At 37.2% G+C, this 288,358-nt stretch overlaps 1 long non-coding RNA gene and 1 pseudogene across 2 annotated transcripts, besides 1 other annotated feature; one reads left to right on the plus strand and one right to left on the minus strand.

Moving 5' to 3' along the window:
* Nucleotides 1–34,147: 34,147 nt before the first annotated feature.
* On the plus strand, nt 34,148–222,281 carry LOC124906267 (uncharacterized). 2 transcript variants are annotated; one of them, XR_007096002.1, is made up of 3 exons: nt 34,148–34,259; nt 66,278–66,319; nt 222,217–222,281. It is a non-coding gene; the product is annotated as an uncharacterized LOC124906267 (long non-coding RNA). The 2 variants fall into 2 exon arrangements; XR_007096001.1 differs by lacking the exon at nt 222,217–222,281 and adding an exon at nt 68,783–69,974.
* Nucleotides 87,614–88,419, minus strand: DIMT1P1 (DIM1 dimethyladenosine transferase 1 homolog pseudogene 1; annotated as a pseudogene).
* Nucleotides 192,925–194,124: an enhancer, noted in NCBI's record as "P300/CBP strongly-dependent group 1 enhancer chr3:109525648-109526847 (GRCh37/hg19 assembly coordinates)". NCBI's record gives its function as "activates an origin of replication core promoter dependent on BRD2, BRD4, P300/CBP, MED14 and CDK7 cofactors, with strong dependence on P300/CBP, by STARR-seq in HCT116 cells {active_cell/tissue: HCT116}" and the evidence as "EXISTENCE:reporter gene assay evidence [ECO:0000049][PMID:35650434]".
* Nucleotides 222,282–288,358: the final 66,077 nt, after the last annotated feature.

The raw sequence follows: 288,358 nt of genomic DNA on the forward strand, positions 1-288,358 counted from the left end.
TCAGTGTGTCAAAGAGATATCTGCACTCACATGTTTTTTGCAGCACTGTTTCTAATAGCCAAGATATGGAATCAACCTAAATGTCCATCAGTGGATGAATGGATAATGAAAATGTGGTACATATACACAGTGGGCTACTATTCAACCATAACGAAGAATGAAATCCTGATGTTTTAGCAACATAGAAGGAACTGGGGGACATTGTGTTAAGTGAAATAAGCCAAGCACAGAAAGACAAATATCATGTGTTCTCACTCATACGTGGGAACCTAAAAAAGTAAATCTCATGGAGGTAGAGTAGAATGGTGATTACCAGAGGCTGGGAAAAGGAGGATGAGGAGGATGAAGAGAAATTGGTTAAGAGGTACAAAATACAGTTAGATAAAAGGGATATGTTGTAGTATTCGATGGTAGAGTAGAAAAATTATAGTTAACAATAATATATTGTATGTTTCAAAATAGCCAGAAGAGAAAAATTGTCCTAACACATAGAAAACTGTTTGAGGTGATGGATATCCTCATCAACCTGACTTGATCATTGCGCATTGTATATAGTCATAAACATATCACATGTACCCTCCAAATATGTACCACTATTATATGTCAGTAAAAAAATATTAGAAAACAGGGAAAAAAGATACACCAAAAAGGTGTTTGCATGTGAAGAGGCAGCAAGAGGGAAGCCATCTGCAAGCCCAGTGGAGAGAGGCCTCAGAGAAAGCCAACTCTGACAACACCTTGATCTTGGACTCTTAGCCTCTAGAGCTGTGAAAAAAAATAAATTTCTGTTGTTTGTTTAAGCCACCAAGTATGTATTATTTTGTTATGAAGTCCCTAGCAAACGAATATACAAATGCTCCTTGACTTATAATGGAGTTATGTCTCAATAGGCACTTAATACATCTAACCTACTGAATATCATAGCTTGGTCTAGCCTACCCCAAACATGCTTAGAACACTTATATTAGCCTACAGTTGAATAAAATCATCTTACACAAAGCCTACTTTATAATAATAATGTGCTAAATATCTCATATAATTTATTGAATATTATACTGCAAGTGAAAAACAGAATGTTTATATGGGTACTAGAAGTATGGTTTCTACTGAATGTGTATCGCTTTTGCACCATTGCAGAGCTTGTTGTGCTGAGTTGTGTCAGTGTCGGTCAAGTGTTATGAAATTTCTTAGAGATGTTCTGTATTCAAAGGAAAAGAATATTTCTAAGGACTTAATCCTAAACCATGTCTGATCCTCTGGTGCTTTGGTTTGTTTTGATCTGAGATAATGTATTAACAAAGTCATTTTTAAGCAGAAAGCGTAGTGAAATTCTTATTATTTTCTTCTATTATTTTTTAGGCTGAACTTTGAAACCTATTCTCTTTTAATCACATCATTTTAAAAAGCTAAATTTGACAAAGGGGATGGAAAAAGTATTTTATTTAGGGTTAGAGTTCAATGAATTTTCTTAAAGTCCATTTTGAAGATACTGTGGTGGTCCAGGCTTCTGTTTTATAGTTTTAGATTTTATATTTAGATCATGGTCTATTTTACAATTAGTTTTTGTATGTGAGTGTGGGTTAAAGGCTGTGCTTGTCACATATGTATGCACACATATATGAGTATATATATGTGTGTGTATATATGCATATATATATACATAACTAACAGTTGATGCTTAAACAACATGGGTTTGAATTGTGTGGGTCCACTTATACATGAATTTTATTCAACCAAACATTAATAAAAAATATAGCCTTTTCAGGATGCAAAACCCCATATGGAGGGCCATCTTTCCATATATACCTATACTTGAGTCCCAGTAGAGCTGACAGTGAGACTTGAGTATACCTGGATTTTGATACATATGAGCAGTCCTGGAACGAATCCAACACATATACTGAAGGACAACTGTATTTGGTATATGAATATCCCAATTCAGTGGGAAAAAGATACTTTGTAAAATGAATGAAATAGTTCACAGGTGTTTGGGAGGACCAGGATGATAAGTTCTAGTTACAAGGCAAACAAAAGAGCAAACAATGTAGTATAAAGCATATGTCAGAGCACTGCACCAGAATTATACTCCTGGATAGAAGTCTAGAGGTATATCTCTCAGATGATAGAGATTGTATTTGTTTTCTTTAATGTGTCTATCTGTTTGCTGTTTGATTCAAATATGGCTTAATTATATGATGTTAAGGATAAACTTAACCCCTCTGTACCTTAGTTTCCCCATCAATAAAGTGGGGATCAAAATAGCATCTGCCTCAAAGAGTTTTTAAAGGGATTAAAAAGAATGTACATAAAATATTGAAATATTAGCCATTTATTATGAACACCTGTTTCTTCCAGGTGCTATCTTCTAAGCAGCTAGCTCACTTAAATGGGGAAAGAGTCTTCATAGGACCATTATTATGGTCTGCTTACCTCATATGTTCCCTGTGAGCAATTAGAATTTAAGCACAAATATCCAGTTACTTTCCTTTGATTAACAATTCTGGAGGGGTTCCTCTAACTCAATAGTTTACAAAGACATCAAAATGATTAATCGAAAATGACTGAACTCACATCATGAAATTAATTATATAGAGATTACCAAGCAGTTCACTTATGCATAAACATCATCACAAATGATATCCACATAAATTTATGTCCCCCTGATATTTATTACCAATTCATTTTTCTAGAGAGTTTTGGGAAAAAAACACTCTGCCAATACTGCTAAGGGTATTTTCCTTCTAATTTTCATCCATGTCTCTTTTCTTACTGTCCTTGTTCACTGTTGTCCATTGATTCAGTTTTGTCTTCCATGCTGGGCCAATACCTGCTGATCTAATCTGCTTCATGTCAGCCTTGTCACTCCCTTGATTTAAGACTGATATGCTGATTGCAAGGACTTCTAAGTCTCTGTCTACATTTCTGTAAGTCTAAAAATTCTCTTTTTATTTATGATTGCAGATATTCAAGCAACTTGCTCCATTTTTGCAAATATGGTGACTGTATTGTGTATATAATAGGCAAATATAGTAGTTGCCTATTATAAAATATCTCCTTTATATATTGCTGTGCGATGAGAGGTTTTGCAGAATCTCCTGATCATGACCAAGCTACATGATTTAAGGGACTAAGTGTAAAATGAAGATGTGGTGTTTTTTTGTTCAAAAATTATTATTATTATTATTACTATTATTATTATTATTATTATTATGAGATGGAGTCTCACTCTGTCGCCCAGGCTGGAGTGCAGTGGCACCAGCTCGGCTCACTGCAAGCTCCACCTCCCGGAGTCACTCATTCTCCTGCCTCAGCTGCCCGAGTAGCTGGGACTACAGGCACCCGCCACCACACCTGGCTAATTTTTTGTATTTTTAGTAGAGACAGGGTTTCACCGTGTTAGCCAGGGTGGTCTCGATCTCCTGACCTTGTGATCTGCCCGCCTTGGCCTCCCAAAGTGGTGGGATTACAGGGATAAGCCACAGCGTCCAGCCTGTTCAAAAATTATTAAAACTTTCAGGACATTGAGAGCAGGGCATTAAACCAAGAACAGGGCCCTTCTATACATGGGCCCTGTGTGTCTGCACAAGTTGTACATCATGAAGCTGACCCTGATGCTGGATTCTGGTGGAAAGGAAAGAATGCTTAGAGTGAATGCACCATGAAAATGTGTCACCTATTGCTCAGAATACATTTTATACAGCTTGATCATTACTTTCTCTGCTGTATTATTTTATATCCCATTGTCTGCCACCTTCCTAACTTCCATGGCAGGACTATAGTTGAATATCCACTTCTCACCTTAGTGGTTTTTGTGGTTTAATCTTATTATGCTCACTTGTATGTTTTCTCATTACAGATAGAGACGAGGTAAGCCATATGCTGCTTCTGATAAATATTTATTGAGCACAAAATAATCTGTACATAGTCTTGTGCTTAGCACTATACAAAGAAAGCTGAAGGGGCACAGTCTCAATATTGCTGTGGTTACTTTTGAGGGCCAGGCTCTATCTGCTGCATGACCTGAATTACTTATTTTCTCTATACCATTCCTCAATTTCTTTATCAGTAGAAATGAACATACTAAGGTAAGGGTGTTGTTACAGTGAAAATAAAATATATTTAGCACATCTGGAACAGTGCTTGATGCTGAGTAAGTACTCAGAAATATTAGCTATTTTCCTTGGTTTTCATATCTGGACCAGGAGAAACATACAATGTTCCCACCCTTGCATTTTCATGCCCAACATTTGGATCAATATAGAATTTTTGTCCTAGTATAAGCTAACTTTTTGCTGCTGTATTAGTCCATTTTCATGCTGCTGATAAAGACATAGCTGAGACTGGGTAATTAAAAAAAAAAGCGGTTTAATGAACTCACAGTTTCACATGGCTGGGGAGGCCTCACCATCATGGTGGAAGGCAAAAGGCACATCTTACATGGCAGCGTGCAAGAGAGAATGAGAGGCAAGTGAAAGGGGAAATCCCTTGCAAAACCATCAGATCTCGTGAGACTTATTTACTATGATGAGAACACTATGGGGGAACCATCCCATGATTCAATTATCTCCCACTGGGTTCCTCCCACAACATGTGAGAATTATGGGAGCTACAATTCAAGATGAGATTTGGGTGGAGACACAGCCAAACCATATCACTTGCCAAAGGTAATACAGTAAACATCAGCCCTTGCTATTCTTCACAATTAGAATCTATAAAAATATATACCTACTGATGCCAGGCGTGGTGGCTCACGCCTGTAATCCTAGCACTTTGGGAGGCCAAGATGGGCAGAACACGAGGTCAGGAGTTTGAGACCAGCCTGGCTAATATGGTGAAACCCCATCTCTATTAAAAATACAAAAATTAGCCGGGCATGGTGGTGCATGCCTGTAGTCCCAGTTACTCGGGAGACTGAGGCAGAAGAATCACTTGAACCTGGGAGGCAGAGGTTGCAGTGAGCCAAGACTGTGCCACTGCACTTCAGCCTGGGCAACAGAGCAAGACTCTGTCTCAAAAATAAAAATATATATATATATCTACTGATTTAGAATCTCTTGGTGGGGTGCCAGTTGTAAATGTGTGTGCATGTGTGTGTTGGAGATGATCAAAAGATAGTGAACCTATGAATTATTTTTCCCTTCCCTTGCCTTCCCCTCCCTTCCCCTCCCTTCCCCTCCCTTCCCCTCCCTTCCCCTCCCTTCCCCTCCCTTCCCCTCCCTTCCCCTGCCTTCCCCTCCCCTCCCCTTACCCTCCCCTTACCCTCTCCTTACCCTTCCCTTCCCCTTCCCTTCCCTCCTTTTGTGTGTCTGTTTACCTTTGTGGTGGCACTGTGGGGATTCATTAGCTTCCAAGGAGTTTACAGTATATTGAGGAAGAGAAACAAGAAAATTGAACACATTTGAAACGGGGTAATTTATGAGAACACAAAAGAGGGATACAAAAATCTAGCCTGGGCTGTGGGGATTTCCAGGAAGCCTTCTTGTAGAAGATGACTTCTGAACTGAGACTTAAAGGATGAATTGAAATTTATCAAGAGTAAAATGTGTTACAGATAGGAGGAATAGGATGCACAAGATGAACTTATGCCTTTTGAAGTTCCACAGGTAGTTTTAGTATAGAACTAGGGTTGAAAAATTATAATTTAAAATTGTTTTTTAATTCAGAAAATTTGTATAAGAAAACAGGCCTAGAAGAACTGTGCTATTCTCTTTGCCTTTGCCTGTTTTCTGCATCCCAGTTCCTCACTCCATCCTGGTGACATTTGTCTTTAGCCTTGCTTGGCAATATAGCTTATATGTTTTGTTGTTATGCCAACTATTAGAGAAGCCTGATAGTATACTGGGACAATATTGAGAAACTGCATTTGTTTTTTTAAGTCTGATAAATGTTTTTTTTTTCTTAGAAAGTTGCATGTTGACTATATCAGTTATTTTACTTACCTTCACAAAGTGGGTCTTTGCCTATTTTTATCAGACTGATCTTGTTAGAGAATAATCTTTGATATTCACTTTAGGTTAGTTGTTCTGGGTTACATTAGCTTATAAATCATAGAGCCTGATTGAGAACTCCAGTGTTCTGATTCCAAGATCATATTTCTTTTTACTGTGTTTCAACAACATTTAAAGACACTAATCATAATCTGTTCTGTCTTTTTATTTTTACTTTTTATTTTTTTATTTTTTGAGACAGAGTCTCACTCCATCACCCAGGCTGGAGTGCAGTAGTGTGTCCTTGGCTCACTGCAACCTCTGCCTCCTGGGTTCAAGTGATTCTCGTGCCTCAGCCTTCCAAGTAGCTGGGATTACAGGCACGTGCCACCACACAGAGCTAATTTTTTTATTTTTAGTAGAGCCAGGGTTTCACCATGTTGGCCAGGCTGCTCTCGAACTCCTGACCTCAAGTCATCGGCCTGCCTCAGCCTCCCAAAGTGCTGGGATTACAGGCATGAGCTCGGCCTGTTCTGTCTTTTGAATGAGTCCTTTAATCCATTTGTTGTCCATCAGCGGACAGAAGAAATCTGTAAAAAAGAGGAAGTATTTGGTTACGGTGGTAGCCAGTCTCCAAAGGTAGCTCCTACAGTTCTTCTCCTCCCTGTACTGTAGTCCCATCCTCACAGGAAGAGATGGAGTTACACCCCTTCCCTTTGAATTTGGGCTACTCCTGTGACTGCTTTGACTAATAGAATATTCTGAGACTTCTGAGTTTAGGCCTCAGAAGAACTAACAGCTTCCACTTTTTTCCTGTTGGAGCACTCGCTTTTGTGATACTCCTTCTCAAAAACCAGCTGCCATGCTGTAAGCACCATGAGCCCTGAGATGCTTTGTTCTGCAGCCCCAGAGATGCTCCCAGTGGAAAGCCAGTACCAACTGCCAGCCTGAGAGGGAACCATCTTGGATGTTCCAGTGCAGTTAAAGCCCTATATAACTTGGCTGGAGACTCAGCCGATATCCTGTGAAGCAGAAGAACCACCCAACTGATCCCAGTAAATCCTACAGAAACATGAAAGATACTTACATGGCTGTTGGTACAAGTCACTAAATTTTGAGGTGGTTTATTACACAGTAATGGATAACTGAAAATGTCACCTCTGTAACAAGACTTATGTCTTTTTCCCTCAATATCTTGACTAATGAAAACAACATGTGAAAAGTAGTGAGTTGCATGTGCTTACTAGGTAGACTGACTTATTACACTAATATAGCAATGATCTCTACTACAGAAGTTTTTCTGGAAATTATTTTAAATGACCAAAACTCTAATTATCCTGAGCAGAGCCAAAATGAAAGTTACACTAGTGTTTAAAAAGCCTCATTAATTTGAGAAGAATATATGATCTAGATGGCAAGAACCTTGAATTAGCATGCAAATATCCTTTTGTGATTAAAAAAGGAAAACACATTTGCTGTTTGACATTTGAGACTTGATTTTGAGCTAAATAATCTAAAGAAATTAGCCCTTTATGGACCAAGAGTGCAAGGGACTAGAAGACATCAGGAGGTGTTTCCTGCTAGGGCACTCTACAGCTGGCATTTAAGTTTAGGAAAATTGAACAGCAGCATTGTTTTAAAAATATATTTTCTTTATTTATGATGAACATATTTTCCAAACCAGAAATTGGGACATGTGTTTGACAAATATATATGAAATTATGGGATCAGTGAGCAGAATTATCAGAAAAAAATTAATAAATACACAGTCATGGTGATGATAATGTAGGTGAGAGTAAAAATAATAGCTAAATAAAATTTATATAGTGCTAATAATATGCCAGGTACTATTCTAAGTGTCTAGCATTAACTCATTTAATAGTTTCAAAGATGTATGAAATAAGTTCTATGTTAATTTCTATTTTTACAAGTGAGGAAATTGAGGCATGAGCCTGCTAGGTAGCAGAGCAAGCTGTGAAGTCAATCTTGCTCTAGAGCCCATACTTTTTATTACTCTACCACATTGCCTCTTTGTATAGTGTACAGGGTAAGCATGAAAGAAGGAAAGCTATATATAGTTCTTAGGTAATGGGAAGTGGTGACCACTACTGGTCCAAACAGATCATATGTAAAAGATTATTGGAGCTTCATTAAACAGCAACTGAGAAACCACATGCCTATTTGTTTGACTCTTATTGCCTCTGGAGTCATGGATGGGAAACCTGGAGCTACTGTCCAGCAAGTGGCCTTCATGGCAAGCTCCCTGGTAACCTAGGTGGGATGCTAAGCAAGAAGAATATTGAGATAGCATTGCCACCACCCCCACAAAACTGGCTAAAAGCAGTGCCACAAACATGGCCCCATCAACTCAAGATCCCATGGGGAACATGATTGGTTATTTGTGAAAATCCAATGCTTTGTTCCCTCTGTCGTATGCACTGTTTGTTTGTGAAGGATGAGGAAGCAGTGGGGCAGTAATTAGAGTGCCTGATATCTGGTTGTAGTGTACCCTGATTGCTAAGAACAATACAAATTGTAGATGACTGCCGGAGAGGTGGGGATGTTTAATGGGTACAAAACATAGAAAGAATGAGTAAGACCTACTGTTTGATAGCACAACAGGGTGACTATAGTCCATAATAACTGTGTATCTTAAAATAACTTAGAAAGTGTAACTGGATTGTTTGTAACTCAAAGGAAAAATGCTTGAGGGGATGGAAACCCCATTCCCCATGATGTGCTTATTTCTCCTTGCATGCCTGTATCCAAATATCCCATGCACCCCATAAATATATGTAACTATTATGTACCACAGTTTTTTTTTCTTTTTTTTTTTTTTTTTAAAACAATACAAGGATCTTCTCAACTCCTTCTGGGCAAATGGCAGGTTGCTGGCACTCATTAAGACCCAGAACAGGCCGGGCGCAGTGGCTCACGCCTGTAATCCCAGCACTTTGGGAGTCTGAGGCGGGCGGATCACGAGGTCTGGAGATCGAGACCATCTTGGCTAACATGGTGAAACCCCGTCTCTACTAAAAATACAAAAAAATTAGCCGGGCGTGGTGGCGGGTGCCTGTAGTCCCAGCTACTCAGGAGGCTGAGGCAGGAGAATGGTGTGAACCCAGGAGGCGGAGCTTTCAGTGAGCCGAGATGGCGCCACTGCACTCCAGCCTGGGCAACAGAGAGAGACTCTGTCTCAAAAAAAAAAAAAAAAAAAAAACCCAGAACAGACAACACATGATATTATAAATGTCACCTAGTTCAGCAACTGGTTTGATATTTTAGACGAAGACTAACCTTTAACCTATTTATGTATGTGTTTATTGCATCTGGAAATATATGCCACTCCATGACCTTGAAGACTCTGTGCCATGAGCTAGTCTTAATATAGGTCAGAATTAGAGGCCACATTGATGTAAACCCCCCAAGAACTTGGACATGAAGAAGATAAGATTCCACACTCAAAAGTTAAATATAAGATCACCACAGGAAGGATCTGAGCAGGCAAATCCAAATTCACTTGGAGGAGACAGGACTGTTCCCAGGCCAACCAATATCTCATTAACAAAAAAGAATGTATGAACATATCTATAAAAGATGTTTTTAAAAAATCAGAATGGGCTTGGTCATTCTCGAGGCATAGAAAGAATGGAGAGTTGTTGAGAAAATTTTGGACATAGTTATATATACAATACTGGAGAAATGGAATCTCAACTGTTGGATCACAAGTATCTCTCAGCCAATGGCAAGGCCATGCTTAGTTTGGAAATAGATGCAGGGAATAGATTAAGTGAACTTATGGTATTTCTGATCCTCATTGGCAACACTATCTCTAGTGGAAATGCTACTTGGGACTTTATTAGACTAGTGACATTGGACAATCATTACTCCTCTTATTCTGATTCTGTCACAGGTAAGCAAACATCTGGTTATGATCTGACTTTCTGTGTAACTCTGAATAGAAAATGCTGTAAACTGAGGACTCAGAGTCCAAATTCAGACCAGAAGATTTTTCTTACATAATTAAATGTTTTTCAATAGTTGCAACTATGTACAAATTGAGAAAGTAATTTGTAATTGATCTTGCTTCCTGTCCAAAAATAGAAAGTTTTGTAAGATTACATTCAAATTTCTAGATAGTAGCAACTGGCTAGAGATAAATAGCAGCTGCTCCTTTTATATGTTTATTTATTTTCCAGCCGTATTGAGGTATACTTAAGGAATAAAAATTATATATATTTTAAGTGTACAATGTGATGTTTTTATAGATGCATACATTGTAAAATGATAACCACAATAAAGATAATTAACATACTAATCACATCACATAGTATGATTTTTTTTTTTTGTGGTAAGAACACTTAAGATCAGATCTTAGCAGATTTCGAGAATATAGTTAGCCTTCCATATCCATGGGTTCTGCATCTGTGGGGTCAACAAACCATGGGTAAAAAATACTCAGAAAAAAACCTGCATCTGTAGTGAACATGTACAGACTTTTTTTCTTGTTATTCCCTAAAATATAGCATATGAAAACTTTTTACATTGTGATATGGTTTGGCTGTGCCCCCACCCAAATCTCACCTTGAATTGTAATAATCCCCACATGTCAAGTCAGACCAGGTGGAGTTAATTGAACCATACTGTTCTTGTGGTAGTGAATAAGTCTCATGAGGTATGATGGTTTTATAAACGGGGGAGTTCCCCTGAACAAGCTCTCTTGCCTGCCACCATGTAAGATGTAACTTTGCTCCTCATTCACCTTCTGCCATGATTGTGAGGCCTCCCCAGCCATCTGGAACTGTGAGTCCATTAAACTACTTTCCTGGCCGGCCCGGTGGCTCACGCCTGTAATCCCAGCACTATGGGAGGCGGAGACGGGCGGATCACGAAGTCAGGAGATCGAGACCATCCTGGCTAACACGGTGAAACCCCCTCTCTACTAAAAAAACACAAAAAAATTAGCCGGGCGTAGTGGCGGGTGCCTGTAGTCCCAGCTACTCGGGAGGCTGAGGCAGGAGAATGGTGTGAACCCGGGAGGCAGAGCTTGCAGTGAGCCGCGATCGCGCCACTGCACTCCAGCCTGGGCGACAGAGCGAGACTCCGTCTCAAAAAAAAAAAAAAAAAAAAGAATTTTAAGGAATCTAGAGATTATTTAAGTATATGTGAGGATGTGCATAAGTTATATGCAAGTATTATGCCATTCTATATCAGGGACATGAACATTCTTGATCTTGGTATGCACAGGAGGTCCTGGAGTCAATTTCCCATGGATATGGAGGGACAACTGTACAATGCAGTATTATTACCTATAGTTTAGTGCCATACATTAGATTTCCAGAACTTATTCATTGTATATAACTGAATCTTTGTACCCTTTGAGCAACATCTCTCTATTTTCCCCATTCCCCGTCCCTGGCAGCCACCATTCTACTCTGTTTTTATGAGTCCAACTGGTTTATATTCTCACAATATAAGTGAGATCATGCAGTATTTGCTTTTCTGTGTCTTGCTTATTTCACTTAGTATGATGTCCTCCAGGTTCATCCATGTTGTCACAAATGACAGAATCGACTTCTTTTTAAGGCTGAATGAAAAAGCAGCTGTTCCTTTTAAACAGGACATTTATTTTCCGTTTACCAGAATATTTGCTATTCCCTATGGTATTTCACCCCGCTGTTTCACCAACCTAACTGCTAGCCCCTTTGGTTTTTTGAGTTTTTATCCTGTGGGCTTAGGAGGGAAATTCTCTGATTACATAAGAGTACATTCTTGATATCTGTGATAATTTCTCATGATGAATGAATAGGGATGTATATCTAGCTTTCTATGTAGCTTGACTGTAATATTAATGCTGACTGAATCTTATGTTTTCAAGAATTTTCTACTTCTTATTGTTAAATTAGAAATTGTCATTCTCATGACTACCTCAGTGTTAGATACCTTTGATTTAGTGAGATTCTGCCTCTAATAAATTATTTATTCCTGGACATAAAAAGAGAAAGGCTGAACTATCTAGGCAAAGCGTCAGATCCTGGAACATGGAGAATAAGGCACTCCTGGATAAGGCATTCTGTCTTCTCCTATATGACAAAGTACTACTTCTGATTTTATTTTATAGGAAAGAAACACTGAAACAAGAGTCACCAGAAATTTAGTTCTGTGTTTGTCTGTCATTAAATTGCCTGTGTGATCATGAAAAAAAATACCTTAACATACCTTGGCTTTGCCCCATAAATCAAATGAAAGAGTTGAACTAAAATCTCTCTGAATTTCTACTTTGCTCTGGTTTTATGTAACTCAACTGTACGTACTTTAACCTTCTGGAGTTCATATGCAGATTTTATGTATGATTTATGCATAATTAAGCCCTGTATGTGAAGGATTTAATAAAACACAAATTTCTGTGTTACTGCCATATTAGCATCTATATTTATATTCAAACACAGAAGGTTAGATTTTGGATGTATTTCAGCAACATTTGGATATCCGATGATTTTTTAAGCTGCTTTTAATCATTAATATAACAGAATTCAAACAAAAACAACAAAATAGGCACATCAAAACATGTTTGACTTGAACAAAAATAGCAAGCAGCTGGGAACACAGGTACACTATGCAAAATAGCCTTGTGCATATCACATTTTACATATTTATAACTGTGTAGCTCCACTGTATTGACAGTTAATGGAGTGTCAATGGGAGAGAAGCTGTCTCAAAGGCTTATTTTTATTGGACAAAGGAAAAAAGGGCCTGGAAGCCTGGTTTTCTTTTTGTCAAATCAAGTTATCTAGGAGAATAAATCATCCATTTACTTTGGACATGCTACTTATGTTCCTATTTTTCCAAGAGCTAACTCAGTAATACCAGGATAGAGTCATCTTCATTTATGTCCAAGTTGAGTCTAGAAAACAGAAACAATGTTTTCTATATAATTACTTTAGCGATTATGGAGGAAGGTGATGCATTTGACTAGCAAATTGATATAAACAAAAAACTCCAAAACCAAAAAACTAAAGGTTTACCATCAATACAGAATATGTAGTAATTTCACTAGGTATTTTCTACTAGATATCCAACGGAACAGAAGGGAGTAGAATGAAGAATATAGAAAATGAGGTTATAATTCCTTCCTTTGCAATATAGTTAAGAAAGACAAGGCATATACTACTGCTTTAAGTCTTATTGTATAATTTAAATATAATAGGAAAATGAAGAGAAAAATGTGAAAGTGTTATCTTTGCGTGACATAATATTGGTAATAAAAACCTTATTGTCAGGACTGGAGAAGTAGTGAGTAGGGCTTAGGTTTAGTTTGTGGTCCATGAAGCAAAACTGTGGGGCACTGCTGATTTCATAGGCAGGAAATTCACTAAGATACACCAAAAGCAAAGTTATAGATAAATTTGGAGGCATGATTATTGAGAGTATCCAAAGATCAGTCATTAGGGAAAAAAGTGAGATAATTAAAGACAAAGAGTTCTAGGGTGATCCAGTTTGGAATCTGCATTGCACCATTGTGGCCCAAATCTCTATATAGGATATGTGTCTAGCTATGTGTGTCTTGTTATATTAGTTCTCTGTTAGTATTAGCTATCTGTTGCTGCATAATAAATTACTCTCCAAAACTTAGCAGCTTAAAATAACAAGTTCACAGCTTTTGTAGATCAGAAATTTGGGAGCAGCTTAGCTGGGTGTTTCTGGCCCAGGATCTCTCATGAGGTTGAGTCAAGATGTCAACCAGGTCTGCAGTCATCTGAAGGCTTGATTAGGGATAGAGGCTCTGCTCCATTTGTTCACATGGCTATTGGCAAGGGGTCCCAAGTTCTTGCTATGTGAGCCTCTACCTAGGGCTGCTTGAGTGTCAGCTAGCAACTGGCTTTCCTAGAGTGAGTGGTCCAAGAGACAGAGCAAGGAGAAAGTCACTATGCCTTTTGTGTTTTAATAGATAAGTCACATACCAAGATTTCTGCCACTTACTAAAGCACACAGCAAAGGAGAGGGGAATTAGGTTCCTTACGCTTTGAAGAGAGAAGTATCAAATAATTTGTGGACATACTTTAAAGCCACTGCAGTGTGATAAATGTGTACTATATCACCTGAAAGTGAATTGGAGTTATTGGGTAAGGCTTCTTGGAAGAGATGTGCATTAATCAGGATCCTAACAGGAAACAGATAATTTTCATAAGATTTAGTAAAGAAACTATTTACAAAAATGCATTCAGGGTATATGGAAACCACAAGGGATGCTGCATTACCATGAGGCTAATAGCAACCAGGCCATTGCCATCTGAAGGGATTAAGAAATGGAGTAATTCTTAGGACCTGGAAGAAAGGAGTCTTGTGGAGAGACCTGCCTATTATTGAGGAATAAAATCTAGGTCCAGATCCCTTATAAGAATAGATTAGAGGAGGCCAGGTATGGTGGCTCACGCGTGTAATCACAGCACTTTGGGAGGCCGAGGTGGGCGGATCACCTGAGGTCGAGAGTTCGAGACCAGCCTGACCAACATGAAGAAACCTTGTCTCTACTAAAAATACAAAAATCATCCGGGTGTGGTGGCACGTGCCTGTAATCCCAGCTACTTGGGAGGCTGAGGCAGGAGAATTGCTTGAACCCGGGAGGCGGAGGTTGGAGTGAGCTGAGATTGCACCATTGCACTCCAGACTGGGCAACAAGCAGCAAAACTCCATCTCAAAAAAAAAAAAAAAGAAAAAATAGATTAGAGGAATAAATACCACAACCTCACCCTCTTCTCTCTTCCTTTCCCATCTTCTGCCTGGGCTTCCTTTTCGTCAAACATAATTGACAGCTAGCGGTCACGGGGATCTATCAATGTAGTCCATCAGCCATCTGCATAGAGGTCAAGGTCAAAGGATGGAGAGCAGACCTGGAGGGGTAAATAAAGGATCTCTTTCATAAGAAGAGAAATGAACTTGGTCTTGAAGATGAGGAAGGAGGGCCATTGAGAGCTGTATGCATAGTAAGTGCAAAAGATAAGAATAAACAAATCTAAGTCTACCAAAACTGAAGTTATGCGGTCCAGAGAGGTCAAAACAGGTTGGATATGGCTAGAGCCATGTTATGGGGGCTCCTGAAAAAGGCAGGAGTTCGGACTTCATATTAGAGGCAGCACTTGACAGTTTTTACACCGAGGTGTGCCAAGATAATAGGAAGAGGGAGCGGAAAACGTAAGAGACTTATGTTTGGTTAGATATAAGGAATAAATGAAGCAATGTCCACAAAAATTCAGTTTTGAATAACCTTTTTTTATTTTTTTGAGACGGAGGCTCACTCTGTCACCCAGGCTGGAGTGCAGTGGTACCAACTCGGCTCACTGAAACCTCCGCCTCCCAGGTTCAAGTGATTCTCCTGCCTCAGCTTCCCTAGTAGCTGGGATTACAGGTGCCTGCCACCACGCCCAGCTAATTTGTGTATTTTTAGTAGAGACGGGGTTTCACTATGTTGGCCAGGCTGGTCTCGAACTCCTGACCTCAGGTGATCCACCCGCCTCAGCCTCCCAAAGTGCTGGGATTATGGCGTGAGCCACTGCGCCCAGCCAAATAACCTTTCAAGTAAAAGAAATACTAAGTACTATTAATAAATGGTCAAATGAATAAAAATGTGAATTTGTTTGAATGAGGTATCCTCATTTATAGACTCATAGTTTCTACAATTTGCCAGAACTGCAAGAAAGCCTACAATTATAGACATTCTAACCTAAAAAATTATACTGAAGTATGAGTATAGGAATGAAAAAAATGTTATAAAAGAAACAATCATAACAAATTAGTCATTAACCTTCATAAGGAGATCTGTTCTTTGAATAGCACTGGTAGGCATGAGCTTAAGATTTAGCTTGGACACAACTGTTTACTCAAATATCCATCTATGGTTTGGATAATCAGTAGGGAAGTCCTGTGAGATGCAAGTAGTCCTTCCTCCTGATTTGACTTGAAGCACACAGAAAGGATTATCTTTTATATCTACATGAGTGATTTTAATGGTGATAAACCTAAGAAGAAACATTGATGTGTATGCCATAGTTTAGAAAAGAATAAAAGTATGATAGAGCTTAAAGTGAATCCTGCTTGAATCATATCTGTTCCTTCATTACATCCAACCTGCTATCAATAGCAAATCAGAGGGAAAAAGCAGCAGTGAATATTTGGAAATTGCTAATACAGAGTAGAACATGTGAGAGGTACGTGAGTGATTATGCTCAGTGACACTAACATAACATTTTATGGCAAACCCTGGTTTACATGGCACGATGTTAAGCATAAATTCCCTAGCTGCACTTCCACGCATTTAGAATGTAGAGATAATTCCTGTTAACAGTGATGGTCCTTGAATGCCTGCTGAGTTTAATTTAACAGAGAAAAAGGAAATTACATTCTGAATGTGTGTACTTTGTGTTGTACGTTCTTTCCTGATACTTCGAAAATTACCAGTGCAGTTAAGGGCATTGTAATAATTAATCAGGATAAGGAATCAAATGTAATTCTTGTTCAGACCTTACCTAGCAAACACCACAGGGCAATTTCAGGCCTCAATACGTCTGCAGGACCTTTTAGAAACTATATGCCTCAGGGGCGTGAACACTTGAAAAAATTCTGCAAAATATTACTCAGTGTAATGTTACTTACATTAATTCTCTCAATTTTATTTTATTTTTATTTTAAAAAATTATTTTATTTATAATTTCAACTTTTATTTTAGATTCAGGGGGTACATATGCAGGTTTGTTACCTGGGTGTATTGTATGTTGCTGAGGTTTGGGGTACAATTGATCCTGTCACCCAGTGCTGAGCATAGTACCCGATAGTTTTTCAACCCTTACCCACCTGCCCTTGCCTCCAAGTGGTCCTCAGTGTCTATTATTACCAGTTTTATGTCCATGAGTACTCATTGTTTAGCTCCCACTTATAAGTGAGAACATGTGGTATTTGGTTTTCTGTTCCTGTGTTAATTTGATTAGGATAATGGCCTCCAGCTGCATCCATATTGCTGTAAAAGACAATTTCATACTTTTTTATGGCTTTGTAGTATTTTGTGGTGTATATGTACCTCATTTTCTTTACCCAATTTACCACTGATGGGCACCTAGGTTGATTCTCTGTCTTTGCTACTGAAATTCACTGATTTTTTTAAGTGCCTAGAAATTGCAAGTCACAGTACAGTGGTGAAAAATACAAATACATTCCTAGCGCTGATGGAGATTGCAAACTAGCAGGTATCACTGAATAAAAAACACAAATGATTAATTTACTATCATACTAAGTGTTACAAGGATCTATATGGATGCTAAGAGATCCTGGCCCAGTCTGGTGGGCTGGAGAATGTTAAGTTCTGTTAGCATTAGCTTCCCAACTAACATCTCAAAAATTGCCACTCAAAACAAGGAGTATAGCAGTAACTAAAGAACAAATAAGGAACCACCAACCAACATCTCTTCCCCAGTTAACCTTTTTTCCCCCAAATTAAACGGTTAGAGTTTATTTCACAGAACATCGTCTGACCATGGAAATCCATGAAGAACTGGGAAGCTGTTGGTGTAAGGGAACCCTAACTTTTATGTTTTCACCATGGCCCATAAGAAATAGTGATCCCACATAGTCTCTTTATTAAGAATCAGTGTTGGAAAATAAAATGGATATGAATTGGTCATATTCCATGATTATTAGTGACAAATTTAATCTAATAGACTCTACGTCTTTACCTTAGTGACTGAGTTCAACTCTGTCCTGCTCTGTTGTTTGTCTTGTTGGCAAAGGAAAGAAAACACACAGGTGGTAGAGTGGGTGTGGGGGAAAGCCCTATACTCAAGTTAGCTTGGTCAAGCCCAAGATGGGAAGTCTAAGAGATTCATGGTTAAAAAGATGCAAGATATCATTGCCAAAGGTAAAAGAGGCCAAAATAAAAGGCTCGGGACTCATTAGCACCGTCAGAACATTATCTTGTTCATAACACTCATTTTTAAAACTTGTGGTTGGTTTATTTGAAAGCTTGGAAAGTTAATACTGTTATGTTGTATGTACGTGGGTATGTATTTATGTGTAATGCACACACATATGACTTGAAATAATATATTCCAAAAAAAAATTATTGAAATCCCAAGAGAAAAATAAGTCAAAGAAGAAACATCCAAATAAGTGAAGGAAAGGGAAATGCTATTATGTAAGCTATTATATTATCCACCAGCAGCTGGATAATAAAACAGCTCAGGTCAGAAAGAGGTCACCCAAGATACTCTATCAAACTGGCCCAAGACTGCCTCCTCCCTTAGGCCTCATCTCATTCTGGGCTTAGATTTTTCTGCAAATCATGGTAATTGGGAATCAATTCACACAGCTGTGAACCACTGCTCACAGATACAGAGGGAACAGATTTGAAGTTGAGCATCTCTGCTGGAAGGAGAAGGGAAGTGACTTGTTTATGTACCATTTCATCACTCCTCCCAAGAGGCACTACCCCTGGGTTTATGTTCTGTGAAAGGTGCAGTGACATTGCGGTTTTAAAGCAAGTGGAAGATTGGCCTGCTATTAGAATTAGGGGACTTGGATTCAATTCTAAGTTAAAATCATGAAATGTTAGTGTTGCCAGGAGACTATGTATGATCTAATCCAATTTTCTCCTTTTACAGGTGAGGGGCCTTTGAACCACAGATGTTAAACGATTTGCCATGTTAGTTAATGATAGCATCTGAACTAGAATCACCAGTAGCCGTACTACTGCTTCTATAACATTGTTCTTCTTCTGGGACCTTGAGGCTCATGTCAATCAATTGTAGCAATTTCCTTTCTTCCGTGTCCTTATCATTTATTATGTTTAAAGTTTTCCATCATCATTGAGAACTCCGTCATATGGTTTATCATTTTTGTTTTGTCATTCTTATTCTTGTTCTCATCCAGGTGATCTTAATATTGATATAGCTCATTAATTAGATTTGCTAAATTCAGATATTGTTTTCATCTTTTACTCTGTTTACCTTCATTTTCTTTCAACAGCAAACTCCCATGATGCCATCCTGAACCATATGTACTCCAGAACTACATCACATCTGAAGTCACAAAATCTAATATTCTACAATCATTACAACTTCTTTTCTTCCGGTCACACATTACTTCACCTACATTGGTTACAGGGTACCCTGTTGAAACAAACGGACTCCAAATCCAAGGGCTCTTCCTCATGTTATAGTGTAGAAGTGAGTGGTGCAGGGTGGCAGATAGCTCTGTTTTATAAGGTCATCGAGGAACACGAGTGTTTTCTATCTCATAGTTTTGTCACCCTCTAGGGGACCGTCTTTGTTCACATATTTAAAGCTAGTTATTACTACCACTTACACTTTCTAGCCCTTAGGAAGAAGAGAGAGAATGAAGGACTAGGAGTTTTCTTATTAAAGGATGTAGTCCAAAAGTTGCACATATTTCTTACGCCCATACGCTGTTGGCTAAAGCTTGGTCCCATGGTCTTAACTACCTAAAAGAGACATTGGGAAACATAGTCCCTAGCTGAGCAATCTTGTGTGCAGCCAAAAATTGGGATGTTCTGTTGCTGAAACGAAGAAAGAGGGAGTTGTTTTGGGGACACAATTCGCTGTTTCTGCCACTACTCTTACTGCACTTCCATTATTGACTTCATTGGAATCCCTAGTTCTTTGTTCCAACATTTATAGCCAATTTCATCAGGGCTTTTCTGGTCTTACTTTTTGCTCTCCACAGTAAAAATCCAATGGTACACTGCTTTTCAAAAAACTATGCTTTTCGAGATAGTATTTTAGTTTGTATAGTTTTCAGAAACTAGGTCTCACCAATTCTTTTTTATTTTAGATTTAGGGGGTACATATGCAGTTTTTTTAAACCTGGGAATATTGTGTGATGCTGGGGTTTGGGGTACAAATGATCCCATTACTCAGATACTGAGCATAATACCCAACAGTTATTTTTCAACACTTGCCCCACTTCCATCCTCCACACTTTAGTAGCCCCAAGTGTCTACTATTGCCATCTTTATGTCCGTGAGTACCCAATGTTTCAGCTCCTACTAGCAAGTGAGAACATGTGTTAATTGGTTTTCTGCTCCTGTGTTAATTTGCTTATCATGATGGTCTCCATTTGCATCCATGTTGCTGCACAGGACATGATTTCACTATTTTTTATGGCTGCATAGTATTTCACTCACCAATTATTTCAAAAACTTATCCCAGTTACCCTCCTGCAACATCGATCTTAATTTATCATTATGTGTTCCTATTTGACAGTAGATGAGTGACTCTGGAGAAACTCACACAACTGTTCTTATTAGTATTGATGTACTTTGGCATTTCTAATTCACTAGGGGCCATCCTACTTAAATTCCAACAGAATCTGCTAAACTATAAGCCCCTCTAGGACGACAGTAATTCATCTTTTTTTATGTCCAATGTCTAGCACATTGTCTGGTTCTGGATGAATTTTAAAGAGTTTTGCTGGATGAAAATATGAATACTAATGTCTTTCCAATTTGGAATATTTATTAACATTTAAAAATCAGCCTTTCATCTTTTCTGTTTAAAGGTAACATCGTCCTTCTTATTTAAGGCTAATATCATCATTATAGTATTACTTTTTTCTCATATATCACATTTTCTCAGTAACAAATGTCTGTGGATTCCACTTATAATAAATCTCTTTCAACTTGTTCTCTTTATTCACAATCATACATTATAGGCATATATTATAGCTCCACACCCTACTTCCAGGTGATTGCAATAACTTAATTTTTATGTCTTCTACTAGTCTTATTACCCACAAATTTATCCTTCATGTTACAGTAAATAAATGACCTACATGTTTATCTTCTCTTATTACCAAGTACTCATTTCGTGGTAATGAGAACACCAATTGATGAAAGAGTTCAACAAAACATTGGAAAGTGGGAAACAGGTGGATTATTGTTAAAATTATTTAACAGTGTGCAGAGGGCCATAATTTAATCTGCGGGCAGTAGAAGAGACTAACAAAAAGAAATCTGTTCATCCTTCAAAGCCGTAGGTTTAAAAGCATGAGTTCCCATGGATGGTGAGGAAGAAGAGTGGGGTAAGAAATCAGGGATGTATGTATGTAAGAAATACATACACAAATCACTGACATTTAGGAAATTCCTCCTAGACTAGAGTTTAGAGATTTATGATACTGAAAAGTCAGTCTGAGTGGACTGAGATTTAGGGTCTTATCAGAATTAATTTTGAGTCTCTAATCTAAAAAATGAGATGATCATTTCCCTTTTCTCCCACCACATTCACAGAACAGCAGCAGCTTGGCATCTACATCACAAACAGAAGCCTGAAATTTTTCTCAGAAAGACCTGAAAACGCCCTGAGAAAAGGCTTCCAAAATTTGAAGAACTCCATAAGGAGGCTAACTCCATGACTAACCACTCAGAAATAAAGCCTTCTAGTAAAAATTCCTGGCCTGCAGTCAGAACTAATAAGCTTCTCTTTAAGTATCTCTTTGATGTATCAACAAAAATTACTGAATAATTGTGAAAATGCTATCACCTAAAAAAGAGAAAAGAGTAAAATTAAATAAATAAGTCAGATGTTGATAAGGCAGGGAACAAAAAAATTTTAAAAATCAATTACCAATTACTGTAGCTAGATTACTAGGATTGACTTTGGGCTGCAATTCACCTTAAGCAAGCTACTTAGTTTCTCTGTGACTCAGTTTCCTTGTTTAAAAAAGAATGCGTCTCCAAGAACCATATGAGAATAAAATATTTTAAAACATAAAAAGCACATGGAAGCATACCTGACAGATAGTAATCATTCAGGAAGTGTTTGATATTATAATAATTTAAACTTAAAGCAGTGATATAATTATGTTGGGATGGGAAACAGAGAGAGATAAGGTGGTGGGTAAGAGATTTAAAAGTAGGGTGACTGTGTAGTATGTAGTTTAACTTCCAAAGTGGGACACTTTGAGAGTAAAAAGAAATGCTATTGATATGATGCTAGAAAGTAATTAACTGCGATTATTCCAGGCAAAATAGGAAACAAAGGTCTTATAGAGACTTATCTATACAATTAGAAAGGATACGATGTTTAAAATTTATAAATCAAGAAAATGCCCATGTATTTGAGAATTCTCTCTCCCTGGCATGAAGCCTGTCCGTGGTTTCCCCTCAGTTAGATGTTCACGTTAAAGCTATTTAATGTCCTATCTGATGGCCTGTGTAGCTTCCTTTCTTGCCATTTCCCTTCTTGGTCAACAGTAACATGACCCTGTGTTCCTTAAACATGCCAGAGTTTGCCATTCTTTTACCATCATCTAGAATGCTATTTCCTACCTGCTTCACAAACTGTGTGGCTTAAACAGCATAAATTTAATGTCTCGCAGTTTTAGAGCCTAGAAGTCCAAAATCAAGGAGTCATCTGGGTTGGTTCTGCAGGCTTTGAGGAAGGATCTTTTCCAGGCTCCTCTCCTTGGCTTTTCGATGGCCATTATCTTCCTGAGTCTTCACCATTGTCTTCTCTTTATGCATCTCTCTGTATCTATATTTATTTTCATTTTCTTTTTTTTTTTTAATAGACAGGGTCTCACTCTGTCACCCAGGATGAAGTGCAGGTGTGATCATGGTTCACTGTAGCCTCACACTCATAGGCTCAGGTGATCCTCTGATCTCAGCCTCCCAGGTTGCTGGCACTACAGGCGAGGCACGATGTCTGGCTAATTTTTTGAAAAGTTTTTGTAGAGATGGGGTCTCACCGTGTTGCTCAGGCTGCTCTTAAACACCTGGCCTCAAGTGATCATCCCACCTCAGCCTTCCAAAGTGCTAGGATTATAGGCATGAGCTGTTACACAGCACCCACAGTTTCTCTTTTTATAAGGACACCAGTTATGTTGGATTAGGGCCCACCCTAATGACCTCATTTTAACTTGATTGCCTCTGTAAAACCTATATCTCCAAATAAGGTCATGTCCTGAGGTACTGAGTGTTAAGACTTCAACATGTTATTGAACCAACAATTCAATGCGTAATATTTAAGTGAAATTCAATTTATTTTATAAAACCCAACTAAAATACAACCTGTTTTAAGGCTCTATTTTGCTCCCCCCATCCTGCTTCAGAGTTATCCCTAAAAACTGTATGAATCACTGCAACTTGCATAATTCTATAGTTGCTTTTAGCTTAGACTGTAATTGATTTATTTGCAAACTAATATTTGCCTCTCTATTAGACCATGCACAATTTGAGACTAGAAAGTATTATATTTATCTCAGTATCCTCAGAACTTAGCATAAAATAAGATTGCGATTATATAATCATTACCATGAACACCAAAAAGCTTTATGAAAATTTATATTATTTTACTTATTAAATATGTAAGATAGTATAAGTTTTCCACCTCTCTCTTTTTTAACTTTTATTTTAGGTTTGGGGTACATGTGTACATGTGCAGGTTTGTTATACAGGTAAACTGCATGTCACGGGGGGTCTGGTGTATAGATTATTTTGTTACCCTGGTATTTAATAATGAGCATAGTACTTGATAAGTAGTTTTCTGATCCTCCCCCTCCTCCCACTCTTCAGCCTCAAGTAGGTCCTAGTGTCTGTTGTTCCCTTTTTTGTGTCCATGCAGTCTTTGTTTTTCTGTTTGTGTGTTAATTTCCTAAGAACGATGGCCTCCAGTTCCATCCATGTTGTTGCAAAGGACATGATCTTTTTCTTTTTTATGGCTGCTTAGTATTCCATGATGTATATGTACCACATATTCTTTATCCAGTTTACTGTTATTGGGCATCTAGGTTGATTCCATGTCTTTGTTATTGTAAACAGTGTTGCAATGAACATACATATGCATGTGTCTTTATGATAGAATGATTTATATTCCTTTGGGTTTATACCCAATAATGGGATTGCCAGATTCGGTAATCTGAATGGTAATTCTGTTTTAAGTTCTTTGAGGAATTGCCACCCTGTTTTCCACAAGGGCTGATCTAATTTATGCTCCACCAGCAGTATATAAGTGTTCCCTTTTCTCCATAACATCTGTAATTTCCTGACTTCTTAATAATGGTCATTCTGACTGGTGTCAGATGGCATCTCATTGTGGTTTTGATTTGTATTTCTCTAATGATCAATGATATTGTGCTTTTATTCATATACTTGTTGGCTGCGTGTATGTCTTCCTTTGAAAAGTGTCCATTCATGTCCTTTGCCCACTTTTTAATAGGGTTATTTGTTTTTCTCTTGTAAATTTAAGTTTCTTATAGATGCTGAATACTAGACCTTTGTCAGATGCATAGTTTACAAATATTTTCTCTCATTCTGTAGGTTGTCTGCTTATTCTGTTGATGGTTTCTTTTGATCTTTAGTTTTGATTAGATCTTTAGTTTTAATTAGACTCCATTTGTCAATTTTTGTTTTTTTGTTGCCATTGCTTTTTGTGTCTTCATCATGAATTTTTTTGCCAGGTCCTATGCCTAGAATGATATTTCCTTGGTTATCTTCCAGGGTTTTTATAGTTTTGAGTTTTACATTTAACTCTTTAATCTGTTTTCAGTTGATTTTTATAGATAGTGTAAGGAAGGGACTGTTTCAATTTTCTGCATATGGCTAGCCAGTTACCCTAGCACCATTTATTGAATAGGGAGTCCTTTCCTCATTGCTTGTTTTTGTCAGCTTTGTCAAAGATCAGATGGTAATAGGTGTGTGGCCTTATTTCTGGGCTCTCTATTCTGATCTATTGATCTCTGTCTGGTTTTGTACCAGTACCGTTCTGTTTTGGTTACTATAGCCTTGTAGTATACTTTGAAGTTGGGTAATGTGATGCCCCCAGCTTTGTCTTTTTGCTTAAGATTGCCTTGGCTATTTGGGCTCTCTTTTGGTTCCATATGAATTTTAAAATAGTTTTTTTCTAATTCTATAAAGAATATCATTGACGGTTTGATAGGAATATCATTGAATCTATAAATATCTTTGGGCAGTATGGCCATTTAAATGATATTGATTCTTCCTATCCATGGGCATGAAATATTTTTCCACTTGTTTGTGTAATTTCTGATTTCTTTGAGCAGTGTTTTGTAATTGTTGTAGAGATCTTTCACCTCCCTGGTTAGCTGTATTTCTAGGTTGTTTTATTCTTTTTGTGAATGGGGTTGCATTCCTGATTTGACTGTCAGCTTGGATGTCATTGGTACATAGGGATGCTACTGATTTTTGTACATTGATTTTGCTGAAGTTATTTATCAGATCAAGGAGCTTTTGGGCAGAGAATATAGGCTTTTCTTTTTTTTTTTTTTGAGACGGAGTCTCGCTCTGTCACCCAGGCTGGAGTACAGTGGCTCAGCCTCGGCTCACTGCAAGCTCCGCCTCCCGGGTTCACGCCATTCTCCTGCCTCAGCCTCTCCGAGTAGCTGGGACTACAGGCGCCCGCCACCACGCCCGGCTAATTTTTTTTTTTATTTTTAGTAGAGACGGGGTTTCACCGTGGTCTCGATCTCCTGACCTCGTGATCCACCCGCCTCGGCCTCCCAAAGTGCTGGGATTACAAGCGTGAGCCACCGCGCCCGGCCAGGCTTTTCTAGATATAGAACCATGTCATCCGCAAACAGGAATAGTTTGAATTTTTCTCTTCCTATTTGGGTGCTTTTTATTTTTCCCTCAACTTCTCTTAAAATAACTTGTTTCACAAGATTAGTGCAAGAAGACATTTTTAACACTTTTCTTTTTGTAACTGTATTTTCTCAATTTCCTTAGAAATCAACAGAAACTTCAGTTAGTTGTTGATGACTTACCAAATTGAAGGCCTTTTTAAATTTGAGTCAAATATACCAAAGGATTTAGAAATATCTATATCTGTATGTAGATATAAATATATACACATATCTGTATATATCACCTGGTTAAAATGTGGACAGTCTCTGGGGTAAAAGTGTGAATACACAATTCTTTTCCAATTTAAGGATGAGTTTTGGTATTGTGTGTATTTAGTACAAACAATACGGTTGACAGCAAAGGAGACTTAAAACATGGAAAAAGCTGAATTATGTAGAATTCTTCTATTTTTTGACATTCCATTTCATTTTTGTTCACATATCTATAAAATTTGCACACCAGTAACCATAGTATAGATGTGATTTTTGTCATTTCCTAAAACTTAAGATTTTATCCAGAGCACTTTTCTTTTGTTGTAAGAAGGAAGAGGGCTAAAAAGCATAGCCTTTAGCCTTTTATTAAAACCAGAAATATTTCTAGTTCTCTGTTACATTTCCCCAATCCCAGAATAATGGTGTCTGTTGCCTGTGGCCATGTAGGCCAATTGGTTACAGCATTGTGTCTCTGGGTGCAGGCTGACTGGAAGAAGTTCTAGCTCTGTCAGGACATATTAGCCTCACACAGTTCTGAGGTCACCTCCCTCTCTGTGACCATTCATAAAGTTCCCAAGAGGATCGATTTAGAGAGGGTAAGTGGGTGTTTCCAATGTGGTAGTAAGCACTATGAATACCCTCTTTGGGAAAATAATATGAAACCACAACTCTGAATCAACCTGTAAGAAGAGATTCAGCATTAATCATGGGAAAATTATAATCCAGCTGATTGTTTATCCAGAGCAGTGCAGGGACTTGCCTCTCAATGTTTACAATACCTGAAATAGGATTAACTGGGTTGACGGAAAGGTCCTGTCAAAGTACAGATTACTACCCTGTCTTTCTCCTGAAGCTTTGTACAATGCTGTCTTGTTTGTTCATACCAAAATTCCGAGGAGAGCGGAGCTTTCTCAGATATGTTCAGAATCTTTTTCTTTTTACAAAAAAATATAAATTCCAACCCCTGTGTTCCTATGTATTTCACATTTATAAAACAGTTTAAAAAATTACATAAAGTCACAAGACAGAAAACATTTAGAAGATAGCTATTATCTCATAAGTTTTATGTGTTGTGAATCAGTTTTGTTGTAAATGTTCAATAAACTCAGTGATCCTTTCTTTTTTTCTTTTGTCTCTCTTCCACTTTATCTGGCAGGTGTTTTGTATCAAATTCTATAAAAAATCAGCATAAATTCTGATATTTGGAAAAGCACCTTGCTCTGTCTCTCCTATGCAGTTTTAAAAGTGCTTGTGATGGTTTCTAAACCTAAACATAAATTGGAGCTTTGTTTACTTTTGCACTGTCTATACGAAAAATAACACAACCTGCCCTTCAAAAGACAGATAATATAATTAAATAGAGTGTCGAAGGAGAGGACCATCATCAGTCCCAAGGTGCTGGGTAATATGGCTTCAAAAAATATGGTGTTATTCCAACCTCCCCAACAGCACTTGGGATTTCCTGTTGAAAGGGGAACTGAGCGACAGGACTAGCTGGATTTCCTAGGCTGACTAAGAATCCCTAAGCCTAGCTGGGAAGGTGACTACATCCATCTTTAATCATGGGGCTTGCAACTTAGCTCACACCCGACCAATCAGGTAGTAAAGACAGCTCACTAAAATGCTAATTAAGTAAAAACCAGGAGGTAAAGAAAGAGCCAATCATCTATCGCCTGAGAGCACAGGGGGAGGGACAGAGGGACAATGATTGGGATATAAACCCAGGCATTCGAGCCAGCAATGGCTACCCTCTTTGGGTGCCCTCCCTTTGTATGGGAGCTCTGTTTTCAGTCTATTAAGTCATGCAACTGAAAAAAAATGGCATTATTGATGGCTGAGTTAACATGATATTATTGTCTTGTTTTATTATAAATAATCCGGGTTAGAGTCTCTTTTTTTAAAATTCTGAACTTATTTATTTCAGGTCTTGTCCCTGGGAACCTATTCTACTTTGTGTAATTGCTTTAAAATTAAACAAAAAAACAAACATAACCACTGTATTCTGCATATATAAACATACAAATAATAATATATGATTTAAATAAGCCTTTATAGGGAAAATGTTATTTTATTAGAAGTGAAAATAGCTCTGTTATTTAGATTTAGAGCTTTATTTTTTCAAATGTCTCCTGTGGCTAGGAATGAGATAACCAAATGTCCGTATTTCCAAAGAGTTTCAAAAGATGAGGCCCCAAGACATTCAAACTGAAATTCAATAGTACACAGTATAAAACTACCATAGAAAAATAATGCAAAAAATAAGAAATATCTTCAAATTGTCCTTGGTCTTTCAGGGAAATGTGATAAGATTCCTTTGACTGACAAAATGAGAGAAAACATTTGATATAGTTTCTCGCAACACTGTAAATGTGAGTCAAATTGATGTGGAAAATAACAGAACTTCACGAACTAAAAACTAGCTCAAAATGCCAGTAAAAATAGAGACATAATATACATGGACCTAGAGAGTTTCCCAATCAGGAAAGATGAGAGTGCAGAGAAAAAGCACCTAGGATGATTAAGAGAAGGAAGGCAGAGATTGATAACATGATAAGGGTGTCAGTATGAATAATGTCACTAAGAAACTCTGGAACAAGTTAGGATACAAATAAATTAAATCTAAGCAAGGCAGTCTCAAAAAGGCCTCTGAGTAATGCTAACAAACAATGATTTAGCACACCCAGTAAAAAGTAGAATTACCAGCCTGGGCAACATGGTGAAACCCCATCTCTAGTAAAAATACAAAAACTAGCCAGGTTTGGTGGCCCACACCTGTAGTCCCAGCTACTTGGGGGGCTGAGGTGAGAGAATGATTTGAGTCTGAGAGGTTAAGGCTGCAGTGAGCTGAGATTGTGCCACTGCACTCCAGCCTGGGTGACAAAGTGAGACCCTGTCTCAAAAAAAAAAAAAAAGTAGAGTTCGGAAAGGGAAAATAAAGGAATGGAATAAAAAAGTAAGAAAAAGCAGCTTCTTATTTGTAGACACAGCTTAAAAATGATCCAAATAGTGCAATGTTTGTTGCCATTCTCTTCCACCATTCTCTTCTTTACCTCCTCACCACACACAAATACTCTCCTCATTCCTTTCATTGTCACTTGAAGAAACCCCAATGCCATTGCTTTCAAAGATTTATCATATGTTAGGGGAGAGATGGAGGAGAAGTGAAGTGAATATAGATGATAATAGGTCCCAGCGAGAAAGATTGCTTTCTGCTTCCTGGCCAAACCCTCAGGAACTGGAGAGAGGAGACTGCATGGTGTTTTCAATAGCCATAGAGAAATTTCTAAGCCCCAACATAGCATGAAAGGAGCAAAGAAATGCAAAGGAGGCATGGAAGTAGCAGAGTCTCCTGCCATAAGGAAGCCAGTTGACATGGATAAGGAAATGTTCATGGACAATCTCTGTGAGTGATGACTGAGGACCCGATGAGATGTCTCAGCAGGCAGGCACCTGTGTGAACAGATGGCATCAAGTACTAGATGCCTTAGCCCTACAACTTAGGACTGTTCAAAGTCTCTATAAATTGAACACTATTCCTAGGAAAGCTCACACTACAGAGATCAAATTTCTGTCATCTTGGCTGAAAGGGGACTATATAAAAAACTAAATTGTTATAGAAAACTAAATGCAATTATAATTTTCACACCTGATTTGTGAATTGATTTATCCTTTTACACTGATTTATCATTGTGCACTAAGAATGCATGAAACCTCAAATCCTAAATTTAGAAGTATGGGAGCATCCTTAAAAAATTTTTAAAAATTAAATTAACTTGCAATATTTTCCCAACTGAATTTAGCAGTATATACATGCTTTCTTTTTTATTTAAATTTTTAGTTAAAAAGCATTAAAACTATAATTAATAAGCTTAAGTTATAGAAAAATATTACCAGAAAGACACTCTAATAAGCATTTTTCATGAATTGTTTCATTTAGTCTTTAAGAAAACTCTTAGGTGACAGGTTCTATTATTATCTCCACTTTACAGATGAGAAAATGGAGGAACAAAGAGGTTAAATATATGGTTGCAGTTTGCATATCTGGTAAGTGGTAGATCTAGGATTTTGAACTTGATCTCTGACTGCAGAGCCTGTGGTATTAGTCATTGATGAGTATGGATGGCCACTGTGATATGAGTCATCGCCACCAAAGGTCATGGCAGGAGCTTTGCGGCTCTGTTCTCCTGCTTCTCCAGAGTTGAAGCTATATTCATGTTTCAGGTGATGCTTGGGGCTATGATTAAAATTAGGCAAGCCCATTTTTATAGCTTAATTAATACTATAATTGTGCTATAGAGCAAACACCAAAAAAACTTCTCTAGTTTGAAAATACTAGGTAAGGCAGCAAAACCTAGGATAAATAGGAGGCTAGTGGGGTTGACAGGAAGGAAGAAATGACCACTTACATTATCTCAGATAATTCTTGAGACACCTTTGGGAAATAAATGCTATGATTTCTATTTTTCACTGGAGGAAACTGAAGATCACTGACTTTAAATGATTTGCTTAACTGGGAAGTGGCAGAGCCAGGATTCCAATCTGGTTCTGACTCTAAAGAATTCACTTTGTTATGTTCCGTTACCCCTCAAAAATACTCTGATGTAGGCACACTATTAATTGAACAAGTTATTTGTGGTTTAGGTTGAGAACACATGCAGTATTTTTAATACTCTTTCTGTGGGAAAGAGAAGTATAAAGCCAATTTAAAAATTAAATTCTGGAACACAGCTCATTTGAAATGAGAACTACCTACTTTGACACCAGAAAGAAAGAGAAAAAAACCACACTTCATTTGGGATGATAACTTTACATCTAGATTTTTAAGGTTGTGAAATATATTCTATACAACATGCAAAATGTTTATTGAGTCAGCAATATTAGCATCAGCAGGTTGGAGAAAGCTGTAATATGAAGTGAATATGCATTCTTGTGATTTGCTTTTTTTGGATTATTTTATGCCGATGAATTCTTTTTTTTAAAAAAAATGAGTTGTGTTTCAAAGAGCGAGAAATGAGAAAAGATATTTGAAATGGGAAAATGATAAGAGCATTTATTGAAAGAACTTGAGATTTAAAGAAATTGAAAATCTTTATATCTGCCATTGAAGCAAAAGAAAAACGTTATTTACTATTAAGTGGGAATTGAGGGCTGCTGTCTTGAGAAGTCTGCTTTTCATATTATTGCTACAATATCTAAGGCCGGGCTACACTATTCAGGAGTTGACATTTCACTAGAGAACACAGGATACTGACATATTTAGAATGTATCTTCAGTACAGCTTCTTTAGCCTTTGCCCTGGGTTTTGATCTTTCTAGCTACTCTGGCTTATGATTTATAGAGTAAAAAACTGCAAGGGATCTTAGTCACCCTCTAGCCCAGTTCCCCATATTTTACCAATGAGGACAATTAATTGAAAGAAAGCAATTTGCTCAACGTAGAGCTGCAAAAAAAAGTATGCCAAGAGCTGCACCTAAATGTACCTTTTTTAAAATTCAATACTATTCAGTTATAATCTTATTTACTGAGATCTAGTTCAAAGATGGAAGCTCTTTTACATCTAGCCCAAAATATTTATTCTCAATTGTAAAATCAATTTTTAAGTGATAAAATTACCACATTCTAATTGTAGGTAATTCAAATTCTTTAGAAGAATGTAAAATAAAAGGTCTCTCCTGTAGTTATCGGTATACTCTCCATATTTTCTATGCATATACAAATATATAAGGATAAATATAGATATGTGCATATACACACTTTTATATTTTTTTTTTCACTAAAGGGATCTCATTATAACAATTCTTAACAATTTTCTTTAAAACTTTTAAAACTCAGACATCATTTCTTATCAGTACATAAAGATTGACTTCATTGCTTTATTCACACAATGGTTGCATCACATCCTTTTGGGTGGTTTTAAACATATCCACAAATTCTTGTACATTACTCCCATGAAAAGGTATAATCTTATTCCCCTCATCTTGAATATGAGTGTAACTTGGTGAATTGTTTCTAGGGTATAGAATGTGAGACAAATTGAAGTTGTCTTCTTTTATTTTCTTTTCACAAACATCCTTGGATATACAACTTTCCATATTTGTGCATATATTATTTTTGAGAAGTAGGGTGCTGGTCAAAGAGCATCCACATTTAAAATTTTGAAAAATGTCATTTCTAGTGAATGAAGAGTAACATAGTTTTATACATTATTTTTCTGTTTTCTGTTCATGTCTATTGACCATTTCTCTAATGGACTGTTGGTCTTTTTGCTTTTGGTGTAATTAAATGTAAGTACTCTACAGACTGCCTGAATTTGAATTCTGGTCCTGGCACTTTCTAACTGTGCGACCACAAACAAATTATATTTAGGTTATTTATGCCTCAGTTTCTTTACTCATTAAATGGGGATAGTAGTGGTACTTATAGGATTATATTGAGGATTAAGTGAGTTTATGTATATAAAGCACTAGAGTAGTACTGGAGACAGAGAGAGTGCTGTTATGATTTTATGTATTCAAAATTAGCTCCTTATAATATGTATTTAATTTTGTTTATGATATTTTCAGCTACATAGATTTCTTTTTAAAGTTGAGGTTAAGACATATCCAGTAAAGGGGACACATCGTAAGTGTACAAACGTTTAAATCAATATATAAAACATTCCTAGTATCTGAGAGGGTTCTCACATTCTCCTCCCAAGCACTATTCTTCCCAAAATAACCACTATATCAAACCCTATCACCATAAATTAGTTTTAACTGATCTTGGACTCCATATAAGCGGAATTATACAGCATGCTCCTTCTTTCAGTATATGTTTTTCAGATTTATTCAACTTTTAATTTCTTTATCTTTCTTGTATTTATTTCTGCCTTTTATTATTTTCTGCTTCTTAATTTGCTGGGTTTTTTTTCTATTAAGATAATGGCTTTCCATTATATTCATTTAGCTTTTAGATTTCATTCTAAGTATTGTTTTAGTTCCATCTCACAAGTTTTAAAATGTTGAATTTTTGGCCAGGTATGGTCGCTCACACCTGTAATCCCAGCACTTTGGGAGGCCAAGGTGGGTGGATCACCTGAGGTCAGGAGTTCTAGATCAGCCTGGCCAACATGGTGAAACCCTGTCTCTACTAAAAATACAAAAGTTAGCTGGGCGTGGTGGTGAGCACCTGTAATCCCAGCTCCTCAGGTGGCTGAGGCAGGAGAATCACTTGAATCCAGGAGGCAGAGGTTGCAGTGAACCAAGATTATGCTACTGCACTCCAGCCTGGGTGACACAGCGAGACTCTGTCTCAAAAAAAAAAAAAAAAGCACTTTGGGAGGCCGAGGCCGGTAGATCACGAGGTCAGGAGATCGAGACCATCCTGGCTAACACGGTAAAACCCTGCCTCTACTAAAAATACAAAAAATTAGCCAGGCGTGATGGCAGGCGCCTGTAGTCCCAGCTACTCAGGAGGCTGAGGCAGGAGAGTGGCGTGAACCCGGGAGGTGGAGCTTGCAGTGAGCCGAGATGGTGCCACTGCACTCCAGCCTGGGTGACAGAGTGAGACTGCATCTCAAAAAAAAAAAAAAAAAAAAAATTGAATTTCCATGACCAATCAGTTTGAAATACTTTCTAAATTTCATTGTCATTTCTTGTTTGACCACAAGGGATTTATGTTTGTTGTTAAGTTTCTAAACATTTGGTGGTTTTTCGCTACATTCAACCATTCTGTGACCTTGTGTTTAAAATGCACCTTTTAAAATATTGCTTTTTAAAATCCAGTTTGTCATTGCCTTTACATTGGATTATTTTCTACATATTTAATGCAATTTCAATGCATAGTTGGTTTTATCCATCATCTTATTTATTTCTTACATGTCCCATGTGCTTTTCTTTTTCTGTTCTTTCTTTAGGTTTTGATGACAAGCTTAAAAAATTTTTTGCTGAGTGGCTGGCAAGATGGCCCAATAGGAACAGCTCCAGCCTGCAGCTCCCAGTGAGATCAACGCAGAAGGTGGGTGATTTCTGCATTTCCAACTGAGGTACCCGGCTCATCTCACTGGGACTAGTTAGACAGTGGGTGCAGCCCATGGAGAGCAAGCTGAAGCAGGGTGGGGCATCACCTCACCAAGGAAGTACAAGGGGTCGGGGAACTCCCTGCCCTAGCCAAGGGAAGCCGGGAGGGACTGTGCCATGAGGAACGTGTATTCTGGCCCAGATGCTATGCTTTTCATGGTCTTCACAACCTGCAGACCAGGAGAGTCCCTCGGGTGACTACACCACCAGGTCCCTGGGTTTCAAGCACAAAACTGCACGGCTGTTTGGGCAGACACCTAGCTAGCTGCAGAGTTTTTTTTTTTTTTTTTTTTTTTCATACCCTAGTGGTGCCTGGAATGCCAGAGAGACAGAACCATTCACTCCCTGGAAAGGGGGCTGAAACCAGGGAGCCAAGTGGTCTAGCTCAGTTGATCCCACCCCCATGGCGCCCAGCAAGGTAAGATCCACTGGCTTGAAATTCTCGCTGCCAGCACAGTAGTCTGAAGTTGACCTGGGACACTTGAACTTGGTAGGGGGAGGGACATCCATCATTACTGAGGCTTGAGTAGGCGGTTTTCCCATCACAGTGTAAACAAAGCTGCCTGGAATTTCAAACTGGACGGAGCGCACTGCAGCTTGAGAAAGCCGCTGTAGCCAGATTGCCTCTCTAGATTCCTTCTCTCTCTAGGGCATCTCTGAAAGAAAGGCAGAAGCCCCAGTCAGGGGCTTATATATAAAACTCTCATCACCCTGGGACAGAGCACCTGGGGGAAGGGGCAGATGTGGGCACAGCTTCAGCAGACTTGAACGTTCCTTCCCGCCAGCTATAAAGAGAGCAGTGGATCTCCCACCACAGAGCTCTGCTAAGGGACAGACTGCCCCCTCACGTGGGCCTCTGGCCCCCGTGCCTCCTGACTGGGAGATACCTCCTAGCAGGGGTCAACAGACATCTCATACAGGAGAGCTCTGGCTGGCATCTTGGGGGTGCCCCTTTGGGACGAAGCTTCCAGAGGTAGGAACAGGGAGCAATCTTTGCTGTTCTGCAGTCTCTGCTGGTGATACCAGAACAGGGCCTGGAATGGACCTCCAGCAAACTCCAGCAGACCTGCAGCAGAGAGGCCTGACTGTTAGAAGGAAAACTAACAAACAGAAAGGAATAGCATCAACATCAACAAAAAGGACATCCACACAAAAACCCCATCTGAAGATCACCAACATCAAAGACCTAACGAAGATGAATCCACAAAAATGAGGAAAAACCAGTGCAAAAAGGCTGAAAATTCCAAAAACTAGAATGCCTCTTCTCCTCCAAAAGATCACCACTCCTCGCAGGAAGGGAACAAAACTGGATGGAGAAGGAGTTTGATGAATTTTGATATTACCTACCTTCAGAAGGTAGGTAATAACAAACTCTTCTGAGCTAAAGGAGCATGTTCTAACCCAATGTAAGGAAGCTAAGAACCTTGAAAAAAGGTTAGATGAATTGCTAACTAGAATAACCAGTTTAGAGAAGAACATAAATGACCTGATGGAGCTGAAAAACATAGCATGAGAACTTCGTGAAGCATATACAAGTATCAACAGCTGAATCGATCAAGCAGAAGAAAGGCTATCAGAGATTGAAGATCAACTCAATGAAATAAAGTGTGAAGACAAGATTAGAGAAAAAATAAATGAAAAGGAATGAACAAAGCCTCCAAGACATATGGGACTATGTGAAAAGACCAAACCTACATTTGATTGGTGTACCTGAAAGTGATGGGGAGAATGGAACCAAGTTGGAAAACACTCTGCAGGATATTACCCAGGAGAACTTCGTCAACCTAGCAAGGCAGGCCAACACTCAAATTCAGGAAATACAGAGAACACATCAAAACTACTCCTTGAGAAGAGCAACCCCAAGACACGTAATTGTCAGATTCACCAAGGTTGAAATGAAGGAAAAAGTGTTCAGGGCAGCCAGAGAGAAAGGTCAGGTTACCCACAAAGGGAAGCCCATCAGACTAACAGCGGATCTCTCGGCAGAAACTCTACAAGCCAGAAGAGAGTGGGGGCCAATATTCAACATTCTTAAAGAAAAGTATTTTCAACCCAGAATTTCATATCCAGCCAAACGAAGCTTCATAAGTGAAGGAGAAATAAAATCCTCTACAGACAAGCAAATGCTGAGAGATTTTGTCACCACCAGGCCTGCCTGACAAGAGCTCCTGAAGGAAGGACTAATTATGGAAAGGAAAAACTGCTACCAGCCAGTGCAAAAACAAACCAAATTGTAAAGACCATAGACACTATGAAGAAACTGCATCAACTAACGGGCAAAATAACCAGCTAACATCATAATGAAAGGATCAGATTCACACAAAACAGTATTAACCTTAAATGTAAATGAGCTAAATGCCCCAGTTAAAAGACACAGACTGGCAAATTGGATAAAGAGTCAAGACCCATCAGTGTGCCGTATTCAGGAGACCCATCTCACATACAAAGACACACATAGGCTGAAAATAAAGGGATGGAGGAAAATTTATGAAGCAAATGGAAAGAAAAAAAAAAAGCAGGGATTGCAATCCTAGTCTCTGATAAAGCAGACTTGAAACCAACAAAGATCAAAAGAGACAAAGAAGGGCATTACACAATGTAAAGGGATCAATTCAACAAGAAGAGCTAACAGTCCTAAATATATATGCACCCAATACAGGAGCACCCAGATTCATAAAGCAAGTCCTGAAATACCTACAAAGAGACTTAGACTCCCACACAATAACAGTGGGAGACTTTTACACCCCACTGTCAATATTAGACAGATCAACAAGACAGAAAATTAACAAGGATATTCAGGACTTGAACTCAGCTCCAGACCAAGCGGACCTAAGAGACATCTACAGAACTCTTCACCCCAAATCAACAGAATATACATTCTTCTCAGCACCACATTGCACTTATTCTAAAATTGACCACATAATTGGAAGTAAAACACTCCTCACCAAATGCAAAAGAATAAGAATCATAACAAACAGTCTCTCAGACTGTGGGGCAATCAAATTAGATTTCAGGATTAAGAAACTCACTGAGAACCACAAAAGTACTTGGAAACTGAACAACCTGCTCCTGAATGATTACTGGGTAAATAACAAAATTAAGGCAGAAATAAATAAGTTTTTTTGAAACTGATGAGAACAAAGAAACAAAGTACCTGAATCTCAGGGACACAGCTAAAACAGTATTTAGAGAGAAATTTAGAGCACTAAGTGCCCACAGGAGAATGCAGAAATGATCTAAAATTGACACCGTAACATCACAATTAAAAGAACTAGAGAAGCAGGAGCAAAGAAATTCAAAAGCTAGCAGAAGGCAAGAAGTAGCTAAGATCAGAGCAGAACTGAAGGAGATAGAGACATGAAAAACCCTTCAAAAAAATCAGTGAATCCGGAAGCTGTTTTTTTTGAAAAGATTAACAAAGTAGATAGACTGCTAGCCAGACTAATAAAGAAGAAAAGAGAGAAGAATCAAATAGACACACACAAAAAAATGATAAAGGGCAGATCGCCACTGATCCCACAGAAATACAGACTACCTTCAGAGAATACTATAAACACCTCTACGCAAATAAACTAGAAAATCTAGAAGAAATGGCTAAATTCCTGGACACATACACCCTCCCAAGACTAAACCAGGAAGAAGTCAAACCCCTGAATAGACCAATAACAAGTTCTGAAATTGAGGCAGTATTTAACAGCCCAACAACCAAAAAACGCCCAGGACCAGACAGATTCACAGCCGAATTCTACCAGATGTACAAAGAGGAGCTGGTACTATTCCTTCTGAAACTATTCCAAACAATAGAAAAAGGACTCCTCTCTAACTCATTTTATGAGGCCAGCATCATCCTGATAGCAAAACCTGGCAGAGACACAACAAAAAAAGAAAATTTCAGGCTAATATCCCTGATGAACATCGATGCAAAAATCTTCAATAAAATACAGGCAAACCGAATCCAGCAGCACATCAAAAAGCTTATCCATCACGATCAAGTTGGCTTCATTTCTGGGATACAAGGCTGGTTCTACATGCGCAAATCAATAAATGTAATCCATCACATAAACAGAACCAATGATAAAAACCACATGATTATCTCAGTAGATGCAGAAAAGGCCTTCAATCAAATTCAACACCCCTTCATGCTAAAAACTCTCAATAAACTAGGTATTGATGGAACGTATCTCAAAATAATAAGAGCTATTTATGACAAACCCACAGCCAATGTCATACTGAATGGGCAAAAGCTGGAAGCATTCCCTTTGAAAACTGGCACAAGACAAGGATGCCATTTCTCACCACTCCTATTCAACATAGTATTGGAAGTTCTGGCCAGGGCAATCAGGCAAGAGAAAGCAACAAAGTGTACTCGGATAGGAAGAGAGGAAGTCAAATTGTCTCTGTTTGCAAATGGCATGGTTATATATTTGGAAAACCCCATTGTCTCATCCCAAAATCTCCTTAAGCTGATAAGCAACTTCAGCAAAGTCTTGGGATACAAAATTAATGTGCAAAAATCACAAGCATTCCTATACACCAATAACAGACAAACGGAGAGCCAAATCATGAGTGAACTCCCATTTATAATGGCTACAAAGAGAATAAAATACCTAGTAATACAACTTACAAGGGATGTGAAGGACCTCTTCAAGAAGAACTACAAACCACTGCTCAAGGAAATATGAGAGGACACAAATAAATGGAAAATGGAAAAAACATTCTACGCTCATGGATAGGAAGAATCAATATCATGAAAATGGCCATACTTCCCAAAGTAATTTATAGATTTATTGCTATCCCCATCAAGCTACCACTGACTTTCTTCACAGAATTAGAAGAAACTACTTTAAAGTTCATGTGGAACCAAAAAAGATCTCGTATAGCCAAGACAGTCCTAAGCAAAAAGAACAAAGCTGGAGGCATCACAATACCTGACTTTAAACTATACTACAAGGCTACAGTAACCAAAACAGCATGGTACTGGTCCCAAAACAGGTATATAGACTAATGGAACAGAACAGAGGCCTCAGAAAAATACCACCACACATCTACAATTACCTGATCTTTGACAAACCTTACAAAAACAAGAAATGGGGAAAATATTCCCTATTTAATAGATGGTGTTGGGAAAACTGGCTAGCCATATGCAGAAAACTAAAACTGGACCCCTTCCTTACACCTTATACAAAAATTAACTCAAGATGGATTAAAGACTTAAAGCCTAAAACCATAAAAACCCTGGAAGAAAACCTAGGCAATACCATTCAGGACACAGGCATGGGCAAAGACTTTATGACTAAACACCAGAAGCAATGGCAACAAAAGCCAAAATTGACAAATGGGATCTAATTAAACTAAAGAGCTTCTGCACAGCAAAAGAAACTATCATCAGAGTGAACAGGCAACCTACAGAATGGGAGAAAATTTTTGCAATCTATCCATCTGACAAATGGCTAATATCCAGAATCTACAAGGAACTTAAAGAAATTTACAAGAAAGCAACAAACGACCCCATCAAAAACTGGGCAAAGGATATAAACAGGCACTTCTCAAAAGAAGACGTTTATGCAGCCAACAAACATGAAAAAAAGTTCATCATCACTGGTCATTAGAGAAATGCAAATCAAAACCACAATGAGATGCCATCTCAAGCCAGTTAGAATGGCGATCATTAAAAAGTCAGGAAACAGGCCAGGCGCGGTGGCTCACGCCTGTAATCCCAGCACTTTGGGAGGCCGAGGCAGGCAGATCACGAGGTCAGGAGATCGAGACTATCCTGGCTAACACAGTGAAACCTTGTCTCTACTAAAAATTCAAAAAATTAGCCAGGTGTGGTGGTAGGTGCCTATAGTCCCAGCTACTCAGGAGGGAGGTTGAGGCAGGAGAATGGTGTGAACCTGGGAGGTGGAGCTTGCAGTGAGCTGAGATCATGCCACTGCCCTCCAGCCTGGGCGACAGAACAAGACACCGTCTCAAAAAAAAAAAAAAAAAAAGAAGTCAGGAAACAACAGATGCTAGCGAGGAAGTGGAGAAATAGCTTTTACACTGTTGGCGGGAATGTAAATTAGTTCAGCCACTCTGGAAAACAGTTTGGAGATTTCTCAAAGAACTTAAAACAGAGCTAGCATTTGACCCAGCAATCCCATTACTGGGTATATACCCAAAGGATTATTAATCATTCTACTTTAAAGACACATGCACATATATGTTTATTGCAGCACTGTTTTCAATAGCAAAGACTTGGAACCAACCCAAATGCCCATCAATGATAGACTAGATAAAGAAAATGTGACACATATACACCATGGAATACTATGCAGCCATAAAAAAGAATGAGTTCATGTCCTTTGCAGGGACATGGATGAAGCTGGAAACCATCATTCTCAGCAAACTAACACAGGAAAAGAAAAACCAAACACCATGTTTTCTCACTCATAAGTGGGAGTTGAACAATGAGAGAACACATAGACACAGGGAGGGGAACATCACACACCGGGGCCTGTTGGGGGCTGGAGGTCTGGGCGACAGATAGCATTAGGAGAAATACCTAATGTAGATGATGGGTTGATGGGTGCAGCAAACCACGATGGCATGGGTATACCTATGTAAGAAACCTGCACATTCTGCAAATGTATCCCAGAACTTGAAGTATAATAAATTTTTTCTTTGCCATTTGTCTTTTATAGTCATCATTTAATTATGCACTGTTATTATTCATTTAGTTTTTACCCTATAAATTACAGTATACATCTTTCACTTATTACAGTCTACCTTAGGTAAATGTTTTAAATATTTGCTGAAGAAGAAAAGAACCTTAGAACAGTTTAAATGGTTTTTTTTAACCTTCCTTGCCTTTTGTGCTAAGATTGCCATATAATTTGTTCTACTTGATTTTTAACTATGCAAGATGTAGTGATTATTGCCATTTTAAAGCATTAATATCTTTCACATTAATTCACATATTTATAATTTCTGGTGTTTTTCATTCTTCCCATTTTGTGCTTCCATCTGGGATCATTTTCCTTCTGCCTGAAGAACTTCTTTTAGTATTTTTTTTAACTGCAAGTCTGCTTCTGATGAATTTTCTCATATTTTATTTGAAAACATCTTTATCTTAATTTTTGAAGCATATGTAGTTGGGCACAGAATTCCAAGTTGGTGAGCACTTTAAAGATATCACTTAGTTTTAATTGAAAATTCCTCAGTCAACTTATTTTTCCCCTCCTTTGCACATAGTGATACAGACAGAAGGCAGGGAAATACTGGGCAGAGGAGGGTGGTCCCTGGGAGGGCTCCACCCTGAAGCCTGGAACCGTGGCCCAAAGTGAGGACTTTATATCCCAATTTTCCTGCTCAAATGTTGCCTTTTCCAAAACCACCCTGGCCTGCCCTGACCCCCATTCTGTACCCATAAAAACCTCAGGCTCCACTGGCAGAAGAGTGGCAGAGAAGGAGAGAAGAGAAGCAGCAGCCAGATATTGGAGAGAAGCAGCTTAAGAGGGAGGGCTTGGCGGCGGGGACTTCAGAGAAGAGCCCCACGGGGATGGTCACATCCCAGGGGAAGATCACATTCCCACTCCATACCCTTTCCAGCTCCCTTTCCCTCTGAAAGCCAGTTCCATCAGCAATAAACTTCTCTGTATTCATCACCTTCCAATTCGTTTGTGCGACCTGAATCTTCATGGATGCTGAACAATAGCTCCAGAGTCATGAGTGCAGATGCCTGAGCTGTTCAACACTTAAGCCATCCGTGGACAGCAAAGCTAAAAGAGCACTGTATAACACACGCCCTCTGGGGCCCCAGGGGTCATAGGTATCCTCCTAGATGCTGCCTTGGGGCCGCACGGAATTCTGCTCCTGCTGGTGCCCAGAAGCACTCATCACGGCTCCTGCACCCACTCACCTGTGTGCTCCTCCTCCCTCAGGGGGTTAAGAGCTGCAGGCTGAGTAAGCGAGGCATCTCTGTCACGAGGCCCATGAAGGGGTCAGGGAAAATTTCTTGTTTCAATAGTGTGTTTTCTTTCTCTGAAGTTGTTCTCTTTCCATTTGATTTTCAGCAGGCCGGCCATAATGCACGTGGCGTTGTAGAGATTCTTGAAAAATGCACTTATATGTAGTTTGTCAGTGTTGAAGAACTCTAATATCTCTTCTGTGTTATTATTTCTCTCCTCTACTTCTGGGACTCCAAATTATATATAATTAGAAGTTTTCACCGTGCCTGTTTTGCTCTTTTTTCTGTTTTCAGCTTTCCTCGTCTTTCTGCATTTGTATCACTAATTCTGTTTTCTAATTACTACTCCTCTGTTCTTCTCTGTGCACTCTGCTACTAAACCTGTATTTTCAATTCTTAATTTTAGTTGTAGTATTTTTGGATTATAGATTATTCATTTGAATTTTAAAAAATCCAGATCTATGTTAAAATTATTTATATTTTCCTCTATTTTGTTGGATATATTAATCACAGATTTTTTTAAAAGTTCTTATCTCATAACTTCAATATCTAAATCGCCTAGATGCCTCTGTTATTCTTTTTATTATTTTTCTTGGCATTTGGCCATTTCATTCTTTTTTGTTTTAATAGACCTTTGAAATTTATATTGGATTCTGGACATTGTCTGTGAAAAATTATAGAGGTTCTGGATAATGTTACATCCCTCAGATGAGGGTTAAATTTTATTCTGGCAGATCACATTGAACCTGTCAAAGGTCAATTTTAAGCTTGGTAGGGCTGATCTACTGCAGTTTTGCTGTTACTTCTAGGACAGAGGTCAACAAACCTTTCCTGTAAAGGGCCAGATAATAAATACTTCAGAGTTTGTAGGCCATATGTTCTGTGCCATAACTATTAAACTTTGCTGTTATAGCAGAAGAGCAGTGATAGACAATATGTAATTAAATGAGCTTGGCTACATTCCAATAAAACTTTATCGACACTAACATTTAAATTTCATATAAATTTCAAATGTCATGTAATAGTACTTTTACTTTAAAGATTTTAAACCATGTAAAAATATGAAAACTATTCTTAGCTCTAGGGACCTGCAAAAACAAGTGACAAGCCAGATTTGGCCTGCAAGTTGTAGTTGGCTGACAAATGCACTCACATATGTCCCTTACTCCTAAGTTTGGCCCTTTTTGGTTCTTACCTGGAAGAACAGGCTTTGAACAATCCAGTCTCTGTCTCCATGGCTGCCGACTTCTCTGCTCAGCTTTTAGTTTTCTGCATACTGTTTTTCAGTGGGTTTTGAGGGTCTTATCCCGTGCATATGCTACTTAAGAATCAGCCAATGTTTGAAAGGAAATTTGTAGTGGGAATTTGGGCTGATTTCCTGAGGTGCTTTCTTAGGGCTTCACTCCTCAGGTCCCATCGGTTTGGGCAGCTTCATTCTCCAGCATATACCTCCTCAGCCAAGATTGACTGCTGCTTTCTGATTAGGCTCTCTTTCCCACTCTTTCACAGACAGCAAATCAGATACTGTCCTAAAGAGAAGAAGTTGGAATATGAATATTATTTTGTGTGTTCCCCTTCTTTCAAAGACTGTAATTCCTCAAATATTGACTGAAATTTAAAAAATTCCCATTGTCTTCAGATAATTGCTTTATATATTGTGTCAAGCTTTTATTTTTATTTTCAACAAGAGACTTAATCTGCTTGCTGAGAGCAGAAGTCTGTATAGCCATTTTAAATTGATATGTAGTCAAAATTGTCAATATAGATTTATTGATAGCTTCTAGGTTTTATAAGCTTAGGAAGACTGTTTCCTTATTATATTATAAAGATATCCTTCCATGTTTTTCTTCTGTAATTTTTTTCATTTTAAGCTTTGAATTTAAATTAATTTTTACATTTTAATCATTGATCAATCTGAAATTTATTTTGATAAAAGATGTGAAATGGATTTCAGCTTTTTCTTAAATAACTGGCACAATTTTTTGATTTTGATTATTGATTTGAAATGCTATACTTGAAATATATTAAATTCCCAACTGTAAAGGAAAATATTTTAGAACTTTCTACTATGATTCACTGATGTGCGTGCCTGTCAATTTCTGAGCCAAGATTATACTATTTTAGAATATAATTTTTAGATTTACAAAGGCAGGTTAGTAAAAAAAAATAGAATACATTTTATTATCAGGGAAGACTATTCCATTACTCTTCATTTTCAGAAATGTGCTAGTTATTCTTTCATGTGCATTTTTCCAGGTAAACTTTAGACTTAGTTGGTCAATTAAAAAAATGTGGGACAGGCAATGAAAGAAAAAAAATAGTTACGTTGGATTCATAAAAATTAAAAGCTTGTTTGCATCAAAGGACACGATTAACAAAGTTAAAAGGCAAACTTTTAGAGTGGGAGAAAATATTTGCAAATAATGTATTTGTTAACAATTGATATCCAGAATACATATAAACTCCTATAACTCAACATTAAAGAAATTCAAATAAAAAATGAGCAAAGGACTTGAATAGATATTTATCCAAAGGATAATGAACACAAGAAAAGATACTCAGCATTACTATCATTAGAGAAATACAAACGGAAACCACAATGAGATGCTACTTCGTAGTCATCTGGGTAGGTAGCATGAAAAAGCAGAAAATGAGAAGTGTTAGCATGGATGTGGAGTAATTGGAATGCTTTTGCATTGCAGTTGGGAATGTAAAATGATGAAGCCACTGTGGAAAACAATATGGTGATTTCTCAAAAAATTAAACATAGAGTTACCATATGATTCAGCAACTCCACTTCTGGGTGTATACACAAAGGAATTTAAAACATATTTGTAAACCCATATGAATAGTAGCATTATTCACTATAACCAAAAGGCAGAAGTAACACAAGTGTTCATTGATTAATAAATATATAAGCAGTGGTATATATGTATATACATACATATATATAAAATGGAATAGTATTCAGCCTTAAAAAGTAAGGAAATTCTGACATGCAACAACATGAATGAAAGTTGAAGACATTTATGCTAAGTAAAATAAGCCAGTCACAAAGGACAAATATTGCATAACCTTCCTTATGTGAGATATTTATGGTAGTCAAATTTGTAGACAGAAAGTAGAATCTTAATTCCCAGGGTCTGGGGGTTGGGGGGAAGAGAGAATTATGTTTAATGGATATAGAATTTTAGTTTGGCAAGATGAAAATATTCTGGAGATGGATAGTGGTGATGGTTGTACAGCAATGTGAATGTACTTAATGCCTCTGAATTGCATACTTAAAAATGGTTAAAATGGTAAGTTCATATTGCATATATTTTGCCATAATAATAAATGTTTCTTAGATAAAAAAAGAAATGGGAACCTATTTGTAGTTTTTGTTGTGATTGATGACATTGACAACTTTGTAATACTCTGTCTTACCAATAATAAGATGTATCCTTCTATTATTCATTTTTATGTTTCTCAGTAGAGACTTGAGTATTTCTTCACAAAGGTTCTGATTATATCTTGTTTCTCCTAGATTTTCATTTGTCGTTCCTGTTATACATTTAAGTGACTTTTTTCTTTCATTTTCTTGTTTGATTCTTGTTTGAATAGAAAATAGTGTTTGATTATTTCATATGATTTTTTAACCACGCATTTTTTTCTACCATATTTTCTTAAGTACTCTGCTAATTCTCTCAAACAAGCATTTATTGAGAACAATTTGAGTATAGAGAAACATTAGAATATTCTTGCCCTCAAGAATCTAGTCTAGCTGGGAATTAAGGTCTACCTGGGAAAGAAAAAAAAGTAACATAAAATGAAATAAGGCTCTTTAAAAAAAAACAAAAAAACCTAGAGGACAGCCTATCTTCCAGACATTTGTTTTTTGAGGAAAATAAACCTTATGAAAACCAAGTCATGTCACCCCACTAAATTAATACAAGCTCTAAAATGGCATGCTAACCTTTATGAGATACTTTCTATTTCACATTATATTTTATTGTAATTGTAGCAGAAAAATTAATGTAGGAAGTCATTTATGTCAGGTATGGTCATATGAGGCTCCTGGGGATGACCTTGGTGTTAACTGCCTACGATGTGGGCAATACTGCATAGGCCGAGGCTGCAGATTCCTGTCCATCACTGTTCTTGAGTAGTTCCAGTGTTGGTCTGTGAATGCTGATCAGGGTGTGGCCTTCATATTAGGTGCAGTGCATCTCATTCTTGAGTGTGCATTTCAATTGCACTGAAAACTTATAAAAAAGCTGTTCCCTGTGCCTGGCAAGGAGTTCCTGACTCAGACCTGTTGTGCGGCTGAGATATCTGTGCTTTAACCGTGCACCCAGGTAATTCTGATGTAGGTGGGCCAGAGAGCGCGCTTTGGGAAATATTGCTCTTGTATAGTAACATCTTCTACTATCGATGCCAAACTGCCTAGTAGGCACTGTAAGATTTTTCTTTTCACATAAAATCTTTTCAATGTCTAATGTCATGTTCCATCCCCTGCTATGTGACTCCTCGCCACATTGGACCCTTTCTGATGGTCGTGCACGTGCTGATTCCTGCCATCTTTCTCAGTCTGGCTCCATTTTTCTGCCTCTACTATTATCCTTAGAAATTCCTTCGCCCCTTACTGTTCTGCCCAGCACAACTTATTTTCCCTGGTTGCAATGGCCTGGCTCTCCAGCAGTCTCCAGTGCCCCTGCCATGCGACATTACCACCTCTGCTGTTTCAGCTGAGTTCAAGCTATGGAAACCCTTTCAACATTTTGAGTTCGGTCCTCTCCAACTGCCACCACATTCAATTGCTCTTTACTCCAAAACCTCCATATTCCACATGCCAAGAAACCCACAGTAGCAATATTTCTCTCCATACACAACTGTGTTAATTTTTATAGGCACATTGTAGCACATTTTCAATCTGGTCATTTATCTCCATGTCCAGCTGTTCTTCACTTCCAAATTCACATTAGTGTATTAGTAAATCTTTCATATGTTAGTCTACACATCAAAGAACCCAGTATTACCCCTCTTTTCCCAATTCAATTTATGTAAATTTTATAAACACATTGATAGGTTAAAATTTTAAATATAAATTTCCCAATAAACATACCTCCTCTGGTCACTCTAGTGAGTTTATATGTTTATAAAATTGAATTATAACACAGTAATTTTGGTTGTCCAGTATATTTATAAAAATGGATCCAGACTGGGAAACATAGCAAGACTCCATCTTGCCTTCTAAAAAAAAAAAAAAAAAGGCAAGACGTCTGTTCATCCCCTATAAGTGTATATCCTGCCCAACTCTTAATTTCTGGGCTCCTCATAATGAAAAGTTTATATAGAGTTGCCTGGACCTATGTAACATTTCGTATGGCCATTGACTCCATTTATGGTGAAATCTGAATCAGCAATTCTCGTGGATGTCCACTCTTGTTTCCCTGGGCTTTGGGTAGGGATTCACAATCTATGCCAGCCAAGAATTTTTTCTGACCACTTCCCTCTTTCCACATATTCCTGATACCTCCAGCTCAATTCCTATTCCCACTTTTTTCTTATATTTCGTGAATATCTGACATTCTTAAAGCAGTCTTAATGTTGGGGCTGGAGGATGTGAAAATGGTCTGCATGTGAATGTTAAATAACAAGAGCATTTGGGCAGAAAGCAATTCGTTACCATCATTGTGCATTCTGTAACTCAGCTCTATATGAACAAGGGGGTTAAGCATATCGCCCCCTGTCCCACAGCTTCCACATGTGAAGACTGTCTGCCGCTTTTCACAACTCTTCAGGCACCCTATTGGAAACTATGCTTTTCTAAAGGACCCCCGGGCAAGCTTAGCCTTTTACTGTTTTAGAGAAATCTAAAGTGGATACATGAAAAGTGGCACAGTTGCCAACTATAATGAGATAAGGGCCCATTATTACTCCACCTCCCTCCCTAGGACAGTGACGAGGGCCATTGGACTTTTCCATATTCTGCATAAATGCCTTTTTCTTCTTAGGAAAGTCAGCAATCCGTAGTTTCTCTCTTCCCTTTCATTTACAAATCAGCATTCAATGTACCCCAGGGTACAAGGATCTAGGGCTTGGGATGCTCTTTTTAAAAGTTTTCCAATCCATGTCCTGCATTTGTCAAGGGCAGTCCTAAGAAATAGCACGAGTACTTGGCTTTGGAGCAAGGTTTCTCAAACTCGGCAATACTGACATTTTGAACCAGATGATTCTTTGTTGTGGAAGACTGTTGTGTGTATTGTAGAATGTTCAGCAGCATCTCTGACCTCTACCCACTAGATTTCAGAAATACTCCCAACCCTGTCCTCCCACGTGAAAACCAAAGATGTGACCAGACATTGTTAAACGTCCCTGAGACTTAAAATTGTCCTGGTTGAGACCACTACCTTAGAGTTACATTAAGCAATGTAATTCCCATGATTATTTCTTTTTAAAAAAGATACACATATCTTTTAAAATACGTACTTTAATACACATTTTAAATATACATATATGTTTAAAATCTTTGATATGTTTTTAAGACAATTTATGAGACTTTAGAGTTTACTCTTGGTCTAACTAGAGTTTACTCTTGGTCTAACAGTTAATATAAAAAGACATTCATGAACTTCCCAAAAGCTAAACAAAGTGCTCCATGCAAATAAGCTGTCATCTGAGTTTATTAGAACCGAGGGCCTAGCCTGCACCACAGATACTTAATGTTAAGTACCTTTCAGCAATATTTTTATTAAACCAGGAAGTTCAGACTATGAATTAATCTTTGTGGGAAAATAAAATAAGCCATTTCTCTAAGCAAAAACTGTTTTTAAAAAATATATCTAATTTTTAAAGCTTTCATTTGGTATTTGTCTGATGCCATGCCCACACAGTATCTGTATGTTCAATAAATATCTGATGAATGATAAACTAGTGTGTGGGGGGACTTTTGTTTGGTTCCTAAAGTATGTTCTCTCTAGCACTGAAACTCAAAATGTGATCAGCAGACCTGCAATACTGTCTTCACTGTGCAGATTGTTAGAAATGCAGACTCTTAGCTCTCATCCTTGACCTACTGGGTCAGATTATGATTGCAGTAATATACCCAGGTAATTTTTTTTGCAGATTAAACTTGTTAAGCACTGTCTCAGAACACTATTTCCAGAGATTATTAAAAGATAAATTCTAAGAAAGGATTCTGTAAAAAATAAATTCAGCAAACAGTGGGTTAAGTATAGTTATTTATGTTCTTAATACAGCAGGACCACTCAAATCACATCCATATATAAATTCTGACTCTCCAAGTTGGGATGTGGTAGATGTTAAGCAGTGTTTTCCAAACTTATTAATGACGATACTTTTTTTTTTTTTTGAGACAGAGTCTCACTTTGTTGCCCAGGCTGGAGTGCAGTGGTGGGATACAGCTCACTGCAGCCTCAACCTCCCACGCTCAAGTGATCCTCCCAGGCTCAAGCAATCTTCCCACCTCAGTCCCCCAAGTATATGGGCACAGGTGTGCTCCACCACACCCGGCTGATTTTTGTATTTTTGTAGGGATGGGGTTTTGCCATGTTGCTTAGGCTAGTCTTGAACTCCTGAGCCTCAAGCGATTGGCTTGTCTCAGCCTCTCAAAGTGCTGGGATTACAGCATGAGCCACCATGCCCAGCCTGAGACCTTTTTTTCATAGGTGTCACTTGGAAAATGTCGCTGTTATGTGATACGGGCATTCATCTCATAAATGGCAACTGGATCTTAAATAAATAAATTAATCAGGTAGCTAATTTTGGTTAATGATTACTAATAATATGCTGAGTGGAAGAACAAAACACAGTTTCCAGAGAAGAAAAAAACTAATAATGATAATAACCCAAAAGAAAAAACAAAACAAAAAAACATAATCCCTTGGAGTACTAACTACTTGAATTAAAAACTATTAACAAAATAAAATAAAGCAACAAATGTAAAAAGTAGTAGTTGGTTCATTGCAGTTGACACACAAGCAACATTTTGGAATGAAATTTTCTGAATTCAGTTTCAACATATTTTTGTATAAAAGTAGTTCTTACTGTTGTTGATATTTTGAGTATTAGAAAGTTCAGACAAAATTAATAATTAAAAAATAAGCGTCTGTATGCTGAATTAAAATATTACATTTGTTATTAGAAATATGTGTAATACATAATAGTATGAAAAAGCAATTATATATTCTTACTATTCAGAGAGAAGCACAGTTGCCATTTTATTTCCTATTAGCCCTTTTTTTGTACATTATACATACAAAATGTTAGAAAAGCATATTCTATTTTGCATCTTACTTTTTTCATTTAGCATTATATCATGAACATTTTCTAAGGTATTAAAAATTGTTTGAAAACATAATTTTTAAAGAATAAATACATTTCATTATATGGATTTGCCATTATTTAAAATTCTTCTTTTAGTGGCAGGCATGTAGGCTGTTTATGTAATTTTATTCTTATAAATAATGCTGTGATAAAAACTCTTGCTTGGGTAAAATTCTAATTATTTTCTTAGAATAGATTTCTAAAAATTGAATTGTTGCTTCAAAGAGAACAAACACTTTAAAGGACAAAGTAAAAAATAAGACATTTTAAAGATCATGTTCTTCGTTTGTATTTGCACTTCAAAAATACATCTTCAATTTTATTATTTAAAGTGAAAATATAATTTGACCTATAAGCATTGCCTTTATGCTTACTGGAAGAGCACTTTTATAATGGAATTATTTTGTGTGTTACATTCATATTCTTTACTGTTCTTAGAGAAACCTGACTATTCATTTCATAGCAGGAGTACCTGGACTTGGGGTTGACTTCATCATGTTAACCAGCTGATCAAATGACATTTTATAATTCACTTTCAGTTGATAGATATATAATTATTCAAAAAGAAGGGGAAAAGAGTGGTTTAGAATCCATCAAAACCTATACCTCTTCAGTGAAATCTTCAAAAATTTCCCAGGAGTCTCTTAATTTCATATTACATCTCTGGATTATCTCTAGTGTAAATGATGTGAGTTTTCTTACCATTCTTCAGTCACACCATTTTTGTATAAAAAGAGATTTAGATGGGAGTCAGTTCCAAGATGGCCAGATAGGAACAGCTCCAGTCTGCAGTTCGCAGCATGATCAAAGCAAAAGACAGGTGATTTCTGCATTTCCAACTGAGGTACCTGGTTCATCTCACTGGGACTGGTTGGAAAGTGGGTGCAGCCCACAGAGGGTGTGCTGAAGCAGGGCGGGGCATTGCCTCACCCGGGAGGTGCAAGGGGTTGGGGGATTTCCCTTTCCTAGCCAAGGGAAGCAGTGACAGACTGTACTGGGAAAATCAGGACGCTGCCACGTAAACACTGCATTTTTCCAATGGTCTGAGCAAACCACACGCCAGGAGATTATATCCCACGCCTGGCTCAGTGGGTCCCACGCCCACGGAGCCTTGCTCACTGCTAGTCCGAGATCGAACAGCAAGGTGTCAAGCCTGGCTGCAGAAGGGGCGTCCACCATTGCGGAGGCTTGAGTAGGTAAACAAAGCAGCCAGGAAGCTCAAACTGGGTGGAGCACACTGCAGCTCAATGAGGCCCGCCTGCCTCTGTAGACTGCAACTCAAGGGGCAGGGCATAGCTGAACAAAGATAGCAGAAACTTCTGCAGACTTAAACGTCCCTGTCTGACAGCTCTGAAGGGAGCAGTGGTTCTCCAGCATGGTGTTTGAGCTCTGAGAATGGACAGACTGCCTCCTCAAGTGGGTCCCTGCCCCTATGTAGTCTAACTTGGAGACATCTCTCAGTAGGGTACGCCTGACACCTCATACAGCTGGGTGCCCCTCTGAGACGAAGCTTCCAGAAGAAGGATCAGACAGCAATATTTGCTGTTCTGCAATATTTGCTGTTCTGCAGCCTCTGCTGGTGATACCCAGGCAAACAGGGTCTGGAGTGGACCTCCAGCAAACTCCAACAGACCTGCAGCTGAGGGACCTGACTGTTAGAAGGAAAACTAACAAACAGAAAGGAATAGCATCAACATCAGTAAAAAGGACATCCACACCAAAACCCCATCTGTAGGTCACCATCATCAAAGACCAAAGGTAGATAAAACCACAAAGGTGGGGAGAAACCAGAGCAGAAAAGCTGAAAATTCTAATAACCAGAGCTCTCCTTCTCCTTCAAAGGATCACAGCTCCTTGCCAGAAACGGAGCAAAGCAGGACGGAGAATGACTTTGATGAGTTGACAGAAGTAGGCTTCAGAAAATCGGTAATAACAAATTTCTCCGAGCTAAAGGAGGATGTTCGAACCCATTGCAAGGAAACTAAAAACCTTGAAGAAAGATTAGATGAATGGCTAACTAGAATAAACAGTGTAGAGAAGACCATAAATGACCTAACAGAGATGAAAACCATGGCACAAGAACTACGCGACACATGCACAAGCTTCAGTAGCCGATTTGATCAAGTGGAAGAAAGAGTATCAGTGATTGAAGATCAAATTAATGAAAAGAAGTGAGAAGAGAAGTTTGGAGAAAAAAGAGTAAAAAGAAATGAACAAAGCCTCCAAGAAATATGGGACTATGTGAAAAGACCAAATCTACATTTGACTGGTGTACCTGAAAGTGACAGGGAGAATGGAACCAAGCTGGAAAACACTCTTCAGGATATTATCCAGGAGAACTTCCCCAACCTAGCAAGGCAGGCCAACATTCAGATGCAGGAAATTCAGAGAACATGACAAAGATAATCTTTGAGAAGAGCAACTCCAAGACATATAATTGTCAGATTCACCAAGGTTGAAATGAAGGAAAAAATGCTAAAGGCAGCCAGAGAGAAAGGTCAGGTTACCCACAAAGGGAAGCCCATCAAACTAACAGTGGATCCCTTGGCAGAAACCCTACAAGCCAGAAGAGAGTGGGGGCCAATATTAAACATTCTTAAAGAAAAGTATTTTCAACCCAGAATTTCATATCCAGCCAAACTAAGCTTCATAAGTGAAGGAGAAATAAAATCCTCTACAGACAAGCAAATGCTGAGAGATTTTGTCACCACCAGGCCTGCCTTACAAGAGCTCCTGAAGGAAGCACTAAACATGGAAAGGAAAAACCGGTACCAGCCACTGCAAAAACATGCCAAATTGTAAAGACCATTGATGCTAGGAAGGAACTGCATCAACTAATGGACAAAATAACCAGCTAACATCATAACGACAGGATCAAATTCACACATAACAGTATTAACCTTAAATGTAAATGGGCTAAATGCCCCAGTTAAAAGACACAGACTGGCAAATTGGATAACGAGTTAAGACCCATCAGTGTGCTGTATTCAGGAGTCCCATCTCACGTGCAGAGACACACTTAGGCTCAAAATAAAGGGATGGAGGAAGATCGACGAAGCAAACGGAAAGCAAAAAAAAAGGAGGGGTTGCAATCTTAGTCTCTGATAAAACAGACTTTTAACCAACAAAGATCAAAAGAGAGAAAGAAGGCCATTACATAATGGTAAAGGGATCAAATCAACAGGAAGAGCTAACTATCCTAAATCTATATGCACCCAATATAGGAGCACCCAGATTCATAAAACAAGTCCTTAGAGACCTACAAAGAGACTTAGACTCCCACAGAAATATCATGGGAGACTTTAACACCCCACTGTCAATATTAGATATATCAATGAGACAGAAGGTTAACAAGGATATCCAGGACTTGAACACAGCTCTGCACCAAGAAGACCTAATAGACATCTACAGACCTCTCCACCCCAAATCAACAGAATATACATTCTTCTCAGCACCACATCACACTTACTCCAAAACTGACCACATAGTTGGAATTAAAGCACTCCTCAGCAAATGTAAAAGAAGAGAAATCACAACAAAGTGTCTCTCAGACCACAGTGCAATCAAACTATAACTCAGGATTAAGAAACTCACTCAAAACTGCACAACTACATGAAAACTAAACAACCTGCTCCTGAATGACTACTGGGTACATAACAAAATGAAGGCAGAAATAAAGATGTTCTTTGAAACCAGTGAGAACAAAGACACAATGTACCAGAATCTCTTGGACACATTTAAAGCAGTGTGTAGAGGGAAATTTATAGCACTAAATGCCCACAAGAGAAAGCAAGAAAGATCTAATTTCGACATTTTGACACCCTAACATCACAATTAAAAGAACTAGAGAAACAAGAGCAAACAAATTCAAAAGCTAGAAGAAGGCAAGAAATAACTAAGACCAGAGCAGAACTGAAGGAGATAGAGATGCAAAAAACCCTTCAAAAAATCAATGAATCCAGGAGCTGGTTTTTTGAAAAGATCAACAAAATTGATAGACTGCTAGCTAGACTAATAAAGAGGAAAAGAGAGAAGAATCAAATAGATGCAATAAAAAATGATAAAGGGGATGTCACCACTGATCCCACAGAAATACAAACTACCATCAGAGAACAGTATAAACACCTCTATGCAAATAAACTAGAAAATCTAGAAGAAATGGATAAATTCCTGGACACATACACCCTCCCAAGACTAAACCAGGAAGAAGTTGAATTGATGAGTAGACCAATAACAGGCTCTGAAATTGAGGCAATAATTAATAGCCTACCAACCAAAAAAAGTCCAGGACCAGATGGATTCACAGCTGAATTCTACCAGAGGTACAAAGAGCAGTAGATGGATTCACAGCTGAATTCTACCAGAGGTACAAATAGCAGCTGGTACCATTCCTTCTGAAACTATCCCAAGCAATAGAAAAAGAGGGTATTCTTCCTAACTCATTTTATGAGGCCAGCAACATCCTAATACCAAAGCCGGGCAGAGACACAACAAAAAAAGATAATTTTAGACCAATATCCCTGATGAACATCAATGTGAAAATCTTCAGTAAAATACTGGCAAATTGAATCCAGCAGCACATCAAAAAGCTTATCCACCAAGATCCAGTTGGCTTCATCCCTGGGATGCAAGGCTGGTTCAACATACGCAAATCAATAAACGTAATCCATCCCATAAACAGAACCAAAGACAAAAACCACATGATTCTCTCAATAGATGCAGAAAAGGCCTTTGACGAAATTCAACAGCGCTTCATGCTAAAAACTCTCAATAAACTAGGTATTGATGGAATGTATCTCAAAATAATAAGACCTATTTATGACAAAGCCACAGCCAGTATCATACTGAATGGGCAAAAACTGGAAGCATTCTCTTTGAAAACTGGCACAAGACCGGGATGCCCACTCTCACCACTCCTATTCCACATAGTGTTGGAAGTTCTGGCCAGGGCAATTAGGCAAGAGAAAGAATAAAGGTATATTCAGTTAGGAAAAGAGGAAGTCGAATTGTCCCTGTTTACAGATGACATGATTGTATGTTTAGAAAACCCCATCATCTTAGCCCAAAATCTCCTTAAGCTGATCAGCAACTTCTCAGCAAAGTCTCAGGATACAAATCAATGTGCAAAAATCACAAGCAGTCTTATACACCAATAATAGAAAAACAGAGAGCCAAATCATGAGTGAACTCACATTCACAATTGCTACAAAGAGAATAAAATACCTAGGTATCCAACTTACAAGGGATGTGAAGGACCTCTTTAAGGAGAACTACAAACCACTGCTCAACGAAATAAAAGAGGACACAAACAAATGGAAGAATAGTCCATGCTCATGGATAGGAAGAATCAATATCGTGAAAATGGCCATACTGCCCAAAGTAATTTATAGATTCAATGCCATCCCCATCAAGCTACCAATGACTTTCTTCACAGAATTGGAAAAAACTACTTTAAAGTTCATATGCAACCAAAAAAGAGCCCACATTGCCAAGACAGTCCTAAGCCAAAAGAGCAAAGCTGGTGGCATCACACTACCTGACTTCAAACTATACTACAAGGGTACAGTAACCAAAACAGCATGGTACTGGTACCAAAACAGAGATATAGACCAATGGAACAGAACAGTTGTGAAATAACACCACACATCTACAACCATTTGATTTTTGACAAACTTGACAAAAACAAGAAACGGGGAAAAGATTCCCTCTTTAATAAATGGTGCTGGGAAAATTGGCTAGCCATATGTAGAAAGCTGAAACTGGATCCCTTCCTTACACCTTATACAAAAATTAATTCAAGATGGATTAAAGACTTACGTGTTAGACCTAAAACCATAAAAACCCTAGAAGAAAACCTAGGCAATACCATTCAGGACATAGGCATGGGCAAGGACTTCATGACTAAAACACCAAAAGTAATGGCAACAAAAGCCAAAATTGACAAATGGGATCTAATTAAACTAAAGAGCTTCTGCGCAGCAAAAGAAACTACCATCAGAGTGAACAGGCAACCTACAGAATGGGAGACAATTTTTGCAGTCTACTCATCTGACAAAGGGCTAATATCCAGAATCTACAATGAACTCCAACAAATTTACAAGAAAAAAACAACCCCTTCAAAAAGTGGGCAAAGGATATGAACAGACACTTTTCAAAAGAAGACATTTATGCAGCCAACAGACACATGAAAAAATGCTCATTATCACTGGTCCTCAGAGAAATGCAAATCAAAACCACAATGAGATACCATCTCCCACCAGTTAGAATGGCGATCATTAAAAAGTCAGGAAACAACAGGTGCTGGAGAGGATGTGGAGAAATAGGAATGCTTTTACACTGTTGGTGGGAGTGTAACCTAGTTCAACCATTGTGGAAGACAGTGTGGCGATTCCTCAGGGATCTAGAACTAGAAATACCATTTGACCCAGCGATCCCATTACTTGGTATATACCCAAAGGATTATAAATCATGCTACTATAAAGACACAGGCACATGTATATTTATTGAGGCACTGTTAACAATAGCAAAGACTTGGAACCAACCCAAATGTCCATCAATGATAGACTGGATGAAGAAAATGTGGCACATATACACCATGGAATACTATGCAGCCATTAAAAAGGATGAGTTCATGTCCTTTGTAGCAACATGGATGCAGCTGGAAAGTGTCATTCTGAGTAAATTATTGCAAGGACAGAAAACCAAACACCGCATATTCTCACTCATAGGTGGGAATTGAACAATGAGAACACTTGGACACAGGGCCGGGGACCTCACACACCAGGGTCTGTCGTGGGGTGAGGGGATGCGGGAGGGATAGCATTAGGAGAAATACCTAATGCAAATGAGAAGTTAATGTTTGCAGCAAACCAACACGGCACATGTACACATATGTAACAAACCTGCACATTGTGCACATGTAGCCTAGAACTTGAAGTATAATAATAATAAAAGGGATTTAGATGGAGAACAATTCTATGATTTAATATTCTGAATGAATAAAGTTAAAGGTATGAGTCTACCTGTATACATGAGAATTGCTTATATACATTCATAAACAAAAATGCCAGATATAAATAGTGGATTCTGTCATAATCGTTTATATTTTTTTAACTTGATTATATAAATGTGTCTAAGAAAGTTACATATTTAGGTGTAGGGTTCTTGTCTGCACAGAAGAAATTTCATTTGCCCCTAACAGGCTATTTGCTTTCAGTTGCAAGGTATAAGAGTAGATGATTAGGATCATGATGTTTCAGGTTTACTCTCTCTTTTGGGGTATTATTTCTGATAGCTTAAGTTAGAACAGCAGGTGAAGAACAAATGTGTCAAAAATCATTTTTGGAAGCTGTTTTGTTATACATCTTTAAGAGGCAAAGAACCCATAGAACACCTTACAGAGAAGTTAGCATATAGTAGGTACTTAACATTTGATTTTGATTTTTCTTCCTATGGCTACGTACTGGATATAAAGACAGACATAGGCAGTTGATGGATTTCTTATGCATTGGATAATGTGCCAATGTTAATTTAAAAGGCTAGATTGGTGTAAATCTGTAAAGTTCAGAAAGTATGAATTTGCGATTCTTGCCCTTGGCTTTGTTGCAGTTTAATTAAATTCCTAACCTACGTAGTGGGTTTCTGTAGCTACAGTTCTGTGTCGACTGTTTGTTAGAAATGGCTGTTTCAGAATATACTAACTTTTAATTCTAAGAAATCCCAGATGCATTGAAATTTAATTTGCCCTAACTAATAAAGAAAAACATCTAAGGCTATTATAAATTATCTACAGTTTAATTTTTAAAACTGATGTAATAATGTTAACAGAAAATTTATTCAAATTTGTATCCACTCTCCTCGGTTCTATTGCCTTTGCACAAAATCTTGCCCTAGTAATTTCAGGTATCCTAGAAATAAAAGGGATGAATAACCTCAGCATCGTCATTCCCTTTATATCACAACTTTTTAACATATTCTGTTGTATTTTTGTACATGGATATGGCAAAGGTATATGTACCCGTTGATCAAGGAATCGATTATTTATGACAATCTTCAAAAACCTTCAATTTTCTTGGAAGGTGATAGATTACTTGGCTAGCTCGAATGTAGAATAATTTCTTTTATTATTTCCTTTTTGAAACAGGATCTCACAGATTTTAGACATGGTCTCACTCTGGTGCCCAGGCTGGAGTGCAGTGGCACAATCCTGGCTCACTGCAGACTCCACCTCCTAGGCTCAAGCAATCCTCCCATCTCAGCCTCCTGAGTTGCTAGGACTACAGGTGTTCATCGCCATGCCCAGCTAACTTTTTTGATTTTATTATTATTTTTTTTGGAGAGATGAGGTCTCACTATGTTGTTCAAGCTAGTCTCAAATTCCTGGCTTCAAGCTACCCCCTCCTGTCTAGGCCTACCAAAGCCCTGGGACTACAGACATGAGCTACTGCATCTGGCCAAAAGTAGAATAATTTCTAATAAAATTATCTAAAATACCTAAAGCTGGTATATTTCAACATAAAACTGTATGTTTTAGGTTGCTAATAACAGAAATCTTGGGAATTTTTAAAAACATTTTTGTCTTAATAGTCCCATTAACTGACACCAGTCATTGACAATGAAGTTACCTGTATAAACATTTGGGTGTGATATTTAGGTAATGAAGCACTAGTGTTTACATGACACCATTTTAACTGACTTTGCTGCTGTTTATTTACTTCCTAGTGGAGGTGGTAGTGCCATTTTATTCATCATATATTTTCTATAAGTGCATATGTTCTCCCCCCTCCTTTCCATGCCCCTCTACATTTCTCCTGCTGATGACATTCATATCTAGAACACTTCTGCCTACAATGGTCATGGCTTTCCTTTAGAACTGGCTCAGTTCTTCAGATTTTGATTTCTTATACAATATTCGTTCAACATGTTAACTTTATCAGAGACTTTCTGAGAAAATGTTTCCAACTATCCAGAGATGGCTGGGTGGGGGAAATTTGTATCTGTTTCTGTTGTAATCCTTGAAGAATATACACCTTGATGGCTAGGACTTGCTTTCACTCGTGTGGATCTTTGATCCCTGGCACATAGAGCTCAGTATATAGTGTGCTCAATAAATTTGGCATTCCTGCTATTGCTTAAACATGCAAGCACATTTCCAGCTCAGGGCCTGTGCTCTTGAAATTCTCTCTTCTTAAAATGTTTTATTCTTAAGTATTCTCATGGCTCATATCCTCACTTTATTCAGGTTTCTGCTAAAATGTCGTCTCCCCAGAGGGGCCTGTTCTAAACGACTAAACCTTAAAATCGTCGATAGGATGCACTCACACATAACTCACACAATCTCCCTTGCTTCTTTTTTTTTTTTTCCTCGATAGGATTTACCATTATCTTAAAAATTTATTTGTTCACTTATAGTCTCCCTCATTAGAATGTAAGCCATCACAGGGACAGGAACTTTGTATATTGTCAATATGTAGAACAAACCTGGAATATTGTAGCCATTTGATAAATATTAGTTAAATGAATGATTAAATTATTTGATTAATCTCTGCTCTCCTCCAAAACATACACACACACGCATAGATTCAACTATACATTTAATGAAAATTAAGGACGTCATCTTTCTTATTTATCATTGCATTCTAGCAGTCAGTGCTTAAAAATATTTGTTGAATGTCTAAATGAGGAAGTGTTATGTGTGTGACTATCAGTTGCTTTGCCGGCATGTTTTGTGCACTGTTTGTCATTGACAGCCTGTCTGATAGTTTCTTTTAGTCTTTACTATGTTAAAAGAAAATAATTCCCTTACCTTGTATTTATTTTTGTGTTTATATTTGACATAAAATTTTAGAGAGTAGGAACTTTGCAGGAGAGCCACACTTGATTCTCTGGGAGAATTTAATGAGTAATTTAGTTCACATTTTCTTCCTCTGCTTTATTAGACCTTGAAAATGATAATGAGATTTAACTTCGAATTACAGTTTATGTACAGCCCTCAAATCTCAGCCCCTAATCTCTCCACCCAGCCTTATCCCCTCTCCCAGTCTGGTGCAAATTTGGATTCTTACAAAACGTTATTTGCTAGAGGCAAGTAGCCCAGTTTTCCGCTCCTTGGACCCTTCTCCAATGCATCTATTTCCAGGGTCGGCTGCTGGAGGGTGAATAATTCTCTGTCATAATTCAAAGAACAGGAAGCCCTGAAGCAATCCAGGTGGCTAAAGAGGCACATGAAAAGAGACAATATAGTAGAATAAAGAAGAGGAAAGTCCATGAATTTTTTACTTACCGTGCTTTTTTCTTATTCCCAATTCTCTACTTAGCATCCTACGACTGCATTTTAAATAATATTGAGGTTTTGGGTGACTACAAACTAAAATTGTAAACTTTTCCAAACTGAGATTTTCTACTGTACTCTTGACTATTGTTATTCAAATTTAACAATTTTCAGGTAGATAGGTGCAGCGAACCACCATGGCACACATTTACCTATGTAACAAATCTGCACACATCCTGCACATGTACCCTAAAACTTAAAATAAAAATAAATAGGTCAGAAAAAAATAAAACACTGTTCTTTTTTTCCTTTCCTTTTTTTTTTTTTTGAGACGGAGTTTCGCTCTGTCGCTCAGGCTGGAGTGCAGTGGCGCGATCTCGGTTCTCTGCAAGCTCCATCTCCCGGGTTCACGCCATTCTCCAGTCTCAGCCTCCTGAGTAGCTGGGAATACAGGCGCCACTACCACGCCCGGCTAATTTTTTGTATTTTTAGTAGAGACGGGGTTTCACCGTGTTAGCCAGGATGGTCTTGATCTCCTGACCTCGTGATCTGCCCACCTCGACCTCCCAAAGTGCTGGGATTACAGGCGTGAGCCACCGCGCCTGGCAACAATTTTCAATTGTGTATACTTGTACCCTTACGATCTTAGGTGTAAATATTTCCCTCAGCAAACCTCTCCTAAATAAGGGTCTGTGGGGACAATATATTGGAGGGGAGGAAGAGAATAGTAAGTACATCTAATTGGTCTGAAATAGTAACTATCATTCTGAAAAAATGAACAATATATTCCTTTATTAGCCAAATTAGACATGTTCAGTTAGTGACCTATCATATTTGCCAATTTGAAGATGATGTTCTAATGTTCTATAAAACTTTTTCAAAGTTAAGGACTAAATATTATAGACCTCATAAAAATAGCCATATTTAATCTCTAATATAGCTAATATATTTACAGTCAACCTAAAGGTTCTTATTATGTTTATGTCAGATAATTTCAAAAACCTGACTAGTTTGTTAATGACAATTTTAAAGTTAGGTGTTTGTAATGAAGACACAGCTTTTATAATACAGGTCATAGATTAATACTTAAACACATCTATCCTACTTAATGTGTGAAATATAAATAATAGTAGAAAAAGACCCAGAATATGTTAATGTTAGTGTCTTTCTCCATGACTAAAAACTTATCTGAGTTACTGAAAGTCATACAGAATTTTCTTGAGAATTTTGAGACTTTTCTCATTAGTACATTCTTTGATTTTTCTTAGAAAAAGCCATTTTTTGAATGCCTCCAACAGAATGGCTTGGGCTCTAATAACCAGGTGTATGAAATATGCTCTGCAAGATATGCATGTGTGTGTGTTTTTGTTGTACACATACATATACATGTAATTCTTTGAAAATTATTCTTATTTAATTATTAATTCTATTTAAAATTTTTTATAATTCCGGTTACAGTTCTTTATTTTGTGCCTGGATTTGATGGCTATTTTTAGTTTTTCATCATTTAATCCTGTTCAGTTGAAGAATCCTCTCTACTCCTTCTTAGCTGAGTGGACTCTACTTGCCATTTATCTTCACAAATATCTGCTTTGGCGTCCATCCTATCTAGTTCTCAGTTCACACATGTCACCCCTGACATCCCTCACTTCTGTTTGTGTGGCTTCATGAGTGGTCTGTGTGGTCATGGGATCCCATGCTGGGTGGAGGCACTGAAATCACCATGGTGCTGACACCCAACTGCCTAGATTCTCTATTCATGTTTTTTGTCTGCAATCTTGGTGACACTCCAGGGCTTTGCCTAGAAACAGGACACAGAGCCCATAAATGGGAGCCCCATGTCACCCTTCCACACCTGTTCAGCCCTCATCTCTGATACCTACGCCCTCACTATGTCTCCTCCATCTCTCTCTCCCTTCTTTAGTGGGGGAGTCTTTTCTGTCTAGGGACTCAAGGCACCACTCTCTTTTATTATTTCTCTCATTTCTGAGGTTAGGAGTAGTCTCAGTTCACCAGGTCATCTTAGGACTTTAGGCTTTTGGAAAGCAAAGCTAGGAAGATACTTTATTTCCCCCCATTTGACTCTGCCATAGCCCTCACAAAATATAGCTATTCTCAGTCAGTATGGAAGAAGACAGGGCACCTGAGCTAGTGTGGCATGGGGAAGCAAAATGGAAAAAATGCATGATAGTGTTTTACACATGACTTAATATTTCAAATACGTTACTCTACTCAAAGGTACTAATGATGTGAATTTCCTGGATTTGACACTGACTTAACCCAGTAGGCATCCCACCATATAAAAAGTCTGGCAGTACAGGATTCAACAATATACTGCAAGCAATTATTTTACAGATGAAGATCAATAAAATGAGCAGTACTCAGGGAAGAATTGGGGGATATTACAGCATAAATCAATAAAAATTTTAGATAACAGAGTAAATTTTCTGCTAAACTGTCCTACAAACTTTGGCCTTTATTTATTCTGGGCTTCTCATTTGGCCATACATTTTTATAAAAAATTATAAAAGTAAGTTTATTTTCTAAACAATAATCATGTATCATATTTCCCTTCTTTCCAGGTGGTATTGGAATAGCAGCAGGCATTGTTAAGGTCTAACCAAGGGGAAGTTGAGTTGGGGATACACTGGACATTTTGGATTATAGGGGCAGGGCCAGAAGTCTTAGGACAATTGGAGTGTGTTCACAGTGCCTGGTGTAGGAATTATGAGGGTAGTGGGGAAGAAACAAGGTTTGAAGCATAAAACGCCAGAAGTGAATCTATGGGAAACAATTTTTTTCCACCAGACATAAAAAATTACCGGGGAAGCTGGTGGTGTGATCCAATCTTAGTCTAAAGGCCTGAGAACTTGAGGAGCTGATGTTAGAATTATGAGTCCATTGTCAAAGGCCTGAGAACCGAAGGGGTCACTGATATTAGGTCCTGGAGTCCAAAGGCCTGAGAATCTAGAATTCTCGTGTCCAAGGTCAGGAAAAGATGGATGCTCCAGCTCCAGAAGAGAGAAAGTAAATTTTTCCTTTTTTTGCCTTTGTCTTCTATCTGGGCCCTCAAGGGATTGAATGACATCTACTCACATTGATGAGGATAGATCTTTTTTGCTGAAGTTAGCTATTCAAATGCTAATCTTTTCCAAAAACACCTTCATAGATATATCCAAAAAGAGTGTTTTACCAACTCTCAGGGCGTCCCTTAGCCCAGTCAAGTTGGCACCAATAATTAATCATCACATCAGGTTTGTAAAATTTATAATTTATTTTCCCACTCTACGTAAGTATTAGTGCATATATCTAATTCAATCTAATTCATTTGTTAGTATTCATTGATTTTATGATTTATTTTTCTTTAACTCAAGACCATTAAAATTGTGTAAATTTCAGTCCCTAAGTTATTGAATCTGCTCTGATTAACTGACATTTTATATATTAAATTGTTCATTTTTAAATTTTTTGTCACCTCCCACATAACAAGCTCTATGTGTGTAGAAACTGTTTTGTCCTCAACTGTATCACCAGCACATGGAACCATGACAGCACATAGAAGGCACTTGATTAATATTTATTAAATGAATGAGTAAACAGTGCTACCTTGAGGATGGGTTATCAGTATTTCTTCAGTTATTTTGATAATTCTTATTGCTGGCTTGTGCTGTGAATTTGCAATGGTTTGCTGAATAAATGCTCTATCAAACATAATAAAGGCATTTTGTGCTATTTTCAAAAATTACCATTTAGCATGTGCTTCTTAACAGAACTAAATGAGAGGAAACACAGTGCTGCCATTAACTCAACTATTTCTTCCCATTAATCATTTTATGCAGACAAAACAATGTACTCATCAACCTGTTTAGTACTCAAATCAATCAAAATCAAATTGGGTAGAAATTAGCCAAGGCCACCTATTTCTTTAGGTATTTATTGTGTACCTGTTACATATCTAGCATAGAGCCAGGCATTTGGGGAGATAGTCAATAACTATATAGGACTTTATTTCTTCTTTAAGGGCAGCAAAAACGTTCTCTATTTCCTATATACTAGATGCTTAGTGTGATAGATTTTTGACTTGTTAGTTTGACTGGGCTGAACTATAGTCCCCAGGATTCCCTATATGTGTCTGGCTAGGGCAGGTTACAAAGGTTATTCTCTCATGAGAAAATAGAGAGGCAATGGTCATTTTGTAACGTACATATAACTTCTTCCAGTTATTAAAATACGAATCTAGACACTGCTGTGAAGATATTTTGCAGATGTGATTAAAGTTTCTAATCAGACTTTAAGTTAATGAAGAAGAAGATTATTCAGGGTGAATCTGAATTATTTGGAAAGCTTTTAGAAGAGGACTTAGGCTTTTCCTAAGTCAAGGACTCCAGATAGCTGCTGGGTCTGTAGTTGTTCTCCCTTCTCTGTGGATCTTTCTTTCTGACCATTACCTGTGAACAGGAAGCTTCAGTTCATGCCTTGTGTGGTTCCAGCCAGCTTGTCTTCTGCCTATGGACTTTGAACTTACTTGGCCAGTCCCTGCAATTGTACTAGCCAGTTCCTTGTAATAAATATATCTCCTTCTAGTTCTGTTTCTCTGGTTGGACCTGATTAATACACCAGTAAATATTTTTGACAAGACATATTCTCTCTCTCAAGGAGTTCACAATCTCACAGGTGAACTGGTTCATCAGATGAAAAGCATAGATAATAGCTCAAGATCATCTTTGTTATAAGCCAAAATGTGTGACACAGAAAGTAAGCACTGTAGCATGGCAGAATAATGAAAGGTCAATATGGCTAAGAATTAGTGGAAAAGCTTTTACAAATAAAATAGAATTTAAATTTGTTCATGAAGGAAGAATAAAATTTAAAAAGTCAGAGAAAAGAGAGAAAACCATTGTCTTTTGTAAATAGAATTAGCATAGTTGTTGAGATAAAAATTAGTATCTTGAATACAGAGAATAGCAAAGTAATTTAACTTTTGACTAACACCTCACTTAACCCTTCACCTTTGTTGTCCTTCAACAAGCAACTAGAGAATCTAATAATGTCTTTAATTTATTGTGAATCAGCACCAAGAAAATGCCAAGTATTCAATTCTAATGATCTTTAAAGATCATTAATAGCAATGTTACTTTTTGTCTTATGTGTTCAAACTAAAGTCAAGAATCCTGAGTAAAGTGGGGTCTTTTTTAAAAGAAAAAGAAATAAAGGATTAAGAGCATAGCAATGAAAATAGAGATCACATCCTCTGAGCCTAAAAAATAGTCTTTAGCTTCAAACTCAGCCTTCAACTCCCCACCATCGAACCACTGATGAGTGGGTTAATATTTGACCCATCAGTGAGCCTCCAAGGCTCAGCTTTAAACTCTTCTGATTTCTCTTCTGACTGGCTGGTGCCCAGGTCATCCTGGTTGTTAAATATTTTAAAGGGCATTTCCTCAGTTACTAATTTTACATGTATTATCTATCGTTCAGAACTGCTGAAGTCTGTCATCTCTGATGTTTTTTTCTGATTTCTTTTGTATTGGGGGTTTATGCCTTAGTGATCCTAATACTGTGATTTCAGTAGAGTGCCAGGAGGAAGAAGAGATAAATACATTTAGTCAGCATATTTCATTTAACTGTAGATTTGTTCAGTAACCTTGAAGCATGCCAAAAGCATCCTCTAGAATAGGGTTTATATAAAAGTGTACTGTGGAATGTTGTTAGCAAGCGCTGCAGAACATACATAAGCGTTCCTTCATCCAGAAAGTGTGGAAATGTTGGATTAAATAAATACACGTTTTGTTTTGTTTTCTGCTAGCTCTTTACTGCCTTTTCTGTGCTATTGTTCATTATTAATTTCCAAGCCAGGGTTAAAATATCGCACGTTTCTTTTTTCTTACAGAATTCTTCCAACTTTTAAATGGAACACAAGTGTCCTTTTAAGGTAATAACACCTTATTGTGAGCACTATTTTAGAAAGTGATGCACAAATTGGGAGCTCTTCCGCAGGATCACCTGAGGTCCATTGTGCACCCAACACTCTTTTAGATGGGAACCAAAGTCTCCTCTACATTTCAGCAAAGAAACTGGGAACTGTATATCCCAGAATCCCCTTCCCTGAGTAGTCCTGGGTTTGAATTTGCCAATGAAAGAAACTTGGAAGAAAATAATTATTCTCTGGATATGGTTGCAGCCAGATGTGTGGTCAGAGGTGAGTGCTTGAGAACCACCAGTTTAGTGGTTTTAGTCCGAGTTTGTTCATAAGACCTTTCTAGAGACACCAGAGAATTGCAGCAACTTCCAGATAAGACCTTCAACCAACCACTTCAGTGCTTTAGGCTGAGATGACTTCTTTGACTTTCAGAGGCAGGACCCCTAAATGTTGGTAGAAGCTTCTCTATCTCTGTTCTTCTGTTTTCCAACAGAAGTATAAACCCCTAATTCTTTATTATGTGCATCCTTAAGATCCATGATACACAGGGTGGTCTCTGTTTTCCTGATGAACCACAACTGACTCAATACTAATGGTGTCAGTGAGACAGTCAGAAATATTTATGTAGTTACCTATTCAAATATTGGAATAACTACTTATAATTCATGAAATTTACTCAATTTCAGGAAGCCAATGTTTAGAGGATTTTTTCTATATCCTTTTCCAATTTACCCAAAGGTGTCAGCATTACTGAAGTCACAAAGACCTTGGCCAGTGTATGTAAATTGAACTTTGAAAAAAAATTAGCATTATAATATGCTACAGATGGTATATCAAACTCAAATAAACTAATAATATTGAATTAGCAAGCTTTCTTATCGGAAAAATACCTCTTGAACATTGGTAGAGCATAAAGACTAACTTGAAATTAAAGGGCAAAAACCAACACAAGCAAAATGATATTAAAAAAAAAAAGCCCAGCTGGACATGGTGGTTCATGCCTGTAATCCCAACACTTTGGGAGGCCAAGACCAGAGGATTGCTTGAGCACATGAGTTCGAGACCAGCCTGGACAACAAAGTGGGATCCTGTCTATAAAAAAATAAAAAAATTAGCCAGGCATGGTGGCACACATCTGTAGTCCCAGCTACTCAGAAGGCTGAGGTAGGAGGACTGCTTGAGTCCAGGAGTTTGAGGCTGCAGTGAGCGGTGATTGTGCCACTGCACTCCATGAGACCCTGTCTCAAAAAAAAAAAAAAAAAAAGAAAGAAGAGAAAGCAGTCCAACAGCTTTCTGCTTTCTAGATCAGGATATATAAATAAGTACTCTCATATCTCTATCTCTGTTCACTCCAAATATGCATTCATTCAGCTTCAACCTGAAGGGATATTCATCTTTGAACACTGTGTACAGTAGTCTCCCCTTATCTGTGGGGAAACAGTCCAAAATCCCTAGTGAATTCTTGAATCCGTGGATAGTACCAAACTCTATATATGCGATGTCTTTTTCTATACATACATAAACTATGATAAAATTTAATTTACGAATTAGGCCTGTTAAGATATTAACAAAAATAACTAATAATAAAATAGAACAATTAATATACTGTAATAAAAGTTATGTGAATGTGGTCTGTTTCTCCCTCTCAAAATACATTATTGTACTGTAATCACCTGTTTCCAGACTCTGGTTGACCATGAGTAGTTGAAACTATAAAAAACAAAACCCTGGATATAAGGGGAGAACTACTAATGTATTACAATCACCTTGTTCTTCAATAGATAGATTTATTCTAGAGACTAGAACTCTATGCATTATGACCTCCTACAGAGCCAGGAGAAGGCCTAGTTTATTTTCTTTGCACAGGAACTTGAACAATACAGAGTTAAGTACTGAAAATGTTTCCCTGAATTGATTTTGGAGGTCAGATATTGACTTGTCTTTTCTGCTCTGTGCATATCTTGCTTTCTGCTCCATTTGTGACATGGAAGTTCAAGTAGACACATCTGAAGACCAGTTAAATCTAAGTTAAATATCCTCTCACCTAGGCCAAAGACAGTTGGACAGAACAATAGAGCTGCTCATTCAGGGACTGATCTTTCAGTTCTTTTTTGAATAAGTAATGTGTTTTCAGAGCTTCCCAATCTGTGAAAGATCATAAAGAATCACACAGTTCATTTACATGTCAGTCAATCAATGATAATGTATTAGGCACTTCCTATGTGCCTAGCATTGTAAAAGTTGCCTATTATATTTCAGTGTCAATACATAACAATATGTTTTGGCCCTTATATGGAATAAAATATATTCTTTTTCTAAAAGAGAGTCAAAATGATATTGTACTTAGTGAAATTTTAATACATATCAGGTCATCATGAATTATTGAACAGGTTTCCTTTAATCTAGCATGAGCAAGAACAGGTTCAATATCACACATCATTCCTTTTTATAAAAATATGTGATCTTATTTTCAAGGATGTTCTGGGAGATATCAGAGTCTCAAAAAGCAGATGACATACTGTAGCCGAAATGCCACCAACCTGAAAACAGAAGAGAACTTTGCAAGGCCAGAATTCAGTTGTTTGTTCAATTTTTCAAGCAAAGAAACCATTTAGTTCTGAAAAGCAACCAGGGAGAAATTTCTTGAAAAGTAGTCTGAAAAGAGACTGCAATTTCCCCAAGTTCTCGGTCAGCATAGGGAGGCTGTTAACAAGATCATCAGACTCCTAAACCTCTAGTAATCAACGTTTTCTAATAAAACCCAGGATTTGTAAGCCTCATATTAACAAATTGCATCTGACTTAAGCTGGATGGGCCTGACTTTAAATGATTTCATTACTTGATCTTTCTGTTCTTCCATTGACTCACTACCAAAGACTTAAAGACAAAACAAAAGGCCAGGTGTGGTGGCTTATGCCTGAAATCCCAGCACTTTTGGAGGCTGAGGTGGGTAGATTGCATGAACTCAAGAGTTGGAGACCATCCTGGGCAACACGGTGAGATCCTGTGTCTACAAATAATACAAAAATCAGCCAGGCCTGGTGGCATTTGCCTGTAGTCCCAGCTATTGGGGAGACTGAGGTGGGAGGATAGCTTCATCCTGGGAGGTCAAGACTGCAGTGAGCCATGATTGCGCCACTGCACTCCAGCCGAGGTGACAGAGCGAGACCTCATCTCTTAAAAAAAATAAAAGAAAGAGAAAAGACAAAAGATTATCAAAACTTGTGTTTTTCTTTTGTTGACCTATGGTGTAGTTTTAAGCAAATTGAAGAGGAGGGAGAAACTTATAAAACAGACACTACATCTTATTAAAGAAATATTTTAAGAAACATTATATTTAAGTGGCTTCAGCTAATTAATTACTTGTTTTGCTGATTTGGATGGAGAAATTAGCAAAAATAAATCTTGAAAATGGAGTTTTAGTAGGCTTCCATTTATAAAAATTCAATTTTACCCCACTTGAAATAATCTATTTGTTGCATCAGGTTACATTATTGCTGGCTGATATGATTACTAGTGGGCATATACTGTACATGTTATTGCATCTCTGCACCTGGTTTGTTGGTAAATACATGTTGCTGATAACAGCAGCTAAATCTCAGAACACAGACAAGTCTGAGCATATCTGTTACTGAAACTGAGTAAACAATTCAAAATTCATGTTCTTTTAAAATATATCACCTTAAAAACATAAAGGTCACTGCATATCCAGGATGAATAAGTTTAAGAAGAGTGTCAGGATGGTGGCATATTTAGATGTATCACTGTGATGTTTCACTGTGGTATTTTATGATGTGGCATATTAGCCAATGTGTTCATGGTCAAATGATTCAGAGCAGATTTTAAACCAAATTTTAATATTGACTTTTAGCATATGCATAATAAAGTGAGTAAAGCACACTATTCTTAAGTGTCAGCTCAAGGAACTTTTACACTCATATCCAAATAACTACCACTTAGATTGAGATGTAACATTTCCAACAGCCAGAAATTTCCTTCATGCCCCTCCTCAGTCAAAACCCAGTGACTTCAAGGAAACTAAGACTCTAGATTTTGTTATAATCAATTAGTTTTGCCTGTTTTTGAACTTCATATAAATGGAATTATAGAGTATGTACTCTTTTTAACCTGGCTTCATTTACTTAACATAAAGTCTGAAAGTTTGAGCCATATGATTGCAGGTAGTATCCATTTGTTCTTTTTTTCCTCTGATGTAGTATAGATGCTCCTTGACTTATGATGGGGTATGTCCTGATAAACCTGTTGTAAGTTGACAATATAGTTAGTCAAAATGCATTTAATATACGTAACCTACTGAACATCATAGCTTAGGCTCACTTCCTTAGACGTGTTCAGAGAACTTACATTAGCCTATACTTGGGCTCAAAAATCTAACACTACTTGATAATAAAGTGTTGACTATCTCATGTAATTTATTGGACACTGTACTGAAAGTGAAAAGCAGAATGGTTGTATGGGTACTTAAAGTATGGTTTCCATACCACCTTAAAGTTCAAAAATCATAAGTCAGCCAAACCATTGTTAAGTCAGGAACCATCTGTATTCCATTGTATGAATTTTCACAGTTTATGTATCCATTCTCCTACTGACGAGTATTTCAGTTGTTTCTAGTTGGGAGAGTGATATGATTTGGCTCTGTGTCCCCACCCAAATCTCATCTCAAATTGTAGTTCCCAAGTGTCACAGGAGGGACCTGTAATCCCCATGTGTTGAGGGAGGGAGGTGATTGGATCATGGGGGCAGTTTCGCCCATGCTGTTCTCATACTAGTGAATGAGTTCTCATAAGATCTGATGGTTTTATAAGTGTTTGGAAGTTCTTCCTTCATCCCCCTCTCTTGCCTGCCACCATGTAAGATGTGCCTGCTTCTCCCACTGAAAGGAGTTAGTTAGCTTGCCTTAGGTAGATAACAAGGAAAGGGTCCTGGAGAGCCCCCGGCCCATGGGTCAGTTCCTCATCCCCACATAACATAAAAAGCAGCCTGGGAAAAAATTCAAGCTGCAGGCACCGATAAGGGAACTAGCACAGGGTGTTGTGCCTGGAGACATGCCCACAGCTGCACAGATAGAAAAAACCTCCGGCCCATTTGGCTGAAAACTTGCACAAACCTCCAGCTCACTCAGACAAGGGAACAAGGCCTGGCATAGAAATGCCTTTGTCCTGTGTATAGTCAGTGGGCTCCCAGGAAAAGTTTCTTCTCCTTTTGTGGGCATGGGCATGGTGGACTCTGGGGGGTTCCAGTGGGCACTCTACTTTCCTTTATTAGGACTATAAGTCCAGCTCCTGTGACTCATCACTTCAGCCTCTGATTGGTCCCGGGCCAGGCTTTCACTTCAGCTTCTAACAGGTCCTGGGCCAAGCTGAGCAGCCTCTATGAATCATCATTTCAGCTCCTGGTTGGTACCAGGCCAAGCTGAGTCATACATTCACTAAGACAGCTCACTGATTAAGCTCATTCCTTCCCCTTCCCAGACCATAAAAACCCTGGACCCCAGACTCATAGTGGGTCTTCCTATTTGGGACCCCCTCTTCTGGAAGAGAGCTTTCTTCTTTCAGCTGTAAACTTTTGTTCCAACCTCACCTTTGTGTCTGTGCTCCTCTGGGCATTATCTAAGACAACGAAAGACTGTTACACTTCTGCCATAATTGTAAGTTTCCTGAGGCTCTCCAGATGTGCAGAACTGTGAGTCAATTAAACCTCTTTTCTTTATAGATTACCTAGTCTTAGGGAAGTCCTTTATAGCAGTGTGAGAATGGACTAATACAGAGATACAGTTAGTAAAGCTGCTATGAACATTCTTGTACAGATCATTTGGTGAAATCAGAGAAGATTTTAGCTTTCAGTAATGCTTACTTAGACATGATGTTTATAATTATTCCTCTTTCATAAATAAGCCCAGGGGAATTGTGAGCTATGTGGCATCCTTCAGTACAAGGTTCTTCCAGCCCTACAGCTGTACTTAGACTATCAAGAGTATCGTTTGTCCAATTCCAGAAAGAATAATTCACGTTGTATTCTGGGATCCAGTGGGCACAGTGACACCAATGGATGGTGGACTCCTGGCCATCATTTGATCAGTACCTCCAAGTGATGGAGAGAAACAGACACTGATGACATCACTTGAGCTTCATGCCATGACTGAAGCTATGCTTAAAGCCAAATATACTCCTGGACTTTGCAGTTTTCTAAACCAATAGATTTAAATGATTATTATCGATATAACCGTTATTATGTACACCATCATTCTGGGATAAAGGAACAGGTAGCAACTCCCAGATCCATGATTTATTGTAACTTTGAGCTCGCTTAGCCTATGCTATGCACAATTGTAATTTATGAGCATGGGATGATAATAATCTATTTGGATCTGAAATTTACTTTGTGTATTGTGCACTGCTATGCAGTTGTTAATTTTTTAGCATCACACTTTTATTTTTTATCTTCCTTTTCTTAAAAATTGACATTTCAAATAGAAACCTTAAGCAACATTGATAACTATTTTCAACATATCTTCTACCAGATATTTTCTTTATTAACGTAGTTAGTTTATGTATTTAGATAATCAATATTTTAAAAATCTCTCAAGGCTTGTTATAAACTACAAATAAAGTAGGGAAGGGACTCACTTACTAGTCAACTGCAAAAAGGTGCCAAGCCTTCTGTATAACTTATTGCTCTTACTGTTCTTACTTGTCTGCTTGGCTTTGCAAACAAGTGAGAGGTCTTCTATTAATTATGCTCTTAATGTTGTTACAATAATATTTTGAGAACTGTACAGATGTTCTCTGGGAAATGGTTAAAAAACCAGTGTCCTTATAGAGGTACAAGGTAATTCTAACCCAGTATGGTAAATGATAATGAGTCATTTTTCATAATTAAACCAGGAATAAAAAGATTAAGCCCAATGACTTCAGATGACAGCAATTTTAAATTATTTCATAGCAATTTGTAGTTTGTTTTCATTTAAAAATAAATCTAGTGATTTCTGGCTGGGCGCGGTGGCTCACGCCTTTGGGAGGCCAGCACTTTGGGAGGCCGAGGTGGGCAGATCACCTGAGGTTGGGAGTTCGAGACCAGCCTGACCAACATGGAGAAACCCCATCTCTACTAAAAATACAAAATTAGCTGGGCGTGATAGTGCATGCCTGTAATCCCAGCTACCTGGGAGGCTGAGGCAGGAGAATCACTTGAAACTGGGAGGCAGAGGTTGTGGTGAGTCGAGATCATGCCATCGCACTCCAGCCTGGGCAACAAGAGTGAGACTCTGTCTCAAAAATAAATAAATAAATAAATAAATAAATAAATAAATAAAAAAAATAAAATAAAAATAATAAATAAATTTAGTGATCTTTGTATTTTGCCAGTAAAGATTATTTAATTGTAAGTGATGTGAATATATTTCACATAGCTAATGCATAATAATAGTAATCTCAATAATCAAGGTTGAGCAGAAAGAGCATGGAGAAATATTCTGGTTTCTCCTCCCTCTAGCTTCCCACCTTCTGCAGTGCCTCTAACTAGCTAAGCCACAAGCTAGATGATGTGGGAGCCTATTGTAGTCAATCTCCCATCCATGTAAAGCAGAGGCTAATAACAACAAGGAATGCATTGGAAAGCAAGGCTCAGGAATGGCATGTTAGCCAGAATGAAAACATTATCAGCCTTAGACTAAATGCCTTAAATCAAAGCTGAAGCAAATGAAAAGTAGTTCAGAGGCTGAAATAGATATTCTCTTCTTTCTTAAGTAGTACTCATTCTGGGGTTATTTGTTCAAGTCTGTGACACAGTAAGGCTCTTTCCACTTTCCACAAGATTTGTAACCTAGAAAATCACCTAAGCATTGGTGATCCGGACTTCTTACTCTCACAGGAGTTGGGGAAAGTAAGTACTGAAATAGTTTGGAAGCACTTATAGTAAAAGCAGAATATATAACTGAGGCACTATAACTTTTTCTAGTACCTGGTTTATTGAAGAACACTGCTATTTATCTGGAAATAAATGCTAAAGCTTAAACTTGTTTCTTAGAAACTGCAGGTATTTTGATCTATGAAACTGTAACATGCCATATGGAAATAAAGCTTATTAAAGCTTAATTCTGTAAGGAAAACAACTGGCCATTCTTTGCTTATCTAATAACTGGGAACTAATAGCCAAATAAGATCTACTAGACCTTTGTATACCTATAAAGCAGTAGTCAGGCCCTTCAATTTGGGCATTATGAATAAGATAAAAGGATTTGTGAAGATGGCTTAAATTCATGCTGTATATTAAAATTATATATTTTAAAAATATATTTACGTATAATTAGTTGGTCTTGATGTCAGTTTCCAGTTTCTGTTCTATAAGAAACTATTACAATCTCCAAATCGTGAGAACTACTTCTATTGGAGTTTCTTTAAAGTATCCCCCATTGTTCAGCTTGATGATGGAATGTTCATTTCTTACAACAAGGCCTTTATTACTACTATTAATTTAATAACTCTGGTTTCACTGAATATTCTTTAAATATAATAGTTTACGTTTTTTTTTTTCAACTTTTATTTTAGATTCAGGGGGTACATGTGCAGGTTTGTTAACTGGGTATATTGTGTGATGCTGAGATACAAATGATCCCATCACCCAGGTACTGAGCATAATACCCAACAGTTTTTCAGCCCTTGCTTGCTCCTTTCCTTCCTTCCCTCTCTAGTAGTCCTCAGTGTCTATTGATGCCATCTTTATGTCTGTGAGTATCTAATGTTTAGCTCCCATTTATAAGTGAGAACATATGGTGTTTGGTTTTCTATTCTTTCATTAATTCACTTAAGATAATGGCCTCCAGCTGCATCCATGTTGCTGCAAAGGACATGCTTTCATTATTTTATGGCTGTGTAGTATTTTATGGTATATACATGCCACATTTTTTTTAACCCAATCCACCATTGATGGGCACCTATGTTGGTTTCATGTCTTTGCTATTCTGTATAGTGGTGCAATGAACATACAGTTGCATATGTCTTTTTGGTAGAATGATTTGTTTTCTTTTGGATATATACCGAGGATGGGGTTTACTGGGTCAAATGGTAGTTCTCTTTTTTTTTTTTTTTTTTTTTGAGGCGGAGTCTCGCTCTGTCGCCCAGGCTGGAGTGCAGTGGCGGGATCTCGGCTCACTGCAAGCTCCGCCTCCCGGGTTCACGCCATTCTCCTGCCTCAGCCTCCCAAGTAGCTGGGACTACAGGCGCCCGCCACTACGCCCGGCTAATTTTTTGTATTTTTAGTAGAGACGGGGTTTCACCGTTTTAGCCGGGATGGTCTCGATCTCCTGACCTCGTGATCCGCCCGCCTCGGCCTCCCAAAGTGCTGGGATTACAGGCGTGAGCCACCGCACCCGGCCGGTAGTTCTCTTTTAAGTTCTTTGAGAAACCTTCAAACTTTTTACAGTGATTGAACTAACTTACATTCCCACCAACAGTGTCTAAACAATCCCCTTTCTCCACAGCCTCATCAACATCTGTTGTTTTTTGACTTTTTGATTTAGACAGTATGACTAGTGTGATATGGTATCTCTTTGTGGTTTCGAGTTGCATTTCTCTGATGATTAGTGATGTGAATAAGTTTTTGATATGTTTGTTGGCTGCTTGTATGTTGTCTTTTGAGAAGTATCTGTTCATGTCTTTTGCACAGTTCTTTTTTTCTTTTTTTTCTTTTTTTTTTTTGAGACAGAGTTTTGCTCTTGTTTCCCAGGCTGGAGTGCAATGGCGTGATCTTGGCTCACCGCAACCTCTGCCTCCCAGGTTCAAGTGATTCTCCTGCCTCGGCCTCCCAAGTAGCTGGGATTACAGGTGCCCGCCACCACACCCAGCTAATTTTGTATTTTTAGTGGAGACAGGGTTTCTCCATGTTGGTCAGGCTGGTCTTGAACTCCTGACCTCAGGTGATCTGCCCGCCTCACCCTTCCAAAGTGCTGGGATTATAGGCATGAGCCACCATGCTCAGCCTTGTGCATTTCTTAATGGAGTTATTTATTTATTATTTTTTGTTGAATTAAGTTCTGTATAGGTTTCGAATGTTAGACCTTTGTTGGATGTATAGTTTGTGAATATTTTGTCCCATTTTATAGGTTGTCTGTTTACTCTGTTGATAGTTTCTTTTGCTGTGCAGAAGTGCTTTAGTTTAATTGGGTCCCATTGGAAATTTTTGTTTTCGTTGAAATTGCTTTTGTAGACTTAGTCATAAATCCTTTCTCAAGGCTGATGTCCAGAATGATATTTTCCAGGTTTTCTTGTAGGATTCTTGTAGTTTGAGATCTTACATTTAAATCTTTAATCCATCTTTAGCTATTTTTTTGTATATGGTGAAAGTAGGGGTCCAGTTCCATTCTTTTGCATATGGCTAGCCAGCTATCCCAGCACCATTTAATAGGGAATTCTTTCCCCCCTGCTATTTTTGTTGACTTTGTTGAAGATCAGATGGCTGCAGGTGTGCAGCTTTATTTTTGGGTTCTCTATTCTCTTCCACTGGTCTATGTGTCTATTTATGTACCAGTACCATGCTGTTTTGGTTACTGTACTCTTATAGTATAGTTTAAAGTCAGATAACGTGATGCCTCTGGCTTTGTTCTTTTTGTTTACAATTGTTTTTACTATTCAGGTTCCTTTTTGGTTCCATATAAATTTTAGAATAGTTTTTCCAGTTTTGTGAAAAATGATGTTGGTAGTTTGATAGGAATAACATTGAATCTGTACATTGCTTTGGGCTGTATGGCCATTTTAACAATATTGATTCCTCCAATCCGTAAGCATGGAATGTTTTTCCATTTGTTTGTGTTATTTATAATTTCTTTTAGCAGTGTTTTGTAGTTCTCCTTGTAGAGATCTTTCACCTCCTTGGTTAGATGCATTCCTAGATTTTTGTTTTTGTTTTTTCGTGTGTGTGTGTGTGTGAGTGCATTTGTGGGGGCCTATTGGAAATGAGATTATGTTCTTGATTTGGCTCTCAGCATGAACATTGTTGGTGTATAGAAATGCTACTGATTTTTGTGCATTGATTTTGTATTCGGAAACTTTACTGAAGTTATTTATTATTTCCAGAAGCCTTTTGGCAGAGTCTTCAATGTTTTCTATGCGTAGAATCATATTGTCTATAAAGAGAGATAGGTTGACTTCTTTTCCTATTGGGATGCCTTTTCTTTCTTTCTTTTGCCTGATCTCTCTGGCTAGCACTTCCAGTACTATGTTGAATAGGAGTGGTGAGAGTGGACATCCTTTTCTTGTTTCATTTCTCAAGGGGAATGCTTACATATTGCCCATTCAATGTGATGTTGGCTGTGGGTTTGTCATAGATAGTTCTTCTTATTTTGAAGCATGTTCTTTTGATGCCTAATTTTTTGAGGGTTTTTTCATGAAGGGATGTTGGATTTTATTGAAAGCTTTTCCTGCATCTATTGTGATGATCATATGGTTTTTGTTTTTAATTCTACTTACGTGGTGAATCTCATTCATAAATTTGTGTATGTTAAATCAACCTTATCAGCCTTATCAGCATCCCAGAAATGAAGCCTACTCGATCATGGTGAATTCACTTTTTGATGTGCCGTTGAATTCGGTTTGCTAGTATTTTGCTGAGGATTTTTGCATCTATGTTCATCACAAATATTGGCCTGCAGTTTTCTTTCTTCATTGTGTCTGCTAGGTTTTGGTATCAGGGTGAAGCTGGCTTTATAGAATGAATAAGGAAGTCCCTCCTCCTCAATTTTTTTTTGAATAGTTTAGTAGAATTGGTACTGGCTCTTCTTTGTACATTTAGTAGAATTTGGTTGTGAATCCATCTGGTCCAGGGCTTTCTTTGGCTGGTAGGTTTTTTATTACTGTTTCAATTTTGGAACTCGATATTGGTCTGTTTAATGTTTTGATTTCTTTGTGATTCGATCTTGGGAGATTGTGTGTTTCCAAGAATTTATTGATTTCCTCTAGATTTTCTAGTTTGTGGGTGTAGAGGTGTTTATAATAGTCTCTGGAGATTTTTTGTATTTCTGTGGGATTGATTTTAATGTTACCTTTGTCATTTCTTATTGTGCTTATTTGGATCTTCTCTTTTTTTTATTGTTAATCTAGCTAGTGGTCTATCAACTATTTTTATTTTGTCAAACAACCAGCTTTTGCTTTTGTTGATTCTTTGTGGCTTATTGGGTCTCAGTTTTGTTCAGTTCCACTCACATTTTAGTTATTTCTTTTCCTCTTCTGACTTTGGTGTTACTTTGTTCTTGTTTTTGTATTTCTTCTAGATGTGATGTTAGATTGTTAATTTGAGATCTTCCCAACTTTGAGGTAGGCATTTAGTGCTATGAACTTTCCTCTTAACACTGTTTTTGCTGCATCCCAGAGATTTTGGTATATTGTGTCTCTGATTTCATTTATTTCAAGAATTTTTTAAATTTCTGCCCTGATTTCATTGTTTACCAAAAAGTCACTCATTAACAAGTATTTAATTTCCATATAATTGTGTGGTTTTGTGAGATCTTCTTGGTATTGATTTCTATTTGTATTCTAGTGTGGTCCAATAATAGGTTGTTATGAATTTGATTTTCTTGCATTTATTGAGACTTATTTTATGGCTTATCATGTGGCTAATCTTGGAATATGTTCCATGTGCAGATGAGAAGATGTATATTCTGTGGTTGATGGGTGGAGTATTCTGTAGATGTCTATTACGTTCAATTAGTCAAGTGTTGACTTTGCATACAGAATTACTTTGTTAGTTTTCTGCCTCAATGCTATGTCTAATGTTGTCAGCGGGGTGTTAAAGTCCCCCACTATTATTGCGTCTAAGTCCTTTTTTAGGTCTAAAAGTGTTGGTAGAAGAGCTGAGGCAGGACTGGCTTGTCTGTCATAATATAAAAGAGTCTTGGAAGATGCCTGGGGTCTAAGGTCTAAAACATTTCGTGGCCTTTGGAACACTAAGCTTTGTGCCAAAAGGTGGAAGACTGTCTTGCCGCAGCTCTTCTACCAATATGTCCCCCTCTTCTTTTTTGCAAAGACCCACCTTATGTACTCTTAACCTGTTTTTTCTCATTCCTTTGACTCTGCCAGACTTCATAGCCCCCATGGCCTAGTGTTAGGTCTGATCACCCCAAAATAAAAGTACTTGTTTTATGAATCTGGATGCTCCAATTTATATTTGAATGCTCCAAAATATACATGGATGCATATATATTTAGAATAGTTAAGTCTTCTTGTTGTATTTAACCCTTTATCATTTTGTAATGCCCTTCTTTGTCCTTTTTATTGTTGTTGGTTTAGTGTCTGTTTTATCTGATATAAGAATGGAGACCTCTGCTCTTTTTCATTTTCCATTTGCATGGCAGATCTTTCTTCAGTTCTCTACTTTGAGCCTATGGGTGTTGTTACATGTGAGATGCTCTTGAAAACAACAGGTGGATGAGTCTCTTTTTATCCAAGTTGGGACTATGTGCCTTTTAACCGAGGCATTTAAACCATTTACATTCAAAGTTAATACTGATATGTGAGGTTTTGATTCTATTGTGAAGTTGTTAACTGTTTGCTTTCCAGTGTCAGATGTGTGGTTGCTTTAGTAGGATCTATGGGCTATTTACTTAAGGGTGTTTTTGAAACAGGTATGCTTTTTTGTTTCCATGTTTAGAACTTCCTTAAGGATATCTTATAAGGTTGGCCTAGTGGTAAGAAATTCCTTTAGTGCTTGCTTGTCTGGATAATATTTTATTTCTCCTTTGTTCATAAAGTTTAGTTTGGCAAGCTATGAAATTCTTGGTTGGAATTTCTTTTCTGTTTATTTCATTTATTTTTTTGCTAAAAAAATAGGCCCTGATCTCTCCTGGCTTGTAAGGTTTCTGCTGAAGAAGTGTGCTGTTAGCCTGATGGGCTTCCCTTTATACATGATCTACCCTTTTTCTCCAGCTGCCTTTAAGATTTTTCCTTTAGCATTGACCTTGGACAGTTTGGTGACTATATGCCTTGATGTTTATTTTGCATAGTATCTCATAGGTGTTTTCTGGATTTCTTGTTTCTGGATGTCTGCCTCTCTAGCAAGATTAGGGAAGTTTTCTTGAATTATTCCCCCAAGTATATTTTCCAGGTTGTTGACTTTTTCTCCTCTTAGGAATGCCAGTAATTTATAGGTTTGGTTTCTTTACATAAGCTCATATTTCTCAAAGATTTGTTCATATTTTGAGTTTTTTTTTCTTTTGTCTGACTGGGTTAGTTCAAATGGTTGGTCTTCTAGCTCTGAAATTCTTTCTTTTGCTTAGTCCAGTCTATTGATAAGGTTTTCAATTGTATTTGGAAATTCCACAAGTGAGTTTTTTATTTCCAGAATCTCTGATTGATTTCTCTTTAATATGTTTATCTCTTCCTTCATTTCCTGGATTTCCTTAGAAGTTTCTTTATGTTGGTTTTTAACCTTTTCTTGGATTTCATTGAGCTTCTTTGCAATCCATGCTTTCAATCTGTCATTTTTGCTTCCATTTTGATTAGGGATAATTGCTGGAGAGCTAGTATAATTGTCTGGTGATTTCACTACACTCAGTTTTTTTTTTTTTTTTTATGGTGCTAAAATTCTTGCACTGAATCCTTCTCATCTGGAAATGCTGGCATTTTTAATTTTTGTAATTATTTTTGTGTGGGTAAGATTTTATCTTTTGTTTTCTTTCCCTATAATGTTATTATTATAATTACTTTTCATTTTCCTTTCCCTTTTCCCCCTCCTTAGGGGGGTGTGACAGTAGAGAATTCTGGGTAGGGTCCTTTTGCCTTGCTTCTATAGTCTTAGGCACTTCTGTCAGCAGGTCTTATATTCTGCACAACAGCTGTGCAGTTTGACCTACAGGCCCATAGATGGAACTTATAGGTAGGAGCCAGCTGCAGCCAATGTGGCTAAATACTTGATTCTTATTTACTGGCAGAAGGTCTCTGTTGTCATAGGCAATGAGTTGACTCATGGAATGCACGGTAGTCTGAGCTCCCTGCTCAGCTCCAGAGGGGCAGGGACCACAAAGGTCCACCCATAGGTCCCCCGATGGCAGGCACAGGCACCAGCACTTAGGGAGAATCCAGTAGGCAGCCACCAAGTGCCCAGAGAGTGACTAGACATGGAGCTGGGAAACCTCCTCAGCTCCAAGCTCACAGGGATTCAGGGGTGCCCTCAACTCCTAATCCAGGAGAATGGGTGCTCCAAATGCCTGGAGATCTACGTAAGTATGGAGCAGAGAGGGCCTCATTACATCATAATCTCAGGGGAGCAGGGTGTGGCGGTGGGACACCAAACTGATCTGAGTTGCAGTCCATTTCACCCACCGAACTAGAACTCAAATGAGTTCCAGTTCATCAAGCTGGCTCTGGCTGCAAGTCTTGCTGTCTAGGAGAAACTGCAGCTGTAGCAGCTCTCCTCCCACCCCAGGCTTGCAACTGGGAGAGCACAACTCTAGCACCTACTTCTGAGGCACTTTCTACAGTTCTGGTTGTGGAGGCCCTTACCCCACTCAAGAGCAGGTACTCCAACCTCTGGCCTGAGACTAAAATGCTTGCATGGCCGTGCTGCTGGGTAGCCATGGAATGGCTGACTTTGCATGCACTTGGATTAAAAATGGCATTACGCTATAAGTACTGGGTCTGCAAAAATGTCTGCAGCTTTTCCCAGTTTCTTTCCCTCACAGCATCTCCAAGCCTCTTCCCAAGTTAGCTCCAGGGCTTGGGAGAAACAAAGTGCTCTCTTTTGGCTTGGGTTGCTTGGATCCCCACTGTAAAGGTGAGTCATGAGGGAGACTCTGCCTCTCTCACATACTGGGGCTTCACTCACTTTTATCAGATGCACACTGTAATGGGGGCTGTTTGCCAGCATCCAGGATCTGTGGTGTCCTTCACAATTTTGATGAATTCCCATTTTCCTTCTTGAATTAAAGCTCACAGAGTTGATCTCTATGTACCATCTTGCTATTTCCAAGTGGCTGAGGTATGTGGAAAGCCTCTAATCTGCCATCTTGACAAAAACAAACAAAAACCCAAAAACCTACATTGATTTTTGACTGTTGAACTAACCTTGCATTCCTGAGATACATCCTAGTTGGTCAGAAAATACCACTCATTTTATATATTTCTGGATTTGAGGATTCAAAAGTCTAGGTTAATAAAAGATTTTGGTGTGTAATTGTTCTGTAAAGTCTTTATCAGATTTCTCTGAAAAGACTGCCACAGTCTACTTGAGTTTTCCCTTTCTATGCCAAGATCAGGAAGAATTCTCTCTGGTGCACAAGTAAAACTCACCTTGTGATTTGACCTTCCTTTGGAGATTGAAGTATTTCATCATCTTTTGTCTATTGTCTGGAAACAATTGCCACATTTATTTCTTCCTGTTTTATAGTTGTTTGCAATAGGAGGATTAATCTGGAACATGTTAGTCATGGCGAGCAGTGGATATAACTTTATAAAATAGTCTGATATATGGTAGACTGTTTTTTATTTTCAAAAACATATTGGCTCTTGTTATATACTTATTATGTTATATTTATTACTTGAATTGTACTCATTTATTCAATTAATATATACTTATCAGTCAAGGACCTATTATGTGCTATCAATAATATCAAGTATTGAATATAGAATGAAGAGTGAAAGAGGTTTGTTATTTCACTTTAAGTGATATAGATACACCCTAGAACTAGCTTGTGACAAAAGTAAGCTTTATATTTCACTGGATTTAATTAAATTTATAAAATAATTTAGGGGAAGATTAATGCCTTTGCAATATTTTTTCTTCCATTCCACAGAGATAATTTCAAATTACCTTTCCTTGAAAAATAAGTTTTATAAATCCTCTCTCTTTTCTTAAATATAGAACTGGCATATTTCATGTTTAGTTAATCCTGGGTATCTTATGGGTTTTGTTGCTATTGTCAATGTGCTGTTGTTTTTTCCTTCACCCTCTAGTGGTTTTTGCTGGTATAAAGAACAGCTATTGCCTTTTGTATGAACCATTTACTGATCTCTATAACATCTTAATAGTTTTTTCTTTGGGATTTGCCAGATAGAGCTTACTGGAACTTTATTTTCATGAAATATGCCTACAAAATACTGGTTATCACATACTGGGGCTTCACTCACTTTTATCAGATGCACACTGTAATGGGGGCTGTTTGCCAGCATCCAGGATCTGTGGTGTCCTTCACAATTTTGATGAATTCCCATTTTCCTTCTTGAATTAAAGCTCACAGAGTTGATCTCTGTGTACCATCTTGCTATTTCCAAGTGGCTGAGGTATGTGGAAAGCCTCTAATCTGCCATCTTGACAAAAACAAACAATTAATGTAGTGTCTGTATTTGTCTAATGTAAGCAGGCTGTATATGCTTTGTCTTTGCGGGGGTTGGTATTCAGTGTAATGTGGCCATGGGAAACTTAAACCTGTCTAGGAAAAACTATTACTTCCTGTTTAGAGTCAGGGTTGAAAATAGAATTTCCATCTATGCAGCATCATCGCAGACTCTGTGAAACACCAATAAACATCCTCCTGACAATAGTCCATTAGCACAGTTCTGTTTAACCATGTAGACCTCCACAGTGGTTAGGTGACATCATTTTCATTTGGCTATGACACTAGGGGAAGAAGTCATACTTTACCATAAAATATGTATTTTCTGTAAGTCAACCTGCAAACTCAAGCATCTTTAATAACATGTATTTTATTATTAAAATTTTCTTTTATTTCTCAACATAGGCTCCATCCAGTTTAAGACACTTGTAAGTGATGATACCAGCTATTTAGTTCATCCTTACAGAAATGAGAGTCCTGGGAATTTAACCGTGTCAATGCAGTCTCTTTTACTTTATTAACTGAAGAAAAGTGGGTGAGCTTTAAAATTTTTTTTAAGATTAACAAACAAAAAGGAGTCGGAAGGAGCCAGTTCAGGATTGTAAGGTAGATGCCTCATGATTCTCTATAGAAACTCTTACAAAATTGCCCTTATTTGATGAGACGAATAAGAAGGAACATTTTCATGGTGGAGAAGGACTCTCTGGTAAATTCTCCCTTGGTGTTTTTCTGCTAAAGCTGTGGCTAACTTTCTCAAAACATGTTTGTAATAAGCAGATGTTATAATTCTTTTGCCCTCCAGAAAGTCTACAAACAAAATGCATGAGCATCCCAAAATACTGTTTCCATGACCTTTGCTCTTGACCTATTCACTTCTGCTTTGACTGGACCACTTCCACCTCTTGGTGGCCATTGCTTTGATTGTGCTTTGTCTTCAGGATCATACTTGTAAAGCCATGTTTTAATCTTTTGTTACAATTCTTAAAAGAAATGCTTCAGGATCTGGATCCCACGTGTTTAAAATTTCTATTGAAAGCTCTGCTCTTGTCTGCAGCTGATCTGGGTCCAACAGTTGTAGCAAATGTCAAGTGGAAAGTTTGCTCAGTTTTTATTTTTCAGTCAGAATTGTATAAGCTGAAACAATTGAGATGTCTATGGTGTTGGCTTTTGTTTCTGCTATTAATCATCTGTCCTCTTCAATTAGGACACAAACAAGATTAATTTTTTCCTTGCAAATTGGTGTGGATGGTCTGCTGCTGTGGGCTTCATCTTCAGCATGCTCTCATCTCTTCTTAAAATGAGTTATCCATTTGTAAACTGCTGATTTCTTTGGTGAATCGTCCAAACTTTTCGTAGAGCATCAATGATTTCACTGTGCTTTCACCCAAGATTTATCATAAATTTGACATTTGTTCTTGCTTTAATTTTAGTAGAATTCATGTTGCTCTAATAAGGGCTATTTTCAAACTGATGTCTTATGTTTCTTAGTGTCTCAAAGTACATCCTGTTCAGACATGCTGTAACAAATTAGTATGAGTTTATTTTGAGGCAAAAAATTGAAGTACATGTACAGTGCATGTACATAAAGAGATTTATTATAAGAAATCGGTTCATGTGATTATGGAGGCTGACTAGTCCCAAGATTTGAGGGGTGAGTTGGCAGGCTGGACACCAAATGGAGGGAGTGCTGGTGGTGTAGTGTATCTAAAGGCCAGCAGGCTCAAGATCCAGAAATAAGTCAATGCCCTAATTGAAAGGCAGTCAGGCAGGAGAATTCTCTTACTTGGGGGATGGTCAGCCTTTTTATTCTATTCAGTTTTTCCATTAATTGGATGAGGTCCACCCATATTAGTGAGGATAATCTGCTTTTCTCAGTCTACCAATTCAAATGTTAATCTCATCCAAAAATGCCCTCATAGACATACCCAGAATAATATTTGACTAAATATCTAAGCACCTTGTGTCCCAGTCAAGTTGACATATAAAATTAACTATTGTATATCCTCAATAATTATTGACTGGGATGTGTTAATTAGGGAGGGAGGCTTATTTGTGGACCATTTCTGAGGTCATGGACCAGGCCTATTCTTTCCAAAAAATAATTGTGCTTACTTTAATTATATAGTTGGACTATTTTAAATTGAAGGCATGACTTGGAGTTTTTTGGATTATCTCATATTGTAGATTTAGGCTATACATATGAGCAACAGCTGATTTATGACAATAGCCTCCAAGGCATATTTTTTGTTCTTCTGCTTTGCTCTTTACCAAGGCAAAATTCCTGGTAGTTGTATAGTTCTATGGGGTTGGAAGTGGTAGGCATGTTTACTTTTACTTCATTTTACACTGAGGGTACGGCACTTTGGGTATCTGGCTTTCCAGCAAAGGATTCCACTACTAAACTGTCTACCTTGGGTTTTGAACTTTATTTCTTATAATAGACAAGGCTGAGAAAAGTTAAACTTAAGTTCATTAGGTTGGGAAAATTATCTTGAGACTAAAATGTGTTCATTTCTGCTTACTTCTCTGAGTTTCTGTCTATACCAATTTTGGGACTGAAAAATTGTTAACTATCTTTCCAGCTCTCTGCATTTGAAATAAGCTTAAAATAAGCTCTGATATTTATACATTATTAAATATTCATGTTATATATTTTATCTTTATTATACTATAACATGTAGTTTAAATTCTGAAGTGTGTAACATAAATGCCATGTCCAAACATTATATTTCTCCAAACAAACATTAGTAATAATAAAGTAATCAGTAATTGGATAAAAAGCATTATTGTTTAGTACTCCATCACTTCAAGGTGCTGTATTCCTTATTTTTAGAAGATATTTTTATGTACTGTATTCTTTATTTAAGGTCATTAATAGTATACTTATCAATACCCAACTTAATTTATTAATATAGTTTTAATAAGTTTAATTGCTGATGTCTATTGAATTTCTTTGTCAACTGGATTTTTCTAAAATCTATTGAATTTCTGGAGAATTTTCTATTTTCTGGAACTATCTGAATACTTTTAAGGCCTATATTGGAAAAAATGGCTCTACTTATTGCCTCAGTTATTTTAGTAGACGAGAGAGGAGAGAATGTTGATCAGCTACTAGCTATGGTTTAAAAACATCCTCTAAAAAACTGATAAATGATGACTCTTTTCCTCAAGAAAACCACACATATATACAGAATTTTACATTCAACTAGATTTTACATTCAATATAATTTTACATTCGACTGGATATTACATTCAATCTAATCATTTTTCAGGTAGTAGATTCAGGAAGGAAATACACACATAATTAATTAGAGGTAAATTCTGGCTTAGAATGATTTCTGATATCCTAGCTTAATGCTTCCATGATGCTACAGAATAGCTAAACAAGAAAGTGGTACAGGGCATTATTAGAAGTGAAGTGGATAGACATGTAAGAGATACAAATAGAAGCAAAGGAAGCATTTAACAAACAAAATGACAAAAAGAAATAATATAGGGAATAAAATAGGTGAAAACATGATGAATCAAAGAAACGTTTTTTTTGTCCTTAAGGATAAGACCTCATTTGTACTAATGTCACAAACAAGAGGAAAATTTTTTATCAGTAATATAGTTAAAATAAATAGACTATGAATGTATGTATACATAACAATGTATACATTGTTAGAAATGAAATGTACAAGTGCAAAATTGTCTTGTGCCTCTAGAGCTTGCAAGCTAATTTATGTGGATTCAACCACAGAACTATTTGATTTCCTTCTAAATTCAAGAGAAGAAATAATCATGCTAAAAGCACATAATAAATCTAATAAATACTCATCATCTCTGTTACATACAAGGTTAGGTTTTTTTCGTTAAATATTATTAGAATATAAAACTTTGGCTTTTTTTTCCTTTGGCCTTGAAAGTTCTGCTTTCTGAAGACGTAAGGCAAATGGATCCCTCCTTCATGAAGCATGTGGAAATGTGAAGTCATCTACATCCATGGCGGAACCCCACTTGTCTCTCAAACTTGCACTGGCTATGAGCATCTCAATTTTATTTGCTGTACTAAAATGTCCTGGTATTATGATAAACACTGAACATGCACTTCCTAACAGCTGCTTTACCTCTCTCAACTGAAGTATAATAGACAGTATCTTGATTTTTTCTTAGAAAATTTTCTTTTTCTTAGACCACCTGATTCTTGGAAATATGTTCTTTAAACTCCAGATTTTGCCTTGGGTGAAGCCTGAAATTATTCTTTCTGACTTTCATTAGATTTGTTACAGCACTAACAACCATGTATTAACAAAAGGTTTCCAGCAGAGCTCATAGTCTGTTTTGCAAACAATTGGAGGACAAATTCTCTTTGAAAGATAAGAGCAAAACATCTAAGAAACAGGTTAATATAGCAACAGTCTGAAGAAGAAAGGGGACAAGATCTGACAAGGCAAATTCATTATCCATATATCAAAAAAAGGCAAATCTGTTTTCATCACCTCACGGAACAATATTTGATGTTTGCAGGCTAGGGTTAGTACAGAAGTCTGATGTTCAGCCCACTAGCCTAGGATAAAGTTCATAAACAACTGTTTCTCTTTTGTTTATTTTCTTTCTTTAACAGCTTTACTTTCACATTGCTAGTTCTATGTTCAACTTTTGGGAACACATCAGTTGGTCTTAAGGAAGCCTCATTAGCAATGTCTTCAACAGTAAGAGTTTTTTTTTTTTAAATATACTAACTCAAGTGTTAATTATAAGAAGATTTAAGTTTTGATAAGAGTTCTTGCTACTCCAGGCTTTGGCCATTTGCCCCCAACATACTTCTCATCATTCAACTGGGAGCAGGTGCATGGCCTGGAACTTGGGGAAGTCTAGGACTGCCAGGTTCAGGTCAGAGAACAATGTGAGTAGACGGTGGTTGTGGTTGTGGGAGGGGAATGAGAATGGCATGTAACAGACCATACTTGAAAGTAACCTCAAGATTACATCATCTTCTATTATACTCAAAATATGAAACCCCAGGGAAAGACTGCAACTGGCTCAAAAAAAGATTGTATTAATAACTGGCTCAGTCACTGTAACCAGAAAAAGAATACTTTAACTTGTGATGAAGCCTGGGTCAAATTTCATCTCCCATGGTTTAGAGGGTGATAAGAAAGGGCAGAGTTCACTGAGTATCAGCCCATCTTAAATCTTGTGTACAGAGAAGGTTGAGTCCTCAGAAGGTGGTAGTCTTTCCAGAGAAGAGGGAAGGATACCACCCTGAGGAAAATAGAATATAAATACCAGAATCTGCATTCAGTTTATCCCTGTAAAGATATGGCATTGCTTTCTTTTGAGGTTTAGTATGGACCTTGATTCTTCTTGCTGATACATGTCATGACGTTAGAAGCCTAACTGGAGTGTCCCATCATCCAGGAAAGGGACAGTGTAACTTAACTGTTTACAACCTCAATGCCTTACTCAAAAGCTACTCAGTAAATATTTAGCAATAATGACAAAGTTTTAGTTGGTGTAAGCCAGTTTCAGTTTACACTTAACTTCTTTACATTATCTACTTCTGCTAACAATTTTTGCCTCAAGTAATTGTGACAGGGTGTATTGTTCCTAGATAGTTAATCTGTGTCGGCTTTAGTAGAGCTTTTTTGGTTCATTAGACGGTGCTTGATCTCTCCTGACAGGTTCAATCCTATAATACTCTTCCCCAAAGGCTTTACTTAAAGTCTAGATATCTCTATACATCACAGAGGTTCAAGTTCATGACCTCACTCTTTAGTAGGCTCATTGAAATTCCAAGGATCCTGATATTTGTTACATAGGAGTCTTCTATGGGAGTTATTATTAAAGGCTTTGCAGCTCTTGGCCAGAACTTTTATACATGTGAGGTCACAGAATGTGTTTATTATCTTAATGGTTATGTTCCTTTTCTTTCCATTGATCCTCAGGAGTAAGAGATCATATGCATAAATCCATTTTGTCCTACATTGCCTGTGATTTATAAGTAAATTAAGTGAAACAATTTTACTATTGTGGAGAAAGCTCTACATTAAACAAAAACTAGTGGTTGTTTCTTTCCTTGATAGTTACTCTTCATTTAACTGGATCCATTTTACCATGTTTAGTTTACAATGGTAATAGTGAAAATATATATTTCCATATATCAAGTATGTGCTTATATACTTGATGAATATATGAATATAATATATTCATAATATGAATATAATATATTCATATTATGAATATATATATTCACATAAAAATAATTAGAAGGAATTTGCCAGGTCAATAAAAATCTTCCCCAAGATAGTTTCATATGGAAGTAAATACTTAATAGCATATGGAAGATCTGAAATGTAATTGCATCCACAACATTTTCTACATGTTTTGTTTTATGCTTCAGCCAATATTTTGTTTAGACATCTGTAATAATTATCACCATAAACTTTGACAATCATTCCATTTCTCACAAGTTTTAGTTACATAATTTTTCAAGACACACTTTCTTCTCTCTATAATGGACCTGACTTGCAGGATTGTTGTAAAACTTAAATTAAAAGAGTATATATAGTAATATGTAGAGTAATATACAGTGATATATTATTCTGAATCCATGTTCTTTCTAGTTGCTACCAGATTATATTAACCTTTATAGCAAAAGTTCTTGAAGAAGTATTTTATTAAAAATTTTGCATCTTCACTTCCTATATTTCCATTCTGTCCTCAATCCACTCCAGTTAGGCCTTTTTCCTCACCAATCCACAGAACCCTCTCTTGACGTGGCCATCAGATATCTCTCTCTTGCCAATTCCAGGGTCAACTCTCTCCTCCTCTAGCTTTACCTTCTAGCAGAATTTGATACATTTGATTACCACTTCCTTCTTGAAACATATTCTTCTCTTAGTGATTAACAGGTTGGTAAATTTTTTCTGTATAAAGTCAGATAAATATTTTAGGCTTTATGGATCAAATAGCTTTTGTTGCAACTGCTTAACTCAGTTATTGTAGCACAAAAGCAGCTATCAACAATATGCAAATGAGTAAGTATGGCTATCTTCCACTACAACTTTGCTCATAGACACTGTTTTGAATTTCATATAAATTACATGTGTCAATAAATATTAGTCTTCTTTCAGTGTGTAAAAATGTAAACACATTCTTCTTTCAAATATTTCAAGATGTAAAACACATTCTTGTATGGCTGTTGTATGGCTCAACAGCCATACAAAACAGCAGACAGGATTTGACATGTGAGCTTTAATTTACCAACCCCAAACTGGATGTATTGGCTAGGACAATATGTGTCTTCTTTTTCCTCCTATTATACTTGTCGCTCCTTCTTAGTCTTTTTTGCTATGTATCACCTTTAAATGTTGCAGTGCCTCCAGGTTCACTTCTTTTTTTTTTTTTTTATACTTTAAGTTTTAGGGTACATGTGCACAATGTGCAGGTTGGTTACATATGTATACATGTGCCATGCTGGTGTGCTGCACCCATTAACTCATCATTTAGCATTAGGTATACCTCCTAATGGTACCCTTTTCTCTATTCACACTTTCTCCACTTGGAAATCTAATACTCATATGACACTGGTAACCTATCCAGATCAAGAATTTTTATTATCTCCCTTAAATGCTGTATTAGTCTGTTCTCTCACTGCTATAAAGAACTATCTGAGACTGAGTAATTTATAAAGAAAAGAGGTTTAATTGACTCAGAGTTCCACAGGCTGTACAGGAGACATGGCTGGGGAGGCCTCAGGAAACTTACGATCATGGCAGAAGGGGAAGGGGAAGCAGGCATGATCTTCACATGGCCAGCAGGAGAAAGAGCAAAGGGGGAAGTGCTACACACTTTCAAACAACCAGATCTCATAAGCACTCTATCACAAGAGCAGCAAGGGGAAAGTCTGCCCCATGATTCAGTCACCTCCCATGAGGCCCATCCTCCAACATGGGAATTACAATTTGACATGGGATCTGGGTGGGGACACACAGCCAAACTGTATCAACTGCTATTCCCCAAGTTTTTCTCATCTGGGTAAGTGGTCATGCCATTTACTCAGTTGCTCAAGACAAGAACCCAAGTATCATCTTTTATTGCCTCTCTTTCATTTATACTCGCATCCAGATCACAAACAAGCCCTATGAGTTTTATCACTTGCCACTATTCACCAATTCCAAGTCTGCTCAAGCCCTTTTACATTTCTTGTGTGGATTACTTTGTTAGCTTCCTGACTCAAGCCCCTGTATTTATGCTTAACTTTTGGCATTCTGTTCTCAATTGTGCTACCAGATTGACAATTTCAAAATGTAAAATAGCATTATTCTCTTGCTCAAAATTCTCTAATGGTTTTTCATCTTAATCAGAATAAATTCCAAAATCTATACCATAATCAACAGCACTTCCCAGGATGTGACTGCCAATAGCTATGAATTCATCTCCCATCACTCTCTCTTTTCTTTTCTTTTTTTTTCTTTTTTATATTTAATTTAATTTAAAGTTCTAGGATACATATGCAGGACATGCAGGTTTGTTACATAGGTAAACGTGTGCCATGGTGGCTTGCTGCACCTATCAACCCATCACCTAGGTATTGAGCCCCACATGCATTAGCTATTTATCCTTATGCTCTCCCTCCCCCTGTCCCCCTGACAGGCCACAGTGTGTGATGTTCCTCTCCCTGGGTCCATGTGTTCATTGTTCAGCTCCCACTTATAAGTTAGAACATGCAATGTTTGGTTTTCTGTTCCTGTGTTAGTTTGCTGAGGATAATGGCTTCTAGCTCCATCCGTGTCCCTGAAAAGGACATGATCTTGTTCTTTTTTATGGCTGTGTAGTATTCCATGATCACCCTCTCCTTTCTATTGGCTCTATTCCAGCCATGCTGGCTTATTTAAAGTCTTTTCCCCAAGTACTTCACTTGGCTTTCTCCCCCTCTTCCTGCAGGTATCTGCTCAATATTACTTTCTCAGAAAGACTCCCTGACATGCTACCTAAAAAAGTGCATACCTCTTTTATGTTCCATTTTTTTACTGTTTGTTTTTTCTTTATTAAACTCACACTTTCATAAATGATAGTAAATGCTTGTATGCTTTATTACTGGTTACATCTCCCTCTAGAAAATCAGCTTCATGAGAAGACCTATCTATATCTCTTTACATCTGTATCTCTGTGCCTAGAATAGATTCTACTTATAAACAAATGAAACTAGACAACCTAATTGGTTTATTGTTTGATTGATTAATGAATATGAGGGAAAAAGCCAGCACAAAATTTTGTAATAGTAAATTTTAATGAAACTTGATTGAATATCCTATTTGATATGTAAGGATATTCCCAGTATATATTTTTGAAGATTATAGTCTATGAGCTGACTATGTCTATCAACCAAGGACTTGATTACTTTGCATGTGTTGCTAATGTACTTTGTCTTTTATAATTATTTATTTTATGTAGAATGCTGCATACACACTCTCTCTCTCACACACACACACACACACACACACACACACACACAAATTTGACTTTCTCAGACTGCTGAAGTATTTTCCTGGGCACTGTATTAAAAAAGAACATTCACCGAACTTTTAAGGATGAAGCTGTAAATTTAGTTTAAATTGTATGCTTATATTTTGTTAAATATTTTTAATACAGAAATATATCTAAATATATCATAGTTAATAAGTTTCAAAATGTGATATATTGAATATGTATTGATATATATTATTGCAGAATAATGCAATATAATCAATTGCATTCTCTTAAATAGAGTTAAATGCCTTTATCTTAAACATAGTCAACTACATTACTCTGAAATTATGTTTTTTTGTATGCAGTTTCATCCTACCTAATTACTTTGTCCTTTCAAGTTTTTATTTTGTATACTTTTTTACAATGAAAAAGAAAAACATAATTTTAAAAAATTACTAAGGACTAAAATGACACCAGAATAATGAAAATAATGAATAAATTCTATTCATCAGCCTGAAAAGCAGATTGCCAATAATACTGCTATTATGATATATGATATAAGCCTATTCAAGTATTTTACATTTTAAAAATATACATATATTACTAAAATAGTGTACACAGTAAAAGGTAGAATAGTCTCATCAAACCCAGATGACAAGTTTTTTCTCTTCATTAAAAACCTGCTATGAAAAGTTCTTATCTTTTCTTGCCTCTGCCCTCAACAAGGCTTAATAAAGTAAAGTTTGGGCTAAGGGCAAGAACAACGCCTCCTCCAAGCAGCAAGTCATTCTTTAAGGAATGGGTCCACATTCAAGAGAATTCAGACAGTTTATCTTGCCCTGGCAATCTGCCCTGCCTAACCAAGTGTTGATCCCTATCTTTTCTTCCCGTGCCCTAGATGACCAGTGAGCAACTTATTTCATTCCATTGTAAATCACTGAGTTAGGGGGAAAATTTGATTCCATCTGCAGCATCTACTCAGGTATCTTCATGTTGTCCCTGTGGGACTTGGAAGGCAAGGTGAACTGACATAAATTGATATTCATGAAGCTTGGTGTGCCATCAGTAATAAAATATTCTGTCTCTGATCCAGGAATCTCATGTTATGTTATTAAAAGTAAGAGAAACTAACTCTAGGTAATTAAAGAAGTTGAAAGGTAAGGTACTTACTAGAAGTACAGTAAATGGTTCACAGAATTGAAGAAAAGCTGAGTAGCAAAACCTCAAGAAAGACAAGTCTAGGAATTTCAACAGCAGAAACCCTTAAATAGTCACTTTCTAATACTGACATGAAATTAATCACCATTTTTAATTAGCCATTTCATATTTTGCATATTTTTACAATCAAATTTCTGAAAGAAATTATATGATTAGCTTTGATCACATGCCCAACCCCAGTATGGCAAGGGGAGGTAGGAACAAAAAATTGTCAATCCCACCATTATTTTTATTGAAGTAAGTTTTAATACAGCTATTTCATTTCTTGATTTATTTATTTTATTTTATTATTTTTATATTTTATTGTCATTTCAACAGTTTTTAAGGAACAAGTAGTGTTTGGTTACATGAAAAAGTTATTTAGTGGCGATTTCTGAGATACTGGTGCACCCGTCACCCTGGCAGTGTATGCTGTACCCAGTGTGTAGTCTTTTGTCCCTCACTCTCCTCCCACACTTCCCCCTGCGTCCCCAAAGTCCACTGTATCATTCTTATGTCTTTGTTTTCTCATAACTTAGCTCCTACTTATAAGTGAGAGCATAAGATGTTTGGTTTTCTATTCCTGAGTTACTTCGCTTAGAATAATGGTCTCCAACTCCATCCAGCATTGCTGCAAATGCTATTATTTTGTTCCTTTTTATGGCTGAATAATATTCCATGGTGTCTGTACCATAGATAGATAGATAGATAGATAGATAGATAGATAGATAGATAGATAGATAGATATAAAATCACACTTTCTTTATCCACTCGGTTGATGGGTATTTGGGCTGGTTTAGTATTTTTGCAATTGTGAATTGTGCTGCTATAAACATGCATGTGCAAGTGTCTTTTTCATATAATGACTTTTTTTCCTCTGGGTAGATACCCAGTAGTGAGACTGCTGGATCAAATGGTACATCTACTTTTGGTTCTTTAAGGAATCTCCATACTGTTTTCCATTGTGGTTGTACTAGTTTACATTCCCACCAGCACATCCACACCAACATCTATTATTTTTTAATTTTTTAATTATGGCCATTCTTGTAATAGTAAGATGGTATCGCATTGTGGTTTTGATTTACATTTCCCTGATCATTAGTGATGTTGAGCATTTTTTCATATGTTTGTTGGCCATTTGTGTATCTTCTTTTGAGAATTGTCAATTCATGTCCTTAGCCCACTTTTTGATGGGATTATTTGGGTTTTTTCTTGCTGATTTGTTTGAGTTCCTTGTAGAATCTGGATATTAGTCCTTTGTCAGATGCACAGTTGGTGAAGATTTTCTCCCGTTCTGTGGGTTGTCTGTTTACTCTGCTTATTGTTTCTTTTGCTGTGCAGAAGCTTTTTAGTTTAATTAAGTCCCATCTATTGTCTTTCTTTTTGTTGCATTTTCTTTTGGGTTCTTGGTCACGAACTCTTTGTCTAAGCCAATGTCTAGAAGAGTTTTTCTGATGTTATCTTTTAGAATTTTTCAGGTCTTAGATTTAAGTCTTTGATTCATTTTGAGTTTATCCTTGTATAAGGTGAGAGATAAGGATCCAGTTCGTTCTACATTTGGCTTGCCAATTACCCCAGCACCATTTGTTGAATAGGGTGTTTTTGTCTGTTTTGTCAAAGATTAGTTGGCTGTAAGTATTTGGCTTAACTATTTATTTTATATGTAGGAAATAAACCAACAAAAAATTACCAGGTATAGACCCATAGACAAACATGCCACTATTTCACTCTTCTCTTACTTTGCATATGCTATTCCTTTTGATTAGAAGTCTCTTCTCTTCTTTGTTCACCAGGCAAGTTTTTACTTGTTTAGAAAGACAGTCATACACACCTTGTCACCTCTTGCCTAGCCGCATTAAAGTGACTGTGTACTGCGTAGAAGGTGGAATCTTCTCATCAAACCCAGATGACAAGTTTTCCTTCTTCATTAAAAAACAAGCTATGAACAAGTTCTTATCTTTTCTTGTTTCGCCATTTCTTTTCAAAGAGATTAAAAAGCCCTCACAGCCTTTGCTAGGCAGGTCTCTTTGCTTGGAAATACCTTTCCCTTTCTGGGCTTGATGTGTGCTTTTTTGTTATGCTTAAGAGTGTGGTATCTGGTCAACCCCACTGATGTATCTGTTCCCAGTGGGAAGGGAATGGGATTCTCTACCTGCAGCACAGGAAGGGTGCATGCAGACCATCCCCCTGCATCAGCTGTAAGGCAAGACTGCTGGCCCTGGGAACTGACCCTAATAACTGAAGATGATCTTGCTGCGTCTCTTGGCTTTGTCACTGGATGCACTGTCCATCTAGTGACTATGTGACTTACCTTTCTTGGTGACCCCAACACCTGCAAGCAAGGCAGTGAGTTGACATCCTAGGAGTGCTGCTCCTGGTGGTAGGTATTATACTGTTTGCTGTCCTCCATGAAGTGGGTCTCCTCGGTTGGAGGTGGTAGCAGGTGTCACTTGCTTAACATTGCTCATTGTTTAGAACTAGACGGTTGTTCACTGCTCAATGAAATAAAAGAGAATACAAACAAATGGAAGAACATTCCATGCTCATGGGTAGGAAGAATCAATATCATGAAAATGGCCATACTGCCCAAGGTAATTTATAGGTTCAATGCCATCCCCATCAAGCTACCAATGACTTTCTTCACAGAATTGGAAAAAACCACTTTAAACTTCCTATGGAAGTGAAAAAGAGCTCGCATTGCCAAGTCAATCCTAAGCCAAAAGAACAAAGCTGGAGGCATCATGCTACCTGACTTCAAACTATACGACAAGGCTACAGTAACCAAAACAGCATGGTACTGGTACCAAAACAGAGATATAGACCAGTGGAACAGAACAGAGCCCTCAGAAATAATGCTGCATATTTACAACTATCTGATCTTTGACAAACCTGGCAAAAACAAGAAATGGGGAAAGGATTCCCTATTTAATAAATGGTGCTGGGAAAACTGGCTAGCCCTACGTAGAAAGCTGAAACTGGATACCTTCCTTACACCTTATACAAAAATTAATTCAACATGGATTAAAGACTTAAACGTTAGACCTAAAACCATACAAACCCTAGAAGAAAACCTAGGCAATACCATTCAGGACATGGGCATGGGCAAGGACTTCATGTGTAAAACACCAAAAGCAATGGAAACAAAAGCCAAAATTGACAAATGGGATCTAATTAAACTAAAGAGCTTCTGCACAGCAAAAGAGGCTACCATCAGAGTGAACAGGCAACCTACAGAATGGGAGAAAATTTTTGCAATCTACTCATCTGACAAAGGGCTAATATCCAGAATGTACAATGAACTCAAACAAATTTACAAGAAAAAAACAAACAACCCCATCAACAAGTGGGCAAAGTATATGAACAGACACTTCTCAAAAGAAGACTTTTACGCAGCCAAAAGACACATGAAAAAATACGCATCATTAGTGGCCATCAGAGAAATGCAAATCAACACCACAATGAGATACCATCTCACACCAGTTAGAATGGCAATCATTAAAAAGTCAGGAAACAACAGGTGCTGGCGAGGATGTGGAGAAATAGGAACGCTTTTACATTGTTGGTGGGACTGTAAACTAGTTCAACCATTGTGGAAGTCAGTGTGGCGATTCCTCAGGGATCTAGAACTAGAAATACCATTTGACCCAGCCATCCCATTACTGGGTATATACCCAAAGGATTATAAATCATGCTGCTATAAAGACACATGCACACATGTTTATTGCGGCACTATTCACAATAGCAAAGGCTTGGAACCAACCTAAATGTCCAACAATGATAGACTGGATTAAGAAAATGTGGCACATATACACCATGGAATATGATGCAGCAATAAAAAATGATGAGTTCATGTCCTTTGTAGGGACATGGATGAAGCTGGAAACCATCACTCTCAGCAAACTATCGCAAGGACAAAAAACCAAACACCGCATGTTCTCACTCACAGGTGGGAACTGAACAATGAGAACACGTGTACACAGGAAGGGGAACATCACACACTGGGGCCTGTTGTGGGGTGGGGGGAGTGGGGAGGGATAGCATTTGGAGTTATACCTAATGTTAAATGACGAGTTACTGGGTGCAGCACACCAACATGGCACATGTATACATATGTAACTAACCTGCACGTTGTGCACATGTACCCTAAAACTTAAAGTATAAAAAAAAAACAACTAGATGGTTGTTAACCCTATTCTTTCTTCTACTGTAGTACTTTTACTTAACTGTAGAACCCAACCTATGTTAATCTTTTCCAAAATTCTTTGTTTAAATGTCTGTATACACTAATAGGTTGACATTTCTTTGGATAGGTCTATACTTTATTTATTAATATATTGCTAACACCTACTCTGGTTCCTGACATCTAAAAAGAGTTAGGTACAGGCTGATTAAATGATTAAGTAAAGGTTGATTAAATGAGTTAATAAATAGATAAGTAGATGAATACATGAATTAGAGGTTACAGAGAAGCAAGGAGGCCTGGATGCTTGTTCTTTGGAAGTTGTTCCACACAATCTCCATTTTGGTTTTTGTTTTCAGGTCTTTTCTTTTCACCTATCTCTGTACTACTCTCTAGAACACTGTTGTTTTCTTGCTCTTTACGACTTAATTCTAACTTTAATACTCAACTCCTCTTGAGAAATGATACAGTCAGATTTTTATTTTAAATGCCAATTTCTTCCTCATTTCTAATATCAAGTTTTCTGACATACTGCTCCCACAGTTCTATCACATTTGGTTCACAACACTTTAAGAATTTATAGTCCACACTACATTCAAGCCCATAAAGCTCACTTAACTAGTTATTGGCTAAGACTGTCTTTCAACCTGTCATGTACTAAGAGTTTCCTTTGCTTCACTGTACTAAATACTACCTCATAAACTGAAAAAAGTAACATCTCTTCAAAATTGCTTGAGTTCAGGCATAATTGGGGCTATCTGCTTTGTTATGTAAATCAAAGCAAATGCCTAACTTTTTCCCTGAGATCTTAATAAGCAGAACAAGGAAGTATATGTTTAGGAGGTATAAGAACACATGAATACCCATGAAAAATTTTACTCCCTATTAATGTCTTTTGAGAATTCTGCCATGAAGTTTTGTTTCAAATCATTTTGTCAATACTAAACAAGGCGCTGTTTTTTTTTTTCTGCTTTAGTTACCTTCTTTGTGAAACTCAAGGAAAAAAATTATATGCTACAATGTCACCTCTCTTTTAAGACTCATAAAGGAGAAAATATTTTCTTCCTTGTTTGCTTTTTTTTAAATAATTGAAACACTCGCTCTCTCTTGCTAATTGAGCCCATTCACCTGTGACAAATGCAAGCTGTGCTACAGTTAGGACAATACAAGTTTGTCAGCAGGGTCACTCACAGAATGCTCTTTGCCAGGGAAAATTTGCTGATGTTCCAGAATATTCTTAGTTATTAAATTCTAGCAGGTGACCATAAACAAATAGCTTCATTTATTCAAGAAAGGTAAAAAGTAGAGGGGGGAGTGAAGATGTGACAATTGCTATTTTCATCCTTTTGCTAAGTCAACCAAATTCTGTACAGCATAGCAAATCCATTATACATGATACATATTTTCTCTGGCAGAAACATACTGGATTAAAGCTTCTTGCACATTTGTTAACTTTGTTCTCTATGTTGCTCCTTTTTGGAGGTTCACCTGGAGCAACGATGTAAGGAGAGAAAAATGTCAGATACAAATATAATGGAATTATGGCTCTTCACTATAATGATGCTGCCTGTCTTTCATAAATTTATTCTCCGACTGTGTACCCTTTCATAGACAATTTATGCCACATATTTATTTATTACTTAAGCTTGCATCTTGAACACATATTATGATTCCTGACATCAGAAAAGTGTGGAGAGTTTTGTTACTTGAATGAGGAAATGGATGAATGAATGAATGAATGAATGAATGAATGAATGAATATGAATGAATTATTTCTAACTAGTCAAAAAGCTCTTTGATGTTAGTTTCTGGGATTAACCTTTTTTTTATATTTCTAAATAGCTTAGCAAATAACCTTTCTTATCTTTCTTTACTAACAGTAGTTCTGAAACAAAAAAGGTATGGAATAAAAATAAATTGATTATACTATTTATAAAACATTGTTTTTATTTCTAAAAATCTTATTGGGTCACTACATAGTCTACTGAAGACTTTAAAGCCTTTATAAGCATAGGTCAACTCTTTCTGAGTAGCCAGGGACACATCATTTTGTCCGTTTGGATAGTAAATGAAAAAGGCGAAATTAATCGAGAGAAACTAAAATACATTGCATTCCTCTGAATAACAGATAGCAACTCCGAGAAAGAGTTATTGTTTTTTTTCAGATTGCATTATTTGATGTACTGAGGAAGCCCTACAGGCTTGAATGCAGTGGTGCGATCTCGGCTTACTGCAACCTCCACCTCCCGGGTTCAAGCAATTCTCCTGCCTCAGCCTTTCATGTAGCTGGGATTACAGGCGCCTGCCACCACACTCGGCTAATTTTTTGTATTTTTAGTAGAGATGAGGTTTCATCATGTTGGCCAGGATGGTCTTGATCTCTTGACCTCGTGATCTGCCCGCCTCAGCCTCCCAAAGTACTGGAATTATAGGTGTGAGCCACCGCGCCCGGCCCAAATACCTTCTTATACAAATAGGGATAGTAAATGAGACTTCAGTATTCATTGTCAAATTGATAGTTGAAATACTAGGTTTTGGAATTGGTTGGGAAAGAGCATGACTTCTCTTAACACCATTTCTTCAAAACCCATCATCACTAACTACCCTCACTCAACACAAACATGTTCAGGGGCTGAACTGCCCAGGTGTATCACAGCAAGGATGCAGGGACAGGGAGTAAGAACATTAGTATTAAACCACATGATCTCACCTTCATGTGGAATCCAATAAAGCCGAACTCAAAGCAGAGAGTAGAATGATAATTGCCAGGGGCAAGGTTGGAAGAAGACTGGGGAGATGTTGGCCAAAGGATACAAAGTTTCAGTTAGATAGGAGGAATAAGTTCAGGATATCTGCTGTATAATGTGATGACTACAGTTAATAATAATGTATTGGATTTCTGAAAATTGCTAAGAAATTAGATTTTAAGTGTTCTCACCATAAAAATAAGTATGAGAGATAATATATGCTATTTAGTTTGATTTAGCCATTCTGCAGTATATAAATCTTTCAAAACAATATGTTGTTCATAATAAATATATGCAATTTTTGTCAATTAAAAATTCATTAATTTTAAAGAGAAAGTTAATGTTGAATCCAGAATTTCTACCTTCACTCTCAGTAGTCCCTACTGGGCTATGTCTACTTCAAAGAGAGCAGAACATGGGGAAGAAACTTCTTTTATTTTCCCTGGGTTGGAGAAGAGTCAAATAGGTATGAATTATGTTTTTTAAAAAATTAAATAAAAAAAGAACCTGGGTAGGATATAGGAAAGATGGAGACAAGTCAAGAGAGGGTAAGTAACTGAATGGAATTTTATACTTTTGAAACATGGAATTCATTTGTGATGCCTATCTGGTTACTATATTTAATTCATCATTAAGTTCTATCTATTTTTCTCTCATACATACCTCTCAAGTCTGTCTATTTCTTTCAACTATATCTGCAAACACTCAGCCTATTCTACCAAGCTGCCACCTCTCTTGGCTGGGCAGCTGCTGAAATCTCAGTACTGGTGTTTCTGCTTCCACCCCTGCTTTCCTGCATTCAGTGGGATGGCCTGGGGGCTGTCTTATGCAGACTCTCAAGAGCCAATTGTGTCCATCCCTTTCCAGCTCCACGTTCAGTGACAAGTTTCTAGCTTGAAATTGGCCATGGAAAGAGTATTTAGACGACATGCATTGGGAAATGCTACAAATTGGGGCTTTTTAATACATGTTTTACTAGATAGCTAATCGTTAAACATTTACTGATGCCTCACTGCTTATAATTCATTCTCCATATAGCTGTAACAGTAATATTTTTAAATCATAAATTATATCAAGTCATTCCTCTGCTTTAAAACTGACAGTGACATGCTATAAGTTCCAAATTACTTAGATCCTCTGGATCCTAGGATTGTCTGACCTCAGCCTACCCCACACCCTTGCTTTCTTCCACTACCCATTTTACTAAAATCCAGCCAACCTGGGCTGCTTTTTGAGCCTCTAACCTCCCAAGTTTATGGTCTTTCCATGTCCAGGCTGCTCTTTTCCTGGATCTTTGCATGACTAAGTCGTTCTTACCATTTAGGTCTTATGACAAAGGTTACCGCCTCAGAGAAGTCTTCCCTGACCACCCTGTCATAAGTTGTTTCTATCATATTGCCTTTTCTTTATAATATTTATTATATGAAATGTTGCATATATCTTTGCTTTCCATCTCTTCATTATAATGTGCACTTTGTAAGAACAAGGGTCATACCTTCTAGTTCGTTTGGCTATATTACTGCATCTAAAAGAATGCCTGGTACAAAATGGCAATTCAACAAATTTATCGAATTAATTAATAATTAGATGGATGTATGTAATTCACAAAGATGCAGTATAATATCTGACATAACTATTTATTTTAATAGATGAATGAAAGAGTGAAACATTAAATATATCAGTTTAAGCACTATTGAAATATCATTTGAATCTTATCCTATCCTCTACTTATGTATCTATAATAACCCTGAAGGGGAACAACCATGCCCAGTGATCATGGTGAGAAGCTTGTGGTTGGAAGCTTGGGAAATGCCTTTCAATTTCCTGGGGGAAAATTTTAAGATAGCCACAGAACTTTAATCTCATGTTATTGATTCTGCAAACTTGGGGGTTTTAGAGGCTGAAATAATCTGTGCCCTGAAGTTTAGGCTGTTTTGTTACCTAAAACATTATTTTTAAGAACTCTGTTTTAGTTTTGAATTGAGACAGGAGATTTTTTTTTAAAGTGTCTTATAAGAATATGCATATTTTTAAAAAAGCATTTAGAATCTCCATAAGATTTCATGACATTCATCTCACTTTTGCTGCTTTAATGAGTTTGATAAAAGCTAAAATGCACACTGCAGTAGATTTTGGAATATAACCCCATGATCCATTGAACCATCCAGATATAGAAAGAGTGTATCAACGTCCAGGAATGTGAGCCTTGCCCCTCATTCTAATGTTGTCCACTTTTGACAACATTAGACCACTCACTCTTTGATGCATTCCTCACCCACTGTTCCTCCCTTAGGAAAATTCCCTTCTGACTTGCAACTTTGGCTGGACTCACTCTCTGTCAACATCTGCCACTTTAACATTGAAGAAAATAAACTCCCTCCGGGGTGCTCTCTCCCCGCCTTGCACAGTGACCTACACTTCCATCATTTTTAATGTGGAAAGTTTTTTGTCATTGAGGTACTTGGAACCTATCACAAAGTCTGTCATTGCCACTAATATTGTTTTCATTGTTTTAAAATAACAAAATAGAAGAAAAAGCATCTGCTTTGCGACAGATGGGCATGTTAATCTTAGTTTAAAAGACTGCAGAAAACCCTAAAATTTTACAGACTTTTCTGAGATTTTTGACTGATACAGATCCACTTATCTAGTTGAAATACAGACTAGATTTGGCAAGATATTGGTATACAAGGAATATTTCCTTATATATTTTGTTACTCATTTATCTCTGACCCTATGACTTGGAAATGCAAGTCATGGCTGTTGTTAAGAATGTAAATCAATACAGTCATTATGAAAAAACACTATGGAGGTTCCTTAGAAAATTAAAAATAGAACTACCATATGATCCAGCAATTCCATATCCCAAGAAAATGAAATTAGTATGTCAAACAGGTAACTTGCACACCCATGTTCATTGCTTCATTCACAATAACCAAGATATGAAATCAACCTAAGTGTCCATCAGTGGATGAATAAAGAAAATGTGGCATATACACACAATGGAATACTATTTAGCCTTAGAAAAAGAAATTTTGTCACTTGCAATACATGAATTAACCTGGAAGGCATTATGCTCATTGAAATAAGCTAGGAACAGAAAGACAAATATTGCATGATCTCACTTAAATGTAGAATCTAGAAAAGTCGGATTCATGGAAGCAAAGAGTAGAATTGTGGTTACCAGGGGCTGATGATGGGGTGGAGATTGGGGAGATGTGGGTTAAAGGATACAAAAATTTGTGAATACAAAATTCAGTTAGATAGGAGTAATAAACTCAGGAGATCTATTGTAAAACATGGTGATTATAGTTAGTAACAATGTGTTATATAGTTGAAAATCACTGAGAGTAGACCTTAAATGCCTCTGTCACAAAAAAATAAGTATGTGAGGTAACAGATATGTTAATTATCTTGACTTAGCCATTTCACAATGAATTCGTATATTGAAACATCATGTTGTACCCCATAATCATATATAATTTTTGTCAGCCAAAAGAAAAAAAGAAGAAAGAAGAAAGAAGAAAGAAAGAAAGAAAGAAAGGGAACTGATTCAATTAACAGTAAAAAATGAAAAAAGTCATGACCAGAGACTTAAAGTGTTTATTCTCTAAAAGTTAGAACTCAGTATTCAGCATACAAACATTGCTGGTCAGGGAAACTGGAATATTGATTTCAATATTTTTAAAGTTCAGATATCCATGATACTTTTTTCTTCTATCTCTGATTAAAGACAACATCAGTAGTAAATGCTTAGATAGCATTAGTGTGTTCTCACACTGCTATGAGTAAATACCAGAGACTGGGTAATTTATAAAGGAAAGAGGTTTAACTGACTCACAGTTCTGAATTGCTAGGGAGGCCTCAGGAAACTTACAGTCATGGCGGAAGTCAAAGGAGAAGCAGACACCATCTTCACAGGTCAGCGGGACAGAGGAGTGCAAGCAGGGGAAATGCCAGACACTTATAAAACGATCAGATCTCATGAGGCTGACTCACCATCAGGAGAACAGCATGGGGGAAACCGCCCCCATGAACCAATTACCTCCACCCTTGGTCCTGCCCTTGACACATGGGGATTATGGGGATTACAATTCAAGATGAAAATTTGGGTGGGGACACAGCCAAACCATATCAGATGGTATTTACTATGCCAGTTCATTGCTCTGAGTGCTTTGCATAGATTCATAATATTATCCTCCCAGTAATTCTATCAAGTAGGTACTACTACTGTTCCCATTTGCAAATGGGAAAACTGAGAGTCACAGAGTTTAATTAACTTGCCCAATATCACACAGCTATTAGGTAGGGTATCTAGATTTGAACCTAGACACTTGAGGTTCAGAGCCCCTGCTCCCCTGTTTAAGCACGATGCAATCCTGCCTCCGAAAAGTTGGCTATGCTACCTAGTGCAAAATGGAGCAAGAGATTGTAGAATACTTACACTTCCATGCTCTGTTAATCTGGACTCTTGTGTTCTCAGGACTCAAAGATACAATGGAAAAAGCTTTAGATTGAGAATAAAAGGACCATGATTCTATTCCTGAAGTTTCTACTAACTTATCTTCTGACCTGTACAATCAGAAAGTCAGTTATTCATCTGTGAAGTGAGAGGGTTGAACTAGAGCATCAGTGTTCAAACTCTGCTCCTGGAAAGCTTGGGATTTTGCAGAGGTATGGCAGGGTCTGCTTTTCAGATAAGGGAGTGCCAGGGATGAAGAGTTCCTTCTTGACATTGGGAAGTGTTCCTTCTTTTTGCCTTCTGTCATGTTTTATCTTATTGAATGGGTTCAAAATAGATCTTGAAGAGGCAGTGTTTAAATCTGAAGCCACCTCCTTTATTACAATCCCTTCTAGCAGTCTGGCCTTTCTTTCCGGTGTCTATTAATTAATCTGATAATTTTATCACCTACCAGCAAGAGCTAAGGGTGGCTTCAGAATAGCATGCTTTTTCATGGACCTTTGGAAAGACTGTTCTTGCTTTCTTGTTCAAACTTTCTGACTCTAATGATAAAACCTGAAGCTAAATGGAATAGGGAGGTATTTTTATAGCAACCAAGAAGGGTCTTTCAAATTATAGCACATAAATGGTGTATTCTGTTCTCACACTGCTAATAAAGACATACCTGAGACTGAGTAATTTATAAAGGAAAGAGATTTAATGGACTCACAGTTCCTCATGGCTGGGGAGACCTCACAATCATGGCAGAAAGCAAGGAGGAGCAAGTCACATCTTACATGATGGCTGCAAGGAAAGAGAGAGAATGAGAACTAAGCGAAAAGGGTTTCCTCTTATAAAACCATCAGATCTCATGAGACTTATTCATTACTATGAGAACAGTATGGGGGAAACTGCTCCCATGATTCAATTATCTCCCATCGAGTCCCTCCCACAATATATGAGAATTATGGGAGCTACAATTCACGATGAGATTTGGGTGGGGACATAGCCAAACCATATCAAATGGCTACCCATTCGATCTGTACATGTTCCAAATGTGTGGTCATAAACACATGCATGTGCACACATGCATGCAAACAATGCAGCTAAGTATTTTGCTCTTTACTCATTATAAGGAACACATATATACACAAATGCACACTTCTTTTCCTACTAGCTCATGGTGATCCCATCCGCCTTTATCCATGATACTCATCAGCAGACCCACCCTAGTTAGGTTCATGTATAAAGCACTTGGGTTACTACCTTACACTGTAATACAAAAGGAAAAACAGTTATATAAGAGGTATTTATTAAGAAGATGAGACAGAATTCCCTATTCTGAATCTATCAATCACAGCCACTTTAATAACTTAATATGCATCTCAGGGTAGTAAAATTTGTTTTATTATTATTTTTTATTTGTATAGATTTAGAGGTACAGGTGAAGTTGTGTTGCATGGATAAATTGTGTAGTTGTGAAGTCTGGGCCTTTAGCATACCCATCACCCAAATAGTGTACATTGTACCAAATAGGTAGTATTTCATCTCTCACTCCCCTCCCACCTGTCCACCTATTGGAGTCTCTAATGATTATTATTCTAATTTGTATGTCCATGTGTACCCATTATTTAGCACCCACTTATAAGTGAGAACGTGTGGCTTCTGACTTTCTTCTTCTGAGTCATTAGGCTAGCGGCCTCTAGTTCCATCCACGTTGCTGCAGAAGACATAATTTCATTCTTTTTTATGGCCAAGTAATATTCCATGGCATCTATATACCACATTTTAAATCCAATCATTTGTTGGTGGACACTTAGGTTGATTCCAGACTTTGCCATTGTGAACAGTGCTTTGGTAAACGTATGACTGCAAGTGTCTTTTTGATAGAATAATTTATTTTCCTTTGGGTAGATACCCAGCAGTGGGATTGCTGGATTAAATAGTAATTCTATTTTTAGCTGTTTGAGAAATCTCCAAACTGCTTTCCAAAGAGATTGAACTTATTTTCATTCCCACCAACAGTGTAGACGTGTTCTCTTTTCTCCATATCCACTCCAACATCTGTTGTTTTTTGACTTTTTACTAACAACCATTCTGACTGGTGTGAGATCATATCTCACTGCAGTTTTAGTTTGCATTTCTTTGATGACTGGTGATGTTGAGCATTTTTTTCACATTTGTTGGCTGCTTATATATCTTCCTTAAAAAAGTTCTGTTCATATCCTTTCCTCACTTTTTAATAGGGTTATTTGTTTTTGCTTGTTGAGTTATTTGAATTTCTTATAGATTATGAATATCAGCCCTTTGATTGATAAACTGTTTGCATTTTTTCCATTCTGTAGGTTATCTGTTTAATCTGTTGATTATTTCTTTTGCTGTTCAGAAGGCTTTTAGTTTAAGTTACATTTGTCTATTTTCATTTTTGTTATGTTTCCTTTTAAGGACTTAGTAACAAGTTCTTTGCCTAGACCAATGCACAGAAAATTTTTCTTTGGTTTTCTTCTAAGATTTTTTATAGATTCAGGTCTTACATTTATGTCTTTAATCCATCTTGAGTTAATTTGTGTATATGGTGAGACAAAGGGGTCCAGTATTACTCTTCTGCATATGGTTCTCCATTTGTTCGTGTCATCTGTGACTTCTTTCATCAGTGTTCTGGAGTTCTCCATGTAGAGGTCTTTCACCTTCAGGAGATATAATTTGAAGGGCAACCAGAATTCTCTTTAGCCCCATCATATATGTAAAATATCCTACTACTAGATATAATTTTAGGTTTATCTTTTTAGAGGATACATATCTTGGGGGATTTTAATACACTAAGACTGGTTACCTTTCAGTTACATCTTAGCTGAATGGAATTAAGATAATTTCTTTCTACTGAATAAACTGTTTAAGGTAACAAGGACTTCATGCCACACGACTTATATCTCCTATGTAAAGTCCCACCAAGAAATTTGTTCAGATGTTTCAAGAATCAGTGTCTGGAAACACTTGCTTCCCTTAGATACACTGTTTTGCCTCTTTATAGGAAAAGTGAAATGTGTAAATGATTAGTTTAGTAGCAATAAGGACTTTTCTCTGTTTTCACTTTCCCATAAGCTTTGACCTTCTATGTATATATAAGTGAAGTATTAAACTCCCCTTATTCATTTCTAGGTTCATTATCCTATAGTACATGGAATCCAAGGAAGAATTGATCTCCTTATCCCTGTGAATCATCCAGATGTTAACTGCTTCTCAGCATCATGTCCTCCTCGAGATCAATTTGGGAAACTCCTCCCATGGCAAAGACAGCTAGTTGTCTATAATTTGTTTCCTCCTTTTCCTTAGCCCCAGACCCTTGATTTTTAGCTAGGTAAATGTCTATCTATAATAAAGACCCCATTTTCCAGACTTCCTTGCTGCAGGTGTACACATGTGACTAAATCCTAGATGATGAGATGTAAGCTGAAATTGTGTGTGCAACTTCTAAGAAATGTTTCTAAAAACAGCAGCCACACTTTTCTTTGTGGTTGTCTTCTTCCTATTAGAATACAGATGAAATGTCAAGGATTCTAGCAGCCAGCTTCAACAATAAGATGACCTTGAGAAGGTAAACTACCTATAGAAAGTGACAAAAAATAGTACTTATCTCAAAGATACATGTAAATAATAATGAGAAAATGCCTAAGATGTATTTAGATAGTGGTTGTCACATAAAAGTTATTCAATAAACATTTATTGATTTTGATTTAGACTGAATTCTGATTTTGAGGTGAGGGCTATGAATTTGTGTGTGTGTGTGTGTGTGTGTTTCAACACTTATCCATTTGACATCAGATGAACTGAGCATCAGGACCTTAATTTGCACTCAAGTTACCAGACCACATCCACTGGACTATGTGAAAGTTAATCCTAGACTCTCCTGGTAGAAGTTTCCAGACATTCTATTCGATGGGCTAGATCAGATTTGGAGAAATCTAGGGGAATGGAGGATAGATCTTAAGGGAGACCAGCCTTTGAGTCTGGGAGAGCTAAGTTAAGTTTTAAATAACAAAGGCCTAAATAATACAGAGCTTAAAGGAGACAAACATTTTTTTCTTTTATTTGAGGGTTAGTGTAGCCACATTTAAGGACCTGATTAGATATTTTGAACAAACTGCTATCCTTCTCCTTAATTTCTGAGACATTGCAATAGGGATGTCTCTCTTGCAATTAAATTCATTTTCTTGGATATGATTATTAATCAATTTTTAAATTTTTTTCTATTTAAAAAATGTACTCTCATAAACTCCTTCAATCATTGGTGAAATAAGGCAGGGGATAACAATACAAATAAAATTAGGTCTGAGAAACTGTAAAATTACTGGGGGCATGGTGAGAGAAAGAAGACTTTTTGGAAGCTTAGTTGATAATATCTGATCAGTGAAACTGAGTGGGGTTCCCTGAGGGCAGCATGAAGATACTGGCCTAGTTGTCAGGAGACTCCAGACATGGAAGGTCCCTAGCCCAAGGGAAGGCCCTTGGGCTAGTTCTGCCAGTCTCACTATTGCCTCTCTCAATTGGGCTGTCAGATTTTTCTTTTTTTTTTCTGTATTAATGAGAATTATCATAATACAATACCTGTGACAGATCTTTAATATTTACTGAGTGCCAGCGTGGTACAGATGTGCAGAGATGTTTAAAAGGAAAGAACAGGTTTTCCCAGTTTCCTATTGTGAAGGTCATTTCACTTGTTTAGACTTAAAGAAAAATAATGGTGTATATTTTAACAAGCTTTCTCTTCAAAATGAATGTACAATGTGGGAATTTTAGTGAGCACTTAAGGACAGACAAAAATGATAATCACAGGAGGAGAAAGCATAAAAATGAAGCAGGTTCATCAGGTAATAGAAATCATTGTGTTTACTTACTTCTTTCTGAAGTCTAGACAGGTCAATCTATTCTGTGCTCTGCAAAGTATTGAGAATCTGTGATTCTCAATTTTATTCTCTGTAAAATAAAATGAAAACTAAGGATAACCTGAAAGTGAAAAGAATTTGTGGGTAGGGTATAGGAAGAATCTGCAATCCCCAAATGTTGTGCCTTAGTGAAAGGTGCCTAGGTTAATTCCATGCTGCATACACATTCAAAAAAAACTATATATATATATATATATATATATATATATATATATATATATATATATATATATATATCTCCATTGGCCTCCTTTGTACTAGGTGAGGGTATCAGAAGTCAACTTAGGCTAGATTAAGAAAAACAAAAGGGAGAGTTATTGTAAGAAAGTAGGAATATTGCATGGAAATTAAGGACAGGAATGAAGCTGGGCTTCAGGAAATCACAGCTCACAGCTAACACATTCCTATGTTGTAGTTCCATGCACTTGTGGATGGCTGCCTCATTGGCCAAAGTACAAATCTCAGGAGAGAGAAATTGAGCAGTTTGAATCAATGGCCAGAAGTGAGGGACATTAGGGGATGTAGTAAAATAGGGCTGTGAGAGGCCTGCTTTGTTATATTAATGGGGGACCAGAGAAGGTGAGTTAGCCTGTGGTCTAGGCAGGGACCTCGTAAGGTAAACTACTGTGATAAATTTTTGCTCAGCCCCAAAGAACCTGCTTAACTCCCTGTATGTAATCTGAAACAAAGTAGTAAATAAAAATAGATTTTTCATTTACCTCTTGTGTATTCTTCAAGTAACATCTTGCAAATCCTGCTGCTTTAAGTCAGCATAAAGGAATAGATGCTTCGATTAATTTGGTATATTCGCTTTGGAGAGGAAATTGTGAACTGCCTGATCTTTCTGTATTTTGAGGATTTAACACTAGGTAAATTTAAAGCAAATGAGTAACTGAAGACGGACAATTTATTTTCATCGATGTTTTAAAGCAGTAGGGCCTGTGATGCATGTGTTTGTAACCCATCCTTGACATCCAGGGACAGGCCTAGGATTTCCCATAGCAGTTTCCCTGTCATCAAACAACTTCTGAGGCCACATTGAATGAAAGAAGAAAATTGGCAGAGAATATCTAGTCACCTTGTGGGTGTATTTACAAAAAGAGTGATTGATTGGCCTATATTTGCAAAATATAAATCTTGCAAAAGAATTCCTCAGCCATCTTTGGATTGCCTGTGTTTGACGCTGAAAGCTCAGAGTCAATCTCTAGATTCATTGAAATGATGGAAGCAACTGCAGAGGCAGTATTTGCACATCTGATCGTGTCAGCTGAGTATTCTGGAATCTGGAGAAATGGCACTCTGATCAATGTGCAGAAAACCAGCATCTTCAGGCAAGCTGAGAGCAAATCTTGGAGATGCTGTTGATGCTGTTTTTTTTGTCACTCACAGATTATTCTTGGATGTGAGACTCACTACAATTAAGACTGAAATAGTTTCCATTAACCAATATGTGTATATATATATATATATTTTTTTTTTTAAATTATACTTTAAGTTCTAGGGTACATATGCACAACATGCAGGTTTGTTACATATGTATACATGTGCCATGTTGGTTTGCTGCACCCATTAACTCGTCATTTACATTAGATATTTCTCCTAATGCTATCCCTCCCCCATCCTCCCAACCCATGACAGGCCCTGGTGTGTGATGTTCCCCACCCTGTGTCCAAGTGTTCTCATTGTTCAGTTCCCACCTATGAGTGAGAACATGTGGTGGTTGGTTTTCTGTCCTTGCAATAGTTTCCTCAGAATGATGGTTTCCAGCTTCATCCATGTCCCTACAAAGGATATGAACTCATCCTTTTTTATGGCTGCATAGTATTCCATGGTGTATATGTGCCACGTTTTCTTAATCCATTCTATCACTGATGGACATTTGGGTTGGTTCCAAGTCTTTGCTATTGTGAATAGTGCTGCAATAAACATACGTGTGCATGTGTCTTTATAGTAACATGATTTCTAATCCTTTGGGTATATACCCAGTAATAGGATTGCTGGGTCAAATGGTATTTCTAGTTCTAGATCCTTAAGGAATCGCCACACCATCTTCCACAATGGTTGAACCAGTTTATATTCCCACCAACAGTGTAAAAGCAGTCCTATTTCTCCACATCCTCTCCAGCACCTGTTGTTTCCTGACTTTTTAATGATTACCATTCTAACTGGCATGAGATGGTATCTCATTGTGGTTTTGATTTGCATTTCTCCGATGGCCAGTGATAATGAGCATTTTTTCATGTGTCTGTTGGCTGCATGAATGTCTTCTTTTGAAAAGTGTCTGTTCATATCCTTTGCCCACTTTTTGATGGGTTTGTTTGATTTTTTTCTTGTAAATTTGTTTAAGTTGTTTGTAGATTCTGGATATTAGCCCTTTGCCAGATGAGTAGATTGCAAAAATTTTCTCCCATTCTGTAGGTTGCCTGTTCACTCTGATGGTAGTTTCTTTTGCTGTGCAGAAGCTCTTTAGTTTAATTAGATCCCATTTGTCAATTCTGGCTTTTGTTGCCATTACTTTTGGTGTTTTAGACATGAAGTCCTTGCCCATGCCCATGTCGTGAGTGATATTGCCTAGGTTTTCTTCTAGGGTTTTTATGGTTTTAGGTCTAACATGTAAGTCTTTAATCCATCTTGAATTAATTTTTGTATAAGGTATAAGGAAGGGATCCAGTTTCAGCTTTCTACGTAGGGCTAGCCAGTTTTCCCAGCACCATTTATTAAATAGGGAATCCTTTCCCCATTTCTTGTTTTTGTCAGGTTTGTCAAAGATCAGATGGTTGTAGATGTGTGGTATTATCTGTGAGGGCTCTGTTCTGTTCCATTGGTCTATATCTCTGTTTTGGTACCAGTACCATGCTGTTTTGGTTACTGTAGTGTTGTAGTATAGTTTGAAGTCAGGTAGTGTGATGCCTCCAAAATAGAGAATTGGTGATGGTGATGGTCTAAATTAATTGCACATAGGACAACCAGGGTACTGTAGAAATACCACTTACCACTTTAAATTCAGGCAAATTATTGTGTGTCAAGAAATATTAAATGGAATATAGCCTATCCACTCCCTAAATATATTAAAACATCTATCTATCTATCTATCTATCTATCTATCTATCTATCTATCTATCTATCTAATTGTGTGTTTGTGTGTGTGTGTGTGTGGTGTGTTCAAAAAATCAACTGGGACAATTCTAAAAAGAATATTAATCTTTTAAAAATAATAAACTAGGTGATGTTAATTTGTTTAAGAATAATGTAAGTAGTTTTTAGTGGATTCACAGGAAACAACATTTCATCTTACCTTCTGAAACTATTAGAGATTGATTAAAAAACTAACATCTTAAAGGAAAATAATATAGTTATTTTTTGGAATAGTATCTTTTGGATTTTGTCTTGTTTTGCATTTAATTGACTTTACATTAAAATGCCCATGAACAATTAAGGTTTCATGAAAAAGAAAATTTTACTAGATTTTAGTCCGGTGAAATTACAATAAAAATTTATAAGACTCATAAGACACAGGTAAGGAAAGGATAAAAATTCATTCAAGGGTAACATCAGTAACAATGTGGTGATGTGGTCAGGATAACTTTAAAGTTGTTTCTTAAGGTGCATGTGTTGAGTAGGGGAGAGGCTATACGTTTTTCTTAACCTAAATGGCAAATACAAATCATTTTCTGTATCTTTCTGCATTGTGTTAAAATAATATCTTGACAATCTTGCTATTCTGAAAGTAACAAAATAGTATATATATATATATGTGTATATATATGAAATATATATATTTTTTTCCTGAGACGGAGTCTCGCACTGTCGCCTGGGCTGCAGTGCAATGGTGCCATCTTGGCTCACTGCACCCTCCGCCTCCTGGGTTCATGCGATTCTCCTGCTTCAGCCTCCCAAGTAGCCGGGATTACAAACATGCACCACCACACCCGGCTAATTTTTTGTATTTTTCGTAGAGACGAGGCTTCACTATGTTGACCAGACTGGTCTCGAACTCCTGACCTTGTGATCTGCCCACCTCAGCCTCCCAAAGTGCTGGTATTACAGGCATGAGCCACTACGCCTGGCCCAAAAGAGCATATTTTTATTTATTTGATATATTCCATTTGGAGACTGAATTTATGACATGAGATTTATAGTCATAGTCCATTAAGATTTTTTATATGAAATATTCTAAAACCTTTACTTTCTTCAGAGACAGGTAGTAAGCTGTTAAACTAAAAACATGACTAAACTAATTTCATATATGCTCAGAATCTATTTTTACTTTGCAATTTCTCTACCATATTACCCAATCTCTTTCTCCTTTTCCCTCTACATATTTCCTTTTCCTTCCTTCAACTCATGCATTATTGAAACTTAACAAAGCGCAAATGAACAAATGTCTGGCTTTAAATGTAATTGAGAATTCCTATTTTTTCTCAACTTTATACATATGCATATCCTGTCATCAGAGAATGATTTCATCATATTGGTTGCCTCCAGAACTCACAGTACTCTTACACCCAAATTTGTTGTTGGCTCAGCATGGTCCCTGGAATAAGAATTCTTTGCATTCTAATTCCAGATATTGATTGACCATGTGTTACTTTGGGAACAACAGCTGACTTCTTTCCTTAGTAAGATAATGAGAAAATTACTGACCTCCTCTCCAGAGAGGTTTGGCAAATAGAGGATTACAAAATGCTTTGCATTAGAAGTGCTAAATATTCTTCTAAGTGCTTTCATTTTTCTTGGCATAGCAGTGTTCATTTATGGACCATTTTATGGGAAGGCTTTAACCAGGAAGTACATGTGACTATGTTTAGTCACTGCAAACATCTGTACATTCAAGAGGATCTGACTAAAAGGGAGTTCTAGAACTACAAACATAGCCTGACAGCCTGACCATGTGCCTGTAAATGAGGACACCAAGAGCTCCCATTCCATGTTTTCCAGATGGGCTCACTCTTGAGCTATAAGACCTGCAACTTAGCCATTCTGAATCGTTGCCTACTCACTGTTAGACACTCCTAATTGTGCCATTACTGGGTAAGGTAGAAAACAATGTGATTGAGATTAGATGGAATTCAGCACAGAAAAGGAATCTCAAGGCCACGGTGGCATGGCAGTCTAACGTGACTGGAGCTATTCCAGTATTGGCGAACACTTTAAAAAGAAAACAAATGGGGGACCAACGAACATTTCCCTTGTCACTGTTTCAACACCTCAAGGCAGAGCTCTGTTTCGCCACTGAATTTTTTTTCATTTTTTCATTTTTTAATTTGAGACGGAGTCTCTCTCTGTCACCCAGGCTGGAGCGCAATGGCGCGATCTTGGCTCATTGCAACTTCCACCTCCCGGGTTCAAGTGATTCTCCTGCCTCAGCCTCCCGAGTAGCTGGGATTACAGGTGCCTGCCACTATGCCCAGCTAATTTTTGTATTTTTAGTAGAGACAGAATTTCACTCTGTTAGCCAGGATGGTCTCAATCTCCTGACCTCGTGATCCACCTGTTCTCAGCCTCCCAAAGTGCTGGGATTACAGGCATGAGGCACCGCGTCCGGCCCTGAATTTTTAAATGGAAGTGTGTGTTTCCATCGCATTTGTTTTCCTGACAGTTCAGGTGGTATGAGGTTTCCCCAGGCCAGCTGCAGCCCACTTGCCCTTGGCTCCCTGCTTCTCTGTGGTGCATCTTCCTAGCCTCCTCATAGCTTAAGGGTTTTCAAGCACACTGAGTTTGTGTTAGTAAAATATTTAGTTGCACTAGAATCTACAACTTGCAAAGGTCCTCCAGCAGAACTGAGAAGAAATTATTGTAAAAAGATGACTACCTCCCCTCTTTAAAGACACACACACACAAACACACACACACACAGAGAGAGAGAGAGAGAGAGAGAGAGAACTGGAGAACTGCCACATATCTAGTGAAGGGTGTAGCTGTTACTACACTTAGCTCCTCCACGCTCACTCTAGCACCATGTATAACTACATTCTAAGACCTGTTTTAAGGCCACCATGTGATTCTGTATGGACTTCAGCCTGCCCAACTACACCTTTGCTCAGACCCTTTCTAGGTACTCACTAGGTTCATTTGCTCTCCCTCAACTGTTTGGTGAGTACCTTCTCTGTGATAACACAACTCAAGGTAACAGGAAGAAACACAGTTAAAATCCCTTCCTTTATGGAATTTGAACTGTAGATTTGGAGACTCTGTTTTTGAACCTGTAAGTTACAGTACAACTTCAGATAGTAACAAGTGTCAAGAATAAAATAAGCTGGGGAAAGAGAGTTATAGAGTTAGAGTTGTCAGGGAAGGTCTCTCTTGATGTACAAAAAGCTGTGCACGTTTTATGTATACAACTCCATCCATTTGGAGATAAGTGTACACCCATTGTATTAGTCCATTCTCATGCTGCTAATAAAGACATACTCGAGACTGGGTAATTTATAAAGAAAAAGAGGTTTAATGGACTCACGGTTCCATGTGGCTGGGGAGGCCTCACAATCATGGCAGAAGGCAAAAAAGGAGAAAGGCAGGTCTTATGTGGCGGCAGGCAAGAGAGGACATGTGAAAGGGAACTCCCTTTTATAAAGCCATCAGATCTTATGAGACCCATTCACTGTCATGAGAACAGTACGGAAAAGACCTGCCCCAGAATTCAACTACCTCCCACTGTGTCCCTCTCATGACAGGTGGGAACCATGGGAGCCACAACCTGAGATTTGAATGGGGACACAGCCAAACCACATCACCCATGAAATCATCACTGTCACTTATTACTCATCATTATTATTATTGCAGTAAGAACACAATGTATGATCTACCTTCTTAGTAAGTTTTTAAGTATACAATAGTGTTACCTATAGGCACTATGCTATGCAATAGATTCTAGGACTTATTCATCGTGTATAACTGGAACTGTGTACTCTTTGACTAATATCTCCCCATTCTCTCTTAGCCCCTGAAAACTGCAGTTCCACTCTCTGCTCCTATGGGTTTGACTATTTTAGACTCAGCATATAAGTCATGTCGCGTAGTGTTTGTCCTTCCGTGTCTGGCTTATTCCATTTAGCGTGTTCTCCAGGCCATTCACGTTGTAGCATGTGACAGGATTTTCTTTTTTTAAGACTTTATAATATTTCATTTTTTGTACATACCGCATTATCTTTATCCATTTGTCTGTCGATGAACATATAACACGTTGCTTCCACATGTTGGCCATTGTGAATCATGCTGCAGTGAGTACAGGGATGGAGATGTATGAGTCTGGATCTTAAAGTGTGCCTGCTTGTGTCTAGTGATCATGTTTCCACCAGTCTCATCAGGTGTTGCCATGTCACCTGAAGCCAGACAACCCTACTGGAGCTGTGGTTGGCTGAGCCGCAGTTCTCTATAGCACTCAAAGGAAGGGCATTCTTTATATATAAATTGCTTCTATGTTTCACAATTTAGGCTTGGAAAAAATAGATAAAATCTGCTTTTTTGTGTTCTTCATCATTGTCTGAATACTTCTTTTTCACTAAACGTAATCCTTAAAAACCACCTGAAAATGATGTGAGAAAGATGTTCCTCTCACCCCTATGTGAGCAAGGCTGTAGTGACAAGATTTGGCCACTAGATGGTGGGTATATGTCAGTACTGTGCAGTAATAACAGTGTTTCTCTTTGACAAAGGAGTCAAAGAATAAGTTAATGTATTAAAGAAACACAAAATACATGTGCATTTAAAATTCTGTTTGGTTGAAATAATTGGCAAGAGAAAAAAGAAAAGATAAAAAAGCACCATTTTCTGCAGTCCACGTTTTGTTTTTACATTTTTCCTTGAGAGGATTTTTGGCTTCTTTTTAAAATGGTCTTATGACATGAAATACTCATATATGTAAGACAGAAACCCCACAGATCATGGCTATAGCTGTGGAGCAGATTCCTCTTACTCCTCATTTCATCCGCTGAACTGAGACCTGTTTTCCAGCAGAAAGTGTCTTTTGCCATCTTTGTGCCTCCAGGAACTTGCATAAGTCTTGCAATGTCTTAGGTGTTCAATAATTCTTATTTTAAAAAATGAGCAAATGAACAAAATCTGTTTCCTTCTGCATTTTTTTTCCAGTAAGAGGGAAAGGTCTTCCCCTGTTTTTCTCTCTTCCACTTGCACTCATGAACATTTTCACATGAGGAAGGAAGGAAAAAGTATATCCTATTTTCCAGACACTATTTTTCAGACACCATAAAGCACACCATCTTAGAAACAGGAAGCCTTAAGGACTAAGGAAGAGGTGGGAACATGGACCACAGTTGGAATTGCCAAAGCCCAGGATCCTGTAGGGTCCTCCCAGTGTGCACTCTCAGACTCTCTCCCTTTTGCATGAACTATGGTGGCACTGGTGGGGAATTACCTTCATTAATTGATTGTCTGGGAGATTACCTATAGTCAGGGAACCTGACTCTATTACACACCTTTCTCTTTCCAGTGATTGACACTTTGCCGGGCATAGAGTAGGTATCTGAAATAATAGACTCCCCATTGTTTACTTTCTTATTGACAGACTGAAATCTTGAGTTAATGTAATACCTAGAACTGTCCATAAAGTTTTGGGTAAATAATGCAAATATGAGCGATTGTGACTGTATTGAGGTATCTGTGATGACTGAGAATTGCTCAGATCTCAAGTTTTCTTCATGAGATAATTTGAATGTTCAGTGCATTATACTTCATGCCTTTACCTGAAATGTATCACTCAGTGTGAATGCTCACTGTATTTCTTTATTGATTAAAATGAAAGAAACAGAAAAGTAAAAGATTAGAATTTCGTTCTCTTTTTTATGGCCAGAAAATAAAAGGCAATTACTTCCCCCTCTAGTCATATGGTTACATTTATTTGGTAAGTGGTATTATAATAGAAGTGCATGGATTTCACTTATACTTAAATTTTATTAAAATGATCTTCAAACTTTTTAGTGCTACTAGACATGCTTTGGGGGTCTCAAGTATTGCTTTAAACATATGACCCATCTCTCCTATGCAGAGATTCTTGCTGTGATGAAATTTTTTTGGATAAGAAATTATCTGAACCATTATATGTTTCCCGATGTGTCTTCTGAGAAGAGTCTAGTTATAATATTCCCGGAAAGCTCTTCCTTGTTTATCTTAGTTTCTTTACAAGCCTTGTCTTAGAGTGTCAGTAAGAACAATAATCACTTATATGTGCATAAGGCTTTACCTTTTTAAAGGTGTTATATACACTTTTATTCATTTCATCCTCACAGTAATAAATTAAGCAGTATGGAGAGACCCACTTTACAGATGAGAAACAGAGGCTGAGATATTTTCCAGACACATTCATAGCAATAATACTGAAGGCAAAAAAAATTAGGTTCCAATTATAGTTTTCAGATTCCTCATTTTTTCCTGACCCATGCCATTTCTCAATTGTGCTAATATCAGTTCATTAGAGAAGGTGGCTTTGGAGTAAGAACTTGTTTTATTTAGCACACCTGAAAGGGCATCTCAATAACAGTCTCTTGGCTAGTAGCCTTTTTCTTATTCATAATATAGAGAAAGAAGCTCTATAATGATTAGCCAATATCTGCCATGTATTCCAGGCCCCTGACAATGAGCACACGAGCATTGGTGTTACTATTTTTGGGTACAGCATTTATTAATAGATTAGATATTACTTGGGGAAAAGGGCAATGCTTCATCAAAAGACAAAGTGCTAGCTTTGATATCTCTTTGTGCAGCTGCTGAACATTTCTAGTGCCTGCTTCTAATCTAAAGACTAGCTGGTGGATTTGCCCTTTTTCTTGTGAAATATCTGTTCTTATGAGAAACTAGTATCAATGCATATTGAGAATTTTTATGTCTTATTAAAGGTTGTTCACTGATATTTGTAGGATCCTGCAGCACCTACCACGTTATTATCAGGCAAATTTTAACTTTCTTTGAGAGAAATAATGTTATGAAAAGAGTTCTTCAAAATCCTAAGGGATTGTACTATCGCAGTAAGCATCTTTGTTCTTTGTTGTTGAAAATGAATGTGACTCACTTTTTTTGAAGTGGCTTGGAGTAGACCTTGTTTCAGAGCTGGAATTTTAAGAGGGAAGATTTAATGCCACCATTGCAATATTTTCACACAAGACTGGGCAAGGCTTAGTTAGCTTCAGAAAATGAAGTGACTTGGGAGGGGCAGTTCTCATTTGGGGCAGGTTGAGGGATGCCTATCATTTCAGGTACTCAAGGCTGTCTAGTCAGGCAAAAAAAAAAAAAAAGAGCACAGTTTCTCTAGGTTCTGGAATAACACATTATAGATGAAACAAGCAATTGGTACTCGTTGATGAAGAGGATAAGGAGCGAGGGGATGAGTCTGAGATATCATACCAACATGTCCTGAGGAGTTAGAGTGACTTCCAGGAATTTGAAAGCAGAGTGGATCAGGGAGCTGTGGGCAGGGGACTCAGCCACTGAAGGGGCAATCAAGGCACTGGACTCCAGTCCCTGGAGGGCAACTACCGGTCCTAAAGAGTCTGGAATCCAGGAAGATTTTTAAGGTAAGGACTTGGTGCAAGAACAAGGGTTAAAGCTTTGTAATCAGAACTTGGTCAAAAGGTGAAGCTTAATTCTTGAGAATGACACAGAAGCCCACTAATCATCAAGGTGAAGAGACAAATGGAAGGAAAATGAATTAAGACTCTTCAGTTCCCCTTACTCTCTGTGAGATCTTGTCCAGGTCACTCATTTCTGCTTAACCTCAATCTTTTTTTCTATTACATGGCAATGATAATCAGGTCCACTTCAAAGTTGTGAGGAAGCTATAACATATCTGGAATAGCTTTGAGTATTATAAAATACACACAAAGAGTTACTGTTCATAAGTTTATCACATGATTAGTAATCATTTGTCTTCTGAGCACTGTGCTTTTTATGATAAATAATACTGTTTTTTAAATAAACAACAACAGAATGGCTTCCTTGTGCCATCTTGTTGGTGTGTGTTGGGGGGTGTGAAATTTAGCGGTAATTTATGAAACAAATGCTTACTTTTTAAAGACAAAAAGGGACCCCAGGAGAGAGAGTTGTAGGTTATTCTTACAGCTCAGGCAAAATTTGAACTTCAAGGCAATATGGGGAAGAAACAGAATGATCTCTTATATTTAAACAATGGCAGCTCACAAAAATTAGCCCAGTACATGACTGATTTCTATCAACATTGTATTATTGTAGAGATATTTTACAGTTTGATTTCTTCTCCAAAATCTAAATGTACTAATTACAGTTTTACATCTATAAAAATGCTTTTCTTCATTTGTGACAAAAGTCTGAAATGTACACTTGTCATTCTCACTTCATTAATCCCTGACCATATAAGGCTTTTTGACTTAAAAAAAGGAACAAAATTATCCCAATACATTATCCTGTGGTTTATCTTACCTATTAAAAATGGAAGAAGACACAAATACACGGAAGGATATCCTATTTTCATGAATTGAAAAAATTAATATTGTTAAAATGTTCATACTATTTAAAGTGATCTATAGATTCAATATAATCCATATCAAAATTCCAATGACATTTTTCATAGAAACAGAAAAAAAACTTAAAATTTGTATGAAGACCTTTAATAGCCAAATCAGTAATGTTGGCAAAAAGAACAAAGCTAGAGTCTCACACTATCTGATATCGGTATATACCACAAAGCTATAGTGACCAAACAATATGGTACTTCCATAAAAACAGACACATAGACCAATGGAACAGAATAGAGAGCCCAGAAATAAATCCACACATTTATGGTCAATTGATTTTTTTACAAAGGTGCCAAAAAGATACAGTGGGGAAACAGAGTTTATTCAATAAATGTTGCTGAGAAAACTGGATGTACACATGCAGAAGAATGAAATTCAACTCCTATCACACACTATGTATTAGTCCATTCTCGCACTGCTAATAAGAAATAGCCATGACTGGGTAATTTATAAAGGAAAGAGGTTTAATTGACTCACAGTTCCACATGGCTGGGGTAGCTTCAGGAAACATACAATCATGGCAGAAGGCAAAGGAGAGGCAGGCACCTTCTTCACAGGATGGCAGGATGGAGTGAATGCAAGCAGGGGAAATGCCAGATGATTATAAAACCATCAAATCCTGTGAAACTCACTCATTATCACAAGACAAGCATAAGGGAAACTGCTCCCATGATCCAGTTACCTCCACCTGGTCCTGCCCTTGACATGTGGGGATTATTAAAATTTAAGGTGAGATTGGGGCAGGGACACAGAGCCAAACCATATAATTCTACCCCTGGCCCTTCCCAAATCTCATGTCCTCACATTTCAAAACACAATCATGCCCTTCCAACAGTCCCCCAAAGTCTTAATTAATTCCAGCATTAACCCAAAAGTCCAAGTCTAAAGTCTCATCTGAGACAAGGGTCAAGTCCCTTCCGTCTCTGAGCCTGTAAAATCAAAATTAAGTTAGTTACTTCCTAGATACAATGGGGGTACTGGCATTGAGTAAATACACCCTTTCTGAATGGGAGAAATTGGCCAAGACAAAAGAGCTACAGGCCCGTTGCAAGTCTAAAATCCAATTGGGCAGTCATTAAACCTTACTTTTGCAAAATGATCTCCTTTGACTCCATGTCTCACATCCAGGTCACACTGATGTAAGAGGTGGGCACCCATGGCCTTGGGCAGCTGCACCTCTGTGGCTTTGCAGGGTAGAGCCCCACTCCCAGCTGGTTTTATGGGCTGGCATTGAGTGTCTGTGCCTTTTCCAGGTGTACAGTGCAAGCTGTCAGTCGATCTATCATTCTTGGGCCTGGAGGACGGTGGCCCTCTTTGCACAGCTCTACTAGGCAGTGCCCCAGTGGGGACTCTGTGTGGGCGCTCTGATCCCATATTTCCCTTCTGCAGTGCCCTAGCAGAGGTTCTTCCTTAGGGCTCCACCCCTGCAGCGAACTTCTGCCTTGACATGCAGGCTTTTCCATACATCTTCTGAAATCTAGGTGGAGGTTCCCAAACCTCAGTTCTTGACTTCTGTGTACCCACAGGCTCAACACCACATGGAAACCACCAAGGCTTGGGACATGCTTCCTCTGAAGCAATGGCCCGAGCTGTACCTTGGCCCCTTTCAGTCATGGCTGGAGCTGAAGCAGCTGGGATGCAGGGAACCATGCTGTAAGGCTGCACATAACAGCGGGGCCTGGGCCCAGTCCATGAAACCATTTTTCCCTCCTAGGCCTCTGGGCCTGTGATGGGAGGGGCTGCTGCAAAGGTCTCTGACATGCCATGCAGACGTTTTCCCCATTATCTTGGTGATTAACATTGGGCTCCTTACTTATGCAAATTTCTGCAGCAGGCTTGAATTTCTTCCCAGAAAATGGGTTTTTCTTTTCTATCACATCCTTAGGCTGCAAATTTCCCAAACTTTTATGCTGTGCTTCCTCTTGAATGCTTTGCTGCTTAGAAATTTCTTCTGCCAGATATGCTAAATCATCTCTCTCAAGTTCGAAGTTCCACAGATCTCTAGAGCAGGGGCAAAATGCTGCCCAGTCTCTTTGCTAAAGTATAGCAAGAGTCACCTTTGCTCCGGTTCCCAAGAAGTTTCTCATCTTCATCTGAGACCACCATAGCCTGGACTTTATTTTCCGTATCACTATCAGCATTTTTGGTCAAAGCCATTCAACAGGTATCTAGGAAGTTCCAAACTTTCCCACATTTTCCTGTCTTCTTCTGAGCCCTCCAAATTGTTCCAACCTCTGCCCATTACCCAGTTCCAAAGTTGCTACCACATTTTTGGTTATCCTTAAAGCAGTGCCTCACTATCTCAGTACCAATTTACTGTATTAGTCCATTCTCACACTGCTATGAAGAAATACCTGAGACTGGGCAATTTATAAAGGAAAAAGTTTAATAGACTCACAGTTCTGCATGGCTGGGGATGCCCCAGGAAATGTACAATCATGGCTGAAGGTAAAGGAGAGGCAGGCACATTCTTAATGGAGGGGGAGGACAGAATGAGTGCAAGCAGGGGAAATTACAGCCCCTTATAAAACCATCAGGTTCTGTGAGACTTACTCATTATCGCAAGAACAGCATGGGGGAAACCACTGCCATGATCCAATTACCTCCACCTGGTCCTACCCTTGACATGTGGGGATTATTACAATTCAAGGTGACATTTGGGTGGGGACACAAAGCCAAACCATATCACACTGTATACAAAAATCAACTCAAAATGGACTAAAAACTTAGATTTAAGGCCTGAAGCTGTAAAACTACTAGAGGAAAACACAGGAAAAAAGCTTCTTATCATTAGCCTGGGCAATAATTTTATTTTCGATATGACTCCAAAAGCACAGGCAAGAAAAACAAAAATGCACAAGTAAAATTGCATCAAATTAAAAACCTCTGCACAGCAAAGAAAACAATCAATAGAGTAAAAAGATAACTTAGGCAATGGGGGAAAATATTTGAAAATTGTACATTTGATAAGGGTTAATATCCCAAATATAAGGAACTCTAACAACCCAATAACAGGAAAACAATGTGATGAAAACACTAGCAAAAGACCTGAATAGACATTTCTCAAAAGAAGATATATAGATAGCCAAAACGTATATAAAAAATGTTCAACATCACTAACAATTAGTAAAATGCAAGTTAAAATCATAATGAGATATCACTTCTTACCTGTTAGAATGGCTATTAGCAAGAAAACAAAAGATTACAAGTATTGAGGCAGATATGAAAGAAAGAGAACCCTTGTACACTGCTGGTAGGAATAGTAGATTAGTACAGTCATAAAAAATAGTATGGAGGTTTCTAAAAAAATAAAAAATAAGACTTAATGTGATCCAGCAACTTCACTTCTGTGTATGTATCCAAAAGTGATGAAATTAGTTCTCAAAGAGATATCTGCCCTCCCATGTTAAGCTGCAGCATTTTTCACAATAGCTAAGATATGGAACCAACTTAAGTGTTCATCAGTGGATGAACGGACAAAGAAAACGTGATGTATATACACAATGGAATACTATTCAGCCTTAAAAAAGAGGGAAATACTGTCATTTGTAACAAACCTGGAGGACATTATGCTAATCAAAACAAGCCAGGCACAAAAAGACAAATACTGCATAATCACATTTATATGTGGAATCTAACAATGTTGAACTATAGTAGCAGAGAGTAGAATGATGGTTAGTAGTGGCTGGGGAAAGGGAAAATGGGATGTTAGTCAAAGAGTGCAAAGTTTCAGACAGACAAGTTAAATAAGTTCTGGAGATCTATTGTACAGCATGGTGACCCTAGCTAATAGTAATAATTTCTTAGAGAGTAGATCTTAAATGTTCTCACCACAAAAAGATAATTATTCAAGGTGATGGATATGTTAATTCATTTGATTCAATCATTTCAAGATGTATAAATATATCAAAACATCACATTGTATGCTGTAAATTATATGACTTACTTGTCAGCTATATCTTAATAAAGCTGAAAAAATAAAACAAACTGAAGCTTAAATAATGAATAGAATTACGCCAGAGGGAAATTACGCCAGTGAGAAGATGAACTGAACAAAAGTGTGAAGAAAGGAAAGATCAACAGAAAAGATAAGTAGATAAGAAGGGGCAGAAAGGAGAAAAATCAATATTTGGAAATGAGATTGAAAGAGTATAAGGCACGCTATTGAAGGGCTCTTAATGCTAAATTTAGGAGTTGAAATATGACTCTTCTCAAGAAAACAAAGAAGGGGAACATCACACTCTGGGGACTGTTGTGGGGTGGGGGTTGGGGGGAGGGATAGCTTTAGGAGATATACCTAATGCTAAATGACGAGTTAATGGGTGCAGCACACCAGCGTGGCACATGTATACATCTGTAACTAACCTGCACATTGTGCACAAGTACCCTAAAACTTAAAGTATAATAATAATAAAATTAAAAAAAAAACAAAGTTTTATGAATGTGAGCCTCTAATTGCTGTTTTAAAGAAAAGCGCTTTCTGAACATGTGAGTTAATGTACATGTTCTTAAGCATGAACATGCACATGTAGACTGCTGCTATGATAACATGACACCAGCAGTTACCACCCATGCTGAAAATACTAGAAAAGCTTTGTTTTATTTATAAAGTGAACTAGAGCCATCTTAAAAGATGAGGATGAATGTTGGCCAAAAGTGTTTTGAGGTAATCTTAGACACATCTCTAATGCCAGTACGACCTACTCAGCAATATGATATAATATAATTTATGTAATAATTACAAAACAATGATGCCCTTTAAACTTTAAAAAGTGCATTTGAATGTAAATATAATTTTAAATATGAACAAACTTGACAGTGGAATTCCAGTTTGTCTGCTTCTTAATGAGTTTTGTAAGCTCTTAAAAAAGAAAATAGTTAACCTAATTAATACCTGGGGATGGGAAAGGGATGGTTCTAAATTGTCCTGCCCATTACATATGTTGCATCTATTTATATATTTACCCAAAAAGACCATCTTCATTTATAATTATTAATATAAGTTGAACTGTGGATATAAGATAGAGAGCTAGTTTTATGTTATTAGAATTCAATACTTAGCTCCTGAATTAACATCCATTATCAAAAATGAAGACTAGACTGGTTCCCTTTCAGAATACATTTATAAAATGTCACTTACAAATAAGTGTTTCAGGTTAATTGAGTGACATGCTGTTGTGTAGGCGTTTGAATGCAAAAGTCTGGCTTTTTCTTTCTGCTATGTTCGGAAAACGCTTTTGTCACTTTTTCACCTCCTCATAGGAAATATGCCTGCTTTGTGGTTTTCAATCACTCACTAATATTTTTATAAGGGATATTAAATGTAAAAGACCATATCCTTAGAGGGACGGTGACTCAAAGAGTCAAGTAAAAATTAGGACTGTTTCTGCCCTTGGGTTTTTTTTTTTTTTTTTACTTCAGGTAAACTATGAAATGTACTTGAACAACTTCAGTGATTACATCTGTGAAAATAGAGATTACAATGGTGCGTTAGTCAATTTGTTTCCCTAATACTTCTTGAAACTTTCCTTTCAATTTTTTAATTCCTTGCACATTCTCTTTTTTCATTTGCTCATCCTTCCAACACCATTTATTATTTGTCATTTTTTTTTGCTCTTTTAAAAGTTCACACTTACGTTTGTGCATGGGTCTCTTCTGATGCCTTTATTCTCTTCCTCTCTCTCAATTCAGGGGTGGGGGTCTGTCTTTGCATTAGACGTCGTTTCTGTCTCTTCTCAAGTCCTGACTCCTCTGCTTGGGGAACTGAGAGGGGATCAGAGACAAAGTGCAGATATCTTTTCCCTCAGTTTCCCATGGCTGTTGGTTTCTGTGTTTCTCTGCCAATATTGAGTGAAGGACGTTGTCTACCCATGTCCTCTTTTCAGTATCTGTGTCAGATTCCCAGCAGAAAAAAAAAAAAAAGAAAAAACAGATTTTGGTAAGGAGCTATAATTTTCTATGACATATGTAAAAATACATTTTAAAAATCTAAGTTAGAGAAGTCAATCAATAGTTGAGATGATAACTTACATTCAATATACTGGGGAAGAAAGAGCCACCAATAAAATAAGTTATGAAAGACTCTAAATGGAACCAATGCCAGAGTCCAGAGTGGTTGTGGTCTTTTTAGCTGCTAATTCTGAAAAGTTTTTCTTAACACCTTTAGATCTCTTGAAAACTAAAACTTTCAGATATCTCAACTCCTGAAGGACTAAAGAGACACTTATTTTGGTAGTGTGTGGTGACCATGCTCTGATTTAGTTCAAACTTCTCTCTGAGTAACAAGACCAGCTGCCGTCTGGTTTCTTGCTGGTTTGTTTGCAATAGCAAAGCTCAAACAAGTGTCCCAGCCTCCCTGTGCCTTGCTGCCAGACCAGCATCACCCCTTCCCGATCTTTGAGACATTTTAGGTGAGATCCTGGGGAATGTAGTACCAATTATAAAAGATGACTCCAGTGCTGAGAGGTCAGAGAAATATTTTGGAAGCAACGCAGTAAAGAAAATTGGAGATAAATACAGAGAGGAAATGAAGGCACAGATAAATTATGATCACTACATGTTACCATAACTAAATTGAGGATAGATTTCAATATACTAGCAGTCTCTATTGGATTACTTTTGAAATATCAATTTTCTTTCCAACCATATTAATTGATAACTTTTGTGGTTATTGCCAAAAAACTGAATTAAGATGGTAGTGGATCCATGAAGGCCATAAGCAACTACTGTCATTTGAGTTTGAGAGGCCCAAGCTGTTATCTCATCATTCATGCCCTTCCCGTTCTTCCCAGCTTCTGCATACTATTTGGGACAGATAATATTGGGAGGCACACAAAAAGATGAGCAACGTGGCTTTAAATGTCAGTTAGACAGAATTTCTTAAAGTCTTACTCATTGTCATATTATTGTTAACCCTGACACATTTACAAATCAGCAACAACAATGGACTGGAGTCAAGAGAAATGAGTCTTGGTCCTGGCTTTGCTGCTAGTTAAGTAGTGAATCTTGGACAATTGTTTCACGTCTCAGTTTCCATCTATTAACTAAGACGTTTTTATCTAGATGCTTTTAAAGGCCATTTTGTTCCATAATGTGAATTAACAATTCACTAATACACAGTTAGGAAAACAAATTCAGTCACACTGCTTCTCCCATTTGTTTCTTTAATGACTTTCATTTATTCTAGCTGAATACTTTCGGCCTCATGATATGGCAAGCAAGGCAGGAGGATGTGGCAATGGGTAGACCACCTTATTCTTTACACTAACATAATGTGAACCAGTCACGGGAGTCTGTAACTGGTGAATACTTCATAGTTTACCTTAGCCATATTTCAAAATTAAAATAAAGGAGAAATAGCTTAGAAAAGTGAAGTGACCAGTTTAAGATCAAAAGCTGGTAAATTAAAGAGTAGAAAAGACAATGCATGTCTCTTGACTGTTAATCCTCTGATGTATTTCTTTAAGTCTTACTATGTTGGGTTTCCTCCTCATATTGAAAGTATTTGAGAATCTCATCTGTAATACACTAAGGGCCAGGTGTGGAAGGAAGGGACACAAATCATAAGTATGGTGTCTTAGTCAGCAGAGAGATTTAATAAAATCTGCTAAAATTATTAAAAAGTACTTATCCTATAAGGGCATATTTTTGGATTGTTATAATTATTGAGAGATAGAGTTAATTGACCACAAAGTGACTCCAGCTATTGCTATACATATTTTGTCAGAGTCAGAAGGTGATGGTCCCTTTAGAAAAATAAGATGCTGATGATTGCCATTTACACATAGAAATACAAATTATCACTATTCAAAATATGAAAAAGATAAAATCCTTAGACTGTACCAAAATAAATGTTTTTTATAACTTCCAATAGCAAAAACTTCAGAGTGTCTCTCTATAAAATTACGGAGTATTTTCTTCTTCCATAGGTAGTTTCTACATATATATCAATATTGCATGATTGCAAATATTTAGATATAAAAATTCCCGTAAAACCAACATTGCAATTTTGTTTTTAAAGCCATGTCTATTTTACTGCTCTTAAATGAATTACAAATGTTTAATTGCAGCTTGCACCAAATGACTCTGTGTTGAAAGCAGCATATAATTAAAGTTCTAAAATTGTTTTTCCTCATGTAATGCACGATGATATCTCAAATAACAGATCCTCTGAGGATAAAGTTGGACTTGGAATCTGGCCACGCCAGTGTTGAATTGGAAGCAGTGACGGATGAAGAGGAGGATGCAGTAGAATAATTTTAAATATATATATATATTTTTGTAGGAGTGTCAGAGCTTGAGCTGACATAAGACAAGAACCACATTCCCCTCTGCTCCAATTTTAAGATTCTGTTACTTGTAAATGGAGGAGTTGCCTGTCACCTTTGCACTGGCAAATATAGATTCTGTGCTACTGGGCAAAGAATCAGTTAAGGATAGGCAGGAATGACTTCTGTAAGAGCAAAGTGTTGAAAGTTAACTTGATCGAGGGGGAATAAATGATAATAGAAATAGCTCCCTCTTTTGAATATATACCTTGTGTCAAGCACTATGAGATAAGGTTGTTTATTTTTCTTAGTAAACTTTTGTGGATGCCATTATTTTCTCCCATTTTCTTATAAATTCAAAAAAATTCACTGAGGTTAAATAAGTTGTCTGAGCTTATACAACTATGAAATAAGTAACTGTGAAATAAGTAAGCTGGAAATCTACCCTAGATCTGTGCACTTTAAGAGCGCTTGCTTTTTTCTTTATACTATATGCTATAGGGTGTTAAGACCTAGAGTATATTATTAAGCTACCATATTATTTTTACTCAGTAATTTTCTCAAACTGAAGGGTGTCATTGTAATATAATCTTTAATAATGATTTTTCTGAGTCTTCAATATAGTACATTTTCATACATATTTCACTTATCTTCCAACCCTGAAGTTTAGTTATATTCACTATTGGGATGGCTATAACCTTCCCCTAAGACCAAAGACCTTGGTGAGTTAAATACGATCCTTTATGTCTTATATACTTTAGAAAGAAAAATAACCTTTTGTCCTCCCAGGTTTAAAATCTGCTTTTTTTAAACAAATGGAAGCCTTTAGAAACTTTCTGTCTTCAGATATGTGGTACAAAGTGAGAAACCCCTGGTCATTCCTGCCATGTTGTGTCTCTCCACAGGCTTCTGTAATCCCCATAACCTGATATCTTATCATTGCTGCTTCTTTCCCTCACCTGATGCTTCTAGGCATTTTCTAACAAGGATAGATGCACTTTATCTCATGCTATTTAAAATCCTTCAGCTATGCCTCATGAGATTCCTAATTACCAGCTCCCCTTTTTATGGTTTAAAGCTAAGAAAAAGTTATCCAGAAAAAGCCCACACAGCTAGCAAGATCATATCTGTTACTGACAGAGGTCAAACAATCACTGGAAATCTGGATATAACCCTGCCAATTAAGGAAAGGAGATTTATACATGAATATCAGTGGGGTTTAGATAATGACTAAATAGCCAAATCTTAAAGTCTGTTCAGAAACAAAAAAGAAAAGAAAAGCTTATATGAGATCTTGTCACTTAAGAAGAAAGAAAAAATTTGAGATGAAATACTATTGGTAATGTGGAGTTACCAAGAACACACTATTCTCATCTTCCAAACCCTTTGTTTTATATTATTCTACAGTTGAACCCCAGTGCAGGATAATAGGCAGTGTGGGCTAATGCAAAGAGCCCTTGCCTTGAAGTTTGAAAGTCCTGGGGTTGGGTTGCAGCTTCACCATATATTAACTTTGTGAAATAAATTCCTTATCTTTCTTGAGCCTCAGTGTGTTATAACAAAAGAGAGACGGTAAACCATGCCTTACCTACCTTACGAGAATTTGTGAAAATAAAAAAATGAGATAATATATAGTAAAAGACTTTGTTGATTTTAAGAAAGTGATTGCAGGAGTGACTACATAATTTGCCAGACCCAGTGCAAAATGAAAATTCAGGGCTCTTGTTCAAAGATAAGCAAGAATTTCAAGATGATGACAGCAGCATAGGATCGTTCTAAGCACAATGCCCTGTGTGACTGCACAGATCATAAGCCCACGAAGCCAGCCCTGAGTAGTAATAATTGTAGTACAGAATGTCTCTTTTGGCCTCTACTCCTTGTCCTACAGCTGCTACAAAAATTGAGTGTCCACACTTATCACTCTAGTGAGACTGCCTTATTTTTCTGATGTCCTGCTTGCTTGCGATACATTTTCTCTTAAAAATGAGTATGTAGGAGTGATACAGACAAATTTGAAGCTAGACTTAGTTAAATTAATACTAAGTGATAATATTATCATGACATTTCTGGTACATTAGAGGTTAAGCTTGATCCAGATGGCATCTGTCTAATGATATTAAATCATTGGTAATGGTTAAGTCTTTCCATGAGGAACTGAATTGGCTTTTGACCCTGAAGGTTTTAGAATACAGCCTATTCTTTGGTTGGGAACTTCCTGTGCTTCTCTCTAGGAGACCAGCTGCCATATTAGGAGAGAATGTGGTAGTACCTTGAAAAGTTCCAGTTAAGCTTTCTCTCTAAAGATATTGGATCCTTCCACAGGGAAATAATTAGGTATCCATTTGTGCCCAGAGCTGCCAAGAACACTAATAAAGTCACTGGAAAACAGAAAGTTGTGGTATGGACACAGAAGGAGATAAACAAGAAATGGAAAAAATCCAATAAGTTGATCCCCCTACGGGATGGTACAAAATTGTTTACTGCAACCTGAGTTTCTTTCCAGTCTACTTTTTAAATATTATTTCATAAGCTTCTTCTAGGTCAGGATGTTTTTTTCTTTCCATTCACGTGTTTTTCCTTTCAAGTATTTACAGACCTATTTGGTCCTTCTCAGGAACTTTAAAGACTAACTGTACAAATCTGATGTTTTTTTCTTACTCCATCAATCAACCATATGTCATCATCGCCATGGCTCATCATGGGACGCTCTCCTCTCTGTCACCTACTCTATGTGATTAAACTGCTCCAAAGAGGATGAAAAGCTTTTGGTTCTTCAGTTGTAGAGATCTGTGCATATCTCAGAATATTATTTTGAAACTGCCACAAAATGATATTGGCCTCTTTTTTTTTCCTGCAAAGTTTTATGAAGTAGTATACTCACTGGCTACCAGGCAAGATTAACTAGAAGAGATTGGTCAGCAGTCTGAAAATCAGAAAGTTCGAACAAGAAAACCATGCATTAGATTTTATAATTAAGAGACAAGTCTCATTAACCTCCCAGCTGATCAGCCCAGCCACTCTTGAGGCAAGGTTTCTGTGGGTGTGGGAGTAGTGGAGATGCATCACTGGGATCTCCCTTAAAGAAGGACTGTTCTTTAGCTGTGAAGGATGCTGTTAGCTAACAGCACTCAACTATAGAACTTCAAGATCTGCTATGGCCATTGGACCAAGGTCATCATCACCCTAGGCGGCTATCAGCCCATCACTGATCATGGTAGGGATATTAGGGCCTTGCCATTTCTGCCCAATGTGTACTCCTCCAATAGGCAGTCTTTTTCCAAAGCACCCTATCAGGTTGGCCTAAGCTTTATCAGACCTGCATCCTATCCTGAATCTTGCCCAGCTCAATTCTACTTCCTTCTCTCATCCGTTTCACAGATATCAGGTCTGTTAAGTGGTCTAAAGACTTTTCCTGCTCATTCTGCATCCTCCCTCTTTACCTTTACTTTTCACAAGAATTATACCAAAAGAATTCATTTAATTCTGAACAGACACAGGAGGAGTTGAAACTGACTTAGTGTGGGCACACAGTGGCATCCACTCAATGGAGCTTCTTTGGTAAAGCTCCACAATGGCCATCTCCATGAAGCCTGTAAAACCCATCAACCTCAACTAGGACCTGGTTTCTGTCATCACCTTCAATCTCAGACAAGCATGAAGGTGAAGGATGCAGGATCTGATTTCCTCGGCATTTACTGAAGGAGCAGGTAATACCACCAGACATAAGGAATTAATTGTCCTTGGTGTGAACAATGACTAGTGGGGGACAGGAAGCAAGAGGAAACCAGAGAGCAAATGACTCTTTCACCCCTTTCCTCTGGACTGTTTGGAAACACGGTGGCTCTAAACACCTTCCTTGCTTTTGTCTTTCTTTCTTTCTTTTTTCTTTAGAATTATTAGATTTTATTTTTCCCTAGAGCTCTTAAACTTTAGCTTCACCAAGTAACAGGTCGACTTTCGGAATAACAACTCTTTCCTAGGCTGTATCCCTTTCCAGGAGACAGAATTCATGAAATAACTTGGTTCCAGGATGTTTCCACCCCAGAATTCTAAACCAGTCACAGAATCATATCTTCTTCGGTCTTGATTAGAATCAAACAATCTATAGACAAATGTAACAGAATCAAAATAGTATATAATGTTTCTTTCCTTCTCTTGCTCAATACACTTCCCTCTTTTCCCCCAAAGAGTTCGTTACTCAAAGATGTATGAGTACAGTCAGCCCTCCATATCCATGGGTTCTGCATCCATGGGTTCAACCAACTGCCAATCAAAAATATCCAGAAAAAATATTCCACAAAGTTCCAAAAAAGCAAAACTTGAATTTGCTGAACACCAAGCACTATGTTGAATCCATGCAAATAAAATGTGTTCTACACACCTTTCTAAAGCTATCCAGCTAGACAGAGCAATCAATGGAACTTGCTACAAAGCTGTGGCCAGTTCAGTAACATACTCCCTCCTTTAGTGCCTTTTTTCTTTCCTTTTTAAATTATTTTATTTCATTTTATTTTTAGACTTGAGGGTACACGTGCAGGTTTGGTACAAGGATATATTGCACAATGCTGAGATTTGGGTTTCCAGTGATCTTATCACCCAAATAGTGAACATAGTACCTGATAGGTAGTTTTTCAACCCTTGCCCTTCTACTTTCCCTCTCCACTTTTGGAATCCTCAGTGTCTACTGTTCCCATCCTTGAGTCCATAGGTACTCCATGTTTAGCTTCCACTTACAAGTGAGAACCTACAGTATTTGGTTTTCTGTTTCTGTGTTAATTTGCTTAGGATAACAAGTGCTTTTTTTCCCTTTATCTCTGCTTTGCTGGAATAGCTCTCCTTAATAATGTGTTAACAGTAAGGTTTTGACTTAGTCTTTCTAGGGAAATTGGGCTGAGATAGGCATCACTGGATAGTTGCTATTATTATTGGTATTCCCCCTAACCGAGACTTTTTAAGTTACTACTTTATTCAGACCATCTTGCTATGCAACCCAGCATAACCTCTCTATTTGTTATAAAAGAGCAAATGGCTTATAACATTTTAGAGACATTCTAGCAGTTCTAGAAAGAGAAGGATTTAAAGACATCTGTTACCAACTAGCTATATATTTATATAACTGACTCTCAATCTGTTTAGGCATAGGGTGTTATATTATGGTTTAGAATTTGTATTAGTAGATTTTGATTGTAATTTTAAGCCTAAATTTTCTATTTTTTATTATATCCACAATATATAATGAGAATGAGCATCTTAAATGTCTTAGAGTTTGAACATTTTTTGTGGACATTTGTAGGCACTGAAGGTTGCAGAGCAATGAAACGATGTGATCAGAGTATAAAGCTTTGTGGAGATGAGCCTGGAAGTTGGTGGGATTTGAAACAAAGAGTCAATGTCCAATGTTAAAGGCTATGGACAGCTGGGCACTAGTAGTACAGTAGGACTCCTTAGACATGGGGAGGACCCCAAACAACTCTCTAATTTGGAAGTAAGTAAGAGGAGGGAAGCTGAAAAAATTTGATGAATGCACCCCAAGGATTCTCAGTAATTGTACAAATATCTACTCTTCATTCCCTAGTGATGAGATGAAGACAACCAGATATTTGAACATTTATTAAACACCTGACATCTGACCATGCAAATAATTATACATCCATAATCCCATTTAACCGTCTTTAAAAAAGTGACATGTAGGCAAATAAATGACCTTTGCTATTATCATTAATGTGTGTTTAAGATGTATTCTTGTCCTTAAATTGAGGAGTAAGTGATTCTAAAACCCTGATGCTCTCCATGGCTTTTAGAAATAAAAACTTAAATGTGTGACTAAAATTTGCAGGCATCTGCTGTACTTAAAGCGGAGCTAGATATTTGTGGAATCATTAGCTTTCTACTTGGCGTGAGACTTGCCCTAGCAGCTTTCATTATGAACTCAACTTTTCTAGTGGACACCAGGAAATACTTCTGATTGCTCAAATCTCTATCTGAATTTCCATTTAGCCCTCTTAACAATTTTTAAAGTATGCATTCTTACTCCATTTCATAGATGAGGAAAGCTCTACTCAAAGGGTTGAGTACTAAGTGTTGCACATCCCCTGTGTGACCAAATCAGAATTTAAACCAGAAATTTATGACTAATTCTTGTGCTCTCTACTCTACACCACACTGCCTGTCACAAATACTGACCTGCATGGTTGAAGACCCAGTGAGTGATAGAAACACAATTGGACCATACAAGGCAGTCTATAATCAAGATAACAGAACTGGTTGAAGATTTTCTTCTGTCTTCTCTTTTTTCTTACAAGTATGAGTAATGCCTATCTTTGACATGTCAAAAATAGGTTATTATCCAAAGAATCCTTGAACACTGTTTTTATGTTCCAGGACCAAGGCATCTGAACAATCTTGTTATAAAATGCAAGAAGAAATCATTGCAGTAACTATATATACTATTTCCAGATGTAAAGTTTTTCTTTATCAAGTGGTATTTGCTATCTTAAAACTCAGTGATGTTTTTTGGACTCGGAGTTGTTTCATCCATTTCTTCTTCAGCAGCAAGACCATTGTTGTGTATGGCACTCATGATGTCTTTACTTCAGTAAACTTAGGAAATGTTCTAAGCATGAGTAAAATTGTTTATAGGCTTGCCAGTGCAGCTGCGGGGGAGTTAAAGTAATTTACCATAGCATCATACTAAATGCAAATTTTACTAAAGTAATCAAAGAGTTAATAGGTTTAAACTGAGTTCTTTATTCTGTCAATAAAATTAACATGAGTTTATAAAACAGAGTGATTCTAACATGTTATTCTGTGATGTGCAGGAGCTTATACTTTTTAAAAAGAGTGGATAGGAAATGTTTCTTGGAAACATCTCCCTCTTCAGGAGGGGGCCTAATTCTCTCAACCTCTGCTGAAACCCATTACCAACTTTCCTCTAATTCCTGGCCCTAACATTTTACTACATCATTATTTAATAACATTGCAGATTGATTTTACTCTAAGCAAACCATAAAGATAAATTGCAAAACTGATTAGAGATGATTCCTTACTTTGCATGAATACTTGCTATACAGCGACTTCAAAGAGCTTATTGAAAATAAAATTCTCTCTGTAAAGACATCTGTTTTAATATATAAGCTTCTGGGAATATTAGCCATCCTTGATGCTCCAGTGATGCATACTTATAAATGAGTGCTCATAGCTCTTGGAGCTACTGGGGTGAGACCACACTAGGCATGAGCTGTGTTTACTCCCATCTTTACTGCTGGATTTGATATAGAATATCTTTTTTCTCTACAAACCATTATCTATTTTCAGAACTCAGTTGACTCTGTGGGGGTGGTAGCAGAGAAAGTGTACATGTGCAGAGAACATCTGTCTTTTTGCCTCACTGGAAAGTAAACTCCATGAAAGTAGGCTCTATGAATGGTTTTGCTGATTGTGGTATCCATAGGACCTAGCAGTACTTGGCACATGACAGCTGTTCAATAGAGGTCTGTTTAGTTTGTTTACTTGTTCAGTCATTTGTTATTTTATTCATGTAACATGTATTGAATGCTGGTCTAGGCACTGAAGAAGTTAAATGAAGTGTTAAAATATGTATATGTGTATGTTTGTGTGTATAAGTTTTCTACAGCTCCAGATCTACGCGTTTCTGATAAATTAGTAGCATTGATTCTGAAGGCAATAGTATAGGAATATTTGCTAGTTTAAGTTACTGATGGAGCTGTGATAACTATTACTATGTGGGTGAGGAAACCTCTTTTCTGATGTCAGAGGGAAGAATCTTTCTATTAGAAGTTAAATGTATTCCTAGAATATAATTTTAAAATGTAAATTAGTCTTTCGTTAGAAATAACATTTAAAAATTGCACTTAAAAATTTTAAGTCTAATAGTAGCAACATAAGTATATTAGTCTGTTCTCATGTTGCTATAAGGAAATACCCACGACTGGGTAATTTATAAAGAAAACAGGTTTGATTGACTCACAGTTCCACATGGCTGGGGAGGCCTCAGGAAACTTACAATCATGGCCGAAGGCACCTCTTTACAGGGCGGCAGGAGAGAGAGAGTGCCAGCAGGGGAAATGCCAGATGCTTATAAAACCATCAGATCTTGTGAGAACTCACTCACTACCACAAGAACAGCATGGGGGAAACTGCCCCCACGATTCAATTACCTCCCACTTGGTCCCTCCCACAACACGTGGGGATTATGGGGATTACAATTCAAGATGAGATTTGGGTGGGAACACAACCAAACCGTATCAGTAAGCTAGCAATATATGAATAGTAATATACTTAGTTTAGTGTAACAAAAAACCATTTAACTCACACTATGGCCCAAAATAATATAGCTTCCATTTCATACACTTTTCACTGGAAAATGTGTTCTGATTTTCTAATTTATTCATTTTTATATATCCAGCTTCATCCTTGCCACAGTATAGGTGCTTAAAATATATTTACTGAATGGTTAAGTTTCCAAATATGTGAAAAGTTATGACAAATCACTAAGAAAAAGAAAATCATCTTAATAGGTAAACTGCACAAGATATGAATATAACATCCAGTTCAAAAGAGAAAAATGTTTATTATATTTTTGTAGAAATGTAAAACATGCTAAATTTAAAAAATTTAGAAAGTTAAGACAATAAGTTTTCTCCCACTGAATTGACAAAGGTTTAAAGAGAATGAAAAGAATCATTGTGAGGTGTAAAGATATATAGTACAGTTATAAATAGCTTTGGGTTATGCATGTTGGCATAGTGTTTCTGGAAGACTATTAGGAAAAATATTTCATAAGCTTTATTAAGTATATGCCATTTGACTCAGCAATTCTACTTCTAGGAATTCATTCTTAAAGAGATTATCTGACAATAGGACTAAACTGTGTGTACAAGGATAATTTATAGCAATGAAATAGTCTGCCTCCAGACTGTCTTTAGACTCAAGACTACAACAATAAATTTGCCAGCTAGCTAGCCTGCCCCATAGATTTGTCTTGCCAATCCCTACAATCACATGAGCTAATTCTTTAAAATCTCTCTCTCTCTCTCTCTCTCTCTCTCTCTCTCTCACACACACACACACACACACACACACACACACACACACTCACCCCATTTGTTCTGTTTCTCTGAAAAACCTTGGCTAATATGGTACGGAGTTGTCAGCCAGGATGGATCCTTCTGGGGAGGATAAGCATCCCAGGCGTCTTGGGCTGGTTCCCTAGAAGGAGACCCTGAGAAGACTTGTGTGCCAGTGATTTATTAAAGAAGTGCTTCAGCGAGATCTTGAAATCAAGTGGGAGAAGCATGACAGGGAAGAGGAAGAGGCCAAACAAGGATGCAGCTTTACACAAAGTCCTAGCCCCTTCCTGGCATTGCAGGAGAGCTCTGGAGGATAAATTACACCTCAAAGTTTATCCTGAGTGGAGACAAGGGAGCCAGGTTTTCCAGCAATGGCACTATTAGTTAAGAACTGTTGGACACATAGAGGAGAACAACACACACTGGGGCCATTCAGAGGGTGGAGCGTGGGAGGAGGGAGAGGATCAGAAAAAATAAATGAGTGCTAGGTGTAACACCTGGGTGGTGAAATAATTTGCACAACAAAACCCCATGACACAAGTTTACCTATGTAAAAATCCTGCACTTGTACCCCTGAACTTAAAAGTTAAAAAGAGAAAAAACAAAAGAACTATCCCTAGGGGTAGGGGTGGTTGGTCAATATCCAGGCACTTCTGGATGCCTGTCTTTGCAGGCAAAGTGGCTTCTGTAGCCCAAGAGAAATCCTCCTGAGAGAGTCCCAGGTGTGGTGTCAGTGGCACAGACACACAGAAGCCAGAGGAGGGGCACACAGAAACTGTGAAAAGAATTGGAACTTATCTCTGTTATTAAGAGAGAGAACCAGAGAAATGTTAGTTAATAAGTGGATCATAGCCTTATTCTGATGCCACTGGAAACATGTTTGTTAGACTGCGCTGCTGGAACTCAACTGATTCATTAAACACAGATGGTTTTCTGTTCTGTTTTGTAAAGTGAGGCTCACCTGTAAAATTTGACATGTTTACAATAGTACTTTAATGACTTGGTAGTAGGCACTCTCTTCTTTTTTCGTCATCGTATCCACCTAGAGTTAGGAGTTCATTGCTATTGGCAAATAGTCTGTAAAATATAGAACTTTTTTTTTTCATCTCTACCTCACACTAATGGTGTTTAATGAATTTACCTTTGCTTAGCAGACATCAAAATAACTGAGCACTTTGCTTTGCTCGATGAAAATATCAGTTAGAAGGTTGCTTGGGGTAGGGAGCTAAGCCCTGGTTATGTAGGGTATGTATTTTCTGAGAACAGAAAGGCAAAAGTAGAAGTGTAGACCTGTGAACACAGTGTATGAACATTTCATTGGAGCAGAAGCCTGTACAGTGACAATTGGTGGTAAACAAACTGTGTTTAACTGGAAAAGGAGCATGAAGTTTAATATGTACAAGGTAAAAGTGATTCTTCCTTGCTAAACTAAAAAATACTGCCAACTCTAGAATTCCTGTTAAGATTTCCCCAGTAGTATTAATGTTCAACGCACCTGCCTGTTGTTTCTCTGAAGAACCTTGACTGATATGATAGTATGCTCTATTTATTAGGAACTTTGTGCTAGATATTATATGAGAGAGAAAAGAAGTGGAAAGATCAGTCTGCCTCTAAGAAATCCATAGCATAGGTGAGGACAAACATCTATCGGTTGGACCTATAAGAATAATAGCCATAAGTTATTTGGTGGGCTGCTATCTCTGCCAGGCATTGTACTAGGCATTTTGCTCCCATAACCTAATCTAATCTTCACTACAGCATTGCAAGTTATAAATTGCTATTCTCATTTTGAAATGAGGAAAATGAGGCTTAGACAAAATAAGTTCTTAGGATAAAATAACTTGTTACTGCTTGATTAAGGATTTGAATCTGAACCAAAGTCATCTTTTTACTAAGCTAACTGCTTAAGAATAGTGTCAGAAAGCTTGGCATCCAAATTAATCTGAGACTCAAAGAAACACACAAAGACCATTAGAAGTTAATTTTTAAAAAGCTGTGTTTGAAGCAAAAGGTCAATGAAGAAACAATCTGCTGATTAGGGCCACCATTATAATACTGAAAAGTGATAGGAAGAAGCAGAAGCCCTCAAGTTTTGTTTTGCGTTTGTCTTTACTATCAAATAGAGTGATCTTCAAATCATAGGAGGGTGAAACAAACGGTGGTTACTGAGAAATCTAAATCTATATAGGTAAAGATATTTTGAGACAGCACCTAACAGATTTAAATGAGCTCAGGTCTCCTGCTAGATGAAACATGCCCTTGAAGACTAGGACAACCTAAAACAGATCAATACTCATAGTCCCTTCCAGCACCCTGCATAATAGTGTGTATTTTAATTTATAGGTACATATATACTTCTATGGTTATGTCAAGAATTATTTTTCTATCTAGACTCTGAGCTCTAAGTGTGTTGTTTCTCCACCCCCTGCCCCAGTTCCTCTGGTAGCTAGTACCTCTGGTAGCTAGTGAGTTGGGACTCAGCCTATTTTCAAAGAACAAAGGAGCTTGCTGAATCCTTGTATGTGGCTTCTGAGAAATCAGTGAGAACTGAGGATGATAATGTCTGTCTGATTTTGAAAAAGATATTGATGGCAAATAGCCCTTTTAACAAGAAGTCACAAACTGGTGGCTTATAGGACAGACACATAAAGCTGTTAAGAATCTGTTGACTAGTACAGAAGAGGTTATTGAATCTGAGTACTTTTAGGGACATGTATCTTCTAGTTTATAAGTTTCCACCTCCCTCTGTTGTGTTCCCCAATTTTATCCCATGGGTAATTCTTGGTTGTATCTATGGTTTAGAATCCAATAGATTTTTAACATTGATCCTATTCAACGTTCTAGAATACATAATGGCAAGACTGGATGTAAGACACAGGAAATATAGTTTTCAATGAACTCCTTTCTGTGACACCATTTAGCAAAAGAATACAGTAAATTGGGACAGTGGAAACTAAATAATTCTATTAGTGATCTAGTGTAGACAGCATGTTTATTAATGATAGAAAGCACTGGTAAATCATGCTTACATCTAATTTTCCAATATGTTTCTAAATAATATACTTGTATACAGTATTTCTTAATTCATCAGTTGTATTTGGCATTTTCAGACTTTCTATTTTGAAGATATAGTACTCAGAATCAGAATAATATTCAGGATCTAATAACATATTGAGTGATTGGGGAAATAAATTTCTTAAAACAGAATAGAGACAGAAGTTAACCTCCCACAACAAGATGTCATAAAAACCCCCAGCAACTCTCCTACATGAAATATGGACATATTTAAAAATTTCTCTAAATTATCACCATCATTTCCACTCCTACTCAGTTTTTCCCATTCAGTCTGTTTAAGGATAGAGCATCTTAGGTTCTAAAGAGAAAGGTTGTATATTTCCTATCTTGTCACACTCATTTAAAAACAGTATACAGAGGAAATAATTTGAACAGTGTGCAGGGTTCTACTTCTATCTCACGATGAATATGATGATTATATTAGTATTGGGCAGAGACCTTGGTTTGATAAGAAATTGGTCTGTGTGATCTTGAAGAAATGATGTCTCTGAGCCTTTTCCTCCGAAATAAAGTTAATATTGCCTACCCTAAAGGGTTGTTGTGAGGCTCATATGAGATTGTATATAATGCCTACCCTATACTGAATGGTTTAGGGGCCAGCACTGCTCATCAGATACATTATTTTATGTATACTCCACAATAAATCTGGTATCAACTGGGTACTTTGTGGCCACTATAGTTCCAAGAAAAATCAAATCTCAAAATTTAAAATCCTCTTTGGATTTCTGCTAATTCCCAAGGATGTTATTTTTAAGGGCTATCTCAGACTAGTGGATCCTCCATTGGTTGCCAACTATGTTTTATTTTTATTTATTTATTTTTTATTATTATACTTTAAGTTTTAGGGTACATGTGCACAATGTGCAGGTTAGTTACATATGTATACATGTGCCATGCTGGTGCGCTGCACCCACTAACTCGTCATCTACCATTAGGTATATCTCCCAATGCTATCCCTCTCCCCTCCCCCCACCCCACAACAGTCCCCAGAGTGTGATGTTCCCCTTCCTGTGTCCATGTGTTCTCATTGTTCAATTCCCACCTATGAGTGAGAATATGCGGTGTTTGGTTTTTTGTTCTTGCGATAGTTTACTGAGAATGATGATTTCCAATTTCATCCATATCCCTACAAAGGACATGAACTCATCATTTTTTATGGCTGCATAGTATTCCATGGTGTATATGTGCCACATTTTCTTAATCCAGTCTATCATTGTTGGACATTTGGGTTGGTTCCAAGTCTTTGCTATTGTGAATAGTGCCGCAATCAACATACGTGTGCATGTGTCTTTATAGCAGCATGATTTATAGTCCTTTGGGTATATACCCAGTAATGGGATGGCTGGGTCAAATGGTATTTCTAGTTCTAGATCCCTGAGGAATCGCCACACTGACTTCCACAATGGTTGAACTAGTTTACAGTCCCACCAACAGTGTAAAAGTGTTCCTGTTTCTCCACATCCTCTCCAGCACCTGTTGTTTCCTGACTTTTTAATGATTGCCATTCTAACTGGTGTGAGATGGTATCTCATTGTGGTTTTGATTTGCATTTCTCTGATGGCCAGTGATGGTGAGCATTTTTTCATGTGTTTTTTGGCTGCATAAATATCTTCTTTTGAGAAGTGACCAACTATGTTTTAAAGAATGACAATTTCTTCTTTAGTTTCTTCATCAGAAATCACTCACACCAATCATTTTGAGTTTAAAATATGGTGCTGATGATTTTATAGTGTCACGGAGAAAATATATATGTGGCACAAAATTTCACCTTCTTGCTGCCTACTGACTCTTAACCACCCCTACAATTTTTTAAACCTTTTTTTCTTCTTAGATTTACCTAGAAATTTCAAATTGGTTTATTCTATTATGCAAAACAAATTCTCCTTTCTAAAAGTTTATGCATCTGATATTCAGGCTCTTGAGATCCCACCTTCCACGTCATCATTTGCAAATATAGTTTTTTAAAAAAGTAATGCTACATTTATCAATATAATACATTTATATAGTTAAAAAATCAAATAAGACTAATGGGTGCATTTAAAAAAATATATGGTCTTGTCCTATTTTTCCTTGTTCTTCAGTCGTACTCTGCTAATTTTATGAACTTCAGCTCTTTTTTGGTTTCTTCTGTAATTGTCCAGCATCTTTTAAAATATTTATACGTGTACCTCTGTTTCTTAATCTATCAATCTTAGTATTTTTAGAGTTGCTATATTGGTAGTTCAGGACCTTTCCATTTTAATGCACTCCCTCCACACATACACACATTATCTCTTACTGTTATCTCAGTATCAGTTTAACACAATTTTTAAGTAACTCAGTACCCAGTCTCCACATTATTGAATAGTTGAATATTATTTATTGCTGAGCCTAGTAGTATACTATTATTTTCTTTTCCAGATTTACTCCATTACTGTACTATTTTTATCATTCTTTTTTTTTTTTTTTTTTTTTTTTGAGACGGAGTCTCGCTCTGTCGCCCAGGCTGGAGTGCAGTGGCGGGATCTCGGCTCACTGCAAGCTCCGCCTCCCGGGTTCACGCCATTCTCCTGCCTCAGCCTCCCAAGTAGCTGGGACTACAGGCGCCCGCCACTACGCCCGGCTAATTTTTTGTATTTTTAGTAGAGACGGGGTTTCACCGTTTTAGCCGGGATGGTCTCGATCTCCTGACCTCGTGATCCGCCCGCCTCGGCCTCCCAAAGTCTATTTTTATCATTCTATTACTCTATTTTCCGTTTTTCCAAAGGCTCCAATAAATCTGTATTTTTTCAAATGTTAAAGCATAGGTAACACACATACAGGTTTTTTTCCCATCTGAAACGAGGCCTCCTATTCTTCCATCATTCTCCAATCTCAGCTGGTTACACTCTAGGCCTCATGATCAAAAGTCATCCTGGAATTTCCGTAATCTTCTTCAGTGCTCAATCCTATTTCTAAAATACTATGTTCTCCTCCTTTTCTTTTTCTTTCTCTCTTCCTCTTCCTTTTCCCCCGTCTCCTCCTCCTCCTTCTCCTCCTCCTGCTTCTTTTGTAGCTAACATTTTAAAAAATTAATTTTTATTTTTAATAGTTTTAGGATACAGCTCTTTTTTGTTGTTACATGAATAAATTCTTTAGTGTTGATTTTTGAGATTTTGGTGGACCCATCACCTGAGCACTGTACACTGTACCGAATAGGTAGTCTTTTATTCCTCACTCCTTTCCCATTCTTTCCCCCAGCAGCATCTGCAAAGAAGGATGCCATGTATTCTACTTTCTTAGTTTATTCCCTTATTTTGGTGAAGGTTATTTTTCAGCATCTGTCTAGAAAACAGTGCATGGGAAATAAATTTTTTGAATCTTTACATGCTTGAAAATGCCTTTACTTTATTCTTACATTTGATTGATAATTTGTCTAGAATAGTGTATAGATGGAGGAGCCAAGATGGCCGAATAGGAACAGCTCTGGTCTACAGCTCCCAGCGTGAGCGACGCAGAAGACAGCTTTGAAGAGAGCAGTGGTTCTCCCAGCATGCAGCTGGAGATCTGAGAACGGGCAGACTGCCTCCTCAAGTGGGTTCCTGACCCCTGACCCCTGAGCAGCCAAACTGGGAGGCACCCCCCAGCAGAGGCAGACTGCCACCTCACACGGCCGGGTACTCCTACAGACCTGCAGCTGAGGGTCCTGTCTGTTAGAAGGAAAACTAACAAACAGAAAGGACATCCACACCAAAAACCCATCTGTACATCACCATCATCAAAGACCAAAAGTAGATAAAACCACAAAGATGGGGGAAAAACAGAGCAGAAAAACTGGAAACTCTAAAAAGCAGAGCGCCTCTCCTCCTCCAAAGAAACGCCGTTCCTCACCAGCAACGGAACAAAGCTGGACGGAGAATGACTTTGACGAGCTGAGAGAAGAAGGCTTCAGACGATCAAATTACTCCGAGCTACGGCAGGACATTCAAACCAAAGGCAAAGAAGTTGAAAACTTTGAAAAAAATTTAGAAGAATGTATAACTAGAATAACCAATACAGAGAAGTGCTTAAAGGAGCTGATGGAGCTGAAAACCAAGGCTCAAGAACTACGTGAAGAATGCAGAAGCCTCAGGAGCCGATGCGATCAACTGGAAGAAAGGGTATCAGCAATGGAAGATGAAATGAATGAAATGAAGCGAGAAGGGAAGTTAGGGAAAAAAGAATAAAAAGAAACGAGCAAAGCCTCCAAGAAATATGGGACTATGTGAAAAGACCAAATCTACGTCTGATTGGTGTACCTGAACGTGACGGGGAGAATGGAACCAAGTTGGAAAACACTCTGCCGGATATTATCCAGGAGAACTTCCCCAATCTAGCAAGGCAGGCCAACGTTCAGATTCAGGAAATACAGAGAATGCCACAAAGATACTCCTCGAGAAGAGCAACTCCAAGACACATAATTGTCAGATTCACCAAAGTTGAAATGAAGGAAAAAACGTTAAGGGCAGCCAGAGAGAAAGGTCGGGTTACCCTCAAAGGGAAGCCCATCAGACTAACAGCAGATCTCTTGGCAGAAACTCTACAAGCCAGAAGAGAGTGGGGGCCAATATTCAACATTCTTAAAGAAAAGAATTTTCAGCCCAGAATTTCATATCCAGCCAAACTAAACTTCACAAGTGAAGGAGAAATAAAATACTTTACAGACAAGCAAATGCTGAGAGATTTTCTCACCACCAGGCCTGCCCTAAAAGAGCTCCTGAAGGAAGCACTAAACATGGAAAGGAACAACCGGTACCAGCCGCTGCAAAATCATGCCAAAATGAAAAGACCATCGAGACTAGGAAGAAACTGCGTCAACGAAAGAGCAAAATAACCAGCTAACATCATAATGACAGGATCAAATTCACACATAATAATATTAACCTGAAATTTAAATGGGCTAAATGCTCCAATTAAAAGACACAGACTGGCAAATTGGATAAAGAGTCAAGACCCATCAGTGTGCTGTATTTAGGAAACCCATCTCACATGCAGAGACACACATAGGCTCAAAATAAAAGGATGGAGGAAGACCTACCAAGCAAATGGAAAACAAAAAAAGGCAGGGGTTGCAATCCTAGTCTCTGATAAAACAGACTTTAAACCAACAAAGATCAAAAGAGACAAAGAAGGCCATTACATAACGGTAAAGGGATCAATTCAACAAGAAGAGCTAACTATCCTAAATATATATGCACACAATACAGGAGCACCCAGATTCATAAAGCAAGTCCTGAGTGACCTACAAAGAGACTTAGACTCCCACACATTAATAATGGGAGACTTTAACACCCCACTGTCAACATTAGACAGATCAACGAGACAGAAAGTCAACAAGGATACCCAGGAATTGAACTCAGCTCTGCACCAAGCGGACCTAATTGACATCTACAGAAGTCTCTACCCCAAATCAACAGAATATACATTTTTTTTCAGCACCACACCACACCTATTCCAAAATTGACCACATAGTTGGAAGTAAAGCTCTCCTCAGCAAATGTAAAAGAACAGAAATCATAACAAACTGTCTCTCAGACCACAGTGCAATCAAACTAGAACTCAGGATTAAGAATCTCACTCAAAACCGCTCAACTACATGGAAACTGAACAGCCTGCTCCTGAATGACTACTGGGTACATAACGAAATGAAGGCAGAAATAAAGATGTTCTTTGAAACCAACGAGAACAAAGACACAACATACCAGAATCTCTGGGACGCATTCAAAGCAGTGTGTAGAGGGAAATTTATAGCACTAAATGCCCACAAGACAAAGCAGGAAAGATCCAAAATTGACACTCTAACATCACAATTAAAAGAACTAGAAAAGCAAGAGCAAACACATTCAAAAGCTAGCAGAAGGCAAGAAATAACTAAAATCAGAGCAGAACTGAAGGAAATAGAGACACAAAAAACCCTTCAAAAAATTAATGAATCCAGGAGCTGGTTTTTTGAAAGGATCAACAAAATTGATAAACCGCTAGCAAGACTAATAAAGAAAAAAAGAGAGAAGAATCAAATAGATGCGATAAAAAATGATAAAGGGGATATCACCACCGATCCCACGGAAATACAAACTACCATCAGAGAATACTACAAACACCTCTACACAAATAAACTAGAAAATCTAGAAGAAATGGATAAATTCCTGGACACATACACTCTCCCAAGACTAAACCAGGAAGAAGTTGAATCTCTGAATAGACCAATAACAGGATCTGAAATTGTGGCAATAATCAATAGCTTACCAACCAAAAAGAGTCCAGGACCAGATGGATTCACAGCCGAATTCTACCAGAGGTACAAGGAGGAACTGGTACCATTCCTTCTGAAACTATTCCAATCAATAGAAAAAGAGGGAATCCTCCCTAACTCATTTTATGAGGCCAGCATCATCCTGATACCAAAGCCGGGCAGAGACACAACCAAAAAAGAGAATTTTAGAGCAATATCCTTGATGAACATTGATTCAAAAATCCTCAATAAAATACTGGCAAACCGAATCCAGCAGCACATCAGAAAGCTTATCCACCATGATCAAGTGGGCTTCATCCCTGGGATGCAAGGCTGGTTCAATATATGCAAATCAATAAATGTAATCCAGCATATAAACAGAAACAAAGACAAAAACCACATGATTATCTCAACAGATGCAGAAAAGGCCTTTGACAAAATTCAACAACACTTCATGCTAAAAACTCTCAATAAATTAGGTATTGATGGGACATATTTCAAAATAATAAGAGCTATCTATGACAAACCCACAGCCAATATCATACTGAATGGGCAAAAACTGGAAGCATTCCCTTTGAAAACTGGCACAAGGCAGAGATGCCCTCTCTCACCACTCCTATTCAACATAGTGTTGGAAGTTCTGGCCAGGGCAATTAGGCAGGAGAAGGAAATAAAGGGTATTCAATTAGGAAAAGAGGAAGTCAAATTGTCCCTGTTTGCAGATGACATGATTGTATATCTAGAAAACCCCATTGTCTCAGCCCAAAATCTCCTTAAGCTGATAAGCAACTTCAGCAAAGTCTCAGGATACAAAATCAATGTACAAAAATCACAAGCATTCTTATACACCAACAACAGACAAACAGAGAGCCAAATCATGAGTGAACTCCCATTCACAATTGCTTCAAAGAGAATAAAATACCTAGGACTCCAACTTACAAGGGATATGAAGGACCTCTTCAAGGAGAACTACAAACCACTGCTCCAGGAAATAAAAGAGGATACAAACAAATGGAAGAACATTCCATGCTCATGGGTAGGAAGAATCAATATCGTGAAAATGGCCATACTGCCCAAAGTAATTTATAGATTCAATGCCATCCCCATCAAGCTACCAATGACTTTCTTCACAGAATTGGAAAAAACTACTTTAAAGTTGATATGGAACCAGAAAAGAGCCCTCATCGCCAAGTCAATCCTAAGCCAAAAGAACAAAGCTGGAGGCATCACGCTACCTGACTTCAAACTATACTACAAGGCTACAGTAACCAAAACAGAGATATAGACCAATGGAACAGAACAGAGCCCTCAGAAATAATGCCGCATATCTACAACTATCTGATCTTTGACAAACCTGAGAAAAACAAACAATGGGGAAAGGATTCCCTATTTAATAAATGGTGCTGGGGAAACTGGCTAGTCATATGTAGAAAGCTGAAACTGGATGCCTTCCTTACACCTTATACAAAAATCAATTCAAGATGGATTAAAGACTTAAACATTAGACCTAAAACCATAAAAACCCTAGAAGAAAACCTAGGCATTACCATTCAGGACATAGGCATGGGCAAGGACTTCATGTCTAAAACACCAAAAGCAATGGCAACAAAAGCCAAAATTGACAAACGGGATCTAATTAAACTAAAGAGCTTCTGCACAGCAAAAGAAACTACCATCAGAGTGAACAGGCAACCTACAAAATGGGAGAAAATTTTCGCAACCTACTCATCTGACAAAGGGCTAATATCCAGAATCTACAATGAACTCAAACAAATTTACAAGAAAGAAACAAACAACCCCATCAACAAGTGGGCAAAGGATATGAACAGACACTTCTCAAAAGAAGACATTTATGCAGCCAAAAAACACATGAAAAAATGCTCATCATCACTGGCCATCAGAGACATGCAAATTAAAACCACAATGAGATACCATCTCACACCAGTTAGAATGGCAATCATTAAAAAGTCAGGAAACAACAGGTGCTGGAGAGGATGTGGAGAAATAGGAACACTTTTACACTGTTGGTGGGACTGTAAACTAGTTCAACCATTGTGGAAGTCAGTGTTGCGATTCCTTAGGGATCTAGAACTAGAAATACCATTTGACCCACCCATCCCATTACTGGGTATATACCCAAAGGACTATAAATCATGCTGCTATAAAGACACATGCACACGTATGTTGATTGCGGCACTATTCACAATAGCAAAGACTTGGAACCAACCCAAATGTCCAACAATGATAGACTGGATTAAGAAAATGTGGCACATATACACCTTGGAATAGTATGCAGCCATAAAAAATGATGAGTTCATGTCCTTTGTAGGGATATGGATGAAATTGGAAATCATCATTCTCAGTAAACTATCACAAGAACAAAAAACCAGACGCCACAAATTCTCACTCATAGGTGGGAACTGAACAAGGAGAACACATGGACACAGGAAGGGGAACATCACACTCTGGGGACTGTTGTGGGGTGGGGGGAAGGGGGAGGGATAGCACCGGGAAATATACCTAATGGTAGATGATGAGTTAGTGGGTGCAGTGCACCAGCATGGCACATGTATACCTATGTAACTAACCTGCACATTGTGCACATGTACCCTAAAACTTAAAGTATAATAATAAAAAAAAGAAAAATAAATAAAATAAAATATTTGCCTGAACTACTGAAAAAAAATAGTGTATAGATATCATTTGGCTGGAATAGTGGCCACTGAATACCTCTCAGTCATCCTTTCTATACTTTTATGGTTCCCTATTTTGTGAGTTCTGTCTTTCCAAGGTGTGATGCAGAATATATTTTTCACGAGCCTCCTTTGCAACTATTGTGCAGTTATGTGACTTCAGCCAATAAGACAAACTATATACACGATTTCCACTAAGAAACACATAGCTTGAGCTTTGAAAGGGGCAACAGTTTTGCTGGTGAAGATTCAGTGGCAGCAGTTTTATAGGTGCTGGTAGCAAGAATAGTTGTGATGAATTCTAGTGCAAGGTCGGTGGAGGAATAAAGTTTTCTCACTAGCGTGGTCCTGCAGCATGGCTCTGGGCCTTGGCACTGGAAGCCTGATCTTGAGTTTATTTCTCCAGCCCTCCCAAAGAGTCTATATTAATTTCTCATGGCTTACAGTGTGCATTTCTTTGTTTGCAACTAAGGCTGATACAGCTAGCATAGAATTCTAGACTGAGAATAATTTTGCATCAAAAGTTGAGAGATTTTGCTCCATTATCTTCAAATATCCAGTGCTGCCATTATCATGAGATGCCCATTATTTTCTTTTTTAAAATTTTTATTTTACTTTAAGTTTTGGGATACATGTGCAGAATGTGCAAGTTTGTTACATAGGTATACATGTGCCATGGTGGTTTGCTGCACCTATCAACCTGTCTTCTAGGTTTTAAGCCCTGCATGCAGTACGTATTTGTCCTACTGCTTTCCCTCCCCTTTCCCCCAAACCCCTGACTGGTGTCGGTGATGTTCCCTTCCCTGTGTCCATGTGTTCTCATTGTTCAACTCCCACTTATGAGTAAGAACAGGCGGTGTTTGGTTTTCTGTTCCTGTGTTAGTATGCTGAGAATGATGACTCCCAGCTTCATCCATGTTCCTGCAAAGGACATGAACTCATTCTTTTTTTGTGGATGCCCATTGTTTTCTAAGGGTCTGTTTATGTCTGTCTGTCTGTCTCTCTCTCTCTCTGTGTATATATCTTGTAAGCTTTCAAATTCTTCTCTTAACTTGATAACATTTCTTATGATGTTTCCAATTGTGGTTTTCTTTCATTTATTGTGCTAGGCATTCTGGAGCACTTTCCTTCTGGAAAATTATTTCCTTCACTTCAGGGAAACCTAATCTATTTTAAAATAATATCAATATTCAGGTTTTCTGGAACTCCTATTAGATGTTGGAAAGCTGGGTGCAATTCTCTAATTTTGTTATTGTGTCTTTGTTATTTTCTATCTTGTTTTACATTTTAGTTTACTTTCCTGGATTTCTCAACTTGAACTGCCATCCCTGCTTTTGATTTTTAAAAATTGTGGCTGGGCATGGTGGCTCACGCCTGTAATCCCAGCACTTTGGGAAGCTGAGGCGGGCAGATCACCAGAGGTCAGGAGTTCAAGACCAGCCTGGCCAACATGGTGAAAACCCATCTCTACTAAAAATATAAAAATTAGCCGGGCATGGTGGCAAATGCCTGTAATCCCAGCTACTCAGGAGGCTGAGGCAGGAGAATCGCTTGAACCCGGGAGGCGGAGGTTGCAGTGAGCCGAGATCATGCCATCGCACTCCAGCCAGCAAGATATCCCCTCAAAAAAAAAAAAAAATTCTATCCATAATATCTTTCATTTTCAGAAGATCTTTTTTTGTTCTAGAACAGTTTCCAGTTTTAAAAATAGCTTTTTTTTTTAGGGCTTTAGGTTCATGGCAAAATTGAGCAGAAGGTAAAGAAATTTCCCATATGCCCCTCTGCTCCCACACATGCACAGCCACTAGCAACATTCTCCAACAAAGTAGTACATTTGTTGCAATTGACAAACCTACATTGATAGAGCATTATCATCCAAAGTTCATAGTTTACATTGGGGTTCACTCTTGGTATTGTACAAGCTGTGGGTTTGGACAAATGTATAATGATATCAATTTATTATTATAGTATTATAAAAAGTATTTTCATTCCCATAAATATTCCCTGTGCTTTACCTATTCATCCTTTCCTATGCCCTAACCCCTGACAACCACTGAAATTTGTACCGTCTCACTAGTTTTGTTGGTTGACTTCAAAAGCTGAGCTTCTAGGGATTTTGTTGGATAAATTAACTAGCTTAGTTTTGGTATCCTCTGCAATTAATGCAGGCTTTAACTTTCTGTATTCTGATATGTCAGTTATCACTCTTCCATCTATTTTTTTCTGCTCTCAAATATTTGTCGAAATAATTCCGCTCACTATTGCCTCTTCTCTCATTCTCTATGTTATGGGTTGATAACATTTTCGTTTCTCAATTGTCATTTGGGTATAATTTTGGAAGGGTTAAAAATATAAATGTATGGTAATCCTATATGTAATTTAAAAGTCTTATTTAATTTTTTAAACAATGACAAAGAAATTTATTGAGGAACTCTAGTGTCAGCCTTTAAAATAATGAAATGATCAACTCATCACACCTATGAAGGAGGTATGATTGTCCCTTCGACGCTTGAGAGAATGACATTCAGAGAGGTTAAATAGGTTTTCTAGAGTCTTATTCACTTACCAGGTGGCAAAGCAAAAATTTAAGTTCAGACCAGTCTGATTCTGAAGGCCATGCTAAGACTAATATAGCTTAGTACATTGAGTATCTGACACACCACAAGTTCTCAATGATGGCAACTATTGAGGATGTGAACTCACAAGCATAGTATTCTATGTTTTAGATAGATTTTATTTCTAGGATGAGTAGGGTAATAAGATTGTCCTTATACACAGCACATAATTTAGGTCTAAGAATGCTAAGAATATATGCTAAGAATGCTACCTATATATAAGTGTGTATATATACTTACATATATATACCTCCAGAACTGTAAGATAAGTTTTTGTGTTATTTAGACAGTAATTTGTGATAATTTGTTACAGTAGCAATAAGAAATGAATGCACTTATTAAATAAAGCTCTCCCTGTCTTGCACGTGCTCTTTCTCTCTCTCTGTCTCTGTCTCTCTCTCTGTGTGTGTGTGTGTGTGTGTGTGTGTATGTATGTGTGTGTGTAACTTACCAGATGAAAAGGGTGGTTAATACTTACTTGGGAGCATATGCAGAAAGGAATATGAATGGTGAAATAGTAACCACAGAGGTGGAAGGCGTCTTGGAAAGGAAGGAATAATTGGAACTGCAAACGCACTGCTTTGTGGTCAGGGTGGGAGGGAATCCATGTTCATCTCGGACTCAGACAGGACAGTGACTCTTCTTGTCCCAAGAAGTTTTAAATGCCCCTAATTTTGCTACCATAAGCAGAGTGCACAGGCCCTGTCACAGGACACTCAAGCTACAGAGAAGAACTGAAGCACTTAAGACATAAGCAAAATCCAATTCTAGTGGAATGAGAGAGTTAGGACCTGGTGTTGTTCTTTGTTTATGGGAAGGAACAAATCTTCATAGTGTCACCTGATGAACACTGTTTCTAAAGTGACTCTTATCCATCACAGGAGTTGGGACTGGAAGTTAGGTGGGAGGAGATCACAGGTAGCACCAGTAGGGAAGTGAGACACTAGGGGGGAAAAGCAGCTATAGTTTGAATGTCCCTGCCAAAACTCACATTGAAATTTAGGCTGGGTGAAGTGGCTCACACCTGTAATCCCACCACTTTGGGAGGCTGAGGCAGGAGGATCATTTGAGGCCAGGAGTTAAAGATCAGCCTGGGCAACATAGTGAGACTACCATCTCTACAAAACATTTAAAAGAAAATAGTGAGATGTGGTGGCTCACACCTATAGCCTCAGCTACTCAGGAAGTTGAGGCAGGAGGATCCCTTGAGCCCAGGAGTTTAAGACTGCAATGAGCTCTGATTGTGCCACTGTACTCCAGCCTGGGTAAGAGAGAAAGACCCTGTCTCTAAAAAAAAAAAATAAATAAAAATAAATAAATAAAAAAAGAAATTTGCCATTTGTAACAGTATTAAGAGGTGGAGTCTTAAAGAGGTGGTATTGGGTCATGAGGGCTCTGCTCTCATAAATGGATTAATGCTGTTATCATAGGAGTGGGTTAGTTATCTTGGTAAAAGGATCAGTTCACTCCTCCCCATTTGTTCTCTGTCTCTGGTGCTCACTTCTGCCTCTTGCCTTCCACATAGATTGACCCTTGCCAGACGTCAGCATCATGCTCTTGAACTTCCTAGCCTCCAGAACTGTGTGAAATACATTTCTTTTTTAAAAAATAAATTACTCAGTATATGGTATTCTGTTATAGCAGCAGAAAATGGATGTAGACAGAAGCCAATATTCTAATGAGAAGATTACCACCATGAGAAAGTGGAGCTTAGGCCTGCTGGAGATTTCTAAGAGTCAGTGCGGGACAAATCTCACAACTGTCTCTCTGATGAGTGAAGAAGCTGTGATACTTATTCATGAGCTCCCCTTTGCAGTGGTTGGGTGTTGTTATAGGCACTTCAACTTTCTGCCATCTGTGGACTCACCTATGCATTGGCTGAACATTCACTGGCAAGTATGTAAAGCCTTCTGTAAAGATCTACAGATGCTTGAAGTAAGAAGCCTTCAACAGGTATGGAGCCTATTGACACTATTTCAAAGATAGAGAAAGAAGGAATCCTCCCTAAATCATCCTATGAAGCCAGTATCACCATATTACCAAAACTGGGAAAGGACATAACAACAAAAAAAGAAACTACCTTCCAGAACTGCCAGATGCTGACATCTGGCAAGGGTCAATCTATGTGGAAGGCAAGAGGATAAACATAGATGCAAAAATCCTCAACAAAATACTAGCTAATCGAATCCAACAGCATATCAAGAAGATAATCCGCCATGATGAAGTGGGTTTCATACCAGTGATGCAGGGATGGTTTAACAACACAAGTCAATAAATGTGAAATACCACATAAAGAATAAAAAAAAACACATGATCATCTCAATATATGAAGAAAAAACATTTGACAAAATCCAGCATCTCTTTATAACAACTCTCAGCAAAATCAGCATAGACAGGATGTACCTTAATGTAATAAATGCCATCTATGACAAACCCACAGCCAACATAATACTGAATGAGGAAAAGTTGAAAGCATTCCCCCTGAGAACTGGAACAAGACAACAATGCTCACTTTCACCATTTCTATTCAAAATAGTACTGGATGTCCTAGCTAGAACAATCAGACAAGAGAAAGAAAGAAAGGGCATCCGAACTGGAAAAGAAGTCAAACTGTAGCTGTTCACTGATGACATGATCATATACCTAGAAAACCCTAAAGGCTCACCCAAAAAGCTCCTAGAACTGGTAAATGAATTCAGCAACATTTCAGGATACAAAATTAATGTACACAAATCAGTAACTTTGTTATACACCAATGGCAACCAAGCTGAGAGTCAAATCAAGAACTCAATCTTTTTTACAATAGTCGAAAAAAACAAAATACTTAGGAATATACTTAACCAAGGAGGTGAAAGACTCTCTACAAATTAAACTACAAGACACTGCTGAAAAAAATTATAGATGACACAAACAAATGGAAACATATTCCATGCTCATGGATAGATAGAATCAATAGTGTGAAAATGACCATACTGCCAAAATCAACTTACAAATTCAATTCAATTCCCATCGAAATACCACGATCATTCTTCACAGAACTAGAAAAAAAATCCTAAAATTCATATGGAACCAAGAAGGGCCCAAAGGAAGATGAAGCAAAAAGAACAAATCTGGAGGCATTACATTATCCAACTTCAAACTATACTAGTCACCAAAACAGCATGGAACTGGTATAAAAATAGGCACATAGACCAATGGAACAGAATAGAGAACCCAGAAATCAACCCAAATACTTACAGCCAACTTATCTTCGAGAAAGCAAACAAAAACATAAAATGGGGAAAGGACACCCTGTTCAACAAATGGTGCTGGGATAACTGGCAAGCCACATGTGGAAGAATAAACCTGGATCCTCATCTCTCACGTTATGCAAAAATCAACTCAAGATGGATTAAAGACTTAAATTCAAGACTTGAAACCATAATAATTCTGGAAGATACCATTGGAAAACTTCTAAACATTGGCTTAGGCAAAGACTTCATGACCAAGAACTCAAAAACAAATCCAACAAAACCAAAGATAAATACATGGGACTTAATTAAACTAAAAAGCTTCTGCACGGCAAAAGAAATAATCAGCAGAGTTAACAGGCAACCCATAGAGTGGGAGAAACTCTTCACAATCTTTACATCTGACAAAGGGCTAATATCTAGAATCTACAATGAACTCAAGCAAATCAGCAAAACCAAAAAAACCCAAAAAATCGGATCAAAAAGTGAGCTAAGGACATGACTAGACAATTTGCAAAAGATGTACAAATGGCTGATGAACATATGAAAAAATACTCAACATCCTTAATTATCAGAGAAATACAAATAAAAATCACAGTGTGAAAAAGTCTTACTCCTGCAAGAATGGACATAATCAAAAAATTAAAAAACAATAGATTTTGATGTGCATGTGGTGAAAAGGGAACACTTTTACACTGTTGGTGGGTATATAAACTAGTACAACCACTATGGAAAACAATGTGGAGATTCTTTAAGGAACTAAAAGTGGATGTACCATTTGATTCAGCAATTCCACTACTGGGTATCTACCCAGAGGCAAAGGAGTCATTATACAAAAAAGATACTTGCATACGCATGTTTATAGCAACACAATTCGTAATTGCAAAAATATGGAACCAGCCCAAATGCCCATCAATCAATGAGTGGATAAAGAAACTGTGGTATACATATACCATGGCATACTACTCAGCCATAAAAAACAGTAAAATAATGGTATTCACAGCAACCTGGATGGAATTGAAGACCATTATTCTAAGTGAAGTAACTCAAGAATGGAAAACCAAACAATGAATGTTCTCACTCGTAAGTGGCAGCAAAGCTGTGAGGACATAAAGGCATAAGAATGATATGTGACGGACTTTGGGGACTTGGGGGGAAAGGTGGGAGGGGGTTGAGGGATAAAAGACTACACATTGGGTTCAGACTACACACTGCTCAGGAGATAGGTATGCCAAAATCTCAGAAATCACCAATAAAGAACTTATTCGTGTAATAAAATGCCATCTGTTTCTCAAAAACCTATTGAAAATAAATAAATAAAACTACACTCAAGTAATATCTTGGGTAACAGAGCATATCACAGATAAACTGAAAGCCCAGTGCCTGTTTAACTGAATTTTTCAACAAGCTAAAAGACAAAACAAAACAAAACAGGCATGGAAATGGTGGAAGTCAAGAATTTATATTCTTCTATGATAGCAGAGTACACCATGGTTTAGAGAATATGGAATGTATGGCTTAAGAGTCCGTGATTACATAGAATTGCATCAGCAAGATCTAGAAAAAGAAAAATTAGACTGGCTAGAATGGAAACGATTTTTATTGGCCACACTGATTAATAGTTACTAATTTCCTGGAGAAGAGGGATTTGGAGTTGACATTAAAAAATTTACGTTCTTTTTGCATAGCACATCTATATTTATATAGTAATCTGCGTGGATACGTATATGAAGACTCCAGTGTGAGTATTGCAGCCAATATATCAGGTACTCAAAGGAGCCAAACAAGATAAATAACACTAATTGTACATCCAACAAGGTTTATTGTGTTATGGATGTGTACCACAATACATTTTACTTTCTTTTTCTAAAAACAAAACAAAAAAATCAAAGTCCCAGTAGGCACAGTTCCCAATGTATGTAAATTGCAGAAGCACAACATGTGGTTGAGGATCCAGGTCAAGGAACTGGTCTTACCCTTTTTCATCCCCTGTAGGCAGAACAGTTGGGAGTATCATCTACATGCACTAAGAACTATCATTTAAAGTAATAGCAATCTCAGATTACACAAGTTCACAGCGGGCTTAACTAACCATGGCAGATGTAATGGCTCAGAAATAAACACTGTAAAAATAAATCAAAAAGCAAACATTTGGATATATTTCTGTTCTTAACTTACATTTGAAGACTATAGTCAATTATAAACTGAGATCTAGCAAAATGTAGATTAAAAACTTTCTTTTTATATGTTATATTCTTTGATCTTTTACAAAGGGACATTAAAAAGAAAAAGAAAAACTAAAACTCTAGCATTAGAACAAGATGAGGGTTCAAATGCTTTTGTTCTAACATCTATTAGGTTTGATCTTGACCAAGTTATTTGAGTCTCAATTCTTTCATCTGTCAAATATGGATGATGCCTTCCCCAAGTAGTTTTAGTGAGGAGAAACTGGATTAATACATAGTCTTTTCATTGTAGATTTTGAATTGAATGTTCACCCCCATTTCTCCTTATTTACTCTTGGGCTTTCTCAAGTAGAAGGGGTATTTACATTATTGTAATTAAGTTCAAAATTATTTACTGATACTCTTTTGAGTTCTAGTTACTGTACTAGCTACTGTTGACACCAAAAGAAAATAGAACACAGATTCTGTCTTTGAGTAGCTCAAAATCTGGTGTAGGTATAGACTAAATCAATTCAGTACCTTGTGCTATATGCTATAAGAAATAAAAGGGAAAAGAGGAAGCTCAAGAAGATGAAAAGTTATATTTGAACTGTGCTTTAAGAATAAATACAGTTCATCATTTTATAGGAGGAGAGAGTTAGGGTACTATAAGCAGAAGGATCTAGTATGAATTATGTTTCAAGTGCTTTTACATGTGGCAGCCTGAATAACATACAGAACAAACAGTTGTTACAGGTTTTGGGAAGTTTACCTTCATAAACTATATCCTGAATCCTTTTGTAGAAAAATCAGCACTTGGTTTTCATAACTGTTATATGGCTGACTTGACTGATCTTTTTGCTGAATATTATTTTGAATGTACTTCAATTATATAGAGAATGCAACATGTCAGAGATACATTTTCAAACAAGTTTAACCACCTAGAATTAGCCACGAAACAGGAAATGGTGAAAAACTTCTAGATAGTCTCTTCATAGAAGAAGAGCTATGACAGATCCCATAGGCTGATTTTAAATTTATTTTTAATTATAGAAAGTATACCGGTAAATTTATAATGAATAAGTATATAGAGAAAAAATAAAAGTTGAGGTTTTTGGCTAAAGCATAAAACATTCCACACACACACATTTTAACCCATGCTCCCTGTATTAGTCAGGCTTATCTAGGGGGACAGAACTAGAGTTTATTAAGTGTATTAAGTAGTATTAACTCACATGATCACAAAGTCCCTCAGTAGACTGGAAACTGAGGAGCAAGGAAATCAGTCCAAGTCCCAAAGCTGAAGAACTTGGAGTCCGATGTTCGAGGGCAGGAAGCATCCAGCACGAGAGAAAGATGTAGGCTGGGAGGCTAAGCCGGTCTAGCCTTTTCAGGTTTTTCTGCCTGCTTTGTATTTGCTGGCAGCTGATTAGATGGTGCCCACTCAGATTAAGGGTGGGTCTGCCTTCCCCAGCCCACTGACTCAAATGTTAATCTCCTTTGGCAACACCCTCACAGACACACCGAGGATCAATACTTTGCATCCTTCAATCCAATCAAGCTGACACTCAGTATTAAGCATCACAAATCCATCCCTTGTCAACTTGAACCCATGGACATCTCCTGAGATCATACATAATCTTCAAATAAAGACAATAATAAGGTCATAATTACACATAACATAATACAACTATCCTTCTTACAACTAGTAATGCACCAATCGCCAACCCAAATGCTATAACATAATGTTATATGTTATAGCATAATAAATCTTATGTCAATAAATCAATAAATCTTATGTCACATAATAAAGGAAAAAGGAAATATAATGAAGATATTTTCTTAGTACAAGTGTATATACATGCACAAACATGTTTTTAACACAAGAAGGAGGAAATACTCATGACAATTATAGTCCTCGTTTCTGCAACTGGTCACAAGCTGGTATTGATGACTACGTTTTTCTACTACCCATTCTGTATTCCATTTGCCTTCAGCAAGCACCTCAGCAGGTTGTGGTTTTTTCCTGGTGGAGTGACCCAAACGTTCATTTCTGAAGGGTCTGGGCCATTTGTAGACCTGTCTGGATTGAGCTGTTATAGTTTCCCATTATGTTAATCACAGGGCATGGTAATACTAAGAGACGCCCTAATGGATCTTCTGTATTCCATGCACACTCTTCCTTCCCTCCATTGTGCAGTGGTAGACTGATTTCATCTTGATGATTCGGGTCAATGACCCCAGCCAACACTGTAACTCCTTTCTTAGCCTGTTGACTTAAAGGTAGGAGGAGCCCAAAGTGTCCAGGTGGCAATCTTAACTTCCAGTTTAATGGAATTGTTGTTGTATCTCTTGGTGGCAGCATTCCTCCCTCTGGAACTAAGACCTCTAGGCCAGCAGAATTTAATTTTATAGGAACAGGAAGCAAAAATTTTGCTAGTGGATCACTAGGGGTGATGGTGAGTGGTGCCACTTCCACTTCTACCATTTGATTCCTTGACCCATAAATCCTGGCTATGGGAGAAACAGTAACGTATATTGGATGCTGCTTCAGACCATACACAGTCTTTGGGAGAAGTTGGCTCCAGCCATGCAAAGTATTGTCACCTAGTTGGCATTATAATTGTGACTTCAGAAGGCCAGTCCACTGTTCTATCAATCCAGCTTCTTCAGGATGATGGGGAACATGGTAAGACCAATGAATTCCATGAGCATGAGCCCACTGCTACGTCTTTAGCATAAAGTGAGCACTTTGGTCAGAGGCAATGCTGTGTGGAATACCATGACAGTGGATAAGGCATTCCATGAGTCCACAGATGGTAGTCTTGGCAGAAGCATTGTGTGTGGAATAGACAAACCCATATCCGGAGTAAGTGTCTATTCCAGTGAGGACACACCTCTGCCCTTTCCGTGATGAAAGAGATCTAATATAATCAACCTGCCACCAGGTAGCTGCCTGATCACCCCAAGGAATGGTGCCATATTGAGGGCTCATTGTTGGTCTCTGCTGCTGGCAAATTGGGCACTTAGCAGTGGCTGTAGCCAGGTCAGCCTTGGTGAGGGGAAGTCCATGTTGCTGAGCCATGCATAACCTCCATCCCTGCCACCATGGCCACTTTGTTCATGGGCCCATTGGGCAATGACAGGGGTGTCTGGGGAAAGAGGCTGAGTGGTGTGCATGGAATGGGTCATTCTATCCCCTTGATTATCAAAATTCTCCTTTGCTGAGGTTACTCAGTGATCACTCACATTGGATACAAGTATCTTCACAGTTTTTGACCACTCAGAGAGGTCCATCCACATACTTCTTCCTCAAATTTCTTTGTCACCAATTTTCCAATTATGCTTCTTCCAAGTCTCTGATCGTCCAGCCAAATCATTGGCTACAGCCCATGAAACAGTATATAATTGCATATCTGGCCATTTCTTCTTCCATGCAAAGTGCACCACTAGGTGCACTCCTCAAAGTTCTGCCCACTGGGAAGATTTCCCTTCACCTCTGTCCTTCAGGGATGTTCTAGAAAGGGGCTGTAGTGCTGCAGCTGTCCACTTTCGGGTGGTGTCTGCATATTGTGCAGAACCATCTGTGAACCAGGTCCTAGTCTTCTCTTCCTCTGTCAGCTGATCATAGGGAACTCCCCATGAGGCCATCAGTGCAGGTTGGGGGAGAGAAGGCAGGGTGGCAAGAGTGGAGACCATGGGCATTTGAGCCACTTCCTCGTGTAACTTACTTGTGCCTTCAGGACCTGCTTGAGCCCAATCACATATATACCACTTTCATTTGGTGATGGAATGCTGCTGTGCATGACCCACTTTATGGCTAGATGGGTCCGAAAGCATGCAGTTCATTATAGGTAGTTCAGGTCGCGTGGTGACTTGATAACCCATAGTCAAATGTTCATTTTCTACCAAACCCCAGTAACAGTCCAAAAGCTGTCTCTCAAAAGGAGAGTAGTTATCTGCAGAAGATGGCAGGGGCTTGCTCCATAATTCTAGAGCCCTCCACTGTGACTAATCAATGGGGGCCTACCAAAAACTCCAAATGGCATCCCTATCTGCCACTGACACCTCAAGCATCATTGGATCTGCTGGGTCATACGGCCCAAGTGGCAGAGCGGCTTGCACAGCAGCCTGGACCTGTTGCAGAGCCTTCTTCTGTTTTGGACTCCACTCAAAGCTGGTAGCCTTTCGGGTTACTAGATAAATGGGTCAGAGTAACACAACCAAATGAGAAATGTGTTGCCTCCAAAATCCAGATAGGTCCACCAGGCATTGTGCCTTTTTTTTGGTTGCAGGAGGGGCCAAATGCAGCAACTTATTCTTCACTGCAGAAGGAATATCTCGACAAGCCCCACACGATTTGACCCCTAGAAATTTTACTGAGGTAGAAGGTCCCTGAATTTTAGTTGGATTTATTTCCCATCCTCTGGCATGCAAATGCCTCATAAATAAGTTCAGTGTGTCTTCTACTTCTTCCTCACTGGATCCAATCAGCATAATGTCATCAATGTAATGGACCAGTGTGATATCTTGTGGAAGGGAAAAGTGATCAAGGTCTTTCCAAATAAGATTATGACACAAAGCCTGAGAGTTGATATACCCCTGGGGTAGGAGAGTAAAGGTATATTGCTGGTCTTGCCAGCTGAAGGCAAATTGCTTCTGGTGGGCCTTATGGACAGGAATGGAGAAAAAGACATTTGCCAAGTCAAGGGCTGCATAACAGGTACTAGGAGATGTGTTAATTTACTCAAGCAATGAAACCACATCTTGTACAGAAGCTGCAATTGGAGTCACCACTTGGTTAAGCTTAATCCACTGTCATTCTTTAAGATCCATCTGTCTTCTGCACAGGCCAAATAGGAGAGTTGAATGGGGATGTGGTGGGAATAACCACTCCTGCATCTTTTAAGTCCTCGAGGCATGCAATATTGTTTTTGATTCACTATTTTTCTATGTAGAGGCAGCTCTAATGGCTTCCATTTGGCCTTTCCCACCATAATAGCCCTCACCTTGCCAGTCAGAGAGCTAATGTTGGGGTTCTGCCAGCTGCTAAGTATGTCTATGCTGATTATGCATTCTGGCACTGGGGAAATGACCACAGAATGAGTCTGGGGACCCCCTGGACCCACTGTAAGTCGGACCTGAGCTAAAACTCTATTAATTACCTAACCTCCATAAGCACCTACTTTAACTGGAGGGCCACAATGACATTTTAGGTACCCTGGAATCAACATCAGCTCAGAGCCAGCATCCAGTAGTCCCCAAAATGTCTGATCATTTTCCTTTCCCCATTGTTCAGTTACCCTGGTAAAAAAGGCTGGAGGTTTCCTTGGGGAAGGAAGGGAAAAAGATTAACAGGATAAATTGTCAGTAGTTTAGTGGGGTCCTTCTTCAAGGGGACCCAGTCTCCCCTTCACTCAAGGCATTCTGGGTCTGTACACTGGCTCAAGTCTGGAAATTGATTGAGGGGCCATAGTTCTCTGTTTTTATAATTCAAATTAGTCTCTTGTCCATTGGACCTAGGAGTTTTCTGCTTATATAAATTAAGTAGGAATGCAGTAGGCTTCCTATCAATTTCATTTCTAGGAAGACCATGATTAATTAGCCAATGCCAGAGCTCTACATGAGTCAGACTATCCTGATTGCCACTTTGCCTCTGCTGTCCATTACAGTAGCTACACCCACCTTGCCTTTCATGGGTGAGTGCTACCACTTGGCCTCTGCCACCTTAGGATCCAATTATTCCCATTGTGTTTAAATTTTGTAGTTGAGTGACTGTGGTTCTCACTGTTAGATCTGAAATACAGAGAAGAGCAGTTACAGGGCTCTTCAGAGATACAGAGGCTGCCCTCACAAATCTATTCTCAAGATATTGGTCAAGGATATATCTTCTGGACCCTTCCAGCTGGGATGAGTAGGTCTAAAGTGACTAATCCATTTCACCATCCCAATCTCCCTAAGCCTTTTGATCCTTTCCTCCACATTAAACCAAGGGAGATCAGGCATTTCCATCTCGCTTACAGTGGGACATCTTTTAATCCATTTTCAGCTAACCAAGCAAATAAATTATTAGAACCTTTTTTAACTCCCCGAGCTGCAACATTAAATGCAGAGTCCATACTTAATGGGGCCAAATCAATAAATTCGGCCTGATCCAACTCTATTTCCTTCCACCATTATCTCACACCCTTAATATCCATTCCCATGCCTGTTCTCTAGATTTCTGTTTATATGAATTAGAAAATTCAAGCAGTTCTTTTTGAGTGTAGTGCACCTCCTCATGGATCACACTCTGAACCTCACCTCTAGGGGCCTGCTGGCACTTCAGTCATAGGTCTAGAAGCAAACAGAGGTGTCGTTTGCTGAGGAGAATCACCATTATCTTTCCAGGCAACCGCCTCAGGCGAGGCAATCACTGCTGCCTCAGGCACCACAGGGTTTATCTCTTTAGACAAAGGTGGAAGGCTAAATGGCAGCATGGGTTGCGGAGGGGATGTTGCCATTACTGGGAATAGGGAAGCTGTTTCTTCTGGAAAGAAAGGTTCAACAGAGTTTACAAGCTCAGTGTCTCCAGCTCCATCAGGGTCCTCCCAAACATCCCTATTCCAAGTTGCAGGGTCCCATTCTTTTTCAGTTAATGCTGTCACTTTAACAGTAGACACCTGGTGAAGCTGTGCATGCACCTTTTGTTGCAGGTCAGCCACTCACATGATAAGAGCTTGTGTCTGATTTTCCACAATTTCAGCCCTTTTTCTGCAGGAGATAAGACTCTGACTCAGGGCAGTCTCAGAAGATTTGAGGCTCAGTCTCTGCTTCTGAACCTGGGAGTTAGAATCCCTGAGTTCATCATTTTCTTTCATCACTTTGTCCAGTGAACTTAGGAGCAGCCAACCAGCTTTGTTTTGTTACTTAGTTCTCCACATATGGTCAAAGGTATTATGTATAGAGTCAGTAAACTCCTTGCCTCTCATGAGAGGTGAGTCAGGAGTGTCAAATGCATTTATTTTGCATAACTCTCTAAAACAGTTCATGCCAGGGACTGTCAGTGTTCTCTATACTATTAGAAGTAGAGTCCTTAGCATTTTGGTGTCTGATCATATTAAGCAGCCAACTCCAGAAACCCCTAAATCAACTACAGAACTCCATCCTTAATATTCTGTTCTCTCTAGAACCACTCCTGGTACCAAAACCTCTATTTTTCAGGGTTCTCTAGGGGGACAGACTAATAGGATATGTGTGTGTGTGAGTGTGTGTGTGTGTGTGTGTGTGTATTATATTTATATAAAGGGGAGTTTATTAAGAAGTATTAACTCACACTATCACAAGGTCCCACAGTAGGACATTTGGAGAAATGTCTCCTAGCATGGGAGAAAGATGTAGGCTGGGAGTCTAAGCCAGTCTAGCCTTTTCACGTTTTTCTGCTTGCTTTATATTCACTGGCAGTTGATTAGATGGTGCCCACCCAGATTAAGGATGGGTCTGCTTTCTTCAGCCCACTGACTCAAATGTTAATCTTCTTTGGCAACACCCTCACAGACACACTTAGGATCAATACTTTGCATCCTTCAGTCCAATCAAGTTGACACTATTAACCATCACAATCCCTTTTAAAACCCCAATAAAAGGACAGTAAAGTGATTTTTTAAAGCCACACATCTACAATGGCAAGAAAAACAATATAAGAGATAACAACATAGTAGCTAGATGAAAGTTAAACGTCAACAGACTGAATGAAGTTGAAATCTAAACTGGGTAAGGAGTGAAGCCCAGTGGCAAAGCAGCTTAGACCACATGGAGACATGAAGCATCTTTGAAACTGGGAATGCAAGTAGGACTGAAAAGCAGGAATATTATTATTAGAAAAGCTATTGAAGAAACAGATTCCCAGATTTCCTCCTTCGGCCCTGAATCTAAGGTACCTACTCCTCCCTTCCCCTCAGTGAAGGCAGGTAGATTTTCTGGAGAGATGAGATCAATGAAATTCTGGGTTTAAGCACCTGCCCTGTAAATTTCCGGGTGGAGGGAGGAAGGTGGGATGGGTGTGTGAGTGGGGGTGGGGACCAGAGACTGGTAAATGTTTTAAAAATATTTTTTAAACCTTGTAGAATTGTTTGATTACTTTAACACATAAAGAAGTGTAGAAAAGTTTAAAAGAGAAATTTCCTCTCTTCTTACTGCTTGACAATTAGGAAATTTTCTCAGGCCCTGACACAGAATCATTTTATTTTGGGTACATATGGATAGATATTACAATGTAATTTTTATCTGTGTATTACTTCAGTATTCTGGAGTAAATGAAAAGATTAGTATAACAAAAATAATATACATAAAGCAATTTTTTTCTTCTTGCTATTTCATTTTTTTACCATTTTCTTCAAAAGATATCAAAATAAGCCAAATTCAATTTATTGCAAACACTTTTCTGGTTTTAGGTGTCAAAGTCTTATAATAAAATTAGGGCTTTTAACTTTCATCCTATCTCTGGTTCAACTTCCTGCTAACCTTAATGACTGATCCTCAATTTTCTGTCAAACGTAAAGAAGATTTGCATCTTATTCAGTCAAACATGTAACAGTGTTGACTAAGGGCCTGTATTAGTCTGTTTGCATTGCCCTAAAGGAATACCTGAAACTGAGCAATTCATAAAGAAAAGAGGTTTATTTGGCTCATGGTTCTGTAGGCTGTACGGGCATGGCACCAGCATCTGCTTGGCTTTTGGTGAGGCTTCAGGGAGCTGTTATTCATGGCAGAAGGCAAAGGGAGGGTAGACATGTCACATGGCAAAAGAGGAAGCAAGAGAGACAGAGGGAAGTCCCAGTCTCTTTGTAACAACCATATCTTGCATTAATTCATTACTGCAGGGAGGGCACAAAGCCCTTCACGAGAGATCCATCTCCATGATCCAAACACCTCCCACTAGGACCCACCTCCAACATGAGGATCACATTTCAACATGAGATTTGGAAGGAACAAATATCCAAACCATATCAGGGCCCAACAATGAGCTTAGCAGTGAGTGGGACTCTATCTCTGCAAATGATGGCATCTTTTCTTGGTGACACTGGGACTACATATAAAGCATTTTCTTATTACCAAGGTGTTTCTTATGTCTGAAACACACCACAGGTATTAATCATATGACTAAAAATAACCTGATAATTTTATTAATCCAAAATTTTTCCTTCCAAATGACTGTTACTGTTTCAAAGTATTCAGGTTGGAAAAATAGATACTAAATAGAGCAACATGTTTTAGAATTCTTCCTTTGACTTTCCTTTGGAACATGAAACATGGTTTTTATCCCTACCTTTGGAATAGATCAAGATCATTTGAAATCATGTTCAGTAAATAAGTTAGATAAGAAAGTCAATAAATTCCATTTTGAGAAATAAAGTCAAGGAGGGTCAATGTAGTTTGTGACTGCTGAACAATTCCAACAGGAGCAAAAATTTCTTTCTAGGTAACTATTTTGAAAGAGATTACCCATTGAATATATAGATTTTAACAGCTAAAACAGCTCATAGCTAAACACTCACATAATTTATACCTTACAGCTGAATTGCATTTTAATTTAATGCTTTTTTTAATGTGTATTTCTAGCCATAGCAGCTTCATTTATCTCAATTTGTCAACAACTATGAGGTTATTTTGTAAATTTAGTGTAGTATCATAATAAATCAGGTAATTAAAATACTTTTTTGTTGTAGATGATGAATTTAATAATGGAGATAATGTACATGCATTCAGAGATTATTGGAGTTCAGCAGTAAGCAAAAACCCAACATATCTTCATAATATGGAGACAAGAGCACCGTTAGAGTTCTGGAGATTACAGCAATGATGGGGTTGTTGGAGAGGTAGTTATAAAGCAGGAAGTTGATAAGGATTTATAAAATCGTGGAATGTGGGTCTTTCAGATGTTTTAGTGAAATTCCTTCATTTTACAGAAAACTAAACTGAGGCTCAGAAAGGTGATATTTCTAAAACAAATGGAAGAGTGGGATTCAAATTCCAGGATTTGGGGCTTAATGATTGCAGCTTTCTTTTATTTCTTTATGGTCTCTTCCTGTTCCAAACTTCAGGCTATCTTTGAGGTAGGCAGTCTGTCTCTAATGCTCTCTTCCTAACTTCTCATCTCTCTTCTGTTTTATCCTTCCTTCTCCAAGCCTCTGTGCTAAAATTTCCCCTTCAAATTTATTTTGTCTAAACTCCAAGTTATTTTATATTAAAGGGGAAGATTCTGAAGACCTCCAACCTATACTGGCATAAACCTGCCATAGAACGAGGTAAAAAAAGCTAAGAGCTACTTGTTTTCACACTAACCTCTATCCAAGACACCTCTACCAGAGAAGTTTCTAGCAATTCATTTTTCGGAAAGAACTTCCCAGTTCCTTGGTATAATGAAACTGTCCTAAAAAATTTAGAAGGTAAGTAATCAGATCGTTTCTCTCCTCCTATCAGGAGGATTCCTTATGCCATTTGGATCATGGTTTTTTATTGCCTGATTACAGTAATGGGTGGAGAAGTGAACTGGAGGAAGCCCAGCAAACCCACATTAATTTCAATATGAGCCTACATGTGGAAGCAAAGGAAAGCTCTTGAAGGCAAGAGGAGGGAAGCCAGACAAAGAAGATGCAGAAGTTAAGCTAAGAGAGTTTGGAAGAATTTTGAGGTGTGGGTAAAAAAGTTTTAACAGCTACGTCCCAGAGTAAATATTCAGAGACGCAGATATGGGTAGAGGAGATATTAAGTTTCTTTGTGTGAATCATTATTAGATGTAATTCTCCTTTTTTTTTTACTTCTCCAAAAGACTTCTGTATAGGTATAGGGCTTTTCAAATCTTTGGGAAGTTGGCTTTTTGTTTCATCGGGTGCATTACCATGCTGAGATGGGCCTCTCAGTTGGAGCCAAAAGGCCCAGTTTCATCTGGAAAATATAACTGTATATTTTTGATGCACTCCCTGTTTCCCGTTAAGTGCCTAGCCAAATCTTTCACAATCTGCATTAATAGGAAAAATGGTTGTGTGGCAGGAAGCAAAAGTATGAGCTGGGAATTTAATTAATGCTTACAAACACTTGAGAGGAGGAAATGGTGACCAACATGCTAAGTGCTTCTACTGTCTTCTCTATTTTTGAAATGTTACAAATATTAACTATGACAAATGAAATCTGTTGACTCACTGGCTGATTAACAAGTCTAGTCCCTGACTTATGAAATTAAATTTTCCAATAGCACTTTTAAGACACTGTAATTAGTGGCTCATCCCATAATTTGGCTACTGTATTTATGAGATAGGTGAAGACAAGTCCTACATGCACTTACTATACAACTTCTATATGTATCTGGAACAATATTGGAAATATATAATGAACACTTTTTACCCTTCTTGATATCCTTTTTCTCACTGTAACTCCAAGCCCGCATCATCTCCTGGCCTGGTTTGTGACACTAATCCAGATGACTGTTTATATTTCACTGCAGCCTCTATTTTCAATCACAATAAAAACAGAAATGGCAGGATATTAGAGACAAAACTGATAGTGCTAAAAAAATTACAGTTTAACTTCTCATTTATCAATGTAATTGAAAGTTACTAGCGGGGTGTGTGGTGCCAGTGTTTCTATCAGGGCATGAGTAATCTGTTTATGCAGCATAATTCATCCTTCTGAGGTTCTAATGAGGACTGCTTAATTCAGGTTTTAATCAAACCTGACAAATTATCGTTGAATTGGCAATGGGCTTGTTCACAGGTGCCATTTCCCAGCAAGTCTGACATAGCTTAGATTCATCTCCTCCTCCACATGTTCTTTTCAGACATCACAGACAAAATTTAAAAGGTACTGGTTTTACTCACCACCAAAATGCTAAATGTTTCTGATTTTTTTTTTTTTTACTGTTTAGTGCCATTAGTAGCAGCTGTTTATATTTGTTACTTTTAAAAATGTGAAATATTGAAAAACAAAATGATTTTTTTACAAAAATATCTATTCTATTTTACAAAATACATGCGTTCCTGGAGAAGGTTCGTGTTCCAAATCTTGCTCTTATCCAATAATCCACTTGACTCAGACAAGAGCCATCTGCTAATGACTAGTAGGGGATGATGCACCAGCTCAGATACACTTAGCAGCTCCACAACGTGAAAGCTAACATCTTATTTCAAAAACAAAATCAGTCTCTTTCCAGCAGAGAGTACACAAGAGATGAGAGATTCATAATACATAGAGTGTTGTCGTCAATGACTGCCTGGAACCAGTGTAAAGTAAATTTATCTGGGTGGTAAAGGAATTTTACCAAGATAGATGTGGGGAAAGAAAGGCAGATTTATTAGAGAAAAGTGAGAGATACATTGCAAGAGAGCAATGGGCAATATAGCAGAAGGAAGGCTGTCTGCAAAGAGGCAGGGGCTGGAGGGAAGTTTTAAAAGGTCATGCTGCTTGGGCTGAATGCCTGCAAACAAGATGCTTGGGTGCAGGTGGGCCATGAACTGAATGCTTGCAACAGGATGCTTGGGTGCTAGTGAGCCATTTGCGGGTGACCCCATTTCTCAGAACATTTTCTCTCCTCCACCCCTGTTTCTGTTCCTGTCAGCTAAGCCTATTTTCAATTTTCTTTTAACTCCTTAGGGCTCCATAAAATGGTGGTTTAATGTATGGATTTTAATATACGCAAAGATGAATGACAGGGCCTGTAATCTTCACCACTACCATGTGATACGGGAAAGATGTTTAGTAAGTTAGCTCCATGCCCCAGAATAGAATTATGACCTCTAAAAAGAGTAAAGTGTACTCTGCTCACTTAATTTGCTCCATAAAAAGTTTCTGTAGAAAGTTAACTCTGTTAGTACATGTAGCCTTTTGCTTTCCAAATCCCATTCTTTTCTTTTTCCACACAATAAACATACAAAGCAGGTAACACACATAGCAGCACCCCATTTTACCATTAAACAAACGAGAGAGTAATTTATTTGCCCAAGGCCATGCAGTGAAAAGTCACGAAGTCTGACCTCACACCCAGTTTACATGGCTCCAAGACTGTGTTCTTTCCATTGCCGCACAATCTCTCATTGATGTTAGGGGAGATCAGCCTTTGATACAATGCGTGTTGTATCTAATATTATCCTCATCATGATCTAGGAAATAAAACTTTTTATTTAGACAGCTTGTAATTCTTTGAGAGGTTACAAATACTGGAAAATTCCTCAGGTCTTATTTCTAATTACAAGACATTTGCCACATATCAAGCCTGTCTTTCATCATAAACTATATCAAATGTAGGCACTTTTGACTTATAGGGATACTAAGTCCTAACTGTTTGCATAAAACACATTGCTCTAAAATCTGATGATTTTGTTTCCCTGCCAAGCATTATAGCAAATCTCTTCTCATTCTTTTGCTGTAACTTGTAGAAATATTTATCTGTGAGGGACCTAACAGAGCTCATAGAATAACATAGCTATGGAAAGCAAAAGAAACTGAGGACAGATGAGGTTAAGTATTAATATTTTATTTAAGGATAATCACTAGTCAGTGTTAGAGTCTCTCACTTTTTAGACCATCCGAGTTGATAACCATTGCCTCTGTGGATGCATTTAAAGGGTTATTTGTGGCCAGACACAGTTGCTCATGCCTGTAATCCCAGCACTTTGGGAGGCCGAGGTGGGAGGATTGCTTGATCCCAGGAATTTGAGATCAGCCTGGACAACATGGTGAGACCCCATCCCTATTAAAAAAAATAAAGAAATTAGCCAGGTGTGGCAACACATGCTTGTGGAGGCTGAGGTAGGAGCATCTCTTGAGCACAGGAGTTTGAGGTTGCCATGAATTTTGATTGCTACTGCACTCCAGCCTGAGCAAGAGTAAGATACTGTCTCAAAAAAAATTTAAAATAAATAAATAGAGGCCAGCACTGTTGCTTGCACCTGTAAACCTAGCACTTTGGGAGACTGAGATGGGTGGATCACTTGAGCTCAGGAGTTTGAGACCAGCCTGTGCAACGTGGTGAAAACCCATCTCTACTAAAATTAGAAAAATTAGCTGGGCATGGTAGGGGATGTCTGTATTCCCAGCTACATGGGAAGCTGAGGTGGGAGAATCACTTCAGCACAGGAGGCAGGGGTTGCAATGAGCTGAGATTGCACCACTGCTCTCCAGTCTGGGCAATAGAGCGAGATCCTGTTTCAAAAATAATAAATAAGTAAATAAATATTTACCAAAATTCTACTCTAGGCATTACTGAGGTTGTATTCAGAATTGAGCCACGGAGCTCTTCTGAATGGACTTGCTCCTTGAGCAGTGCTGGTCGAGAATCAGAGTCAGTTGGAGACTAAGCCAGGCTACGGTCTCACCTTCTGCACTGGCATATCCTTACCTGTTTAGCAGCATCATTTAGTAAAACTCTCTGGTCCTTTTTGTTTTAGGAAAAGTTGACTTCATTTTTATCAAGGTGACAGGTAGGATCTTAATAATCTTACTTCTAGACTATCAATACTGGACACAGGAGAAAATCTGAGTTGTTGTAACACTGAATTAACCTATATTTGTACTGTCCTATCACGAGTCTTCATAGTGAAAAACAGTTTTTTTTTTTTTTTTGCTTGTTTTAGTCTTTTTCCTCTAACTTGGAACAGTAGCAGACTAAGTATACACCTACAAAAGATCAAGAATATGGGTGGTATCATGAGTCCCACTTACAATTCTGGCTACTAGAAGACACTGAAAAATAACTTCAAAAGGATAAATGATTTCTTAACACAGAATTTTCCACCCAGTCAAACTATGATCAGTTTTTGGGTAAAATATTCATTTTTGCAGAGACAAGACTTCAAAATGTTCATCACTCACACAAACTTTATGGAATAAAAAGATGATTTGGCGACATAGCTCTGCAACATGAAAAAGGAATGGAAGTCAGCAAAAAGATCTGTTACAGAAACCAAAATGAAACACTAAAACCAAAGCAGTAGAAATTAAGTACCACCAGAAAAAGTAAAGGAAGTTGGAAATAAAATGAAAAAAGACTCGTTAAACATTATATTTTCAAAGACATTTAAGTGGCAAAATTTTAATAATATATAAGTTTGGAACAAAAGTGTACTTAGTACATACTTAAAAAACCATTATGTTATTAATATTTGAAAAATAGACTGGCTCTAATACATTACAGGAGAAAAATATTTTACAGTAAGAAAAAGTTAATGATACAGTTTTAATTTTTATTAATCTTTATTTTCTTATCATCATAAGGTCAAGGAATATAAAGCAAAACTTAAACACAAAAATAAACAAATCAATAATTTTAATGGGGGACTTTAATTCACAGCTCTTGAAAATTTACAGATGAAGGAAATAATAAGTAAGATAATAGAAGTTGTTTGAATAACACTATTACTATATTCAATATAATAGGTTTGTATATATAATTTTGTACCAACAAACAGAAGATATACAATTTTTAAATGTCCATGAAACATTCATAAACATCAAGCATGTTATTATGCTGTAAAGAATATCTGCTAATTCTAAATGAGATAAATTATACAAAACAAATTCTCTAACCACAAGCAATAAAATAGACATGAATGAAGAAAGAGGAAATTTTAAAATGACTATTAGTCCACCATAAAGGTAACCCTGGTTAATATACTTTTACATTTACCAGGTAATAAAACTCACCTAACTGAATTACACAATGCAAAAAAAGAAGTCTTCTTCACGTTTGTCTCAATACATGTATGTGTGTGTGTGTATTACTTTAATCCTAAAGTAATCACTAAGATTTTATTTATACAAAAAGTAGATTTATCCAGTGCCCTATTGATGGTATTTTTTTTTTCTATTGCAAACAAGGCTGTGATGATATTTTTAGATTGGTATTCTGACTGTCATGAGAAAATGCAGAGGGTTAATTTTTAGCAGTCGCATTACTAGATCATTTGTTGTGAGATTTAAGATTTGATAGTTACTGCCGAACTCCTCTCTAGAAAGGTGCTTTAACGGTATATGAGAGTGCTGAGTTGTTAGTCTTATTCATGGTGTATATTATCAAGGTTTTCCAATTGAAAGCATTTCGATGCTATTTTAATTGAGATTGTATAAAATTTATAGAGGAAACTATGGAGAACTTATATCTCACAATACTGAACATTTCTATCCAGAAACATGATATATCTTACTTTAATTTTTCTTCCCCTCAGGAAAAGTAACTAATGGGTACTAAGTTTAATATCTGGTTGATAAAATAATCGGTACAACACACCCCAATGACATAAATTTACTTATGTAACAAACCTACACTTGTACTCTTGAACTTAAAATAAAAGTTAAAACATTTTTCTTCCTTATTTTTAGAGTTTTCTTAAAGAACCGGCACACTTATTAAATATATTCCCACCTGCGTATGCTTTTAGAAAAATATTTGTATAATTTTGTAATAGATTATTTGCATATATGGTACTATTGACTTTATACATAATTTTGTAAGTAGTTGCTTTAGCAAATTTTCTATATTTGTAATATTTTTGTTGTTTCTTTTATTTTTCTACATATGTAATTCCATCAATATTTAAAGATCACTTTCTCTTTTTTTGTTTCTCTCTCTCTCTCTCTCTCTCTCTATATATATATATACACACATATATGTGTGTATATATATATATGTATGTATATATATATATTACCTCATTTTGTTTTCTAATTGAATTGGCTAGGACTTTGAGAATAAAAAGTTAAATAATACTTGTAACACCATCCTGGCCAACATGGTGAAACCCTGTCTCTACTAAAAATACAAAAAATTAGCTGGGCATGGTGGTGCACACTTGTAATCTCAGCTACTCAGGAGGCTGAGGCAGGAGAATCACTTGAACCTGGGAGCTGGAGGCTGCAGTAAGCTGAGATCGCACCACTGCACTCCAGCCTGATGACAGAGTGAGACTCCGTCAAAAACAAAACAAAACAAAACAAAACAAAACAAAAAAGAAAAACAGAGTACCTTCAAAATTTTTTACTGTGCATTGCATGTGTGTTCACAAAGGACCTCCGTGCATCATTGCGTGGTACTTGCTAAGTCCTTTAATACTTCTGGCAATCCCAATGGTGCTTCCTGCTGAAATATTTTCAGCTTTCAAAGCCGCCTCAACTGATCTTCAGTGCTCACCCTCAGGTTGCTTTTTCCTAGGCTACTCTACCTTTCATCAGCCACTACTAGCACATTCCATGGTTCTCATTATGCTGATGCTGACTTCTCTGGAGACCACAATGCACCAAAACTACCTTGCCTTCCATGTAGAGGTTAGATAATGCTTCTTTTATTTTTGTCACTTCTTTGAGTTAAATTTTGTTACTGATACCCAGCAGACCTGTTGGTTTTATATATTAATTTTTTATTGCTGCCATAACAAACTTAGTACCTTGTAACAATAAATACTCATTATCTTGCAGTTTGGTAAATAAAAAATCCTACACTAGACTCAACTCAGGGTGTTAGGGGCACATTCTTTCCTCAAGGATTTAATGGAGAATCTGTTTCCTTGCATATTCCAGCTTCGAGAAGCTACCCATATTCCTTGGCATGTTTCCACCTTCCTCCACCTTCAAAGCCAGCAATATTTCATCTCTGACCATTCTTCCTGACTAAGCTAGAAAAGGTTGCCCGCTTTTAAGAACCCATTTGATTAGACTGGGCACACCTGAATGACCCAGGATAGTCACCCCATTTTAAGGTCTTTAATTACATCTGCAAAGTCCTTTTTGACATACTTAACAAAAGTCAAGGATTAGTACATGAACATCTTTGGTGGGCCATTATTCTGCCTGAGCTACATTCTCTAACAGTGTATTGAAATTTTGGTATAAAGAGCTCCTTTCATGGTGTTTTTAAATTCCCCCATCCATTCTTTTATAGAATTCAGTCATGAATCCATTCATTATACCTGAGTGTATAATCTGAAAGACAGACTCTTGATGCTATCCCAATTCCCCATGAAAACATTTCTGGTCATTGCCTGTTTGCACTAAGATATTGCTTATATTGTTTTCAGCCTTCCAGATATGTTCAGCCAATATAAGACACTGGTAGAATATCAGAAGGTTGCTGAAGTAGAGAAGCCAGGACATTTCTTGAGTTAGCAGTTTCTGGTATGGGCTATGTCTCTTTCAGGGTAGCAAGTCCTGCCAGAGCAGCTCTCCTTTTTAATACCCATCCCCCACCAGGGAACTCCTGCTGTGGTTCTAGCTCCCCTTGGGTGTTCCTAACTTCTAATTTTTGGTGATACTACCTCCCTGCTGTATTCCTCCAGGACCTAGAGTTGGCTTTCTGCTGTTTCTGATCATTTGGTTATTTTTCTATGCCCTGCTTGGCTTTTCATCCCTTTATTACCTCTAACTACTTCCTTATATTAAGCTCCTTGTGTTTAAAACACGAGTGGTTTTTTGTTTTTTTTAAATTTTCTCACTGACCTCTTTCTGATACCAGATGAACAAATATGCATGCTCAGGCAGTCTGAATCCCAGGGCTGAATGTGGCTTCACCTCAGTGTCAACTTGTGCTATGTGCAAACCCAATTACAAATTGAAAAGTTCTTAGTGCTTAACAGATGTAGTGGAGCATCTCACTTAAATCAGTAAAGAATTAGTAGAGAAACTCTGGAGTCAGTATGTTCTGAAAAGAATAAACTTCAGTTTTAACCTACTTTCATGTAGCTGACTGCTAAAAATGTTACCAATTGGCACTGGAGTTTCCCTATACAGAAGTCAAAATTTCTGGAGAAATTAGACCACCCATGAGAAATTCTTACTGTTAGGATACTAACAAACTTTTATAGAAACAAGGATGCCTGATACAGAATTTGAAATTACTTGCTGTTATGCACTGAATTGTCTTCCTCAAAAGCATAGGTTGACATCCTAAGCCCAAGTACCTCAGAATGTGACTATATTTGGAGATAGAATTTAAAATCACTAACTTTAAAAAAGGTAATTAAGTTAAGATGAAGCAATTAGGGTGGGCCTTAATCCAATCTGACAGATGTTTGTATAAGAAGAAACTTGGATACACCAAGGATGCATGCACACAGAGAAAAGGTCATGTGAGGACATAGTGAGAAGGCGGCCGTCTGTAAGTCAAGGAGAGAGCCCTTAAGAGAAACCAAATCTGCCAACACCTTGATCACGGACTTCTAGCTTTCAGAATTATAAGAAATTACATTTCTGTTAAGCCATCTAGTCGGTAGTATTTTGTTATGGCAGCCCTAGCAAATTAATACATGCATTCTGTGATATAAATCCCTTCCATTGATGCAAATGTCAATAGACTATTACATTCACAGAAGTCCTTTGTGAGATGTATTTGGGGAGTGGAGTAGGGGAAAGGGAGGGTGAGATGGTGTCACAGAAGTATCAAAAAAATAGCTATATTCTTTTTTTGTAAGTAAGTAAGTTCCGGAGAGAAGGGAGCTGAAAAAGGGATACTGAAATAGAGAGTTCTGTAAGAGCTGGATAATAGTAACATTGATGACTAGGAAAGTATTACCATCCTGATCTGCTCTGAACACCCCTACCTCTGAACACACACCTTACCCAAGCCCTCTGAGAAGCCCTGGAGAGGACAGCGTTTTCATAATCATAGGGTGGTGAGTGAGCAAGCCAAATCTTAGTGAAATCTTAAAGGATATTTGGATGTGCTTATTTAGCTGCAGTGGTTAGTGATGGAATTAGAAAACAGTTAAATAGAAGACTTGAGGAAATAGCTAAAGGGAGACTAAGCATATCTAAGATATAATAAGATGACAATTAATGTGATTAAAGAATTACACTTATCGATGTTAAAAGCAAAAAATGGATGAGAGAGGGGGAAAAGCTGCTGGTACACCCACTTTTAAGATGACAACTGTAGCAGCATATAGCTCCATAGCAAGATAAAAAGAAAGCTTAATTTGACTAGAATATACATGATCTCATGTCACTCAAATGCACAAACACCCACAAACCATGCACTCATACAGATATATCTTTTCTCATATTGTTCCTTCTGCATGAAATGTTCTTCATTTCTTCTTGTGAATGTTCAATAACTAAATATTTTTTAAGCATTAGAGTGCTATCTCCCCTTACAGCATACCCCAAGGTGGATGAATTTCTCTTGCTCCTTTATTCCTCTCTACTAGCTTTATAATTCACTTTAGCATTTAATTAATTCAACATTTTACATATTCATTCTTACAACCAAATTTTGAAGTGTTATTCTTTTTTCATCTTGAATTGCATATAGGAAATTTATGAACATAATAGGTGCTGAATAAATATTTTCTGGGTAAAAGTTTTGTTTGGAAGCTTCTTTGCATGAATTTAAGAAAACAATAACCTAAAATTCAAAACAACTTTAGTCCAAGGTAAAGATTTCATTGTATTTTTTCTCATTTAAGTATTAGTATTTACATATGTAGAGACGGTTTTTCAGCTTTGCACATGAACTCTTCTGTCTTATGTTAGATTACAGAGGAGGAAATGGGTACAAGGAGTAGGAAACATGCCCCAAATGATACACTATTTAAAGGCAATAGCCCAGTAGTGATTCTAATATTTTGCTTAGATGGTGATGTTCACTATTTCTCTATGAGAAATGCCAACATTACACAAATGTCAATAATGTTTGCTTGCATACAATTAGGTCCAAACCAACAATTGCTTTATTGATGCCTATTATTTACTATATACAGATTTAAGTAGGATAAAAAGAATGATTGGACATGATATGGTCATCCCCAATAAGCTGATAATCAAAGTGAAGAGCTGAGTTATAAACATAGGAAATTTTTAGATTGTTGTACAAGCAAAGATTTGTCAATCAATTAGATAATGAATGACAAAATAGTTGGTTACAATGCTGTCAGAAATTTTAACTTGACATTATTAAGGCACTCTACTGGCAGAAACTTTCACATATCCAGCAAGAACTCATACAATTCAATCAAAACAACTTTTAAAGATTGGTTAGAATTTGGTCTGAGCTCTGGGCTGATTGTGAACATTCTAAAACATTGACCTGTTTTGGATTTCCATTACCACTTATGAATTTGCTCTTGTTCTCTAAGTAACCTGCTTTGGCTTCCTGATTTTTGGCTTAAGACTCTTAGTACCCATCTGGCAAAGGTATAGAAGATTGTACAATTAATAGTAATAGCAATAGATACTATTAAGTTAGCATATATCATGTGCCAGGCTCTCTGCTATGTGATTTATATTATTCTTATAATTATCCTGAAAGACAAACATTATTTTTTATACTTATAGATGAGAAAATCATTTTGCACATGAGAAAAATGAGGTAAAGGAGTTATGTAACTTTCTCTAGAATACTGAGCTAAGTAAGTGGTGTAAGTGGATTCACACCCTATTCTGTTCAGTTTCAGAGGCTGCAGTCTTCGCAAGGGACTTGGTGCAATTTATAAGATGGAGAGATTACCATTGTCTGGGGAGTAACTAAAAAGGTTTCATAAGAGAAGTGGCATTAGTGTCACTTTTGAATGAAGAGTAGCATTTTGGCTGGTGAGGTAGATGTAAATCCAGGTAGAGGGAGTATAATGAACAACCAACTATACAATGTAAGGAATGCATTTAAGAAATGATGTAAACTCCAGTCATTCTAGGGATAATGGAGTGAGATAAGACTTGTATAGAAATATGATAGAAATTACTTCTAATCATTTTGTTCTCTTAATTTGTTGCATTATGGAAAGTAATTGAAAGTTTTCAGCAATGAATGACATGGCAATAAGAGGATTATTTTACAATTTGTGTGAGAAAGGTGATTAGAGATTTTGTTTTTCTCAGCACTAATTAGAGAGGTATTACACTTCTACTCTTCCTCAGTGGGCAGGGCATCTCTGAAAGAAAGGCAGCAGCCCCAGTAAGGGACTTATAGATAAAACTCCCATCTGCCTGAGACAGAGCACCTGGGGGAAGGGGCAGCTGTCGGCGCAGCTTCAGCAGACTTAAATGTTCCTGCCTGCTGGATCTGAAGAGAGCAGCGGATCTCCCAGTACAGCGCTTGAGCTCTGCTAAGGTCCAGTCTGCCTCCTCAAGTGGATCCCTGACCCCCGTGTCTCCTGATGGGGAAACACCTCCCAGCAGGGGTGGACAGACACCTCATAGAAGAGAGCTCTGGCTGGCATCTGGCGGGTGCCCCTCTGGGACGAAGCTTCCAGAGGAAGGAGCAGGCAGCAATCTTTGCTGTTTTGTAGCCTCCGCTGGTGATACCCAGGCAAACAGTCTGGAGTGGACCTCCAGCAAACTCCAGCAGAACTTCTGCAGAGGGGCCTGACTATTAGAAGGAAAACTAACAAACAGAAAGGAATAGCATCAACATCAACAAAAAGGATGACCATGCAAAAACTCCATCCAAAGGTCACCAACAGCAAAGACCAAAGGTAGATAAATCCATAAGGATGAGGAAACACCAGCACAAAAAGGCAGAAAATTCCAAAAACCAGAATGCCTTTTCTCCTCCAAAGGATCACAACTCCTTGCCAGCAAGGGAACAAAACTGGACAGCCATGAGTTTGACAAATTGAAAGAAGTAAGCTTCAGAAGGTGGGTAACAACAAACTCCTCTGAGCCAAAGGAGCATGTTTTAACCCAATGCAAGGAAGCTAAGAATCTTGATCAAAGGTTAGAGGAATTGTTTACTAAAATAGCCAGTTTAGAGAAGAACAAATATGACCTGATGGAGCTGAAAAACACAGCATGAGAACTTCATGAAGGATACACAAGTATAAATACCCAAATTGATTAAGTGGAAGAAAAGATATCAGAGATTGAAGATGAACTCAATGAAATAAAGCATGAAGACAATATTAGAGAAAAAAGAATGAAAAGGAATGAAGAAAGCCTTCAAGAAATATGGCACTATGTGAAAAGACCAACCTTATGTCTGATTGGTGTACCTGAAAGTGACAGGGAGAATGGAACCAAGTTGAAAAACATACTTCAGGATATTATCCAGGAGAACTTCCCCAACATAGCAAGATAGGCCAATATTCAAATTCAAGAAATACAGAGAACACCACAAAGATACTCCTCGAGAAGACCAACCCCAAGACACATAATCGTCAGATTCACCAAGGTTGAAATGAAGGAAAAAATGTTAAGGGCAGCCAGAGAGAAAGGTTGGGTTGCCCACAAAGGGAAGCCCATCAGACTAACAGCAGATCTATCTGCAGAAACCCTACAAGCAAGAAGAGAGTGGAGACCAATATCAACATTCTTAAAGAAAAGAATTTTCAACCCAGAATTTCATATCTAGCAAAACTAAATTTCATAAGCAAAGATTAAATAAAACCCTTTACCAACAAGCAAATGCTGCAGGATTTTTGTTACCACCAGGCCTGCCTTACAAGAGCTCCTGAAGGAAGCACTAAACATGGAAAGGAAAAACCGATACCAGCCACTGCAAAAGTACACCAAATTCTAAAGACCATTGACACTATGAAGAAACTGCATCAACTAATGGACAAAATAACTAGCTAGCATCATACTGACAGGATCAAATTCACACATAACAATATTAACCTTAAGTGTAAACAGGCTAAATGCTCCAATTAAAAGACATAGACTGGCAAATTGTGTAAAGAGTCAAGACCCATCAGTGTGCTGTACTCAGGAGACCCATCTCACGTGCAAAGACACACATAGGCTCAAAATAAAGGGATGGAGGAATATTTACCAAGCAAATGGAAAGCAAAATAAAGTAGGGGTTGCAATCTTAGTCTATGATAAAACAGACTTTAAACCAACAAAGATCAAAAGAGACAAAGAAGGCCATTACATAATGGTAAAGGGATCAATGCAACAAGAAGAGCTAACTATACTAAATATATATGCACCCCAATACAGGAGCACCTAGATTCATAAAGCTAGTTCTTAGAGACCTACAAAGAGAGTTTGACTCCCACACAATAATAGTGGGAGACTTTAATACCCCACTGTCAATATTAGACAGATCAAAGAGACAGAAAATTAACAAGGATATTCAGGACTTGAAGTCAGCTCTGGACCAAGTGGAACTAATAGACATCAACAGAACTCTCCACCCCATATCAACAAAATATACGTTCTTCTCAGCACCACATAGCACTTATTCTAAAATCAAACACATAGTTGGAAGTAAAACACTCCTCAGCAAATACAAAAGAATGGAAATCATAACAAACAGTCTCTCAGACCACAGTGCAATCAAATTGGAACTCAGGATTAAGAGACTCACTCAGAAGTGCACAACTACTTGGAAACTGAACAACATGCTCCTGAATGACTACTGGGTAAATAACGAAATTAAGGCAGAAATAAATAAGCTTTTGAAACCAATGAGAACAAAGACACAACATTCCAGAATCTCTGGAACACAGCTGATGCAGTGTTTAGAGGGAAATTTATAGTACTAAATGCCCACAGGAGAAAGTGGGAAAGATCTAAAATTGACACCCTAACATCACAATTAAAAGAACTAGAGAAGCAAGAGCAAACATTCAAAAGCTAGCAGAAGACAAGAAATAACTAAGATCAGAGCAGAACTGAAGGAAATAGAGACACGAAAAGTCCCTCAAAAAATCAATGAATCCAGGAGCTGGCTTTTTGAAAAGATCAACAAAATAGATAGACCGCTAGCAAGACTAATAAAGAAGAAAAGAGAGAAGAATCAAATAGACACAATAGAAAATGATAAACGGTGGATCACCAATGATCCCACAGAAATACAAACTACCATCAGAGGATAAAATAAACACTTCTACACAAATAAACTAGAAAATCTAGAAGAAATGGATAAATTCCTGGACACAGAAACCCTCCCAAGACTAAACCAGGAAGAAGTCGAATCCCTGAATAGACCAATAACAAGTTCTGAAATTGAGGCAGTAATGAATAGCCTACCAACCAAAAGCAGCCCAGGATCAGACAGATTCACAGCCAAATTCCACCAGAGGTACAAAGAGGAGCTGCTATCATTCCTTCTGAAACTATTCCAAAAAATAGAAAAAGAGGGACTCCTCCCTAACTCATTTTATGAGGCCAGCATCATCCTACCAAAACCTGGCAGCGACACAACAAAAAAAAGAAAATTTCAGGCCAATATTCCGGATGAAGACCAATGCAAAAATCCTCAATAAAATACTGGCAAACCAAACCCAGAAGCACATTAAAAAGCTTATCCACCATGATCAAGTTGGCTTCATTTCTGGGATGCAAGGCTAGTTCTACTTATGTAAATCAATAAACATAATCCATCACATAAACAGAACCAATGACAAAACCCACATGATTATCTCAATAGCTGCAGAAAGGCCTTCGATAAAATTCAACACCCCTTCATGCTAAAAACACTCAATAAACTAGGTATTGATGGAACATATCTCATAATAATAAGAGCCATTTATGACAAACTCACAGCCAACATCATACTGAATGGGCAAAAGCTGGAAGCATTTCCTTTGAAAACTGGCACAAAACAAGGATGCTCCTTCTCACGACTCCTATTCAACATAGTATTGGATTTCTGGCCAGGGCAATCAGGCAAGAGAAAGAAATAAATGGTATTCAAATAGGAAGAGAGGAAGTCAAATTATATCTGTTTGCAGATGATATGATTGTATAAAGCTGATAAGCAACTTCAGCAAAGTGTCGGGATACAAAATCAATGCGCAAAATCACAAGCATTCCTATACGCCAATAATAGACAACCAGAGAGCCAAATCATGAGCAAACTCCCATTCACAATTGCTACAAAGAGAATAAAATACCTACATTTACAACTTACAAGGGATGTGAAGGACTGCTTCAAGGAGAATTACAAACCACTGCTCAAGGAAATAAGAGAGAACAAAAACAAATGGAAAAACATTCCATGCTTATGGATAGGAAGAATCAATATCGTGAAAATGGCCATATTGCCCAGAGTAATTTATAGATTCAGTGCTATTCCCATCAAGCTACCATTGACTTTCTTCAGAGAATTAGAAAAAACTACTTTAAATTTCATATGGAACCAAAAAAGAGCCCATACAGCCAAGACAATCCCAAGCAAAAAGAACAAAGCTGGAGGCATCACGCTACCTGACTTCAAACTATACTACAAGGCTACAGTAACAAAAACAGCATGATACTGGTACCAAAACAAATATATAGACCACTGGAACAGAACAGAGACCTCAGAAATAATGCCACACATCTACAGCCATCTGATCTTTGACAAGCCTGACAAAAACAAGCAATGGGGAAAGGATTCCCTGTTAAATAAATGGTGCTGGGAAAACTTGCCAGCCGTATGTAGAAAACTGAAACTGAACCCTTCCTTACACCTTATAAAAAATTAACTCAATATGATAATATAATTTATACAAAATTAACTCAATATGGATTGAGACCTAAAACCAAAAAACCCTAGAAGAAAACCTAGGCAATACCATTCAGTACATATGCATGGGAGAAGACTTCATGACTAAAACACCAAAAGCAATGGCAGCAGAAGCCAAAATTGACAAATGGGTTCTAATTAAACTAAAGATCTTCTGCACAGCAAAAGATACTATCATCAGAGTGAACAGGAAACCTACAGAATGGGAGAAAATTTTTGCAATCTATCCATCTGACAAAGGGCTAATATCCAGAATCTACAAGGAACTTAAACAAATTTACAAGAAAAAAACAACCCTACCAAAAAGTGAGTGAAGGATATGAACAGACACTTTTCAAAAGAAGACATTTAGGTGGCCAACAAACATATGAAAAAAAGCTCATCATCACTGGTCCTTAGAGAAATACAAATCAAAACCACAATGAGATACCATCTCATGCCAGTTAGAATGGCGATCATTAAAAAGTCAGGAAACAACAGATGCTGGAGAGGATGTGGAGAAATAGGAACACTTGTACACTGTTGGTGGGAGTGTAAATTAGTTCAACCATCGTTGAAGACAGTGTGGCAATTCCTCAAGGATCTAGAACCAGCAATACCATTTGACCCAGCAATCCCATTCCTGGGCATATACCCAAAAGATTATAAATCATTCTACTATAAAGACACATGCACACATATGTTTATTGTAGCACTATTCACAATAGCAAAGACTTGGAACCAAGCCAAATGCCCATCAATGATAGACTGGATTAAGAAAATGTGGCACATATACACCATGGAATACTATGCAGCCATAAAAAATGATGAGTTCATGTCCTTTGCAGGGACATGGATGAAGCTGGAAACCATTATTCTCAGTAAACTAATACAGGAACAGAAAACCAAACACCGCGTGTTCTCACTCATAAGTGGGAATGGAACAATGAGAACATATGGGCACAAGGAGAGGAACATCACACACTGGGGCCTGTCAGGGGGTGAGGAGCAAAGGGACGGATAGCATTAGGAGAAATACCTAATGTGGATGACGGGTTGATGGGTGCAGCAAATCCATGGCACATGTATACCTATGGCACATGTATACCTATGTAATAAACCTGCATGTTCTGCATGTGTGTCCCAGAACTTAAAGTATAATTTTAAAAAATAGAGAAGAGGTGTGAATAGGTGAGGAGGCCACAATGATATGCACAAGATTGCAAAGAAAGAAGTAGAAGAAAAATGAGAGAGAGAGATGAAGCAATGGCAACTAGTGCCCCTTCTGGAGTTGGTTGCTCACATCAAGGTAAATGATAGGAAATGGCACATAGAGTTTTCTGTCTTATAATATGCTTTTGTATCTCAATGCCTTTTTCCTCTTTCAGAGCATACATTACTCAAAGGCAGGAAATATGTGTGTGCTTGGAGAGAAAATAAAGGGGGTTACTAAAATAAAAAAACAAAAAACTTCTACTTTTAGAGAATGAATAAAATTGGCATTTATTTTCCAGTTAAAAGGAACAGTTGTATAAGCATGTAGAACTTTATGCCCAGAGATCAGAAGACAAAAGAGGGGTAGAGATAGATTTAGATCATCCATAGCTGACTGCCACATAAAAGTTGACAGGTTTGCCTGGCACATAGACTACAATGTGAATGGGACTCCAGAGTTGTGCATTGGAGTTCAAACCCACACAGGGGCTGCATGCCCAAAGAGGGGTGGTTCTATTACAGGCACTAAGTGAGGGAGTATAGAGAAAGAACTTTGAGAAATGCCCAAATTTAGTGGGTAAAAGGACAAGAAAGATAAACCAGCAAGGGAAAGAGGGAGAGTCACAAGCTGGTTGAGAATAGTGCAGTTGCCATAGCCCATGTCTCTTTCTCTGCATGATGTCCAGAACAGTCTTCATGATTCAGTCTTTCAAAGTGAAAATAGTGTGTGGCTCTTCCTTCACAATGTAAATTCTCTCTCGCTATGTATCTCTGTCCTTCTCTGTCTGTGTATATGTATGTGTGTGTTTGTGTGTGTGTGTGTCTGTGTATGTGTCCCTCTTTCTCTCACACATGCACATACGTATACATTAGCATTTGACATTGTCTTTGCTAGTTTCATTGTCAGATCAAATTAGTTCATTAGAGTTAAATGATCTTTGATAAAGCACTATTTACCGACAGCACTGGTTCCTCTTAAATTGATGCTAGTTAGGAAAAACTTAATTACCTTTCTCATTCTATATAGAACATTTTAATTTTAAAGCCTGATTCTCCTCTGAGAAATCGTACTTCACCTTCGAAATTTTATAAGGGGAATACTTTGCAGCCATTCAATAGCCATTTCTACCTTCATTATCTCTGTAAAGGAATATAGGTGTTTAAAATGGTTATGCTTGTTTTAAGTTTCAAGCCATCATATCAACTTTTGATCATCATCATCTGACACACTCTTTCTAAAGTCTTTGGTTGAAAAGTTGTATTTCAAAAACTATGTCCGTAGGGACATTTTCTTTCCAAAAGAATAATTAGTTCCTAAGAAATGACACAGCTACACATTGTCAATGTAATTAAGTGTGCTGTTGCCAAACTCAAGACAAGCCTACATTTCTGTCATCCTGCCTGATGCCAGAGCCAACATATCTTTTGCTTATTATTTTATAATCACCACTTAGAGAAGCTCAACAAAACTTCTTGAATCCTAGGAAAACCATAAAATAAGACTGGCTACAAACCTGGCAATGCCTCAATATCAAGACATGGTAATTTAGTCCACCCCTACCACTTGTCTTTTGTAGCAATGTGTCAATTACGCAGGAATTATTCTGCTTTCTAAAATCATCAGAAGAGGGTTTTCCATGACTTTGTCCTGTAATCAATGGAAATGCATGATAATGTGGATCATCAACAGTGAAAAATAATTTTAATCAGCATCTTCTTTTTTAGGCAAATGGTGAATAAATTTGATTTATTTTATTTTTCCTTGGCTTCTCTTTATGCATTTTTAACCATCTCTGTTATGGAGTTGGTTAGCTAATATTTTTGGCTGTACATGACAATGTTTCTTTCCTTCATTACCACTCTTCTGATATCAGACTTCACCTTCATATTTGCATTGGATGGGGCAGGGGTATTTACAGGGCTCAGACTTGACCTAGCATAGGGATGCCAACTCCCTGGACACAGTGTTTGCTCTGGGATGGGAGCTAGACCCAAGTATGTTGGGTTGTCAGACAACATACAGGATTCCCACTTAATTTTAAATTTCAGATAAACGTGAATAGGGGTCTAGGATATATTTTTTCACCTCTGTTGAAATCTTCTCAAATAACATGTGGGATATATTCATACTGATACAATTTATACTTAAGTACTATTTGCTCTTTATCTGAAAATCAGTTTTAACTGGGTGTCCTTTATTTTTGTTTGCTAAATCTGACAACACTATAAGTAGGATCAGAGACTTCTTTTGTTTTGTTTGCTTATTCTATATGAACACAAGAGAAATAATTTCCATTAGGATGTACAGGAGAGGATTAAATTGAAGCCCATCTGATAGCCACTTTCCCTGATGAGTAAGAGGAAAAGTAAGCCAAGTAAAGGAGTGCAGACACCTGAGGTAGCAGAAAGATGAAGTCTTCCTAATTCCAGCTCCTATCTGCAGGCTCTGGTACTGCAGCTCTTCCTTTTTATATTATGCACCATCCCAGCATCTTTCTCAGTTATGGCAGCCAGTAGATTACTTTTATTTATATGAGCAAGTGGGAGTGTGAGCAGTCACTCGTGCGGCGCTCTCCTCCTTCCCCTGGCGTCCTCCAGCATTTCCGCTTGCCCTCCATGCAGCAGCACCCACTCAGACCTCCCCTCCCACACAAGCTGCCCCACCCTGCATAGCATACTGTTTTCCCGCAAAAGGACCTTAAAAATTCTTGTTGAAGTAATCAGTGGATAGAGTCACAGGAAATAGGGAGTAGCTGTAATACCTTGATTAAAGAATGATATGTGGCCGGGCACAGTGGCTCACAACCTGTAATCCCAGCACTCTGGGAGGCCGAGTGGGGCGGATCACGAGGTCAGGAGATCGAGACTGGCTAACACGGTGAAACCCCGTCTCTACTAAAAAAAATACAAAAAAATTATCCGGGCGTGGTGGCGGGCACCTGTAGTCCCAGCTACTAGGGAGGCTGAGGCAGGAGAATGGCGTGAACCCGGGAGGCGGAGCTTGCAGTGAGCCCAGATCGTGCCACTGCACTCCAGCCTGGGCGACAGAGCAAGACTCCGTCTCAAAGAAAAAAAAAAGAATGATATGTAAAAACAAAGTTTTTAGGTTTTTAGGACAAATCTGCCAACAAGAATTTCTCATGTTTCAATCGGAAACTTTTTTTTTCTTTCCAGTGTTAGGATAGACAACCTTATTTCCTTCCCACAAATGGCAATTCTTTAGATTACTGGAGGGGGGACAGCTTGTCTGTTTTCTAATTTCAAAAACGAATAATTCCTTTAAAAGCTTCAGATTTTGGTGCTTTTGTCATCTTGCTACAGGGCTCTGGACCCTTGGCCAGTGGCCAGCTTTAGAAATGGTCATTTAGGAAGCAAGTCTTCCCCAGAGAATGCATGTGCTGAGTTGCTCTCATGTTTGCTGGTGGACAGTTGGTCCCGTGTCCCCAACACCACAAAGGCTTTCATGGACAGAGTCCTTCATGGGTAAGAGAAAAAGCTGGGACACATTTTTAAAAAACTTTTAGTACATGTAAAAGTGATGTTCTTTATAAGAAAAATGTTCTTTATTCATTTTGGAAAAAAAGTAGAGTCCAAATTTACCAAAGTATAAACACTGAGAGACAAAAGCTGTGGAGATATAAAAAACAGAAAAACAGGCACTTTGCTTCATGCATATATCAACAAATTTTAAAAATCAAAGACAAACTAAAATTGTCAGTAGGGGTCCTACAGGCAAAAAAGACATCATCTAAAAAAGAAGTCTTAAGGAGGGAGTGAAAAAGTAAAGATGGACGAGAACAGTGTAAGTAAATGCTGTATATCTTCCTTTAGGTTTTGAGCACCTTTTGGATTAATGCCAGAAGAAATCCTTCAAAAGTAAGTGGGTGTGTATGGTCAGGCCTGGCTTATGGGCTTCCCTGCCTTTATAGAAATCATGTCAATTAGTTTCAGCTTCATGAAACATTAGTCATAAAGGTGTGAAAGCAGTGGTCTAATTGAACCACAGGTAGCTTAATGACTCATTTTAAACACTTTACTCTCACTTTCTCAAGAAAATAGGAGGCACAATGAAATAAATTGCTAGGCTAAAGCCAAGTATCAAGAATCCTGATATTCAACATAGTTAACCCATAGGGTGGATGTAGAATCTGCAGCAAAGGCCCAGATCAGGAGCTAAGACTCAGATAGGACTGGATAGATTAGAGAAATCAACCATCTGGGCCAGAGACTTCAATATTGTGAAATAAATAATTGGCCTTTACAGCTAATGTAGAGACCAGTGCCTACTTGGAATTCTGACAAAGAGAATAAAGTAATTAAAACCAGATTGACCTCTATAGTTTGTCCTGAGCAGAATCTAACAAAATCCAGCTTCTTTTGTTTACCTGCTCTATCTCCCATGTTGAGTAAGAATATTGTGGTCAAGATGGAAGTGGGTAGTAGGATCTAGCCTGAAGCGGAGAGTGGAGCAGGAAATGTGGGATGTAAGGATAAGCAGAATTTGCTGAATGCTTTTCAGGAGGATGAAAGAGTACATCAGACAATAATATATAGTCTTTGTTAGCTTTTCTTTTTATACAATGTTATAGACTTCAAAGAGATTCTATATTCCAAATCTTCACAAGATTTCTCACAAGAATATTTATGTGAAGCAAGGTACATACAATAAAATTGAGACTCAAGAGATTAAGTTACATGCTCAAAGTCAACTGAATAATAAATAGCACAGCCTGGATAGACTCCAACCCAGAGCATCCTGAGTGATTTTTCCCAGGAATCTTTTCATTTTTATGTCTATTTAATTCTGATGTCCCATTCATATGGAGACATATGATATGGACTTCCGTTTGCTACCATATAAATAAAGAGCAATATGAAGATGGGATAAGGGAATGTCCAGAATGCCAGAGTCAAACTAGCATCAATAGTGGCAATTATCCAAATGACTGGGGAGAACACCAGGATCTTAGAAATGGTATTTTAGATGTTACCAAGCAAGGCCATCTAAAGTAAGCCTTCAAAGAGTTCCAGAAGCAAAGAAAACAGATGAAAAGGCATGAAAACATGAACACTCTAATAACAGTTAAAGTAAATGGGATTGCTCTTGCCAAGACCTATGAACTATATCTGATTGTAGAGAAAAATAAAACAGCGGGTGAGGTGGTGCATCCATTCTGCAGATATATCTTTCAATAGGGAAGGCAGTTATAAACGAGGTGACTCTCTCTTGATTTCCATGATTTTAATTTTGTGACATAATGTGTATTCATTTATATTTTCTATTGAGTATGAGTCCATACACAATTAATGGTTAAATTTTTGAAAATATAAAGATTTTTACTGATAAAATTTATCATTCAAGGTTGGGATGCATATACTTTTCGCAGTAAAAGAGCAACAAATTTGTTAGAAAGTAGTTTTAATTGGTATCCTTTAAAAGAACCTTGTAGGATCGTGTTACTTCACATATAGGAGAATATTTCTCTAGCTTGTGGCTTCAGTGATACATTTTTTATGGACTGGTTGCCAGTGATTCTCGCCCATGAAATGTATAGAGAAGTCTGTTGACACTTCTTATCCTCTCTCTCTTTTACCTGATTTGAAGCAAAAATAGTCATTTTGGAATTAAGAGGAAAAGGACAAGTGAACTTTTGACTTAATCTTAACATTGTTGAGCTCCTGAGCTAATGAAAGCAACAAGTTCTTACTTTCAGATTTTGCATTCTGTGACTAAACAAAAAAGACTCCCTCTATTTTTTAAATTACTTTTTAAAAATACCTAATCAGATATTTTATTAATTGAAACCAAAGGCATTTCTAACTGTACCCTAACTTCCTGTCTTGTTTTCTCTTTCAGCTTTGTGTCAGTCTTTCTGTTGTGGAGATTTTTTTTTTTTCAGTCTTTTTGTCTGCCTAGCATTTGCATCCCCTTTCTACGTGAGATTAATCTTGGTGGGAGAAAGAGCAAACTTTAAACTTTAGAAACATTAACTATATAAACTATAAAAACTAAAAATACCAGATACGTTCTCAGCCTGATTTGAAGCAAGGGTTTGGGCAAATACTTCGGGCTCTCTATATTGGATGCACTCATACCAGTTTTTGAGTAGGAAGTTAGTGACACCAAAAAACACGGGAAGTGACTCATTCTCTGATAAAGGAAGTGGTTACAGCACAATTGTGTTCCTGATAGATCAGTGACAACATTATCTAGGACACTCAGTGTTCTAGTTTTGTGGGGGCAGAAGTAGTTTCCTCATCAGCCCAGTTTTGCAGCCTCAATTGGGGCATTGTTCAAGATTCATTGTTCTGAGCAAGATGGTTCCGCTCTCCTGGTGATTCAGAGAGCTACCTATTAGTTTTTAAAATAAACTCTTTTTTATCCTCCCATTTATTCAGTCATGATTGATTTCTTATTTTGCTTGCAAATAAGGACCTTGCTTGATGTATTGTCTATCTCTTAGGCCAAAAGAATAGAGGCCAGAGAAGAGGAGCCAGGCTGGTAGAAACATCTCGCCTTTTCTGCTTGGGTATGCTGTCACCTTTTACAAATGAATAAGCATGTTAATAAGCTGACAAGAGAAAGAGAGAGGAAGAAAACACGTAAAAAAATAAAAATAGGCCAGGCGCTGTGGCTCATGCCTGTAATCTCAGCACTTTGGGAGGCTGAGGTGGGCGGATCACAAGGTCAGGAATTCGAGACCAGCCTGGACAATATGGCGAAACCCCGTCTCAATTAAAAATACCAAAAAAAATTAGCTGGGTGTGGTGGCGGGCGCCTGTAGTCCCAGATACTCAGGAGGCTGAGGCAGGAGAATCGTTTGAACCCAGGAGGTGGAGGTTGCAGTGAGTCAAGATCACGCCACTGCACTCCAGCCTGTGCAACAGAGATAGACTGTCAAAAAAAAAAATTCACGGCATTTATGGCTTTAAGGATCTGTGTAAAAAACTACTGGTAACACTTCAGGGTATCTTTAATGATATCAATTGATATGTCTCTATCATTCATTCATATATCCTTCATTCAGTAGGTAGCCAGACTCTGTGCTTCTTGGTCTCAAGGATGTTTTGAGTTTGAAAAAACTGAAGTTTTACTTCCAACCTAGGTTTTCATTTTCTAAGTCTATACTTTTTGATAAAGTTGTGCTAGACGCCCTTGAAAGAGAGGAGAGAGAGAATGCCTCCTACATGAAATAAAAGAAAAGGGATTACTTTTACTCACAGTGAAGAGTTTCCTTACACCCAGTTTCCTTACTCCTAGATCTGGAGATCTGTGATATCTCCAGATAGGAGTGCAAGGACACAGAACCACTGTAGGGATTCCTCAAAGGCCACAGCAGGACCCTGCTAACTATCAGTGCTGTGTGGAGGAAGCAAGACTTCAGGAGGAATGTTGGTGGGTTTCAGGCTCGCCAAAGTTTGCTCCATCCTCAGTGTGGTGCACAGAAGCATCGGTCAGGAAGAAGGCTGGATTTGGAGGGACCCTGTGGAACAGACTCCAGTGTCTAGGTAGTAAACATTGGACAGATGGCCAATGACCCAGGAGCCACCCTATGTCATTGTGCTACTAAGACCTTCACATACTTCATTACCCTGGTAGTAGAGGGTCCTCAAGAATTGCTGAGATAGATATTTGACTATCTTGGCAAGAAGTGGACAAGAAGTAAGTATTAAGTACATTTATAGAAAATAAAGAAATGCATTATTATATTAGTTTGTTAGAGCTGTTGTAACAAAGTATGTGGACCCTATGGGTTAAACAACAGATATTTATTTTCTCAAAAATATGGTGGCTAGAAGTCCAAGTCAAGTTGTCAGTAGGATGATTTCTCCTGAGGCCTTTCTTGTCTTGTCTTCTCCCTGTGTGTTTACTGTGTGTGCATGGTCTTTGTGTGTGTGTGTATGTGTCCTAATCTCCATGTTTTAATAAGTACACCACTCATATTGGATTAGGGCTCCCCCTATGACCTAATTTTTCCTAAATTACCTTTTTAAAGACCCTATCTCTATATACTGTCACACTCTCAGGTACTGTAGTTTAGAACTTTAGCATATAAATTTTGCGGGACACAATTTATTCCATAACAATTATATTTTGCCCAACTGAGTTTGAGATTGTGTTCAAGTTTTCTCTATTATGATGTTACAAATTATTGTTACTAATAATATAAATAATAATAGCAAATAGGTATTAGGCACTTTTAAAAAACATTTTAGGTGATAACTCATTTAATCCCTGCAATAGTCTAACATAAGAGATATATTGTTCACATTTTATTAATCAGAAAGCTGAGGCATAAGATTTCTGTAACATTTGTAAACACTAGGCTGCACTGTATCCCAATAAAAGTAATACAGTAATTACTAAGCATGGAAGGTATGGCATAATTGATCCTCCAGTTGGATCAGAGAAGGGATTTTTGCTCACTATGACCTTTCTCATTTTGTTCTTGATTCCTGAAGGTTCTGTCCTATCATTTAACATGGGTAGCTGTATTAGTCAGGGTTCTCTAGAAGGACAGAACTAATAGAATACATGTATATATAAAGGGGAGTTTATTAAGGAGTGTTGACTCACAGGATGACAAGGTGAGGTCCCACAATAGGCCATCTGGAAGCTGAGGAGCAAGGAAGCCAGTCCAAGTCCCAAAGCTGAAGAACTTGAGGTCCAATGTTCGAGGGCAAGAAGCATCCATCACAGGATAAAGACATAGGCTGGGAGGATAAGCCAGTCTAGGCTTTATTTATTTATTTATTTATTTATTTATTTATTTATTTATTTTTACATTCTTCTGCCTGCTTTTATTCTGGCCGCAGTGGCAGCTGATTAGATAGATTGTGCCCACCAGGATTGAGGATGGGTCTCCTTTCCCAGTCCACTGACTCAAATGTTAATTTCCTTCAGCAACACCCTCATAGATATACCCACAACGACACTTTGCATCCTTCAATCCAATGAAGTTTACACTCAATATTAATCATCACAGTAGCCATTAGTAATGCTAAAATTGGCTGGCTAGGAATTAGAGGTGAGATAAAACTCTTGAAATTATCTTTTTTTTTTTTTTTGTGACAGAGTCTTGCTCTGTCACCCAGGCTGGAGTGCGATGGTGCAATCTTGGCTCACTGAAACCTCTGCCTCCCGGGTTCAGGCGATTCTTCTGCCTCAGCCTCCCAAGTAGCTGGGACTACAGGCACATGCCACCATGCCTGGCTAATTTTTGCATTTTTGGTAGAGACGAGGTTTCACCATACTGGCCAGGCTGGTCTCGAGCTCCTGACCTTGTGATCCGCCTGCCTCAGCCTCCCAAAGTGCTGGCATTACAGACATGAGCCACTGCGCCCGGCCAAAATTATCTTCTTTTTTATCGTGGGGTACAGATATTTGGGTCTCTGGTTTCTATGTTATAGATAAAATCATAGTATAGAAATGCTACGAGTCTACAGCCTTATTATTATTTTTTTAATTTAATGGGCCTAGATTTGGCTCTGCAATAAAAAGTATTCCCAAACCTCAGTCAGTAAGGGTGCAATCTCCCTTCTGTAGTGGCATTTAAAGTCTTATTTTTCAGTCTTAGGGTCCATCCTCGTTGTTCAGTTTGTTTGGTTGTTTTTTTTTTTTTTTGTACTCTTCAGGTTTTGAGTGACTTTATTGGGAATTATGTGAGTCAGGGTCTACAAGATATTGATCTAGGACTTATTTCCTTTCTCTAATCATTTCAGGTCAAAGCTCCATTCCACTCTCTGGCTTCTGTGGAGGAAGGGCTGAACTGTGCCTAGTTATTTTGAGGTTTGGGACAAACCAAAGAATTGAGCATAGTGGTGAATCGTTTTGAAATGAGAGACCTAGCCAAGGATATGTTCACTTAGTAAGAGGTCACATCTTCTGCAAAATAAAAAAATCAATCAAATCTCTCTCAGTAAAATTGGTTGTTATGTGAAGGCACTGTAAAGCATAAATAATATGCAAATTGTATTTATTGTTGCTATTATTATTCTACTTCTGTGGTGTAACAATAGTAGCACCTTATGTTTACATACTAGTCACTTTATAAAAACTGGGACTAAAAATCAAGAACTACAGTTGACCTTTGAAGAATATAGGTTTGCACTGCATGGGTTTACCTATAATCAGATTTTTTAAAAAAATAAATACAATTGGGCTTCTATATTGGCTGATTTGCCACCCACAACCAAACACACGCATTGAAAATACAGTGTTAGCAGGATGTGAAACCTGCATATATGGAGGGCCAGAGGGGCGACTTTTCGTTTCTGCAGGTTCTACAGGGTTGACTGCCGGACTTGAATATGCACCAGCTTTGGTGTTTGTGGGCAGTCCTGGAACCAATACCCCACAGATACCAAGGGATGACAATATTTATTTTGAAATAATAATATAAAAACATTTAACACAATGATTATAGCAATTCATCTTAATCCTGGCTTCGTAGTAGAATTGCTAGGAGGCTTCTACATAGTCATGTCTGACTCTATCAAGATTAATTACATCAGTAGCCCTTGAGGTAAGGCCTGAGTATTACTAGTTTTTGAAACTTCCCAGGTGATTCTAACATAAATCAAGGATTGAGAATCAGTGAGCTATAGGAAGAGCTATCAGGCTTAGTCAGCTACCAGCTGCATATAAGTAAAACTCCTGAGTAAGAGTGGATTAAATAAAATAAATATTTTTTCTCTTACTTAAAAGAAATCTTGAGGGAGACACCGCAGGGCTGGTGTGGTGGCTCTGTGCTACTATTAGGAACCCATGCCCATGCCACCTCTTTCTCAGCATGTGACTTCCATTCACAAGATCACCTTGTAGCAAGATTTTTATGTATTTAACCATTATTTATTGGGCACCTACCCTATCATTGGAACTGTTCTAGGTTCTAATTGCATTTTAGATAGAGTGGCCACAAAATACCTTGCTGAAAAGGTGATGTTTGAGTAAAAAACTAAAGGAGGTTAAGGAGCAAGCCATGCGGATATCTGCAGTTAAGTCTTCCAAACAGAGCAAAGAAACATAAGTCCCTAAGGTAGGAATGGGCCTGCTGTATTTGCAGAAAAGCAAAGAAGCCAATGTGGCTAGCACTAAATGAGTACAGTGTTACGCAGAAGGGACATGAGACAGATGGGAGAGGGGGACATACTGAGTAAGCTTTCTAGGCTCTGAAAAGACTTTCAATTCATTTTGCCCCTGAGAGTACAAGGTGGGTAGGGTGTTAAACAGAGAAGAGACGTGATCTGACTTATGCTTTAGTTTCATAGGATCATTTTGGCTGCTGTGTTAGAGAATAAACCAACTAATGGACTAGGTGAAAGCGTAAAGACAAGTCAGAAGGCTATTGTAATTATCAGGGTGAGAGATGATGGTGGTTCCGACCAGGATGGTAGCTGTAAAGGTGATGAGAAATGTACTGATTCCAGATTTAATTTGAAGATAGAGCCAATACCGTTTGTAAACATAATGAGTGTGGCACGAAAGCAAAAGAGAGAAGTCAGAATGGTTCCAAAGGTTTTGTGCTGATAAACTGGAAGAAAGGAGTTGTCGTTTACTGAGATGGCGAAGACTGCAAGAGGAGAAGATTTGGGTTGAGACCAACAGTTCAGTTTCAACATGTTAAGTTAAAATGCCTATTAGACAGACGTTTGTGTCAGTTATCAATTTATTGCCTCTCAGCCTCAATATATGCTCTGTGATAAATAATAGCATTGCTTTAAGCATTTCTCCTTCAAAGTGAGCACAATGATAACATTTCTCAGTAGACAGTGCTGGGGGGCATTGCAAGGAGGCCTTCCTGCCGTTTCTGTCAGAGGTTAGCAGAGGTTAGGCACTGGCAGCGTGGGTGTGAAGACATCCAGTGAATCCTCCTTTGCCCTGGGATCCAGACCAGGTTCCTCTGTGTCCTTGCAGCCTCAGCCTGGCTGTTGATAACCTTTTTTTTTTTTCAGCCCCGTTAACATGGAAACCAGAGTCCCTACACTCTGTGAGGGCCTTCTTCCTCTGCTTGTGCCTCAGTTCCCTCTGTAAGCCACTGGCTAATGATCACCTTTTCACATCAGCACTCCAGAGAGTGGCTATTGCTTTCCCGGCAACTACAGACTGGCCTTCTTTATTATCCAATAGTCTGAACTATAACCTCTCCAATAACATTTGAATTCCTTCCAAGTTTTTCCTTGCTTGAGTATCCTCCCTCAGTTCTAGGGTACCATATGTTTTACTTTTGCTCTTTTATAATAGTTAATAATTCTTTATTTTACACTTCCCTGTTTAACCTACTATATGGTTTCTATCTGCTAGTTAGACACAGGCTACAATAACCCCCAGGTGAAGATGATGTGGAGGCAATTGGACATATAATCTTGGAGTTCACAGGATAGATTCACAGTGGGAATACACATTTGAAACTAATATTGTATAAATAAGGGTGAAAAGCATGAGACTGGATAAGCTCTTAAAGGAAGTGCATTTAGAGAGAAAAGATAAGAGATACAAGACTAAGCCTTGTTCTACAATTTGCAGGAAGAAGAAATAAGGAGAATGTAGCAAAGGGGCTTGAGAAGCAGTCTTAAGAAATAGAGAAAGACACAGGAAAGTGCTTAAAGGAGGATAATATGGTCAATTATGTTAAGTGAAACGATTGGTCAATTCATAATATGGTGGAGAATTTGCCATTGGATCAGGTAGTGTAAAGGTATTTGGTTTCAGCAGTTTCACTGGGGGAGAGGGAATTAAATTCTAATAGATGTGGGTTCCTGAAAGAATGAGACAGCAAAATTACAGACAGTTTGTATAGATTCTTTTAAGAAGTTTTGCTATGAAAAAAAAGAAATGTGAGTTAATGGATAGAGGACAGTGTGGAGTTAAGGGATGGGTTCTTGTCTTTTTAAGTGATAAAAGGACAAACAGTGTTTTTTTTTAATGCCAATGGGAAAGTTCCAGTAGGAAAAAAAATTGTTGATGAAGAAGAGAGAGGAAGTAACTCTTGGAATACTGGAGCAATGTCTTTGAAAAGAACGGAGGAGATGGGATCTTGTGTACAGGTGGTGGGGTTTATCCATAATCATAGGAAAGAAGACAAAATACCTGGGGGACACCAAATGCTACTATATAAGTAGATATGGTGATGGAAACATGTAGAAGTATTCTTTTGATTAAATATGTTTTGCCCATATAAGAAGTAACATTATCAGCTGAGACTGAAAGTTTGAGACGAGGGGTTCCAGGCTTGAGAAGACAGAAGTTATACATAACTTCTTGTATATGTCTTGAGAAGACATAGTTTACAAAGAGTGGAAGAATAAATTAACTAAAGAAAGATACAATTTGCAAGTGACTTTATGAGTCAGTAGTCATGGTGAAGTTAGAGGGAAGATGGCAGAGCAAGAAGCACCAGAAATACATCCCTACACATAAACAACTATTGCACTGACAGAATCTGTCTGATGTAGTTATTTTGGAACTCTGGAGTCTATTGAAGGCTTCCAACTTTCAGGAGAAGGCTTGGAAGGTAAATCGTGGTTACTTTCAGTCACTTTTGTTTTTTGGCCCGGTAGTGGCTACCCTTTCCCTAACTCCTGGCCCCGTAGCAGACAGCCTGTACACAGATACCTGGAGCAGCTTTTGGGAGGCAGTGTGGGTGATAAGGACTCTCTGTCCACTAAATACTGAAGGTTTGTTCTCTGACTGCTGATTGCTGCTCTGGTAGTGAAGATGCAGACACAGAGGCATGGAGCCATATTGCCTTCCTTTTGCAATCCTTTCCTCTTCCAGCTGTGGTGACTTCCAGGGAATTTAAAGTATTATCTCTGCTTCATTTTTCTCCTTTCTCCCTTTGTGGTGCCAGATGTTTAATCACTGCAATATTCAAAAGAAACCATATATACAGGGGAATTTAGAAAGTGACTATGCATACCGAAGGACAGGCTCAGGAAAGACCTGAGAAGATCTTAAATCCATGCCTTGGGCTGATTACCAGCACATGAATACTCTGCAACAATAAGAAACAAAACAAAACAAAACAAATCAGCAAACCTTGAGGAAGGAGAAGGACCTGAGAAGGATCTACAAATTTACCACATTATAAGATTTGAAAGTCCAGTATTCAATGACAAAAAATCACGTCATATCAAAATATAAGAAGGCATGACCCATTCAAAGGAAACGAAATTAATAAACAGAGCCTATTTCTCAGACAGATCATATGGCAGACTAACTAGGCAAAGACTTTAAAAGAACTGTATTAAAGGTGCTCGGCCAGGCGCGGTGGCTCAGGCCTGTAATCCCAGCACTTTGGGAGGCCAAGGCGGGCGGATCACGAAGTCAGGAGATGGAGACCATCCTGGCTAACACGGTGAAACCCGGTCTCTACTAAAAATACAAAAAATTAGCCAGGCATGGTGGCGGGCACCTGTAGTCCCAGCTACTCGGGAGGCTGAGGCAGGAGAATGACGGGAACCCGGGAGGCGGAGCTTGCAGTGAGCCGAGATCATGCCATTGCACTCCAGCCTGGGCGACAAAGCGAGACTCTGTCTCAAAGAAAAAAAAAAAAAAAAAAGTGCTCAAAGAGCCAAAACAAGAGAATACAAAGTCAAGAAGAGAAAATAATGCATGAAAAATGGAAATATTAATAAAGAGATTGAAAAGTAACCAAAAAGAAATTCTGGTACTGAAAATTACAATAACTGAACTGAAAAACTTATTAGAGCTATGGAAAAACAGATATAAGCAGGCAGAAGAAAGAATTATGAACTTAAAAATAGGACAATCAAAAGGTCTGAGGTATAGAATGAACAAAAAAAGTTCAAAGAAAAGTGAATAGAATCTAAGAGACTTTGTGTACGCCATTAAATAGTCCAACATGTGCATTGTTTGGAGTCTCAAGAAAGAAAGAGGAAGAGAATATTTGAAAAAGTAATGTTGAAAAACTTCCCAAATTTGATAAAAGAAACATATACAAACATCCAAGAAACCCAACAGACTCCAAGCAGAATAAATTCAAAGAGACCCACGTTGAAGCACATTTAAATCAAATATTAAAAGCCAAAGACAAAGAATCTTGAAAGTCACAAGAGAGAAGCAACTTTCTACATGTAAGGGATGACTGGTAAGAATATCAGTAGATCCTCGTCAGAAACTTTGGAGACCAGAAGGCAATGGGTTGGTATATTTAAAGTGCTGAAAAAACAAAAACAAAAACAAAAACAAAAACAAAAACAAACCTGTCAGCCAAGATTCCTACATCTGGCAAAACTGTCTTCAAAATTAAGAAAAAAAATTAGGACATTACCAGAAAAAACAAAAACTGAGTCAGTTTTTTACCACTAATAACTAGACTAGTATGAAATGCTAGTTACCACTAGACTAGGATGAAATGCTAAATTAAGCCCTGTTTCCATTTGAAATGAAAGGACACTAGACAGTAACTCAAATATGTATGTAGAAATAAATACCTCTGGTAAAAGTATTTACATGGATAATTATATAAGCTAGTATTATTGTAACTTTGATTTCTAACTCCACTTTTTTCCCACACCATATAAGACAATATAAACCAATTTTTCGTCTACGTTTCTGGACACACAATGCATAAAGATGTAATTTTGTTACACTGGTAACTGTAAAAGGGGTAGAAATAAAGTAATATAGTAGTAGAGTTTTTGTATGTTATTAAAATTAAGCTGGTATAGATTCAAATTAGAGAGCTATAACTTTAAGACATTAAATATTATTCTTATGTTAACCAGAAGCACAGAAATTAGAATGGTTGTTTCCAGGGATTGCAGGCAAAGGGATCGGAGAATTATTTTTTAACGGATACAGAGTTTTAGTTTTGTAAGTTAAATAAAGTTCTAGAGATGGTTACTACTAATGGTTGTACCACAGGGTGAATTTACTTAATACCATTGAAATGTACACTGAAAAATGGTGAAGATAGTAAATCTTATATTACGTATATTTTGTGACAATTTAAAAATTAGGGTGGGTGCAGTGGCTCGAGCCTGTAATCCTAGGACTTTAGGAGGCCAAGGTAGGAAGATCTCTTGAGGTCAGGAGTTTGAGACCAACCTGGATAGCATAGCAAGACATCGTCTCTAAAAAAAAAAAAAAAAAAAAAAAAAAAAAAAGCAAAAAACAAAACACACACACACAACAATAAATAAATAGATAAATTAAATAACTTAAAAAATAGTTAAAAGTCAAATTTAAGATGAGAGCATTCGTTATGGTCTTGTCTCTATATTCTGCTTTAGTTGTATGGTTACACATAAAGAACAAATTAAAATGTGAGTTCCCCAAGATTATAAGACAATTAGGTAATGTGAAAAGAGGATCAAGAAACAAAGAATATACAAAGGAATTAATTTAGTGATTGATTGTGAAATGCAAGCTGATTGCTAAAACTCTCACTGACCAAGTTGGTAACAGAAGGGAGTAGAGGACAGCACAACGGTGCTGACTATAACTAGTGAACTTCTTTTAAAAAGCCCTCTTGGAAGTCCCCAAAGGTTACATTTCAGTGGCCAGATTAGTCCTTTGGTGATACATAGCTTATAGGGATTCTGGAAAAATCTAATCTTTCATTTTAAGGAGTAATATGTTCTTCTAAAACCATTTTATTTATTAGGGAAGAAGGAGAGTGCACACAGAAAGCAACTAGCCTCTGTCACAGTATGAAACAATGTCTTGCCTAGTGAGTATCTTTAAAGGAGGAGAGAAGAAGTTGATTTAGCCTGGGGTTGGGATGGGGAGTAAGGTGAGATGTTCTCCTTTAATTAGAGGTAGGCACAAGGCCATTTAGGCAAAAATAAGAGTCAGACAACTGTACAGTAGGCTATTTTGCTCATTCATACATCTCTCTTCATCTTCTTCCTCAAGTCCTTATCTTTGAAGTCACAAGACTGATGTACTTTCATCCCTTTACTTACAGAAACTTATTTCAGGAAAGGATATGATAAACCTAATTTCATTAAATGGTTCAAATGACTGTAAAGTATAGAGTAATTAATTCGATGGTAGAAACATTTCTAAAGGGGATAGAGCTTGAAGCTAACAGGTACAACATCTTGTTGGAGTGGGTTCCTAGCTTAGGAAATGAAAATAATTTAAAGATATTGGGTACTTCCTAGCACCTCCCTAATGACTCTACCTTGGCTATCCCCTATCTGAGTGCTTCTAAGGGTATCACTGGCCAGACCTTCATGACTCAATCTGTCAGACTGTCAATCTGGCAACAGTTATTACATTCAGTCTGAGACAAAACAAAAGGAGCATTTTGCAATTGAATTGAATAAAGGTTAATAGCATAAAAGATGCAGAAATCACGACCACATAGCTGTGGGACTCAGACTTTTTACCACTTAATCAGTGAATGCTGCGAAGTTGAGTTAACCTCATGGCATCCAGTAGAATTGGCCCAGTACAAGTTTTTGCTTGTGACAGAAGCACATTTCTTTCACTGCTCACTAAACAGTCAAATAGAATTGACTGATTATTTGCCACATGCTACCAAGAGATAGCGCATGTGATAGACTACAGAATAGGAATGCTACTTAACGTGAATTTTATTACTTCTCAGCACCTGCTTCAGCCAACAGTCATTACTATCTATGGGAGGCTGTGCTAAGATTATCATTATTCCTGTATCTTTGCATTTGTATTCTGCCGACTACAGTGCAAGGTAAAATTGATAAATGGAGGAACTGATTGTGAGTGGCAGAAACCTGTAGCTGCAAATCCTTTGCAAGCCTGAAATATTAGGAAAGGTTGCGGGGATGGATTGTTTGTGTAATTGGAATCATTGTTTAGATATACCAGCCTTTCCCTCTCTTTATTTTTCTCAACCTCCTTCCTCCCCCCATTTCTATGTTTCTTTTCTCTATTATCTTTTGTCAAGTATTTTATTTTGATAAGAGACAAGAAAAAATATAATAATAACCGAGACCAACACCATTAGGCCAAAAATCCAAATAAACCTAATTCTTCAATCAGTGAGATCAGTGCTAGAATTGTATAAACCCGTGTATTAGGAGCCAGGGCTAATATTTACTCAGAATAGCCAGACCAATTGTTGAAATATTGAAATGCCTCTCTACCAAATGGTACCTATCTGTTGACCCAAACCTTTGAATATATCCTTGCCACCAAGTCCCTTGCTGGGTCCATAAGGGTCCCTAAGATTCTCAAGATTTCTCCAATATCTAGAAACTAACGCTTTAGACACTGGCTTGGTAGGGACTCAGCAGGAGCAGCTCTTGTCTTACTGGATTGCTCTGAGCCCGTGTCACATCAGTTGTAACTGCTCTAATTTTTAACTGCTGGAATGCCCTCCAAAGACTCAAACAAGAAAAGATGCTGTGGGGTAGGAAAAATAAAATTAATCACTTTTGTGTAATTTATTGGCTTTTTGTTCTTAGTAGCAAAACCGGGCTCTTAGTCCTCTTGGGTCTTTGGTGAGGAGTCGAATCAGTATTCCTTTGCTTATCGAAATGTCTGTTTTTCAATAGGGAGTATCAACTCAGTGTCAGAATAGATGCACAAAAGTAACAGAACATGCTGATTCCATGGGTCAGGGACCCCTCCCACGCCCCCACAGGTCTAACTCATTTTGTGTGGTCTACTGTGACCCTTACAACCTTCGCCTATTAGTATGTAAAATGGATTACTACTGCATGCATTATTTGTAGGTGCCCTTATCTGGTTGGGGCTCCCAGAGGATTTAAATTTTACCTTTTGGATATTTCTTTCCTTTAAAATTCAGTAGACATAAAAAATGTTTCATATCTTTAGCAGGATTCATGTCTTTTCAATCATAGTTAACAATGGTGTTCTCTGACAGAAATTACATCCTCTGCCACATTATTATGTGCATTTCTTTGAACCACCATTTGTACGCTGTGTGTGATTGGGTCTGTACAGATTAAAATAGCACCAAGAGAGCCAATTTAAGGCTTGGGATGAGTGAACCTGAACATTAGAGACATTCTGGCAAGCACACACCTCGTAAATCCTGTTGTTAAGTTTGCGGCGCCTGCCATGGAATGTGCAGCTCGGGCACTTTACCCTCGTTAGTGCAAAGGTAAATTGTAAGGGCTCTCACACAGCTCCAAGGGGAATAAAGAAGAAGGGGGAATGGAAAGGACTCTCTTAAATCTGATAGCTGTCCTCCTTGGCACCTTAAGATGCAAACACACTAGTCAGAAAGGCTAAGACCTTTGCTAATTTTAGTGTTATGCTAATTAAGTACATGCTATTATTTAGTAAAAAGAAATCAGAATGGCTTTTGCCTGCATGTTCAAAATAGAAGAGGGACTAGGAAAAATATTCTATAAATAGTTTATTGATAAGATATGGTAAATATGGTAAAAGATGAGGCTCATGATGGCAGTCTGAAAATTGAATATCTATTTTCCTCAAAAATTTGTGATCTTAAATAACAAATATATTTACCTGATATGATCATCTCTTAGAGCAGTGCTTCTTGACTTTGTTGGCACATTAGAATCTCCTGGGGAACTTTAAAAAATACTAAAGCCTTGGTCCTGCCCAGAGAGATCTGTTTTATTTGGTCTGGGGTGTGGTCTGGCATCAGAGATTTTAAAATCTCCCTGGGAAACTTTAATGTGTAGTACAGGTTTAGAACCACTTGGTGAAAACCACCTTGAATCATTTAGTTTGGGATAAGGTTCTTTTGTGACACAAAAGCTTTTTAAAAAGTAAGGAATCACCTATTTATAATTGTATATTTTCAATATACGTATATTTATCAAACTGTAAGTGAATCAGCAAATAATTGTTTAAAACTTTTAAGCCTTGGAAACATTTTGATTAAGAGATTGAATTTTTAGTTGAATATGTCAAGAAATATGGTTTAATAGCATAGTTTAACATTATAGTGCTATATAAAGCTAATATAAATCCAGAACTGTATATATCTTAAATTTTATAGTATCTTTAATTTCAAGTCATTGAGAAGTAAAAACAAATCAACAACTCTGGAGCTTTCACTGTTAATGTTTTAATGAGAAATGTTTTCCTGTAGGCACTTAGCAAAAGCAATGGTATTTCTACATAACAAAGTAATATTTCTTTTCCATTGAAAGAAAGACAATAATCTCTAGACGCAAGATAATGGCAGCTGACTGCTGAAGACAATTTATCTGATTTGGTTACAGTTAGTTAAGAACACCAGGGTTTCTGCGCATCAAACCTGCTCTATATCAGAGACAAGGGGAGATTATTTTGGTGCCCGCAACAGTCTATGAGCTGCGTGAAATCTATTGGAACTTTGAGAGGTCAGGAACTGGATTTGATACAATTATTTATCATTGCTTGGCTATCTACCAATGTGAAGGACAAATTCCCTTCATTAGTAACTTAAAACTGTATTGGTGGGGTCTTAAAAGTGTCCGTTAAGTCTTTAAACATTTTTTTTGTGTGTGTGCAGAATAACACCACTGGTTGATTATTTTTTAAAGCATTGAAAAAGTCTATTAAAGGTATCATAATACATCTTTTTGTTCCTTCAGAAATAAATCACCTTTCTCATCTGTCTTTGCTAGATCTGAGTAGAAAAAAATATGAATATTTAAACTAATTGTTCATTCTCCAATAACACAGTAACATTTTAAGGCAAGACATCCCTAGGTGGCCCTCATCTGCTAGGAATCTACTTCTATCAAAGCAGGTTTGAGAAAAAAGATGTTAAGAGAAAATTATATATCAATTTACACTGAGGAGTAGCCTGATAGTTGATGGACAACACTCTTTTCATGGTTCCAGCAAAAGCGTCTTAGAAATATTAATAGTTGAGTTTTAGAGAGTGTAATTCTCTAATACAAGAGGTTTTTGATTTATGGATACTTATGAAACAAACTCTATTCATTTTACAAGTGTCTCTGTAAAAGATGTTGCAAGACATCTTTGTAGAGCTGATGCTATTGTCCACAAAGAACAGAATTTGAATTTCAATTTTTTCAACTTTTCTTTCTTTCTTTTTTGTTTTCCAATCAATTTAGAGGTTTATTTTGTCAAGGTTGAGGATGTGCCTGGGAAAACGAGACACATCACGGTAAGATCTGTGGCCCATGTTTTTCCAAAGAGAGTTTTGAGGGCCTATATATGTATATATAAACTCTCATATATATGTGTGTGTATATATATATATATATATGCGAAACATATATATACACACACACATACAAGGCCTCAAAACCCTCCAGGAAATATACAGACATACATATATATACACACATATAAAGTATAAATACATATGTGTGTGTGTGTATATATATATATATATATATATATTTTTTTTTTTTTTTTTTTTTTTTTGAGACAAGGTCTCGCTCTGATGCTCAGGTTGGAATGCCATGACATGACCATGGCTCACTGCAGCCTTGATTACCTGGGCTTAAGCCATTCTTCTTCCTCAGCCTCTCAAGTAGCTGGGACTACAGGCATGCACCACCATGCAAGGCTGATTCTTTAAAAATATATATTTTCTTTTTTATTATACTTTAACTTCTGGGACACATGTGCAGAATGTGCAGGTTTGTTACATAGGTATATATGTGCCCGTGGTGGTTTGCTGCACCCATCAACCCGTCATCTACATTAGGTATTTCTCCTAATGCTATCCCTCTCCTAGTCCACCACCCTCCAACAGGCCCCAGTGTGTGATGTTCCCCTCCCTGTGTCCATGTGTTCTCATTGTTCAGTTTCCACTTACGAGTGAGAACATGTGGTGTTTGGTTTTCTGTTCCTGTGTTAGTTTGCTGAGAATGATGGTTTCCAGCTTCAACCATGTCCCTGCAAAGGACAGGAGTCATCCTTTTTTATGGCTGCATAGTATTACATGGTGTATATGTGCCACATTTTCGTAATCCAGTCTATCATTGATGGGCATTTGGGTTGGTTCCAAGTCTTTTTGCTGTTGTGAACAGTGCTGCAATAAACATATGTGTGCATATGTCTTTATAGTAGAATGATTTATAATCCTTTGAAACTTAAACAAACTTACAAGGAAAAACCAAACAACCCCATCAAAAAGTGGGTGAAGGATATGAACGGACACTTCTCAAAAGAAGACATTTATGCGGCCAAAAAACATGAAAAAAGCTCATCATCACTGGTCATTAGAGAAATGCAAATGAAAACCACAATGAGATACCATCTCACGCCAGTTAGAATGGCTATCATTAAAAAGTCAGGAAACAATAGATGCTGGAGAGGATGTGGAGAAATAGGAATGCTTTTACATTGTTGGTGGGAGTGTAAATTAGTTCAACCATTGTGGAAGACAGTGTTGCGATTCCTCAAGGATCTAGAACTAGAAATACCATTTGACCAACTTTTCTTTATTTCTTATAAAAATATATATTTTATTTTCTCAGTTTATGAGTCACAAAGATATCCACAACTTAAAAATCATTGTCTTTTCCCTTGGTTCTACACCGATAGCATTGAAACCTCCCACATTATAGGTGTTCAACAGAAATTTATCTGAAGGAATAGAAGAAGGAATGAGCCATGATTTACAGAAATAAAGAGGGGAAAGTTGTGATTATCAACAAGGGACTTTCACCAACTTACTATCATTTCTTTTTCTTCTTCTAATGAGATTTGAGCTTCTCTATTCTTAACTGGATCGTTCCTGAGACATAAGTGCTACTTCTTCTTTCCCTGTAATTCTGAACAACACTTAACACTAATTTATTTTATTGCTTCGTGTAGTTTGACATAAGAATTTTGAACTGTATTTCCTCCTTAGCATCATAGAATGTTAAAAGTTGACTTAGGAAATAATGAGATACTATTTAAAGAATGTAGCACAGCATATAGCAGATGGTAAACGCTTAGAAATGGATTGACATTATTATCATGTATTATATCATCTTAGCTCCCATGACTTATCCTTCTCTGACTTCACAGCTGAGTAAACTGAAGCCTTGTGAGTTAAGGAATTTCCCCAAAATAAAATTAAGAGCTATCTTCCGAAGATGAAACATAGGTTCTCTTGAAAGCTGATCTACTGCTTTTTAATACATGTCCCATCAACCTCTTGCTTACCCACGTACTAGCTAGTGGCAGAGACAATGTTATGATGCTCTCCAGGTCCTGTTTCATTTTCCTCCTCTTAGGCAAACAAGGCTATGTTTTCCAGTCTTCATAGATTAAGATACAGTGGCCTGAATGATTGTGTCCCCTGAAAATTGCTATGTTGAAATCCTAACTCCCAAGGTAATGGTATTAGAAAGCGGGTCTTTGGAGGATGATTAGTTCATAAGAGTGGAGCCTGCATTAATGAGATTAGTGTCCTTGTAAAAGAAGCTCAAGAATAATCCTCTCACTGCTTTGACCATACAGGGACACTGTAAGAAGACATCCTATATGAACAAGAAAGTCTGCCCTCATCAGATATCAAATTTGCCAGCACCCAAAATCTTAGAATTTTCATCCTCCAGAACTGTGAGAAATAAACGGCTTTTGTTCATAAGCCATATAGTTTATGGTATTTTCCATAGCACCCAAACGAGGGGATTGGATTAACTTCTGGCCAATAGGAAATGGTCAGAATTGATTTAAGCCAGTTGCAGGACTGACACTTATATCCTGTGTGAACCTGTCCTATAGTCTCATTTTTCCTTCTATGCTGACCTCAGAAACTATGTGTTTCAGAGAGTTTAGCTACATAATGGCAGGGGCTCAGATGCCTGAATCATCACTTGAAAGAAAACCGTCAAGGAGAATAACTCAGCTTTACTGGACTTTAACTTAAGGAAAAAAAATAAAGTTTCTTGTGTTAAACTGCTTAGATTTTAGGATTTCTTTTTTACTGCATCATAGTCTGTTCTATCTCCATAGTCTATGACAAGCTGTGGGCTTCAATAAAAGGTATTTTTATCTAATATAGAACTCCATTAATCCCTTTTCTTTTCAAAGGTGAAACAACCAATGACTGCTTTTAATTATAAGGAGCAGTGATTAATTTGGCCCATGTTTCTTTATTTTTCTGTCTTTTCTTTATTCAACTTAGTTGTAGATAAACAACTAAGACTAATTTTTTATGTTTTTTGCCTAGGCAAATGTTTTCCATAGGCAATTTTTTCTTTTTTGGCACTCTGCCTCAGTTTCCTCATTATAGAATAGAAACAATATTTTTTCCCTCTTTATTACTCAGTGCGGTCAAAAAGATAAATGAGTTGATAGTTATTAGAAAAGTAGTATATAAGCATAGAACATTATGTTATTATTATGTTATTTTCACAAAAATAGTAAGAAAGGCTTCTGCATTACAAATCTGGGGAATGCTATGAAGGCAAGATTTATGATTTGTTCAATGATCTGTTTTTCTTTGTAGCATTGGAATAATTCCTTTAGGTTGCATAGATAATCTACTTATCTTAAAACCTAAAGGCATCTTAACATGTTCATATGAATATTTAAAGTGGTTCAGGGCACTGATACTAAGAATGTTATGAGAGATAAAGTGATTGGTATGAAGAAAAGCATGGGTGGCTTTTAATGCAGTTTCCTATTGCAGTATAAATGTGCAGTTGATTCTAGCCTAGATGTAAGTGAAAAATAGTTACAATACCTAGGGGCTTAGTGAACCTTGTATAAAAGTAATATGGATAATAGTTGATCTTAAAAGGAGACTAGTGCCTTAAACATTTTAATTCTTTATAGGACGTGTGTCATATTTTAAAACAGTGTTAATATTTAACCATAATTAGTCTTTAAACTTAGGTCATTATTATAAAGTATTCTTTGTGATCTCCTTGAATCATAACTTAATTATGCAAAATGTATTTATTTTAAACTTTGAGACAATTTAAATGTGTCCTCAAATATATTTAACTATACTAGTAGGGATTAAAAATAGAGTAATAGGATTAATCACAAAATAGTAGTTCTCTTGCTTCATACATTCACATGACTTGCAGAAGAACTAACTTCACTAAAATTTCCTTCAAATGATTCTGATAATCCTTAGAAAGTGTGCAATATATGTTCCACTGACCCCCGTACTTGGAAACCCCATGACATTGACTTTTCCTCCTCTTCATCATTGGCCCACTGGGAGAAACATCCTTTCTCGATATGCAAAGCAGGAGCCAGGCTACTGATGAGTCTCAAAGATGCCATTTGTTCTGACACTGATGCCTGCAAACATGCTCTGAGGTTAATAATACACAATGCTCAGGCCATTGATGTTTGCACTAATGGTCTTTGTGACCAACGAATACTTGGCATGAAGTGGTTTCTCTGGCCAACTCTGCTCAAAGTCTCATGATGGGAAGAATGATATCATTATTTGTGATAGCAAGAATCTCTCTCAATCTGTCAATGGCTAATGTTAAGGGTGTTACTCATTAAAGAAATTGTGGTAAAACAGCTTATTTAGGCCCCCTTCTTTTTTTTGTTGTAGTTCCCATTACTTACAATTCAGATATGAGTCCTTTAGATGAGGACTTGTAAGAACAGACCTAACTAGTAAAAAACATGCTCAGTTTACACTTCCTCCTTTGGTCTGATTCTCACTCCTCGTCATGCAACAGAATGTGATTCTGTTTTCCTTTTGGGGGATTCACAGCTTACTAGTCAATGTACTTTATTCTCGTGGTCTAGAAATAGTATGGACATATATGATGACTAGGCAAAAGGGAAACCAAACGTATTAATCCTGATAAGTCTCATCTAAACCTAAAACTGTATTGAAGAACATAAATTAGTTAGAATCCCAAGTAAGCCTTCCCCCACTTTCACTCTATACATAACTCTTGGGATGTAGTTCTTGTAGAACTAGATTAGGTGCTATTAGAAGAGTGTAGAAATCAAGAAACACATGTACGTGTGTGTGTGTGTTTGTGTGTTTTAAAGATGGATGATACTAGAACATATCTGAGTGCTAATGGGAATTACTCAGTAAAATAGGCAAGGCCGAAGGTGCAGGATGGAGGCTGGTGAGCCACTGGATAAATTCCCAGAGATGAGGAGAGGAATGCAGAAGACTGCTGGACATAACCGGCTTTGGACAGTGCGATGGACTCATGTGTTCTTGTCCTTACATTGGGAAGCTTCACTGCTAGAACTCTGCCTATATAATCTTTCTTTTTTTTTTTTGAGACGGGGTCTTGCTCTGTTGCCCAGGCTGGAGTGCAGGGGCACGACTTTGGCTCACTGAAACCTCTGGCTTCCCAGGTTCAAGCAATTCCCCTGCCTCAGCCTCCCAAGTAGCTGGGGCTACAGGTGCATACCACCACGCCCGGCTAATTTTTTGTATTTTTAGTAGAGACGGGGTTTCACCGTGTTAGCCAGGATGGTCTTGATTGCCTGACCTTGTGATCCACCTGCCTCGGCCTCCCAAAGTGCTGGGATTACAGGTGTGAGCCACTGTGCCTGCCTGGCTGCCTATAATCTTTCTATTTCATAGTTGACAACCTCATTTCTACCCTTTCTTTTGGACACTATGCAGTAACACCCTTCTGCTTACCCACCCTGATTTGGTCTAGATGTCCCTCATTTGTATTCACTAAATGGTGAAAGAATACTTTTATTGTAGAGCTTTTCATGTCTATTGTAAATAATAACATTTTTTTTACTTCTCAGTTGCTCCAACTAGGTTGTAAACTCCTTGAGGGCCTTCTCTAATTAGTTTTATTATAGTAAAACGTGCATAACATAAAATTTACCTTTTTAACCATGTTTAAATGTGCGGTTCTGTGGCATTCAGTAAATTTACATTGTTGGGCAACCGTCACCATCATCTATCTCCAGAACTTCCTCTTTTCAATTGAAACTCTGTACCCATTAAACACTAATACCTCCATTCTTCCCTCCCCCAGACCCTGGCAACCAACATCTAATTTGCTTTTACAGACTCAGAGATGAACTTAATGTTTGTCATATAATAGGTGGGCAATAAGTATTTATTCAATACATGAATACAGGTGCTCATTAATCTGTGTTAATTTTCCTGGGAAAATATGGGCCAATGCTTTTATATTTGGAGTTGACTATGTCAACTCCATTATTCTCTACATTAATCAAATGAAATTTAATATACAAAAATTTATTCTAATGACATTGTGCCCTTATTTGATGAAAGAACATTACGATAAAAAAGGACTGAATAAAAGTGGATGACAATCAAAACCCAAAAGATGGATACATGCAAAACAGAGCATTCAGATCATTAAAAAACATAAACACAAAGGAATTCATTTATCAGTAACCTTTACAAGTAAGTACAAGAACAAAAATAATCACCAGTTTCAGAAAAATGCCAAATAAATCACAATGTCAGCCACCATAATTATAGAATTAGGGCAAAGGAAAAAAGGATTACACCAGTGAGCTTTTTTTTGGTTTCAGAGATGTTGTCATTTCATGATTGGGTTGCAGATACTGTTTAGAAGTGGCAATGAAAAACAGGTAGGTTGAACCCAATGAAATTATTTGGTTTTTGTGAATAAACAGAATTAGATTGTTTTTGGAAAAGTAAGAAGTATTATTTCATAACTTTGCAATGCTTTCTTCAATTTTGAGTGGGACAAGCATTTGAAGCTTGAAAGGTACTATTTTTGAATGCAGTGGTGCCTTTGGTGGCATCATATTTACTGGAATTTCTAAAAAAGCATGAGTTTACTGAATACTATAGGTATAGTTGCAATAATAAATAAATGACAACAGGCAAATATTCCTGGAACAAGAAATTCCTGTTGGCACTGGTAAAGCTGAGTTTCTCTGTTTCTTTATGCCTGAGGTATAAATTGGCATTAAGGCTGCTGTGTCAATTCAGCTTTCTTCAAAATACAGGTTAATCTCTTGAATGACATAGAGAAAAAATAATCTAAAGTGAAGTGTCAATTTTCAGTGATGAAAGCCAGTCATGTGAAGTTAGCACACGGTGCCAACAATGAGACAGGAAATCCTGGTCAAGAAGGTTGGAGATTACTAGTGGAGAAAGTAACATTTATGAAATTATGTAAATGTGTGGTTTCAACCCCTGATTCCCTCCAATTTTATAGAATTGTTTTTATAATGCAAAATGATGCTTTAACATTTAGAAAGTCATGTAATCCTATAATTTGGGAAATGGTTTAGATCATTTAAAAGCATTAAACAATAACCTAGACTTACCAAGGTAATGTAGAGAGACGCTAGGCTTTGAATAACTCAGCAGATTTTAGTTTTGCTGCTTACTAGCTGTGAGACTTAGGCTAAGCTCTTTAACTTTGCTAAGTTTTAGTGGCCTTTTCTGTAAAATGAGTAGATTGAGCTAATCAAGTTCTATAAAGTTGTGAAATTTATAAACAGAGCAAATATTAAACTATTAGTTTTTCTTCACACCAAGTTCATCAGAGTTTGGGAGTGACATCAGATAAACAATATTCAACTTACTGAATTGTCTCTCAACTCCCATGTTGTATATATTCCAAATGATCCAGCTGTGTACATCTGACCTATAAAGCATTGACTTACCAACTTTGACTGACAAGCTTAGGTTCATTACATGAGCTCACATACTTAGACACATAGTAGAATTGGGTTCTATTTTTCTCAATTCTGAAGCACAATTTATTGTGCAAAGATTAAACACTTTTCTTCCTGAAGATAATGAGAATTGATTTCTTTACCCCCAATCACAGTTTCAAACTTCAGGAGAGGAACTTTAAATAAATTGGTTTTTAAATCTTATAGTCTCTCTATGTCCTCAAGGGTAAAAAGGTATTATGCTATTTAAATGATGGAAAAGCATGTGCACCTCATTGTACTCCTTTACACAAGTAAATACGACCTCAGGGACCTTAAGCTTTAAAGCAAAAGATTCATCACTATCTTTACCTTGGTAAAGTTTATGAAGATTGAATGTAGAACTCACTTTGCATCTGAGAAACCTTGAACAACTTATGTACAAGAAGCTAAGTTTTTAATTTTTTATTAAAATGTACTCCCCTTTTTAAAAAAAATATAGTTTTAAATTATCTTCATCATATTGTTCAAAATCCCTTATTTTTGTAGATTTCTGCTTGAATTAGATGATAGAGGGAAAAAACAAGTCTGGAGATGAATATGTATACATTTTGTTTTTAGAAAGCCCAGACTTCTTTTTTGCCTTCACTATCAAAACATGTAAAGCAAAATTTAGTGTCCAATTGAATTGACTTGCTTAGTTCTGATAATTAGTATTTTCTTTCTTTAGTTTAAGTTCTTTAGAAGTATGCTCTTCTGGGGGCCGGGTGCAGTGGCTCACGCCTGTAATCCCAGCACTTTGGGAGGCCGAGGAGGGCGGATCACGAGGTCAGGAGATCCAGACCATACTGGCTAACACGGTGAAACCCGATCTCTAGTAAAAATCCCAAAAAAAAAAAAAAAAAAAAAAAAAAATTAGCTGGGTGTGGTGGCGGGTGCCTTTAGTCCCAGCTACTTGGGAGGCTGAGGCAGGAGAATGGCATAAACTTGGGAGGTGGAGCTTGCAGTGAGCCGAGATTGTGCCACTGCACTCCAGCCTGGGCGACAGAGCAAGACTCTGTCTCAAAAGAAAGTGTCAAACTATTTTCTCTATTTTTTAAAAGTGGTTATACAATTTTATGCTTCCATAAAAATGGAAGAGAGTTTCTGTTACTTTACCCTCTCCTTACTTATTTTGATAGGACACTGTTACCATCAGTTTTTCTTTCTTTCTTTCTTTCTTTTTTTTTTTTGAGACAGAGTCTCCCTCTGTCCCCCGGGCTGGAGTGCAGTGGCGCCATCTCGGCTCACTGCAAGCTCCGCCTCCCGGGTTCACGCCATTCTCCCGCCTCAGCCTCCCGAGTAGTTGGGACTACAGGCGCCCGCTACCACGCCTGGCTAATTTTTTGTATTTTCAGTAGAGACGGGGTTTCACCGTGTTAGCCAGTATGGTCTCGATCTCCTGACCTCGTGATCCGCCCCACTCGGCCTCCCAAAGTGCTGGGATTACAGGCGTGAGCCACTGCGCCCGGCCACTATCAGTTTTTCAAATGAGGATTCCTATTTGGGAGTAAAGGGGAAACTCGAAAAATGTAGCAATGGTCAGGGTCTAAGCCTGGTCTTTCGTCATCCCTGTTGCTGCTGAAGTGACCCTTGCACCAATTGCTCTACACGCTCTAGAACTCAAATATTGTAGCAAAATCACCACCTTGGAAATAGCTCCAAATTCATACTTTTTGTAACTATGACAATGTTTCATCATAATATGGATTGTATCAATTTATTATCAGTCCATGTAAGGTGGAAGCACCTATCTCCCTAATCCTCTCATTTCTATAAAGAAGAGTCCCAGCCCTGATACTATTGAAATTTTAGGCTGGATAATTCTTTATTGTGGGATGTTTAGCAGCATTCTTGGCTTCTACACACTGGATTCAGTAGCACCCACCCCCAGAATTGTGACAAACAAATGATCGCCAGATATTGTGAAATCTCCCCAACTGGGGGAGCAAAAATACTCCTTGTTGAAAACCGGTGCGGTTGAGGGTAAACAAAGGGCAGAGTGACTAGTCTATTAGGTGAGGATGAAGAAAACCTGGCTAACAGTTGACACTTTAACCACAGAGAGACTGCGCATTGACACTCAAACCACCTGTGTCCACCTCTTTGTCATTTAAATCCTCCCTCTCGGACCTGCCTGCGACCAGGCACAAATCGGTGCAGGCAAAGTTTTGCTGCAATAGGTCCTTGCTCTGTCAGATGAAGGTCTCACCTGAAAAAGGCCGAGGTGAGTCACGTTGCTTACTCTGAATCTGCATGTCTTTAATTAAGAGGGGAACGTAAAGCTAGGTCCATTTCAGCCTTCAGTGTGAGCTATGCTCTCCAAATCTGCTTTTTCATTAGCAAGGCTATATTTTGATTTGCACCAGCCTTTTGGGCTTTATTTTTCCAATTCTTGGGATCCCACAAGGGACGCCAGGTAATTAATTAGCATCCCACAAATTTCTAACAATTTGAAATAGTGTATATTTTTCTAATCAATAATTACTTTTTCTTCTGTTTTTTTTCCAAAGATGTTCTGGGATTTATCATGATTTGGAGTCTGTGTCTTGATCGTTGGTTTAAACTAAAAAAAAAATAGAGGAAATGTCAATCTACTCACTCTATTCCCTTTATACCAACCTGAACCTAATATTTAGGACCACCAAGGCTAGACATCGTTCAGCCACCTGGCAATTAGTGTGGAAAGGCTGAGGTATCACCTGTTTTCAGAAAACATCAGAGAAGCCTGGCCAGTTTCAGTAGGTGGTGGTCAAGGTATATCTTGTCTGGTGAATAAACCGTACATAGTTTTCAACAACCTGAAAACTTCCAATTAATATAAGGCCTGAAGGAAAGAAGTTGAAAGCAGCAGGCTATGTTAGATTAGGCAAGAGGGTAGTCATACTCAAAGGATGAGTGCTGTCCTAACTTGAAGAGGAGTTGCTACGTTCTGTGCCTCTCACTCGATCCACAACACTAGAGAAATACACGTAAGGAGTCTCAGACAGGTACTCAGAAAAAGACACATGGAGACACACACAGACACTCACAAATAAACACAGTTACTCACAGATAGAACCACATATACAGAGTTTATTTTCTCCGTGGGACTATTACTTACACTGTATCCACACTCATCACCAAATTAACCATCTGAATGAAGTCAGGCTGTACTTTGAATCTCGAAAATATTGTTAACTATTTAAGGTTTTCAATGTTTGGGCACTGATCTTTTCCTTCTTAGTATCAATAGGTACCCCTTAATGGAATACAAAAGTGTTTCCAAAATAATAATAATGTTCTCTCTAAATTAGATTGTATGCTGCATGAGAGAAGAGACTTTGTTTTATAATTGCCATTGTATCTATCACAGCACACAAAAAGTCTGAGAATAAAAGATTTGATAGAGTGGAGTGATGGTGGGGACTTAGAGGATGACATATGAGTGCCACAGTGATTCCACAGATTTATTTAGTGTTCATTCAACACTAAATAAATAAATAAGCAATTTCTATGTCATAGGCATTGTGCAAATTTTCAGGAATATTATATATAACAGATAAGAGACATGGTCTTCATGTTCTTACAATTTACAGTCTAATGGTGAATCCATTACAAAAAAGTTTTCAAAATAAAGTGAAAACCAGTACTCTGTGATTTCAACAATTAGCATTTACCTTTTTAAAGTAATATTATTTCCTCTTTTACCTACTAACTTATTACACAAAATATAAAACTAGTATTAGCATCTGCCTAAGTCTAACTTTTTTAAAATGTAAAATAGCAGAGTAATATATAACATCACATACACACCAAAATGCCATTTATATTTAACCAAACTTTTCATAAATAAATAATATAATGACACTGTAAACAAATCAGTGCAGTCTGTTGCTTGCTTTGTAAATTGAGTGATATTTACATGTAGCACAAGTTAGCATATTAACACACAAAACAATTCTCCAAATGAATGTAAAAGATTTGCTGCCCAGTTTAATCTGATAAGTAGTTGTAAAACAAATGTTACCTTTAATGTTATAAATTAAAATATAAGATTGCCGGCATTAACCTGCTTAATGTTGGTGCAAACTGAAGATAATTGACTTCTATTCAAAGGATCATAAGGATTACAAAAGATTATACTGACACCCTTGTAAACTGTAATTATCACCTTCCATTAATGATAACATGACTTTATATAAGTCTATTTCTCTGCTAATTAACTATAATTGAGATAATAATGCATGAGATAAATGGATTTTTTTTGGTTTAATCTCGTATAGCTCCACAATGCATACATTTTCAATTTTATTTTATTTTATTTTATTTTATTTATTTTATTTTATTTTATTTTTTGAGACACAGTTTCTCTCTGTTGCCCAGGCTGGAGTGCAATGGTGCGATCTCGGCTCAATGCAACCTCCGCCTCCCGGGTTCAAACGATTCTCCTGCCTCAGCCTCCCGAGTAGCTGGGATTACAGGCACCCACCACCATGCCCAGCTAATTTTTGTATTTTTAGTAGAGACGGGGTTTTACTATGTTGGCCAGGCTGGTCTCGAACTCCTGACCTTGTGATCCACCCTCCTAGGCCTCCCAACATTTGTTTTTTAGTATAAGCTCATTAGCTAGTTTATGTACTAAATATAACAAGAACAGATTTTTTTGTTAAGCATCAGCCACAGCTTCTGGGGTGAGAGAAGCTGGAAGCAGAGCTGGGGTTCTCAGCACTTGGGGAGGCCCATCTGTTCAGCCAATGGGGTGAGACAGCCAGTGGCTCTTAAGAAAAATGCATGTGGACACATTCACCAATTAGAGAGCTAACTAACCTAATGACAGCTGAGCTAATCAGAATCACAGTCCTTTGAAACCCGTGGTTGGATTTACTTTTCCTTTGATACTCAAGTTACCATTGTCAAGTTGCATACTCAATGTTGTCCACCTGAGGATTCAGACTGTATGCCATTTCTCCAGCAACTACAGTCCTATTTTTTGTAAGTCCATTTTCCTCATAAGAATCTAGCCATGCACTGGCCAAGATAAAATTAATGAAAAAATGTATATTTACAATGTGAGGGTGATAAGAATTAATAAAGTAGCAAATTCTCACTTGTCTCAAGACAATTATTGTTCAAATAACAAATTCAGGTGGTTATAGCAAAAAGGAAATCTGGGATAATCATCCTGGATTATACTAAATGCGAAAGAGATGAATAATATGAATTTCTCAGAAATGGTTGAGAGAAGAAAATTGGCTGAATAAAGGACAGTTTGCGATATTTTCAAGTAAGTTGGGGAAGCTGCAGGGTTTTCATGGCTAAAGAGTGCAGAGTGTCATCAGGATATTAGTCCAGAGGGGCTAATTACAGGGGATGTAGACATGGCCCTGAGAGTGGATGATGAGAGAGGGATTCCTGTCATCTCTGAAGATGGCTATCATTTGTTGAGTCTCTATTGCATGCCAAGTGACTAAACCTCAGAACAATCCCGATGTTGAGAGTATTTATAGATGAAGAAACAGGCTTAGAGAGGTTAAGTTCCTCATACAAGGTCTCATATCTGGGATATGAAGAAACCAGGATTTGGCCCTAAACAATTTGCTCAAAACATATGAGTGCTCATTACACTATAATACAAAATATCCTTTGATTAGTTCTGCCTAAGGCTCAACTAACTTCTGTCCTTACTTAAGTATATGTATTGGGCATTTGTAATTTTTTGACTGAATAGTATTGAATTCCATATTACTAAAAGCATCCTGAGCTCACCCTGGAGTACTCTTTCATTTGTATATAGTCTTGGAGAAAGATACCAGTCCTTCCATTCCTTGTCCTTGTATGGATGGAGAAAGAGGAACTAGGAACATACTTGGGTTTAGCAAATTGAATGCTTCTTTGTAAGACTTTGACTTTTGAGAGTGAAGCCAGCAAACAACTGGGGACTTATTGCTCACAGTGGGGTTCAAATCAGACGCTGCTACTGGTTTATATTTGCTGCCCTAACTCCTAAGGATCTTTTGATTCCTGATTGTTATCCAATACTAGCTCTCAGCCTATTGTTGATTCAACTGAGTTCATAGCCTTCCAGTATATTCTTTGTGTGCTTAGGTTAATCAGAGTCAGTTTCTGTTGCTTATAACCAAGAACTCTAACAAATATTATGACACAGAGTCTGTTTTATCTCCTTGTCCAAAGCAAAGGCAACAGTAAAATGGAGAAAGAAAGAAATAAAGAAAATGTATAAATCTTAAAAATAAAGGGACCATTTCTTTAAGAAGAAGTAACATGTGAATTTTTATATCTAAAATTTCTCAGTAGATGATTAATAACAGAAGGAAAAAAACTGAATTCAGAGACTACAAGTATTAACCTCACTGAATCTATCTCTAAGAGTCAGAGCAAAAGCCACCAAAAGAGAACTTTTTTGAACTGAACAGAATAAGCACATCAGTATCACATTTTTAGAGTTTCGGATTTTCTAAAGCTCTTTCTAAAAATTGATTTGATATTTAGTATCTAATACAGATGGTCCCTGACTTATGATGGGTTGATTTGCAATTTTTCAGTTTTATAATGGTGGAAAAATGATACACATTCAGTAGAAACCATACTTCAGATTTTAAATTTTGATCTTTTCTCAGGCTAGCAACATGTGGTAAGATACTCTCTCACTATGCTGGGCAGCAGCAGGAGCCTCAGCTCACAGTCAGCCACAGGATCACAAAGGTAACCAACATGTACTCCGTAGTGTACTGTTGCCAAATGACTTTGCCAAACTGTAGGCTAATGTGAGTATTCTGAGTATGTTTAAGGTAGGCTAGGCTAAGTTATGATGTTTGGTAGGTTAGGTGTATTGAATGCATTTTCAGCTTAAGACATTTTCAACTTAATGATGGGTTTCTTGAGAAGTGACTTCATCATAAGTTGAGCAGTATCTGTTTTTGATCTTTCTTTTCTTTCTATTTTTCTCTTAGGTACTCTCCCATCTATTTAAATAGCATTATTGCTCTCTTGGTACTATATTTTTTTCCACAAATAATTGATTTTTACTAAATTAATATTTGACCTTTGGAATAAAAATCATATAATTGGATATGCCTTTAATATGCATATACCATTCTAATTCATTACAGTGAAGTCAGTCAGGGTAGTGATTTTGCTTTGAAATGAATGAATGAATTTCAATAAAGGATCCAGGATTCTGCTCAGGAAAATCGTGGAGAAACAGCTTCTTTCATGACCTTTTTGATATATTACTTTTGAATTTTGATTTTTATTGTTTACAAAGTGATTTCAGTACATGATTTCATTTGGGAACGGCATCACAACCAGCAGAGAAAAAAGTTGTTGAAAATCTCTGGAGGAAACAATTAAAATACCTTCTACCATAAAACCTTCAGATGGGGGTAAAATCTCAGCCTTCTGGGCATAAGTGGTTGGTTGAGATTAACTCTTGTTACTGGATTTAAAACTTAACTATTTTTTAATGAAATAGTTAGTCCTAAAATTGTGGTGTATATTTCTCTAGCTTCTTAGGCAGACTATGCCTGCTTAAGGGTTCCCTTTCCTACGTTCAACTCCAGAAAACTGTTTCTGCATTTTATCAGTATATGATAGCTCCGGTAGTTCTTCAAGGACTAGAAGAGTATCATATCTTGCTTTTTAATTATTTTATTTACTTTTTTTTTTTTTTTGAGACAGGGTCTCACTGTGTCACTCAAGCTGGAGTGCCATGGTGCAGGCTTGGCTCACTGCAGCCTTGACCTCTCAGGGCTCAGGTGATCCTCCCACCTCAGCCCCCCGAGTAGCTGGGACTACAGGCATGCAACACCAAACTGGCTAATTTTTGTATGTTTTGTAGAAATGGGGTTTCACCACGTTGCCCAGGCTGGTCTTGAACTCCTGGGATCAAGAGAGCTGCCTGTCTCGGCCTCCCAAAGGGCTAGGATTACAGTCGTGAGCCACCACATCTGGCCACATATTGGTTTTTTTTTAAGGAGCAATTCTCCTTCTATTTTCTTTAGTTTGTTAGTTCTAAAAGGGATAACAGTAGAGCAGAGGGGTAAGTGTGAAAGCCCTTGGAGTCAAGTCAGCTGGGTTAAAAACCATTGTTTTATCATTTACTAACCATGTGATTTTGGCTGTGAAATCTAGGCCATGTTAGTTAATTTCTCTGTCTCAGTTATGTTAGTAGTAAATTGGTGATCACAGTACATCTAACTCAGAAAACCATTCATTTATTCTTTGAACACATGTTATGAACTATTTAATACCAGGTATTGGGGATATAGAATTAAAAAAAAGGGGCAATAACACTTGTCCTCACGAAGCTCACACTCTACTGGGTAATTGCTAACCAACACTTATTTGACGCATAGAATGTCAGGCATTGTTCTAAATGCAATATTCATATATAATACATCAATATTCATATATATATAATATATGTCTATTATTAAATACACACACACTACGTATATACATGCACTCTCACTTAAACTTGACAACCACAACCACTTCATGGGACAGATAATAAAAACTGATATTTCTATTACTTTAAGCATATTACCTGTAGGCATTAAGTAACTTGCTCAAGATCCCACAGGATTAGAAGAAAATATGTAAAGTGCTCAGAGAATTGCCTGTTACAAAGAAAGAGACAGATATATAGATAAATTCATTTTTGCTTAATATTGTTATGTATTTTTCCTTCAAAAATGTGAAAGTATTCAAACAACACAGAAATATGTGAAGTAAAAAAAAAGAGTCATTTCTACTGTTAAGTGTTTGGCTTTTAACTTATATGACATAATATCAAATAAACATTATAATATTTGTAATATCCTCCCTACCATTAAGAGTTTGGCTTATAATTTATTTGATGGACTTCTCTTCCTTGGTCATATGTGAAATTAAGTCCCAGAATTTAATAAGCCAAAAATCTAATTACAATCAGTATTCATCTAGGAAATATCAAGTAATATCTGATATCAAAGAAAATCACCAGTAGGAAAGAAATAGCTTGTAGAAGGAGCAGTATAAGGGGATAAGCAATTTCATAATTTGCATTTTTTCATTCACCTTCTCATAAGGATGATACTATGAAATATCTCTTTTCTCTGTAGTACAGAAAAGAAAGCTTTTCTTTTGCCTAATTAGATTGACTACCAATGAATTGTGAACTTTAAATATAAGTAGTTATTTAGTTAACAACATACTTCAGGGCATATGCTCATTTTTATGTATGAGAAGTCACAATCATAACTCTCATGGAACCAAGAGAAGAATTATTCTCTCCATCTTTTACACATTTTATACCAAAATTGCCTGAGAACCTAGCTCTAATTTTTACTTTCTTTCTTCCATTTTCATTCAGCCCAACTAAAAGGCAATAAATTTCATTTTACATAAATTAGTGTTTTGCTATTGTAATTAACAAGAAAATACTCTTGGTAACATGATTAACTAATAAAAATCCCCTCAAATTTTTAAAACACTAATAGTCTTTCTCTGCTTTTTAAATAAGTAAATGCTTATTGAAGAACCATAAACCAAATGAAAATGTAATCTTTCAAGGTGAGATAATACTTAATAGGTACCATATAGGCCTAAACAGAACTGTGTGCAAATGTGAACTATTATATTCCAGATGTTACCTAGTAAAAGAGAGGGTACTATTGTGGGAAAAATATGGTGTGTGCATAAAAAGCGATGTTCAAAGCAATCAGGACAGAGATAGAATTCAAGAGCTTCTATTAGTATTTTTTAGTCTAATAAATGGAAAGACATAAGGCTTTACTAATATTTAATATGTTAATAACATTAAAAAAGAGCTAAAAATAATCCCTGTGAATAAATTTGCATTGAAGATAAGCAGAAGTAAAGATAAAATAGAGAAAACAATGTTTCCCCCATTCCAATGTCCTCTTCATCAACCACATTAAGAGGTAGAACAATTACCCCATCACATCTGTCATGAAGCTCCTTTAAAAATGAAGCTATAAAGATTATTTGAAGTGTGGATTCACATCTACATCATTAATAATGAAACTCACCCTAGATGTGTCTTGTGCCTTGAAATATTAGTAATTCTTGAGATATTAGCAAGACATCTTGTCCCTAGGTAGATATAGTGTATAATGTATGTATAACATGTGCACACACACAGACACACACACATGCACTAGGAATACTTTTCCACATTTTTTTTTCCTGCACAATCAAAAAAATTTGGAGAACATTCATCTTGTGAGGACAATAGCCATTCTGCCTTTTTATTGAAGGATGAATTTATCAGAAGGAAGGTACCATATACACCAGAGGTTGGAGGTGCATCTTCTTTGAGCCAAATCATTCACAGAAATATTTTAAAGCAGCATACACAGTATTTTTTTTTTTTTTACTTAGTTGCTTACATTTAAAACTCTTGGGATTTTTGCATTTTAAAAATACGGATTTTTTTTCTCTTGCAAAGTCCTGCCAATAATATGCATGCTTTTCTGCATGGGAACCATCTTCAGAGAGCATTCTTTGAAGTTCTCTACAGTTTCCATTACTCCCTATAGTATTATACCCTACTTGTTTTACTCATTTACGTTGCTGTTTGCTTTGGAGTCTGTGAACTCCCCTTTTGAATGCAGAGGAGACCCTGTGTGAAAGTTTAGATGTTTGTCTCTTGTAAACCTCTTGTTGAAATTTGACCTTCAAGGTTAGAGATAGAGCCTAATGGGAGGTGTTTGGGTCATGAGGGTGGATGCCTCTTGCATAGACTATTACTCTCCCTGAGGGTGGGCAAGGAGTGAGTGAGTTTTTGCTCTATTAGTTCCTGAGTAATCTGATTGTTAAAAGGAGTCTGGCATCTCCATTCCCCCTGCACCTTTGCCCCACTGTCTCTTACTTCTTCTGTCAACATGTGATCTCTGCACATGTTGGCTCCTCTTTACCTTCCACCATAGTGGAAGCATCTTGAGGCCTTCACCAAAAGCAGGTGCTGATGCCATGCTTCCTGTACAACCTGCAGAACTGTGAGCCAAGTAAACCTCTTTCCTTTATAAATTATCCAGTCTCAGGTATTCCTCTGTAGTAACACAAATGAACTAAAACACCCTGGAAGAGGATAGAGCCATCAGAAAGTAGAAGTCTGATACAAATGTGGTATCCCTTATCCAAAATGCTTGGGAACAAAAGTGTTTTGGATTTTGGATTTGTTTGGATTTTGGAATATTTGCCTATACATAATGAGATATCCTGGGAATGGGACCAAGCCTAAACATTAAATTTATGTATGTTATATATACACCCTATATATATAGTCTGAGCATAATTTCATACAACATCTTAAATAATTGTGTGCATGAAACAAAGGTTTGTCTGTGACCTGTCACATGAGGTCAGGTGTAGAATTTTCCATTTTAAATGTCATGGCATCAGGTAGGTGCTCTAAAAGTTTTGGAGTTTGGAGCATTTTGAATTTTGGATTTTTGGGTTAGAAATGCCCAAACCATACCTAAATTACCATGTAGAAAGCTTTCTGTATTTCTGCTGTGATAAGCTAGAAAGATTTGGGCAGCTCTTCTTGTTGCAGCAATAAGCAGCAGCACAGTGACAACTACATGCTAATATTTCTGAAATTCCTATGTCATGTTCTGATGAATTTAGAAAGCACTGTTATGTTTACAGATAAATGTCACAGAAAAATAATTAAACAAAATTGCATCTGCAGATACAGTTTGTTCACGTTAAAAAAAAAACTAGATAAGGAAAAAATTATTTGTTGTCAAATTAGTTACTTTTTATTTTTAGAAAATAAAACTAAACAATATCAGTGAGGTGTTTATGAATCATTAACAAAGTGGAAAATTAAATCATGGCTCTGCATCTCTGTTACATTAAAGAGTTAAAGACTTTTAAAAATAAAATAAAACACACTTAAGGTCATGTGTAAAATTCTGAAACTCATGAAATTTCTATAACTGGGTTAACAAAATTATTTTATCTCTTTCTACTCCCAGATTTTTGTCCTCTTTTATTTTTAGTGTCTGTAGATGCAACACCTTAACAAACATGGAAGATAAAGTACATAATGGTTCTTTGTAGATGAAATAAATTAAAAACATGTATTTGCCAGGGGATAGGCTTTAGAAAAACCCCAGGTAGCAGATTATTGTCAAAGACGCTTTATTTCAATATAAAATGTGACAGTAAAAAAGAAATTAGTCCAACCCTGCTCAACTTGAAAGGGGAATAAATATGTCAGAATGAAGCTGTCCCAGCATGTGTGCTGTGTATTTAGTGGGAGAAATAGACTCAATCTTATGTATGGGAAATGTGTGTATCGATTGTTTTTACCTGGCAAGAAGTGTATGTACCTGGGTGTGCATGTGTGTGTGTGTGTGTGTGTGTGTGTGTCTTGGGAGTGAGTATAAGGAAGGGTGTGAGGTTAGTTTGCATATGTAGAGGCCAGAATAGAGTTGATCAGTCATAGAAACTGGACAAACTGAAGGAAAATGTCAGGTGAGAAGGAGAAGGGAATTGGAGTGGGGCATTAAGGCAGAAACTCTGGAAGGGACTTGCTGGTCATCTTCAGTCATACAATTGCTTACTAGGGGAGAATTATCTGGAATCTGAGGCAACACTGAACCAAGATCAGATGGACAGAGGGTCAAACTGCAGAATGAGCCCTGCTCTAAATCAGCACTGTGACATCTTTAACTTTGCTCACAGCCTCTCCAACTCACTGATTTTTACTTGCTTCTTTGAAGCACCATGGGATTTCCCAACCCTCACAAGAAAGAGGTGATTGCCTGCTCTAATATACCTTAGGTCCCAACAAGGAAATATTCATAGGAGCACTGTATTAAGAAAAAGTCATACTAGATCACTTACAGAGCTTCTTTTGTCTTTTTTGAGCATGAGATTATAATTTTAAAAAAATTCAGTATCTGTAGGATTTGGATTTGGAGTAGTTCCATCAATTGCAGTGGGTTTCCCACTGATTGAACTCAACCTCAGGTAATCTCCAACACTCCTTTGTACTCAGAAAGTTCTATATATTTCTTACAATTTTTTTTTTTTTTAGGAGATGAACTAAGTAACTTCAGGATATTTCTTGCAGCATACAAATTTAACGAGTCTTAAAGTAAATGACTTTTTAGGAGGGTATTAAAGTTTCCAAAACTTTACTATTTTTTATTCATACCTTTTTATTTATTAATTTGTTCACTAATTTAGCAGATAGTTGTTGAACAAATGCATTACTCTGAGTACTGGGAGTTCTAAGATGAGAGGATGTAATATCTAACCCCCAAGAATCCACAAGATTAACAAGCAGAACACAGATTTGCTAAGTACTTTGGAGGCATCTCAATTTAAATCACTCAAGTCCTGTGAGTTAGGTTGTACAGAAAAAGCAGAAAAAATTAATTGACTTGAGATATTACTTGGATTTTAGTCTCCATAACATTTCTTAAAACATTTCCTTTTAAACCAGCTTTCTCGGTTTATTGTTGTTTTGTCCTTATTGGTTAAAATAGAAATTTAAATACGTAGGATCTTGAAGGCATGTGAATTAACTTTATTTGCCATCAATCCAAACATTTGAAAGTATTTTCACCTGTTATTACTAATATGGAAGTGTTACCATGTTGAAAGGCCTACAGAAATATTTGAGTTGGAAAGATTGTCAAGTATGTCCTTAAAATAAGGTTTAAGAGTCACTTTTCCTTGCTAAAATGATAAGTTATTGACAAAAAGAGCACCTCAAACTATCTATGATTCTAAAATCATTGTCTTTATTTACACCATTCCAAAATAACCTCTAAATGATGCTAATAAAGAGGTTTCGTGATCACATAGGAATTTTATGTAATATATTCAACTTGCTCTCAACATTTCCTGAAGGAAAATCTTCTAGAAATCTCTTTGTTGGCTCAGATATTTGAATATAATCTAGGAAAGAGTAATGAACGGTAATCATGGCTACTAATGTACATTAGGACTAAGGGAAAAGAAGGAAAGATTGTATATGTTGTTTGAAAAATTTTAAGTGAAATAATTCAGAAACAGTAAGTTAAATACCGCATGTTCTTACTTATAAGTGGGAGCTAAATAATTTGTTCACATGGACATAGAGAGTGAAATAATAGACAGTGGAGACTTGGAAGGGTGTGAAGGTGGGTGGGGGGTTAGAGATGAGAAATTATTCAATGGTACACGCTGGGTGATGGTTACACTAAAAGCCTAGACTTCTCCATTATGCAATATACCCATGTGACAAAACTGCATTTGTACCTCCTAAATCTATAAAAATAAAAAAATATATTAGGAGGCTGAGTCAGCTCTATTGCCTTGGGCTTACTTAGGAGGTAAGCAAATTAAAACTCAATTCAATGTAAATAGTAAAATAAAACAAGCTTAACCAATCAGAAATCACTAACTAAACTCGAACTAGATACTTTAACCAGTCAAATATTTTCTTTGTCTTGCTTCCTTAAACATGTTTAAAAAAAAACCCTTTCCTCCCACACTCCTTTAGGTGGAGCCCAACCGTTTGTGAGTCTGGCACTGCCCCAATTCATTAATTTCTGCTGGAATAAATTCTTTAAACTTTTCATATGGCTATGTTTATCTTAAAAATGCATATGCCGGCCAGGCACGGTGGATCACGACTGTAATCTCAGCACTTTGGGAGGCCGAGACGGGAGGATCAGTTGAGGTCTGGAGTTTAAGACCAGCCTGGCCAACATGGTGAAGTCTCATCTCTACTAAAAAAACAAAAAACAAAAACAAATAAAATACAAAAATTAGCAAGGCATGGTGATGCGCATCTGTAGTCCCAACTACTCAGGAGGCTGAGGCACAAGAATCACTTGAACCTGAGAGGTGGAGCCAAGTTCATTCCACCACACTCCAGCCTGGGTGACAGAATGAGACTCTGTCTTAAAAAAAAAAAAATTCATATGCTGTGTATGTTTATCTTAAAACAAAACATATTTAACATTCATTACAGTAATAAAGTCTAGATGCTTTCAGGAAGACTGCATTTGTATGTATTTTAGTAAATAGATGATCACATATGACACTTTAAAATAGATTATATTTTCATTAAAATAACTGGATTTATGAGTCCACGCAACAGGGTATCACATAGTAATTTATATTAAAGGGAACAACATATTGTTCAAATAATATTTATAGTTTTGGCCCAAAATTTATAGGTTTATTTTGTTCTTTAATTGGTTTTTAATTCAATAATGTCATAATATGAAGATAAAGAGAAATAAATGATTGGTTCCACGTATTTGTTCTAGTGATGCAATTTTTCTTAAAGAGAAGCTTAAGAAAGTTCTTGTCATAATGCAGAGAGACAAGAACTTAGATCAGCAGACTGAATAGAAGGAAAGAAGTGGTAAAGCATAGTGGTTAGAGGCTGGGCTGTGGGGACACACCTTCTAAATTCAAATCCCAGCTGAGTTATTTTCTACCTGTGCAACTTTAAGCAAGAAACTACCTCTCAGTGAATCAGTTTTCTCATTTACATGTCATAGTACCCCATAGGTCTATTAGAAGATGAAATGAGTTTCTTACTGTTCTTATTATTACTCCAGCTACTACCACCACCACCTTCATCATTGCTACTGCTGCTACTGCTGTAAGATAACTAAGAAAGAGTTGAATTTTTTAGAAGTCAACTAAGGCAGAAATTGTCACATGGATGTCATAATTCTAAAGTAATAGTGTACAGAGCCTAATGTAGTCAAAGATTTAGGAGTAGTGTAAACAAGTTAGGTGGTGAGCTATAGAAGAGGTTCATATTTGGATGTCTAGTTTATGGTCTGTCAGGCTCCTCTAGACCCAATGTTTCAGCTGTGGCTGCATGGTAAGTGTTTAACCAGGATGGGGAAAAATAGAAGTATTGAAGTCAGTATGTGGTCTGCATCCAATTCTTATCAAATGAGATTCTTAACCACAATAACTTAGTTTTCTTGTCTTTAAGATGAAGGTGTTAGTAGAGGACTCTAAGGTCTGAGCTTTAGTATTCCGACTTCTTAGGAGGTACATGATTTGCTCATGTCTACACGGTTTGTGAGTCTTAAGAGTTAGAACTCAAACCAAGTGTGTAAAAACATTATAAATGTATTGAAATAATATTAATCTTCATTAACTTTAGTTTGGAGATGCCTTAGTACTCAAATAGAAACATAAAGTTAACAAAATCACAAACATCTGATAGTCATAAGGTGATTAAGAGTCTGAGTTTGGATTTATTCCTCACTGTGCAGTATTTCAAATTGGGGCACTAGGTCCAAAAGATTGCCTTGACTTAAAAAGAGAAAACAGAGCACTGTTCTTGGCTGGGTTTAGTAAATAGCTTAAAAGAGACGAACAAAATGCCACTTCCTGAGATTTTCATCACTACGCTTTCAGCTCTCTGGGGTCTAAAAGGTACAGGGGAAGTTTTAGCAGACCTTCACCATTAGTAAGTGGTATGCATGGTGATGGAAATTAGCTTGACATATCTCAGGGAACTTAGGGTTGACAGAGATAAGTTTTGGGTCTAGTCAAATTGAGGGAGGCTTCATATCAGTCATACCATTCTAAGTTGAACCTTAACAATTGAAAAAGTATTAAGTGAAAAAGTTACCTTTGGGTATATTTTATTACTTTTTAAAAGTAATTGCTGCCTCTCCCACTCTGTTGACATGAGCCTAGACTTTGTGTCTTGCTTTGGTAAATGAAATGTGAGTAATGTGATGTGTTTCACCTTATAGAAGAAAATTTACAGGCTCTCGCCTGATTCCACCGCTGCTCTTTTCCCTCTGCCATAACAATAACATGTCACTGACAGAGATTGTTGCTATAGTGCGGGACCCCAAATAGAACAAATCAAGGTGGACAAGTAATAAAAATAAATATAAGCAAGATATAAACTTGTTGTTGAAAGTCATTGAGATTTGGGGACAGTTTGTTGTTATAGGGTAAGCTAGGAGAGCCCATTTAATACACTCTTCCTCCAGCAAAGATACTTCTATTTGGTTATATTTAGAGGTATTGTTCTTGGTAAAACAATCTTTTGGCGGGCAATCTCTGTGTCAATCTGAATTTACTATTAAATTTTTGCCCAAAATATCAATATGTTCTCAATAAGAACCATTTGCCTAATAGACATAATCAGAAATGATGCAATTTTTTTCCACTATAGCCCAAGTTAATTATAAATCGGAGTAATAGTTCATTTGGCATAGAATGGGCATGGAAATAGAAAGGCGTTTTTTTTTTTTTCTTTCTGAAAAAAAGAAGCCTTCGTTGAAAGTTAAATGCAATGAAATTAATTTTGCAATTATTTATATTGATGCTTGGAATCAATGCTTGGATTAATTGACATGTAGTTTCTGTTTCATCTTCCATGACTGTTTCATTACTTTTTGAAGAGGTAGACTGGCATTCCTCATGCCCTTTGAACACAAAGAGAAAACATTTTCAGCATGATGAATGACAGCTGTAAATGAAATGGCTCAGCAAAAGTAAATCCAATTTACTTTCTTTGAAAGTACAAATAGTTTGAATAACCACAAAGTTTACAATTATGGTTGGCTAATCTTTGATTCTGTCTCACTCTTCTCATATAGCATCTTTTTTGAGTCTGGGGCATTATTCCAGAGAAACAATTCCAAACAGTAATGAATTAGTTCTAAACAAGAAAAGTAATCAGAGCCTTTAGAAAAAATTAAGAGAAATTCAGGGCTGGAAAACATAAGTGGACAAAAAATTCACAAGAGCTTTTCAAGATAATAATATATTACCTTGATACCCATTGATGGTACTCATTTATAATATTTTGGAAGAAAGTTTATAAAAGCAATGTGCTGTTATGTCTATAGATTCAACCTCAAGGTTTGACCTTTTGATCTTTTTAGATCTGTTTTACAGAGGCTGATGAAACCCACTGCTCACTGAGAAAAAAAGAATAAAGTCATAAATAATCTGGTTTATCACTGAAACTGCTTCTGATTTAAAGATAATAAGGTGATATTAGTCAGGTTAGGGTAGCCTTATGCTGTAGTAAACAATTCAAAAATTACTACTTCTTATTCATACAACTATCCCATTCAGATCAGCAGGGACTTCTGTTTAACCTAGTCACTCAGGGACACAGGTTGTTGAAGAATTTACCGTTTCTCCTGTAGAGACAGCATCTGGAACACAGGATTCCCAAATTTTTCAGATAGCACAGCCAGAGAGATGAAATGCTGGAGAGATTTTCACGAGAAGTTAAAATGTTTTGGTCTAGAAGAAATGCATGAAACAATTAGCCAAAACGATTGCATGGCCTTGATAAATTCAGAAAAGTGAGGAAATAAAATTATCCTCCTGTTGACCTAGAAGAAGAAAATGAGCTATAAAGCAGCTCTAGAGAGCTTGACTATAGAAGTGAGGAGACCAACCTTAAAAAACCTACTGACCTTGCAATGAAAAGGCATGATAACCAGACAAATACAATGAAATAATGTACCATTATTGTAAGTAGAATTTGGGAGAATCTATAAACCAGAATAGAATATTTGCCTTAGAGAACTGTCTTTACAGCTGTGTCTTAAAAACCAGTCATTTATCCATTGTTTTGAAACTTATGTTTTGATTCTAAGGTATTTTAAATGTTGTTATTAAACTGGAAAACAGATCATGGCATTTTCAAAAAATCAGCAGCCTGTATCTGTAGTCAAGCTTTTTAAATAGAAAGAATTATAGTAACAAGAAAAGGAATACTTTTCCAATATATGGGTATTGTCATTGGTAGGAATAAAATAAGAAGAAAATTGGTGGTAGAGAGATATTTATATTTACTGAATAAAAGACGGTAACTGAGGTTGAGAGAGATCAATTGCATCATGCTGGGTAATTTCTTCTTCTATTTCTGCTATGAAACCAGGCAAAAACAAAGAGAAGACTATTTGCGAAAACCACAAGATCTTTTAGTTTATCAAGAATGTCAGTGAAGTTGTATATGTCACTTAGAAACATAGTAGCAGAATGAGTTAGTTTAATTCATGCTTATGTGTAAAAATTAGATGATGGGCCTGGGCCTCAGTGAATTTTAAAATCTCCCTCAGGTGAGTTTAATGTGGAACCTTAGCAGTGAAACCATTGCTATAAGCAGATCAGAGATCATGTCTTGTTTTGTGCACCATTCTTTCTCCAGAGTCTAGCATAATCCTTAGCATATAGTAGGCATTCAATAGCCATCTGCAGAATAAAGGAATATAGATGGAATGAGTATATTTGAAAAAAATATAGAGCACTGTATAGATAGAAGCCAACAAAGGCTTAAAATGAGAAGTGTGTTTATAATATTAAATGAGTTAAATTAAATGATAGTCAACTGTCTTCAACATTGATTAGACAGTGTCACAGGAGACATGTCAATTAATTTTCTAGTGATGAATCTCATTACATAATTAAATGGAAGGTCATCTTCTCCCTCTTTCTGAGAATCATGATATAGCATGTATTGACACTCATGTAAGTATGATCCACTCTTTATTTAGATGCCTGAGGTTCCAGATAAGCTGAATCTGTTTTGAGAGAGCTATAATTAAACAACCCTTTATAAGGGTAATAAAATATAAAGACTACTATAATAACATGCTCAGAATTACTTTGGTTTAACTCACACAATTTCTTTCCACTTGTCAATTTTTTTATCTTTTCCTTTAAAAAAATTAATTAATTTTAATTAACAAATAAAAATTGTATGTATTTATGGTGTTTATATGGCGTTTTGAAATATGTATAAAGAGTGACAGAGTAAGATGGCAGAGTAGGATTCTCCAGCGATTGATCGATTGTTCTCCCACAGAAACATCAATTCAAACAACTATCCACACTCAAACAAATCTTCATGAGATGTAAGAAAACCAGAAGAGAGATCACAGTACTACCTGGTCTTATCATAATAACAGGAAAAGACTAATTGAAGGCAGTAGAATGGACAGCCTCACATTTCCCACATCACCCCTCCCCGAATCCCAGGCAGTAAAGCAGAGAGAGATACCATTTGCTTGAGGGAAGGAAAAAAATATAAGCATAAGATTTTGCCTTGGAACCCTGTAGGGGGGCTGCCATAGTGAAACCCTGCACTAGGCAAAAGCCTCTAGTCCTAGACATCAGGCTAACACTCATGGATCCACCCTGGCAAGAGACAGGTACCTGTTGTCCCAGTGGGATATACTCAAGATCCGACCTGCATCATCATCAGCTGAATACAGTGGCCTTGGGCCCTGAATTAAGTGGCAGGCAGGCTGCAGGCCTTGGGCATGCTCTAGGGCTGCACTGGTGTCAGTGGCAGTAGGATTTGGCAAACTAGGACTGTGTCAGTCTCTGTGACCATGGAATTGCCTACATCACTCCTCCTCCAACCCTAGGTATTGCAGTGCTGAGAGAGACACTGTCCACTTGGGGAAAGGAGAAGGAAGTAAGCATAAGTCTTTGCCTTGGAACCTCCACTAGGCCCACCACAGTAAAACTCAGTACTAGGCAAAATCCCATGGACCCTGACACCAGATTGCGCCTCTGAGCAGAGCCTTTAGAACTGCTACAGTGCCAAATGGGAGCTCAGGGCTCAGTGCCAGACAGGAACCCAGGAACCTGGAAAGACAAACTTGAAATCTGGCCTATATCACCACTAGTCAACTATAGCAACCTTGGGCGTTAAATAAACCTCAGTGTTGGGTAAGCTATAGAAACTGCAGGACTTGGGCATGCCCCAGCGCTGCACTGGTCTTGGCAGTAATGAGCTTTAGGTGTGACCCTGCACTGTATTCAGCCTTTGTGGCCAAAGAATTTCAGCCATGGCAGTCCTGGGCTTAGTGTACCCCCTAGTGCCTCAAGATTAAAATATAAGTAATGGATTTAGGGATCTCACGAATCAACGTACCCTAAATCTCTGGACAAGTTTAGTGCTGAAGGAAGCTCCTAAACAATGCAAGACTGAAGACTAGAACAGATACCTACATAAATGTGCAGACATCAATAAACAGCTACAAATATGAAAATCAATCAGGGAAATATGATATGACCAAATGAATGAACTGAGATGTCAATGACTGACACTAAAGAGATGGAGGTGGAAGATTTTCCTGACAAAACATTAAAAATAGGTATTTTAAGGAAACAGCAACTTCAAGAAAATACATAGGAACAACTCAGAAATTTACCAGAAAATTTTAACAGAGAATTGGAAAAAAAGGAAAAAAAAAAAAAAAGACAACAAATCCTGGAGCTGAAAATTACAATGAACAAAACAAAAAATGCAATAGAGAGCATCAGTAGCATAATTGATTAAATAGAAGAATCTATGAAATCAAAGACCAGTTAATTAAAAATATAGACTCAGAGGGAAAAAAAGAAATAAAGCTTAAAAGATTTATGGGATGGCATCAAAAGAGAAAACTGATGAGGCATTAGTGTGTAAGAGGAAATAGAGGAACAGAAAGGGGTAGAAAGCTTCTTTAAAGAAATAACAACAGAAAAATCTGGAAAAACATGTAAATATCCTGGTACAGGAAGGTCGTTTCCTATCACGTTCAATACAAATAAGACTACCTAATGGCATGTTCTAATTAATGTGTCAAAGATCAACGACAAAGAGAATCCTAAAAACAGTAAGATAAAATAAATAAGTAACACATAAGGAAGTTCCAGTATGCTTAACAGTAGACTTCTAAGCAAAAATTTTACAGGCCAGGGGAGAGTGGATTGATATATTCAAAGTGCTGGAGGAAAAAAATTGCCAACCAAAAATATCATACCCAGCAAAGCTGTCTTTCTGGGATGAAAGAGAGATAAAGACTTTTCTGGAAAAGCAAAAGCTGAGCAAATTCACCTCCAGACCTGTCTTATAAGAAATGCTAAAGAGAGGTCTTCAAAAAAAAAAAAATAATAAAGATGCTGATGAATAACATGAAAACATCTAAAAGTACATAATCCACTGGTAAAAGTAAAATTCTGAATACTCTAATAATGTGATGGTGGTGTATAAATCACTTATATATTTAGCACAGAGGTTAAAAAACAAAACAATTAAAATAATAACTTCAATGATTTGTTAAGGGATATATAATATAAAAGATGCAAATTGTGACATCAAAATATGGGAGGGTGGAGTTAAAAAGTAGAGAAAGAGTAGAAGATTTTTCTCTTTTATTTTTATTTGCAATCAAAATTAGGTTGTGAATATTTTAAAATAATCTTTTTGTAGCTATAAGATGTTTTTTGTAAGCCTCATGGTAATCACAAGGACCTACAAGAGATATGCCAAAAAAAAAAGAATCAAAACATTCTACTAGAAAAAAATCACTTAACCTCAAATAAAGAGAGTAATAGAAGAAAGACAGTAATGGAGGAAGAAAGGAAGAATGAATCTGTAAAACAACCAGAAAACAAATCAAACTAGCAGCAGTAAGCCCTTACCTATCAATAATTACCTTGAATGTAAATGGATTAAATTCTCCAATTAAAAGACACAGAGTGGCCAAATGAGTAAAAAACAAAACCCAACAATATTCTGGCTGCAACAGACTCACTTCACCTGTAAGAATACACATAAACTGAAAGTACAGAGATGAATAAAGATATTGTATGTGAATGGAAACCGAAAGAAATCAGGAGTAGCTATACTTATATCAGATAAAATAGATGTTAAATTAATAACTGTAAAAAGAGACAAAGAATGTCATTATATAATGGTAAAGGGATTGATTCAGCAATAGGATATAACAATTATAAAATATATGCACCCAACATTGGAACACCTAAATATATAAAACCAATATTAATAGATCAAAGAAAAAGAGGCTGTAATACAATAACAGTAGGCAACTTCAACACTTCAACACTCCACTTTCAGCAATGAACAGATCATCCAGACAGAAAATAAGGGGAAAAAATATCAGATTTAAACTGCACTGTAGACAAATGAACCTAACTGACATTTATAGCATTCCACCCAACAGCTACCGAATACACATTTTTTTAAAACTGTGGTTGACTATGGGTAACTGAAACTGCAAGAGCAAAGCCACAGATAAACGAGGAATGATTATATATCAGAATGTCTCAGAAAATGTGCATTTTTCATGATTTATATAATCAAACCTATAACAAGTACCATTGTTCTAAAGATAACCGTTCTATTGAAAGTTACAGCTATACTGAAAATAATGTTTTTTCTACCTTTTGAAAATATCTTTGGGCATTTTAAATATGCCTTTAGAAGTCAAATACATTTGGACATATAAATTCAAATTCTACATGTCTGGCACTGTCCTAGGATTCTGAGATACAAAATGACATAGGTATTGATCCTACTTTCAGGGAGCTCAGAAACTAGTGAAGGAGAGAGATTTTTTAAAAATGAGTATTTAAAACTCAGTATGAACTGGGAGACATATGTCCTGGCCCAAAGCAGGAATTCTAAGGAAAAAAAAATTGCTGGAGGACTTTTTCTCTTGGATAACCTTTTGGGTAAATTACTATCTATAGTGGAAGTGATCCCTGATTTTGGTATGGAATAATATTAAGGTATTTTCCAAGTGAACCAGGAAAAAGGCATTCTAGGATGAACAGAAGGGTATGCAAATATACAGAAGCACCAAATTGTATGCACAGTTAGAAAGTGCAAGTAGCTCTATAATCTTTGGACACATATTTTGACCAGGAGGGGTCATTATAGTCGGAAATACAAGGCTAGATTATAAAGGGTGTTTTGTGTCATGGGAAGAATCTAGAACTATTCTGACAGCTTTTACAGGGAGCTTGTTAGCTTATGACTGCAGAGAGAATACACCCTTCAACTAAAAAATGCAATGTGAGTTCATTGGATAGATGGTGGTAACGTCTTTTATTGGCAAATTAGAGAACCTCAGCAGACTAAATTGATGTCAAATGACCAACTTGCTCTTTTACTTTTAAAATACTGGGAAATCTGAAATGAATCAGCTCCCCATGAGCACATTTCATTTTTTTATTGTCACCTGGGGAATGTTAATGCTTTTGGACTGCTGCCTGCAGCCTTGGCCTCACTACCTAAGTAGATATTTGGTGATAGCAGTGTACCCTCATAAAGACAGACTGCTGATTACATTTCCATTAAAGACCACAGCCAAGTCTGTCTGCTAATTTCCCTGCCAAAAGCAGTTAGATTTTTACAGTGGCCAGTTTAGTATGGAAAAGAACCACTTTTGTTGTCAGAGTGCAAAGAGATAGCATAAGAAATTTGAGATTGTGGCCTTTATTCAACAATATCCAAAATACATTTTCTAAAATAGACTTTACGTATTATAATTTTTTAAAACACCTACCTTTCTTTATGGAAAGTTATATTATTGTCTATGCTTTCAAATTCTATTTATCCACTGCAAGTATAAAAATGAAAGAAAAATGAATTTAGAGTAGAGAATATCATTTCAGTCATTCATTCATCAAACATCTAAATAACATTTATTATGTTCTAGGCATTGTGCTAGGTGCCATGGCTTACAAAATGAATGTGGCACAATGGTTACACTAAAAAAGCTTAGAATCCAAGCATGCCAACCTTGAGTGTAAAGCATTTTGATAATAAATAAAAAACCGAAAATTCTTATAAAGGAAAGACAATCTATTATAGCACTATATTTAGCAAAAGAAACTGTAAATTAAATTCTAGGGTCAAGATTATCATTAGTAGTAGGTTTAATTATAATATAGACCCTGTGACAACAAATGTTACAATTTCATCATCATTGTTATTTTTGGATTTTTGTTGTGAACTGAATGTGACCAATCAAAATTTATATGTTGTAGCCCTAACCCCAACAATGTGGTGGTATTTAGAAATGGAACTTTGGGGATGTGATTAGAGTTAGATGAGGTTATGAGGATGGGCTGTTATGACAGAATTGGTGTCCTTATGGGAAGAGACATAGAAGAGCTAGCCCTCTATCTGGCTCTCTCTGTGTGCACCTACCAAGGGAAGGTCAGGTAAGCACACAGCAGGAAGGTAATCATCTGCAAGCCATGAAGATAGCCAGAACCTGAACATACTGGCACCTAGATCTCAGCTATCCAAGCTATCAGTGAGAATATAAATTTCTGTTTTTATAGCCTCCCAGTCTATAGTATTGTGTTATGGTAGCCGAAGCTGACAAATATACCCATCCTATGGTAGGCAACATGCTTAGTGCTTTCTTTTCATTTTTTCCAATGCTCATCATAAATCTTCAAGGCAACTATTACTGTCCTGATTTTGGAGGCATGTAATCTGAGGTTAGGAGGCCTAAACAAATTGCTTGGATGGTATAGCTAATAAGTAGCAAGTGAGGATTTAAGCCTATATTCATGTTATCTCCACCACTAAAAGATACCACTTCATGGCATGGATTCTGTCTCAGTCTGGCTTTTATTATTGTAACACAATACCACAGACTGAGTAATTTAGGATAAAAATAAATTTATTTTTTATAGTTCTGGAGGCTAAGTCCAAGGTCAAGGGGCTGCTTCTAGTTAGGGGCTTTTTCCTGAATCATGACATGGTGGAAGGCGTTACAGGGCAAGAGAAGCACACTGAGAGCCAAACTGGCTTTTATAACAGACCCACTCTTGCAATAAGTGACCCGCTCCAGGGATAGCCCATTAATCCATTAATGATTTAATCCATTTATGAGGGCAGAACCCTCATGACCCAATCACCTCTTAAAGGTCCCACCTCTTATTACCGTTACATTAGAGATTAAGTTTCAAAATAAGTTCAGAAGGGACAAACATTCAAATTATAGTATTCACCTCTGGCCTCCCCAGACTCATAATCTTCTCACATAGGAACACATTCCTTCCATGCCCATAGACCCAACGTCTTTACTCATTCCAGCACCAATTCAAAAGTCCAAAACCCAAAGTCTCAACTGTGAGCCTATACAATTAAAACAAATTATCTACTTCTAAGATACAATGGTGGGATAGTTATAGGGTACACATTCCTACTTTAAAAGGGAGAAATAGGCCAGAAGAGGGGAGTAAAATGCCCCAAGCAAGTTCAAAACCCAGCAAAGAAGACATTGATTCTTAAAGCTGACTTCATGTCCAGCATCCTGTGCACACTGGAGCAAGGAGTAGGCCCCCATAATGTTGGGCAATCTCACCCCTGTGGCTTTGCCAGGGTCAGCCTACACTTCAGCTCTTTTGGGTTGGAGTTGCACGCTGGTGCCTGCAGCTTTCCCTGATGGGCATTATATGCTACTAGTGGCCCTGCAATTCTGGAATCTCAAAAGCAACCCTGGCTGTCACTCCACCTTTCAGTTCAGCATTGCCCTGGTTCGGGCTCTCAGTGGTGGATCCATCCCTGCAACAAGTCTCTGCCTGGGCCCCCAGGCTTTTCAATACATCCTCTGAAATTTAGGTGGAGGCCACCCTGGTATCACAGTTTTTGCATTCTGCACAATTGCAAAATTAGCACCAGATTGACACCAAGCAAGTCTTAATGCTTGTGCTCTCTGGAGTAGCAGCACTAGCCACAACTGGGCCTGCTTGATCCATGGTATGGTGCCACCAAGGTTTACAGTTTATATCTCTCAGAGCAGCAGACTGAGCCACAGCTGGAGCAGCCGAGGAGTGTTGCAGCATGATGTAGGAAACAGAGTCCTGAGTCAACTCTGAGCAGTGAGTTTGTGGAGGGTGCCTTGGCCCTGTCCTACAAAACTGTTCTGTCCTCCTAGGCCTCTGGGCCTCTGATGTCAAGTGAGGCAGCTTCAAAGATCTCTAAAATGCCTTTGAGATTTTTCTCCCTTTGTCCTCATAAATAGCCTTTGGTTCTTTTCTATCAGTACTAATCACACCCAAACATGCTTTTTGTTCTTTACATGACCAGTCTGTGAATTTTCCAAATTTCTATATTGTACTTCTCTTTAATTATAAATTCTGTCTTTAAATCATCTGTTTGCTCCAAAATCTCACTTTAAGCAACCAAAGGTAACTATGCAGCATCTTGAATGCTTTGCAGCTTAAAAATATCTTCTGCCAGATATTCTAGTTTATCACTCTAAAGTTTGGTCTTTCACAAAGCCTCAGGGCATGGACACAGTTTTGCCAAGCACTTTGCTATCTTTTAGCAAGACAGACTTTTTTTCCATATTTCAATAACTTATTCTTTATTTCCACCTGAGACCTCATCAGCATGGCCTTTATGTTCTACATTTCTGTCAGCATTCTGGTCGTGACCACTTAAGTAATCTCTAAGAAGTTCCAGATTTTTCCTAGTCTTTTTGTCTTCTTCTAGGCCTTTATCAGAATTGCCCTTAATGCTTTTTTTATGGTATATAGGCTTTTTCTAGCTTGCACCTCCAAAATCTTCTAGTCTCAACTTATTACCCAGTTCCAAAGCCACTTCTACATTTTTAGGAATTCATTATAACAACAGCCCCACTTTTGGCATCAATTTTCTGTCTGAGTCCATTTTCTTTGGCTATAATTCAATATCAGAGACTGGGTAACTTATAATTTTTTAAAAAATGTATTTCTTACAGTTCTGGAGGCTGGGAGGTCCAAGGTCAAGGGGTTTCATTTGGTGAGGCCCTCCTTTCTGTGTCATAATGTGGTAGAAGGCATCACAGGGACAGAAGCACACTGAGAGCCAAGCTGGCTTTTATAGCAGACCCATTCTTGTGATCGCTAACCCACTACAATGAGAACCCATTAATCTATGAATGAATTAATCAATTTATGAGGGCAGACCACTTACAATCCAATCACCTCATAAAGTCTCCATTTATTAATACTGTAACATTGGAGAGTAAGTTTCAACACGAGTTTCAGAGGAGACAAACATTTAAACCGTAGTAGATTCATTAATCTTTGCTCCCATAAAGGCAAAATATTACACTCTGATATATGTATTCTTAACTTCCCATGTCTTGGCTTTTTCCATCTCATAATGTAGTAATAATCACACAAACTAATTTACCCTTGTTTCTAAGCATTCAAAATGCTTGACAATAATCTATCATTTATATAATGACTTTAGTAGGCATAGAAGCAGGAACATATTTTTTCCTGGGATCCAAATATCGTCTTCCTCACTTGCGGTTTAATTTTGTAATTATAAGAAGAAGCAACATAACAGTTGTCTGACACAATGTGATAGCACATTATCATATAATTACTGAGATTCTTTGGCTCTGTTTATGGTTATTGTGGAGATTATGTGAAGATGTGAATCAGTGACAGGCAGGACTGTCTGGTACATCATTTAGGAAGTTATACGGGTCTTCTGATGCTTTTGCTAGGTTTACTTTTCTTGTCAGTATTGACCACCCAGCTTTTCAATATGGAATGCACATATATTTGGTAGTACTTTATTTTATCAGTATATTTTGAGCTTGTAGATTTCTTTGAGTGGTTCAAATAATAAACTTTTATTCCTGGGTCAGTACCTTTCTGAGGAGGGTCTAGATGTATTCATGTTACTGCCTCATTAAAAAAAATTTTTTTTTAAAGTGTGGTTTATACTCACTGATTCTAATTTCTCTCCTCTTTGGCTTTTTAAACGAGCTTAAATTATATTTTCCCAAACTAGTCTTATCAAGGTAACTAGTGAACTTCACATTGCTCAATTCCCACCCCTCTTGACCCATCAGCAGCATTTGACACTACTGATTAGTCCTCTTCTTTGAAACACTTTCTTCTCTTAGCTTCCAGCAGATCACATGCATCTGGTTTTCTCTTTCTGGATAGCCACTGCCTAAAGTTTTCTTTGCTAATTTACCTTCACCTATTGGATGCCTACATGTTGGAACATCTCTGGGATTAGTCTTTGGACCTCTTCTATTTTTTTCTGTATCTCTCTACAGTTGGTGATTTCATATAGTCTCATGCATTTAAATGACCTGTTTTACATATCTGTTCCTTTATAAAAAATTGTTCCAGCATTTAGTGGTTTGAACCCAAAAGTATCTGAGACAGGTCTCAATCAATTTAGAAAGTTTATTTTGCCAAGATTACGAATGCACCCTTAACACAGTCTCAGGGGGTCCTGAGGACATGTGCCTAAGGTGGTTGGGGTACAGCCTGCTTTTACACCATTTAGGGAGACATAATACATCAATCAATACATGTAAGATTTACATCGGTTCAATTTGGAAGGGCTGGACAATTCAGAGCAGGGGTTTCCAGGTCATAGGTAGATTTTAAAATTTTCTGATTGGAAATTGGTTGAAAGAGTTATTGTTAGTAGAAAGGAATGTCTAGGTCCCAATAAGACATTGCAGATGAAGCCTCCAAGTAGCAGGCTTCAGAGAAAATAGATTGTAAATGTTTCTTGTAAGACTTAAGGTTTGTATTTATGTTAAATGCTGGTTGGCTTTCCTGAATTCCAAAAGGAAGGAGGGCATAATGAGGCATGTCTAACCCCCACTTCCCATCATGGCCTGAACCAGTCTTTCAGGATAACTTTGGAATGCCCTGGCGGAGAGGAAGGAGTTCATTCAGAAGATTGGTTGTGGGGGGTGGAGGGGTGGGCTGAGAATTTCATTTTTGGTTTACAGTGTTTTAAAATAATAATAGCCATTTTATTTCACTTGCCATTTCTCAGTTGAATGGCTCTGGTTTGTGATATCTTCTGAGGTTACAGTCAGTGTCAGCAAATGCAGCAATCAACTGAAGGCTTAACTAGAGACAGAGGATCTGTTTCCAAAGTGGTTCACTCACACAGCTGGTAAGTTGGTACAGATATTGTCCAGAGACTTCTCAATCCCTATGTAGACTTTTCCAAATAGGAAATCATGCACTTTCATTTCCACCATTGATCAAATAGGGCTATCCCTGATTCAGTGTGAGAATGGAGTATATAAAAATATAAATACTTGGAGGCTTGGATCACTGGGGGTATTTTTAAGGCTGTCTGCCATAGTCCACCCTCTGGCCCCTAATAATTCATAGACCTCCCACATACAAAATATACTCACCCTTTTCTAAATATTCCTCAAAATATAATTTCTTTATGTCTCAGCTGCAGGTTTTAGGTCAAACAGCTCCTTGTGTGCTTTGTTATAAGTGAATGTGTCCCCTAAGAATATATTTGTTGAAATCCTGCTGTTCAAGATGTAGGTATTATGGTATTAGGAGGTGAAGCCTTTGGATGGTGGTTAAGTTAAAAGAACAGAGCTCTCATGAATGAGATTAGTGCCCTTTAAAAGAGGCCAAGAAAGGCCCCTTGCTCCTTTTATCATATAAGGATACAGTGAGAAGACACCATCTGTGAATCAGAAAGTTGGCCTTCACCAAATGCTGAATCTGTTGGAGCCTTGATCTTGGACACCCCAGACTCTAGAACAGTGAGAAATAATTCCTGTTTATAAGCTACTCAATTTGTGTTATTTTTTTTTATTGCAGCCCAAACAGACTAAAATGTCATTAATCTAGTTCAGGTGTGATGATGCCTCAGGTTAAGTTCATAGAGTACAGCTCTTCAAGTGCAATTTCCCTGTGAACTAAAGAGATAACTTTTCTGTCCCCAAGACACCCAATGTACATTAGTTGGACAGACATAGGATAACTTCACAAAGCCCTCCATTTCAAAAAGGAGGTAAATAGACAGCCCACAGGTATAACTATTCTCAAGCAATTCTGAAATTCAGGTGGACACGTTTGCAGTCTCTTGATTAAGGCTCATGTCTACTGCCTGGGATTTATACATTTTGATGCTTAACTGCACCATCTGAGATCTTGATTCCATGTTTTAATTCATCCTTTCTTTTCACAATAAATGGCTGGTGTTGGTAACTGAGTAGTGTTTCAGGCTATTTCCAGCGCATAGTAATTTCAGAGTCCAAAGGCAGTTTTCTCTTTTGTATTATATCTGCCCCTCTACATCTAAGCTAACAGTGTTTCTACAAATACGATTCATTTGTGAGTCTCTTAAAACTACAAGATGTTGCTGAAAAAAATCATATCTCACAAACAAATGGAAAAACAATCCATGTTCATGGATTGAAAGAATCAATATCATTAAAATGGCTACACTGCCCAAGAAGCCTATAGACTCAATGTAATTTCTATCAAAATACCAATGTCATTTTTCACAGAAAAAAACTGTTTAAAAATTAATATGAAACAAAAAAAAGAGCCCAAATAACCAAAGCAATCCTAAGCAAAAAGAACAAAGCCAGAGGCATCACATTACCCAACTTCAAGCTATACTATAAGTATTTTACTGGTAAAAACAAACAAACAAAACCAGAAACCAGACACATAGATAGACCAATGAAACAAAACAGAGAACCCAGAAATAAAGTTGCACACCTACAGCCATTTTATCTTTGACAAAGTTGACAAAAATAAGCAATGGGAAAAGAATTTTCTGTTTAATAAATGGTGCTGGGATAGTTGGCTGGTCACATGCAGAAGACTGACACTGGACTCCTACATTTTACCATATCAAAACTTAACTCAAGGTGGATTAAATATTTAAATGTAAAATGTTAAAGTGTAAGAATCCTAGAAGAAAACCTAGGAAACACCATTCTGGACATTGGTCTTGAGAAAGAATTTATGACTAGGTCCTCAAAAGCAATTGTAACAAAAATGAAATTCGATGAGTGGGACCTAATTAAACAAGAGTTTCTGCACAACAAGTGAAATTATCAACAGAGAAAACAGACAACCTAAAGAATGGGAGAAAATATTCATGAACTGTGCATTCAACAATGGTCTAATATTCAGGATCTATAAGGAACAATTCAAGAGGCAAAAAACAAATAACTCCATTAAAAAGTGAGCAAAAGACATGAACATGAACAGACACTTCTCAAAAGACAGCATACAAGTGGCAAACAAACATATGAGAAAATGTTCCATATCATAAATAGTCAGAGAAACGCAAATCAAAATCAATGAGATACCATCTCACATCAGGCAGAGTGACTATTACTAAAAAGTCAAAAAACAACAGATGCTTGCAAGGCTGTGGAGAAAAGGGAACAGTTATACACTGTTGGTGGAAATGTAAATTAATGCAGCCAATGTGGAAAGCAGTCTGGAGATTTCTCAAAGAACTTAAAACAGAACTACCATTTGACCCAGCAGTCCTATTACTGGGTATACATTGAAAAGAAAATAAATCGTTCTACCAAAAAGACACACGCACTTGTATGTTCATCATAGCAATATTCACAATAGCAAATTAATGGAATTAACATAGATGCCCATCAATGATTCATTGAATGAAGAAAATGTGGTACATATACACCATGGAATACTACACAGCCATAAAAAGAACAAAATCAAGTCTCTTACAGCAACATGGATATTGCTGGAGACAATTATCCTAAATGATTAATGCAGGATAAGAAAACCAATACTACACAGTGTATACACCATGGAATACTACACAGCCATAAAAAGAACAAAATCAAGTCTCTTACAGCAACATGGATATTGCTGGAGACAATTATCCTAAATGATTAATGCAGGATAAGAAAACCAATACTACACAGTGTATACACCATGGAATACTACACAGCCATAAAAAGAACAAAATCAAGTCTCCTACAGCAACATGAATGTTGCTGGAGACAATTATCCTAAGTGATTAATGCAGGATAAGAAAACCAGTACTACACAGTGTATACACCATGGAATACTACACAGCCATAAAAAGAACAAAATCAAGTCTCCTACAGCAACATGAATGTTTCTGGAGACAATTATCCTAAGTGATTAATGCAGGATAAGAAAACCAATAACTCATGTTCTCACTTATAAGTGGGAGCTAAACATTGAGTACTCATGGATAAAAAGATGGCAAAAATAGACTGGGGACTGCAAGGGAGGTGAGGGAGAGAAGAGGGCAAGGATTGAACAACTAACTATTGGGTGCTATGCTGATTACCTGGGTGAAGAGATCAGTTGTACTGCAAACCTCAGTATTCTGCAATATACCTGTGTAACAAATCTGCACATGTACCCTCTGTATCTAAAGTGAAAGTTAAAAAAAAAAAAACAAGTAAAAAAAGTTTAAAGTAAAAAATAAGTAGAGGATAGAGCAAACAACCAGTTTAAAAAGATTCTATGGGCCTCTTAGAAATCTTATTGGGAATGTACTCAATTTTTTAAAAAGCGACATTGATAACATTTTGTCACAATAAACTTTATTTTGAACTTTCTGCATGGCTGCTGTAGAAAAACACATCTAAAATCCTTGGAAGTTCCATTGTCAATGAGTCTGTGAGGTCTTCCTTTAAGATTTTTAGAGACACTATTTGTTTTTATTTTTGATACATTACTTTAAATATTCCTAAAGTCTTGATAAAGTTCCCACAGTCACACCCTTTATCTTTAGACAGTGTTTTCCTGACAATGTCTTGGATTTGATCTTTTCCTGGAAACCATTTTCATATTTTTAGCGTTGTTTGCCATCTGGATAGGCAGGATTTAGATACAGTTTTATTTTAAACATAGAAAGCTCTGGATAATTTATATATTTAACAATTATTCTTTTAGCTTAACTTTTTTATTTTCATTTTACTACAGACAGTAAGAAGAAGCCAGGTGACACTTTCAACACTGCCTGGAAATATCTTTAGCTAAATTAGCTTGTTTATTAAGTATATTTTTTAGCTCCTATGCTGTTGCAACTGACAATTTTTTTTTTTTTTTTTTTTTTTTGAGACTGAGTCTTGCTCTGTCGCCCAGGCTAGAGTGTAGTGGCATGATCTTGGCTCACTGCAGCCTTCACCTTCTGGGTGCAAGTGATTCTCCTGTCTCAGCCTCCCAAGTAGCAGGGACTACAGGTGCGAGCCACCATGCCTGGTTAATTTTTGTATTTTTAGTAGAGACAGGGTTTCGCCATGTTGGTCAGGCTGGGCTCAAACTCCTGACCTCAAGTGATCCACCCACCTCGGCCTCCCAAAGTGCTGGGATTACAGGCTTGATCCACCATGCCTGGCCAATGTTGTTAAACTTTGTTACTATATAACAACAATTCTCCCTTTCTCCAGCTTCCAATAACATTTCTTTACTTTCATTTATGTTCTTGCTCACCATCTTTTTAAGAGCTGATGGGTTTTTGCTAACATTCTTTTCCTTGACCCTTAGAATTTCACTAACATTCTCTGAGTTTATTTCCCCACGTCTAATGTGAACATATGTATGGGCTTTGTGACTGCTTTAACTAATAAGAAGATAAAGCAGAAGTGACACTCTTCTGCTTCTGTACCTAGTCATTAAGGGTCCAAAATATTTTGTTTCTTCACAACTGGAAATATTTTGGGATACCTCCTCTTAGAATACAGCCACTACGCTGTGAGAGAACCAAGCCACAAGCAAGGAAAGGCAACCTGTAGGCATTCTGTTTACAGTCTTAGTTGAATTCCCAGATAATAGCCAGCATCAACTACCAGCTATATGACTAAGTCATCTTAGATATTCCAGTCAATCAAGCCTACAGATGATTCATTGTTACCTAAAATAAGGGGAGCAGAGCTGTCCAGCTGAGTCAAGTCAATCTACAAAAAAATCAATTTTGTTTTAAACCACTAAGTTTGGGGATACTTTTTTATACCTTAATAACTAATAGGAAAAGAACTTGGTACTAAAAGTGTGGTTATGCTTTAAGAAAAACCCAAATTATATAATATTGGCTCTGAATCTGGTAAAGTTGAATCTACAATGGCCTCAATGAGATTGTTAAAGAAGATTGGAAGGATAAGAAGAAAACTGCTATTGGAGGTTAGAGAAAAGGTAAATTGTGTTATGTAGTAGAGGAAAGTTCAGCAACACTTTTGACCACAATTTGTGATAATTTTGAAAATAGGAAATATGCATGTGGATTTAGTCAATGAAATTTTCAGGAAGAATGTTAAAGTGCCACCTGGGTTATTTAAGCTGCATATGATAAATTATGGATATTTAGGGAAAAACTAAAGATGAAATTGCATAGTTTTCAAACAGAATTTAGAGAAAAAAATTCTGCATCAGGTTTTGCTGGGCTCAAAAATGAAACTATTTCTTATTGCCAGTCTCTTCTGGAAAAAATTTTTTTCACAGAATAAAATGGCTTTAGGGAAAATAGCAAATCCAAAGCTTTGCCAACAAAACATGATTTCAGCATCAACATCTCAAAGGTGCTGCTGTAAGATCCTTTGTTAAGACCACAGAAATATTTAAGGCAGGGCCATGCAGACTCTCTCAGCTGGGCAACATAAAAGACATTTAATAACCATGACACTATTACATTTTTTAAAATTTCAAATGAGTTTATTCACATAAAATTAGAATAATTAATTTACAAGTTTTATTCCTGAGTCAAGTAAAAAAACATACTTGGTGCTTCTCAAATACTAGAGAGCTAGTAAAAAAATAGAGTGAGACTTCCAGTTTCTGGGTTCCACATGTAAACAGCTTGAAGTCACCACTCTATCTCAACAACACTTAAAAAGCTGAGAAACCTGAAAAATCAACAACCTTCTTAAATCTGAGGAGAAGTGAGGTCACCCGACAAACCACTGCCCCCAACATTTCAGAGACAGGCAGATACAAACATCAATTTATTGAACCAGAAATCTCTTTAGAACTAGTGCTAAGGTAGGAAAATGTGAACCGTAATTGATGAATTTCTGGAAGTTGAGTCTGCACAAATGTGAGTTAAAACCCCCAGGGAGACCCCGTATTCGGGGGGCCCAATGCTTTTGTGAGTTTTATCTCCAGGAGCTGACCAGGTTCTCACAGTAAGTATCAGAGAAAAATCCTCTCATACTTCCAGCACAAAAGGAAAGGAACCATTTTAAAATATGGGAGTGCTGTGTTCTTCCTTAAAAAAGGCCTATTCTCAGGAAAAACTATTTCATCAGTGACTAACCTGCTGGGGTTTTATCAAGCTTGAGGGAAGGGAAATGCCCAACTTCAGCCAACTCTTGCCATTCTATCTTACTTAAAAGAGGTGAAAAAAAACTGAGAAAAACTTGTGACGTTCACAGTCCAGAGGCATAAACTCATGAAAAGACTGAGAGCTAATAATAGGACTATAGAACACTTCTCCCCACCCCACCTTTAACTACCATGTTTTAAAAACATGTTTACCACAGTACTTCTTAGCCAGTACATCCAATTAAGCCATCAAGAAAAATTACAAGGCATACTAAAAGTCAAAAAACATAATCTGAATAAACAGGGAAAGCATCAGAACCAGGCATGGCAGAGATGTTGGAATTAAAAGACTGGGAATTTAAAACGACTATGAGTAATATGCCAAGGGCCCTAATGGATAAAGTAGAGAGCATGCAAGAACAGATGGTCAATGTAAGCAGAGAGATAAACATTCTAAGAAAAAAAAGGATTAGGATTAAAAAACAACATAACAAATGAAGGATGCTTTTGATGGGCATATTAGTAGACTGGACATCACTAAAGAAGTAATCTCTGAGCTTGAGCTATATCAATAGAAACTTGCAAAACTGAAAAGCAAAGAGAACAAAGACAAGTAAAATCAAAAGAGAATAATCAAGAACTGTGAGAGAACTACAAAAGGTGTAATTTATGTGTAATTGGAATACTAGATAGAAAGAAGAGAGAAAGGAACAGAAAAACAGTATGTAAAATAGTAGTGAGTAAGAATTTTTCCAAATTTATGTCAGACATGAAACCATAGATGTAGGAAGTTCGGAGAACATCAAGTGAAATAAATGCCAAAAAACTACACCTAGGCACATAATTCTCAAGCTACAGTAAATAAATAAATAAATAAAATAAAATAAATGAAGAAAAATATCCTGAAAGAAGCCAGAAGAAATAAATAAAACTTTTTTCTCTTACACAGGAACAAAGATAAAGATTACATCCTCCTTCTCAGAAACCATGCAAACAAGAATAGACAACACTGAAATATTTAAAGTGTTGAGTAAAAAAATTACCAACCTATAGTTCTGCATATTGTGAAATTATCCTTCAAAAGTGAAAGGGAAATACAGGCCTTCAAAAATTGAATGAATTGGCTGCCAGTAGATCTGCCTTATAAGAACTAATAAAAAAAGGTTTTTAGAGAGAAGAAAAAATATAGCTCAGAAATTTGGACTAATATAAATTAAGAATATTGGAAAAGTACTAAGTGAAGGTAAAACAAAAACTTTCATTTGTTGTATTCTTAACTAACTACATAACAGATAATAGTTTGTTCAAAATAACAATAGCAACCATAGATTTATGTACACTTATATTTATATATCAATGAATATATGTTTATGTATATACAGAATATGCTATGTGTGCTTATATTTAGTTGAAATGAATGACAGAAATGATACAAGACACAGGAGAAAAAAATTACGATTATTTGAGTACTATAAGCTACTCACAACTTATAAAGCAATATAGTATTATTTGAAGGTAGACTTGGATTAGTTATAAATGTATATTGTGAGCTTTAGGAAAACCACTAGAAAAAGTAAAATAATAAATAAATATAACTGATATGCTAAAAAATGAGGGAAACTGAATTATATAGAAGTCTCAAGGAAAACCATAATAATTTTAAAAAGAGTGGACTGCAAAAGGAGAAAAATAGAACAAAGGCATCAAATCGAATACAGCAACAAATGTGATCGGTATTAATCCAACTATATCAATAATCACACTGAACTTCAATAACCTAAATGTACCAGTTAAAAAACAAACAAACAAACAAACAAACACACACAGCCCAAGTCCCAACTGTGTGTTGTCTACAGTAAACCTATATTTATTTATTTATTTAGTTAGTTAGTTAGTTAATTAGAGACAGGGTCTTGCTCTGTTGCCCAGGCTGGAGTGCAGTGGCTCAATCACAGCTCATTGCAGCTTCGACCTCCTGGGCTCATGCAATCCTCCCACCTCAGCCTCTCATGTAGCTGGGACCACAGATGTACATCATAACATTTTGTTTTTGCAGAGATGAGGTCCCACTGTGTTGCCCAGGCTAGTCTCAAACCCCTGGGCTCAAGTGATCCTTCTTCCTTGACCTCCCAAAGTACTTGAATTACAGGCGTGAACCACTGTGTCCAGCCCAAGAAACCCACTGTAAATGTAGACATAGGTTGATTAACAGTAAATGGATAGAGAAAGATATTTCATGCCAATAAAAAATTGAAAGAAAGTAGAAATAGCTATATTAATTTCAGACAGAGCAGATTTCAAAGAAAAAAATTATCAGGTTTAAACCGGGGCATTATGTAAAAAATATAAGGGTCAATTATCCAAGAAGACATAGTAATTCTTAATGTGCATGTGTGTAACAGGAGAGTATCAAAATACGCTAGGCATAAACTGATGAAATTGTGCAGGTGATAGATTGCACTGTTAATCACCTGGGTATAATCAACACCTATAGACCATTTCATCCAATAACATCAGAATACACATTCTTCTCAAGCTCATATGGAACATTCACCAATATAGACCACATTCCCTTTAAAACATATCTTAACAAGGCTATAAAACATATCTGAACAAATTTTAAAAAATAAATATTATACAAACTCCAAAAACTTGGAATAGAGGAGAACTTTCTTAACTTGATAAAGAATATCTGCAACAAACCTACAGCTAATATCATACCTTATGGTATGAACTAGAGTCTTTCCCACTAAGATCAAGAACAAGGCAAGGATGTTCCCTCTCACCACTTCTTTTCAACATTGTACTGGAAGTCTGAGCTAATGCAATAAAACAAGAAAATAAAATATAAGTTATACTAATTGGGAAAGAAGACATAAAACTTGCCTTGTTTGTAAGACTATTTGCATTAGCACCCCAAAGAGTGAAATAGGTATAAATCTAACAGAATATTGATATGGAGATCTATTCAAGGAAAACTGTAAAACTGTTAAAAGAAATAAAAAAACTCTAATTAAATAGAGGTATGTTTTATGTTCATGGATAGGAAGACTCAATATTGTCAAGATGTTAGTTATCTCTAACTTGATCTGTAGATTAAGAAATATACCACAAAAAGGTGGGATGTTGATAATGGCTGAGGCTATGCATGTATTAATTATTGCTTTCACATTACAATGGCAGAGCTGAGTAGTTGCCACAGGGACAGTGTGGTCCACCAGTCTAAAACATTTCATATCTAGCCTGTTCAGCAAAAGTTTGCTGACTCTTGCTCTGGAGTATGTGTTTTCTTACGACAGAGCCCATAGTCTATTCCATGCCTAAAATGGGACTATACTCAGAGTCCAGTGTTACATAAGTCTCTAAATGATAGAATGAATGTATAAATGAATTAATTCTAGCAGAAACAAATAAATATTTAATACTATACCACAAGTACACAGATAATCTATGATTCATTCAATAATCTTTAAGGATATCTTCTTCAACTCAGAAAAGAAGGCTTCTTAGGAAACAATGGCATTGCCCCAGAACGTACTGATTCTCAGCCCAAGGAAGACAGGGTATAGCTCAAAGACATATGTAGGTATGGTGTTTGTCTAATGGAGTGGATTGTAACTTACTACAAAGTATGCTTAAATTTTAATAATGGAATTGTTACAACTTGGGCTAAAAGGAACAGAGATACTCAACATGATAGAATGCATGGTGCTGGTTCAGAATGACTAAGTATTCAATGGATATTTACTTTATTTGGGGGGAAATTGCAAGGATGTTTAACATAAGCTCATTTGATTTCAATTTTGTGTAGTAGATATTATTACCTCTAATTTTAAAGGGGAAAAAACATTGGCTTAGAAAGATTAAATAATTTACCAAATTTTTAATAATCAGTAAGTGTCAGTAAGTGGCAGAATTAAGAGTGAACCCCAGGTATTCTGGCCAACTTCAGTAGTTTTTCAGTGATGTGCCAGCCACTTCACGTGTTGTGATCTGTGAATAGAAACAAATGAGCAAACGTAGTTTTGTCTCATGGAAACACATATAACTAATACCAAGTCAAAAAAATCTTCAAGCAGTGAACAATGGAACACAAATTGTGTAAGGAGGGTGGAGGAGAGGAACTTGGGAAGCACAAGAGTGATGAGGATAAGTTGTGCCAATAAAGAAAGGCTTATTTGGTGGAATCAGATCTAGGCTGGATGGTGGAGAGGGCAATAGTATAGGCAGCCAGTAATGTGAATAAAGGAGTAGAAGCAGAGTGACTAAAACTCTTTCAGGCTCTTGTTCTGGCTTGAGTGGAAAGATGTGATGAAGCTTTTGGGTCTTGTTTGAAAGTTAAAGAAAGTACAACATTGGGAATAGGAAGGGAGGTGTTATTCTTTTGACATTTGGTAAATTCTTTAGATTTTAGCATTTCTAAAAAAAATCTGTGAAGAAAGTGTGAAATGCAATTAAGACAGCTCTTCCACATGTCACACTAAATAGGCAATGCCTTTGTATATTTTGGAAAGAGTATGCAGAATGCAAAAAGTTATTTGAGATTGAAAAATTATGAGCTCATTGTACAGAATGATCTGTGTTTTTTTTTTCCCCAGTATGGAGGTTGCCTCAATTGAGTGCTCCTTGGAATCTCTTCCAACAAGTCTATCAAATAGTAAAGAAGAGTGCATTTCAGCAACATTAAGAAAAGCTCATATCCTCATTACCTAATATAAACAAGAAAAAAAGATAAGAGCAAAAAGTTGAGAAGCCAAGTATAGTTAACTGCCGATACTTGCATAGTCTGTAAAAGCTAAGTACAATGTGTGAGGCTCCTCAGGGAGCCAAGGAATTGACTTTGAGTGCTGGTACATTAATCCTACTTAGAAACACTTATCATTGTAAATAATTAAAACACTCTGATTTAGATAGACAGTCTATGCTGAAAGAAGTTCCAGGAAGAGGACCAAATAAAATAATAGTCTCTATGGGATAATATGAGAATGGAGAAGTAGAGAAATCATTCTGATATTATTCCTCTTGGAAAAACAATGTCCTAAACTCTCTCAGACCTTCAGAAGAATGAATGAGGACACGTTCTTCATCAGACACTCATTGAATTGAACACAGTGGGACTTAAATGGATGCTGAGTTAAAAAGAGGTGGAGGGGAATGATAATGTAGTTGCAGCTGAGTCTCAGGTATAAGTGACCTTCTATAAGTACAGGGACTATAATACAACATGGAATAAAAAGTAGTATATATTTAATTGTACATGTCCTTCAACGTAGCTACCACAAATCCCTGAAGTAATACATGGGAAAACCAGTCTATAAAACTAGATGTCAATACATATGTTATTTCATCCAATATATATGTAAAAAGAAAGTTAAAGTTTATAAATAGCCCAGTTTTTAATGATAAATAGCCCAGTTTTTTATGGAGGAAATGCAGAATCATATTTTCCCCTCAAGTGTGGTCTTTTTCCTGGAGCCAAATTATTAGTGGAATGAATGTTCACAATGGTTGATGCATGTGGTCTGAAAGGGAATTGAATTATAATAATAAAAGGAATATAAGAAATAATAATTACTCTATTTTGGTTTGGGTAGCACATCTTTTAATGCATCTAGGGCATTTCTAAAGTCTGGCATTTTCTTTAGAAAACTACCTCGTTTAATTTTTATGCTTGACAAAATGACCTCTTAATTGTAAGATCTTTAATATCTAAAAAATGAGGTATGGAATTTAACAGTCTTTGGTCCTTTACATCACTCTGATGGAAGAGGCAATCTGATAGAGTCTCCAGTAGCAACCCATTAAAACTGTAAAACACAAAAGCCACAGTCTCTTGCCACCTAATAGGCATTTTTTCGCTGATTTAAGAGAGCCTGGATGACAAAGGATGCTTGGTGCTTTTTTGAGCTTTAAATGTGATTCTCTAAAATTTGACCTATGATGATGATTAATTTTTCATAAATCTCCATTTCACATGAATGGAACTACAGATTAAAATATGTGTTTAGTATTTTAAGTATTTCCTCAAAAAGGAGATTGCTACTACTTGTCACACCTTAAATTGTATTAGGAATGACAGCATAAATGTTCGCATTAATGATTTTTAAAATTTACTCATTTTAAACCATACAAAGAATTATGTGTGATCCTAGATGATAGCATATTTATTTATAACTCATAACCCTGAGCCATTGCTATTGATATCCGAATTTACTAATGAAGAAACTGAAGCCAAGAGCAGTGTTAACTTGAACAATTTCCTTAATTATCTCAGTTCACAAAGTGAAATTGGAATGGAAACTCAAGGCTGTCTCACTTTAAATTTCTCTTTTTTAAAAAATAATACCACCTCCCATGAGGGCAAGAGCATTCATATATTTAACATTGACTAGCAGGAAGGTTTTTTCACAATTGAAACTACTGTGACATTGACTTTTTGATGAGGCCTGGTTTCTTTTCTCCACACTGACATTCAGTAGGTTAGTAGAGAGGTGTAGCATATCTTACATTCTACTCAATCACTATGGCTAAAGGGAGAGACCATAGTTGGCATCTCAGAATAAGCTAATAGGGTGGGGAGCTTTGGCTATTCCTGAGCTTATTCAGACTCTATGTTTGGCTGAAGATCATAGTTCCTGGTTTTACTAAGTATCCATCCTCTCAACCTTGTCCAGATCATATTATCAATAAAAAAAGAGTATTTATAGAATGCATGACTACATCAAGACTTTCAGTATGTTAATAGTGGTTTTGACTGTTTTGTCTTAAATGGTTTAGTTCATTCAATACTATCATTCAACACATTGACAATCTTAAAGTATTTCTGATATTTCTGAGGTGATGACTTCCGTAATGCTTAAGCAAAATTAAACTTATTTTTAAACTATTAGTAATATTTCAGAGATAATATTTACTTCAATATGTTTTGTATTAAACTTTTTATTATAAAACCAATTCTTTTTTCGGTTAAGTTATTCTATTTAGTAAATTAAACAAAATATCAAATCTAGTTGACGTCTTCCCTCTCTAAAATCCATTCCCAGCTAGTCTCGCTATCCAAAGGAAACCACTATTAATTTTTTGTTTTTCTTTTAATTGCCTATTAAATGTCAAATAACGTACTTATTTTCTATGTGCTTTACTGATTTGTCAAATTAATACAATGCTTAATGAATCTCTACTAAGAAAATAAGAAATTATGCACATTCAACTTTTCTTTCAATTCTTTTCCATTCCGTCTCTCACTTTGTTAGTTATATTACCATTTTTATGTTGCCAAACCTTAGCATTTTCATTCTGCTATTTAAACATTAAGTCTTTTGTGCTATGTCTAGACTGATTCCAAATAATCAAATGCTAATAGGCAGCATTTACAATATGGTTTTCTAAATATTTTGTTCTATAAAGTCAGTAATATGAATGGATCCATAAAGGGGAAAATACGATGCTATGGCATTAAAAATTCATTACTTTAAAAAAAAGACTCTTCCAAATGTTTATGTTAAATAGACTCTCTTTTATTTTCTGTCCAGATTCCTGCAAGCCTTTTGGGTTATATATGGTTCATGGATGATAAATTCACTGAATTCTGGCATTAGAAAACTAGAATCTATAACTGATTCTATACTTTTTCTCACATTTTCTTGATAGTTTGGCAGGGTATAGTATGTAACACTCCAAATATTTTTTTCACTCAATATTTGAAGGGATTCTTTAATCTCTTGTTTCCTATAAGAAAATATTTGTCAGTATATGATTTTTACTAATTTAGCCCAGAAGTATTTTGTGAATACTTCCTTCCATGTAGGTACCTTTTGTTTGTCTGTAGAAGTTTTTGAATCTTTTTCTTATTCTTACAATTCACAATGTTGTATCTAGGTGTTGGTGTGTTTCACCCCTCATGAATTCTCCAGGTGTTTTTATTCTGAAACTTTTAAAATTGGGGGAATATTCTGTTGTATTCTGATTGTTCCCTCTCTCCATCACTTTTACGTTCCTTTTAGGAAACATTTTTAGATAGATTTCAGACTCTGGCTCCTTCATGATTTTTCTCTCTTAATTTCTGTGTGCCTGTTTTAACTTTATCATATTACATTCATTTTAAAATCAATAACTTGATTTTGAGTCAAGATTTCTTTTCTGTCACTTACTCTATATTTGTAAAAAGTCACAATGATTGTCATGTTTTCTGATTATTCTTTTTCTTTGTCAACTGTGATAATAATTGTAAAAAATATTAGTTGTAGTGATCAAAAAGTTTTGTTCCCCAATTTTCTTAATGGGTTACATTATTTTATATATCCTTCTTTATGCTGTCGGTACCCTTTGACTATCTTTAGACTCTTTATTATTTGTATATATTTATGACTAAAAAACCTATGATGATGAAAATAAGTAAATGTTTCCTTTGACTTTGTGTAGGTCTTTACTCAACAGATCTTTGACTAGAATAAGAGCTGGGGAAAAGTATCCTGTGCCAGTTAAGGAATTGTGTAGGCAAAGCAGCTTCTCCACTGGATGTGTGTAGGGAATTTATTTGATGATATTGCATATCACTAAAATATAGAAAGAAAAAAAGACCTAGGATAATTATTCCATTGGTGGTCTAGTTGGGAACGCATGGTGTACTGAATCTTGGCTTTTCCCTGCTCAACAGTCATTTTCTAGTGACTACTACCAAATTCCTAAGTCTTTGAGTCTCTTCCTTGACCTTTTTTTTTTTTTTCCACCATATACATTTTGAATGAAACTCTGATAATTAACCTTTAACAAGAAGGCTGTTTGTCTTGCTATTGGTATTTGATGTGCTCCTTTGATAAATATTCTGTTGTAATTATAAATTTTATTTTATATGCTACATGAAGTTCCTATTGATCACATAAGTTTTTACCATAGGAAACAATAAAGGCCAACAATAAAATAGAAATTATAAAGAAGTGGTACATTTCCAGGAAAATAAGAGGAATATTGTTTCATGGTAGAATTCTTCAGAGCTTATTGAAAGGCTTTTGAGAAAAGTAAAGGAAGTTTAAAAACATATGAAATATAGATGAGGCAGAATAATGCTTCCTGGATGGGTAGAATGAGAAAAAGTTCTTAATGGCAAATGAAAAACCATGGTTAAAAATCTTTGGTACTTGGTTTTTTACTTTCTAGACCTCTTTTAATGAATGAGTAGTGTAAATATAAATAAGACAAGGTAATATTTGTCCTTTATAAGGAAAAACTAAGTAAAATGTTGATGAATTCTTCTGAAATATACTTCATAACTATATAGTGTACTCATTTGAAGACCAGAGTTGATGCCATAAATACTTTGCTCAATTCAATGTCAGAATGTCAATGCTTGCTTGATTAGAAGACCACTTATTTTCATTTCATTCTTCTTTAAAGACCACATTATATACTTTCCCAGCTTGCATTAGCTTCTCACTGTGAAGTGATCTTTCATGTTAAAAAAAGAAAATATTTTCCACCCCAAAATGGCAGATTAGAGGTTTTCAGCATACCCAGGCCACTAGGAAATAGTAAGATAGGGCATAAAGATCAATTCTACAAGCTTTAATTCAAGAAGGAAAATGGGAATCCATTGGAATCATGAAGGACACCCCAGGTCCCAGGGAGGAGAATGTGGGCAAACAGCCCCTGTGATGGTGTTCAGCTGATGAAAGTGAGTGAAGCCCCAGTATGTGTGAGAGGAAGAGAGCCTCCCTCTGTGACTCACCCTTCCACAGGGATCCAAGCAACCCAGACCAAGTGAGAGCACTTTGTTTCTTTCAAGCCCTGGAGATAATTTGGGGAGAGGCTTAGAATACTTGTGAGAGGAAGACACTGGGAAAATCTGCAGACATTTTGCAGTCCTGAAACTGAGAGTAGCATGCTATTTTTAATCTGGGCACAAAGTTAGTCATTTTTTGGTGACCCAGAAGCATGGCCAAGCAGGCATTTAGTCTCAAGCCAGAGATTGGAGCACCTGCTCTGCAATAAGGTAGGGGCCTCCATAGCCAGAACTGTGCAAACTGTCTCAGTGTAAGCACTGGAATTATGCTCTCCCTGGGGGAGGAGGAGAGCTGCTACAGCTGTAAATTCTCTTGACAACAAGACTTGCAGCCAGGGCCAGCTTGGCAAGCTGGAACTGGTTTGCATGTGTCATTGCTAGGTGCCCCTGCCTGCTGTCATGAGATCGTGGTCCACTTCACTCCCAGGCATAAATCCAGGCATTTGGAGGATCTTTTTTTTCTGGACCAGCAGCCTGAGTCACCCCACCTTTCTTCACCATAGATTGTGGTGCAGGAGGGCCCTCTGTGCTCCATGCCCAGGCAGATCTCCAGGCATTCAGAAGTTGAGATCCAAAAATCCACACAAAAAAATCGATGAAACAAAAGTTTGTTTTTTGAAAGGATAAACAAAATTGATAGACAGCTTGCTTGATTAGCAAAGAACAAAAGAGAGAAGATCCAAATGAACACTATCAGAAACAACAAAGGTGACCTTACAACTGATCCCACAGAAATACAAAAGACCCTTAGAGATCATTATGAATACCTCTATGCAAACAAACTAGAAAATCTAGAGGAAATGGATACATTCCTAGAAACACATTTCCCAAGGTTCAATAAAGAAGGACCTGAAACTCTGAACAGATAAATATTGAGTTCCAAAACTGAATCAGTGATTAAAAAAACCTACCAACCCCCGCAACTGCAAAAAAAAAGCCCAGGACCAGATGGATTCAGAGCCAAATCATACTAGATGCACAAAGAAGAGCTGGCACTAATTCTACAAAAAGTATTAAAAAAAATAATAATCTAGGAGGAGAGACTCCTCCCTAACTTATTCTACAAAGCTAGCATCATCCTGATACCAAAACCTGGCAAAGATACAATGAAAAAAGAAAACTACAGGCCAATATTCCTGATCAACAGAGATTTAAATATCCTCAACAAAATACTAATAAACTGAATTCAACAGCATATCAAAAAGCTAATTTATTATGATCAAATAGGCTTCATTCCTGGGATGCAGTGTTGGTTCAACATACACAAATCAACAAATGTGATTCACCACTTAAGCAGAATTAAAGACAAAAACAATATGCTTATCCCAATACATGTGGAAAAAGCTTTTGATAAAATCCAATATTCCTTCATGATAAAAACACTCAAGAAACTAGGCAGTGAAGGAACATACCTCAAAATAATAAGAGCCATCTATGACAAACCCACAGCCAATCTCATATGGAATGGGCAAAACCTAGAAGCATTCTCCTTGAGAACTGGTACAAGAAAAGGATGCCCACTTTCACCACTCCTATTCAATATAGTATTGGAAGTCTGAGCCAGAACAAACAGGCAACAGAAATAAATAAAAGCATCCAAATTGGAAAAGAAATCAAACTATTTCTCTTCATGGACAATGTAAAGCTATAACTAGAAAACCCTAAACACTCTGCCAAATGCTCCTGAAAGTGATAAACAGCTTCAACAGTTCATATACCAATAACATTCAAGCTGAGAGTTAAATCAAGAGCACAATCCCGTTTACAATAGTCACACCAAAAAAGAAAAAAAAAAACCTAGGAGATCTAACAAGGAGGTAGAAGATCTCTGCAGGGAGAACTACAAAACACTGTTAACAGAAATAGTAGATGACACAAACAAATGTAAAAACCTTATATGCTCATAGGATTGGAAGAATCAATATCATTCAAATGATCATATGTCCAAAGCAATCCCAGATTCAACATTATTCTTATCAAACTACCAATGTTATTCTTCATAGGATTAGGAAAAAACTGTTCTAAAATTTATATGAAACCAAAAAAGATCAAATAGCCAGATCAATCTAAAGCAAAAAGGACAAAGTTGGAGGTGTCTGTCACATTACCTGACTTCAAACTATACTATAAGGCTATGGTAACCAAAACAGCATGGTACTGGTGCAAAAACTGGAACACAGAATCCAGAATCCAGAGATAAAGCTGCATCCCTGTAGCCCTCTGATCTTCGACAAAGTTGACATAAATAAGCAATGTTGAAAGGACTCCCTATTAAATAAGTGGAACTGGAATAGCTGGCTAGCCATATGCAGAAGAAGACCCCTTCATTTTACCATGTACAAAAATTAACTCAAAATGGATTAAATATAATACCTCAAAGTATAAGAGTTCTAGAAGAAAGCCATTCTGGATATTGGCCTTGGGAAAGAATTTATGGCCAAGTCTTCAAAAGCAGTTGCAACAAAAACAAAAATTGACAAATGAGATCAAATTAAAGAGATTCTGCACAGCAAGAGAAACTATCAACAGAGTAAATGGACAACTTACAGAATGGCAGAAATATTTACAAACTACGCATCCAACAAACATCTAATATCTAGAATCTATAAGGAACTTGAACAATTCAACAAGCAAAAAACAACCCCATAAAAAAGTAAGCAAAATACGTGAACAGATACCACTCAAATGAAGTCATACAAGTGGCCAACAAACATATGAAAAAATGCTCCACATCACTAATCATCACAGAAATGCAAATCAAAACCACAATGAGATACCATCTCACTCCAGTCAGAATGGCTATTATTAAAAAGTCAAGAAACAACAGATGCTGATGAGGCTGTGGAGAAAAGGGAACACTTATGCACTGTTTGTTGGAAAGTAAATTAGTTCAGCCACTGTGAAAAGCAGGCTGGAGATTTCTCAAAGAACTTAAAACAGAGCTACCGTTTGACCCAGCAATCCCATCACCATATATATATTCAAAAGAAAATAACAGCAAAGACATGGAATCAACCTAGATGCTCATCAATGGTGGACTGGATAAAGAAAAGATGGTATATACACCATGAAATACTATGGAGCCATAAAAAGAAACAAAATTATGTTATTTGCAGTAACATGGATGCAGCTGGAGGCCATTATCCTTAGCGAATTAACATGGGAACAGAAAATAAAATACCATGTGTTCTCACTCATAAGGGGGAGCTAAACATTGTGTACCTGTGGACATAATGTGGCAACAATAGACACGGGACTACTAGACAGGGGAAGAATGAAGAAGGGTAAGGTCTGGAATACTAATTATTGGGTACTATGTTCATTACCTGTGTGATGGGATCAATTATTATCTCAAACCTCACCATCATGCAATATTCACAGGTCACAAACCAACACATATACCCCCCAATATGAAATAAAAATTTAAACTAAAAAAAAAGAAACAATACCTAGCTATTAATACGTGGAGTGTGATTAATAAGAAAAAATTTAGGTAGTTCTAAATGAACCCTAATAATATTTTATTGCAATCACATTATTTTCACTTATTATAATTGTGTTTGACTACCAAAACAACAGTTGAAATAAAAAATATTATTTCACTAGTAGAAAAACCAACTGGTAATTCTTGAGAGTTCATGTTTTTAGTAACAAACAGAAGGTACTAGCTGAGACAAGAATGTCAACACCGTTGAGTTGAATTGAATTCACTTTGTCTCCAAAGGTCCAACATATTGTCTTGATGTTCTGTAGCTCTTGATGCCCAAATGTATAGATTTTTCTTGGTTAAAGGTCACTGATTTTTCTTTATAGGCATGGAGTCAAAAGAAAGTAAAGAAAACTACTGACCTACTGTAATGCATTTGTGTTTGTATGTGTGTGTGTATTTATGAGAAATGTTTCAGGGACGGATCTATCTACCCTTTGCTGTTGGTCCATTTTGTCATTGGCACTTTATGTTGTAAGATGCATGCTGGCATGCAAGGGTGAAAAAATTATTAGTCAATAGAAGACTTTGGTGCTTGTCAGGCTTTATTGCCACTGTGCTGATCAACTGAGCAAAAATTGTCACAGAACAAAAACTTCCTATAATATTTGTTTTTGTGTTTTAGAAGGCTACATTATGCTAATTTTGGCCTAAGAGCCCATTTATTTTGTGATGTTTATTGTATTGTATTGTATTGTATTGTATTGTATTGTATTGTATTGTATTGGTATAAATCCATAGAAAGTATTATTAAAAAATAAAAACAAAGGTAATTTTATAGTATTTCCTTGGCTGATGTTAACTGTATTTGGAAAAGCTGACCTCTGCTTTATGCAGATACTTAAAATATAATATCAAAAACTGAAATGACTCTAAGAAGCCAAATGTGGAGGAAATTCATTCTACAAATTATTATTTTATGGTTCTAAGTAATGCTGATCTTCTTGTTAACAAATCACAGGAGTTTTGCATTTTTTTGTTAATTCATTAAGGCTTGTTACTCTGATTGATCCTGTAGCTTGGGAATGCATCATTCTCTAGCAGTAATTTATGATATATGCAAAGAAACCAGGCCTCGTTTTCTCTTTGCCTAGTAATCTCTGCATGGACCTAGAACCTTTCTCTGGATAATCCACCTGAAGCCCAGTCTTGAGTTTTTGAAGTTCTTGCTCAATACCAGTGACTATAAACATGATTGGAGGGTCTAACACATAAATATAAAAAACATAAAAAATTACTTCAAAATAAGTAGTAATAATCAAGAATGTTCCCTGCATGCATTTTGAACCAAATATTTATGAAATATTTGCAAAATATGTGTTTATGACATATACACATTGTGTTTGGCTCATTTCAGTGTGGGAACATAGAGACTTTTGGCTCTCTTTGTATCAGTAGGGAGACAGATTCATGACAAAGCATCCTTCAACAAAGCTATAGTTTTCAAGCCATAGCTGATTGAAAACCTTTTCATGAATTCTATTCATACTGTACTTACCAGTGTCCTTAACTCAGTTGCACTTGAATTTTAGTACATTTCAAAAGGTTCATTCAACTACCCTTAAATTGAAAATGATGCCTACGCATAAACAACATTAATATGGACATTTAAATGAAACTTTCAAGGAGACTGAGAGAGACTGCAGAATAGGAAGGCATACAACCTTCTACCAAATACCTTATTTTCAATATATTTTGCTTTCTTGATGTGCATAGCTACCAAAAGTTATAAGAAAAGATTTTGTATAGAGAGACAAAACAATGTTCCTGGTGTCACATACATTATAGCAACAAGGTTAGCCATGAGACAAAGACGTTTTGAAAAGCATATTGTATGTATTGAATACACAGTTACGTATATTGTTATAAACTTTATATGTATTTTCAAAACTCACAGAATGAATTAAATTGATATCATGATGCTTTTTAACAGAACTCAGCATGTGTAAATGCTATTATTTTTGAAAGCTTAAAATTTTTTTTCAGTTGCTTGTTACGTGGACAGATAGAACGTGACCTCTACCTTGCATATCTTCATGAGAAAAAAACACAATGCATTTGTGATGGGTAATTTCACATTTCAAGTTTGAAAAGTCCTGTTCCATAAAATACTAATTTTTGCCCTCCTTTTAACTGTTACTGAGTCAAGACTCTCTAGATACAATTTTAAAAATTTAAAATTTCAGGAAGGGAAGGAAAAGAAAAGCAATGTGATTTGCAACTAGAATAGGAGAGGTTTAACAAACTTAGGAGATTCTTGGGAACTTATAGGTACAGTCTCTAAAGCATCATGTACAAAAATTTTGTTTTATGGGTAAAAGAAAAACACAGATATCGAAGGCAATATAGAAACTGAAAAGTTGTAATGGGAAGAATTATTTTGAATATGTTTACAGAAAAACAAATACTAAACAAACAAACAAACAGAAACCTTAGATCTTCTGCTTTGCCCAGAAAATATAATTAGGTAAGTCATAGACTTGAAACAAATGACCTCAAAACATAACTATTTCAAATGATATATCAAATATAACATAATATGGGAGGTAAAAAAACATGTATTTTTATTCTTGTTATATTTGTGTAATGAAAAATTATATCTAATGTTCCTATAATTGTTTGATTTGTCATGGAGGAAAAGACAATCAGTCGCTTGTGAATGCATTCCATATTCCAGGAACTTTGCCTGATGCTTCTAGTACTTCTCATTTAATTATCTTGAAACTCTAAGAAGAAATCATTTTATTCCCCCCTTTTACAGATGAGGATCACATGACTTGGACACTTGCCCAGTTTCAGTTTTATCCCCCTAACTAGGGGCAGGTTGTCACTACAAACCATGGTCTTTCTGACTTGAAGTTTGATGTTCCTTCCACTTTGCTATGCTGACATCCTAAGTTTTCAAGGCTTATAACTCTGTATATTATCTCATTTGATTCTCATGTGTATTATCTTGTTTGATTCTCATGAGAACTGTGTAAAATTTATTAAACAGAAATGGATATTCTCATTTTAAAGATAAGAAAATGAAAATAAACAATAGATAAACTAACATCCTATTTCTAATTTGTGACAGAAGTGGTTTTTTTAAAATCCAAGTTTCAAATATTAGAGGAATGTATTTTCTATGTCAGATTATGCCTCTAATGGCAATATGATGGAAGACAATATTCTAATATAGAGATAATTCAGAGCCAGGGTCTAAGTGGTATCCTCATTCAGGATTTGTGTGTATCCTGGATTGTTTGGGTAATGTTGATTCTACTGTCATTTACCAGAGGGTTTCTTGTACCTGAGAGGACAGAACCTGATGAGATGCTGTCTGGTGGTAACCCGGGCCCTGGCTCAATACCGTCTAACACTTTGAAACAGTGCCCTCCCATTTTTCCAAGGCAGACTTAAGGGGAAGTTCTGGGAGAACAAGGTAAGTATGGGGAATCTAGTTTGGGAATGAGAAGAGGACTGTATTTGTAGGCAATGCATCATCAGTTCATTAGGTTCTGACCAAAATTCCCTTCATGTCTTACCTCTTCCTGATACTCATAGAAATTACAGAGGGGAAAAATATGTTGAGTAAAAATGTAGTATCATTAAATACACTGCAAAAATTGGGAAATGTAAAATCACTGTTTTGTGGCCTAAAACAAAGGTTGAATCAGATTGAGGGAAGGCATGGCTTCAGACTTTAGCATTTTCACTTATAGAGAAAGACCACAAAGTAGAGATCACATAGATGGTGGCCAAAAGTGAGATAAGACCAGCCTTTGAGAGCCCTGTGAACAAGGTCAGCTCAGCAAGAATCTTCTTATTTTGTATTTAGATTTTTGTGGTTTCCAGGTAATAAATATAACATCTGCAAATAGTGTGGTGAACATTTTCTAATTATAACAACAGTCATGTGGTACTAATATTTATTGAGTGCTTAACAGATGTCAGAAAGAGAACTGTGTTTTCCGTGTATTATCTCATTTAGTTCCTGCATGACATTTATGTTCAGGTATGATTATTATTTTTGTTGTACACATGAAAACGATGGAGGCACATGCTTAACTGCTAGGTGTTACTTCTTCCACACAGATTGTTTTTTAATCAGAAATTAATTTATTACTATATCACAGGTGTATTAGTCCATTTTCACACGCTGATAAAGACATACCCGAGATGGGGAAGAAAGAAAGGTTTAATGGACTTATGGTTCCATGTGGCTGGGGACTTCTCACAATCATCCAGAAAGTGAAAGGCATGTATCACATGGCGGCAGACAAGAGAATAGAGTTTGTGCAGGGAAACTCTCCCTTATATAATCATCAGATCTCATGAGACTTATCCACTATCACAAGAACAGCATAGGAAAAACCTGTCCCCATGACTCAGTTACCTCCCAATGGGTCCCTCCCACAACACATGGGAATTCAAGATGAGATTTGGGTGGGGACACAGCCAAACCATATAATTCTACCACTGACCCCTCCCAAATCTCATGTCCTCGCATTTATAAACCAATCATGCTTTCCCAACAGTTCCCCAAAATCTTAACTCATTTCAGCATCAACTCAAAAGTCCACAGTACATAGTCTCATTTGAGACAAGGCAAGTCCCTTCTGCCTATGAGTCTGTAAAATCAAAAGCAAGTTAGTTACTTCCTAGATACAACTGGGATAGAGGCATGTGGTAAATACAGCTGTTCTAAATGGGAAAAATTGGCCAAAACAAAGGGGCTACAGGCCCCATGCAAGTCTGAAATCTAGCAGGGTGGTCAAATCTTAAAGCTCCTAAATGATCTCCTTTGACTCCAGGTCTCACATCCAGGTCACGCTGATGCAAGAGATGGGCTCCCACAGCCTTGGGTAACTCTGCCCCTGTGGATTTGCAGGGTATAGCCCCACTTCTGGCTGCTTTCATGGGCTGGGATTTATTGTTTGTGGCTTTTCCAGGCACACGGTTCAAGCTGTCGGTGGATCTACCATTCTGAGGTCTGGAGGATGGTGGCCCTCTTCTCGCAGCTCCACTAGGTGGTGCCCCAGTAGGGATCTGTGTGGGGCCTCTGACCCCACATTTCCCTTCCCTGCTGCCCTACCAGAGGTTCTCCATGAGAGCCCTGCCCCTGCAGCAAACTTCTGCCTGGACATCCAGGTGTTTCAATACATCTTCTGAAATCTAGGGGGAGGTTCCCAAACCTCAATTTTTGACTTCTGTGTACTTGCAGACTCAACACCACATGGAAGCTGCCAAGGCTTGGGGCTTGCAACATCTGAAGCCATGTCCTGAGTTCTATGTTGGCCCCTTTCAGCCATGCCTGGAGCAGCTGGGACGCAGAGCACCAAATCTCTAGGCTACACCAGCACGGGGATCCTGGGCCTGGCCCATGAAACCACTTTTTTCCTCCTAGGCCTCCAGGCCTGTGATGGTAGGGGCTGGCGTGAAGACCTCTGACAAGCCTTGGAGACATTTTCCCCATTGTCTTGGGGATTAACATTTGGCTCCTTGTTACTTAAGCAAATTTCTGCAGCCAGCTTGAATTTGTCCTCAGAAAATAAGACTTTGTTTTCTATTGCATTGTCAGGCTGCAAATTTTCCAAACTTTTATGCCCTGTTCCCCTTTTAAAACTGAATGCCTTCACAGTACCAAAGTCATCTCTTGAATCCTTTGGTGCTTAGAAATTTCTTCCACCAGATACCCTAAATCATCTCTTTCAAGTTCAAAGCTCCACAAATCTCTAGAGCAGGAGAAAAATGCCACAAGACTCTTTGCTAGAAGATAACAAGAGTCACCTTTGGTCCAGTTCCCAACAAGTTCCTCATCTCCATCTGAGACCATCTCAGCCTGGATTTTATTGTCCATATCATTATTAGCATTTTGGTCAAAGCCATTCAACAAGTCTCTAGGGAGTTCCAAACTTTCCCACATTTTCCTGTCTTCTTCTGAGCCCTCCAGACTGTTCCAACCTCTAACTGATAACCAGTTCCAAAGTCGCTTCCACATTTTTGTGTATTTTCTCAGCAGTGCCCCACTCTGTGGTACCAATTTACTGTATTCGCCCATTTTCACACTGCTGATAAAGACATACCTGAGACTGGGAGGGAAAAAAGGTTTAAAGGATTTATAGTTTCATGTGGCTGAGGATGTCTCACAATCATGGTGGAAGGTGAAAGGAAGGTGAAAGAAGAGAACTTGTGTGGGGAAACTCTCCCTTATGTAATCATAATATCTCATGAGACTTACTCACTATCATGAGAACAGCACAGGAAAGACCTGCCCCTGTGATTCAATTACCTCCCACCAGGTCCCTCCCACAACATGGGGGAATTCAAGATAAGATTTGAGTGGGGACGCTGCTTAACCACATTGACAGGCTATTAAAAGAAATATAGCAAATTGAAAAAATAAATGTTAAAATACTGTATTTTTAATTTAAGCTTTCAATTAATATAGCTTTATTTAACATAGCCAAATAAAACATGAATTTTTACAAACTATGAAAAGGACAAAAATTTACTTTAAAACTACACTTAATAATTTCAAATATTTGTGGTATTTAAAGTGAAAAAACAAAGAAAAATCATTTTATCTGCCTAGGTCAAAACCAAAATTTGGATTTTTATTTGCATAACTGAATTCTATTTGAAAAGCTAATATCTCTCATATGTCCTCCAAAGTCTAATTGTAATTCAGTGACTGCTGAATACCATCTTAATTCATTCTTTTACACTATTATTAATTATTTGTGAAGTACCTACTAAGAGCATTAATTCTCTATTGATTGCCAGGGATGGAGAATGTGAAAAGTCATAAACTCTGCCTTTAACTAGTTGATATTATAGAGAGAAAACAAGTAATATGTTAAGTACTGTAGCAGAAGAAACAGACTTCTGGGAGAGCAGTGAGAAAGCCATGCTTATCTCAGCTGAGAAGGGTGGGGGAGTTTCTGCAGAGAAGACAGCACCTAAGCTGAAAGATGCTGGTCCATTGTAAGCCCAGAAAGGAATAGTATTCCAGATGGAGGATTATAATAATGATAAGCTTTGTCTTCAGTAGTCCTCATCAAAGGGCTCTCATTTGACCAGACAATTTTTTAAAAAATCTTGCTTCTCATTGAAAGACTTCCAGAAGTTGTTCTTTATTTTTAGATTTCCAATGTTCTTTCTTGACCTGTTCTTTAACCAGGTTTTAGAGAATATGCTTTGCTACACTTTTTTCTCCTTATTATGAAGCTACAGCTTGCTAATAACCTTTGTAGTGCACATTGATTGCTTCAAATGATAAATGATCTGTCTATCAGAATTGATGTTATTGACAAATGTTTTCTGTGGACACATGGGTTTAAGATACATGACTATTCCATGTGGTCATATCTGTCAGCTTGCGAAAGTTTGCTTGATCATTAAAATAGAGTATTCAGTTATACAAATGTTTCTCATTTCATTATTCCTTGTACAGTGGACAAAGTAACCTTGGCAAAGAACTTTTATATCATGCTGAATACTGTTTCCACTATCCCTCTGCTGCATATAATTTTCTTTTTAATTTTACTTATCTCTAAGTTTTTTCTGACATTTGAAACTTAGCATCTTAATCTACTTTTTTCTTCATTGTATTAATTTTCAGTTTCCCAAGCTGATTCACATTTATGGTCCTCTTAGACTCACTGTTAGAGCCTTCCTTTTTTTTTTTTTTTTTTGCAGTTGTGTGTCACTTTCTATTTTGTATCATTTTTATCTTTATTATATTTATTTAAAACGTGTTACAAAGATAATTCGATTCCTGCAGGTAAAGCTAGTCTGATCCCTACACACTTCAAGAGATTCTGGGGAGGTCAAGATTTGGGCACCCTTGGCTGGGATGTTGAGTTAAACCCTAAATGGGAGAGCAAAGAGATGGTAAGAATAAAGTAGTAGCATCTGTGTACCCCTTTTCCACTCTTATGATGCCAAAGTAAAAAATAAACATGAAAGCAGAAAAGTATTCTCTCTGGAGGTGGTCATATACCTCAAGCCTATATTTTCAAAGAATACTTTTATCAAGCTTAATAATTGGTTAGGAGTCTCTCAGAACTTTATTCCTTTTATATCACAAAGAAGGTGACCTTTTTAATAATTCTATCAACAGTATAGTTATATTGAATACTTCCTCAAGTAAGTTCTCTAAAGCCCTTTTCTGGGAAACGTCAATAGTGTATCATGAAAAAGTAATCAGTACTTAAATAAATTTAGAAACATCAAATACTGTATCTCCTTATATATTCATTGTAGATTTTCCCATACCAAAGGATGAGAACATTTCTAGATGAAAGCTATTTGTTTAACACTTTTAAAGCCAAGATTTCCAAAATATATGTGACTAGGAAATCTTTCTGATATGGTAGCATTTCTTGTGGAAAAGTGTTTAGAAAACAAGACCCGAGAGAATAACTTGTTTCTTGGATCCAATTCATTGAGTCCCACTACCTTTCACAGATTATAGATACGGGGTACAGAAAGGCACACATAAACAAATGAACCTGGGGGAACTGATTTTCCACATTATTTTTTTTTTTGATATATTAAAACCCATTCCATAGCCCACCTCTGACATCAGTTGCGGTTCTGGCAGACAGCTCCTTTGCACACTGACAGAATTATATTCCAAGTTCGTGCCTGCCTTCTTTCTCCATTTTTCTACCACAGAACATTTTACGATGCCTGTTTAAGTTGCTGGACCCAAACATAGGGCAGTCTGAGTGTGCTGAGGTGGAAGGCTTGGGAGGCGATGTTAAAGTCTGCGTGGCAACTCCCAGCAAATAAGGGGAAAGATGACTGTCCCAGACTCTGTCCTGCCAATAGATAATTCTGAGTTGCATTCTACACAGTTCTCCAGAGGCCTCTCAGTGGGACTGAGTTGATTTGCCCACAGTGGTAACCAACTCATTAACCCATACTATACTGGGTTTCTTTCCATTCCTTTCTCACTTTCACTTCTGCTTCCTGAGGTTATCTCCTAAAAAAGGTAAGTCCTTGTCTCAGAATCTTCTTTTAGGCAAAACCAAATAGTGACAATCTTTTCTTCCCCAAGTGGCAAAAATAGGTAAGGGTTACACTGACATATGAAAGCATATTCTTGGTTCCTGAAGACCCCATCTGGTCTATATTACGTTTTGAACTGATTCTTTTCTATGTGCCAGGGTTCTTTTGAGGGATATATAACCTGATGGTCTTTTAGCCCTGCCATTTTGGCCTAAATGTTATCAGAGCTTCTGCTTTGGCCTTAAAGCCATCTCCATTCTGTAAAACAACAAGAATAATACCAGTTTTCATTTAAAAAACAATTTTGGCAAATACACAGTATGCTTAAAGAGTATTCTATCCTTACGACTACAGGATAACTACAATAACATGTAGATACTATTGTCGTCACTTCACAGATACAAAAAACCTAAGAACCAGAGAAGTTCAGTGATTTGCAGATCATCCTCCTGGTTATTAGCAGAGCCAGAATTGGAACTCAAATCTTTGTGACTCCATGGTCCAAGCTCCAAGCCACTGCTTTCTATTTAAACCCCATGTCTAACAATTGTTAACCCATTATGATCACATACCCTTCTGCTTATATATTCAGTGGATTACCAGAAGTTTTCACTTCCTCTTTAAAATGAGGATAATAATGCTACTTTATAGTACAGTCAGAATTATAAAATGAGTCACTGTATGTGAACATAAAACCCACTTAACAGTCTCTATAAAAATGTTTATTTCTATTATTACCAGAATTACATAGAATCCATCTCCTCCCCTCTTTTTGAGTTCTTGAGTGTATCCTTTGTAACCTCTAGTAGGTAAGAAGATGTGATAACACATGGAAAACTACATGGGAATTATTTTAGAAGCTAAGGCTAGAAGTATATCAATGCTGTATTCTGGCCATTCCATTGGCCAGTATTAAGTCACATGACCCTACCTAACTGCAAGGGAAATTGGGAAATATCATCTAGCTATAGACTTTATGTGTGCCCAGGTGGAAAAGGAAGGGAAGATAAGCAATTACATAGGAATATCTCCCATGTTAATCCTCATTGTTATTAGTGTAATTTAAATGTGACATATTCAGAAAAGTGTTCTACCTCCAACCTATAGCCGGCATCCCACCAGGTCTCAGTGCAGCTCCATCATCACCTTTCTAGTTCTAGTAATTATTTCTCCCCCTGATTGCAATATCTACCTAACTGGTTTCCCTGCTCCACCGTTGCCATTGTAAAAATGCATTCTGCAGTCAGAAAATACATAATGTCATTATGGTCAACTTATCTCTCCCGCTACTCAAAATTTTCCAGTGGATTTCCATCACAGAATTAAAGTCTTTGTCTCTGACTTTGGTGTTACAGTTTATAACCTCCACCTTGTGGTTCTCTGTGCTAGTCACAGTAGTCTTGCTACTCAATGGACACTCCACGCCCCTTCCTGCCTTAGCACAGTAGAATTGCTCTTTTCTATTCTTGAAGTGCTCTTGCCATATATCTTTGCATAGCTCCTTCCTCATTTTATTCATTTCATTCATATCCTCAAAAAGGTCTTTTTCATCATCACACTTAAAATATGCCTCAGTCATTCTCTAAACCCTTAATCTGTTTTTATTCATAGCACTTATAGTGCCTGATAATATATTGTGTTTATATATATATATCTACTTATTTACCAGTTTACTCATTAGATTGTAACTTTATGAGGACAGTTTTTAAAATTTTTATTTATTTTTAATTTTTTTTTAAATTTAAATTTTATTTTATTTGTTTATTTTTTTGAGACCTAGTTTTGCTCTTGTTGCCCAGGCTGGAGTGCAATGGTGCAATCTTGGCTCACCACAACTTCCGTCTCCCAAGTTCAAGTGATTTTCCTGCCTCAGCCTCCCAAGTAGCTGGGATTACAGGCATGTGCCACCACACCCGGCTAATTTTGTATTTTTAGTAGAGACAGGGTTTGTGCATGTAGGTCAGGCTGGTCTCGAACTCCTGACTTCAGGTGATCTGCCTGCCTTGGACGCCCAAAGCCCTAGTATTACAGGCGTGAGCCACTGCTTTTGACCCTAATTTTTATTTTTATTGATAGCAGAGGACAACTTTATTATTACGTCTTCAGTTTTTTTCTTTATTGAGGTATAATTGACAAGTGAATGTATGTATTTACAGTGTACAATGTGGTGTTTTGATTGATGTATAAATTGTGAAATGATTACCACAATCAAGCTAATTGGCATATTTATCACTTCACATAGCTAACATTTGTGCATGTGTGTGTGGTGAGAACATTTAATATCCACTCCCTTAACAATTTTCAATCATAAATTATATTATTATTAACTATGGTTACCATGCTGTAATACAGATCTCCAGAACTTATTCATCCTAACTGAAAGTTTGTACCTTTTGACCATCTTTCCATTCCCCTTCTACCCTCCACCCCCTATCCCCTGGAACCCACCATTCTATTCTTCGCTTCTATGAGTTAGACTCTTTTAGGCTCCACATATAAGTGAGATCATGTTGTATTTGTCTTTCTGTGTCTCGCTTATGTCTTCTAGATTTAATCATGCAAATTACATGATTTTCTTCTTTTATAAGACTGACTACTATCTTATGTACACACACACAAACACACACAATTTTCTTTACCTTTTTATTAGTCAATGGACTCTTACATTGATTCCATATCTTAACATTTATGAATAATGCTGCAATTAAGATAGGAGTGTATATATCTTTTTGAGATAGTTTCATGGCTTTTGAAGTACAATTACTGGATTACATATATGGTAGTTACATTCTTAAATATTTTTGAAGAAGTCTGTACTGTTTCCATAGCGGCTGAACCAATTTACATTTCCACCAACAGTGCACCAGGGTTCCCTTTTCTCCACATCCTTGGCAATACATTTTATCATTTGTCTTTTTGATAATAGCCATTCTAACAGGAGTGAAGTGATATCTCATTGTGGTTTTAATTTGCATTTCTCTGATGATTAGTGATGTTCAACATTTTTTCATACACATGTTGTCATTTGTATATCTTCTTTTGAGAAATATCTATTTCTTGAACCTTTTAAAAATCAGATTGTTTTCTTGTTACCAAGTTGTTTGAGTTTTTTATATATTTTTAGATATTAAACCATTATCAGATGTATGGATTATAGATATTTTCTCTCATTTTGTAGATTGTAACTTTATTCTGTTGATTGTTTCCTTACTGTGCAAAACCTTTTGAGTTTCAAGCAATCTTACTTGCCTATTTTTTGTTTATTGACTGTGATTTTGAGGTCATATCCAAAAAATCTTTGCCCAGATCAATGTGAAGAACCATATTCTCTGTTTTTTCTTTTAGTAGCTTTACAGTTTCAGGTTTTACTTTATTAAGTCTTTAATCCATTCTGAGTTGATTTTTATGTATGGCATGAGATTGGGGTCCAGTTTCTTTTTTCTGTGTATAGAGATCCAGTTTTCCTAACACCATTTATTGAAGAGATTATCTTTTCCCATAGTATGTTCTCAGCATCTTTGTCAAAAATCAGTTCACCATAAATCAGTGGATTATTTTTGGGATCTCTATTCTGTTCCATTAGTCTATGTGTCTGTTTTTATTCCAGTACCATGCTGTTTTGAGTACTATAGCTTTGCAGTATATTTTGAAGCTAGGTAGTGTGATGTCTCCATTTTTGCTCTTTTGCACAACATTGCTTTGGCTATTCATTGTCTTTTGTGGTTCCATATAAACTTTAGGATTGTTTTTTCTATGTATATAAAAAATATCACATAGATATAAATTTGATAGGGCTTGCACTTTGATTATAGATTGCTTTAGGTAGTCTGGGTATTTTGGCAATAATAATTTTTCCAATCTATGATGATGAAGTATCTTTCCATTTATTAGCATCTTCTTCAATTTCTTTCATGGATTTCTTACAGTTTTCAATGTACAAATCATCTCTTTGGTAAATTTATTCCTAATTATTTTATTCATTTACATTCTATTTTTAATTGAATTTAAAAGTTTTTGTTTTTAGATAGTTTGTTAGTGTATAGAAATGCTACTAATTTTTGTATATTGACTTATTTTAATATTGCAACTTCACTGAATTTATGAGTTCTAACAGTTGTCTAGTAGAGTCTTTAGGGCTTTCTATACATGAGCTCTTATTTGCAAGCAGAGATAATTCTATTTCTTCATTTCTGGTTTGGATCCCTTTTATTTCTTTTTCTTCCTTAATTTCTCTGACTAGGGCCACTACTATATTTAATAGAAGTGATGAGAGTGGACAAATTTTTCTCATTTTGAGGACAACGAAATGAATGTATAGTTCACTTCTGTATTATTATTATCCTTTTTTTTCTGAGACAGAGTCTGGTGCTGTCACCCAGGCTGGAGTGCAGTGGTGATCCAGGCTCACTGCAACCTCTGCCTACTGGGTTCAAGCAATTCTCGTGCCCTAGCCTCCTGAATAGCTGGGACTACAGGTGTACAGCACCATGCCTGGCTAATTTTTGGACTTTTAGTAGAGATGGGGTTTTGTCATGTTTGCCAGGTTGGTCTCGAACTCCTGGCCTCAAGTGATCTGTTCACTTCAGCCTTCCAAAGTGCTGGAATTACAGGCATGAGCCACGGTGTTTGGCCATACCTTAATGTATGTACAGTGTCTGGAATATAGGATGTGCTTAATACATATTTGTTAAAAGAGAAAAAGAATGACTACTTGACTTTCTCCCATTACAATTTTTGCTCTTGCCAATCCTTGTTAGGGCTCATTTTCTTCTTCCAGTGATTACAGCACTTTTTCTTTACCCCATTCCTTTGTACTTTTTTTTCATTTCTGAGATTCTATCAACTGATGACAATTTCCATTGTGGCTACAGCTCAATTGTCTAGATGTCTGAAACACGTTTGTTTCACCCACTCTAAATAGAAAGAGAAACATTATTTAATAGTTTTTAAAAAACCTTTCCTTTCCTTTCCTTTCCTTTTCTTCTTTTCCTTTCTTTCTGTTAAATAGTCATTTAGTTGGAGAGTAAAATCTGAAACAACCTGTAAGAAATAGCCAGGAGATAGACAATCAACAGATTTGAATTTTCACAATGTGTTGCCTATTAATTATCTATCATATCAGAAGGAAGTACAATAGGTGAAATTGTTCATGTGGGCATTACTAATACTACTGCTATGATGCACGCCAATAACCAACAGCAGCTGCTGTCTAAAAGAAATTTTTCTTTTTTATTTTTTTATATACATATATTTTATTACACTTTAAGTTCTAGGGTACATGTGCACAAAGGGCAGGTTTGTTACATAAGTATACATGTGCCATGTTGGTGTGCTGCACCCATTAACTCATCATTTAGCATTAGGTATATCTCCTAGTGCTATCCTTCCCCCCTCCCCCCACCCCACAACAGGCCCCAGTGTGTGATGTTCCCCTTCCTGTGTCCAGGTGTTCTCATTCTTCAATTCCCACCTATCAGTGAGAACATGCGGTGTTTGGTTTTTTGTCCTTGCGATAGTTTGCTGAGAATGATGGTTTCCAGCTTCATCCATGTCCCTACAAAGGACATGAACTCATCATTTTTTATGGTTGCATAGTATTCCATGGTGTATATGTGCCACATTTTCTTAATCCAGTCTATCATTGTTGGACATTTGGGTTGGTTCCAAGTCTTTGCTATTGTGAATAGTGCCACAATAAACATACATGTGCATGTGTCTTTATAGTAGCATGATTTATATTCCTTTGGGTATATACCCAGTAATGGGATGGCTGGGTCAAATGGTATTTCTAGTTCTAGATCCCTGAGGAATCTCCACACTGTCTTCCACAATGGTCGAACTAGTTTACAGTCCCACCAACAGTGTAAAAGTGTTCCTATTTCTCCACATCCTCTCCAGCACCTGTTGTTTCCTGACTTTTTAATGATCGCCATTCTAACTGGTGTGAGATGATATCACATTGTGGTTTTGATTTGCATTTCTCTGATGGCCAGTGATGGTGAGCATTTTTTCATATGTCTTTTGGCTGCATAAATGTCTTCTTTTGAGAAGTGTCTGTTCATATCCTTTGCCCACTTGTTGATGGGGTTGTTTTTTTCTTGTAAATCTGTTTGAGTTCATTATAGATTCTGGATATTAGCCCTTTGTCAGATGAGTAGATTGCAAAAATTTTCTCCCATTCTGTAGGTTGCCTGTTCACTCTGATGGTAGTTTCTCTTGCTGTGCAGAAGCTCTTTAGTTTAATTAGATCCCATTTGTCAATTTTGGCTTTTGTTGCCATTGCTTTTGGTGTTTTAGACATGAAGTCCTTGCCCATGCCTATGTCCTGAATGGTATTGCCTAGGTTTTCTTCTAGGGTTTTTATGGTTTTAGGTCTAACATTTAAGTCTTTAATCTATCTTGAATTAATTTTTGTATACGGTGTAAGGAAGGGATCCAGTTTCAGCTTTCTACATATGGCTAGCCAGTTTCCCCAGCACCATTTATTAAATAGGGAATCCTTTCCCCATTTCTTGTTTTTGCCAGGTTTGTGAAAGATCAGGTAGTTGTAGATGTGTGGTATTATTTCTGAGGCCTCTGTTCTGTTCCATTGGTCTATATCTCTGTTTTGGTACCAGTACCATGCTGTTTTGGTTACTGTAACCTTGTAGTATAGTTAGAAGTCAGGTAGCATGATGCCTCCAGCTTTGTTCTTTTGGCTTAGGATTGACTTGTCAATGCAGACCTAAAAGAAATTTTTCATGATGTCTCTTAGGCTCCAAGTAATATAAAGAATCAGCTACTGTCTGTTACTTTCTTACTCCTCCATACCAAACATGCTCTTCAGAGATACCTCTATATAGTGAAGACATGACGGTAATTCCAAGGCAATTTTTTGACAATCTCTTCTGCTTCTGAAGAAACATGTTTCTAGTAAATTCCCCTAGAGGAAAAGAAATAAAAGTTTGGTGCACTAAATTTTCTGGCACGAGGAATGACTTGTTATGTGGCTGCCACCAAAATTTAACTTGTCAGTTTTGGTTTTACTACTTATAAAATATAAAAATGCAAAAAATTATTCTCCATTTTGTATTTTAATACTTGGCCATAGAGAATCCAAGTGTTATTCCTAAACATTATTTGAAAGAATCCAAGTATTATTCCTAAACATTATTTGAAAGAATAAAATATATAAATGACTATATGTTTCAGTTAAATTTTTATAAATAGATCCATTTGCAGCCATTTTTTTAAACAAGAAACATTGTACCAAGATTGTAGCTTGACAAACAGTGGACAATTTAGAAACAGGATTATTTCAGTTCTCAATTTATTTTAGTTCAAAACAGCTAACATTCCTTCTCAAATTCACAAAATGTTCTCCGCATACTCCAAGCATTTTTTACATTATCTCATAAAATATGTTATTTTAGCTGTTCTGTTTTGATAAATATCGATAGAGATTTTCTTGGCTTAAAACAAATCTATGCTGATTTGAAAAATAAGACTTTGATTGGATTGCAGAGGAACTCCAAATGAAGTTATTTGCTTTGTGCTCTCTTTCTCTTTCCATCATTAGGTTCCTAATGCAAATAAAGATCTGTAGGTCCCTAATGCAAATAAAGATCTGTAGGTCAAAAACAAAGATAATGTTAGCCTTTCCCTAAATGCCATCACGAAAATGTCTTAAAACTTATACTAGCTTTATATCTTCAGCAAAAATGTCATTTGCAACTAATCTTCAAATAGTCAATGACAGCCAAATATTTACCAGGCCTGACCTAGATATATTCTTCTGTGATATACCTAGAACTTAAGCCAGAGCAAATTCTTAATTCTTCAAACCAAGCAAAATAACTTTTATATGTAAAAAATTTAATTACAGAAATATGTAATTACATATTAACAGGTGTTTAAAATCAGGCTGCATTATTCTATTTTGTATAACATTGGACTGTTAGGAGCCAGAATGAGAAAATGTGCATAAAATAGCTTTGAAAATAGGACCTTAAGCACATATATTAAAAAATGGCATGTGGGCTAATTTTCAATAGCATTTGAGCTCTTTTCCTTGTCATCTCTGAAAATTTCACCTTTTATTTTTTTCCTTCTGAATATCTCATGAGCTCATGAGCTTGTCAATCTCTCTTTATTACATTCTCTACTCTTTTTCATTCTATCATGAAACACTAGAACAAAAAAGTAGCAGTAGTATATTGCCCTACCTCCACTAAACTGTGGGTTGTTGTCAATTGAATTAAATTTATCTTATAACTACCATCACTTAAAAATGATTTATGAAGTCTTTTTGTAAAAATGCAATATCAAAAAGTCAAGATTAGATAATTAATGTGTAAAAAGATTCTTAGATGAATGTGGGTGTTGATGAACAGAAAAAAAATGATACAGAAAGAAAAAAGTGTTATCACAAAGATTAGGAGAAAATACAAACAATTTTTCTTTTCAGTAATAAAATAATGCAGATTATTCATAGATTGTTTGTTTTGGAGACCAGGAAAGGTACACAGCTAAAGACTGCAGGTCAACTGCATAGCTGAAAAACCACTGGGGTCAGTAAGAGGCCCCCAGTCAAAAATATAGTGAGAGAGTTATAAAATTTATAATCTGAATTTTCCAAACCAACAATAAAAAGATAGAGGTAATATTCTGTCTGAAAATAATTCAATAAATTCTATATAATATGTGGTGGAGTGCCTACCATTTATAAAACACTGTGCCAGACATTAGGTAGGAGTGACAATGATGAATTAAGTATGAACTTGGAATTCAGTCTAAAATCTTCTACCCTAGTAAATCTAGGAATTCGCATACTAGAAATCATAATAAATTCTGACAAATGATCCATACCCTTGTCTTTTAACATTTATATTCAACATACCTGAATAAATATCAATGAAAATATTTATAAAAATAAGGAATTTTGTTTGCAGATCACTTCTAGGAAAAAAACTCTATGACTGTATAGTTTATCTCTGGATGCTATTTAGGAGATGCCATACACGCCTTCCTTAGACTAATTCTCTGTAGGGTAGGGGAATGTGCCATGGGTAAGTTGTCTCAGCATGGGTATTAGTCTTTAATAAATATTTAATAACTTATCCCCAGACAGCAGTGTAAGAGTCATCTACGTACTTTGCATAATGCCTGTAGTGCCTGAGTTCTATGTTGAGTTCTCTTGGAGGGAAACTAGCAAAATCACATAATTTATGCCATTAAAAAATTGTTAACTGGATTCATCATGGAGAGATGCAATGAGAATTAGCACAAATAAATCTACATCATTCAACTTTTGTTTTCTAGGGTTTTTTACACCTAAGCATTATAGCATGTGGTATAGTGACTTATATTTTTAAAAAAATCAGTCTGGAAGATAAAGAAGTGTGGCAAAGAAAGTATCATTAATCATTTTGGGAATTTAAAAATAGTTAAAAACCACTTCTAGTTGTCTGATGTTTCTTCTTTCCCTCGCTCTAGTCTGTTCTTGTGTAGATACCCTGTAAATGTTGGTGTTTCCATGTTCCTGTCTTCACCCTTCTCTTCTTATATGACAGTCACTCTGTGGAATTTCATTTATTCTACATTTACTATGGTATTTTCAAAATAAAAATAAACTTGCTGTTTTTTAGTCTTGAGACCCAAAGCAACGTAGGCTCATGAATAAAGAGAAATTAAGCGTATCTCACCTGTAAAGTAGAAAATTAAATTCTCCCTGAAATTATATTCTTTGAATTTGATGTTTATCCATCATTTGTTTACTGATGGTTTACAAATCCAGCTCTGCTTCTTACCTGCGTTTTAACCATTTATTAAATGATTAACTTGATTTCCAAAGGTTACATAAATGTCAGGATGACCAAGATTGAACCTGGCAGGTTTTGGCCCCACCATCCTAACAAAACACCAATCTAACCTGCTTCATTTCCCTAATTCTTTAACTTAGCTAATCACATGGACATGTAAATAGTCATCTAACCTAGACATCTGTAGTCGTCTTCAACTTACTCTTCAATTTTTATAAATTTTACCTTTTACATATTTCCTGGATACATTACCGCCTGCTATCCTCCTTGTCATTGCTGCTATTTTAGTTTAAGCTCTCATCTCTTACCTGATTTCCTTACTCCTATCTTGCCCTCTTCTAATTCATCCTGTATGAAAGCTGCAGTGATATATCTATTTCAGAGGATATAGTTTAAATTTCTTAACAGGGCATATGAAACCCTTCATGATTTAGTCTAACACCTTAAGTATGCTTCCACTTTCTGACTCAAATCTCCAGTAACATTAAACTGTTGTAATTCTTCCTGCTCTATACACTCACCCACTATTACACAAACACTCAACATTTTATACTAACTCTTTGAGAACTGGGACCATTCCTATCTCACCAATCTTTTTCCAAAGCTGCACAGACTCTGGCAAATGATTGTTCAGGAAATGTTTGAACAGTGAGTGCCAAGGAGCATAAATGGAAGTGACTGAGAATGGAAGAAACAAAATTATCAGTTATGGAATCCGAACCCTTATGTCTCTGCTGTATTGTTTATATTCACTACCTTAGTGGGTGTGGCTTCTCACTTCTAGGAGGGCAATACCCAGTTTTGTAGTTATGACTTTGATCTTTCTCCAACCTCTACTTGGGTGTTGAATATCTCCACTCAGATGTTGGATTTTTATCTTCCCTGCAATGCCATCACCATTTTCCATCTTGACGCTTTACTATGACTGTTCAGTGTTTACCTTTTGTCCTTCCAGAATTCTAATCAATTCTAAAATCTGATACATATTTTTTTGAGACGGAGCCTTGCTCTGTAGCCCAGGCTGGAGTACAGTGGCATGATCTCAGCTCACTGCAACCTCTGCCTCCCAGGTTCAAGCTATTCTTCTACCCAAAATCTGATAAATTCTTTTTGTAGTATTTTTTTCCCTGAAATTATTCCTTTCTTTTAAATTATTCCTGTCTTTCAAGTTAAGTTTAAATTCCGCTTTAAATCCTTATAGCCTTGTTCATAAACATTAGTCTACTGTTAGAATTCCTTCCTTCCTTCTACCCTTTAAAAAAATATCTTAGGCCCAGAGCTGTAGCTCACGCCTGTAATCCCAGCACTTTGGGAGGCTGAGGCGGGTGAATCACTACATTAGGAGTTCAAGACCAGCCTGGCCAAGATGGTGAAACCCCGTCTCTAATAAAAATACAAAAATTATCCAGGCCTGGGGGTGGGCACCTGTAATCCCAGCTACTCGGGAGGCTGAGGCAGAGAACTGCTTGAACCCGGGAGTTGGAGGTTACAGTGAGCTGAGATCCTGCCACTGCACTCCAGCCTGGGCAACAGAGTGACACTCCATCTCAAAAAAAAAAAAAAAAAAAAAAATCTTAGTCTGATCTGGCTCCAGTCTACTTTTCTTCCTCTTATTATTATTTCTTTTTATTTTATTTCTCTCATAAATAAACATTTTCTCCTAGACAGGGTGGTCTTTCACTAAATGGTCCAAAATTATCTTTCAGAAACTATCTTTTACTAAATAATAGATACTATATAAATTTTTTCTTCTTCTCTCTCTCCCTCTCACTATTTCTGTCTCTATCTCACTCTAGCTTTCTCTTTTATTCTTTCTTCAGCTGTGAAGAACTCATACTTCAATTCTACATGCAACTTTAAAAGTTGAGAGTACATAATTACGTATTAATAAAGCAATAGAAACAAAGATACTGAGTTCTTGGTTCTCTTTTGGGGTCAGTACCCCATGGTATTCTGATCTACCTTATATTGCTTCATGTTCTGCTGCCTCTGCCTCTATAATGACACCTTTAATACATCACAATACCTGTTCACTAAGAAAAGATCAATTCGTGTTTCATTATACTTAATCTTAGGAATCAGGTAGCTGAAGAGTAAGTTACAAGAGAATGGTCATCACAAAAGTTGAAAAATCTTAGAAAGTTATACAATAATGAAGTAGTTTTTTGAAAACTTGTAGTTTAAAACAACTTCTGATAGTTTCCTGTATAGAGTTCTAATTGTATTCTTTTCTACATATTGATCACTATTCAATATTAGGAAAAAAAGTTTTGACTTTGCTTTAGTAGATGAATTTATTGTAAATCTTTTGGAAAGAATCAAATGTCTACCAAGTTAATACAATAGTAATTGGAATTTAAAATTTTCTCTCCTAAGAGAAAAAAATTCACATTTGAAAGTATTTAATCTCTTTGAAGAGCTTTAGTTAAATTCAAGACTAAACCATAGGTTGAAAATAGTTCTCTCAGCCCAGTTATTACCTTTTGCTGATGATTTCTCTGTGGTTACTCTGCCTATACGAGAAGATTCTAAAGCTAGAAAGACTATTTGTTTTTTAATAGCTAGTTGGCCAGACCACCAATTGCTTTAAGATGCTGTGGCTCTGAATACAAGTGCAGAGTATTAGATTAATGGCTTTTGCTTTGACCAGCAAGAACAGGAGAGTTAGGGAATAAAAAGCAGGACCCCTGTTTTCCCCATGGCAGAACTCTTTGTTCCCTGAACCACGGGGAGGATTAGTCTGAATAGTGGTGTGTAAAATGGATTCAGTCCCATAGATCTTATCACCTTTTATCACTCCAGTAAGTGAGGGTTCAATTTAATAAGACATGGTATTAGCCGTATTTGCTTTGTTTAGGACTTTTATATAGATTAGCAATCCTGGACTCTTTTTTCTGGTTTTCTTTTTTTTGTTGGAAGGGGACAGATGATAGTGTGATTAGCACTTTAAAAAAGTAATGGCAGTAGGGGTGGAGGAGATTTGGAAGGTATAGCTTTGATAAATATCGGGGGTTTGGGACTCACAGGAAGAAGACACTGTGTCATAACTTCTTTGTTCTGAAATCTTGTGATCAGGATCTTTCAGGGAAGTCTCAGTGGTTTTTGGTTTCTGTTAAATGGAAAACAAGCAAAAAAGATCTCTCTTTGGTTACATTCTGCTACTAAATTGTCTATCAGTCAATCTGCAGTCTCACAAACAGAAATTGAATGAACACAAAAGCAATTTTCCTAGTTGGGATTCTGGGCCCCTATCCACAATGCCAACAACTACCACCCTCCCTTCTAAACTCACAATCTCTATCTCTGTTTAGTATTTAATTTCCTTTCAGCAAACATTTATTGAGTGCCAAGCATTGAACTAGGTGTTGGAAGGGAATACAAGATGAATATAAAACCTGGCCTCTGCCTTGTTTTTACCACCTTAGAACTGCAATTGTATCTCATAGAATGATTTGTTTGTTTAGTGATCTAGATTAGAAACTAGCCACACAGAATACACCTGGAGGCATAACTAAGTAAAAACAATAAATAAAACAAGTTATAGGCTACAGGGTCATGTTACAGCATAAGGGAGATAGCAACTTGAGCAACACCTGGATACTGGATACTGAAGAATTACAGTGCAAATGCTGTCATGTGGTTCCTCCCACATGGCCTTAGTTCTTAGTGCCACTCAGAGTTAAAACATACACACGCACACATACACCTGCAAACTGCTTCTCTCTGCAACCAGACATACATGCACAAAAGATATCCAATGACTTGATCAGCATTTGACATTTGAATAATTAATAGTTTCGGAGCCTCTTGTCTTTTCAATTTAAACTTAAACTGCAAATATCAAAATTGAAACAAACGGAGCCTGTTTTATTCTTTTGTCTAATAAAATTATGACAAAAATTTGCAAAACTTACCCTTTTCTTCTAAAGAGATTTAAGAAATGCACTATACAGATATTTTCTTTTCTGCTGCTATGTAAATTAGAGAACACACAAATATTTTCATCTTTGCTTTAGAGATAAACTGAGGCGTTGAACTTTGTAATACTTCAAAAAGCCAGGAAACCACAATTAGAACTTCTAATTTCAGATCTAGAATCTGCATTGGACAAGATGAGATTCAGGACACACCACGCCAAAATATGACTGTAGGACACCAGATATGCCCCCTAAAATACATTTCTTTGGCATATTTTGAGCTGGTTATTATGAGAAACTGCAGACACAGGAGTAGCTCTGAAAGCTGCTTTTTTTTTGTAATGGAAATTTACAATTATAAGGAAAATCTACATTAGTAAAGTATCTGTATCAGGAAGAGAGCCATTCCAGACAACTTTTATTACCCAAGATATTTATTGTTTACATAACAGGACAACTTTTAGTCACCATACGTTTCTTCCCCTCACTTTCTCACACCTTGTATCATCAGCTCTACCCGCTAGAAAACCCAAACTCTTATTCTTTTCTGTAGCTCAGGACACTGCGTAAACTTCAATCATCTGACCCTTCCTTGAGTCTCATGTTTCATGCACTTCCTTGCATATATGTGTAATTAGATGCTTTTTCTCCTGTTAATCTGCTTTATGTTAATTTAATTTGTAGTGCAGCCAAAGAACATGGAAGGTTAGAGGGAAGCCATTTTTCCTTCCTCTACAGAGGCAAAAATAAATTGCTCATAAAAGACACTTCTGTTAATGTTCTTTGGTCTTAATTAGCTTTTTACCCAGATTTTAACACATACAAGAAATCACAAAAGCAAAGTGACTGTACTGTGCAGTAGGAAGAGAGTGAACTCCCCACCTTCCTCCCACCATTTGTTTGAGCAGAGCT

Source organism: Homo sapiens, chromosome 3, assembly GCF_000001405.40.
Source record: "Homo sapiens chromosome 3, GRCh38.p14 Primary Assembly".
In the NCBI taxonomy this organism is placed as follows: domain Eukaryota; kingdom Metazoa; phylum Chordata; class Mammalia; order Primates; family Hominidae; genus Homo; species Homo sapiens.